Source organism: Lepisosteus platostomus, chromosome 12, assembly GCF_059453375.1.
Source record: "Lepisosteus platostomus isolate fLepPlt1 chromosome 12, fLepPlt1.hap1, whole genome shotgun sequence".
NCBI classification, from domain to species: Eukaryota; Metazoa; Chordata; class Actinopteri; order Semionotiformes; family Lepisosteidae; genus Lepisosteus; species Lepisosteus platostomus.
In genome coordinates, this window is record NC_142622.1 from 5,686,901 (window position 1) to 5,975,258 (window position 288,358).

At 37.6% G+C, this 288,358-nt stretch overlaps 5 protein-coding genes and 1 long non-coding RNA gene across 11 annotated transcripts; 2 read left to right on the forward strand and 4 right to left on the reverse strand.

Moving 5' to 3' along the window:
- Positions 1-5,047: 5,047 nt before the first annotated feature.
- Positions 5,048-9,076, reverse strand: LOC148650931 (frizzled-1-like). Its single transcript, XM_088600601.1, has one exon. The coding sequence runs from the start codon at positions 8,792-8,794 to the stop codon at positions 7,118-7,120; it is 1,677 nt and encodes a 558-aa protein (XP_088456727.1). The 5' UTR covers positions 8,795-9,076; the 3' UTR covers positions 5,048-7,117.
- Positions 9,077-9,526: 450 nt separating this feature from the next.
- LOC148650932 (uncharacterized) lies at positions 9,527-19,053 on the forward strand. 2 transcript variants are annotated; one of them, XR_015925615.1, is made up of 2 exons: positions 9,527-10,255; positions 13,448-19,053. It is a non-coding gene; the product is annotated as an uncharacterized LOC148650932 (long non-coding RNA). The 2 variants fall into 2 exon arrangements; XR_015925614.1 differs by lacking the exon at positions 9,527-10,255 and adding an exon at positions 11,731-12,583.
- Positions 19,054-19,378: 325 nt separating this feature from the next.
- cdk14 (cyclin dependent kinase 14) lies at positions 19,379-197,594 on the reverse strand. 2 transcript variants are annotated; one of them, XM_088600602.1, is made up of 15 exons: positions 197,079-197,594; positions 192,829-192,860; positions 151,276-151,521; positions 142,640-142,734; positions 141,082-141,161; positions 135,631-135,725; positions 131,286-131,348; positions 120,363-120,486; positions 112,266-112,386; positions 108,883-108,976; positions 90,869-90,932; positions 86,300-86,348; positions 72,932-73,071; positions 67,269-67,415; positions 19,379-23,612 (listed from the first exon to the last, which is right to left on the reverse strand). In XM_088600602.1, the coding sequence occupies exons 1-14, from the start codon at positions 197,170-197,172 to the stop codon at positions 67,300-67,302; spliced, it is 1,413 nt and encodes a 470-aa protein (XP_088456728.1). In that variant the 5' UTR covers positions 197,173-197,594; the 3' UTR covers positions 19,379-23,612; positions 67,269-67,299. The 2 variants fall into 2 exon arrangements, with proteins under 2 accessions (XP_088456728.1, XP_088456729.1); XM_088600603.1 differs by lacking the exons at positions 192,829-192,860; positions 197,079-197,594 and adding an exon at positions 161,236-161,447.
- Positions 197,595-205,808: 8,214 nt separating this feature from the next.
- Positions 205,809-223,073, reverse strand: LOC148650934 (pituitary tumor-transforming gene 1 protein-interacting protein). 2 transcript variants are annotated; one of them, XM_088600607.1, is made up of 7 exons: positions 223,059-223,073; positions 218,934-218,986; positions 216,988-217,096; positions 216,299-216,404; positions 214,794-214,859; positions 208,993-209,039; positions 205,809-206,399 (listed from the first exon to the last, which is right to left on the reverse strand). In XM_088600607.1, the coding sequence occupies exons 1-7, from the start codon at positions 223,060-223,062 to the stop codon at positions 206,350-206,352; spliced, it is 435 nt and encodes a 144-aa protein (XP_088456733.1). In that variant the 5' UTR covers positions 223,063-223,073; the 3' UTR covers positions 205,809-206,349. The 2 variants fall into 2 exon arrangements, with proteins under 2 accessions (XP_088456733.1, XP_088456734.1); XM_088600608.1 differs by lacking the exon at positions 223,059-223,073 and adding an exon at positions 221,465-221,734.
- dus3l (dihydrouridine synthase 3-like (S. cerevisiae)) lies at positions 221,828-236,021 on the forward strand. Of its 2 annotated transcripts, none has more exons than XM_088600606.1 (14): positions 221,828-221,966; positions 224,695-224,789; positions 226,200-226,464; positions 227,427-228,089; positions 229,913-229,954; positions 230,096-230,248; positions 230,719-230,835; positions 231,404-231,469; positions 232,023-232,133; positions 232,226-232,322; positions 233,545-233,620; positions 234,189-234,377; positions 235,008-235,136; positions 235,671-236,021. In XM_088600606.1, exons 2-14 carry the CDS (start codon positions 224,701-224,703, stop codon positions 235,741-235,743), a joined length of 2,070 nt encoding a protein of 689 aa, XP_088456732.1. In that variant the 5' UTR covers positions 221,828-221,966; positions 224,695-224,700; the 3' UTR covers positions 235,744-236,021. The 2 variants fall into 2 exon arrangements, with proteins under 2 accessions (XP_088456732.1, XP_088456731.1); XM_088600605.1 differs by lacking the exon at positions 221,828-221,966 and adding an exon at positions 224,011-224,119.
- A 5,216-nt stretch (positions 236,022-241,237) lies between these two features.
- On the reverse strand, positions 241,238-253,715 carry sri (sorcin). Of its 2 annotated transcripts, XM_088600609.1 has the most exons (8): positions 253,556-253,715; positions 248,239-248,331; positions 247,024-247,093; positions 246,339-246,382; positions 245,226-245,373; positions 243,657-243,770; positions 242,944-243,002; positions 241,238-241,587 (listed from the first exon to the last, which is right to left on the reverse strand). In XM_088600609.1, the coding sequence occupies exons 1-8, from the start codon at positions 253,601-253,603 to the stop codon at positions 241,561-241,563; spliced, it is 603 nt and encodes a 200-aa protein (XP_088456735.1). In that variant the 5' UTR covers positions 253,604-253,715; the 3' UTR covers positions 241,238-241,560. The 2 variants fall into 2 exon arrangements, with proteins under 2 accessions (XP_088456735.1, XP_088456736.1); XM_088600610.1 differs by lacking the exon at positions 248,239-248,331 and having other exon boundaries at positions 253,556-253,713.
- Between the last annotated feature and the right edge of the window lie 34,643 nt (positions 253,716-288,358).

Here is a 288,358-nt window from a genome sequence, read left to right on the forward strand (position 1 = left end):
TGCCATGCATTTTCAATGTTTTAGTACCTTTGACTTGCGTTCTGAGTTTTGACCTATCAGTTTTCAAATGTCAAGCACAGATTTATATTTTTGCTTTCAAATAGATTAGAAACTGCTGTTTCAACACGATAACAACACAAATTCTAAACTCTTTACGGAGCTCTGTAAGAAATGCTATTTCCTTTTTATGAATTCTGTTTAAAAACAGGACTAAAACACTATACAGTACATTTGAACTTAAAACATGAATACCTGTATTTCAATCATAAAACTAACCATTTCCTATAACGTAATTGAAAAAAAAATATTCTCCAGCACACAGAAGTACAATATCTCACCATGACTCTGATTTTAGAAAGATAGGAAGGGGTTCAATAAGTAGCGGTGACTCATGGAATTCCAGGCAAAGGTCAGAAAATGAATCAGGAAATTCGCTTGAAAGTAGAAATAATCAAAAAATATTGACGTGCTTAGAATGAATGTTTTCACACAACCATTCTTTTCAACTGGAATTTAGGGAAATCATGACTGGGGTACCCCGTAAAACCCCAAATCACCCTTGTTCTGCCACCAGTTCCCCAGCCACTACTCATCCAGAACATTAGATACAGTTTTGTGGACGAGATGGATGCAGGAGGAGAATCAAGTCACTGATGGATTACAGCAGGCCCATGGCTAGAGCAGTCCAGCATGTTATCAGCTACCCTAAATTATGTGGTTCATGAGTCATGACATCACTGGATTAATAATTGAAGTGAATTTCCATCACTGTCTTCGGCCATAAGATACATTTTTACGCGTGTTTTATTTTTAATATGCTCAAGTATTTTATCCTATTATGGCAACTATTTTGAAGTTCAATAATGGATCTGATGGAGTAAATACAAAGGATATGCCTTCTGTTCCTCCTTCAGTTAAGAAGTTACATTTTTAGGTGAATTATTCAGAACAATACAAATTATAGTTCATTACAAATTCTTTCACACCTGCATCATTGATGCAATACTAATAAGCCTAGGACCCATAAAAAGAACGTCAGCATCGGTGCAACACTCATCCCGCATTTAATGAAAATCAAGATCATATGTTTCCTACAATAGTAGGACGTAGCTTTGTCATGACAGGTCAAACCGGTTGGTGTGTTTATTTCCAGACCATAACCCATTCAGTGTATCAGAATCATCTGTGGGGGTTGAAATATGCTGTAAGTACTATACACCTCTTCTTTAATTCTAGTGTTCTATCTAATTGGCATCACTAGATCACTCAAATTGCTTCTTAAAGAAAAACATCCCTCTTAAATATATACAGTAGGATATATACATTTAATATATAGGATTTTCTATATAAAGGATTTTGTTTTCTCTTAAACTTCTGTCGCAAGTCAGTAGTTTTTTTTTGATGTAACACAGTGAATAGTAAGAAGAAGGTCAACATCACTCAGTAAAGAGCACCCGGCTTTAACTTAACCATATGTGAATGCTTTTCACTTCAAAGCCCAACTATCTACAATATAGCTTTTCTTGACAAACACTGCTGCTCAACCCTAGTATAAATCATTGACTGAGCCAGTACATTAACATAATGCGTCACATAAAGTCTAGAAGCAGCTTCAACCATGGCAATTAACCTATTTACAATACAATAAATGTTTCCAAAACATACAGTCATTTGCTGGTGCTGAAAGCAATATAAAATAATAAAAATGAAGAATGTGGTTTTAATCTTCAGTAAACTAGATACTCATGCCACTTTAAAAGGAAACTTCTTGGTCGGTAAACCAAGCTTTTGGATGATATCATCTGTTTTTGTCATAGAAACAGATAATCAATGGACTTACTGTGTGTTTAAAAGCCAGGAAAGAGCAAACAGAGGAACACATCTCCTATCGCTGAACTGATACCAGCTCCTAATGTGACTCTAGCAAATCCAGAGTTGGCAGCTAAATTTGCTGTTACTCAGTGCAAACACTCCTCCCATACCAAGACTACCTTCCAATTGCCTATAAGGAACTTTGCTGACAGAGCTAGGATTAATTCACAGATCATCCAGTGGAGCAGAAAGTAACTGAAGACTGCAAGTTCTGAAAACATTGTTCTCAAATCTTTTGTTTTTCTTCAATGATAAAATTATCTTAGATTATATGTCTATCTAGCCTGTTTGGGAGGCTGTTGTGCTTTTTCCCCTTTTTTTGTACAGAAGACCAACAAAACCTGCTTGACTCCTGGAATCTCTTTAGCTTTTCCTGTGACATTGCAATACAGTTTTTGATAGTACAATCATTAAAAATAAAACAATACCATACTCAAATTCTAAAAAACAGAAAGGTAGCACTACAGCTCCAGTGAAACTAATTATTATCATAAAGAAAACTTAAGTACACGGTTTATAGTATATGTTTTATTTACATTATCAAAATCTGAGAGCCAGTGTCCCAGAAATGTAACAATCCACTGTTTGAGGTAGATACTCGGCCAAAATGGCCATACCTTATCATTCTGTTAAAATGTACAATACATAATAGGGAATAAACTGCATTGCACGTTAAAATGTTGCATTAGCCATTGGCCATTTAAAAAAAAAAAATGTATATTGTGGGAGGGAGTACTTATAGATGATTTAATGAAGAACAGTATTTGTATTGGAAGATTCCATAAGCCAATCGGTTCCATTTAGTACACTATATGGCCTCAAAACGAAGGTTCTAGCATGCTGAATCACACAAACTCCTAGGTTCAGCTCTAAAGTCCAGGAATGCCCATGTGTGTGAATGCCATTAACCAGATGTGACCTGAATTTCCCAAGCAGCTGCTGTGAGTTGAGGAGCCTTGAGTCAGCTGACGTATTCCATCTTACAGCCCATGAATTGTTTGGTACGTTGCAATTGTTGGAGAGAACTGCATCACTCTTACAGAAAAAGTAGCGTCAGTTGTAGGAATCTTTGCACTCTCAGCATAGAAAATGCCTCAATCGTCCCAAAGGTGTACAACCTGGAGGAAATGGTGCAGTTTTCATCCTCCCACTGCCAGTAAGAAGATCCTGGCAGCGATGCCATTAAGTACAATTGAAATGGTGGAGGGTAGAATGAAGGTTCTGCTAATTTTTTTTAAAGAAAATGTTTTGTTTCTCCACTTCTTTACAAATTCTACTGGACCATGGCAAATAAACTGAAAATAAAATCTGAAATGAACTGAAAATCGAAAAAAAAAAATTAAAAAAGATGTACGCTGGTGGCTTAGTGTAGTTTTCCCATTGAACTTACCATAGTGTGTCGCCACAACCACCCCTGTTAATTTCAGCCTTTGTTAAGCAATAAATTCCACAGCTGTAGTGAAGCACAGCAGAAAGGGCAAGAATGCTGTGTGCAAACATTCCTCAGCCTGGTGTTCATAAACACTTTTTGGCAAACCTTGAATTACAACAAACCTGGAAGACAGTGACTAACAATGAGAAGAAGCATAATGCAGAAACCACACTCTTCAGTTGTCTGCTTGGTGTCTAATTCAAAGTGTTTTGAGACAAAGAGAAAACACACTGGCACGGTGTTTTGAGTCTGGAGGCACAGCTCTCAGAATGCCACTTTTATGAAAAGATAAACAGTTATTGTCATATTTTGTTCTAGCAGCAGTATTACAAACACTGTACATTGTTCTTCAAGGAAAGCAGAGCTCAGTCTATATTGTATTAATCTAAATACCATTGAAGATTCTGGCAGCCTCTTGAAACATTTACGTCTGTAAAACAGAAAGGCAGAAAGCTGTATTAATCTTCCTTTGAATACAAAGCTTGTCCAGGCTTGTTCGGCATAACTGGTGGATCCTTTTTCCTTTAAGTTTCCCTTTATTTACAAAAATCACTAAGAGGATTTTTTTCTAAAAACCAACAGTGAATGATGGACCACTCTTCAACAGTAGCCTAAAAAAGTTTGAACAAACCTAGTGTATCCAGGAGCCCTGAGTGAGTTTGAAATTATCTAAGCACTGTAAATAGACGATTTCCTAGTTAACTGAAAAAGGTGAATTCCAGCAAAATAATAATTGAATTCAAAATATAAAACTCTGCATTGTCATGCTTACAAAATGCAGCTTTGGCAACACCCTGAAAACTTCACTCTTATCCAGTCCCATTACACTATATGTTCTGTTCACAAGAGAAAGAAATTCCTTTCTTTAAAGATTAAAGGGACAAATTCTGCTGCAGAACTGATTTACTAAACGCCCCATGCAAAACAAAAATTAAACAGATTACATTTCATTACATGTAAGAGTTTTTTTCCCCAATTTTAGCATGCAACTTTGCAAGCCATATTTAAAGTGAGTGGTTAGAAAACTTGAAATTCGCCACTGTTGGATGAGTACAACTGGAAATTAAACCATTTGCAAGTTATCTCTTAATCAGATTACAACATATGTAAATCTCAACCGTGCTAACTGTGCACACCTGGACATGTGAATATGAACAGCAGGAAGAATGTGCATTTCTTCATTTACTTTTTATAGATCACCTGGCCAAAGAAATAAACATAATCATTGCACTTTCTGGTGCAGTAGTGCTTGCTTTAAACATCAAAGTTTCTGAACATCAAAAACTTCAAGGTAACTGCACCTAGAGACCCCTTTAGCACTTGATTAAGACAGAGAGACATCAGCACCTTCTGGTTTTTTTTCAAACAGTAGAGAAAATTCATAAATTTCAAGACTACTGTCTTGCACACATTTCTTGGGGTTTCAACATTCCTTTAACCTTAGGCTCACTTGATTATGACCTGCTGTGGCACATTTTACAAGTCTAGTTTTTTTGTTTTGTAAATGATAAAAGTACAGTTCATTAGAAAAATAGGAGCTTGTTTCCATTCCACAATAATTTGACAAAATTCAGAAGTGCAAGTATTGCGAAATTTTTCAAGCTTTTGCTCGATTTATTTAAGTGTTATAGCAAACCAACTCTACACGGAACTGTGCGTCATCATACACGAAGATAAAGAGGACAGATAAGAAAATACTTTAAATCTCAGCAATGAATGATGTATACTAAGCCACAGACTCAGTTTAGTTTTGTACAAAAGTGGGAATTTTTATTTTCAGAGAAATTAAAAATACGGAATATATAAACCTTCTATCGTTCTATAAATATAAAGGATTCTTTCATAGCAAAACAAATTAATGCATACCAGAGAAAAATACCATGGACATGGGTAAAGAACAGTTAATACATACTGTATCTGTTTTTAATATGAAAGACTTATCTCAGAACCATGCAGCAGAGAGTTCGACAGGAAAGGACAAATGTCTGTGCCATGGAGGCAGATGCAAAATGCTCCAAATTAAGGTTTAAAAGAAAACACATCAAAACTGATCATTCATGCCTTGCATCATATTTCATACAGCCTGGTTTGAAAATTCAGTCAGTCATTCCAAAAAATAATACTTGAGTAATAAAATATCTACTCTGGGCTTTTTTTTTTTCTTTGTAGTTGCTCACGGGAAGACAAAGGGGAGTTAAAGTTTCTCCCTTAGGTCCTAATGCCTTCTTGGCTGGTGGTAACGAGACTATGCTCTTCCTATTCCATTTGTGCTTTCTACTCCTGTACGCCATACTAAGACTCCAGTAATGGTGTTGGAAAGAGTTTGAATTCATGCCACAGAAGAAAATTGATCTGGACATAATTGGAAAAATGGCACAAGAATGTTCAAATAAAAGCAAGGACTCAAAATAAATAAGACAATCTAATTAAAAAAAAAAAGCTTCAGAGGTATTTGAAACATCTTATCTATGGAAAAGTCTAAAAAACAAACCAGACTTGATCCTTCCTACCAGCAGACTGAGATTTCCAGAGCTGGCATGATGAATGACATCTTCAAAACGGAAATGGTGCAAAATGTTTCGAAACCCTTTTGATTATTTTAACTGGATAGTGTCGGAATCGTTTGCAACTTACTTAAATCTAAATATTTCTGTTAAATATGACTGTATCCGAAAGAGTAAATGCTGAAAAAACAAAAATAGCCTTTTGATCAGGATAATGCTGAACTCAGCTCAACTAGTGGATTCTGTTACTTGCAAGCAAGAATGATTGCTTTTAATTAGCAGAAAAAAACCCAAAATGGTATAAACTTTTGATTTTTCTTGAGGTCTTTAGGTGTCCCCTTAGTAGTCCCCCCTCAGACAATACTTCTGTGAATTTGTACCAGCAAACCCTCTACTTGCACTGCAAAGGTCCATTTTAGGTATTTCCAAATAGCTATAAAATCAAAATAAAGGCACTGATGTTCGTGTATTCAAGCCCAGCTTCCTTAATTTTGCTAAAACATGATACTCCTCATAAAATTGAGCAGCTTTGGTTTAAACGACTAAACCAGAAGTATACAGTTGACATTAAATGCATTTCATTTTTCTTCTAAAAAAAAATGAGGGTTTCATTCTTTCATCTCACACATACATAAAGCCATACACAGAAAAGACAAACTTAATACATTACACAGGTTCAGACAGTTATAATATTTTTTAGCAATCCATTTGATTTTCAGATGCTGCTACAATTTTTCACTAAAGAATCAAAAGTTGAACCGACTTAAGAAGGGATCTCTTGTTAGGCTACTGAAAATATTCAAAAACACGGAGTTTGTGAAAAGAGGCTTCACTAAAAAAAATAAAGTTGAGATTCTGACTGCCTTAGACAAAATGTTGCTTTAGAAGGCATTAGGACCAAAAAAAAAAGAAGCTATTTAGAAGATGTAAATCCGTTCTTAAATTCCTTGGTTCCCTAAATCCACTTTAAGTTCCCATTTAATGATCAAAAGATACAAGAAGCAGAAACCGGACTCTCAGCTCTTTGTGCACAAGTACACCAAGATCCGCTGGCAAATTATATATCCAATGCTGTAAAAATGATCCAGTACCTTTCTTCTTTTTCAAAAGTACATGTAAAAACAATCGAAAAATGAGCACATTTGTTGTTTTTTTTTAAATACAAATATATACTTACAAAAATCTCACAAAAGCTATGTACATCAAAATTTTATAATATATCAAAGAGTGTCTGTCACATCTCCCGATAAGAAAAGCTATTCTTCAGTTCGTTACAAAACACGCAGGAGTTAACACTGTCCCAACGATTTCACACTGTAGTTTCCCCTTGCTTGCTGTTTGCCAGCCTCGTGTAAAATTTCCTCCAGGAATTAAGGGTTTTACCAGACCAAATCCAGAATCCTGAAGTAATGCCCACAATCAAAGTCATGAGATACTTAATCATGAAAACTGTGAAGTCAGGGGTCATCTGTGGATGATGGTATGAAGGGCAGGGTATAGCATAGGTCTTGCATGTCTGACTGACCCAGCTTTGCTCCCACTGTTCTCTGAAAGCTTGCTCGTAGAAATAGCAGGCAATGACAATGGTGGCAGGGACAGTGTAGAGGACACTAAAGATGCCTATTCTGACCATCAGCTTCTCCAGCTTCTCCGTCTTGGTGCCGTCATGCTTCATTATCGTCCGGATTCGAAAGAGGGACACGAACCCCGCGAGAAGGAAGGAGGTGCCGATGAAAAGGTAGACAAAGAGGGGTGCCAGGACAAATCCGCGCAGGGCATCCACATTGTTGATCCCCACAAAGCAAACCCCACTCAGGACGTCCCCGTCCACCTGCCCCACCGCCAAGATCGTGATAGTTTTGATAGCTGGCACTGCCCAGGCCGCCAGGTGAAAATACTGGGAATTGGCTTCGATGGCCTCATGCCCCCACTTCATCCCTGCGGCCAAGAACCACGTCAAGGCCAGGATAACCCACCAGATGGAGCTGGCCATGCTGAAGAAGTACAGCATCATGAACAAGATAGTGCACCCCTCCTTTTTGGTGCCCTGGACTACAGTTCTGTAGCTATCGTCGAACTTGTCATTACAAACCACCTTGTCCTCCAGCAAAAACCCGGCGATGTAGGCAATGGCCACCATCGTGTAACAGCCAGACAGGAAAATGATGGGGCGCTCCGGGTAACTGAACCTCTTCATGTCCACTAAATAGGTCAGAACCGTAAACAACGTGGAGGCGCAGCACAAAACAGACCAGATGCCAATCCAGATCCTGGCAAATTTCAGCTCCTCCTGACTGAAGTACATCATCCCATTAGATTTTAACGGCTCACAAGGAGCGCCACAGTCGTCTTCCCCCAGGAAGTGGTAGTTCAGATAAGGGGGGACCTGCAGGGCTTTCGGGCAGGTAAAATGTTTCGGCGGGTGGCGGTGCTCGTTGGGGGGCTCTTCCGTCACGGCGGGCGTGGGGTTCATAGGAGTGCTCTTGTCGGACATGTTCTGTCCCACGCACAACTCGCCAGCGCCGTGGACGGGGAAGGATTCGCACGCCAGGCTGTCCGGCCACTGGAAGCCGAATTTGTTCATCAGGGCTTCACAGCCCTGCCTGGCTCTCTCGCACAGCGAGCGACACGGAGGGAGAGCCTGCTCCAGCACCGTGCACACCGGGGCGTACATGGAGCACAGGAAGAACTTCAGGTCGGGAGAACACTGAACTTTTACAAGCGGGTAGAACTGGTGCACCTCCAGCCCAGCGTCTTCTTGGTTCGTGTGCCCCAGTAAATTAGGCATGATGGTCTCGTTGTAGGCGATATCCGTACAAAGTGGGATAGTGATCGTCTGGCAAAACCCGTGCTCTGGGATCGACATGCCTCTCTCGCCGTACTGTCCATTGACCCCCCAAAGTCCCGACACCAGAAAAGAAAACATCGGCAACAGCAGCCGACTTACTCTGCTCAAATCCATTAGGAAGCAATTACTCCCGGCCATACTCTTCTTCGCGTGTCTTTACAACAAAACTACTTCTCCGCTCCTTTTGTTGACTCTTTCCTGTTGCAGATATCCCCAAGGCAAACTTTCCGAGTCACAACAGCTGCACCTTCGCCGGGTCCCTGGGTTGAAGTATCCAGCGAGCCGACAGTTTCGTGCAGATAGCTGAAATAAAACAGACCAGCAGAGATGCAACACCCCGCACCTCTCGCAGTCCGACCATTTGTGTCAATCCTTCAGCTCTGTTCAGACCGGTTTCCAGGCGCCCCACTGTCTCTCCTGCATAAGGAAAGGAGGGAGGGACCTTGAAACAGATGGCACCCTTTAGGGACCGTGTACATTTTACACGTTTTTTTGAAAAAATAATATTCTGCGCCTCTCGTAAAAAGGAAATGTTAAGTCGGCCAAAAACAGCTCATACGAGATACAATACAGTACTGTTTTATTAAGAAGAAACGATTACCAGCCCCCTTATTCTTGGAAATATAGAACGGAAAATAAAATTGGTTAAACGCGTTACATTAACGCAGTTTCCCTTTTGCATTAGTTATAAACAAGAATTAGTTTGGTAGGTAAACACGGATAAAAGTTTAGACCTCTCCGCGATCCCTTTTATCCATGACAATGTTATACACTTCTAGAGTTCCTCTGTTCAATTATCAGCGATTAGTTTATCTTTAGGCCTATTGCTAATGTCATCCACAGAGCAAGATGTTCTGTTCATTTTGTTGGCCAGCGTCTCAATGATCATTGATAATTTGAATCCCTTTTAAGTAATCCTTTGTAACGTTTCCTGTCGCAAATTTACTATACGCTCACTGTCCCATAACACTAAGTTTTAGGTGCAGTTAGACCTCTTGCTTTAAATGAACCACGCTATCGTTATCGAATTTGATTTTCAACTGACAATAACTAAAATTATCACATATATATTCCTCAGATCCACACTTGATATAGACTATAAAGTGGTAGGTGTTCGATGGACGAATCCTCATCAACTGAATTAACACATTTTCACCCCGTGCTTTTGATAAAGTTGTATTTCAAAACCACAAGAAGTAATCGACGCGCGTAATGTCAGAAAGCTTCTTCTCTATTTACGAATTCCAGTTAATTTGTTCATTTGGGAAAATGTGTTATGTGGCAGCCTGTGTGTGTGGGTGGCAATGTGTGTGCGTGTTTATAGGGGTCTTATCATCAGTTTACTAATTTAAACTCTTGATGTGCCATTTACCACTAAGCTATTCACACTGATTTCTAAAGGGTGTTCCCTGTAACTGTAACGCCTTATTTCCACCACCCCAGGGAGTGAGATGAAAGTAATTTGAAATCATCGCTGTTTGTTTCCAGGAACCCCGCAGTGCCGTGAAAGAGCTTTCGAATCCAACAACTGACAGTGCGACTTTGAATTATGGAGTAAAATATGTACTTCACATCTAGTTGCATTTTGAGGAGGTAAAGGTAGGAGAGTCGTGTGTTTTGTTTACGTTTTGTAGACTTCTGGCCTACAAGTGGTACAATCATTTTAAATCCATGAAGCGCTGCTTCAGAACAAAACATTTTTAATAACTGCGTTAGCATGACGGTTTCTCCAAGGAGAACTGACTCAGTCCCCAGTCAGGAACGGATACAGTGCAGTAGCCCCGAACATAAAACAAAGTATTAGTCAGTTTTCACACAAAACATCAAACCTGCGGTCAAAAACAAATCCTAAATCTGATGAAAAGAGCCACCAAGTCTCCAATCTCAGGCCGAGACATTGTCTATCATGCTAAATTCTTTGAACTTTACGTTGAAATCCTAACTGTTGAGCTCTGTTTTAATAGCAGATGGGAACGGAGGTGACAATATTTCACCAGTCAGAAACATGGTGACACAAAACGTTGTCCACCCAATTCATTCAAGGACCAGAAAGTAAATCCAGATGTGTTCAGTGTACTTCAGCTTTGGTAAAAGGACTGTCCCAGATACAATTTATGTTTTGTAGCAGTAGTAAACTCAGGGGTGGTTTCATCGATTACCCGATGACCACTAACACAAGCTTAGTTGACTTAAAAGGAAAACTAGGTAGTCCACTAGCAGTGTTAATCACGATTTATGAAAACCCACACGATCCTTTGGATACAAACTACCTGCAACGTAGACTCCATTTTTAAAGAGCAAGGATTTCGTTAAATTGTATTTAGAAACAACAAAATGGTTAAAATAACTGATAAATACAATGTAAACTGTAAAGCAATATAGAATTAATTAATATTTCATAATAAAATTGACATGCTTCTAACGTCTTGATCATTTAAAATGCTAAAATTAACTAAAAGGTTAAATGTTTACAATTGAATAAAATAAAGTTAACAATTAAACCAATAATTAACAATAATAGTTAAAATAAAGTTAACAATTGAATAAAATATAAATCGACTGAAAAACTAAGGTTGCTTATTTTCATTATTGGAGAAATGTAAGTGTTACTTTTTAAAGGTCCCTTTGAGATGGTTGGATATTTCTTTAATCAGAGGTCAAAGTGAGACATTTCTAAGACAAAAAGTCAAATAGTGATGACCCCTTAACAAATTAAGGCCAATTGCTTTCCTATTGGCCACGAGGTGTGTCCATTGGCTGAAACTGCTGTGTGCGTTGATGCAGGAGTGCTGCGATTGGAAAGATCGCACTGCTATCACTTTTCAGCTAAGAGAAGTTTTGTGATTTTTCACCCAAAAAAAAAACCAGCCGAGTTAAAAGAGATTCTTTGTCTGAGGTGTAGTGTCGCGTTTTGGTTGTTGACCACATATGCACATACCTTCTGATTACCATTGACACATGACTAATTCTCTCTGTCTTGGCATTTGCATTAAAGAAATAATTATTACCTCTTTGCTGCTGGGGTAGAACATTTGTTTCTTCTTCCTTGTGCTTTAAAACATAACTTCTCGGTTCACAGATACGCGGCGGAATCGATCCTGTCCATTAGTTCGTGTGGGGAGACTTCAGTTTAACACGTGGCAGATAAGTGAAATAAAGTTGAGTTAGTCCCCATTAATTCATACTCACACTGGTCACAATTAGTTCGTGGCTTATGAAAATAAGACGAGGAGATTATGCCATCTTCTTATTCCACTTTTAATGTTACGAAATGCATTATTTACCCTGTGGTAAGTACGGAATTGTACTGCTGGATCAATGTGTGCAAATCGATATTTTAAATAATATGTACCCTTTAACGTCACGGTACTCTGGAGAATCATTGAAGTTGGTGTTAACAGAGGGAGTAGGCTATTGCAGAACTCGTGAGTGCTTTCCCTGAGACCTTGCAATGCAGTTAGCTTTTGTGCAATGTATTTTTTTTTATTTAGAAGTAACTGAACGTAAACAAAGGCTAATTTTAAACCAGATATTTCATTCATTCTTTGGCGCGGCCATTTCCTCTTTTGTCTGCACAATTGCTAATTCGCATTTTCATTATTGTGTTTAATCAACACTGTAGATCTAAGAAATTTTGCTCTGCCGTGAGACAAATAGTGTGTGTGTTAATATACTGTACTTGACACTGTAGAGGAAGCGATTAAACCGTCTCTCGTCATGTTGAATAAGACTACCCCATCGCCACCCCGCAGACTGGCAACTTAATGTAAAAGCAGTCATTACTGCAGTCTTAAACACAGCCCACGATGGCTCCTGAACCACGTATTTCTCTTTGTTCTGTAATTGGAAACAGGATTCAGGAAAAAAAAAATGATATTTTTTTACCACAAGGAGAGAAGAACTCAAAATGAAGCCAAATCCATCGAGGTAAAAGTTTTATGGGCAAAACCGCATTTTGAGTTTATCTATATTTTGTTAACGTGCGATGAACTAGGCAAACGAAACCACACCCGACTAATCTAAATTACTTCGTGCTTTTTCTTTACTTTCCATATTTTAGCAGTGAACCCCTCTGGGATTTGCTGGTTGTATCGAGACAGACTGAGAGAAAGCGTCCGGGCTCCAACTCTATGGTGTGGTGAATTGTTGGCGGATCAGCTGGTTTGGAATGTAGCAACTTGTGTTTAGAGTTTATTTTTAGGCAATACTTGTTTGTGAGCCTGGCTAGAAGTTAAGTATACAGTAGGAGCAAATAAAGCGCAGCAGTTAGGAAAGTAGTTATGCTTTCTGAAGCTTATCGCTTAAAATCTTTCATAACCAGTGCCAACCAATCTATGCATAAAACTTCTTAAACGAAAGAAAACAGTTCTAAGGAGAACAGTTCTGTTTTAAGAACATATTTGTGCTCTTATGAGATTAATATCTTTCACCAGGAAGGATTTATTTTACTGTAATAGCTGTACACACTATTTAGGAAAGTACTGTTAGGCAGAGGACACAGTTCTGACTGATGGGACTGATTCACAAGTCACAAACTGGATGTGTGTGTTGTGGGTGCCAGACCTCAGACACGGCCACTGCACCAAGCAAACAAAGGATTATTTTCCCCTCGTTAATGTTAATTTCAGACTCATACATATAACTGCCAGCATTCAAAACAAAACATTATTTTCACGTGACTCGTGTTGGAGCGCTCGAAAGAGTTTTACTGTGGAACGTGGTCATGTAGGCGAGTAGTTCCACTGGCTCACACGAGCAGCCGATCAGACCAGGAGGTATCTTGGTTTCCAGGTGCGACTCTTCTCCTAGATGGGACACCAGTCCATCACAGACCCCACCATCAGCAGACTGCAGTCTCTGTTCAAGAAGCTGCGTGGACTGGACTATTCAGGACAACAGCCGTGTACGGGATACTACAGTGACTCGAACCCACAGCCCCCCCCCGTGAGGCTGGAGACTTACCCACAATGCTACACTGCCTCCAGTGTTCTACTGTGAGTAGAGTTATTTATATCAGAAATGTTTCCACTTCATGATTTAAAGCTTGTATTATTATTATGTTTCTTTGTGAGGGAAAAAAAAGATGGGGGAGGCCAGTTCTCACCTTAGGACATGAGGGATACAAACATGTCTGATAGCCTGTCAGAAATAACAGTGTACGTGACTTGTACTTAAACTAATACAGTAGAGAAATATATTAAATCAAAATCACTCCTACAGTATCTGAAAGAAATCCTTTGTTATCTGACCATCCATCCATCCATCTTTGAAACTCCTTTATCAAATACTGGGTCTCAAGGGAGCCAGAGTCTATCCTGGTAAGCAGTGGGTTGGGTACATCCTGGATGGAACGCCAGTCCTGCATAGGACACACACAGACACAGACACGCACACTCGCACCGAGGCCTATTTTCCCAGAGGCCACTTAACCTAATTTTGGTCTGTGGGAGGAAACCAGAGAAGCCATTGAAACCTCACATGAGCACAGGGAGAACATACAAACTCCACACAGAGAACACCCCAGGATGCAGCAATTGCTGACCACTGCAGATTGTGGCATGATCTCTTCAAGTTCAGTTGAATAAAAATACAGACAAACTCACAGTAGTTTCAAAAGAGAGCAAATTAAACCAGGATGAGTAAAAACATTTTGAGAAAACTGATATCACCTAAAAAATGATTGGAGTCTTCTGTATGTTCAAATTTTCTTTTTAGCATTATTTTTGTTGTGAGGATGGTGTTTTTATCATGAAATTCTCTGTGAAATGCAATTTTAAAACTGTGTGAAAATATAAATGTTCATTGTTTCTTATTTCCATATTTAAATAAATGCAGTTTAACTTCAGGGTTTATACAAATAAGCAAATAATATTTTTACTTTGCTTTCAGCGGGGTTTCTTCAGAGCAATTATAGAAATTGGTTTTTATGTTTCTCTGTTTTTTGTCTTCGTTATAAATTTTGCATTTTGCATTTTTTTGACACAGTCCTTTCAGGAAATACGAGTACCACAACCTTGCACAATTTGCAGTATTTGTAGTATCTCTGTAAGGTTCACAATGGTGACAGAAGTACTGTCACTTATTCACTCGCAGTTACAGTATAGCATATATGATAAATGCATTTAAACATATATGTGTTACAATGAATATTTCGTAATAGTAAATTGCAATGTTTAAAGTAATCGAGCAAAAGTGGGCGAGATTAAATTTCTATTTTAAAATACCATTGCAGTAGTTCAGCCAAATCCTAATTAATGCAATGAAGAGACAATATGTAAAATTTTGTATGTTTGCAAATGTATTAAAAGTCTATGAAAAGAGGCAAGGATTGAATGCTGTACTGGGGGGTTGGCTGTATCACTGCTGTGAAGGAGGAGGCCCAGATGTTGATGGGCTCTGTGTGCTTGAACCCAGTGGAGGAGCTCCAACTGGGACAGCAGAAAGGAGGACTGGGAAGGGAGAGAGAAAACCACAAGGCAAGTGTCGGTCTGAAGGTACAATGTCTTGGCCGTTTGACCAGAAACAGAGCAGAGAGAGGGAGTGGAGACTGCAGAAAGAGCAGGTTACGAGATACGCAGGAACATTGAAGACATGAAAGGTAAGGTCAAGAGACACTGAGTGCAAGAAATATCTGTTGCTGATAAGAACAAAATGTGGGAAGAGTGCAAAGGATTGCCAAGCAGGCAGTATATATACAGGCTCCACGGCCGAAACGTTGGGTTTTTCGCTCTTCTCTTTTCAGCCTGGAATAACCCTATTCCTTGTTCCTATATAAGGGTATGCACAGGAGAGTGCAGAAGTGTGCAAGATAAGGCATTTGGCTTTCTCTTGAATTTTGTGTTTAAAATTATACCAGAGTAGAGTGTACCCAGCCAGAAGAGAATTTACTGTTTAAGTACACTCCAGAAAAGAAAGCATACTGTACATGTTTTCAACATTCATTGGTTGTCCCTTGTGGTTCAGGATGATTCTCTCATATGAACCTAAAGGTGACTGAGAAGACCAGTTCAGGAGGAGTTAACAGTTTGGGAAGATACTGTATCTATTTATCTTACTGTTGTTATTTTGTTAGCTGCATTAAAATTCATAAAGCATTCTTTGGCAAACTGGGTCTCAAATTGCTAAATTTCTTTCTAGATTATTATTCCTCCATCTGGTTCGGTCAAGAGCCATAATCTCCCTGGAGTTCATATCGGTGTTGCGTATTTTCATGTTTGCTTTCACCATATCTTTGAAGCTCTTCTGTCCTCTGGTGTGTTAATCGTGGATCAGAGGGAGAAGAGGACATTCTTTGGGAGGCTAGAGCCTGTCATCAAAACACAGGTGGAACGGATGGTAGATGATCATAGATTCAATACCTATGTGCCTGCTTGGGAAAGCTGAGGTTGGTGCATCTGTCCTGGGTAATCTGTGATGTGTAAAATCTTTCACAGTGTTGATGACACGACTTCAGTCCTTTTAATTGTCCCCTGTGTATATGCAGTGACAGATATCTCCTAAAGTATGGGGGTAGCTCTGCATTCTCCAAACATGCTCATTGTGAATTTGTGTGTGTGAAATTGGAAGTTTGCTGATGGAGGATTTTGGTCCTTCCAGAACAGGAGGCTTCATGTAATGATCTTGCCTGTGACAGACAGCAGAAAGATCCCACTGTAATTTCCACAGTTGTATTTTTCCCCTTTCTTGAAGATTGTCACAATTATGGCATCCTTGGAGTCATTCAGGCTCACATCTTTGTTCCAAATCTGTATGATGAGGGCGTGGAGTTGGAGGGTTATTGCATGGAGTTTGTGTTTAGAATTCCTACACCTCCTGCTGCTATGTTGTTCTTCATCTGCATGATAGTTTGTATCACCTCCTAAAGTGTTGGTGGAGGTACAGGCTCATCTTTAATTGGAATGGAGTTGAACACACTTTTGTTGACTGTGGATTTTGAATGAATCCACATTCATTCAAAATGATCCTTCAATGAGCATTGACTCCTTCCCTTTTCCTGAGCAAATCTCTCTTGGATCTGGACCTCTGTTAATCAGACCCTACACAACCTTTGTGGCAATTTTGGAAAGCATGGATTTTATTTATGTCTGCACGATAATTTGTTGAAATCCCTTTGCATTACTGTATCTGTCCACCACAAATTCTGCCCCGAACCTTTGGGGTGACTTCTTTTGCTTGGAGTTTAGTTGCTCTGCCATATACAGAAATCCCTGTGCTTGTGATCGACACATTCATTGATTATCTAGTCATGTATGTCAGACCAAGTCTGGTGTTTCCTGGTATAAAATCCAAGTGTCTTTTTGCAGACATTGCAGGTGGTTTGTATCCTGAGGTTTTTCTATGTGGTGTGAACATTCCAGTTCTCGATTGAGAGCTGAGAGGCTCTAACTAATGCACTCTTGAAATGCTCTCTTTTGGTAGGATCCTTCAGTGTTATGTTGATTTTCGGGAGGCAGATTGATAGGCATACTTTAATGGATAAGATGTTTACTCCATTAGTTTCTGTCATTTGGAGATGCTGGGATCTATGTGAGTCAGAACATAAGGACATATTCTGTCAGGGCTAGTGTTTGGACCCTGAATGTTCCCAGGATGTTTTGTGCCTTTTTTTTCTTGGTCTTAACCTTTCTACATTCAAGCTGATTTGAGTTGTGATTATAGTTTCAATAATCTTACATGCAGTACAAGTAAGATTTATCAGTCTGTAATATTAGCAAACTGCAGAAACACCCCTGGGGGGTGGGGAGGGACAATCAGGATTAGTGATGGTACTGTTGTGAGGCATTTAAGTAAAAGCAGAATCCATGCTTGTCACCCTGTTCAGTGATCATGTCTTCAATCCAGACACATCCAAGCTTAATGTCAATGAGCTGACCAGCACACCTGCTGGAATCATATTCAGTTCATGAATGCTCTTTTCTCTGTTAAATCTACATTTAAATATCACCATGCATGTCTAAAGCATCATTAATGGTCAGGTTTATGCTTTCTACAGAGTAAGTAAGGCCAAACCTTACTGCAACCTGAATGTGAAATCATCAAAGCATGGAATGCCGTTGTCCAGTATCAGACTCGGATTCTGATTATGTCAACAAAGTCTTCATTCAGTGTGATCTTTACTGCCAGGGGTAGATATAACAGATATACCTGGATTGAATTTCTGACTTTTACTGAATGTCTGGTCCTCAAACAGCAAGAATGACATTTACTTGATTGATGCAGTACATGAATGACATTACTTACAAATGACATACTATAGTTGTAGTAAAGGGATTGTGGATTAGCACTGAAAAGAAAAATGGCAGAATGTCACAATTTCAGCATCTTTTGCTGCACAGTATATATTAAGATCATTACAAATTGTATTGCAAAATCTTTCTTTTTCAGTTCACACTGGTCTCTAAAAATGAGAAAATGAGAATAAATTGAATTAATTTCTGACAGCCTTTCAACAGGAACATATCAATAATTTAGTTTCTCCAGAATACTGTTTTACTGATCGTTTGTATCCCTTACACTGACGTTGTGTGTTCCTCAGTATAGTATCCTTTAAGTTTATCTACAGTATATGGTATTTACTTTTTTATTGTGCTCAACTTTTTTTTTTCATACATGTACTGCTAACTGCATGTATTACTTCCTATGAAGGAGACATCTAAATCTAATGATACACTAATTGTTTAATTTCATTGGAAACCTATCTGTAACTAAGTACTTATTACTTATGTAAACAAATTATGAGTACAAAATCCTAAGTATTTTCGTTCTTACTGTATTTGTTTGCCTGGTGAAGGGTACACTGCAGCATTTTTAGTAGACCTTAAGTTTTTATTTTCCAGTGCGACGTCCTGCTCATGAATATTATGCCCCGTTTGTCAGGAAGGGCTGTGATGAGGTCTGGAAATAAAGCCATATTCAGTCTTGAGGGGGTAGCTCTCCCCAGATGGATTAATGGAGGATGGGGAGAAGTGTGAAATTAAAGCAGATTTTGAAGTGACAGGCTCACAGCTGGCCGGTGATCAGGGCTCCAGAACTAACAAGACATCGGGCACTGGGGGAGGGGAGCTGTGGCTGAAGACTTCCCTGTTCCTCTGGTTCCTGTTGTGTGGAGCAAGAGACCCTAGAAAGAATATAAATGAGACAATATTTTTCAGGAGCCTGTCTGGTAGTGAGCTGTCTGTGAAAAGCTAAAATCAATTACACAGAGCTGAAACATCCTCTGTTCCCCAGTTATGATGATTTTTTATTGTTTTTTTTTAATTCACTACTAGCAATCAGATTGGTAATTGGTGAGCTAAAAGGCCTACTCGTGTTTGTAACCTTTCTCATTTTCTTCTGTTCACGTTCTTGTCACCTGCCGCTAAATAAACATTCGTATTCTGACAGCAGTGTGGCAGCTTAGGAATTAGGTTCTCATTTTGGTTCAAGTATTTTTTATTTTGTTAGTAAGAAGGGTTTATGCTTGCAGTTATTTTTCCATTTTTTGTCAACTTAAACCAGGCAGTCACAGTTTAATTATCCCCCAGAGAAAATATAAATGATTTTGGCAACAGTCATTCCCCTGAAGCACAGTATCTATGAATTAAATACATACTCTAAAAGGGCTTTTTCTTGTATGTAAAATTACTACCTTGTTTATCAGTTAATAGAGGTGTACTTCATTTAGAGCACGGAGGACCTAAATAAAATGAGAACATGAGCAATAAAGTCTGGTTTGAAATGGTCTGAGGAATTAATAAACTTTATTTCAGGTAACAATAAACAACAGTTACAGAAGGACATTACATCTTCATAATAACATTACATATTGGTTGTAACAAATAATGCAACATTGATTCTATCATACTAAGCTCTAGGGAGTTTATAAAGTGACTGGATTTTGCACTGCATTTATACTTATGTTCTGCTTGTCAAACATTCATTTTCAGTGCATCATACAAAAAAAGGAACAATGCAAGTGATTTTTTTGTTAAATATTACTTTAAATGGCAGGTTCAGTGTTCAGCACAGCAGGGATGCATGTGTATGAAAAATGCCTTTCCCAGTGTTCAGGTCTATTTTAATTAACAAGGTCAAAAATATATTTGAATTCTCTCTCCTGTTTTAGAGAGCTGGGGGACATTCATGACTCCAAATGCAATGTATTTTAAGCTTCACTATTACACTTTTATGAGGCTTTCTCCTGACAATATACAGCCTAAACAGTTTATAACAAAGGTTACAAAATGATTAAATATTCACAGATGAACATAAGTATACAAGAATAACATATTACTGACTGCACATTCCATTACATGTGTCCAATATAATAAACCCGGGAATCACAGGAGTGATGTTTTTAAAATGGTTTCTTTTAACTTGCTTATTTTCTACATTGTCCTATGCTGAGATTAAGCAATGGTCATTAATTACATGATAATTGATGGTATCATTATAACTGTCAGAGTGCTAATGTGCAATCAAACTCCCTTTTTTGTTTTTCCTTCATCACACATTCCTCACAAAGGGAAACATTTGGAAACATTCAAGTTCAAAAGAATCATAGTCGCATTAGTGCTCAGTAAATCAACGCAGGAGCCATTGAAAAAACAATTCTGTGCTCGCAGGCAGTCTAGCTGCTACCAAATATAACCAGAATGAGATACAACACACTTAAAAAGCATGCTAATATATCAAATAATTATTCAGCTGCTAATACTGCCAGAAATTGCTTTAAAACCTTAGAGCCTAGGCCCATCTTAAAGCTGTTTCCCTTATTAACACAGCTTCATATTGTGTCAATTAAACAGTTACAGGCTTCTTTCCTATGTTTGATTAAATATATGCAAGAATGGAATGCCATTAAAATGCTATGAAATTAGTTCAAGTATTTGGTATATTCTGCACTACAAAATATCAAACTGTTTCAAATATCTTTCCTGAAAGTATCACACATTATCATTTTGTGCACACAACAATAAGATTGAGTAAAGAGAACCGAGGCACAAAGTAACCTACTCTTAAACTGGAATGTTAAACATATTCGAAAGTGCATTTGTAATGGAGAAAATAAGATTCTCTAGCTTTATTTGTCCTTGTCATTATTATCATCACTATTATAATACATCAATTATGTATTAAAATAATAAGAATCATTAGATATGATTGTTACTACTACAGATGATGATAATAAGACAATTGTGCCCACAAATAAAGCCCAAAGGTTCCACCTACTGAAAAAAAGTGTTTTCACATACGTGGCATGATTATAACCATTTTTATTTTTCAATTTAAGAGAAGACCAAACCCCCCTGCAAGTTAATTTAAGCATAGATATCTATATCTGTATATTACAGGCATTTCCCCCCCTGTGGAAGAGATGGGAGTGTGAATGTGTGTTGTGTGGATCTGGGCGTCTGGCTCTGGGAGTCTGGTCATGCCGAGAGTTCCTGGAGAGTAAACTCCATGACTAAAGCTCTTTTCACACTGGCGTTCTCTGCCCAGGATGAGCTCCCCTGAGCTCCTACCTGGGTCACGACCTGGTGTCACGCAAGCCAGCGGGCCGTTTCACACTGCTTTCTGAAGAAGTGCAGTTGACCTGGCGTGACCGAAGCTGTCCTGGGTCACAATGCATCTGTGCAAAGACGCCCCAGAGCAGAGTCTGATTCGTGACACTGCTGGGTGCACTAACACGGCATTAAGCATTTCCATATTTTTTAGAAAAAAAAAACAGCATCCAGAAAAGTAATGCTGCTGTGAGAAGTTGGTGGAAGCTATTTTCTGGAAGTAAAAACAGGTCAATTAGAACTGATGACCTTTTCTTACAGGTCTGTTGTAGACACAATAGTGTAGTTAAGGGAAGTGTTGTATTAAATTTAAATACAAATGCAATGGTCCTTGATTTAAGAGAGAAGGAAGATGTCTACTTAGCTGTAGGACTGCACAAACAAGCAGCCTATTTTATTGGAGCAGCAGTTAGGTCTTGCTGGATAAATGCATGATGAATTTGTGGTACTGAAAACACAGTAAAGCAACTTCTGTGACGACATGACTGAGCTGTTGCAAGTAGCCGGGCAGCTGCCAAACACTGAGGAATTGGAGCGAGAGAAATGGCACTACAGGTTACTAGTCTGGTCAGAAATGCACGGGAAGACAAGTTCTATAAGCTGCTCAATGTCTTGTGTCTTACAGAATATTTTGCATCTCACTCTGTAAAAACAATTCTATCTAGTTTCCATTTTACAGTAATTGCATGTAAAAGTGCAACATTACAGCCAGGTCAATGTGTCTTTTACTTCCAGGTGCACATGCGTGCATTTCTTCTCGCTCTTAGCTACTGTATGTCTGAGCTTGGCGACAATCTGAGTGGTCATCCTGTTTGGGCTCAGGTCTGTTCTCTTCTCAATGTGAAATAAGAGCCGCGAGTCAGACCCAGATAGGCAGGTATTGGGCAGAAGAAAACCAGTGTCAAAAGTACTTCTCTCTTTAGAAGAGGAGAGGATTGAGGTTACAGTATGTATCACTTCTAAAAATGCTTCTGATAAAAATTGAAAGACGGATCATTTTGAAATGTATAAGTATCAGAAATCCTATATATTAATTAAAATGAGCTATTTGGAAGATAACATTTTTATCTTCCTCTTTCAGTACAGTTGCTTAATTTTAGTTAAACTGACAACAGACTTGGATAAATTTTACCTTTTTCTGTTGGTACTGGCAAGTTTAAATTTACAAGCAATATAATATATTGATTCAGATGGGCTTAACTGCTAACTACAGGGAGATTTATAACATTTGATCAGCCTTTGTTTTCTGACCGCAATATATGTTAAGAAAAATGCTGAAAAAATAAAAGCTTACCTCCGTCATAGCACAGACCAAAAAAATGACATTTTTCTTCTTCAAATGAGATGGCCCTCTCAGTTACTTGTTTTAAATTTTCTGTGCAACAACGCGATTGCTAGTGCAGATGGGTAAATGGAAATGGTGAATTTAGATATGGAGCCACTCGAGTGAAGCTAGAGTCAGATGAAGTCAGGCTCTGTTCTTGTGTGCACACAGCAGGTGTTCCTCTCCTGAATTGATGGTGAACTGATGCTTTAATGATTCCTGTCTGATTAGGTGTCAGAGAAAAAAGAAAGAAATGATCTTTCTCTGCCTATAGAAACACCACAATTCTAAATGTAATCATATCCGTGTACAATACATTAAAGCTTCAATATTGCCATAAACCTGTACATATACACACATCAAATGTGCATATATATAGAACACACTGAAAGCAAAATTTTACAAATATTGCAAATAGAAACCCAAGTGCCACAATTGTATTTTATTTTATATTTAAACAAATACCACTGTTTGAGAACATCATATTACTTCTAAAGGGTCTATTACACCCATGGATGACAGACAGATTTCATCATGGCTGCTGTTTTCCCAAAGAACTAACTCCTAAAATTCTATTGAAATACAAAATAAATTATTATTGCCTTGATCTTATTGTACAGTGCGTTCAGAAATATTTATTAAGCCCAACATGACCAGTATGAGGTCTTTACAAAAAGAAAAAATGGCAAATGTAATGCTTTTTAGTCACAGTGGGTGGGTTCATGTAAAAGCATTACTGATTACTTTTTACTACATTAATGCACTTGCTCATAAAAAGTGGACTTAACAAAAAGGCATGTTGATATACACTATGACATCTTTTTTTCAGTGAAGCTGTGGAGCTGTACATTCCTTTAAAAAGGAAACAAACTATACAACCAGCCAATTAGAATTTTAAGGTGTACTGGAATTACACACACTGGAATCTGACGGCAAACTTCATAAAGCACGGGTGTAGGTACACAGCGGGTAATAAAGAAATCATGCCACCTAAAGTTTTCTTTTAACCAAAAAAGAAAATGGGAGAACCCATTCAGATCTTGTTTCCACATTTCATTGGTTTCTTCCATTGGCTGTTGACAGTACCGATCTGCAAAAGAAAAGAAAAACATTTTAAACTTATTTTCGCTCTAAGTTTCATTCCAACTCCTGAATGACGTTTGTACACTTGTTACTCTCTCTCGCACAAACACTTTAAGAAGCAAAAACCTCAATTCTTTTCCAAATAAACAGTATCAACACACAGTTTCCTGGATTCATTTGTCCTTCCCAATCTGAATATTCTAAACTGAAATATTCTAGTTAAAAGTCTATGAATAACATCCCTAATTTCCTTAAGTACAACTAGGAAAATACCACCAGGCCTTGGCTATATATTAGTTTAAAGATATCACACTAGCTGTAATAACCCAGAGTCAATAATTCTGTAATTACTCAATGCTGGTTGAGCTTATTCTATAACCTGGGGCACATTATTGACATTTTCTGTTATAATAATATACATGAAATATTTAGTGTGCTTTCTACTTTCATCTTCTAGTGTTAATTTCATCTTCGATTTCGGATTCTACATTTCTTTCACTGTTACAGCAATGTAAAAAAAACCCAATATGAATTATTTTTAGCCTCAACTGCAATTTGTTTCTATTTCTTGTGGGAGTTATAATATTTCTCTTTAATTACCCAGGTAGCCCAGTGCATTGATTTTCTAGCTTGAAATAATACGATGTGCCTGAGAAACAGGCAATTCACACATACAAGTGAATATTATTGCCACGATTATTAGATTTTTTTTTTATTTCAGCAAATCCACATAACTATTCCATTAGTTTTCTTGCATGCCTTCCTTCATAGGTTACCAAGACTGGTGGCGGTCAATATCTCTGAAATAATATGTGATTAAAGTAATTGTTTTTCATTTGTCTAATCAACAGCACCAATTCAAATTAATTACATCTAATGTATTTACTTTTAACGCTTTTCTTTACCTTTTTATTATTAATCTGTATTCACAACATGTATGGTTGCACTGTTAAGCACCTTGGGGCAAATTTGTGAAAGGTGCTGTATAAACATAAATTGAATTGAATTGAATTACCAGTAAATATAAATGCATTCTTTTGCTTGCAATGTAGGCCACCTTATCCAAATGAACCTACAATGGTTCACATTCAGAAACATTGATTTTGGTATGTCTGCATTATAATGTATACTCAAATGTTTAGATTATAATAGAATATCCTCATCAATACTATGATTTAATGTTGGACTGTTAAATTATTGTTAAATAAAACAAAATCTATAAGAGAGGTCACAACATACATTATCACAGCTCATGGTTCATGGTTGACAGTGATAACAAAGTTCAATACTACCAACAGCTATGGAGTAGGTAAGATATTTTCAACACTTTTCCAGGACACATATTGGATTATCCATGGCCGATAATGTTAAAACACTCCTAATACAATATTTGAGTTATTAGTCTCAGAAAGCCATCGAGCAAAGCGAAGTTTATTAGAACATTAATATCTAGGTAGGAACCAGACCATTCAGCATACATTCTAAGTTACATTCTAGATATGATGTGATGTGATGCTTCACATATTATCTGCATTAACGAGTCCCATCAAGTCTTTTGTGGTCTCCTGACACAGAAGCACAAGAAGAAACACTGCATACAGCTAATACCTTCACTTCTGGGCACAGGGGCAAATTACAGGAGACCATTCAGTTCATCTAGTTTGTTTGGTTGGTTGCAAATAGCTACGCGTCTCAATTCTCGAAGGAAACCAGGGCGACAGCTTCAACAGCATGGCTTGTTAGCGTGTGCTAGTCTCCCAGAATGCTTTGTGTGTGAACTGTTTGTTAATAAGTGTGTCCTGGTCTTGAGCTCTAAATGCACTTCCCTGTACTTCCGACTTGACTGTTTGGTTTTGTTTTGGGTTTCACTGTTGGTTTTGAAGAAGCCCTATGTTCTTGAGGATTGTGCATATCTGAATATCATATCTATTCTAATTCATTTCATTCATCCTAAACTGAGTCCCTTCCCAACATACAGTACACTGTTTTCCTGAAATTGTCAGCCTTTGTTTTGGACTCTGTACTGTTTCAAAGTACACTTCAAAGCATGCCATGTTATGATTGCAGTTCCCTAATGGTTCTCTTAACACTGTTGTCTTTATTCTACCTTCATTATTTGAAAAGACTAAATCAATACTGGCATCCCCTCTTGCAGGCGCTCTGGCAAACTGAGAAAAAAATCAGTCATTAGCCCATTCTAAAATTTCAGTTTGATTTTCCTAGGTGTTTCTCCTTATCTAGTAGAGATAAAACTAAAATCTCCATTGATAACCGCTTCTTTCTTCATACATACATTCCCCATATTATTAAAGTTCAAAAGTACTTTTTCCAAAAGTCACTCCATACAGATTCTTGGACTGTGAGTGCTGCTCTTCCACTCTTCTGCCTTTTTTGTCTCTTTGGAATATTACACATCCAGTAAAGTTGCATTCTTCACTGTCACTTTGGCTTCCTTCTGTAGGAGATTCAAGATACTCCTGCAAAGTTATATCAAGGCTAATTATAGCTGTCCTATAAAGATACTAGCAAAGATTCAGACACACATCAGGTTAAACAAAGAAAATGTCCAGTTTTGTACACCGCCTCCTTGTGTTGCTGTTGGTATTCCTGGGTCTGTGAATTACATTTCAGCTTTAACTGTTGCTCTCAGGCACACCATCATTTTTTATTATCATTGGTCATTAAACCAACACATAGTGCTTCAGATTTGATTATACTGTATAACTGTTAATTAATAAAAAAAAGAATAACTAAAAAGTTATTAACTAAAAAGTCTGATGATTAAAACTTTTGAAAACCCATGAAAATGTGCCAGATAGTTGCAGATAGGTTTAGCATAATTTCTTAATAAAGAAATATGCAGAACGTATAAAAAATCGTAAAAAATGGTAAACAGCAGTTTGTTAAATAACAATGAAAGTTTTTATTTTATTATTTAATTCCCCCCACCCATATTGGTTGCCTTAAGGCCAGTCTGGATATTACCTATAGGTTAACAAATCATTTTCTCAGCAGCCAGAGTCCAGTACATTTTATTGGCTTCTGTAAGTCATCAGCAGCTGAAGACTTTCAAAAAGTGTTAAATTGGTCCATTTAAACCACCAATTAGCTCAATTATGTAGTAAAGAGTTCAGCTGGAATACAAATCCAAAGACATTGCTTCCCTCAAGGACGGGAGCTCTGCATCTCTGAAGTAAATAACAACCGCATTATTTCCATACAGAATATGCTGTGTCACACACACACTGTGCTGGCATTTAAATCACCCAGGCTGTGCTCAAGACAGATCTATTTTGCCTTTCTTACACTAAACCAAATTAAAAGGTTCCAAATTGTCATATCTTACACCTGCAATGATCAAGACGTGTCAGAAACATACTGTACAGTATAAATGTCAGACGTACGTAAATGAAGGCTGTAATGTGAATAAAAAGCTGCATTTGGCAGCAAATCCAACACACATCCTGGTTCAAGCTGGCCTATCATTTGCTAATTAATTTTTTTTCCTGAGGTGACCGCACTACTGAATAATGTATTTCTCTCTGCAGCGCTCTCTGACTTGAGGAAAACCTCCCAATCCTAGCCTTGGTAATCAACTCCCAATGGATGTGTGACTCAACAAGCCAAAAATCTAAAAAGGCGCTTGTTACACAACACATTCAGTAGCGGGAGGATTTCATCTTTGACAAAGCCCGCCACTGGATCTACACTTCCGACAGTTTGTGTTGGAGAAGAAAAACGGCAAAACAGTCAGACCAATTTCAGCCTCCTAACTTTTTTTTTAATTAACTGTGCTTTAATTCAAATAATTCATTTCATTCACGCACTGTCCTGTTAATTAAAGCTACTGCATTCAAGACCTGTTGTGTCTTCCAGTGCAGTGAGAGTGTGTGCGTGTGTGAGGCGGGGAATAATTAATTTGACCATTAAATGATCTTCATTCCACCCTACGCGGCTTTTCAACTCAACATGTTTCGGCTTCGATTTTTTTCTTCCGCAAGCGCCTGACTGCGTCACGAGACGGACGGGGATAAAAAATGAAAATGAGGGCTCCCGCTGAGCAGGTGAGCGACCTGTGGGGAAGAACCCCAGCTGAGGAGGTTCTCGCACACATCAGCAGACTTAGGCCCATTGATTAGCTCATGTTAAACCCGCCACCAACTAGGCTCAGGAGACTAATTAGAGCGAGCGCTGTCTGCGTAGGCACCCCATTGACACCTAATTTGCTCAGCCTGGCCCTTAGGGGAGCCTGCATTATCTCTACAGCTGTACTTTGTATTGTGCTTTTCAGATGTGTGGCATCAAGCCATTATTAGTATTCAGGGTGAAAAATGAACACACAAGTGCTGCCTAAAGTATGGACAACCTGTCAAAGCACAGAGATAACTTTTTTTTGTTATCTGCAAGCTTGGGATGTTATCCAGAATGTTAAAGAAGGTTAGTGTTTTCCTTACGCTTCATGAATTTCACGATTTACTGCTCCAAACCTCTTTTATCACGGTGCTATTAGGAAAACACAATCTAAGCATCACAGGTCTTTTTACGGCAATGTGCCTGAAAGTCTTTTTGTCCAAAACAATAATCACTTACGATAGCTGCAGTCCATGCATGTCTAATAAAACTTGTGCAAAAGTGCTGAGATCTTTTTTCAGACACTGACTGCTGATAAGCTCAAAACAATTTATACTGTATATCACAGTTTTTCAAAGACAACGTCAAAGACAAGCTTTGATTAAAGACAAATGTTCCATGTTTGAATGGAAATTAAATCTCAGACCTATACATAGAACAAATGGTGTGAAGAGAAGCCTGTTTATGTTAAGTTGTATGTGTATAAAGTGATGTGTATAAAGTGCAAATCCTTGGTGTTCTACTGGTTTTTAACATTTTTGCTTATTTCTGGATAGAAGGAGACAATGTTATTATTCTTCAGAAAAACACACAGCTTTGTTAACTAATGTAAATCTGAAAGACACATTTCTAGATTCAAAGGAGACAATGTAGATATAAATTTAGGCTTTTGGAGAATTAATAAGTCACACAACAGGAGTTGTTTAATTGGCTAAAGCAGAGAGGATGCCAAGTGAAAAGCACATAGAGGTCTACTGGTGGTTTCCACTGTTAAAAATGATTTACAACAGAAGTGCTTTAGGGTAGGCTGCGTTGAGCTCCAGTACAGTATCTCACACTGAGAAAGTCAACAATGGAATTTGTTGTTTCAGGGTCTGACTTAGTAAGAACAGATGTAGGGTTCCGCTCCAATGTGATCAAAGCGGACCTGTGCCTTAGCCCAGATGGAGTCCGTGGGTGGGAACTGTGGGAGGATTTTGGGGTGTGGCATATCCAATTTGGCCAGCTGGTCTCTGCAACACAATAGTAAAAGGAGAGAGGACCACAGTACTTAAACCTTGCTAAAAAGACATAATCAGGAACTAACACTTGTTCAAGGCTGTGGACAAAGAAGGGTCATCTCTGTTTTTGTGGCTCAATGAAAGGAACTTCATGGAGAGCACAGCGTAAATGACTATGGACTATGACTATTTGCATAGGTATTTTCCCATATTTCACCATATTTAGTAATATGCTTTCGAAAGCATCAACTGTTTGGAAAATAATAGCAGAAACTGAGAATGGATGGAATACTAAGTTGGCATTAATATTAAGAGGTGGTAAAATGTAAAACATGCTTGCTTGTTATTTTTTCGCAAAGGTTTTATTCAATTTGAACAGAAACACGCCATTCGTATATTGCATCACACTAAACTAAATAAATCCTTGGTCAAAGGACAATAAAAACAGTCAATGTGTTGTTGAGAAAGCAAAATTCGTTTAATGATGCAACAGATCTGATTGGCATAAGCATGTATAAAATGACAGTCCTTCACAGAAATAATTAGTGCAATGGCCATGCATGGCTCTTAAGAGGCATACAATATTTGAATGCATTTTTTTCCCTGTAAGTTAGGTTTACATTAAATATCAGGTTTGGGGTGCTGCAGAGATAATTTGCTACAATATCAGTAATATTTTGCATTCCCTGAAAGATAAATCAGCCATTTTGACATCTTAATCAATTAAGGTTTAAAATATTTACTTGATGTAGCATTATTTTTAGCTTACTTTTAGCTGTGTAAATGAACACATTTTCTGCAATAAAATGTACACTCAAACAACACACTGTGACATAAGCTGCTGTCAATCAAAAGGGTTCAGAACAAGCTGACCAGGCCCCTTATAAGCAGTTCTGAAAAAAGAGCTATGCCTGAAATTAACTGGCAACAACATTAATTACAGGTTAAAAGGGTATAAAGAGAGCTGAACCAGCTTTGGATCTGAAAATAATAATGAAATTCAACAGCTCTATTCAAGATTTCTTTTGAGACTTAATGCACATGATACAAATGCCTGCTTCTTAGGATACATCTTCCAATATGCGATCCTTTAGATTTTAATTGTTAATTTTACAAAGGACACAGCTGTACAATGCTGATAAATACTCTTCAGAACTAGATACATTCAAGACTGTAGCAGAATTTACATTTTCAACATGGCAATTCAATTTAATAATTTGATATGGACTTATCGATTTGATCTCAGTACTGTTATTAACAGTTCAGCTCACTGCATAGCTGAGTGCACACAGCAGTAATGCCTCAACAATAACCAATATAAATGCCTGGCCAGTCAACAACTCTCAGCTCCCTGATACCTCTTATCCTTTGTTTCTGATTGATCAAATACCTGTCATTATTGTCGGACTTGAAGCTTTGGAGCTTTCCGTGAATACTACCTAATCTCAAAAGGAAGAACAGCACAGAAAAATTACTGCTTAAATCTGAAGGTTACAGAAGGAATAGGGAGAAAATTGGTTTATCTAACCGATCTATTGTTTTTTATGTGAAAGTGAAGAATTGATTAAAAGTGACAGGACCAGAAATATCTCTCTTTCTTTGGTTTTAAGTGTAAAACAAACAAAACATTTACTTTGGAGTTTCAATGAGGATACAGATATCTCTCCCATGACTGCAGGTACTGTAGCTGCCCTCAGCTATTTACCCTCCTGTCTCTGTTAATGACTTCAACTGGGTCACTGCACGGTTACTTTCCCTTGCGGCTGAGCAGTTTTCATGTCCAACACCACCTAATGAATTTTAAAAAAGCTGTGATTAAGTGACACAACATAGTTCATCAGCCAGGGGAAAACAAACTATTTCAGTTTGCCTATTTATATGCCCTGAATACTCAGATTGACTTCACATCAAATGCAATTAAAACTATTCCATAGGATTTACTGTTTATTAAAAGTTTCCAATCAAATTAGTCTGGAATGGATCCTTATAAGCAAAAACTCTCCCAAGTTGCCATGGTTACCAAGGTCATTCCTGCTTTGTATTATTATAATAAAGTCCATATGCATAGAAGACACAACAGATAAACATGTCTGTTGCATCTTTTCATGACATGGGTTTACTCACCACTGTGCATATTGAAGAAGCCAGTTATCATCATTTTCTGCTCATTTTACTTTTCTATTGTGTTCTATTTGTTTGGGAAAAAACAATAATGAAAAATAATGTTCACAAAAATCAAGGTTTGTGCGTAGTGGAAAAAGGACCATTTTCTTTTTTTATACTGTATTTTATACCTTTTGGAATAAAAATAAAATTATGTTCACAATTTATTTCTTGCAGCTTACCAGTTATTTTTTAAATCCTGCTGATAATATCACAAACCTAAAAATATCTCAGCACTTCTTCAGAATATTGTAGGTTTATCCACCTGACCTTTGAGCACACATACACACACAGACACATACACGCACACAGAAACACACATACACAAGCACACACATACACAAACACATGCACACATACATATACAGTATACAGACACACATATACAAGACACACTCAGACTCGCATACATACACAGAAACACACACACAAACATACACGCACATACTTGCACAAACTGTACAGGCACACATTTGCAACTTGCACATGGAGAAACACCATATGCAGACATGCACACACACAGACACACATGCAGATACACACGTACACAGACACACATGTCTATACAGAAAGCACACACAGAAACACATTTGCACATACTGTACATATACAGTACCTGCATAATTACCCACAAGGGTGTGTATGGATACACACTTCCACACGGACTTGTGTGCACACACACACACACAAAACAAGAATCAGTCAGTTCTCTTCTTCTCCTGTATCTGATTAGAGGCATCAAGGGTCCTGGCGTAGGTTCTCTACTCGTCTTTGAAAAACATTACATTGAAAGGTCAAGCCTTTTCGAAACTCAATAACATTTTCTATTTGCTCCTCCACTGGCTCTGATTGATTTGCCATGATCTTATAACAACAGTCATGGACAGATCTGCCAGGTCAGAGACCCGCTATGTGCTCTGAACGACTTTCAGTTTGTTGAAAACCTGCATGTGAGTATTTAAGATATCGTACTTTCTAACACAAGAATGCGACACAGAAGCATTAGTCAGTACTGAGGTTACTACATATGTGAAACAAAGAACATCTTTTCTGGATATGTTCTGATTATGAAAGTGAACAGCTGGACTAACTTCTAACTGTTTTTAATAAAAACCGAAAGGCCCCTGCAGAAGGAATCCTGCTACGCTTTCACTCGCAAATTCCATGAAGTCAGAAACCTGTTTCATTAGAGGGTACTTGTAACACCATCAAGGAATCACAAGTACAAGGGCAAGAATTTAAGACTCTCCTGTTTATTACTAGCCCCTTAGAATCTGCCAAAAAACCTGTCTTTTGTTTACTCAACTGAATACCTAAGCTAAACAACTTATAAATCACAAAAATATGTTTAACAAGTCAAAGTCACAGCCCTTTAATTGTTTCTCAGGTAATATTTCAGTCTTGGTATCCTGGAGGAATGAATATATCCAAAAATGCATTGGCACATGTTTATTCAGTATAAAATGGACTTTTATACATGGTCTTAGAGCTAAGCCTTTCCTATTATGTGGGCTGTATAGAAATCCATTTAGTCTCTGCCTCCAGACTTGACAGCCAAAGAAAACAAAGCTATAAACGAACTTAATGAAAACACTGAGCTCTAGGCATACTTTGTAAGGATTATTTCTTAATTAAATTTCAGTTTTAATTCAGTGACTGACTAATTTGATTCAAAATATTAAAGTGAACATGAGACGTGAAAATGAAAGTGAATTTTATGGCGCCTCAAGCATTTTTTTTGATGATAAAGTAAAACCACCTCTTAAGCTGTGAATATGCATGCAATTGAAACAGTAACTTAAATACCATTTGATCTAGGATTTTCCACCACGTATCTTTAAAATAAATTATTCAATATGGATAGGGTTAATAATTTTCTGCTGTTTTTAAAGATCCCATACAAAACCGTGTTACCCCAGAAATAGGATTAAGCTTATTCTCCAAAAGGAATCTTATAAATTAAGCTCTAGACCTGTGTAGTGCAACAGCAGTAGCTTTTACAATACTGAGGATTAAACTGTCAGGTGGAAAAGTTATTTTAACCCATTCACTGTTCGAATCCACAGACCAAAGGAATGTGAAATACATAGTTCATACTTCTAGCAGCAAGACCAGTAAAACAACAGACAATATTACACATGGTATGTAATCATTCTTTCAGAAACAAATTGTCAATCACCTGTTAGTCTAAATTAAACTTAGAATGATTTGCATTCTAACTGCATTCACTACATTGAAACTAGAAATGTAACCTTTACTTTAGCAGCATAACAACTAAAGTTTTAAAGTGTGTTACGAGTTAGATTTTATACAAATTCTGAGTAACTGAACATATTTTTCTTGTTTTTTTCACTAGTTTGGATAGCTAAATCTAAACATCAGTTGTAAAATATTCTTGGTCGTGCTTCCTAGCACTTCATACATAACAGCTGTAAAAAATAATTTGCCCCTTACACACAAGGCTGCACACAAACACACCCCATATAGAGCAGAGTGAGATCTACAGATACATGTGTTTTCTATTTCCTAATGACCTGGCAAGTGTGCTCTTAGCTGTAAAAGTTTTCTAATGTCAGCAGTTCTCTGCCTGCTATCAAAAAGTTGTATTCAAACCAGTAATCTTGGAAGAAAACCTTCCTCTGTTTTGAAGTTTTTACTCACACATAGAACTCCTGCTGGTCTTTCAAAAATGACCTAATTTAAAATTAAATGTATCTAATGTTTTATTGGCAACTAGCCTTGGTTTATGATCTTCATCAGATGAAATTTCACTTTGTCTTCATCATTCCGTACAACAGAACTCATATAAACACAGTAAAGCATGGCAAATCCAATGAATTCCTGACAATACTTATCATAAACATAAGTTTATGATCATTATGATTACACTCTCAATTTAGTACAAAATATAAGGAAGGTGGGGCACAGTGAAAATACTAATGCATTTTTACTTGAGCGTATAGTAAATCACTTTGAGGAAGTTTTATAGTAAGTCACAGCTTTACAGGAAGACTTTCGTTTTTCTTGTTTCATCACTTTCATCTGAGCAATATTTATGACACAACATGATATTATTTTGTGGTCTCTCCTAAATACCATACATACTGTTTCATCTTCCAGCAACCACATCATGGTTCAAAATTAAAATTAGTTATCGGAGAAAAAAGTTTCCAGTTTTAGCAGGACTGCAGTGAATTACAGCCTTGTCAAGAAACATGAGTGTAAACTTTTTCTTTCATACGTGTCTTATAATGGGTTTACTCTAATGCTGCTCCAGTCTGATGAGAGCCCAAGTAATCAATTAATCAAACAGACAAGTTTAAGCAATATGATGTCCACTAAAACCAAAGCAATTACTTTACGCATCACTGGTCTGTTACAGTCAAGAGACTGTAAAGAGTTCAGATGAATAATTTTGTTATTTAGTGCAGTAGGGTCTGTGTGCAACACAGATATATTTCACAGCATTTCATGCTTTGTCAGACTGGGAGCCACACAAAGAACTGTTAATTATACATTTCTGACATATATAGACTTCCTGAGACTTTCCCCATTATCAGAGAAACAGGTAATAGAACTCTAACTATATATTATTAAGTCCTTTTGAGGAATGCAATTAATCAAGTGTCCAGTAAAGGTACAATTAAAAAGCATGTACTTTTTTACTTCCTATTGCGCAACCTTAAATCAGGGGTATGATGGGGTCTGCAAAATTGTACACATATATTTCAAGATCATAACTCAAGTTACTGGCAGTCCTTGAACACAAATAAATATTTCCTGTGTACAAGAACATTGGAGTTCATTTGAACTTTTCAATCACGGATTCTGGGTTCTTTTAAGTTTTAAAGATCAAAGTACATTTTTCTCTAGAATGTTCATAAATAAAATTACACACTTACCATAATAGTTCAAAAGTATAAGGATGTGCACCACAATGTTCAAAACAGTTACTACATCTTAATAAACCTTGAACTACAAGGTTAACATTTTTTTTATGATGCGTGTACAATCCAATCCAAGCATCACTAGAAATGTAGAAATTCTTTTTACTAGGTTATGACATGCATTAAGTGGCACACATTTCTGGAACACAATATGAGCAAGGACTGTGTAGACTATTAAAATGTACAAATCTATTTGACAACATACATTGAAGACTCTACATTGAACTTTATATCACAATTCTCTTCTATAATTTTAAGTGACTTTCTTTTAAAATTAAATTGGAAATATCTATGCTGTTATTACTGTACACATCTATATTATGACACAGTCCAAATGTACACAGCTACAATTCTGTAAGACTCCACATTGTACCCAATATGAAAGCGATCTTATCTCTTCATCACTGGTAAGGTTGCAGCATAAAACATAACACACAACATTATTTTCACTACAGTGGAAGCCTTTTCTTAATTATCTCTCTGATTTTCTTTCAACTTTTTACTGCTGTGTTTCAAACACGATACTAACAGACCAGTCAAAAATGTCAAATTCAATAATGTGTACCACATTTAATTCTGTGAAGACATCTTCAAGCACATCTAATAGTGTGCACTGTAAATCCTGTTTTAAGAGTTTTAAAAGCAAGGGGTCAGCACACTCAAATAGTACTAAAACAATTGTTTTATTTATTTTAGACTGCGCAGTCAATAAAAAAATACTTTTTCCAATGCTGTATTTACCACATGTAACAGCTTTCCTGTCTTTTTCCAGGGCAAATGCAGTTATCGATTGAACATGCCTACAACAAATAATTATTCTGTATCACTGTGCTTCTTTAATACTTCTTGCTTTTGTTAAAACATCATATTTGAAATCTGAGTGCCTCCCGTCTTTCAAGATTTGAGCTGATCTCATCCTCTCCTCACCAAATAATTTTTTATTTGACTGTAAGGTCACAGCACAGAACTCACTAAGATCATTTTCCATGCAGTCCAGCTCACAGGATATAAGTGAACAGGTGGAATTATTTCACTGCAACAGCTGAGAACCAGAGGATTTAATTTCAAATCAATTAAACATTGTATTCCATTATGTGAATATGTAAGCTGTATACTTTACTAGCAAGATCCGGTTCTGGGTGGTTAACTCCAAGACTGTGTAGCTCCAAAAGCTGAAGCTGCCATCTATAGTTCACACTAAAGTTTTACTATGCACCTTCCAAAATTATAGGTTGAAAGAAACAGCAAAGTTTAGAGAAAGTGTGTGTGTGCTGTCTTAAATCACAAGGGATAATTCAGATTTACTACACAACAACTGAGATTAAAAGCAGAAAAGGGGGAAAACCTTATTTTAAATGTGATATATTTTTAAATAATTTTATTTTTTAAACATCATGTATAAATCATACATAGTTTCTTTATGATAATCTTTGAAATTATATGTCATTGATGTCCACCTAATATATTTTGGTGTGGTTTTTCAAATGACATGTAAGCTTCAGACCAAAAACATAACATTACTTGAAATAATTAATGGTTCTAAATGTTTAATACCCACTTTTGAACAGAGGTCCAATGATGTTGTGACCATAGTATGCCATTTAAAAAATCCCCCTAATCCTTGTTTTTTTTCTGAAAAAGAACTAATAATTTACAGCTAATTTGCTTAGTACAGCCTTCAGTGAGAGTGCTGATTCTCAGGATTCTGGACATATTTACATGTGAAAGTGTCCTGCTCTCAAACACCATCTGCTTAGACCAATGGTATAACTTATAAGACACATGCCTGCGAAAAAAAGTTTCTAATTTACTATGCTCAAAGGCTAGGAGAGAATGGGAAATTGCAACTTTGGTAAATTTTTAATATTTTGGCAAAAACTTATAGTCTGTGTTAAAATGTTCAGGTACTGTAGAACTGGGAGAAAAACTTGTGCTTGTCACTTACAACTCAAAGGAAAAAGGTATCTGGATAATTACTTCTCTCAGCAAAATGAACCCCAGGCTAATGTGTTAGAAGCTGAGGTGCCTAGTCATCAGATTGGAGTGTTTATACATGAGCAGTGATGTGCATTACTTGGGGGAAAATAGAGAGTCAAACAGGACACCGTGTATCACAATGGCTAGAAACCGTCATTCTGAAGTTCAAGAAGTGTAGGTGGATGAACAGAACATCAAGGACAGACAACATTTAAAACAACACTTCCCGGGAAGCTTAGGATATGTGTCAACACGCTATGACTTTGAATCTTAGGTCTACAGCTAGAAAATTAAAGCAAGATCCTGCTGGAACAAAAGGTGCTTGTGACCTGGATTTCCCTCCCTGCGGTGTAACAGAGAAAACAAGCTCCACACTGTATATAACACAGGAACCTAGGGCGAACCGCAGGCTCCGACGCCCTCGGAGCACTATACGTGCAGCTCACACACTGCATTGTCATCTGTGGAGAATCCATTAAAAAATTATATTGGAACATTAGGTTTTTCTGATCTGACAATGATTTTTTTGACAGTCGGACCAGTAAACACCCCTCTGTAAAGTTCAGTTTATATCCTATAGAGACGATTATGATTTTATTCATCTCATTCAGTCTCATCTCAGTCTCACTGGCATTCAGTATCGACAGCATCAATAATCTCTCCTCTGCATGTCGTTTTCGATGTGTTTGGCATTTCTGCTTTTTCCCCTGGAAGAGACTGGTGCTTAAAGATATTCTTTGCTCCTTAGATTCTACCTTCAACTCTAACATTTTGGTTTCTCAGATCTATCTGGAGTTCACGGAAACAGAGCAGGTGTCTAATAATAGAGTATTTTTGGCTTGGGTGGGGTATCCTCTGTTAAGTGTGCATTTTGAGGGCTTGGTTAAGGAAGCCCATGTTGTCAAAGTAAAGTCATTGGAGCCTGAGGAACAGTAAAAAAGGGAGAGTATTTAGTATGTGTGGGGTGGATGGAGCTGTATTTTCTGTAAATAGCAAATGGAATTAGGGACCAGCCCTAGGGACTGCTGTGTCTTTTCTGGAGGGTCTGGTCCTTTTCAGTTGAGCATGAAGCTTTAAACACATTCACGGAGCTCCAAAAATTTTTAAACAATGAATTTGTTCATTACTACTAGATCACTTGTATCTCTAAATAGAAAACCTGAGAAAATGTTAATTATTCACAGAACAATGAGCAAGGTTTAATTGGGATGATGAATATTATTGTTAAACAGACTAGATTGCCTCAGCAATTAAACTGTACATATGTGAGCTTTGAAACCTTGTAAAAACCCAATGGGTAGCTTTTCTGGAGAATTCCTCAAAATTAATCCAAGGCTACAAGATTATAGTTGAAAATCCTAATAAATTGTCAGACATCTTTGACCGAATCTTTCATTTCTTGTTCGACTAGAGGTGTGCTGTACTGAAAAGGGTATGGTATGGACTACTAAATAGAAAACACTGAAAGGCAGTGTTTGAGAACTAGTTCTTGGAAGCTAGTGGTCCTCACAAGAGCAACTCCCTTTTAAGTATTTTAATGCAAAAGGCATTTTGATACAGCAGCTGGCCAAGTAAAGCACACTTCCCCTGAGAACAGAGACCACCCAAGATGTGCTACCTAGGTCTTGTAAGCTTTGTCATCTTAACGGAGCATGAACAGGTAGCCTGCAGTGCTGCAGCAGGCTAGGCAGCAGCACAATGATGGAATCTGAACAGTCCTTTACAGCCAGCCAGTGGCACAGAAAACATCAGCAGCAATTTTACCAGCGACTGTGAAAGTTGATAGATCAACGTCTTTAGAGTAGCAACCGATTATATAAATAACTCTATAACAACACAGGAACTTCACCTTTGAATTTATACGCATGTTGCGCTTGATTTGAAAAACCTTACATTTTAACAGTTCATGTTGATATGGCAAACACTTCATGTACTTTCTCGTAGTAAATTAAAAAAAGGACAAATTTCTATTGCTTATGCCTTCCAAAATAATTCACTACAAACCAAGCATTGCTAAAACGAAAAATCACTGACAGAGATTTAAAAAGTCTCTTGAGGAAAGAGTTGGCGTTCTTTTCTACATATATTTTAAAAATGCATACTGAATATGGAGGAAGAGCTTGTTGTGTTTGGAGTTATACATCCAGCTAAAGTCCCTTATAACTTAAGGCTTTGTTTTATGCTGCTGTTGAGTGTCTGTGTGGTTTCCTCTACACATGGCGAACAGCTGTCGATACCAAAGCAGGGACTGAAGAAGTAGTCCAGCTTCCTCTGTTCAGCTGCCCTGCAAAACCACAAGGTTTCATCAACAGCCCAGAGGTCCTGCAGAGAGGCCAGTGGGAAAGACGCAGGTCGGGGCAACTAAGACTACTCCCAGGGTCAGGAACTGTCTATCAAATAGCAGTTTAAAGCAGACTGCTCTGCACAGCAGCCCATGGCATCTGATAAGGTAGAAAGAGTGGGTGCAAACAGAGTGACTGTGTCACTAAGTGGGTTTGTATAGGGGTCTTATGTACAATATCTATTATCTGCTGTTGATTGAGAGAAGCTTGCATCTATTTAGGGAAAGATACTGCTGCAGCACGCAGTAATCTGTGTTTTACTTGGATTTTAATATTCTGCTGTTGGACCATGAAAGTCTGAAGGAAAGGGCATGAAATAAGCATTAGAGATTCTTGTCAAACACGTTTGCAGAATGTTTCTTCTAAAACAGCACCGCTGTTTAAAACTAACAAGGGAATACTTCATGGGCCTACCTATAAACTTTCCCAGAGCATACCACACATTAAATCTTTGCCTGTAAGTAAGGGTTTTGTGATAGCCTACCAAAGCATAACTAATGTGAAAAAACATGTTCCAGACATAAAACAGAAATGAAAGATGTTAAATCTATTACAGTAACAGACTTCTTAAATACAGTGAGTTGCTTGTTAAGCGACCTAACTCTTTAAAGTGCATAAGTCATTAAACTCCAAAAAATCGCTTCCTGACATATTAATGGAAAGATTTGTTTTCTATTTCACAGTGTAATAATACCCTTTCACCTAGAAATCTTTTTTGTCAACTTTTTGTTCGTTTTACTGATATAACTATGGTGTTCCAAAAGTATATCAAAAATATTTGTAGTAATTTTGATTTGATACCAAGAAAATACATTATTCCTTTTCCCAAGAAGATGAACTGAAAATACTTTGTAGGGCTATGGGACATCTTTAAGAAAAGTACACGTAGCCTGTTTGAATAGAAAGCAAGAAATTATCGCCATTGATAAATGTGACAATGACAGGTTAAGAATTGCTTGTGTACTCTGTGGCCCAGTTAACGGCATATCACCCTTTTGCAAAGGGTGAGACTTCATAAGTACGTCTTCTCAAACCTCCAAACACAAAGATGCTGACTGCATTCCACTGTTGTGAGGCCATACAGCTCACAGCACGTGCATTACAGCTGTGGGAGTGATTTGTCATTTCAGAGAAAGACCCTGTTCTCTCGGGAAGAATTGGCCAGCATGTATGTTTAAGCATACAAGTAACAACACAGTGAAAGATACAATAGTACAGTTGAAGTACAGTAATAAGAAGAATATTGTAGAAGGATTTTCAGTTCTAACTGTTTTTATAGGAAAGAAGATATAAGAACAAAACCCTGGTTCATTGCATTGGGTAGCAGTGACTAAGGGGAAGATATGACAAAGCACCAAGCACAAAAATAAATCCTTTTCTGGCACGATGGCCTTACGTGACACACTGGTTTTTCAACTACAGGTGCTGAGTAACAATGGGGAAAAAGGTATTTATTAAGTACTTTCTAACCCCCAAAATATAAAAACAGTGTCGCAGTTCCCCTTTAACTGGTACGTATTGCCCATGACATGTGAAAGGTTATGCGTTTCTCGAAGGGGGATGGATCACATTAGTCTGCCAACATTTCCTCATTCTCTCCTCAGTGAGGTCAAAGGGCTTGAGGCTGTAAGCCAAAATGCCAAAAACACGCTTCTAAGTTTTAACAAAAGTCAAGCTATGCAAAACCAAAGGTTTGGGTTATGTAAGAGGTGGCAGAAAGATTTGGTATTCTTAGCTATGGAAGCTATGGTTTCCAGAAAACCTAATGACCTGCAACCACTCCAAGATGCCTTTAACCAAAAGAGAGGAATAATGTCTGAATATATTCTGATAGTTCTTTTGAAAATACAAAATTTCACTTGCTGCAAAAAACACATAAGATATGTTAATTTCTAATACACTTGTCTTTTCTATCAGCTTTTTAAGTGCAGTTTTATTAATACTTATTGAGGAAGTTTTATCATTTTGTAACTGTTTATTTCTCAATTTTATTATAATAATAATAATAATAATAATAATAATAATAATAATAATAATGCTATTTTGATGTTAAAGGGGTTTGATTTTAATTTTGAAGTAAATCAATAAAATTAACACCATTGCTTACTTGGGGGTCAAGATCCCCATAGAATTAAATTGTTTTGCAAAGATTTGGGTTCTGGGTGAAATTTTTATATGATGAATGTACCTGTCCTTCTGTAGGGAAAATCTGCTTGCTCTTCTTTAATGGACCAAACTGCACCACAGTATAAGCAAATAATAACAGGAACGCTACGGCACAAACTAATAAGCTACAGTCATGTGAAAAAGAAAGTACACTCTTTTTCAATTCTGTGGTTTTATATGTCAGGACATAACAAAAAATCATCTGGTCCTTACCAGGTCCTAAAATGAGGTAAATCTAATCTCATATAAACACATAACATAATCCACTATGTCATTATTTATTTAACAAAAAATAAGCCAACATGCAGAAGCCTAAGTACATCCCATAATTCAGTAGCTTGTAGAACCACCTTAAGCAGCAACAACTTGAAGTAATCGTTTTCTGTATGAGTTTATCAGTCTCTCACATCGTTTTGGAGGAAGTTTGACCCACTCTTCTTTACAACATTGCTTCAGTTCATTGATGTCTGAGGGCATTCGTTTATGCACAGCTCTCTTAAGGTCCCCCCACAGCATCTCAATGGGGTTGAGGTCTGGACTTTGACCTGGCCATTCCAACACCTTGATTATTTTCTTTTTCAGCCATTCAGTTGTAGATTTGCTGCTGTGCTTGGGATCATTGTCCTGTAGCATGACCCAATTTCGGCCAAGCTTTAGCTGTCGGATAGATGGCCTCACATTTGTCTCTAGAATACTTTGGTATAAAGAGGAGTTCATGGTCGACTCGATGACTGCAAGGTGCCCAGGTCCTGTGGCTGCAAGACAAGCCCAATCATCACCCCTCCACCACTGTGCTTGACGGTTGGTATGAGGTGTATGAGGTGTTTGTGGTGTTTGTGGAGTTGTGTTTGGTTTTTGCCAAACATGGCGTTGTGCATAATGACCAAACCTCACTACTTTGGTCTCGTCTGTCCAAAGGACGTTGTTCCAGAAATCTTGTGGTTTGTTCAGTTGCAACTTTGCAAACGTAAGCCGTGCTTCCATGTTCCTTTTGGAGAGAAGAACATTTCTCCTGGCTACCCTAACATAAAAGCCATACTTGCTCAGTCTTTTTCTGATCGTACGGTCATGAACTTTAACATTTTACACATTAACCGAGGCCTGTAGATCCCTAGATGTAGCTCTTTGCGATTTTTCTGAGCATTATAAGGTCTGAATTAGCTGGGATGCCCACTCCTGGGAAGATTGGTAACTGTCTTGAATGTTTTCCATTTGTAAATAATCCTTCTGATGAATTTCTGAATTTCTGATGAATTTCAAATTGTTTGGAAATGGCCTTATAACCCTTCCCAGATCGATGAGAAGCAATAAGTACTTCTCTGAGTGCATTGCTGATGTCTTTTCTCCTTGGCATGGTGTTAACACACCAGAATGCTCCAAACCACCAAACAGCCAAATGTTTCTGCTTTTATAGAGGTGGTCACACTTCCCGATGATCAACTAATCTAGAGCATTTGATTAGCAGCACCTTGCTGCTAATTACCTTCTTAATTACTATGGAAGCAGTAAGGGTGTAAGGGTGTAATTTTTCCCACATGGTTTCTGCATTTTGGCTTACTTTTTGTTGAATAAATAATGACATAGTGAAATCTGTTATTTGTTGTCTGTTATCTGATGCTAGATTTGTCTAATTATTGAAGTTGGTGAGAATTGTTATTTATGCCCCGATATGTAAAACCACTGAATTGAAAGAGGATGTACTTTCTTTTTCACATGACTGTACTGTATTTTATTCAATAACTCACTGCTGGCCCATTTCACACCTTGGAGTTCATAAGCAAGGTTTACCTCAATGCTTTCCTTCTTATTCAAGTAGGTCATGTCCACAGGGAGAAGAGAGGCAAAGGACTTCTTCTACGTGACTGTTTTCAGTAAACACAGACATAAAGTTTCAATTTAATTTTTCTATCAAAGCACTGCAGCAGGAAAAAAAAACCCTTCCCGGTGCTTCAATCCAAAGATTTTGGTTTTGAAATACATATTCAAAAAAGACCAGTGCAGCTCAATCATATCTGGAAATGTAAGTTAAAGGAGACACGATAAACAGCTGCAGAACAATCCAGTGAAAGCTATGTGCATTTCAAGCAGGGGTGTCAATCCTCGTACGCTGGCTAAATTCCACTCTGGGGTTGTACAATCTGGCTTTTCTAAATTTCCCCCTTAATTGAACTAGTGAAAGGCTTTCTTATTTTTCAATCTGAACTGCTGCGTAGCAGGACTGCTGGTGTAGCACCCAGGTGGGAGCTGTACTTCAGTGGTATATAAAACAGGTCCCCTACTATATGTAAAGTACTTTTAGAATCTTTTGGGATGAAGGGCACTATATCAATATACTGATTCTGTCCCTGCTATCATAGAAGCATATTCTGTAAATACAAAAATAAACCTAACTGCAAGCTTGCACTGTCGTCGGAGAAAAGGAAACAAAGTAAACAATATACTGTACATCCATGGTGCTAATAACTAATTACACCAAATTTCACTGATTTTTTCTTCATAACACAAATGATTTGGGTATTGATTTATCACGTTCCATATCATTTTGCTTTGTGTCAGTGATACATAACTATCCCGTCAATCAATAAAATATATTTTAAAAAATGTATTTATAAAATTATATGTGTATTTAAATAATATATATATATTATATTTTATATATATATAATAAAATAAATCAATAAAATATATTTGGTTCGGCTACTTCCCCCAGACCTCAAAGACCAGAGAAATACTCCTTTTCTCCCTGGAGGATTTTCTGATCCCAATGGATAAACAGAGCATGTACTGCTGTTTCATTATCTACCTTTTTACCTTCAGGCAAAATTCATTTCAGGCAAATCTGCATCTGTCGTAAATATCATGCATGACTGTCAGGTGGGCACTGACTCCCCAACAAGCAGAAGAGAAGCTACATTTCAAGGCTTGTGATAAATCACAGTCATTGTACCTAGAAAAGTACTGGCTCAACAAAGAAGAATCTGATTCGTATTATGATATATAATTAAGCTTACATCATCCTTCCATTTTTTAACCGCTTTATTCAATTCAGGGTTGCAGGGGAGCCGGAGCCTATCCCAGCAAGCAACAGACACAAGGCAGGGTACACCCTGGACAGGACGCCAGTCTGTCGCAAGACATAGACACACACCCACACCAATGCCAATGTTTGGAGAAGCCAATGAACCTACCAGTATGTCTTTGAAGTCTTTGAACTATGGAAGGAAACCCATGCAAACACAGGCAGAACAAACTCCACACGGATAGCTCCCCAGGAATTGAACCCAGGGCCCCAGTGCTGCAAGGCAGCAGTGCTCACCACTGCATCATCATGGAGTCTTACCGAGTCTTTAAAAAAATACCTCAGATCTTGAAATTCTGCAGATCATGGGTCCCTATGGAACACATACATTTAATTATTTAGCAAACTTAAGCAATCTGACATGCAAGGCAGTTGTGCTGCTAGCAATGATAAAATAAGGTGTCTGTTTTGCAGTTCATGAGGGCAATGCAAGTTCTGAGATTCTGTAAATTTCTAAATAGTCCAATAAATTTCCAAAGAGGAAACCATGTTAACCAAATTTATATAGTGTTTAAAGCAAGGCAAAAACCAAAACTGTCTAGGACTGTAAAAATGGGACTGAAAAAAGGCTATTTGTGGTATTGTGAGCTCTGTGGTGTGCAGTAGACAACTTCCTAGGAATGTCTCCAATGAGCATTAATATTTCTGCTGGGTGGCTGAAACAGTTTTTATTCTGACATGCATCAATCTCCAATATACATCAGGCATAGTTATACCTGTCTCCCACCAAAACCTAACATCACAGCACCTTTTAGAGAATTAAGTTTCTGTAGTCCTGTGTACATCCTGTCCTTTGCTTTCTGATGAATTCTAGATGGAAAAATATGTCTCTCAGGAGCTCCTGCACAGAGCTTGTCATAGAAGCCAAATGATTTCACTGACTCTAGTCTCTGAACAATAACTGTTGCTGGACACTGATGCTTCTGACAAAAAGGACTTTCTGCTTCAGCAAAACTGAATTTCATACTAAAAACCCAATTACTTAACAGTGGATGGAGGTACTGTCTCAGCGGTACATTTCTGTGAAACAGGATTGATTTAGTCTAAATCTAAATTTAGATTTTTTTATTAGAATAGCAGTACTATACTAGAAATTAGGAAAATAATGTATCTATTTAAGGTCACACGCCTAAAAAGAGTTCCAAAACTTGCATTTGATGTCAGAATTTGAGCAGTGTTTTTTCCAGACATAAAATGTTCTTTACTACAGCCTGGAATTTTATTTGTAATTGCTTATAATGTTTTTAATTACTTTTCCAGTTGGCGTACGTCTTTTTTTTTTTTCAAACCTTGGAGTGAAGCTAATTAAAAAAAAAACCCACAGGAAACCTGGGCTCAAACATCTGCTTAGTTTCTATGACCGTGTTTACAGAGGTCAGTGACAAGCTCAAAGGCTATAGGTTACTGTATTTTTTAAGTTGAAGTCTTAAGATATTGTAAGGTCATAAGATTAAGGTGATACGTAAGGTCTATCTCTAATGCAAATTGCAGTCACATAATATTGAAGTAACCAGCATAACTTGGGTTTACTGATGTTGGATCTGACATATGTGCAGTATGGCGAACATCATATGTGCAGGAGCTTATCAGTGCCCTGATAATCAGAGAGAACAGAGCGCTCTTTCTGGTTAAGCTATTGTGCTGTTGAGAGCACTCAGTCTCTGGCTTCATGCAAATTTAATAATTAAAAACGGACTGAAAAATTCATAAATGAGAAAGCCAAAATAACCGGTTCAAACATTATCATTCTAATATATAACTTTGTTACAAACCAGAACTGGAGGTTCTGCAAAATTAATCAGTGCTTTTCATTCAAGTCCTAACATGTCATTTATGATTGGCTGCCAGTATAGAGTGGTTTGAAATGTTTTCCACATGGATATGGGTGTTCTTTCATTTCACATTTAGCATTAATGAAATGTTACAGCAAATGATACATCTGTTTCCCAATTGTCTTTGTGAATCCACTGATTAACTTTGATTCATCTACAGTATAGTTCTCTCTCACTGATTACTGTAACACTCATAACCAACCAATATCCAAACAACCTATAACAATGTTGTTCAATAATGTCCATCACATGCTTAAAAAAGTAAGAAAAAATTAGTGACCTTAATGTTTCAATATTGTAATTAATTAGTATAACCTCCATTCAAATTGAGCAAATTGCATTACTTCTGTGGTAAAAACAAATCACCACAATGCTCACATATTATGTAAACAGTTAAGCAAACACCATTTCAACTATAAGTAAGAAGAATGTGAGCTGGATTAAAAAGGATCAAGGTCTGATATCCAAGACTTAAACCATCTAATGGACTATTGACAACATTTAGTCTGTATATAAAGCATCTAAAATACTCAGTTTTGTATGGATATACTCTATTGCTGTGTGCAACAAATTTTTCTGGTTTTCTCAAATTTGGTGCAAGCACATGCACTTTGTTGACCGATGTCAAAATCAGGAATATCACCCCACTCTTAAATCAGATGGTTTACCCTAATGATATCCCTCACCATCGCTTCACAATTTTATTTCTGGGTAACTACAACTGAGCACAACACCTTCACTAAAAGTACACACAGCACCTTCCAGATATTGCGTCCTGTTCCTCCCCAGTCCTGTCAGTTTTCAGTTCTTTCTGAGCACTGGGTGGCTGTCAAAGCTACTAGTTTCATGTTCAGCCCCTAATTCCATTCTTCCTCTGCCATGCTGAATGCCTTCTAGATACCTGTCACACCTCCCTGGCAGCGCTGAAGTGTGATCAACAGCAACTAATCTCTTATGCTGGAGCTAGATAGCAAATAGCTCACACACCTATTATACCTCAGCTGGGTTAAAAATGCAGAAAAAAACAAGCCTTGCTTGGCTGCTACCACTGAGCATTCCTGTCAATTAAAAGTGACATTTCTCACTACACTGTCCGCCTTGCGGTGTAATGGTTTTTCTCATCAGCTTCACTCTGAAAAGATGGTCTAAATGATCAAGGCAAGGACTGCTGACAAACACCCAAGCCAATATACGGTACACCCCCTTGTTATAAATGAAACGGCAAATACAGAATTTGACACAATCAATATTGTTTTATAGTTCAATAACATTTTTTTTCCAGCAGCCATCTGGTAAAATAATCACCTTGTTCAGATTCAATTCAAATTGACAGTAAAATAACATTTGAACTTCCCCAAAATAGAAATAGATATTTCTGCTTGTATTATGTAAGGCAATCTGTAAAATCAAACATACAAAAAACATAAGGCAATTAATGAGATATCTAGAGAAATATACCAAATTAGCCTTATCATGTCAGTAATGGTAGGCCTACAAGGAGGGTATTTGAAGACAAACATTTGTAGGTTGTAGTGCTAAAAACAGTATCACCCAAAATAAGGCGGAAGACACAGATTTTACTCCCAAATACCCTGAAAACCGTCCTTAATATACTAACCAAAAATGTAAGACAGAAAGGTTAATAAAGGAACACCTCCACTGAATCATAACACCCCCTGTAGAGAGATAATCAGCACATGTTGATATAATGAGTAAATATAATCTAGAAACTGAGAAAAATCCAATTCATCCCTTCTCAAACAACTACTGTATGGTACATTAAATTCCTACATAAATACAAGGAGAATCACTATGACAAAAAGAAATGTCTCTACTCTACCTAATATCATTTTCTCCTTAAAATTTAAAAGACACATTAAGTGTTTTCAGAATGGAAGTAGGTGCTGACATATTGTATGCATGTGGCCTGTAGCAGAAAAAAAAATCACAACAGTTTATAATGCTCATGAATAACTATTGAATAAAAGATAAAATTATTTACAAGATGTGATGTGTATCTGGTTATACAGAACTAAGGCATGTATTATGCTGTATGTCCTCCTGTAAAACAAATCCAAACCTAACTCTTCATGAAGGGGAAAGCCCTGGTGGAGTATATTGCCACTGGCCGTTGAAAACACCAGCTATGTAACATCCACTGCTGCCAAGCAGAGGAAAGATCAAATGGCAGAGGAAGTCAGCTGACAAAGCAGAGAAGAGAGCAGGGAATGGTGTGGACTGAAGCACAGAGGCTTCAGACAGGGTGGGACTGAACAGCTTGCATTACCTGTTTGTGAGTGCCAGTGCCAGAGAGGTAGTAAAATACAGAATTCGCGTCTCTTAAGACTCAGAGACTGAACACTGGTCTTTACAAAGCATCAGGTGCAAAAAGACTGAGGGACTTTATTGACAGCTTGACTGCAGCAGTGCCAGGGCTCTTCATGAGTGCCAAACATCTGTAGTAAAAGCAAGCGGCACACTTAAGTTTTGACATTCAGTAATTACTGTGCAAACTTAATTGAAAGCCTTTGCGACAAAAAAAAAGTTTGCTTAATTGTTATGTTTTAATTTACCAAGTCCTGGTATTGTTTGATTAATGCATGTGAGAGTATTCTCCAGAGCACAGCGATAAGTGATTTGACTTTTTAGAGCTTCTCTAATGCAATCATTAAGGGTATTTTTTTCAAAGGTAATGGCAGGCGATATCAGCATATTTCAATCTAAAAAAATCTTGATCCTACTCCTTTATATGATCGCAGATTGCATACATTGTATATAGCATCTCCGGTAAGAAAATGTTTTCCATTTCTTGTTTTTAATGTACAGGTTAAAAAGAGACACATTTGTTCCTGGGTAAACACCAATAAGCCCCCTTCTGATAATATTTTTGATTAATCTTGTCATATGATTTCTTGAATGCAAGTTAGCTATCTGACTGTAATCGTTGTTTTTTCTTTATCATTAAATTACCAGCCATACTGTTTATATCCTAGATAAAACTTATATATATCATAGGTACAAGAGTGAGGGGATTACTTTTGCTGTTCTGTGTTAAAACAACACCACTCTACTCGTATACTTCAGCAGTATTTATGATGACTTCTGCAAGTCTCGAATTATCTTTAGGGTGCCATCCTATATTTTAAAGAATAAAGTTCTTAATGTATTATTTTGATCAATATTCTTTAAAGCTGTATATTGTATTCTTGGAGATTTTGCTGACTTTCCATTTTAACATTAGAAAGCTATGGAACAGAAACCAGAGACTCAGAGAAAGCTTGCATTGCAAAAAGTGCAAATTAAAGAAAAGTTGGACTGAAGCTGCAACTAATTCTCAAATCATTACTGACAACAGACAGACAGGCAAAGTTAAGAAATGAAACCATTTTTTACAGTTTTGAAAGAAACAGAACAAAAAATCTCGATAATTTGTTTGAGGTCACAGGACACTAAAGGAGGTCATATATTTAAATTGGAGCCCTTCAATTTAAGGTAAATGATAATAGCTTCCGCTCATTTGTGAACTTTTTTATTCCCTAAGGTAATACTGTATGCGTAGAACGTTTTTAAGCTGTGCAGCATTATTTCTGTTCAGTGTTTGTCTGAGATTCTCACTGGAGGATCTTGCCTTTACTTCAAAGAAGTGGATCAGTAAAACTCCACAGAACATCACTTGTGTAGTTTATAAAAGGTAACACAGTTTTAATCAGCTCACTGTGTGGTCAGTTTGCTCAGCCAGGGACTAAACTTGGAAGACAGACTAAGCAGAAGAGCACAAGGAGTGGTTATTTTCTGCGTAAGGGGAAGGAATTGAGCAGTTTGCCTATCAGAACGTTTTCCCAGTTGACTTTTCAGATTTTTTTACTCCGACAGCCCAGATCTCACAGAGGGTCTTGCATGGCCTCCTTTAACTCCGAGAAGCAGAAGTGAAAAGGAGCAATAGGAAGCTTATATCAATCTTATCAGGGAGCACTACAGGCATAGTCACTGTTTTCCCCAATTGACAATCTGTCACTTGTAATTAAAAACACACGGTCATCAGGTGATGGCCAATCTAAGGATCAGTCCGTCTAGAGATGCAGACAACAATATGAAGTAGTAACAGTAACAGTAGTAACAACCATAGCATGAAGGTTACATTAAATGTTTTGCACGTTTCTGACAATGAGTTGTAGGCAAGAGACGTTACATTTTCCCCATGTAAAGCATTTGATTTAGCACTCTAATGAAGATTTAGCTTAGAATCTATGATCACCCCAGAGAGCATATTGCCTAGTGTATTAATTAGCTGATTTTGTGTAAGTATAATGATCTGGTGAGTTTAATGAATTACTGGGCATGAATAACAATGAGGGAGGAGTCAGAATAAAGAAAAGCAGCCGGGAAATTTGTTGCATATTTACATATATTAAGAGATATACACAGATAAGTGTGTATAAAATATACTCCACTGTAATTTATTCTGCAGAGAATGAATGTTGGTGTCCTCTACAGGATACAATTTTGTGTCCCACATACCTGATTTTATGTTTAACTGTAGATACAAGATGCATTCGAAGAAGACATGAGCTCCCTAAGCACGTATCGATGTATTTTAATAAGTCTAATTTCACCAGCCTTTTTTTCTGTCCTAGTTCTGATAGACTCCAGTACACTCCAGGCTTGGGTCTGTGCAATACAAGAGCCACCTATCAATGGGGTCGTCTTCTTTTCGTTTAGCCGAGATAGGAATAAATCCGCTTTCACTTTCAACGGGAAAAGAGGACATCCTGTGTAAGGCTTCCTCACATAAATAAACTTTAAATGCAGCCATGAAAAGCCTGCATATTGCTCTTTTATTATATCCACACGTTGGGGAATCTGTGAAGTGCAGAAATGTGTATAAAGTACTTAGTTCCAGCTATTCATTTGACTTTCCATCTATTCATTGTGTCCTCCCCATTACTAATTAAAACCTGCCGCTTCAAGAAGCTCTTTCTCCCCGTTTTGAAATCACCCTCATAAATCATTTTTTCGCTCTATTTATACAGCTTATACCGTAACCTATAAGCCGCCCATCTCCGTAATCCTTTCAGCTGGGAGGATAGTTTGTGCTGTTCCCCCTCCTCTCCCAATCCTGCTCTTCAGTCTGAGGGAGATCTGCTTACACAAACAATTAAAGGATATTTCCAGTTGGAAGATCTATCCTTTAATTGTCTGACTAAGTGCAGTGTAGTAGGAAGCACATCTAACTCTCCACAGCACGCCTCTTTGCAGGAAATGCAAAAGGACATAACTTATTCTGCCCTTTCTAGATCCTCTTAAAAGTATTACAGCATGTGAAAGTTTTGGCATAAGCACTGCTGTACAAAATGTTACATTAAAAAACAGCAAGCTGGTTTAATGTATGTTTTACCCTGCACAGCACACACCCATCTGCAAAGCCTAAATGTACAAAACAGACATCATGTTATGTAGCGCACTCTGCATACTGTATGGTCATCACAGTTGACATCCCCACTATGAGGCTACAGATCGCTTCATGTTGCCACAAGCACCTTTCTGTAGTAATGATTTTCATAAGACATGGATTCAGCATCACTAACCCCTTTTCCATTCTTTGCTATATGTTTTTTCACTCATATCTACAGTATGCAATGACATATTTCAGTTGACTTTATAACAATAAAACCGATAAGAACTGTAGGCACAGACTGTTTAAGGAATCTTATGTAGGCATAGTCACTGTAGACAGAAAGGCTAAGAAAATGCACAGTGAATACTAACCTTTATACAGCATTTTGTAGCCCCACTGCTCTCACTTCCAGTTTAAACAACTGAAATGACAGTTCTTCTCCATTATATATATACTCTACTTATTTTCTGCCTTTCTGTTGCTCTTTTTTCTTTTTTTTAGACTTCTTTTTGTTAGCATGAAATCAAATGCTGATTCGTGTTGTGAACAGAGATCGTGCGAGAAAGATTTGGACATGATATTTTCAATTATTTAAATCCTGCTGCAGTAGCTGAGGGCCAGTACCATCTTCGACACACCAAAATAGGTTCAGGGGAAAGATCAGACTCCAAATCAATGAGAGATCAACCAGCATTTTATCAAGGCTACAGAAATGAACAGTGCATACTAATGAACACTGTTGGATCCCCTATGGTGTGCATGGGTAATGACAGCAATCATGTGGGGACTCTGACTGGCTGTCCATTTGGTCCGTAGTCAACGAGATTGCCGAGGCCAGGATCCTGTGTCAGTCCAACAGAGAACATCCTGATAAACCTAGGATCACCCGGGAGCACATTCACAAAGGCTGCCATGCCCTTAAAACCGAAAAGGAAACACAACGTTTCGGCCGCGGAGCCTTCTTCAGGTGTGTTGACAGGTGTGTGTTTTCTTTCTTCTCTTTCCAGCATGGAATAAACCTACTACTTGTTCCTTTGCAGCCTACGCATGCTGACGCAGCTACCCACCTGAACTACTTAAAACTGAAAGCATCCTCTTTCATAACATTTTTCATTGCAGGTAGGATCTGCAGTTCTTTCAGACAGGCCTTACAGCAAGGGGTTAACAGCTCACTCTTGGACCTTCCCAGATTCCCCTGTCGTGCTTTAATTTTTCCGCTTTATGAATTGGAATTAGAGCAGCCAGCATGTTGTGCACAAGGTCCTTAGCCCAGATCTATTTCTCACATGCTGGGCAGAGACAATCCCTCTCACCCATGCAGCCCTGTTACCTTTTATGCTGTCTGCTCGGTAACCTTGGCAGCCAGGCTGTACACAATGCCTCATCTCCAGCAACCAGGCTTCATACCATAGAGACCACAGTGCCTTGTTAGCCAACAACCGAGCGTAAAATCAGTACACTTCAATCCCGGTGCTATGAGTCAATCTATTTTTTTCTTGTTATTCATTAAAGGTATGTACCTTAAGGGCAGCTGTGGAAATGTCTTTTTATAAATTTGTTTTTACTTCTCTCAGTCTGAGTGAGTTGCATAGGTTTTAGGAAGAAATGTCTTCATCGCACAGCTTCTAAATGTTCACCCTAGCCCCAACACCACGATTCTTGTGAATGTTTTACAAATGAGCTGCAAAATATGATACACCTATTTTATTGTAAAGATCTGCTTTACAACAACTTAGTTAATATTTGATAGGAATCCAGGCTGTACTGAAAGCGAGATCAAAATCTTGAAATTACTGTGGGGTTTTGTAATAAATTATTCAGGGCATATTGATGCTGTACATGTTTATTAAAATAAAAATACGAGGTCAGGGTGTGCCTGACTGAAAGGTATAAACGTATGCATATGTTAATGGTAAATATGACTCTCTTACCATGTCTCCACACAGCATGCAATTCTCTCCAGTTAACATTTGATTCCATTCATTGCTTTTGACTAATACTGAATGAGAGACTCTGCAGACTCTTTCCTGCTGTAATTATATCACTCCAACCACAGCATTGTGACAATGTTGGGACCCTCTTTGATTACTCAAGCATAACAAAAGTGAATAACGTGGCTGCCGCAAGGAAAACAACACACATTCACTCCCAGCACAATGCAGGGAAGCCATTTTAATTAAACCTTATCAAGAGATGAATAATGCAAAAGTTTAATGCCCATTCCTTTTCAGCTCAGGATACAGTGTGCAGTACTCAGTCTTTGAGAAATACATTCACATATGTAAAATTAAATCAACCGAGAGGTGATACACCTGCTCCACAATGTCCTTGCTGACTAAAATGGGGAGAAGACAAGAAAAAACCTTCCACTCTGAGTGAGAATAAGTGGGATTCCTAACACTGAGGACTTCAGCAGACACAGCATAGGCGCACGGACATACTGTATTAATGAAGCATTCATTAACACCACTGAATGGGGAAAGGAGAGAGAAAGATTTGGCTTTTTTGTCAAATACAAATCCCCCGTTCAGGCTCACTTCCTCCGCTGAAATGAGTCTGTGCTCTCGTAGGCGTGAGGCTTTAGCTTCAGAAAAGCCGAGGGAACGAGAGCACCAGGAGGGTGTGGGCACAATCTGCCGGGACAGCCCCGCTAGACAGTAGGGATCACCGCAGAAAATGGAGTGACCTACAGCACGCTGACCTTCCTGGTGGGAAAAGGAACTCCGCGCTGTGCCCAACAAGCACGGCAACAAAGAAACATATTTAGACCCCAGAAATTTCTGACACGCTTCTCACAGGAAAAATGCCCTAAGAAAGAGCTGGCTACTTCCAGCTGACATAGTAGAGAAGAATAAATGTAAGCACTGAAGGTTATGCCTAGCAACAAAGAACTTAATATGAATACATTACAGAAAGCCCAGTGGACTTAAAACTCAGCATGATCTCATTTACACTGTTGTAATTCCACTGCGTTTGGCCCTACAGGCTCCTTCAATTTATAAAAAAAGATGAAAACCTTCTGCATATTAAATTTCAAGAAGTAAAGAATACGGTTTACTTTTATTAAGTTGCAGTGCTAGCTCAACATCCTTGATTGACTCTGAAATATCTACTGTATGCTAAAAAAAACAAGTTCTTCAGGAAACACAATGAAATACTGGGAGCACAGAAATGTTAGAAAATATTTATAGAAAAATATATATTTTTTCAGAACTTGTGAATGAAAACTAATAATACAAAACCTCTTCTCTACCTCAAACTAGATATACCTCAGGAGACTGACTAATTGTATTATGTAGCACGTTAACATAACTGTCTCCTCACATTTTATCATAATGCAAAAAGTTCTTAATCCATTCTTATGAAATTGTTAAGGTATGTTCTACTTTGTCAAAAGCTCTGACCTTTAAGGTTTATGTCATGCACTTGAAAATACAGTACATAATGAGGTGACCAAATATCCACACAGGGATATTTATTGTTACTTTAATAAATGTGGAGTGCAGTCTTAAAAACTTGCACCAAACTAACTCAGTAAATAGGTTTAAGAGGAGAATTTCAAATCAAACCACAGACCAGGATATACAGCCCCTTCTTTCTCTTCTTTTAGGTCATTAGATTTGCAGAATTAAGTGGCAACATGATATTTATTGATCATGTTGATTTATTGAATGAAGCGTAAATACACAGGCAAGAAATTACCTGTGAATTTCTTCAACAGACATCTTGGCCCGCTTGTACCCTGTAATTGAGAAAAGGCTATGCTGAAAACCATTTTTTTTTCAGGCCACAATCCTTTTAAGTTGTTTCAGTAGTGCATAATAAATGACTGAAACAAATTTGTTTTAAAGAAATAAACTTGTGAGAATACAAACTATTACGTACTGCCTACTATAAAGAAAGCTATACTCAAAACTTTTTGAAAAGGCCTTTTACTTCAAGTTAAATTATTTTTTCCTCCAAACAGCCCTAAACTGAATCTAATACAATTTGGTACGTCTAACTGTTTCTTCAAGAAAAGCTTTCAAGCATTCGATGTGGATTGCGTGGTTAAATGTTATGTGAAACATTCCTCAGTAAGCATTGCTTGTAGCTTAGATTCTTGTAATTATTCTAAATTAAGTAGACCCTCTCATGGTGGTAGTTTGTCGGGGTCTTCATTGTAGTAATAATGTTTATTGCTTTTTTTTTAACTACATGTTTGCCACAGTGAAAGCCAACCTTCAAATGTTTGGCTTATGGTTAATTAAAACAACTGATTTCTTATTACTCTGATTCAATTAAAATAAAACTGTAAAATGGTTTCCAAACAATCTGCTTTTAAATCTATCAGGTAATATTCATCTATCCATTTTCTAATCACTTCATCCGATACAGGTTCATGGGTGAGCCAAAGCCTATTCTAGCAAGCAACAGGCACAAGTCAGGATACATCCTGTCCAGTCCATCACAGAGGACACACAAACATAAACACACACTCACACCAGGGCAAATTTTCCCAGAAGCCAATTAACCTACCAGTATGTCTGTGGACTGTAGGAGGAAACCAGAGCACCACTAATGCTAACCACTGCGCCACTGTGCCATCGTTATGTAATATCATTCAAAATATTTCAACTCCAGACATTACAATCTTTCTGGACTGATCTTTCATTTTGACTTCCTTAATTTTTTCTGCTTTATAACCTTAGTCTGGTTGCCTAACACCCAACAGACAGTAACTGTCTATCCGAAATAAAAATAAAATCCCAGTGCTTGCAGCTCCCAAGAATCCACGCCATCCAAGCCATTAATGGGGAGAAGTCAGTAAAACATGTCAAGTGTTTCAAACGAAAACATGAGCTAAACATTCTCGCATCATCTGAACAGCCCCGCAGTCATCATATCCTTGGACTAGATCAAGCTCTGGGTGAATACTGTGGCTTTCAGACAGAACCCTTCACTAACAATTCTGCCACACTTCATGCGCGACCAAAGCCCTGCCTGACAATACTGAAATCTCCTTTCTTGGACTAACCCCCCACCCCCCATCATTCCTCTCCCCCCCCCCCCCCGCCCCCCAACTTTGGAAAAAAAACTATGCAAATGGTACTCCCAGTTCTCTGAAAATAGCTCTCTTTTCTGTGTCTATTTTACATCTCAAGTGGCCCATCCCACTGGCTGACAAGAAGACCAGCCTTCCAATTCAATATCCTTCACAGCCCTGACAGTTGGATACTGGGGCCTGCCACTGGTTCTAAAAAGAGCTCATTTAGTCATAATTAACTATTCCCTGCAAATTCCCAAAGGTATGGCAATTGTGCTAAAAGCTAACAAGTGATGTATTCATACCAGTTGTCTTTAAAACTTTCTCCTTTTTTAGAAAGAATCACTGAAGCTCCCCCTGCTTCTTCCTGTTTGCTGACTTCCTAGTATGATTTTATGCTGAGCAGTGGAATACAGGTTGGAAAAAGAATGTATGAGTGAACCACAGAGCTCACATTTAATTGAGGAGTTATTAGAAAAGGCAGACCTTACATAACTGCGGTATTGGCTTAGTGTCACTATACATTGCTAAAATGACAGTGTTGACTCAAAGGTGTGAAATTAAAATAATTATGTAAAAATATTTTAGAACTCCTTTTTCTCTGACAAAATTAACCGAATACAAATGGCAAAATTTAAACTTAGAAACCAAAATGTAATAAATTGCTGTGCACAGAGGAATACTGAAGCTGGTCTGAAAGTTGGCTCAAAAACAGAAGATATAATTTCTTGGAAAAATGCTGGAAAAAAATCCATAATCAGCTCTCATTAGACAGGCCCATATGTTATGAAAATGGATGTGTGGGCTGGCATTTTTATTTTAAACACGCTGTATGCATATTTCGGTATTTGTTCTGTGCAAGCTTTTTCATCCTTAATTATAAAGCGTTCCAGTTTAAAATTTCTGTCAAGCATAAAATATTAATGCCAAAGTAAAACATTTTTCCCATCTTTTTTCAGTTCTACAAGAAAGTAAAATATTAAACCAAATTGCTCAAATACTTACAGTCATTATTAGCAATTTTCCAAATAATGCGAAAATAATTACTATGCTTTAAACTGCTTCCAGTTCCTTTTCTACTCAGGGATTAGGCCATCTGGCTGTGTCATGATTGAAAGAACCTAATCCTCCATTAGAGCTGATCATTGTGAATATCTGCAACTGTAAGTCATGTTCCCCTCGAATAAGTTAAATCTTACTATTCATGCTTATATTAAAAGGAAAAGGAAGTCATAGGATCTGCTATTGTTCTACATTGTCCAATGACTTACCATGCTAAGGAATTACATCAATATCACTATATTAAATAATCAGTACATTACTCCACTGTATTTGTAACTAATAACTCCTGCGGAATTGCAGATAAAAACAATGTGGGTATATTAAACAATCAGTACATTAAGTATTAAGTGCACAGTATGCTTAACTAATAATTCTTGTGGAACTGCAGAATAAACAACATTTTAAGTCAATTTCATCATCTTTCTCTCATCAACAATTCTAAACAGGCATTCACCACTGTATTTCATAGACTGATGCACATGTATCAGCTGCTGTACTTCCAAATAAAATAGACTGTCGACAGAGAAACAGTGAAAGGCCAGGTTATTAAAAGTAAGCTTGCTTTTCCAAACTATCTTCCCTAGCTAAACAGCATTGTCTAAAGTAAAGGAAATATGTGCACGACCGTTTAGAAAAAAAAAAGTATGAAATACTTTCAACAGTATTACTGAAATTTTTTATAGAAATCACAAAACAAAAAAGTGTAATACACGTCATACATATTAATCAAAATCCTTTGTCTTAGCCTTAAAATAGGCCACGGGACTAGATAAAAATAATATATTAACAGCAAATTAAAGTAGTGCCTGAGCGTAACAGGCTTTTAAAAATTTATTGTACAACCTGTACTAATGAAACAAGGGCTGTACAAGTCTATAATTACTAAGAGCAAGACACACATATTCACGCAACTGCAAAAGCTCCATAAGAAGATTATGCTAATTTAGCTCATTCATAGTCAAACCTCCTCCACACATGTCAGAAGGACGGCATTTGTCCCCTCTAGTGATAAACAAATTATACATGAAATCAATTCCTTTTCACAATAATTTTCCCTATTGGGCATTATCTTTCCTCTCCTGCTCCCTCCAGTTAAGCTCGCATCCTGTAACTTGCTAATGAGCTGGGGGACTCTTGTTTCAAAGGGCACCACCTGCCTCGAAGTCATGACACATCCCATTTCGAATGCTGCTAGCATTTTTCGACAGCTCCTGCTAACTAGCCTTCTTGACCCACAGAAAGAGGAACTCATCAGATCGAATCCTCTAACCTGTCAATCACCAGCGCAAAAGATCTTCACAGTCACTCCCAAGGCTAAAAGAAAGAAAAAATCCAGCGAGAGGGATAAGCAAAGAAAGATACAGCAAGAGAGCGAGGCCTCTTCAGCTTGCTAATGAGGATTTTTTAAAGTTTCTGAAAGCTGCTGAAAACAGTGAAAGTTGGTAGGGGAAATCAAGGCACAAATAAAAGAATTTCTCTCCTACGACTTCCCCCCCCCCCATTAAACAGTAATTGTTGAAGCATAAAATGTGCTGGATAAACAAAAGTGGAAGAAATAAAATAAACAACGAAAATTGGCCAGCCAAGCAATTCTTAAGAGTAGAAGGTTAGAAAGCACATTTAAATTGCAAAAGTGTTTAGAGCGCAGGAAAGATGCTTAGTAGAAATCAGATTAACCTGATTATACAACATCTTTAATGATTTAAAACACCAGTATTTTTGTACAATCCCTTCCAATAAAGCATACATACAGTGTTTCACAGTACACCTTAAACAATAAATGTCAAGAGTTTCTGTCACATTTTTACCAGGAATAGGAAATGACTGGAATTAGGAAAATTCAAGAGAAGCATTGTAAAACCTGGAAAACAGAAACAGTTCATTACCAGCATAATGCTATGTCAAAATTAGGCTTGTTAATATTCAACATTTATGTTCTTGCTCTAAACAAAGCACTTTAACAAAACACTCACCTTTTAAAGTTAACTGTTAATTTAAAACTGACAGTGATACCTGCTAATTGCTTTCCCAGTCTGACCAAAGACTGGGAAAGTCTTCATTTAAAGTGATAACTGATAATTAGATAGCTGCCTGTTGTTTGTCTTTGCACTTGTGTCTATATAACACATAATTAAGGCTGTCTTAAAAAACGACATTAAGGCCGTCTTAAACTTGAAAACTACAGACCAATGCGTCTTGTTCATCTTTGAAAAAAAGTGATGCATCAAACACTTACATCGTACGAAAAATGTTTAGCAAGTCTCCATGCACAGTATGATGTGTTATTAGTTTTAAAAGGAGAATAACGTATATATATATAAAACTGCCCGGCCTATTTTGAAACAGTGTATCCAAAGCATTCAACTGCCAGGAAGAGTTGGAGTGTTAGTGGTTGAGACCTGGAGTGCTGCAGTTGACCCTGTCAAAGTCTTATTGCACAGTGCTTCTATCATAGCTGTCCGACCTCAGATTTCAGATGCTCTGGCCAAGATCTTAAGAGACAGCTGACAGGGTGGGTGCATGTGGTTGTTCTTTATTTTTATTTTCTCTGCGTTTGATCATTTAAATGAATGAAAACTTGCTCACCAAAAAGAGAATTAGATTTGTAGATTAAAACACACAAGTATACAGCCCCTTTGTTTTAAAAATGTCTGTGTTTTAATTATGGTACAGGTCGTTCTCGATTTTTGCTGTTGGTTTAAAGCAGCTCGAGAATATATACCATTTCTTAATCTTTTTAAAAAGCTGGCATGGGGCTGGCAAGAGGCCATCTCAGCATCTGTCAGTATGCACCAAGCGACCAACTATCTCCCACTGTGTCACTTTTCTGAATGTATCTAGAAAATTGCTTAATTATCTTGTACCTGCTCTTTGTTTAAAATCTACAATTAAATCGACAAAACCCTAAACAAAAAGCAATTTATTGGAGGGAAAAAATAGAAGTAAATTCAAACATTTGTAAACAAAGCACTGTTAATTACCATTTTAAAAAACAGAAAATAACCTTAATGTTAAAAAAAAATTATATTGTGGACTGTTATCTACAAGACTTTAAATAAATGCCATGTAAAGGTTCATCGAGAGTAAAGGGATGGAAGATAGTTGTGCAGTGCAGACATGTCTATGGGCAAGGACTACAGCATTTCCTACACCACTCACCACCCACCACTAACAACAGTCTTCCCTTCATGTCACAAATATTATGAGACATTCAGTTTAAAAATTACATTAAATAAAACAATTAAAGCACACATACCCGCCCTATTTACATGTATCCATATGGGGAATTCGTTTTTAACTTGCGTGTTTTTGATGGATGTGGCATTTTACAGGAACATATCACATCCTGTATGTTTTGTGTGCAGTACAAATATAAGCACCGATAAGCACCAAACCAGGTTTTAAATTTAAGGCAGATTTGCATAGGTGGGATAACCTATGCTCTTCCTTTTGGTTCACTTAACTCAACAGCTCTCTTATTTTTCAAAGAAAAGAATAAAAATCCAGTTTTTAGATCAGATCAGAATGCATTACAGAGTTTAATTCTTTAGAAAAACAATCCACTTTGTTTGTTTTCATATCATAAAAGGTGAGAACAGAAAAGCCCTTTCTCTACAAAGCAATTTTTCCATACAATGAAAGCTGAGATGTATACTTGTTCTTTCTTTGAAACCCAAAAGGGAATTCAAATGGAATTTTGTATCAAAGGACAAATAGAGAAGATTTTATGTCTTTTAGTTATATTACATTCTCCTATACATTCAGTTCATGAAAAAAGATGGGATATTCTCAAGTGACATCAGTTATTAACCTTTTAAATAACAAGGAGTGTTCTCAAACATTACCTGTGTAAAGAACTGTTTTATAAGTCCAATATTAAACTATATATTTTGATTTAGCTGGTGGTCTTGTCTGCTACTGTTGTAATGTCAGAGACGATCATAGAACCAACCAAGGAGGACTAAACCAAGGGGGCTTAAGGTCTAGAAAGAGTCTGCAAACAATAAGGCATTGCGTGGACCCCTAACTGGAAGGCTGTGTGTTCAAATTCTAAGTGGGGTACTGCTCTTGTACCTTTAAGCATAGCACTTACAATTGCTTCAGCAAGATAGCCAGGGGTATAAACAGAAGTCACATTGGTACAAAGCAATAATATGACTAATGTAACCACAAATACAGTACAAAATGAATTATCTGTGTTGTGAGAGGTATGTTATCAAGCAATTTGACATTTTGCCAAGGAGTTAGAGTTACTTCACATTGACTTGTGTCAACAGTGAACTGTTGTTTTTATGTTTACCGGTAAAACTTTTGCAGTCATTTTTTGTGTAGCAAGTTGTAGATCTTTTTTTATCAGACACCACCCATGCTACTCCACCGTGTCATGCTGTATCTAAGAATGTGACGAGAAACGCCTTGTGTTGTTGTTGTTTTTTTGGACGTGTTGATTGTGCGAGGCCTTACATTAGCATGCCTTTGATTTGTTCTTCTCTCCGCACAGCTGGAGCCAGAGCCGAGACAGAGGTAACGACCGCTGTGGGTGCAGGGCGGACAGCTGCTGCCGACAGGGAGCGTGGCTAGAGACCAGGGGCAGCCCGCGGCTGGCACTGGCCTGGCGGAAGTCACGGGCACTGTGCTGACGACGAAGCGGGCCCCACAGGGAGGCCCGGTGGGGCAGCTTGGTGCAGTGTGTGCTGCTTCAGATAAACAGCTGGCGTGCACTCCGAGTCGCTGCTCGCTTCTGGTGTTATCTCAAGAATGGCACATCTGTTTCGCACCGGGTCACACAAAACACACAGGCTGGGGAGCTCCAGTCATAGCTACCAACTAAACAAACAGCTCCAGAAACACACAGCCACCTTCAGAGAGACAAACCATTTAGCCCATTGCACTGTGCAGTTTTCTATCACTGCCAATCCAGGAAATCATAAAAAGATTAAAGCACTATATGCCCCTCAGTTTTCAGGATAATGATGTGATTCATCATTTCTGCCTGACAGCAAAGTATGTAGATCACGCATTTTTATTTAGCATTTGCGAGTGCAAGCCAGTATTCAGAAATGTTTATGATGTCCATTTGTAATCTGAGCTGTGAGTGGCTTTAGCTCTGAGCTAATGACATGTTAATTCTTAAACAAAGAGCAGCAGTACATGTAACTGCATGATTGAAAACAGTAATTCTATAGATATGACAAATTAAAAGATAAATATTACAAGCCAGGTGGTTACATTACCTGGGGAATGGCCTTTATGTAATATAATTTAATATTCCTGAAATAGCAGAATCTAAGCTAATTAAAGACAATAACACTTACGAGCTACAAAGTTTAAAAGAGAAGATCCTTGAACCCATTTCAACTTGCATGTGTTTAAAGCAAAGTTGAAAAAGAAGCACAATAGCCCTGCCCCCCCTACAGACACTTTTTTCTTCTTTAGAAAACACCAGCATCAGTTTCAACAAATGACAGTCTGAGCACCATCACAAAAGCCTTTGATTTGTTTAAGCTTTAGGAAAGTTTTCTCCTCTTTAGCGATTTCGTTTTTTGCCGGTAAAGAGTTACCAGAGCTCATGCAGCAGAATGGTCTTGAAATGAGAGCTAACCAGCCTGCACAGAATAGGACCATCTCTCCACTGCCTTCCCTCTCTCCAGCCATTGTTCAGAAGATATTGTCCTCGGTGCATTCATGCATCGTTCTAGGCTATCAGCCCACTTCAACTCAGACAGCCCTTTATGTGAGCTTTATACAGGCCCTTCTCAAAGCAGTTATACCGCACAAAGGCAGTCTACTGGGAATTTCCTGCAAACCCTATTTGGCTGCATCCCTCATATAAATAATACAATAAAACGCACACAGGTCCTGATAGACTCTATCCCATGCATTTCAAACTCCTCTACAGTTGGACATTTGGCATCCCATGGACAGAGAAGAGTATAAATATTCAATTAATTACCACCCTAAATCTATTATTTAAAATTCCTGGGAAGTGCATCTTATAATGAATCATTCACTGTTGTTTTTTTTTTATTCTTGCTTCTTTCCAGTTTTGATTTTTTGCTTATTTTTGTAGAATGTACACTCTGGATGAAGAACACTCGTCCATTTCTGTCCCAGCCTCTAAAATAATGTGATTTTTAGATTCCCTTTCTTATAAATCTTGGTTATATATCAAAGGGAACTTACTCTGAGATAACTAACAGCGTCAGGCTATTCAAAGCCTTTCATAAAAGGGTTATTTCAATATGAATGCCACAAGTCAGGACCTCCAACAGGGCATATAAAAAGTGAACAGCAAACTGACATAAAATGTCAGCACTGGGTTTACTGAAACTATAATACTGCACAAATGATAGGCTATCATTTGGGAAATGAGTTTTGCATCAATATGAAATGAAATAATGTCAATTTAATTACAAACCCAAACAATACAAGTATGAAGGCTTACAAATATGAATGGCTGGTACTGCTATTAGTAAAGTTTGTTCTGCAGTTAATTCCTACAAAAACACTTTAACATTAAACAAAAACACACAAGGCATAACACATCAAGGGCATGTTCAGGCTGGAGCATTTTCACTGGACTACTAAAAAGGCAGACTGAATACAAACTCTGAAAACACAAATAGACTAATGAATTAAAATAAAAGCAAAGGAGTTCAGAATAATTTAGCAAAGGATATATTTTTATCTTGAAAGGTTTCGATATTCTCTATTCAGAATGAAAGTTAAATAAAACAACTGATAACCTTCTATAGTTCCCAAATTCCCTAGAAGCAGTATTTTCAATTAGTTTTTTATATTTAACATGCACGTATTTCAATATTTATGGATCCTTATGAGAAACTCATTACTTATAACTGAACCAAATTCACAAAGTTATCAAAAATGACAAAATAAAACTTTTTTTTTTTTTTAGAAGAAGTCTGTTTTCTAGCTGGTTCATTGAAATTTTATTGAACAGACATGACAGCCAAATTAATTATGCTGCTTTACAATCATCAGGTAAATATTGAGGGTTGATCGACACATAGTTCTGATTGTTACTTTAAAAAAAATAAATCTTTATTTTCAAGACACTTGTAAGAGATTACCCTTTAAAATAAAAAGCAACCTAAGAGGAAATAATTTTGAAAAATAATCAGTTACGGTAATGTATGTAGTGTTTGTACAGTAACTGCAAAAAGAGCTACATTACTTCTGAAACATTTGCCCCCAAGTTCTTATTAATTTTACAAAGTGGAAACTTTCATAATTCTGTCAACAGCGTCTACTGTAAAAGTCACAAGCTAATAGTGTGTGGTCAAAGCTGGAACCATTAAAAGGCATACATCTGGGACTCATGCTTTGCACCAGGTTGCAGATGCTATTCTGCGGGATTCTGTGCCATTGCTCTTGTAAAAGCTGGACAACCAAGTGCCTGTTTACAGGTCTCTTAGCCAGAACGCATCACAGCCCATTACACAGATGCTCAGTGGGCCTGAATTCTGTCTACTCTTATCTCCAAGAAATCTGAATCTTGTCTTTTCAGGATAAGCCCACAGAAGAAACTGCAAATGAGGTCCCAGGAAATGTATTGATCTGTGTGTATACAGGTTGATGTCAATGATGAGTTCTGAACCTTAAGGACTAGACAGCCCTGGCTAGATCTTCACACTTAGATCTTTCTATCAATCTTCATGAGGGGTTGTCATCTGCCGTCCCCCAGATTGTGCTTGTGACAGCTCTCACTCTGCATAGAGAAGTTCTTGAGGCCTGAGCCTCAAATAACAGCTTATAGTGGAGCAAAGAAGTACAGTGATGGGCTCTGGCTCCTCCACAGTCCTGTACTGGGCGAGTCAGACAAGCAGTCAGAGGAAGACAACTGGCCCCACAGCTACTGAAGAAGGAGGCAGAGGCTTCCTGGACTCCATATCAGCTGACTGACAACCGAGGGCACATCCTAAGCTAAGAGTGTCCTGGGACTTTAGGAACGTCTCCTTTGTGTCAGAGCACTTCTCACACACTGGAGAACCAAGTGAAATGAGCCCCAGTGAGTATGGCCAGCACCCCGAGGTGTCACAAAACCCAGAGTGTATACACATAAAAGATTTATTTTAGATACAAAAGATTTGATAAATAAAAAAAATATATAAGGTACTTAAATCAATAAATCAATAAACCAAATGAATGCTATTGCTATTACTATTACTATGCTGTTACTAGCAGCCACTTTAAACCAAATGTAATTCTTTAATTCAGGGATATCCAATCCTGATGCCACAGGGCTAGTCTGTCTTTAACTATTCATTCCAAACCGCTGATTTCAAGTGGACTGAACTGGACACCCCTGGTTTAAAGTCACATTGAGTATACTTTTGTCTTAACATACAGTAAGAAAAAGTCTTTTTTTTACTATATGGTAAAGTGGATACAACTGTCAAGAGTTGGCATGCTTATGCTAAGCTAAAAAAGGACAACAAAACTGCCCTAGAATCTGCATGTGCTGTTCACTCTTGTCTTATTGCTGTATTTTATGCAGCTGTGGTCACAATGTACCCTGAACTCTTCTTGCTAAAAACCCATAATCACTTTAATTAGAGCTTCTCACTGAAGCTTTTCCCTGTAAATCCTTGATTCTTACATAAACACAGTAGGAGTCCCCCTGCATAGCTTTGGTATCACATTAGACTGGGGGAGGGGTGCAGGGTCTTCATCAATACTGAAAGGGTTTCAAGGCCAGCAAATCTCTTTGTGCACCTGCCAGCAATTTAAAATTTAATCTTCACCTTAATGCAGTCATTTGAACTTCACTCAGTGCCATTATTACCGGACTCTAACACCAAAATTATTTGCAGCTGTGTGCTGAAATCTTCTGCCAGTCTTTTCACTAAAGTCAATTTATGCAAATATACCACCATTATCTACTCAATTAAAATGCTCCCCCTCCCCTTCAATAACAACTAATCTTGTAGCAAAGGGTCTGTGACCAAAATGTAATGGGCTTTCATCACTATGTTTTCCTACAATGTAATCATCATTGTATAATTATATCATTGTGTGACAAGTTTTTCAACACAGAATTTCTTTACAGCACAAACCAGAGGATTATGAATTAAACTTGTACTGCGTCCATATACTGTACAGTACCCTGTTGGTTCTCTACATAATGAAAAACACTTCACATTAGATTACAGTACATCATTGAGGTCTAGATGGAAGTTAAGCTATTACACATGAACAATGAACATTATACGAACTTTGTGCTCCTGTGTTTTGTACAGAAATGAGTATGATTCATATTGATATACTGTTATTCAGAGAGCAGATTTCAGTGAAAGTTGTACCTGTTTCCCTGTTCTGGGAAGAGCTGCCTTGTCAGTGTCGACTGTTGGACAAGCCTTTGTCATGGCTGTTGGTCTTTCCACACACTCTGATGCTGTCTCCTGTTTCAGGCTGCAGTTTAACATGAGGGACTGTGAGGATAGAAGACACTGGGAAAACACAACAAAGACAAGAAACTTTCAGTGCGGGACTGCAGTTCCACTCACCATACTGTACATACATCCTCTTCACATTTATACAGCTATTCTCACGTTTACTGAATACTAATTACCTGGGGGAAAACAATAGAGATAAATAAATTATTCCTTCTATTATCAAACCGTTGGGTTAAACAGCTAAATTGCCCTTTTGTGCTCCTACTGATGTTTATGACTAAATAATTTCTTTTTTGATCTCTCAAGGATCAACACAGCTATGAGCATGCTTCCACACCAGAAAGAAAATCGTCATCATTAAACCTAACGAGTATTTAGTATCTGAGAGTTCCTCTTTCACGGAATAATACATCTCTATCCAACTATACCATTGCAAACGACAATGAGAGTAAAGAGTAATTGACAGAGCTTTGAATATTGGATGTTATGGGTACTGATCTCACAAATTAGATGTAATACTTTCCTAATCAAGGTCTCCATGCATGCACACGCAATATTCATATTTCATGAAGGCACTTGAGGACGCAGAAGGAGAGTGCTCTTAAGGTCAGTCAAGGTCAGGCACAGCATGCAGTCAATGGAAAAAAAACCTCTTAATACCAGGTCCTGTTATCAGTGAATTTTAACAACCCCCACACACTTGAAGAGCAACATTAAATACCGCTTCTTCGTCTACTCCACACACTAATCTGTATGCTGCTTCAGATAATTCCAGGAAACAAGACTCCCATACTTGCTGTATAACTAACTGGGAACTCAAAGTGAAAAAAAAAGTAGGAGGAATATAGCAAGGGTTGAAAGCCTTTTTATAAAGCATAGTGGTTTTGCTTCTGTGTTTTCACCTTTCCCCTAATGTTATGTGAATATGATTAGTTTAATGTAAGACTATTCTTTGTAGGAATACCGTATTTTTATGAATTCCCAGTCTCACAGGAAGAGAAGACGTGTCACAAGCGCTTCTGAGATACAGCCCTGAAAACAAGTCTCTGCAAGAGCCTGCTGCTGCTCATCTGCCAGTGTGTGCAGCAGAATCGCCTCCTTCACTGTGTGTGCCAGCTTTGCTCTGGCCACTGGAGGAAAGGTCTGCTAGCCCAGCAGGTCCCAGAAGTGACCTATGGGGACAAGACTAGGCAACGATCTGCTCAAGCAGATAATCCACTTTTCATCCACAAATGAAGACTGAGGTGAAAGGACAAAACAAATACACATTTGCCTTTGTGAGAAATCTAGCAGTACACACTCAGCTTAACACCTGTCTTTCTTTCTTACTTGATGCCAGAAATACAAACAAACCAGAAACCTGACTGGTCTAAATACTGTATTTATCCTTTAAGCCATTCACATCCTAAAGTAAAGGACGTCCCACTGACCCATACTGTACGTTTCACTGGTGATAACCCATATATTAAGCATTTTTTACAGATAGAGACTGAGAACAATTTACACTCTGTCCTGTGATTACCTAGTAATGTGCTACAACATACTAATTACTATAAGAATCACTGCAAAATCCCAACATCTTCCCAACATGTCCAGAGCTAAAGAATTTCAAGAATTATATCATACTTATTCTTGAAGCAGGCACCGGAGTCTGTTGACTTTATTAATATACGATAAAATTGATAAATTAATAAACTATTCTGACTTCATAAACATCAGATGTCAATCTTGGACTATAGAGTATATGATACTTTTTTAAGACTGATTTTTAGTTGCAGCACCTTGACGTAGGGCATAGAGATACTCCTGTGACATACTGTACTTGAGTGTTTTAATTTGTTACTAGCTTAATACCATATATGAGAAACAAATACCTAAATAAAGGCTCATCCAGTTACAGCTCCACAGCACGAAGGGCAGCTTTAAGAAACCTGAACTGCATGCGATGCTCATCTGTAAGTAATAAAGTGTGCATGTTGCTCCTCTACTGTATCAGAACCTGTTGCATTGACTGCTGCTGTCACCCAGTCTTCAACCAGTGCCATGTCAGGAGACAAGGCTAGTAAAGGTGAATGCTGAAGGTAATACAGGTGCCTACGAATGTCAGTAGTGGCCTTGAGAAACATAGAAATAAAATCTCGCTACAACTTTTCCCAGAACAAGCATTAGCATGTTTAGGGGCTCAAATACGTTTTAAATCAGGTGTGTAGGAACTGAAGAGCAGGTTAGTATGGAAGTCTTTTATTTCCTCTGCTGAGGCTGAGGTGGCACTGGCTGGGGGTTAGGTGGAGAAAGGCTTTTGGTGAGTTACAGGGTGCGCAAATACGCTCTTTGTACATTTTGTTAGTGTGCATTTCATAAAGACAAGAACACGTGCACACCCATTTATTAGAAATATTCAATACCCAACAAATACCCAATTATTTGACCATATTGCCTAAAGGTAAAAAAGCTTATAATGACGGTAAGATTCCATAAAATCTCTGTCCATCCCAATTAGCAATGACAAATTTGCACAGAGCATACTGGAGATTCATAAATCGAATCTTTGATTCATCTATTCGTGAATTCATATTAATTTTACCACGGAAGTCAGTTGAGAACAAATTCTATTTTACAATGACAACCTGGAGATCCATTTTTGCTGCAGAGCATTTTATAAGAGCAATCTGAATGAAGTACCGTGCTCAAGGTTATAGCAATATCCAATCCGGGATTCGAACCCCTGACTCCTGCTGGTTTGACTGTCACCTTTCCTGTAGCCTTTCTTTCAATTAATCATGTTAGAATATGACCATCTCTGATTTTCCTTTAAAAAATACTTTATTCTTGATGAAATGTACAACCTCACATTCATAAAATAAAGATGTCCTACTGTTGCAGACAAAAAAATAGGATAAATACAAGTATGGCATTTACAGGGACACATTTACTAAACAAGAAAACTAAAGACATTATTTTTTCATTTAAAGACATCACTATAAAATCTAATGAAACCTCTAGGAAAAATTAATATTGTTTAGCGATTGGATGACTTATGTTGTTAATTGAGAAAGTACTAACCACAAAAAGTTCTCAAGTATAAATTTGGCTTTCAATAAAAGTGTGTATTTCATAAAAACACAAACGTTCACTTTTTTTTTCAAAGTAAGCTCAGGACTGTCCCAAAATTCTAGTATAATATTCATACAGTTGCTGTTCATTTCTGGTGTCTGAAAAAACAACACTTCAATGAACCTCTTCCTTCCAAATAAATTCTCTATTCTACAGTTTAAATACACAAAATAAATAATTACAAGTATTGAAAGGTGATGAGTATTTTTACCTCCACTTCAGAGGAACCAGTGAGTGTGGTTACCATTGAAAAGGACAGTTTGTCCAGTTACCAGGTTCCTCTCTTTATTAGTTACTAGCTTATTTTTGTTTGAAGCTAAGGACATTAGCATTCCTTGAGAGCAATGAACACCACTGTGCTTGGTAATTAGATGGTTAAGTGTAACAAATTTTGTTTCATGTCTAGTTATAATTATCTTCTTGCACCAGAAACTGTGCTCCTCCAGATCTAAATTTTACTCCAGGCATTTAGTGCAGCCTTCATTTAAAAATAAAATTATTTCATCTTTATTCTTCCCTTCAAAAGATTTTAGCTTCTGTCAGTATTTAGCAGTATGCAAAGATGTGTTTCTGCCAATGAATATCGCCTTATGGTTATGCTTGTGCAAATAACCTGCTGTGAGCTGATAAAAGGATTAATACAGGAAAAATTCTTAATCTGTGAAATTACAAATTAAATTCTCATATTAAAATTACCACCCCTGAGGTATTTTCTTTCCTGCTTTTAATTCCCCTCTGGTGTTCTGCATACATTGTGCCTGTTAATGACTCAGACAAGCTTCTCTCTGTTGGCAGTCTGCTGCAGTGTGATAATGCAGAGGCATTTACTCCACTGACAGATCTGGATTTAACCACTGACTGATAAAACTAAGTGGCAACTGTGTAATAAGCCTATATTAGCAGAGAACTGCGGGTACAGTATTCAAAATGCACTCGGCCCATGGGTTTACCGAAATCCTGGCCAGACGTAATGATGGCGTGTGATAGGATAGAGATGTCACTACTGCTGGATTGTTTCTTGCATCCTTTTCAGGAAAGTAAGACTCAGAGCCACACCGCTGGTGATGAGCGCTCATTTCTGATTATATTAAAAGCACTGTCACATTTCTGTTTTACAGTGTGCAGTTCATTTTATTTCTCCAAAAGAACTGCTCTGCCAAAGGATTTTCAATGTTCATGTTACATCACAGTTTAAATACTGACACTTCTTTATCTGCTGTTGCTGTTGTTTTCCATATTTACTGATGAGATTATTTTGCTATTAAAACGTGCCCAGCTCTTCCCCATTTGTGCAATACGTATAAGTCTTTAAAATGGACTTAATCACAAACCATCTTTTACAATTCTAAATTGCCTTGAACTTTTGAGTTCATAAAATGACAACACCTATTAAATCACTCCTGTTGCATATTCCATTGTGGCATCTTTTGTCACCAGGAACCAATATAATTTGTCACAGCAGGATTTTAGACTATATGACAGCACATCAAAGATATCCATGAATAATTGCAGTCAAAGTATCAGTTCTGGAATTGAGATTTGTGTCAACTATTACAAATCTAACCAATTACCTTGTAATATAAAACAAGGGACCCAGGTTTTCTGCTTGCTCAAATCCAGGGGGATTAAGCAGATTTTATAAACGAACATTACATTCCATTAGAGATCCTTAATGTGGCAGAAGGGATTTTTTTCTATTTTTGTTTTGGTATTGTACAGCAATTGGTTTACTTTAACTGGGAAATTAGTAAAAATTTTAAGCAATTATGTTTTTCTAACATCACATTGAGCAAAAAGTCTAGTAATAGGGTCTTCGATGCAGTATGTTAATGAATTCAAAGCAATTCAATTCCTGAAATCTTTTCTGAAATTAAAACAATTGGAATATATAATAATAAATTAAAATGACATTATGAACACTTGACAACAATACGTTTTTTACAACCTTTTTTAGCCTAAAATGTGCACCAATGACATTCATTCATTAGAAATGAAGTCCAAAAAACTGATAATTAAGCTATTGGATGTCAGATGCATTGGTGTTTTTGTTCCCATTTTGTTGTACTGCACTGAAACAATGTTTGTTATGCTATCATATTCTTATTTTAAATATAGGCAGCTGAGAGAAATGTAAAAGAAGAAATATTCCATCTATCCATCAGAGTCAAGCAGTTACTCACGGGTTTTAAGCAAATTTCACATTCCACACAAAGTTATTACAGCTGCTTTAGCTCTAGGCAGAGCGTTCATACATTTGGTGAAATTTTATTTTATTTTGTAAATTGAAATTCTGCATCAGCAGACACCGAGATCTTGAAATTAAACAAGCTGCACAGTCCAGGCTCCAGTGGCAGCTGTTAATAAGAGTCTGTCTTTTCACTTGCTGAACAAAACCCTGGTTAACATAAATTTCCATTTCATTCCCCTCTCATGTAATGAAGAAAAAAGGCACTGACTGTCAGGTAACTCCCAGAGCCGAGGAGGCAGATCACTGAAGTATTCATGGTTCAGGGCTGCCTGTGCTGACAGCCTGTTCTTTGGGAAGCACTGGAGAAATCTGGAGGCTAGCTCCTCTGCGTGATTCACATAACCCAGTCTGAAAGAAAAGATGGACAAGACGCAACATTTTAGCAGGGCTCACATCAGGTGCCACAGTCAGCCTAGATCAAAACACAGCCATCAATTACTGCGCCGAACAAGACAGACACATTAGATTGAAGGATAGGCTTTGTTTCTGCCACATATACCACCAGAAAATGTGACAAAATAATAACAACTCACCCCCACCACCAAACTCGGGTAATTTCTTTTTTTTTTGTCCCGCTGGAACTCGTTAATTCCAAGCACACTTCAGGCAACAGTGATGAAAAATATGGCGAAATACTGCGGATTCTGCAGTTCATAACCCTTGCAGCTCCAGATGCCAAGCGACCCCGCCAAACACAATCCTTCCCAAGACCAACCTCGTTGTTGGATGCTATTTTGGTGACATTACAGAAATGTAAGCTTTCAGTTTTCCCCACAACTCTAAATGAAACAGCAAGTTCAGATGTGATGGAGACAGACACAGTCCTAAGGGCGGCACGTTTAAGGCAGAAAGATGAGACAACACACTTGCCTTTGAAAGACCAACTGGGGTTTGGTTTCCCCCCATCAGACCTGCCTTACCCCTGAGCAGGTCTGCAGGCTGGCCAACTGTGCGGCCGCACTGCAGTGAAGTGTCAGAGCAGTTTTCTGAAGAAGCCACATGAGGGAGTGCAATTCCACCTTGCCAGCAGATCAGGACCTTTGGAGGATTAGCTGATGACAGAGATTCGATTCTCGCTCTGCCTAATTTCTTCCTAAGTGTCATGTTATTATTACAGTTCATCTTATAGTTCTGATTAGATGCCATTATAAGACACCTTGGACAAGAATTTCTCCTAAGCAAACAAATTCTAATGGTGGTATTATTTTCCATTGAGACAGGAAGTGGCAAAGTCCCTTGAAATTCATGTTCTGTCCCTCTTCATTTGTTATTCCATTGCACTACGCTTTGCCGATTTTCAAAAGACAAAATTTAGAGAACATTTTGTGGCTCTGTGGCTCAGGATCTGTGCTTGTGGCTGGATGGTTGCCGGTTCAAATCCCGCGGCCGGCAGAGGAATCCTACTCCGTTGGGCCCCTGAGCAAGGCCCTGAACCCTAACTGCTCCAGGGGCGCCGTACAATGGCAGACCCTGCGCTCTGACCCCAAGCTTCTCTCCCTGTCTGTGTGTCTCATGGAGAGCAAGCTGGGGTATGCGAAAAGACAAATTCCTAATGCAAGAAATTGTATAGGGCTAATAAAGAAACATTATCATTAAACATTATCATTATTAGTATGGCTATCCTGTTTTGGGAAAATGGGTGAATTCAAACATCCCTACAGAACACAAAACTAAGATGTAACTACATAACGTAAAATGTATATTTCTAGCACATGGTGATTCAGATGTTTGTTGCCCAGATACAGTGGCATACAACACAATACTTCAATTCCGAAAAGGTAATTTTATATTTCAATTAAATAAACTGTAGGCTGTTGAATAACATGTCAAAGCGGTGCTATATAATATTTCCATTGGGAGGTGCATATCTGATTTGTTTTTTAAATATTTTTCTAAACATGTGCTAGGATACAGAACAGATGTTCTGTTAATGAAAAGAGCTATGAGCTCAGTTAAGCCCCTTGAAATGCCCAGATGAATGACAGACTGAAGCTCCACATGGCCACTTTGGCCCAGCAGTAAGACTCTTGCTGTCTAGTGGTCACCTCACAGCAAACAAACTGAGGAGCACACACAGAGAGAAAGCCTCATACAGTAAGGGTATAACCAAGTCCACTCCAGTACCATAACATATGTATTACAGTATATACAGTAACATGTCTGGTTAAAAGTCATAAGTAACCCTCTCTTACATGATAAATGAACTACTAGTGGTATTGAATAGGCTTAAAGAATTCAGTGCACCTCTGTACTATGCACTTTTTACTTAGCTACCGTGTATTTATATGCCTGTGTGTAGACTGTTCTGTACTACCTGTTGAACGTTATTGTGCTTTGTTGTGCTGTCTCTATTTATTAATATTCCATGTTTTGAAACGTACGGCACACAATGTGTGAAAGTGTGGAGTGTTGTACTGTGCACGTCCCGAGAGAATAGTGCCAATTTACATGTACATATGGCAAATAAACTCTTCTGTCTCAAGTTAATTAAAATAACACTAAATAATTAAAACAAACAATAGCAATCACAAACCCGTAGTAATCATTCAAATAAACAACATGAATCCCTCCTTTGTGTCCAGCAGATGCCTGCACTTTCTCTCTGCCTCCTTGATCAGCATGCCCCACTGTAATAAAAAGGGCAATAAAACTGTCGGTGAGCCTGTAAAGTTGTCTCCAGGCTGTCATTCCCCACGAAACCAACATAACCAGGAGCCTTCATTACAATACAGAAGCAAGACCAGGCTGAGATGTGGATGCTGGGCAGTGGGTAGTTGTGCAGGGGCAGGGAGAGGCTCACTCACTTGCTAGATTCATCTCACGGTCCTGATCTGCTGTACAGCTAATTTGAAAGTTGCACTTAACAACCTTGGGCTCAGCTTCATCCTGCTCTGCTCTTCTTCCATAGAAGATCCCGAATTGCGAATAAATGAATTTGTGAAATGTTGCAGATGTTGAGACCCTACTGCACTCTTGAGTATGGCTATCTAAGAGTCCTGTGTTCTAATCACAAGAACACCCAGAGCTCCCATCTACCTCTGCAATGCGTGATACATTTTATGACATGAGCTGTGCATTATTCTAGAACTTTGAGGAAACATTCTATCTAAAAATGATTTATATCTCCATGGAGTTCTTAAATATGCACAATAAAAGACATTAACTTTGAGAAATGACAGGAGGGGAAAACACTGGATTCTTGTGGCACGGTCGAGATTCTTTACATATTTTGTGCAATTTGACATTTTCCAGGCTCCAGGGGGCTGGGAGGTGAGTTACACCTCGAGGATGGGTGCTACCACCTAAGTAGAAAGATCATTATCAGGCCTTACATATTTATAGTGAACATATCAGGAAGTAGCTGTGCTGAACATACCTTGAGGCAGCCCTGTGGCTGTCGGCTTTGGGTGCTGGTTCCAGTGACATTAAAGTGACATGAATTTTTTGTATTTCCCTTCCGAAGGCCTGTCAATCAATGCTTTCAAAATAAGCACGTTGACTAAATGTTCAGCTTAATTCTCCAAGACATGAAGCCTGTTTGCCTTTTTATTGCTTTCCCACACTGCCTACATAAACATCCACATATCAACATAAACACCTATGTCTTTTTCATAAAGATCGTCTTCAGGATGTTTCACATCTTATTTTTATGGTTTATGTTTCTGCTACCTGCATGTAACACTCCACACTTGTCTACATTAAATGTGGTGTGCCAGGATTTTACCCATGCTTAAATTCTGTCAAAATATTTTTTTAATTGACTCATCATCTGTGACCTTTACTGGTTAACTAACTGCAATCTATCATCTATTCATTTTTTAACCACTTCTTCCAATATTCATCTTTTAAGTTTATATCACAGAAATTCATCCATCCATTTTCTACCCGCTTTATTCAATTCGGGGTCATGGTGGAGCCAGAGCCCATCCTGGCAAGGAACAGGTGCCAGGCGAAATTCACCCTGGATGGGATGCCGGTCCATAACAGGGCAGAAACACAGAGATGCACACACTCACACCCAGCACTGTGAGGCAGTAATGCTAACCACTGTGCCAATCAACTGCGATCTAAATACTATACATATAAATTAATAAATGTTCCTGATACAGATCCTGATACACTATCATCGCAGGTGAGGTCATTCATCTCTTATCTGTACTCTCTCTTAGCTATGCTTTTTTAGGGGTTTGAATTGTGGCATTGCCTTGTAATCGACGTATCTCCCCATCTGGATGATTATTTAATTGATTAATCTACCCATTTACTCTGTTACGTAATGCGGTCATTAAGTTATTAACCCCATTATTTGCTGGTTCTTCTTATTACTTTGAAGTTTCATTGCTGATATACTGTGCAAATGTGTTGCTCCAACCGGAGCTGCTGGAAACGTCCAGAGCTGTCCAATGAAAATAAGGTTGACAGGATGGTAACACTAAACTATTTCACATTTACTTTACACATGAACATTCAGAGGTTCTATCCAGTGTTATACTCATATTTAAACATATTGTCATAGTGTACATGTGCAAGGAAACCTCATGAGAGAATCATATAAGTAAAGTGTTTAGGCAACTGTTTTTAAAAACATGAAATGTTTAAAAAGGCAACCGTACGAAAACTTTGCCAGGACAGGCTTAACTCCCTCACAGTACTAGCTCGAAAGAAAACAATATTTTGAAGTTGTCTTCTTTCACCCCCCATTTTTTTCATAGTTTTAAAATGACGCAATGACTTCCTCCCTCTTCTGGAACCATATTTAAGTTAAGTAGAATGTCACCTCCCTGCTGCCATTGTCTTTCAAGCTCTGATACCTTCTGTATTGTGTTGTCATGCTGTGTTTTTGTGATATTGTGTAAATCGGGACTTGCTCAAAAGCCTTCAGGATGGACCAGCTTGCAGTGCTGTATCTGTGAAGCTATTTTACTTTTATTTAATCACTATTTTTATTTGGAATTTACAGAAAAAAACTTGAAAGAAATACTCACAGGTCTCTTCAGCTTTCTTTAGTATTGTGAACTTTTCATTTCCAACGTTTAGCAAAGAAAGTGCAACTAGCTAAGAAAACTAAATTTAAGGAGGTCTGTTACTGAATTTGTGCACAATAATTCTTAAAACGTATTTGATATTACCTGGCCTCTTTTATTAATAAGAAAAGAAAACAGAAGAATCACAATGAAGATGTTTTTTGTCTTTCCTGAGCAATATTCTGTGCATGACAAGGTCAGCATTCCTGCCTCATCCTGGATTGAGGTAATAATCACAGAGTCATAGTCACTGAGCATGACGATGTGAGTAATGTTCACAGTAGAACATAACCATCACAGACAGTCTCATACTGCCTACTTTCTGGTTGGGTTGCTATAAAGAAAACATCATAAAGTCAAGACAAAATCAGTGCAGCTCTCCCTCCAAAGTTTGCTTTGTAGTTTTTCATCAGTCTTATCAAGCTTCTTATAGTCTCTGAACCAGGCAAACAAACAGCATAAGACCGATAACATCTCTACTGAGGCAATGAACTTCTGAACCCCTAGCATGAAAAACTACTGAAAAAATCTAAAGTTGTAAACTTGAAAAGGAATTGGGGCTTAGGCATAAAAAATAAACATGAAGTTATCCTGTACAAGCATTTTAATTCCATACTAAACAGCGCTTTGCCCAAGACCTGCCTGGGTAAACATGACATATTTTCATAGATACTGTATCATTACAGGCCAGCTTTAATGTCAAAGACCATTCTTACTCCTTTTTCTAACCTTTATTAAGTATTACCCAGTAATCTATTTACTTTTAATTTATTTCTCCCTTCAAAGGAAATTAGGTGGAAACGACATTGTTATTTTATACAGTTTGAAAGTGTTTTCATGTGATCAATTTAAATACAACATTAATCTGCAGTAACTTAACTGAGCATTTCATCATGTTGTTTGATGCATTTTTCATATAACTTCAGAATTTTCGAGGAAAGCATTACCAATACGATTTATTACAATCTCTAACAGAACTGATTAAGGCTACAGATAGCAAGCACATTCCACACCGTTGCCCCAATGGGTGATTTTAAATCTTTCTATCTAACTGCAGTTATGTGTTTGGATATTCATGTTTTAACTGCCTTTTTAATGCTTTTTTTGTAGATCTGTACACAGTACAACATATGTTTATGTTGTGTGTTGTTTAGTTTGTATTCTCACTGTAATAAATATTTGTGTAATCAAGTGTGCTACAGAACAAATAATTCACATACTTCTAACTATATAGTTACCAATAGGGTATATTCTTTCCAAAATAATTTACAGGTTAGGGGTAGTGATTATTTATTTTATTTACTGATTTATCTGCTCTAATATTCTTCTACTTTTATAACCCCCATTTGTAACAATATTTTCAAACTATATACACTTTATAACATAGCCCTGCTGTAAACTACAAAAAAAAAATCAAATAACATAATCAGGACAGATGGGTAATGTGCATTAAAGCAACAAGTCAGAGTGTGAAAAGAAATCGAAATGGTAAGTGCTAGCTGGCTGTTATCTTAATAGATCGAAAAACATGCTTTGAAAGACAGGAGTGTTGATTTAGTACAGTACATTCCACCCCGCTAATTCAGCTGACCTGCTTGAACTCATTCATGCTCAGCAGCTGCACGGATGTCCTTTGCTCGAGAACTACGGCAGTCAGCATCTCGACAAGGAATTGCATTCGCCATGTGAAGCAACCGGGACGTTATCAGGAACAGTGTTGACATATGCAAACTATAAGGAGAATTTCTTTTCATTTTGAATGGCAACCAGTCTCCAGTGTCCCATTTTGAGACATTAGCTAAGGGTTACTAAGATCTACCCATAAAACAATAATACAGAAAACAACACTTACATGTAATTCACCTTCAAGCCTGACAGTTACTATGTTGAGCACTGTATACTGGTAATATCTACTCTTGTTCAAGGGTAGCTCTGGACTGGGAGATCAAATTCCATCAGATGCTTAGAAGAAGGGTCCCTAATTATAATATTAAAACATGCTCTAGAAACCTTTGAATTACTCACCTTGCAAACCCTTTAAGGTATGACAGCAGTAATCTAATATTTGAACATATTTAATAAGATTATAAGAAATTTGAGATTATAAGAAAGAGATCTGACCCTCAGAATTCTGTTATTTCAAATCCTTTAGGAAGAAACAAAATACATCAGTTTACTCCTCATTATACATCACACAGTTTGAAATGTGTTATTTATGCTTTCAGATTTTTCAGAATTTCAGATTTTTCAGAATAACCACTGCTCACAAAAACTAGAAAATCGAGATTTTATGTCCAGTAAATTAAAAATAAGTCTAAAATTAAGAGCCATTAAGAGCCGAAAAGCATTTTGCACCTCACAAAATGTTGAGAGAAAATTACAAGACAATAAAAATCTCAGAGCTACATCCATGAAAGTTAAAAGAGGCAAAACGCTTTTATAAAACTACAGTACTACTCTATCACACATCCTCCAGGTTTAGCAGAAAAGAAGGGTTTTTTTTAAATGCAAATTAAAAATAAGCAATAACATTTAGCGGCACCTCAAAAAAGCGAGCAATGCCATAAATGTGTCTCCAATCAGGTCTGGTTTTACACATAATTCATTTTACAGGCTTGAGCTAAATACTGTACATTGTACAAATCACCTTTTCCAGTATGAATGTTAAATGTTAAATGTTAAATGAAGAATGTCTGTTATTCCTTTTTGTGGAAGGCTTTCTGAATTTATATCATCTTCATCGAAACTTGGCACACAATGAAAGAGAAAAAATAAGCCACAGTAGTTAACATTCCACAGTGTTCTTTCTTCACATATTTATTTCCTCATAGACTGGACAGAGGCCAGAATAACAAGAAAGAAAAGAACACAGAAAAGCCAAAACGAGCTGAAATGAACCCCTGGCACGCCATGTGGTCAATTTTTGTGAGGTCTCAGTAAAGTGAACGAAAGAAGGACTGATTCTGGCTTTCAATGGTCAACTCACATATACAGAACTATTGTGGTGGACCTATGACTCCCTTTTCCATCAGTATAAAAAGACAGCTGTCTGAAGGATAATATATCTTTGGTATGAATGAATGTTTAGACCAATGAAAAACAGAAGTGAACATCAACAACAGGCCTATCCCGGAAAATCCTATTTTATCTCTGCTGCCTGTCCTGAAGACTTGCTTCTGAAAAATCAAAGCTTCACTGTAATTTAAATAAAAGCTACCAACATATACTGTAGGTCTGTTTGTTGAGCTCCTAAACAGGGCCATGCTAGAATGCAGGCTGAATCCTTAGAGTGCCCCAGTGGAGTGAGACCCTGCTTAATCACTGCAGACAGTGATCATTTATCAACCTTCACCCACACATTTGTGCTGGTTGGGGCCCCACATCTGTCACATTCCAAGTGGTAATAACAATTCCCAAAACCTACTTCTTCTGTTGGCCGTCAAAGCTAACCAATTCAAATAATGGTGCTTAATTTGGAAATACAGATTTCCTGCAAATAAAGTACAGGTCTCGTAAGAGTAAAATTCAAAGCACATTACATCATTCCACCAAACCGTAACCTGTCAGGCTTGCACCCATGGCAAAGCTGCGAAGCGAGCTAGCGGTCGCCACGGTAGCCCACCACGCACCTGACCTCTCAGAGCTGGTAACCTTGGAAACCACATGCCAACAGGAAATCTGCATCACCTGTGAGCAATTGTCACCCACGCTCACATTAGGTACTGTAGTGTTACTTAAGGCCTGCTGACACTGCTCGAGCACCTCAAGTCCTGATTCCTGTTTTCCCTAGCTCTGCCTGGTTCCTGTTTTCCCCAGTGATGCCTTGCTCGCATTCCTCGCCTCTGCCGTATTTTTCTACCTCCATCCTGGATCATCCCGTGGCTTGTGACCTCTCCGGTTTTACTTGGCTTCGGCTCTGCTGGCGATTACGACAACGTCTTTTGGATTTGCCCCGTGTGGTGTAGAGACTATTCTGTGCGTCAGGATTTGACCCTTGCGTGCACTCTGCCTTCTCTGCTTGGCACCTATGAACGCGCAGTACCGCCCATTCTCACTGTTCGTGTGCAGCTCGGTGCAACAGCACTACTTGCATCTCCCTGCCACTGCCAGCTGTCTCTCCCAACAACTGGGTTCATCCCACGTCTCATTGATCCGCTGCTAGTCCCCATCAGCAGCGAGATCTGACAGAAAATACAGTATTTCTGCATTTAAGACATGGGTACATTTTGTCTTCCTATTAAGAAAGCAAACTGAACCCTTTAATAAGTCAAAACCTAATGTCAATAAGAAATACGTTGGACAGCTGTATGGTAAACGTGCCAGATATTATTTAATTTTGAATACTGAATTGTTTTATACAAAGCTGTATACAGCTGGTGACGTTAAAAGACTGACCCTTACGTCCTTGGATCACTGACTAGTGAGTCAAACCAATATTCTGCACAATGCTGTGGACAATGAGCTGAAAGGTTGAAGTTTGTCTGAGATTCCTTATCTTGGCATGCACAGAAAAAAAAAGTAGGAGAATTCATCACTGTCTACACTAGGGAGTGTCGTCAATCATGTAATGTGATCATTAAATGCCACTGAGCTCTGTTACATTAGAGAACTGAATTTGGAGAGGAAGAGGAAGGAAATCACCCTGACCTTGAACCTCTGATCTTGCAGTGGGGAGCTATTACTTGATTTTTGAAAAACCTGAGTACTAAAAAAGAAAAATACCTTAAATGCTTTAACAAAATATATGTGAAAGAAGTAAAAACTGCCAAGCTTACAGCAAACTGCTTTATAAGTGAAATAAACACCATTTACACAAATGAAGCTGCTTATTTTATCCGCACTAGGTCTCAGGCATCTCATTGAAAACGAATAAAAGTTCATTATACGCAGAGGTGCACTTACCTCCAAACCACTATAAATTTACTCTGCAAGAATGCTTGCCAAGTCTAAAACTGGTTAGTCAATCTTAGCTGTGGAATTTAGGAAAGAACTGTCAACTCTGGAGTCATAAAATTTACAAGAGTACAGATGAATTTCAATAACGCAAGATCTAATTACATCTTAAAAAAGCACTTATAAATAAGCATTTAAGTAATACTTTTTGAACTCTACTTGAAGTGTGTGAATTACAGCGCTTTAATTAGACACATATCCTTTATGACCACACCCAGAAAAACACATTAATATGTTATTCTACACACAAGGGGTGACACACTTGATTTTGAAATTAACATTGTCATGGTCTGTGGCAATTCTGAATCTGCATGTACAGATTCAGAACTGATACGCCCTTGTTTTAATGTCCCTCGTCTCTCTTTGCCTCCTTGTTTAGTAGATCGTTTGTTAGTGAGCTAGATTTTCAGTCTTAACTCGTCTGCTGCTCCTTGCAACCTAATTTACCATGAAGACACCTGGGAGAGCTAAAACATTGACTGACTGAGTGGTTTACATTAAGTACTGTAGGTTTCTTTGAAAATGTAGCCACCAGGCAACTTGCTAGAGTTTACCACTGGGCATTGGACATCCAGCTTTCCACCCTTACAGAAGCATTTTCATATACGTGGTCTTACAGAGCAGCAGGAACAGAACTTGCTCTGTGTGTATGGCAATGCTGACCACATGTTGACTCAGACAGCAGCTCCATGCGAGGAGAGGGTTCTCATTTACAATGAATATAGCCCTAGGATGTGTTATCGATGTCGTCCAATCTGTGCTGTTGCTTCTCAACCACCCTCTGGTTATAACGTCCATCTTCTTCTTGTGCTTTTTATGCAATTGAACAATATTGATTCTATTTACTACAGAATTTAATATTTAGTATGATATTTTTAAATTAAATTTAATATCTAAAATAAAGTTTCATATACACGTACAGTATGCAAATTTAAACACTGGAATAATTAAGATTTTGTAGTTCCATTGTACTACAAAATGTCGTTGTACTAATTGGCGCTGTTTTTTATTTTTTGTTCTGATCGATTTTAACACAAGGATGAGGTCGTGACCTTGGTTAGAAGGTCGCTGTCTCGTTTTTGCATACTTCATGAGTTTCAATCCTTTCATTTTCACTCACGAATCTACAGCTCTTCCTGTGAATTTTGCAATGATGTATAACACCACTCCAGCCACAAAAGCGTATTTTAAAAAGTAAGTCATGTTCACTGGAGCTGTTTTATTAATATGAATCGATTTACACACGGAGCTGCATTAATAATGCATCGGATGAGGGTTGTAATGTATTCCCTTGTGGAAGAATAGAGCTTCCATGAAGTTTGGCCTTAATTACCGCAATGAAAAGTTAAACATCGATGCAAAGCTGCTAAAACATGCTGTTGCACTTAAGACGTCAATGAAACATCTTCTACCAATATTGCTGGTAAACATCAGCTCCTTTTTCAGAATAATGGTTCTAAAGATTAACCCGTAAACTATCAATCTTGATAAGTACTCTGTAATTAAATAAACACATTTTATCTGGCTTTTTAGGTCAAGTCACAAATGTATTACCAAGAGCCATGTCAAATTGAACTCTTCTTTAGAAAAGGGCTTTGCTCACACTGTTTTTCACTCTAGAAAATGTTTCGAAGAGGCACCAAGGGGCAGGTATAAAGGGGGAAAAAACATGTTTTATTAAATAAATGAACCATAACATTGGCTTGTTCGGGCACAAATAAACATCACTTTTTGATGAAGGGACTCATTTAACAAAGATTTCTAGGGCCTTAAAATAAAGGTTTTCCACACAAAATAAATCTGGAGCTCATAACACTGCCATTGAGTCCCCAGATGAATGAAATCAATTGCAGCTTACTGAATCAAACTCCATTTGATACCTCTATAAGGACACGAGAAGCTCCAGATCCCTTTGGTTTGATTAAAGTTACTACCATACAAGGTCCTAATCTCAGTGACACACAAGTTGATCACCTCCTAGGGTTCAGCTGATGAACTGGTTTCGAATCAAAATGTTACCACGGTGATGTTATAGCTCTTTGGTCCACTTGCTCAGTGAACTTTTGTTATGCATTTTCAGCTTCCTGGTTGTTTTAACAAATATGCTCTTAAAATTGCTCAAGTTTTACCTTTAAAAGTTCATATGAAACAGCCAGGAAACTAATAAGCATCTTAAACATTTAGAGCTAAAAAACTCTTGCAAAGGTTCACCAGTGTTAATGTTAATCTACCATTCTTCCCCCAGACACACCCAATATGTTTTTCCAGGTAATCAAAACTGCTTTCCCTTTTTTCAGAGCCTTACTTAAAAACTTAACATTTTCACAGAAAATCACTGCTTTTGTAATGCTTTACTGTGAGTTACTAAAAATAAGTAGTTCAATTTTTATCCTTAATGTTTCTCAAACAGTCTGCAAGCACCATCTTGTATGAATTATAAACATTGTCTTTACGACACCAAAAATGTCTTTAGGTCTCTTGCTGTGATATATAATCGATAACAGATGTATAATGGAAAGGAAGCACACTGGCCCTATTTTCCCCACTAACTCCTAATTAACTTCTTGAGTATTGATGCCCCTGACATTTGTTCATTTCCTTGTAATACAAGAAAGGGCTTACATGGCTCAAAACCATGGGTCATGTTAAAGGAAAATCCTGATCAAGGAAAAGAATTATTTAATTTAGAATTAAATACACATAGTAGATACTGAATTATCCATGATTTTCTCTTGTCGTTCCATTATTTTAAAATGAAGTTTGTGGACCAGTTCTCACTATGAGTTTACCATTTACTTATATTTATTCAATTAACTTTTCTCCATCTTCTCAGCCACAAAACTGACACACTGGTCTTCAAATTAACATGAAAAAATCTGGACCTCTTTCAGTGCCACTCTTTGCTCCGACAGCCTGATCCCCAAGTGAGTCTTGAAATTGACAAAACCAAGAGTACAAAAGCACATCACTTCCCAGGAACTGGTTCCACAAAACTCTGTGACTTCAACCACAAATTACAGCACTTCTGATGATGCCTGATGAGCCATTTGGGATTCAGTAAATTCTTTTCAATGAATGAAATCGTTGCATGCTTTTCTTGCACTTAAACAATAGCAGTTCATTCACAATCAATTTTAAGACTAAAACAATTACCATTACTTATGAAGACTGGCCATTACATGCCGCCCACTTGGGCCCCAAGTAGGTTTATACTTCAGGACCATTCTGGCCCCAAGTCACTGGCCTAGAAGGGGCAGCAGCAAAATGGCCAAATGGTGCAAATCTTTATGGAAACCGACACAGCGACCCCCATTGTCCATCTGTTAAAATGAAAGTAATCTCTGGCTCTGGAAAGTAAGAGGTTCAACCAGGAAAATATAGGACGAGTAAAATATAGGACATCTCTACACAATGTTTCAGTTAACTGTTGTGTAACTGTATTTATTTAGTCATTTAATTCAATCAGTTTTCATTAAATTTGTCTTTATTAATTAATGGAATGAACTTCATAACAAGACACTTCAGACACTTCGCTTTATGTCCGAAAGCTTAACATAAAATGAGCAGAATTAGTACACGTAAATGATTATAATACTTACTTATTCCACGCTTGCCTAAGTTTCTTAGGACTGTATTGAGTAAACCGCTCTGCAACACAAAGAAAAAAAAAGGTCACTTTGATGCATAATATTTGATGGCTACGTTCAACCCAAACAATAAACATGTCATGTGAATTAAAAAACAAATCTTCATTATGGACTTATTCGATACATTCCTATTGTCAGTTTGCTCTTAAACTTCGTATAAAAACCAATCTGTAAATGAATAAATGTAGGTATAGCTGTATTTATCTTTGTTTTCTAGTTCCCCTTTAATTGCCTTTGCTCAATGGTACAGGGAGCTTCAGTGAAGTGCAAAGTCTTTCAGATCCACTGGTCACATATGCATGTTAATTTTTCTCACTGATTTACATTCTTGGAGCACATTCTCCATGCCAGCACAGTGACAACACCACATCAATCACCACTGTATGACAGACAGCTAACAGTTTAATAGTGGGCAGTACCAAGGCATGGCAATTAGAGCCGTCTCTTCACAGCTCTAGAGACCCGGGCTCAATTGTGGCTTTAGGCATCTGTCAGTGTGAAGTCTGCATGTTCTTTTCACAGGTTCACAGGTGTGTTCTAGTTTCCTGTCTAGTTTCCCCTCGCCTCTCAAAACATTCTGGCTAAGTTTTGAATTGCCAGACATGATCTGTGGCCTTTGAGTCCGGGATATATTCTGGCTTGCTCCAACTCCCACCAGAACCAGCTACTGCCTGAAAATGGTGGATCATTGCTCTTCTGTGAGTAAATCTTCAGGTTCTTTGTGTTCCTAAGGTTTACGATATCCCCTTTGTAAAATGAGCAAAAATGAAGCCAAGAAATAAATGCTTCAGCAATATCAACCTTTAGAATCCTAAGTATCTAATACTAAATACTACTGATGTGTTAAACCAGCTAAATATCAAATGTACCTACACAATTGTTAATAATTTAAAAGCACTCAGAAGCTTCTTAAAATAAATTATAGCCAGCAGTTACATCAGTCTGAAATTCACCACTGGCAGCCCACTAAAGCTCAGCATGTGTGACCTTGGTCAGTACCTGGATGGGAGACTCCTGGTTGTTGATGGAAAAGTGATAGTAGGACCAGCAGGGGGCACTCACCCTGCAGTCTGTTTGGGTCCTAATGCCCCAGTATAGGGCTGGGGATGCTATGCTGTAAAAAAGGTGCCATCCTTTGGATGAGACGTAAAACTGAGGTCCTGACTCTCACTGGTCTTTGAAGAAAGAGTAGGGGTGTCCTGGCCAATACCCTGGTGTCCTGGCCAAATTTCCCATTGTCGTTTACCAATCATGGCCTCCTAATAATCCCCATCAATGAACTGGCTTCATTACTCTGTTCTTCCATTCAATGAGAGCTGATGTGTGGTGAGTGTACTGGTGAACTATGGCTACTGTCGCATCATCCAAATGGGGCTGCACATTGGTGGTTGTGGTGGTGGAGGGGAGTCCCCATTACCTGTAAAGAGTTTTTAGTGGATCGTCCAGAAAAGCACTATATAAGTGTAAGGAATTATTATTATTAAAATACAAAATACAGGGTCTAAGAACAGTCATGGGTGTAACTGTGAAAATGCTAAGGTACACATATGGTTAATATTTATCGTCTTAAGGATAGATAAAGGAGCGGTGGCTCTGTGGCTAAGGATCTGTGTCTGTGGCTGGAAGGTTGCCGGTTCAAATCCCGCGGCCGGCAGAGGAATCCTACTCCTTTGGACCCCTGAGCAAGGCCCTTAACCCCAACTGCTCTGCTGAATAATGGCTGACCCTGTGCTCTGTCCCCAAGCTTCACTCCCTGTCTGTGTGTCTCATGGAGAGCAAGCTGGGGTATGAGAAAAAAGACGAATTCCTAATGCAAGAAATTGTATAGGACTAATAAAGTGATCTTATGATAACAATCAGTTTTACATATATATGATTGCAACTAATGAATTGGATAAATATTCAGGTATCCAGGCAATCTTTTCAAAATCCAAGGAGCCAGCCAAATGGTTTAATAAACCTTGAAGTAATGATGCAGAGCCTGAACTGATGGCCTGGTTAATTCTCAAGTAGTTTCTAAGCAAACAGTGTCAGTTTGTGTGGCAACAGATTCACTGCCTCCAAATAAATGCTGTGCTCTGGTGTTTATTAGTTTTTCACACCTGACATCAATAGAAAGTAAATTACCCCTTCCTGGATAATAGGCCATCAAACAGGTTCTGAAAGTCAGCAAGCTCTAGAAGTCTACAGAGCCACCTGATAGCAATAAGGCACAAAGTTCATTATGCGAAAGTAAAAGAGCTCCTTAGCTGACAGCCACCTATCAAGGACACCCTCAAACCGCAGAGATCTCCAGCCAAATCTACTCGTGAATTTACATTATAAGACAGCTAAAAGCTGTAGTATCTCACAATGGGAAACTAAAAGGCAGAATTTTCAGTTCTGAACGATATGCATACTTTCTCAGCATAACAGAATGTGCATTACAAAACTGCTAAAGGCTGTAGCATCTCACAATGGGAACCAAAAAGGCAGTTTTTTTTTTTTACTGCTGAACAATATACAGACTCTCTTTTCATCAGCTGTTATCAGAAACACTAGAACTCCTTTGCTATTTATTTCATATTCCATGGGACTTCAAGGCAAGCACGCAGAAGTCACCAGAGTCACTGAATTGTTTCAGTAATGAGAACTGGGAAAATTGACTTTGTTGTAATTTTGTTTACTTCCCCCCTGCTGTTCTATCGATTAAAATTAGCTCCTTTGCTTTTTCTGCACGAAGCACCAGAGTCTCTCAGCCTCCCGTGAGCTTTTTTTACCTGGAGATTTATATATTTGGGAAACACATAACCCCAGCTTTCTTTGCTTGAAGGAGAAGAGAATTCTTCAAAAAAGTAGGCTATGCAGATTAAACAGACCCAAAAAAGGATTTATCACTAGTGATCTACACAGTCATTAATCAGTGACTCTTATCATTAACCAGCCATCAATCCGCCCATTTTCTAACTGCTCCTTCCAATTCAGGGTTGTGGGAGAGCTGGAGCCTATCCCAGCAAGCAACGGGCACAAGGCAGGGTACACCCTGGATGGGACACCAGTCCATCACAGGGCACACACAGACATAAGCACAGATGCACAAACTCACACCTAGGGCCTATTTTCCTATTAACATATATATATTTTGCATCATGTTTAATAGCAAAATATATCGCATGAATAAAAATAAAATCAAATTTTTCCACAGATGTTGTCTGACTTCCTTCTCCTCCAATATTGATTGAAAGAGTGTGTAACTCCTTCTTACAAAAGTAATATTGAGTACCTTACTTGAGTACCTTACCCATCTACACATCTAGATGGAAAAAATGTACTTGTGCTCTTAACTGGTTTTAAAGAGAAACTCATCAGATACAGTGGACACAGGAGAAACAACTCCTCATCAGAGGAGTTGAGGACTCCTCAACTCATCAGATACAGTGGATAAAGGAGAAACAACTCCTGGTTTATCCTGTTCAACACTGCCATCTGCTGTCACAAAGAATCATCACATTTCTGGTGGAGCACCACGTTTTAATTTGTGAACATTTTATTCTTTGTTCCTACAACTGAGAAAAGTAGGCAGCATGGCACAAGTCACTGCGCTCATACTTTGAGGGCTGTGGTTGGATTCCCCGCCCTTGTCACTGCTGCTGTGTGTGTGAGTGAGCTGTCGAACCCTGGTTGCTCCAGTCCACGCAGCTGTATGAATATGGACCTTCACAGGCCTTCCCCCCAGCAATGCTGGACTCTTTGATTGCTTCATGCCTAGACCAGATTAAGCTCTGGCCCTATGAGCCACTACTGTATATGTGGTTCAAATGGAATTATTTACCTACATTCCTAAAAAGTATTTTTCCTGACTAAAATAGTAAATTCTACTTACTTATTCCATATAATACCAGTATGCTACTTAATATTTAGCACAAATGTACAGTATATAAATTTATACTGTATATAGGTCAAGAATACTAAAAGGGGGTAGTTGTAATAAAAATAGATATTGAGGCTGTCCTTGTATCCTAGTATAATACTGAAATCAGCTGTTGCAATTTTAAAATAGACTCTTAAATGAACTGCCTCTTCTCAAAACAGATTCAAATTACAACTTGGAAGAGTAACATTGAAAATCTGGGCCTTTCCATCAGCAGAGTGTTTTTCCCTTCTAAATACACACACAGAACAATCATAACCAATTTTTATTCAACTTTAGTAGTAAAGGGCAAATGATTTGATTTTCACTTACTCCATCCTAGAATGTATCTGTAAACAAAGGGTTCTATTATTTTTTAATATTGAAAAAATATTAACTAATTTTACTCAGCTCAGCTGTTAATTTGAAGAAACACCAGACCGAATTTAACATCACAAATGTGTGTTCAGCAAAATCAATTGTACATAATACTCTAAATCTGCATTGGTTCTCACATTTACATCCCATTTTTATTTAAATGAAATTTAATTTTTAAAGCCTACACAGAATGAACAGGTCACTTGCTGATGCTCTCAACGTGAAACTACAGGGAAATGCAAAGGGCTACTTACCTGGCTTGAAGTGGGGTAAGGAGTGAACCCCTGGCCATGTGTCCTCTGTTGGAGTCCCCAGGACCTGTCAGAAGAAAAGATGGATTTTTAAAAGCATCTGCAATGAAGACAAACGGCCTTTGAATTTGATGTCATGATCATGTGTAATGATAAGTGCAATATCCCATCACTGCTCTTAATGTTTCACCATTAAAGCTGCATTACCTTTCTTGTATGATAACAGAACAACTCACTGGGAGATTCCCTGTCTCTTACATTTCAATTGTTATTGTTGTTTTGTTGTTTTAGTTTCTGACAAAAAGCTTGTTTTTAACTTGAAGAATGTTTTTTTTCCTAAGCCCCCAGCTGATTCATTGTGAATCACAACAACCCTGCTGTTAAAGGGGTACATCTTGGATAAAGTAGTTCAGCTGATTAAAGAAATCGGATGTTTTATTCTTTGATGTTGTTCTCAACGAAAGGAATCATAAAATTGCAAAACTGTGATTGAGTTACAGTAAACACAGACACACCGAGGCACAGCATAGGGGGTACTGGATTAAGCATTCAAAAACACACACAACTGACCTTTTATGACTTTTTACAAATGTATGTACTCACTAAAAGGGTGTAACTCTGCCTTACACCCTGTGCTTAAAATGATAGACTCTGGGTTGCAGCAGCCCTTATCAGGAATTAGTGGTTCTCTGATAATCAATTAACCAGTCTGTCTGTGTAGGTAAATAGTAAGAGATAATATTTATTCCCATTAAAGCTCACTCATAAAAAACACACTATAACATTGAAAGGTGTAATAATAAGACTAGCCATTTAACTGTGAACTAATGGGGCGTTGGCATCGTTTCCATATTCAAAACACTTCCCAAGATGCAGATGAGCTTCTTCCAGATTAAGACATCTTGGTGCTCAAAGCATGAACTGCTCATTTATAATTTAATTAAAGCAAGGGTAGTCAATGTCTCAGTCAGCCCTGTAACTCAAAGGGCACTAAATCTCTGAAGAGATTAACCACAGACCTAAAAGACAAGCTTTGAAACCACTAACACTGCTGAGGTGGAAAGAGAGCAAAATAAGATGTCAGAGTCCCGAAGGGCCATACACAGCACCTGGCCTGCTAAACTACCTATAGAATTCCCTTTATCTGCATTCCTATAACAAAGGACCTTTTGCCCTTTGAGTACCAAAAGAGAACATTCTTTATTGAACATTGACACATTGTCACTGTTTTTTCTTCTCAAGAGTTGGAAAAGAAATTCTGAGCTGTGATCATTCTGCCAAAATCGGTAGAGGCTCACTCTAACACAATGGTGAAAGTCTTTGTTTTTATACACTTATACATAACAAACTTTCCCTGTTTGTAGTCAGAATGAAATTATTTACCAAATTACGAAAAACCCTATTTTTATAACACAAATCTGGATTTATTTGCACTCCATGAATATGGACTGGCCATATTGCTGATCAATTTTTTTTAATAAGATAACCTATAGTGGTAAAGCATAATTATAATTATTTTTAACATAATTTTGTGAATGCTTCTCTACTTTCAGTATTTGTGTCTTACATTAGAACTTTAGTATGGATGATGTCAGAACTACCAAGAGAAGTGAACAGTAACAGTTAATATCTGTTTCAGACTCATTGACTTGGCAAGGAAGCTAGAGGGCCAATATGAAAACACTTTTGAAGAATGAGGTTAAAAAGGATATTTGGGGTTTGGGGCGTGCTCAGAGAAAAACTATAATTTGACTCAGAATCAATGAGTTCAAAAAGTGATAGATGAGACAGTCTCTGTGTGAAGCCATGAAAATTGATGAGAACTCCAGGAATGTAGCTGTATGTCTGCTGCACTGATAAGAAACCACATTGCTCAAAATAAACAATGACGGCTTCTTTGAAGCTGTAACTAATAACGTCCTTGACGTATCAAGACTCCACAATGTAATTATATCACCATCCTATGAGACAATTTACACATTTACCTGTCTTCCCAGACGAGATAGACCAAAGCTTTATATCTGAGTACAACTAAGAAGGTTGCCACCAAGAAACAGAATGGATGAAAGTATATGTGGGTAATTCAGTTAAATGGGCTCATGTGTGGAGTCCTATGTGTGATGGAGCTCATCTGAGGAATGAAGGATATGCTAAAATATCTCCACTATCTCAGCATATTACATTGGGGTTGTAGCATCACTCTATATCTGCCAATTCTACTTGTAAATTGTAATACTGTAATTACTTGGTTGAAATGGATACTCTGCCTTCTAGTTTGCCAGTATTCAGACTACCAAACCAACTGGGTAACGCACACATTTTTTCATGCTTCTCTAAGTTTTAATTCAATTCTGTATGATTATCCCGACAGTGGGCACCAATGGCCCATTTCAGAAATCACAGTTTTGAGAGTTTTACAACTTTAAATGAGAGCAAATGATTTTATGCAATTAGACATATTTTACTTCGCGACTAAAAGCAATTTAGAAACACGTGCAAATTTCCTACACACAGTAGGTTTTCATATCTCTAGAGGAAAAGACTGAGTATGACAAACATGAAACTGGAAATTCATTGCACTAAATGTGAAATAACAATTACCCTAGCCGGATACTGATCAATTTCAATTAGCAATAATTTCTGAAATGTGCAACAAACCAGGGCTGGCTCGGGGGCAAAGCAGCAACAAAAAAAAGGAAAAAGAGCCCACCCACAAAATGGTTTGCAGTCCATCACAAATACAGATTCTTGTGGCACAAAGTTCGACCTCCCTTCCATATTAAATTTAATTCCATATTATCTTTAATTCTATATTAAAGATAAAAGTGGAGCAGTGTTGGCTCCAAAGGGCAATCGGGCTACAAAATTCCAAAAGAATAGAATAAATTAATGTTACACCTTTCACTTATACAGTATCATCAACAATCATGGTATCTTCCAATGACTCCCAGTTACGATGGAGGTGTAGGTATTTTGAGATTGTTAAAATGTGGTTTAGGGCCGTTTTTTGCGGCCACACCTCATTATTAAAATTATTAAAAATATTAAAGAAATATTAAAATGTCTCATTAAGAAATAAGCGACTTCTTTCCTCATAAGCCCCCACAAGGGTCTCACAAGGAGGTGTCCTTGGCTCCCTGACATACAGCTCCCCTCTGTGAGGGGATTTTGTTGTGAGTTCCCCCAGGGACTCTCTGAAAACCAGTCTAAACCTTGCTGCACCACTCTTGACATCAGTTTCACCTTCAGTAACCTGGAGAGGGCAGCAGCTCCTCCACCTTCTGTCGACACAGGAAGTAAAGGTGGTAGAAATCCTGCAGGCTGCGCAGTATCAGAACTGAGTCACCTCCCAAAGTCTGAGAAGGGGGTAACTCAATTTATATCCTGTCTGGCCCAACAGGAAAATGGAAGCTGCCTATCTAACTTGCATATTGTTGGCCTGTCGAAGGGTGTCAGGGAAGGTATGGAAGCTTTTTATAAAAATATCCTTTCCAGCCACAACCAGGTCTATTGAAGCCATGGGTACACGCAGATGGCACCAGTGATTGGACGTACAAGCCTTATACTTCATCTTTAAACTCCTTCACACAGAATGACAGCTTATCCTTCCAGAAAACCAGAAAACCTGAAGCACTCTACTTTGCACAAATCTTTCAACCAGGCTCCAACCAGGTCTGATTTGCTTCTGATGATGTCTGGTACTGTACCATTTTCACATTCTGGGGTCTCAACTAGCCTCTTGGGCAGGGCCTCCCTTAGATGCAAAAGCCCAGTGATTGCCTGGAATGGAACTACCTATGAGCTGTTCTCAAACATTTTGTTTTGGTCATTCATTTATCTTCTGTATCCCATACAATAGTCCACCCACTTGTGCACAGACTGCCCTAGTTGATATTCCATATAGTAATTTTCAGGGATAAGGCAGGGTATCGCTGTAAGTACTGCTGATGGACCAGAGGGTGTCACTGCTTCTTCACAAATTCCAACTCTATGATAGTATTTAGGGTTACTATGCTATAGATGAGATAGTACTGACAACCTGGTTATTAAAGATCCCATGAATGTTTATCAGACTTGTGCTATCCTCAGTGTTTTGGCTAATTTTTTTTCACCCTTAATTCAACTGCTGAAATAATTTCTCAGATTTCCACCTGATTTTTGGTTTAATGGGACTGCTGGTGCATGATGGCAGATGTGCATCACCCAAGTGGCTGCTGCACTTCAGTGATGGAAATACTGGGTCTCCTCTGTGTAAAGCAGCTTGGGATACTTTGGGATGTAAAATCTATGCATATGCAAGGTGTCATCATTATTTTATTTTATACTTGTGTTAAGTTTCTCTGGAAATACTATCAACTGAAAACTTCTAAATCAAAGCAGATTTATTACTATGGATTGATCAAATTCAAGGGCATCACAGTGTCACAGTGGCTAGCATTTCTGCCTCACAATTCTGGGGCCTGGGTTCAATTCTGGACTTGCGGAGGTTATATGTTCTCCCTGAGTTCGTGTAAGTTTCCGCCCATAGTCCAAAAGCATGTTGATAGGTTAATTGGTTTCTGTGTGTGCACTGCAATGGACTGACATCCAGTCCAGGCTGTACCCTGCCATGTGCCCATTGCTTGCTATGATAAACTCCGGCTTCCCTGTGGCGTGGAATTGGAATAAGCGGTTGGAAAATGGATGGATGTATGGATTATTAAATTCAATGCCTTTAAGTTCCTCTGTACCTTCTCAACCATCCCATACTCATATTTGGTCTGCCATCAGCTTAATTCCCAGGGGATTCACATAAAGAATAAACTCCTAAATTAAAGCAGATATTAGCAGATAGCCCTCCTTACAATTAACTAATTTATCTGGCTGATGCTTTTATCCAAAGCCACTAACAATTTCACCCATTTATACAGTCGTGAGTTTTCCTGGAACAGTTTGGATGAAGTATCTAGTTCTAGTGCTCGGCATATAATAACCCAGAGTTCTGATTAATATTGGTCTTTCTGTGAATGCTTTATACTGCTCACAAGGGCAGAACTGTCTGTCTTTAAATCTGTCCACTTACTTAAAACTCACTGTAAATTGCGAGGAAAGTGTGCTGCTGTGAAGGTTCACAAGGTTTCACCTATCTGTAACAACGTTCTTTTAATAACGGGCTCTCCTCTCTTTTCCTAACCACATTGGTCTATAAAAAATGTGGTACATTTTAGTGAGAAATAACTTTAATTACATTGTGCTTTGTAGAAGACTTATTCTCTCTGAATCTTTTAGCATGTATTTCAGTTCTTTATAATTTATAATGGAGCCTTTTTAATCTAAGAGGATATGTGAACGTTTGGCCACGGACCTCAGCCTTTGCACTAGGATACTTGCTCATATTGTATCTGAATACTACCTGTATCGAGAGATTTGGGACTTATATGTCCTAGGAAGCACTTACAATAAATCAATAATTAAATTAGAATTAATTACAAATGATCTCTAGAAGCCTTATAATTAAATTAAAGCTGAACAAATTGTCAAAGCATGTGAATATGGCTATAGACATGAAACATGGTTTCCAAAATAAATATCCTAAATCTCCAGAAGAGGGCAGTAGCAAACTGTACAAAAACACTGAATAGACTGGGACAGTAAAATGCATTGCTTAATAATGCATTCATCTTGTAGTTACACAAAATATATTTTATATTTATGGAGGCCTGTGTGGTTTTGGCAACATTTCACAGTGATTTCATATGTGTTCTGACAACTAGACATCTTGCTGTATGGAAGCAAGTAACTCTGGATAACTACTAATAAATAAAAAAATAAATGGCATTCAGATAAATATGGAATGAAGAAGTTCAAGTAGGCAGCTGTCTCAGCATGTGTAGGCTCCAAAGAAACAGGTAAAGGTTTATTCCATGCTGAAAGGAAAATGAGAGACACGAGGTCTGTTTTTTTCTTCACACCTGAAGAAGGTTCCACAGCACAAAAACGCTGTGTCTCTTCTTTTCCTTTCAGCATGGAACAAACCGTTACCTGGTCCATATATATGGAATGTTACAGTACATGTATAGAACTGACTTTGTACCAGAATAACACATTGGAAGTTGCACTTCTCATATATTCATTTCAAAACTCAATACAGTGGAAAATCCTCTGTAAATGTATTTCATTCAGCTATTGTATGTGGACACTTCAGGCAAACCCTTGTGCATTAACATTAAAGAGTTAACAAACTTTCCCATGCATTCAATGACTCCTATATTTTTCCCTCAGCTCTACAGTATATACTTGTGAAGACACACACAATTTCTATTCCTCCGTGCCAGTACTTCATTATGAAAAACACTTGGCGCTGGCTACCATTTGCAAATATGTCAGCACTTCAATGTTTTTTTAAATCATCTGCAGGAGTATATCCTATATTTCAAGTGTACCTTATTTCTGCTTAACTGCCTCTTCTGCAGGGGAAAGAAAATGAAGATTTGCTGTAAGCATGAGCATGGCTTTACATATTGAAAGCGTGCTTCATTAAACATCATGTGTGTTACACATAAGAACAGAATGCTGATGATCTGGCTGACTTCCCTTTACTCCCTACAGTATGTATTCACAGGTAAACAGTTTTACACAATAAATTAAACACAAATATATAAGACTTATCTGCATATTGAGGTGTTGCATTTGAGATTGCTGCAGCTTGTACTTGAAGGCAAAATGCAGAGAGGGGTGCTGAGACCGACTTTACTTAAATGGAGAACTAGGAGCATGGTCAAGATGAGGAGATTGGTTAATCACCTCACAGTCGCAACCTGAGCAGAACACAAAAGGTGATTATCCCACTCTCCTTGTCAACTCCCGGTAACCTACCAACCCCAGAGGCGGAAAACCGAAATTAGCTTTCGCTCCATTTTCCCAGTGGGAGATCATTCATGCCCTTAATTACAGTACACACAAACACCATCGGTCAACTGTACAGTTCCGTGTGGGGAAAGCTTTATCACAGTGCCCACCGTCAGATCACCCTTGAAGGGCTGTAAGAAATTAACGACAATGTGAGCTTACTTAATACATCACAGTCTTCACCCTTTCCAAAAAAGCCCACACAGCCAAATTGGTACCACCGATGCGCGTCTCCTAGCTAGATTTTCAACTTGAAATTGCTTGCAGCACATCCGTTGGAACATTGGAATATTTTAGATGCCAGCCGCCTATCATCTTGTTGCCTTTTACAAATTGTGCCCCTTGCCATTCAAGTCGGCTTCATTGTACATGGTTTTCAACAAACGCCCGAGTAACATATCTTTCAACATACGTGTCAGCACACACCACACATTTCAAAAGGATTTCCTCATGAGACTGTGTTCCTTTTCATTTCACTCACTCATCCATTCCATTGAGTGGCTACACCGTATTAGGATCATAATGCCTACCAGCTTCCCCCAAACTCTTACATCCCTATCCCATTTATTAAAGCTGTACACTGGAAAGAATTTTCTCCAATTTATTCGGCCCTGCTTCAGTGAACAATAATATGCCGTGCTGAAAAAACGACCCACTGTTTACATTTCAGAAGGCGGTAGTTAATTTATTCTGGTTGTCACCAGGAACAAGGACTTTATCCTAGAAGAAGCAAAGACATAGTTAACAACATTCCAAGGTCACCTAAAGTTCTGTGTCTGGCAGTGCTCTAGTCTCAAATTTCAATAATGAGGGCTCTTTAAAATACTCAATTCACGTGATAAACAATTGGCGTTGTTTATTTTTGAAGGGGGTATATTAGTGCACTTTAAAGTCCTATTTCCTACCAGTGATGATAATTCCATGTACTTAAATTGTCTGGAACAAAAAAACTGCTGAAGAAAATAATACAGTGTTTAGCACAGTTGGTATAATTGCATGCTGTCTGTCTGAGGTTTGTTAAAAGGGCTCGAGACAGATGTACTGGAACCTAATATTTCTAAAGAGGACCACTGTGCTTTTCATTAGGTTAATACCAATTCCAGAACTTTGACAGGAGATCTTGTTATACTTCTTTAATTCATATGAGTAATATGCATAAATGGTCAGTTTCCCAACAGCACAATAATACTTTAGAAAATAATATCAAAATAGCATTATAAACATAAGACACAGAGAGGACATTAGTTTAAATTACATGAATTACATCTTCTTATCACTTTTGACATACAATAGACAATTTAAATTTAATTTATTGTACATATAAGCATGCCACCCAAATCCTAAAACATTTAAAATTTAACCGTTTCTTAGTTGCAGATTTGTTGGTAACTTCCACATCCGCACTTCTTAAGAACATCCATTTTTCTGGAATGTCAGACCTCACATTCAAGCTCATTGATCTCATCTTGGAATGTAATATCTTGATAAAACTCCCTAAATAAATTCAATTTCTTCTGAGCCTGACTGTGCATGGCTTTGAAGGACTTATTTGAAGGTCCTGTTAGACGATCATCGTTGAGGGAGTGAAAAGTCTTTGCTACAGTAATAGAGATCAGGGACTGTGCGTTATATTACACATAAACGGCTCTTGTCAAAGCCTCATTTCTTGAAATAGCATAGCAGGTTTCCAACAAAAGCCAATTTCAGACAAAGTCATCACATCACTGTAGTGATAGAAAAGGTGAAGGACATAACCTGAGTAGAAAACAAAAACCTTGCATTGTAATCTTCCCCAAAGACAAGAAACTTTCAGAATTTGCAACACTTGAAAGGGCATTTTTAAACTGTATCTTCTAGAAACAAAGGAATACTTTACTTGAGGCTGAAACACAAATATGATAATGTACTTAGAGAAAATATATATGCTCAGACAAGTAGCAGGTATTGTAAACTGGGTTGCGACTAGTGTCCTTGAACATTTCTCTGTGGTCTGAGGATTCAATATTAGTCCAATATTAGTCTTACAACATGAACTCCTGTTTAAACATGTCCATAACCTAGAGGAATTTACAGACCACTCAGTATTCAAATCAGGTGTGTGAACAGAGTTGTCTGATTAATTTGAAAATCAAAGGATATTGTGTGCTTAACTTAGATGGCAACAGTAACTGACCTTTCTTTCCAGAACCAAGTATAGCCAAGCAGGGGAACTATTCCAGTTCCTTAACAAATGTGTGCACAGACACAAAGCCAAATGAGTTACAGGGTCAAAAAGCCAGAGAGACACTGTGCTGACAGCTATGCAAGGTTATCGCCATTCGGCTAGATGTAAACTCTGTGTGGCTGGTTTAGGTCACTGGATGTAGATCACACACTATGGCAGAAATAGCATCCATTATTGATAAAAGTGTTTAATGCCCTTTGAAGTGAAAGAAGAAAGGAGGATCAGGGAAGCATTTGAATGTCAGCTTCTTTGTACACCACTTCTGAAAAAAAGATCTGTATGCCAGCAGAAAGCCGCAATGGGGACAGGGCTACATGATTACTAGTGGCTATTACTGGAACGTGATTCACCAAGAGAAACACTGTTATTATATGAGTATTAGTCTTATTTCCCGTTGGATCTTCTTAAGGAAAAAACTTTCACACAGAAGCAAAGTGAAACTGAATGAGGTCAATAAGAAAGAAAGTTTACAAATGAGAAGGATATTCGGCGCACAATAAGCACTCTTCATAATCTATACAGGCCATTATAATATGAACATAATACGTTTATGGGTTCTCCACTTTTTTGACACACTGGCTATCCCAAGGTGTTTAAAGCTACTTTTAATTGTTTTAGTTTTTTAGTTTTATGAGAGGAATTTAGAGACAGTCAAAGAGAGTTCACAGTCAAAAGTACCGTGCCTGGCTCCGAGTCTGCTGTGATAAAACTGATTCTGTCTGTCTTTAAAAATAACAGGGTGCCAACATTCCTTTGAAGCCAAAGGTTAGCGCGTCTGGTTTGACGTAAACATGAACACATAGAGTATCTGAATGCCACTGGCCAAAATACAGTAAGTAACCAGGCTTAGAAACCAATACTAAAACTAGTTTTGAAATGTTCTCAAAGGATGTGCGTTCTGAACAGCTCGACATTTTGAACAACTGAATAACATGTCATTGAGAGTTATCAACCCAAAATTATGAACAAGGAAAGCAATGCTCTAATCCCCGTCGCAATGTGGTACATTTTCCAATAAAGCTGGATTTAGCCCCATATCTTCAGATATATAGTGGAGCGGTAGCTCTGTGGCTAAGGATCTGCGCCTGTGACTGGTAGGTCCTACAAATCCTACTCCGTTGGGCCCCTGAGCAAGGCCCTTAACCCCAACTGCTCCAGGGACGCTGTACAATGGCAGACCCTGCGCTCTGACCCCAAGCTTCTCTCCCTGTCTGTGTGTCTGTGTCTCCATGGAGAAAAGCTGGGGTATGCGAAAAGATGCAAGAAATTGTATAGCGCTAATAAAGAAACATTATTATTATAATTATTGTTATTATTATTATTATTATTATTATTAGTGAAAGAATCTTCTTGTGGAAGCCTTCATCCAGCACTGGATCGACAAAGGCTGAAGATGAGGATGATATATAGTGCATCTTCCTTCGCAACCACAGGGATTCTACTCAATAAGTCAATTACAATTTCTTTCCACGGCAGATGTCAGCTCATACCGGTAATTGCTCTAGCATTAGAGTATCACAGAGCCAGCAGGCAGCAGAAATTTAATGTTCCTTTTTATTTGGTTTCACATTTCTGCCTCCTCTAATTGCACACAAAATGCTATTTGCCCCTTCATTTCTTCAATTGTTCATCATGCCTCATTCACCTTATCAGAAATCTTGAGCATTGAGTTATTTACATACTTATTTTGCTTTTTCTTATTTAACATTGATAAATCTGCAATGAAAAAAAAAGCCTTATCTTCAGACTGTCAAGTGAAATGCAGTTTTGCTACAGGAGAGTAATATGAAGCGAAGGGCTTATTGTCCTTTGCCTAAACAAACACACATGGTTAGCTGTTTTCCCATTGATAGACCTGTCCATATTCATATTCAATTTCCACAGGGGAATCAGCTTGGTGCCGACATACAGATACATCTTCCCAGTCTCGGGATGACCCCAGATGACAAATTCAAATGCTCTGTTCTTCCCAGCTGAGAACACCCTATAGGCTCTGCTGGTCTTGAATCTTGTTAATAGACCAGGAGTTAATGATACAGCCTGACAGGTTCCACATGAGCTCTAATTAAAGGTACAATGCGGAAAAAATAAACAGGCGTCACCCTACATAATCATATGGTCTTTGCACATTTAGAAAACAATACACGATGCACTGCAACTGACTACCAGAACAATAACCTGCAAGTGCATTTGTGCCAAAGCGGTGTCCTACAGGCATACTAAAAACACGTCTGGTATTGGAATGCTAGACATTTGTATACGTGCATGCAGACGAGGCAATCTGAGGGACATTTGAGTTCCTTTACATAAGAAGGAATAAGACTAGTTTGAAGTATAGCTTTAAGGGGTTCCCTTAAATCTAATTAGGAAAAGCTGACTTCATCCCCCTCCCATAAATCACTGTCTTCCACCAGGACAAAAATGATATGTTCTGTCAATATGGCACCAGGACGGGCTTATGGCACAGGCTTTATTCATGGGTTTCTCCTCTCCTTACTCCTGTCTTCTACTAAGCTAAGCCTTATATTTGTTGACAGCAGCCTGAACTCCTTTAACTGTATTTAGAAATAACCTTCAGAGCTCCTTTTTGACGGTGGAATGCTCATTTGGAAAATAGATAGAAAAACAATGTCAAAATACAACACGTAATGTCAGGTTCTGACAGCAGAATTATATCTGGTATAGCAGTGCATCAGCCAGGAGTTTTCCTGTTTACCTATCTATTAAGCATAACCTTGCTTCTCCTTCATATCAACTTCAGTCTCCACAAAAAGAAGTTTAGACATGGATAACAACAATCAAATTTTGATAAAAAGCAAAAACAAATATTTGTCTAGCTTAGAATTTGAACTCAAAGAAAAATATTCCAATTATAAATGTGAGCTGTTTAATGAAAATATGCACGAGACCCTTGCAGATTTCACATTGTGCAGCTTTAAAACTTGGGGTCATGACACTTATTTTAGCAATTAATATCTGTTCTATACACAACCTATTTATAATAAATTTGCAAACCCTTTGCTGAGTCACAAACACGAAATATTTAAAAGGCATCTGTTTGTGTGCAATAATAGATGGCTCTGTACTTGAGCTTCAATCAAAATTGAAAAACCTTGGGGTTATATTCGATTCTGGCTTAACATTCGACCCACATGTACAGCATACTGTCAAAACATCTTTTTTTCACCTTAGAAATATCGCAAGACTACGCCCTATGCTATCATTAACTGTGGCTGAAAAGCTGATCAACATATTTGTATTCTCTCGAATTGACTACTGCAATGCTCTGCTCCCTGGTGTATCTAAATCTACTCTGAACAAGCTGCAGTATGTCCAAAATTCAGCAGCCAGAATCCTGACCAGGTCTAGTGCAAGTGTTCACATTACTCCTATCCTGGAGTCCTTGCACTGGCTTCCGGTCAAATTCCGCGTAGACTTTAAAATCCTCATGCTCACCTACAAGGCTTTACATGGCTTGGCACCTCAATACCTGTCTGAACTTTTATCGCCCTACTCCCCACCTCGCAACCTCCGCTCTTCAAATTCTGCCCTCCTTACTGTCCCCCAAGCCCGTCTACATTGGATGGCATAGCAGGAGAAGACAGGGCCTTCTCCTGCTATGCCCCCAAGCTCTGGAACTCTTTACCCAAGGATATTAGAGAGTCACCTTCTCTAAACTCCTTCAAATCCAGACTCAAAACCTTCTTTTTCAGAAAAGCCTTTACTTAACTGGTTCCATTCTTCACCCCTCTGCTCTTCTTAATACCATCTTCCACGGTCTCCTCTATTGTTATTGTTGTAATTATAATTGTGTCCTGTCTTGTGAAATTTTCTTATTTATTGTTGTAGTCTTCTTATTTATTGTTATTGTCATCCTGTAAAGCGCTTTGAGAAGCCACCTTTAAAGGCGCTATATAAAATAAAGTTTATTATTATTATGATTATAATAGTAGTTCAAATGATGTCCGACTAAATACACCTGTCTCGGTCCCTCAGTCAGGTAGTGAATTTCAAGCAAAGATTCAACCATAAAGACCAAGGAGCTCTCAAAGAGCTGATTAAAGGCACAGATCAGGAGAATGGTATAAAAACATTTCGAGATCTTCCTTATCTCTTTGAGCACAGTGAAGCCGATCGTTAAGAAGTGGAAGGCACCAAGACACTGTCTAAATCAGGCTGTCCCTCCAAACTGTGTAGCTGGGTGTTGAGGAAAATGGTTAGGGATGCTAACGTGAGGCAAACAGTTTTGAGTCAGTAGCTCAATTAGCTCAATAGCTGATATGAGAGAAAATGTCCACAATATATTTTCTTCATAAAAGAGCTTGTGCTGAACTGCAAGAAAAAGCACTTCAAATCCCACATGGGGTTTGCAACAAAGCACCTAATTGATACTCCAAACATCTGGCAAAACGTTTTGTGGTCAGACGAGATTGGAAATATCTGTTTTAATTGCCAAGTGTTACAACAAACACAAACCTAATATAGTGCGCCACACAGTTAACACCATCTCTAATGTCATGCATGGTGGTGGCAGCGTTATGTTATAGTTGTGGTTCTCAGACTGATAGATGGAACAAAGCAAACCTTAGAGGAAAACTTGCTAAAAACCTAAAAACGGAGCGAAAATTCACCTTTAAAAAGGACAATGATCCAAACCACAAGGCCATAACTTCTCTGGAATGGCTTAAGAATATGAAAGTGAAAGTGAGTCGTAAGTGATCACGTCCTGACTAGAATTTGAGTGAAGAGTTGTAAACTGTTGTCCATAAGCGATTGCCATGCAACTAGAGAGACCTTGAACAAATCTGCCTAGAATACTGGCTTGCCCAAGCCTGTACGAAGCCAGTGCACAAAGTTGGTAGAGACAAAGTCGTCTTGTGGCTGTAATTGCTGCCAAAGGTGATTCTCATAAATATTGAGTTTACAGGCCTGAATGCTTGTGAAATCAACATATTTTAGTTTTTTTAATAATATAATATAACACAGCAGACATTTCACTTATTACAGTTGTCTGTTCACTTATACGTTTTCAAAGGGACGCACATCATATTTTATGACAATGTACAGAAACATTGCAGATGCACTGTAACACTGCAAGAAGTGGGGCATTGGACTTTGCTCCTGCATTCACAGTTTCAGTCGGTCTTGTGATCTAGGGTAGTTTTAGATTTGGCAAATTTATGGACATAAAAGAAACCTGTATGATGCTTTAGAAGATTTCTTAATTTTTTATTCTGGTAATACATTAACAATAATGAATGAATGCATTTGTGAAAGTATAATTTAAGAGCTCACCTGTACCGGCCAGGTTTGAATTAAAAAATACAGAGGTAATAAGAACCAGTTCCTTTATCCCACAACATTACAAAGAACAAACCTTTACCGTCATAGAGTAGGTTCTATATTAACTGTCATCAATGATACCAAGCACTGCTGCACACGGTAATGGCCAGTGATGACCTTTATAACCTCGAGATGGATATAGGCCAAACTTTCCAGGGTCTGACGAAAATTAATCACATATCTGGCTTGACAGCTCAATGGATTTCAAAGAACAACCATCACGGGACTAAGCAGCGTTCAACTAAACGCTGAACAATGTTAAGGATGAGGTATAGCACTATTACAAGACTAATGTTCATACATTCCTATCTGAAATATAATATAAGTATAATAATATTTTTTAATTTAGCCAAGTCAATCTATTTCTTACCTAATTCATATGTGATGCAGTTAATCTTAATAAAATTTATAAACATTTATAGGCTCATAAGAAACTGGAGTTCTTAAGATTACTTAAAATACACTGTTTCCTATAAACCACAGTACAGTACTGTATATATTTCATTCAGATATTTGAAACAAATAATTCTTTAAGAAATGAAATTTTAAAAATATGTAGAAATATCTTCTGCCAAGTATTTAAAACATTTTAGAACACAATCTTTGTTTACTTTTTCTGGTAAAAAATTAATCACTTTATTCTATCAAAGGACATGTAAAGTAGATTCACCTGGTCTCGCGCCTAATTTATTTATTTGATTAATTTAAAAAAAACATGGAAACAAAGAGACTTTTTAGGCAGGGTCAGTCTGCAGAATCTGCTGATGGGTCCATTCCTTTTTGTGCGCCATATCACTTTCTACCATCAGATAAATGACTCTTGATCTTAGTGTAAATTATAGAAGAATATGATCTCTATGTTTCCAGACACAGCCTAAAGGCAGACAACTGTACTTCTGTCTCTCCTGGCAGTCGATCAGTGATACAGGTGTGCTCAGTGGCAGTCTGGACTGCAGGCCATCCACATGGGTCATGTTTTTTGGGGGAATTACTGTATAAGGATTTTAGATTCTGCTTATGTTCTCTGCACCATAGCAGGAATCAATAAAGCCTTTATGTTCTCCATGTCTCATCTCCCAACCAGAGAATTCATAACCCCTAGGCCTGATTTTGACTACTTGCTATCTCTGTAACAGTCTGACACTTGCTAACAGATTAAGCTTTCTGCCCTGTTTAAACTATTTATAAGAGAGATATACAGTATTTATCTTGCATCGAAGATATATACTAAACACTGAGATACACTTCCTTTTACCAACTGTGTATAATCAGTCTATTAAAGACAATGACAGTGAAGGTCATTTTTGAATTCACATACCTTAAGTATTTATAATCGCCCTCCTTAAATATTTATAACAGTCATTCAGGATCAAGAGGACCGCATTTGTTACATGCCTGGCATGGCATCTCTCACAATTATAGCATGACAGCATATTAAAGGAAACCCACATTCTGCACCGGAACGACTACCTGAATCGCTGACAATGAACTGCTTAACATAACTCTTGACATTGTGCTGCTGCCTCTCACCTCCTGGGACCTGCGTTCAGATTCAGGAGGAGGGCATCTTCAGTTTGCATATGTGGGTTTTCTCTAGATACCCTCCTATATGCTAAGAACAAATGAAGGTTTGCAAACACAAGGAGGTAATTCCCCCATCTAGTTTTTTGGTTGCTATTAGTACTGAGCCGTATTGTTGAAGCCAATGCCCTGAGTTCATTCCCAAAATGGCTGGAAGAGATCAAATACGTATTACCAACCAAATGGGCTAATCGTTTGCAACCTTTCTTAAGTTCTTATGAAACAAACAAAGAAAAGGCCATGGGGCCCATTCAGCTTATTTTTTTGGCAACCTATTTTCTACAGTTTCAATTTCAATGATAACACTTTCTGTTTCTTCTCAATTCATTCTCTGTCCGTTATAGTCTGCTTTACTGGAATTGTAACCTTTGCTTCTGACTCTGGCTGTATGGCTTCATAATATAATTCAAGTCATATCATATTATGATCACAGATGCCTCTTGGTTCTCTCACCTCTCTCTGTCATGATTGTTTCACGCAAAACGCAAATAACATAAGAAACGTTACAAAACAGCTCATTTAGCAGCTAGGAGATACTTGGTCAATGGATCTCATACCCATCCATTTCTCTAAAGAACCCAGTGTATAAGCTTCAACAACTTGGACTGGTAGCATATTCCACACTCCCAAAGCCCTTCAGATACATAGGTTCCTCCTGATGTCCATTTTTAAAAGCACTTTCATATAGTTTGCACTTGTGGGGTCTGGTTCCTGTTTCACTGTTCATTCTCTGGGTCCTCTGGTTCATTCAATCCACTGGACAGACTTTAACACTGCTTTGCTGGATTTTTAATACCTCTACCAGGTGAATAGAGGTCTTCTTTAATCAAGACGAGAAAGGTTCTGTTCCTTCAACCTGTCAGTGAAGGACATTCCCTCAATTCCCAGAATGTATTCTGTTGCTTTTCTCTGGATTGATCCCATGGCAGCAGTATTGTTCCCATAATATGGTGACCAAAATTTTACACCATATTTTAAATGAAGCTCTGCCCCTAGCCTTGTTAAAATTGCATAATGCACGTCCACCACTAAATCCATACAGCTGTTCCCCCTGCTTAAGAAAGCAATCATTATCCTTGTCTACCATTTACATTTCATCCCTTCTGACATCCCTGAAGAGAATAAAATACCACAATAACCACGTCTTCCTTTACACATGCAATCCTGATATTATTATTTACTGTAAGACATTAATCAGTTTCATACTAATGTCTGTGTTTGGTGATTTGTAACATAATCCTAACCCTTTGTCCTCCGAGGTTATTTTTGATGTATAGTACAACACCTTCGGCTTTTCCATTTTTCTTGTCTCTCCAGAATGCTGCGTATGCGTTAATGTTGTATTTGTCACCATCACTCTCTGTCAGCCATGTTTCAGTGATTCCAATTTGATCATAATTGCATTCTAACGCAGTAGATCCTATTTATTGTATTTTGCGCCTAATCCTCCTGGCATTTGGATATAAACCCTTAATTACCTGCGCTTCTGACATTTTGTTTTCCCTTGGGTTTTCCTTATGGCTCTGCTCCCCTGTGCAGTATCTGCCTTGCTGCTTTTCTTTGGATTCTTCCCCCCTCTTTCTATTGCACTTTTTAATCTTGTGGAATTTCTCTGCCTTTTGGTTCCCATCTCACTCAGATGTAAAACCATGCTGGTCAAGTTAAATAGTCTTGATCTCGATGCTTTCAGGAGAAGATCCAGGTTATAGAAATGCTCAGTATCGATAATGGCTTACTTATAATGGATGGACAAGACTTAAAATGGAATGTAAATGATAAGTGTGCAGATATAGTATACTGTGCATGTAGAGGAAGACTAGGAGTTAAAGATTTAACATGCCTAATCATGTAAATGGAGAATTTTTTTAAATCCCAGTAAAGTGCATCATTGTTACAAAGATGGCTGTGAAAGAAATACGACAGCATGCTTAAGACAGTGTAGCAGCATGACTAAAAAAAAGAAAAAGACATCAAAGCTTACCAAAAATATTCGTTCAAGTTGATCCTGAATATCTTTCATTCCTGGAAATGCAGCAACCCCTTGGATCATTTCTACAAAGATGCATCCTACTCCCCTAAAAAGGAAAAAGAACAGAGGTACAGTACATAGGAAAGCCACGGTTACTACAAGCTTATTAACACGAATCTGCAGAGTTTGACATGGACATGTAAAAACCAAACCTGTAAAAACCGTCTCAATCCTAACTGTCAACATCCATCCTTGATTTGATGAGTTTACACTGATAATGGGAATAGAAGGGAGTTATTTTAATCATAGGTAAATCAGAAAACCCTTGGGGCAGACAGCTCTCCATGAGGTACTGTAAAGTGATCCTATCCTGTGTTCACCTCTATACTGACTACAGCTTAACGCCATAAAGGTAGAGACTGGCATGGCCATCTTTCTGTAACGATAAATGTACATTTCGAAATGCTTATATATTTACAAGATAATATTAAACATTTTGGTGTTTTTTTTACTATTCTGGAAACAGATCTAGTGGTCTAGCTGTCACTCTGAAAAAATACAAAAATATTTTATTTAGCATTCATTTTTGAGTTGTTTTACTTTTGAGTAGTGTGCGCTCTCTGTGATATAGAATGACTCTCACGAATCCTGAGTCACCTCACAGAAAAAACTAAAAATACTAACTTAATTATGATGCAGGACACTTTTGAATTAGAAAATGTTTTATGCCAAGATGTTAATATTGGCATTTCAGTGTTTGGTAATACCTGTGATTAGCAACACATTTAATAAAGCAATAACACAGTATAACAGAGTCCATGGTAAGATAAATGTCTCCACAATTACAGATGCATTTTGTCTGAATGCCAAGCGAATATGTAAAAAGCTCAGCATGCTTTGCTATGCAAGAAATGATTCTGCTGAACCTGTCCCTAGGTGGTTATTAACAGGAAGGGGATTAGAAGAATTATGCTGTGTCTGTCACCTTGAATGCTATCGAAAGAATGGTATCGACTTCACTGTCACTCATCATTTAGTCTGATTACAGCTCCATTAAGCACAGAGGGACAAAATAAATCTCAATCACACAAACAAAAACCTAATTTATGAGGAATGTCTCATATTATGCTGTAGTGTTCGCACTAGAGGCATCCTTTTTTTAATGGCCCAATCCAACAAGTTTAAATAAGGAGGTTTTTTTTAAGACTCAAGAACAGTAAAGGCAATGCAGCAAGGGCTGTCTATGACAGCTATACCCATCCTGGTCACCTGTAAAGTATTCTGAAATGGTTTTAAAGTATCTATGATTCTGAGCTCATCGTGAGTGGACTTCTCAGTACTTTACCCAATATCACCTGAGACAACACCTGCTCTACCTGTCTGAAAGTGTGTGGATCCTGCGTATTGGTCATATCAGTCACCTTTAGGTTTATAGAAGATAATTTTTCCTCGAAGGCAAGGGACTGCCAGTGAAAGATTTAGAGATGAATGAAATTAATGAAAGCGTACCTAAAGCTAATACTATGAAATATTAATGTCTCTAACTCTCTAACTTTTTTTCTTTAACTAGGTAGCTCAATTAAGAACATATACTTATTTACTATAAAATGATGACCCAGAGACCCATTTATACAACAGGAAAATTTTTGCTGGAGTAATCTGAGTGATCTCAACTGTACAACAGGATTTTAAGTGGCTAATGATCCTAAATATGTCTTAACATATAACATGCTTTCAAGATACAAGCCCTTAATTTGAAGCTTAAGAGATTTCTTGCGACTTCATAACCAAATATTAAACCAAACAGTGGGCACGTAGTCATTAAGTCTGCAAATAATTCAGCAGTTTTATTTTTCCTATTACTGTACGGTACTTATTCTGTAAAGAATATTTTCAGAACAACTTGTTTTAAAATGCCTAAAAACTCAAATTAATGTACAGTAATTACAAATGTATGTAAATATTTGTTGTGTACTGCATGTAAATATTTGAATGTATATATTTACTTGGTATTCAAACCCAGGGCAAAAAAAATACTCATCCAGCTTTCTTGGATAAAAAACTGGAGTGCAGCTTGTGAAATCAATGGTTTATACAGTAAGAGCCCTGAAATCATGTCATTTTCTTAATTACGCAAAGACTGCCAAAACCTTCCACATATGCCTCCTGCATTTTATATTCTAGTGTTGTGATAATATATCATAAGCTGGCCAAAGCAATTTAGGTCTGTAAAAAAATTAAGAATGCACTGAAAAGGAGGTGGAATGATTGAGTTTCCTTGCTCTCATAATAGATGACCTGTTCTAATATAAATGACTAACACTCATACATGGAACATTGGGTTCTCAAAACTCTGTCTCCATTTCCTGCAGACATCAGTGAAGTGGTAAAGTAACCTGAAGTCCCATCCACCTGCTCCCCCATTTCCCCAGCGGTCTCTAATTGCCCCGAGTTTGATACAGCTGGGGTCCTCCACAGCAGCTGCCCCCACACTGGCGGGACCACAGACAGAGACACGGCTCATTTATCATTTGTGAAGCATCCCCAGAGCAAGGCATTTAGGATTTCCCACTGCAGAGAGCCCGAGTGAGATGGGAGGAATCCCCTCTTCGCGGTCTCAAGCCATTTTAGCTTCTTGTCACTCGTCAATCCGCAAGCTCTGCTGAAATTTATTTTCATACTTTAAAACACTGCACTTTGCAGGGGAGCCAACCATTCAATAAGACACTTGGCTCCATAAATTGTTCTTTTTTCAACGTACCAATTCATACACTACACCCTGCACGGAACTGTGCATATAACAGGACACTTAAACAAAGAGATAAGGTTTACTTGAAAGAGGGTAAGAAATACTGGTCTGACTCCCCTGTAAACACTACAAAAAAACATAAAACAACACGTATGAAACCCACAAAGCAAAATAAAATTTCACAAAAGCACCGGGACCACTGTTACTAAGCTGCATCTGTAGAAAGTTCTTGTCAGCTCTCAAGTCCTTAATGGTGTTTTCCATCATTTGCAACCTGATTTCACTCTAGCTGGAGCTGTACTCTTCAGCTTTGGACTGAAACTATGTGTTGTTATGGACTGCAACGGAAAACAGCGGGTCTGTAATAGCACTTGCAAAATTGGTCATGCAAAGGATGACTCATGTCATTATACTGTGTTGCTTAGGGCTCATGAAGGAGTTATGGTGGTGTTTTTGGCTTTATTCAAGTAAAGCGTTACCAAAAAGAACCAGGAAAATCATAATGGCCACTGTACTTTGTGTTACTACGCAAAAATGAAACAAAATGCTAAAACACCATCGGGTCTCTTTTCGAAACCGTGAAAAATTTTGAAGCAAAGCAAGAATGCCATAGATGGATTGCCTCTCAGGCAGGTGCAGTACCTACCACATGTCCAGACAGGTGGAGTAGTCTGTGGAGCCCAGGAGCACATCTGGAGGTCTGTACCACAGAGTCACCACCTCGTTAGAGTACGTGTGGCTGGGGACGGACTTGGCTCTTGCCAGGCCTGTGAGAGAAACACCCAGAGATATGACACTACAACGATTACTTGAACCAAGGAAGAGGTGAGAGAAATCAGCAGTAAAATATATTCCATATTGCTCCTCATTCAAAGTTGTCTCTGTAGAGCCATACAACCAATTCGAAAGTGGCTTTGTATAGCCAGCTTGCCTTTTACCGACTTCAGAATTCAGAGCTGCATCTGCCTGTTCAGAGGTTTTGCAGTTATAGAAGCCATGTTGTCATGCTTTGTCCTGCATTAGCTGTATAACCCAAGAGGTGGTGCTTCATAAATGAGGGCAGTACATTTTTACTGGGAAATTATCAAACAAAATTCCATGGCGCCATTGTATACCACAATCATGGGATTACTTACCACAGAAAACTTCCCTTTTCACTATCTATGTTTCATGGAAATCCTTTCAGCAGTTTACTGAAATAAGCCTAAATATAGGCAGGCACTGGTCTACATATCAAAGAACAATGAATTAAATAAGTTTGCTCTATTTCCACAAAAAAACAATACCTGCCCTGCTTGTTTCATGTGTTTTATTTTTAGTTCCCAAATAACAGTGACAGCTGATGCTCTTTATAAGAAATATCTTGCTTGGGGTTATCATTTGAAAGACACTTCCAGGTTATTTACATTTTCAATATATTCAAAAGTTTCATTTTATATGAAAAGATAAAAAATTAATAAAACTAAAACAGTTTTGTGAAACAAAACATCTATGTGATGTGCCAGACATCCTAATAATATATTTCTGACATTACAGCAATATCCTGTATGGCTAAGATAATAATAAGATAAGATTATTAGCTTTGGATGACAACCCAAAATATGCAGCTCATGAATATTTAAGACTTCAGCATTGTGGTAAGTCCTTTTTTATCACAGTTGGAATTTTCTAATTAAAAGTGTTTTACATAAAAATACTCTTCCACCCATCTGATTGAACAGCTTATTGTGCACTTTGTAAAAAATGCAATTAACAAAATACGCACCATTTAGAGTCTAGATTGAAGATCTATGCATGAACTGAATCTAATGTAGCAATAATGTCAAATATCTTTTTGTGTACAAGTCAATCTAGTAAGTAGAGTAAATAAAAAGGAAAGAACTGACTGAGCACACGAGACTAGGTGTCAAATGGAGGCGTCACAGGTAAGGTACGAGCCTGTAACATGTCACCAGCCGACAGTGACTGGGATTGATGACGCAGTGACCCCAGTGAACTCCCTCTCCTCCCATCAGTGCTGAACCTTTCGTACAGGCCTTCTTCAAAACATCAGCAACTCGAAGGTCACTGAGTCAGCCGACGCTTTCTAATATTCCATAACCATACGTGTAGTTAATAACTGAGACCTACCAAACATACTTTTCAAGATTCCCACCAGAGTTCAGAGCAACTTCTAGTATAATTAAGGTATACTACTGAGGTACAGCTTCGGCAGTTTTCTTTTGAAGGGCTCTTAAGAGAAGTAATTTACAACAAATCTTTTTTTAACAGCAATATTAAAAACATTGAGTAACAATGTAGTTTAAAGGCTACCAAAGGTGGAGATGATAAAGTCAAGTATTATTTATTCTATGGGATGTTTAGCAGCAAATACTAAGGGTATGTCTCAGGAGGAATGTTTGAGGTAGAAACTTAGCGTCGTCAGGTACTTGCAGAATAGTGTGTACTTTGGGTTTCGGGGGTCTTTTCGAACTCATACAGTATTTACAAAGAGCGTTACGTGAAAGTGGAGACTGTATGTTCGCCCAGCTCAGTGAGAAAATAACCTTCTCTATTGATCCAGGGGCGGTTGCCATGGCTACACCACATGATAAGCTGCGCTATCTTTTAAGAAAAGGACACAGCCCACGGGCTGACATTACATCTATATAGGTATTTAAAGTCAGTTTTAAAAGATGTACAACACAACACAAAGACACCTAGCTGTGTGTAAAAGTGGATGCTTTAACCAATCCATTCCACCAATTCAAAGCCAATACTTTCTGTTTCCAAAGCTATATATCCACATAAAGGTCAGTGGACCTGCGGACTGAATAATATATGAGTGAGGGTCTAAGGCTAGGATTCTGGCTTATTATTTCTTGGAAAAATCAGAATACAATTTACAGTAGTTATCAAAGTGTAAAAAAATATATATTACTGGCTATTTTTATCCATCGCTTAAAAATTGTATACGTTCGGTTTTATGTAACCTAGTGATGGGATGTCCATCAGTACAGGCAGTCATAGTTCAGAAAGTTCATAGAATGCATGCCGCCAAGCACCATTTAAGTGTTAAAACCTGTAGAAATGGAAGAGGTTTTTTTTTAAAAAAGCCACTGTAATAGACAGCAAGTGGATTTGCATGCAGGCATCAGTAGCCTGAAAAAAATACAGCTTCAAGAAACTACTGTCTTTTCATTTTTCCTCTGAAAGCTAAGACCGAGTCCCAAGTGAAGGCTTTTCTTTTACCTTAAGTCATAATTATGATTTAGTCTTAGAACAAATTCGAGTTAAAAAAAATAATACATTTATGTAAGACGCAATGATATTTAATTTTCTATGTGTACCTACAAAAATCAATTCAGAAATCCATATAACTATGATTTTTAAATAATTCTGCGTACATTATCGTGCTTAATGCTTCACATTATAATGCTATATTTGGTATGATTTACATTTATTACTAGAGGACTGTGGAAACTTAATGGCCCTGCATAAAATTTATTTTTTGTATCTTCAGACATCAAGCGCGTTTTGAGTTAGTGAATGTTATGATACTAAAAAACATTTTACAATTCAAATTGATTTAATTATATCAGCACATAACGTGGTTTATAACAACGGATTGTGTGCACCTCTCAGGTAATTTATTTCCTGTGCAACAGAACCTGCTAAATAGAAAACTAGTCTACTCTGATAGCAGTCATACATGTAGTATTTTTTTACACTTGGTTGATTTACATTCTTCTCTCTATCTCCCTGTCAGTATTTTAATGAATTATGTTTTAAAATAAATGAAGTGTCATGAGTTGAATTTCTGTATATCATGCTTATTAAACAAAACACAGATTCATCTATCAAATTCTGTCCTTGTCAGGCTTATTACAGTTCCTAACAACCTGGCCTAATTTATTCTCTTTTCATGGTAAACATACTTATTGAGGCAATACCCACATACAGGAAGCAGGAGGAGAGAGTGAGGAAAGGACGGAGAGACTTGACATTAAGAAAATACAGACACATTTTGAGACAGGAAGCCTGTCTGCTAGACAGGTTGAAGAATCAGACACTCAAGAGCACTGATGGTCTTTGAAATGGAGAAGAAACTGACCAAGGAGACACTGGTAGAATCTAGTGGAAGATCTCCAAGGCATTGGATATTCCATTGTTGATTGTCAAGGGAAACTAAAAGATAATGGTTCATAAACGTACTGGATGCGAAATGGACAGCCGAATAGAGACTGTAAAACAATAACAACCAGATGCATACGTATCAGAACACGAGGCGCATGAATTCATGAATGCAGATGTCTCTGAGGGTGTCCAGACGGCACCTCTGCAGCACATGGTGCAACAGAAGAGCAACTGCACCCCTCAAAGTCAAACTGCATCTCTTCCAACAGCATCATTCCGTTACATACAAACGTACAGTACGGACGCTACCACATCTTCCTGCCTTTTCTGCAGTGTTTTCGCTTTATTTGAATGAATTTAAGATTTTTAGATTTCTGAGACAGGGAGGTGTGTCTTAAAAATTGGTCCAGCTCAGGGTTTTTACTGAAGGTTCCGTAAGTCATGCAAAATATTTCAGTCTGTCACGGTGATGTTTATGGGACTTGAGTCACTTGTACGGTCAAGGTTGATGGTACGCTAAAGCCCAACTGGTCAACTCAAGACCCCAGTCGAAAGGTTTTCTCTTTGTCTGTGCAAATGACCATCTGTTCAATAAAGGGCATTATAAGCATGAAAGAGAATGCTCTCGTCCAGTGTCTAAGCAATAAAAGGATGGCAAAAAGGGCATAACAACTTTGGTATGTTCTTGGCCTGTGTTAGGACACGGATCTAGCTGCACAGTGCAAAGATCCTCAGGTGACCCCTGTTAAACCATCCTAGAGTATCCACTTCCTGCCTGACTATGGATTCCATGCCAGGAAACAGGCTAGACACAACAGATTGGGACTGCTGATATCCATAAGCGCTTTATAAGTTACAAATACTCTGTGATAGGTTTCCAACAATACGACAGAGAGTCAATCAATTGCAATATAAAAGGAAATACTATTTCAAACGCCAGGCTGCTCAAATGACTGTGATAATGTATCGTTAATAACATTTTCGGGCTCATGTAAGCTGTTAGATTGATAGAATCCGGAGTGAGGTCTCCACCAACAAAGCAGGCATGGTAGGCTTGGCAAGGATTTGAGTAATGATTTTGTTCCACTGTCTCCCATGCCAATTTGTCAAGGCATGTGTCTACCCTCAAGCTGCTGCCTCTCCACCGAGAGGAGTGATTGGTACTCTTGCTCAAGAAGTCTTCAGTCACTCGTCTTTACTATGATGGCAAGGAGGTGCAATCACTATGTGGCACATGAAATCACAGCTGCCAGGGCAAAAGGGTTTTGTGTGAGAAAAGAGTGCTGGTAATGTCATGTTTGTGACACTTAACTAGATGAAATGCACATTTCTAGACAGACACACGATTAACATATGTTTCAGCAGCCACTTTTAATCTCAATTTTAGTTTTAATTGTAACAAGGTTGATAGAGATTTAATTTACGCTCTCTAGTGGCAGTTAAAAAAGTTTAACTAAGATATAATGTAAAATTATACCAAAATCTGACTTATGAAATGTTTTATGAGCAGCTAGAATGAGATGTCATATTCATAAAACATCCACAAAATATAGTTTAAACTGCTGGTATCCTGAAACCATTCAATACATGACCAAAAATAATCTTTGATTGCTTATTTTGTCAAAATGTTTGTATCACATTTTTTTCTGAAAGAAAACATTATCTTCAATATTAACTTTATCTGCAATTAATGGGTTTGTGAGAAGTCTCAATATAAAATGGCTCATCTATTAGAAGAGCAGACAAAAATAATGTATTCAAGTAGGGAGCTGCGTCAGCATGCGTAGGCTGCAAAGGAACAGGTAACGGGTTTATTCCATGCTGAAAAGAAAAGAAAGGAAACACAACGTTTCCGCTGTGAAGCCTTCAATTCCTGCAGCTTTTGCGTTTCATCATTTTCTCAAAATACCAATATAAAACCAGAAATTATTTTCAGCTTTTTTAGTCATTTAATTGCTTGTTTGTTGTTCTAAACTTTCTATAGCAGATGATGTATTCAAACACAATGACAGTTGGACTTTACGCAATACACACACAAAAAACAAGACCACTGTGTCACCTTTGCCCTTCTTTTTGCACATTTAAACTGAAAAACAACAAAATCGACTGATACACAGACATCTCCTGACTTTCTTCCTTTTCCCAATATTGAACTCTACTGAATTCTCCGCTAGCCTTGTGACTCAGGAGTCAAGTGACCACAAAGAGCAGTGCTGTGATGCAATTCAAAGTTAGACACTGTCTGTGATTCAGCACACCTATTCACTTTTGAATCACTTTAGCTGCGCCAATAAGATTGTTTTTGTAAGCTCTTACAATAATGAGACACTCCAAAATATTTCCCCATTATTTTTCAGACAATGCACTGCAGAGGGTCGACTGTGACTACCTGCCATTAAAACAGCCCACAGTAAAAGTACAAAAAAAACTGCTTGCACTATTTTTAAAGGCATCAGTTAAATGACAGCATGTATTGAAAAGAACAAACTGAAAGGAAATCTAGCGCATTTCAGTGGATTGTCTGGGATCTGTTGTGTTTAATATAGTGTGTCTATTTCCTTTGTGATAGGAATGATGCGCCAGACTGATAACACAATTACTGCTCAACGCAGCTTCATCTCAAAGGAAAGAGCATGTTCCCTGTGCGCCTTCTCTCAAGTGATTAAAGGAAAGGACAGATAACGAAGATAATTGAAACCACAGTGGCAGGTAGTTTCATTGACCTCATGGTAATACTGTAGATAAAGATAACTAAACTCATACACTAAGGCAGTTGATGATACAAGGCAATATGATAGCACGTTTTTAAAAGACTATTTTATGTAATGTGTAGACTAAAGTATACCAAAATAATTGGATTTGGTTTATTACTATATGAGAAATTAGAAAATGTATTTTTTTTCTGGAATACAATAGCAAAACTCAAACTGCCAATTTGTATTGGCAGATTTGCCTATAACATACAGCACATTACTTTATTAAAAAGTGCAAATTAGTTGTATACTGTATAATTGCACCATATGAACACGACCTTACCAAAAAATAATTTAAGAATCTCTATGAATCTCAAACCACTCAAAATGTAAAGAGCGATATGGAAAAGTGATATTAAAATAAAACTACCAATGTTCATGTGATCGTGGGGAGGGCTCCGCCTTTAGAAATGGTTAGGTGTTGTCATGCATCAGTTTTTGAAAATAACACCATGGGCCATATGTTTAAAACCTTCCCAATGGTTAATCAGCATCTGGCACAGAACAAGTTTTTTTTTCAAATTAAGCAACATGGACTTGGCAGCCTGACTGCCTCATTGCTGAGAGCAGGACATCCTCTATTGAAATGCCAGACGGGCTGCAAGGCGATTAAGCACCAGCATTGTGGCACTTTGCAGTCCAAGAAGCAGCCATCCAGTATTTAAAATGTCTCTCTCTCCAGGGCCAGACGTTGTTCCCTTCACTCAGAACCAACACACAGGAGTAAAAAAAGACGTGCGGAGTGAGAAAAAAGGCTTAAAAGAAATTCATTTGGACATTGTATTGTGAGTTTTGTTTTCATTTATCCTAAGAATGGAGTGCACCAGGTGCAGTACACTTCTCTGGTGGTGATGCTATTACAATTAATTTTTCCAGGGAGCCTTTGTGTGATATCGTCGAAGACACCAAGATTAATTAGTCTCTTTAACAAGAGCAGGCTCAGCCACCCACTGGTAGGAGTGTTTGCTTAATATACAGAGTAATCATGTAAAATATCAAATTTGTATTGGCAGTCAGAACTGGTATTTTGCTTTGGCAGCAACTGTATGTGGCAACCGCTTCCCAATGAAAAGAAACGATTTTCTTGCTGGCTTTTTTTTTTTTTACTCATTAAAATATAAATAAAAAGACTAAAGAGCTGACACTGGACCTGTTCCAGAGCCACATTCTGAATATTAGCAGTGAATGAAGCCCCATCTCTGTTTTGCCAGTGGGAATTCTTCCCCCATCTACATCAGGCGTCTTCAGCTGTCAGAGCTTAATTTCCTCACTGCTGAAATGGCAAGGAGCTGCCACAGCTCCAAATCGAGCTCTGCAGCCACATCAACATATTCCAAAGCACAGGACCTCAGCTCATAAAGGAAACCCAGTCAGAAGTATTGTTTTTTTTCTTTCAATTTTCTTTTGACAGTTCGGTTTGCATTCGATACGCTTCACCGTTCTCACTCACAGGCTCCAGTTCCACTTTGTAAGGATATGATGTTCACATTAAATATTTTAAAAAATATTTTTATGTTTAAAAATATTGCGAACACATGGGAATCAACAGATATGCAGACACTGGTTTTGATTGTTTATCAAGTAAGGTTAAAGTGGAGTAAGAGAGCAGTACATTCGTCATTTTTCCTCATCGCCGTGGGAGCTACCTTTCAGTATAGCGGTCTTCTCTGAGAACATCTTCTAAGAAGAGACAACGGACAGGCCTTAGGGAATGGCCAATTTACAATCATATGAAGTACACAGAGGACAAAGAGAAAGTGAGACTTAAACAAGCAAAAAGTTATTGCTGTGCGTAACGGCAGTCGTTCTGAACTTGTGCATCCTGTGAAGGCATTCTGCACACAACCAAAAACAATGAGAGCACCCGAACTTACCAAAGTCTGCCAGCTTCAGTTCTCCAGTGTCACTTATCAGGAGGTTCTGGGGTTTCAAGTCCCTGTGCAGAATGTACCTCTGGTGGGTGTAGGAGAGACCCCGAAGCAGCTGAAATAAAAATAACTGGAACGAGAAAAACAGAATCGCTCTCAGTATTTATATATACCAGCCAATCCAGGACTGTTTGTTTGATATACAACATACTGTGCAAGGCATAAAAAATATACAGAATGAACTCCAAAACAAATGACATTGACTTGATCTGCATGACATGTCTCATTTGGAATCTGTCAGAAAGATGAGGCACTCAGTTCACAGATTCAGAGAAGAATGTTAGCTCTGGAGGCTTCTGTAACTGTAGAAATGTCTAAAGTTTACACCATACTGACACAGAGCATGAGATCTTAAAACTGAGGAAAAGGAAAAGCAACAAGTGAATTCATGCTAAAAATCCTGGTGGGAATGAGACACGTTCTGATCTCTTTTCCATCTGTTTAACCTCCAGATCTCACTAGCATTGCAGGGAATTCACTTTGAACCTAAATCTAGGTTACAAGAATCACACAGTCAATCAGAGATCAAAAGCATTTGACTAGTGGAGTCAAAAGGCTATTTCCGGTTTTACTAATGTACCATTCAAAATGAACTGCTTATCTTTTATAATGATTATTAGCATGGAGGATAAATATCTATTTGTCTGTACCAAGCATACCCTTCTCGTTTCTATTCCCATTCCCTAATTCGCCTCTGCTGTCATTCTGCTGTGGGCTACATCCCCTGGATCGAGAGTAAGTTGAGGAGAAAAATAGTTTTCTCCTTGGGAGAACACTGTATTCTAAGAATAACTCAAAAGTCATGTATTATAAACTATTAAGAACACGGTAAATGGTCATCTGCAATTGTTTCACTCTCACTTAAACCAATCAAGTGAAATGTGCCCTTAAAATAAATAACATTCAAAAATGTGTTGCTTAGTTGATGTTGGGTTAAAGGACTGGGTCATCTTTATAGTGTTGCCTCTTAATTACATTTTCTGTATTAAGTATTTTGAAATAGAAGAAACCCTTGCGTCCCCTGAGAACTTTAGAACATATGTACACTTATTAGCCTGCCTGACAACTTTATTGTGTTGTTAACACTTGGTTATTTGGCGTGAGGGGCATCTGGGAAGAGACTGACTTTCTCCAGATATCGTAGCTGATCTGAACCTGTCCATCTGGCTACAGAGAATGGAAGAAAATAGCCTCCAGGCAAAATCATATCTTCTCTAATAAAGGGGCAAGAAGCGTGAAGGAAGAGCTGGGTTCTACTACCTCAAACAAAATCCCACCACAGTGGGTACTGAGGGTACACATACAGTCAATAATAGCCAGTGGCACCCCAGGAACACAGGAATATAGACATCAGAGAATTAGGAACTAAGCTGGATTTTTCAAAGAAAAGAGCAGACGTCAGGAGAAAGTCAATGGAAGATTGTGTGTTTGTCTTTAAGAAATTCTAAACTAAACCGATTTATTCCAGTCATAAAAACGATTTCCTCGGGATATGGCTTTCTTTCACACATGAGACTGCTTAAAGAATGAAAATATAAAGATAAAGGGCTAAAAAAAACGTTCACAGAAAGTTTACAGTTACACAGTTCACAAAAGGACAGTGAAGAAAAGACAGAAAAGGTTTATAGAGAGAGAAATGAGGTTCAGGTGATCATCTGTGACTGACATTCCTTTCCTAGTAGCTGTACAAGTACAGATTAGATTGTATGGTACATGTCACCAGAATCAGGTTTAAAGTTCTCTCAAATATCCTGCAGAATACTCTCACACGTCTCTGGATATTGATTCATGGAAGACAGCTTTAGGAAACCATCATGGCTCCTGGTTTTGCTTCCGCTTTATTTTTATAAAAGAGGCAGAAATTCTGTGTTTTCAGTCATCAGCTATCATGGCTATGACCATGCAGAAAGAAAAATATTGGAAGCAAGCAAACTATGTCATTTACGGAAGCTGTGGGTGGCAGTTTAGTCTTAAAATAATAGCAGCGTTCTTAGTGGTTTATAGGTTTTCAACTCTCTAGGTACCCTGGGCACTAAGGAAATAACACATGTACTTGAACTGAACGACACTGAGTGGCAAAAGGTTTACCAGCTTCAAAGACTTGTTTGATAAAGGTCACCTCTGCCCTTCCACCTGCTCATCATCATTAACCAAATCCCAAAGAATTCACACAACCACTTATTTCATACCTACTTTTATCTGAATACATCACAACGCCAAAAGGCTGGACAATGCTTTTTTATCAGTTCACTCCAGGGATAACTTTAAAAAAATCCTTAGATGTTGCTGCAATTCAGATAGCTATTACAATAGATTTGAAGGAAAAATGTATTCCACAGCTTCGCTAATTATAGTTGCCATGGAGCCCTGCTAGCATTCGATTAGGATCAATTCAGCATGAAAAATGAGACCAGTAATGTAAAATTGAGTTTCCTATCTGCAACTTATACTGTTATGCGCAATCAGAAACCAAGAGATAGCGATGAATACAATTTTCTATTTAATATTGATTTTTATGACATTGTTTTATTTTCTTTCAAACAAGCCCTCTTTTTAAACAATTTCAAATAATTATTAAATGTTCTTATATCATAAGCTGGTAAAAAGATCCTAAGGAACCTTTAGATGCATATTTAAATCTTTAAGATTTTTTCTTCATCTTTTTTTCTAAAACACTTTGCAACTGCTATTGACATATGTCCCAGAAATCGTTTTGAAATGACATCATCCGAAAGAGACTAAAGCCAGTGATATCTTCAATCCAAATACCACTTTTGTAGTGTTCATTGTTATAGATATTTACATTTTGTGCCCCCTACCTGTGTATTTCCTGTTAGTAAATCTGTTTTCTAAACCTAAAGCTTTTTTCCAGTACAGGGTCAGGGGGAACCAGAGCCTATCCCAGCAAGCAACGGGTACAAGGCAGGATACATCCTGGACAGGACACCAGTACTATATCGCAGGGCAAAAATAGACATACTGTATATACTTACACCAGGGCCAATTTAACAGAAGCCAATTAACCTACCAGTATGTCTTTGACCTGTGGGAGGAAACCGGAGCACCTGGAAGAATCCCACACGAACACAGAGAGAAGATAAAAACTCCATGCAGAGAGCACTGTGGGGATTGAGCCCAGGGTCCCAGCGCTGCGAGGCACCAACACTAACCTCAGCTTCACCGTGCCGCCCTCCTGTTACTAAAGTAACAGATCATTTCTCTGTACAAATTGTTGAATTGTTAACATTTAGAAGTGCATTGGTTTTATGTTAAATTCCCTTTTTGGGGAAAACCATAATCATAGCCACCACGTTGAATGTTTCCAAACTGACTTTGCATGTAAGGAAAGTAAACCATAGAATAAGATTCCAAACCAGTTTTCATCCTTTTAGAACTTATTGGATGTGTCAGAATGGAAATAGATCGCTCACATAAAATATACACACTCTTAGATAATTCAGAAATTCCAAAACACAGACTAATGCAATTTTTCTCCATCTCGAAAAATGATTTACGAAAGAGCCCTCAACAGTGCGCAGAAAGCCATGAGTTTCAGAGCTTATTTGTATAAGTAATCACTGTGTACATACAAGATTCACACAAACTGTGCCTGTGCCAGACACAGTCCTGAGGTGCAGCAGGCCTGGCCTCTCTGTCAGCTCTGTCAGTAGAAATGATAGCTTCTGTTGTTTGAACAAGACATTATGAGGGTGGAAAAATACAAAACACTTGCCTGAACCAAGCTGAGAGTTTGCTTTAAAATTCCCCCCCCCCCTTTTGTGCCAAATAAATGAAAAAAAATAACTGTAAAACCACTGTTGTTAAATTTAGTTTTCAAAAACAGAAGGAAAGAGCAAAAACACAAACTGCCAATCCATTTGTTTTGTCCATTTCATTTGAATATTATAAAAGCATAGAAATGTTCATTGGCAATTTACAGAGATTAATATTTCAAATTAAGAATGATTAAATACGGAATAATTTTTCCATGACTTTTTAATGTGATTAATACCGCATTCACAAAGATGTTCATGTATTTTGAACTTCACATTAACGTGTGATTGCTGCCTCTCCTTTCATGCCTATTGGGACTGGAGACCTGTCAGGAATGTACTTATACACCCAAGTGATCTTCCCAAATTGCACACAGTTCTTTATTTATATATTACAGAGTTAGAATGAGTGTTTACTACACACATGGCTTGAAATCCAAAGTCATTTCTGGAAGACAACATGGGTATCAAATCGACTGAGAACCTGGTCACATCTGTTTATCTAAAGAGGCGAGATTCTCATTTACTTGAAACCATCTGTAAAAGACAATCTTAATCTGGCGTAACATTACTCTGTCAGCAATACACCTGCTTTGTTCCTTGGACTGTAAATGAAAGATGGAAACTTGTTAAGTTGTAATCAAACTCATAGCTTTTGCATTAGCATATCCATTACAGTTAAAATCTATCTCCACGTTCCTCCTCCTGACCAGAACTTTTATTGAAGATGCCATATGTTAAAACATCCTCGTCTCAGTCAAGTAAAAAGAAGTAATTGCCAAGATCCACTTAAGGGAAAACATTAAGAATACAGTACTCAGCAGAGATCCATCTATCACCAGAAAGCCACTTTTCCTGGTCATTTTCACGACAAGTCAGCGCCTTCACTAGCAGCAGTCAGGGAAGATGACTGCTCAACCTCTGGACGAGCTGTCAGTCCATCACAGGGTCACAGAGAAAGGGACAACCTAGAACAGCCAATCAAACCTGACCAGCATGACCAGTGTGACCGCGTGCAGTGGGAGGCGCCGCGGCAGGCACCGGTAAAAAGTCAACGCCCCGGTGGGCACCAGTGTGAGGTTAGCAGGGACCAAAAATAACACAAAACAGAGGTGAAAAAGAAGACAAAAAGAGGGGACAAACTAACAAAAAGGCAAAAAGAAAAAGTACTGCTGTGCTGCGTTACCTCCAGGCTGGGCTTACCCTGTTTAACGGGGCCCAGCCTGGGAAAAAAAGAGCGACAAGGACGGTGGTAACAGGGTCAGTCCAGTCTGGTGAGCAGGGCGCGTACGGTAAAAACAAAACCAGAACCGAGTGCGTAACAGATATGCGTGTGTATGCCTGCCCCACTGAAAGCGCGTGATGGGACAGGCAAAAAGAAAAATGAGAAGGAAACCTTACGGGGCTGCAACCCCCTCTGGGACTGTGAGTGAAAACTACCCCCTTCCGGGGGCGCCCTGCTCGTCCCGTCGTCCAGTGTAACTTTATAGGACCCGCCCAGCTGGGGCTCATCAGCTGGTAGCCCAAACAGCCAGGACCACAAAGGTGAGGCTCCGCCCCTCTACCAGGGCTCCGCCTCCACACTGGCCACACCCCCGCGTAATGCCACACCAGGGCAGGCTGGAGGACACTGGACCACAAGGAAGAGGTGGCCAGTACGCATGCAGACTCCAACCAAGCCCAGCTGGAGCCCTGAGAACCACCACAAAGTACAACTCAGAAAAGGTCTTGTTCAGAAAACATCGTGTTAGTTTGTAGTCACATTTCTGCATGCACTTATTTATAAAGTTTCAAAACAGCATTTTCACTACTGCTGACAGATCCCCCTGTGTCAGGGAGAGTAGTGCGTTTGTCAGTTTCAAATTGATCTCTAAGGAATTTGTGGCTTTTGCAAGATGAACACATCTTGGCCAGCTGTAGAGAGAACTGTTCTTTGTTAAAGCTTATCAAGTGCCAATGTAATCTCTACAGTGAGACAACAGGAGCCTGGGAGGCAATGATCCACAGGGGCTTGAAATGTCTGATGAGCTACAAAACAGTAGCTAGGATGACCAGCAAACAGATTAATAGCAAGCAGTAAAAGTGGCTTTTAGAAAATGGATAGATGGTAACAAGGAATTTTCTTCTGAAACATTCCTGTATATTGCCTCACCATTTCATGCCTCACTGTATTTTACCAGGTAGCATTTCAGAAAGTGTTTGGAGCCACTCGGAAGTATAAGTAAACTACCACAGAGACAAACTACAGTATGTAGTATGCAGATATGCAGCAGTCAGGATGGTTACGATCGAGGGACATAGAAAAGAAATGTGAAGCTAATTCTTAGGCTTTTAAAAAAGCTTACTTTTTACGAAAAGCAAAAGAAGTGTTAAAAAAGTAATTCTAGCTGGAATGAAATTGTAAACATCAGAGTAACAAAAGTTATTGTTTTAACTTGGGAGGAAAGTTACTAAATACAAGACAGAGTAATCAGAAAGACCAAAAAAACAAAAAACAGTAGCAATAACTATCACGTCATAGCCTTTCCTATACCTTACAGTCGAGAAGAAATAACTATCTGTGAATAAACAAACCAGAATGTTCATGATCCAAAATACTGAGAGTCCAGGTCAGGGTCTTTATTTCAGTTGCTTAGTCTGTGGAAAAATCTGGGTACTAGCCTGCAATTTTGTGGGTTCATGTCCACATTTCAGACCAACAGCCAGGCACCACCAGTGCCACCATTGTCTAGATGGACATGGGTGACTTTCTTACATTTTTACTCTGCCCATCCCTTTAAACAGTCTCAGCCACATAGTATGATAACAGACAGCACAGACAAGGACATTATCTCTGGAGTAGAGGAGTGAAAACAAAACTGGGCAAAGGTGCACAAAGGTTCAGGATTATGATTTGGGAGAAAAATCCCCTTTAAAACCAGACCAGTCCACCACTTACAGCCACAGCACATTCTTTGCTTAGTCAGCTCCATTATCAGAACTGTGCAACTTCATTTGCAAACTAACATTTATTGGTGGTTGAAAACTTGGGTACAACTAGACCATCACAAACAAGACAGAAAAAAACTGTCAGAGTGTTACGAAGGCAATGTGCTGTCTATTTTTATGAATAACCTCCGTTGTCTATAATCACTTCAAAATCAATGTACTCTTCCTTATCCATCCAGTAAGAGTAAGTTGCTCATTCCTGGTAACAGTCTTGGCTATCCTTTGTGTTTACTGTAGGTTATTAGGGAATAGGTTGTCCTTTACATACAATTTGTTTGTGAATACAGACTGAATATTTTTCCAAAAGCCCCCTATTTTTCAGGATGGCACCTATACCTTATAAATCCTACATTATACAATTGCGTTATATAAAGATTTTGATTCATGGATGCTGGGATCTGAATGCATTCCCTGCCTAAGGTGCAATGACAAAACTGTAGATGATTTCTCAAAATGGGGGTAAATTTAGCTTCCTTACCCATTCCCAAGATGCAAATCAAGATTCTCTCTTCTCTCTGTATTTTTACTAAAAATTGTTCTACTATTATAATAAATTATTCTGTCATGTACTAGTCCCTTGCCTCAGTTTTTAGTAAAATATCCATGCAAGCAGTATTCTATACAAGCAAAAATATTTCATAAAACATATGTGTTAATGCTGTACCCTAAACACTAATACTGCTGATATCTTTAGTGTGAGAGTCTGCATTGGTAACTGGTGGCACACATGACTCTGGCCTCCTACAGTATGTACACTGAATCTCGAACTGGAACGGGAATAAGGTCCTACACTATCTGACACGATGCCTGATGAGGGACCGATATTCATTTTACACTGACATTCCGCTCTGCTGCTATCTGACAGGAAAATAAATTGACTGTATATCTCTCTTCCAACATCTACGTTTGATAGTCTCCTTTTTATAAAAAATAGGACCTTCATTCGACAAATACAAAAATGCCAAGAAAGGAATCCACATTTCATCGGTTAACTTATGACAGAAAGAATATTAATGTGAAATATTTTAGAGCATCGCTTATTTTTGTTTGGAACTCTGTCTAAATGTAATGCAGCTCTAAGTGTCGTTATTACTTAAGGCTTATTTTTGCTTATTTTTGTTGTTTAAACATATATATTATCTAAATGCAATCATAATAAGTGCCACTCTGTATTCTCAATACATTTTTAGATATAATACAGGTATGTTCTGCAAGCAATGGATTTTATATAACAGTTATTCCACACTGCAGGGGAAAGGTTTTCTACTTACTAGCTAAATATAATAAGTCTCTTAGCCCACTTAAGATCAAAGATAAAGCAATTTCTCTCTGTCTAACAGCTTTTCTATTCACATTTTCTAGGTCATTGGTTTCCATGGCCTTTTGCTGAAAGTGCTGTAATTCAGCCTTACTTTTTTCACATTTGAGAAACCCTGTATATTTTTGTTTTCCAAACAACCTGATTTTATTTTCTTCTGTGACATGTGGACCCCTCACTCCACTAGTTAATTGGTTAACCAACTGCATGATACAGAGAACTGTGGAGTTAATTCGCCCAAGGTACTAGGTGAATTTCCTGGGACAGCTAATCACAATACCTCCCAGAAGCTGAAAGGTCTGAGCTGTGCTTTAGCAAGTCTGTTTCCTTCATTTTTTTCTAGCCTGTTGGAAAATCCTGGGAGATTTGGAACAGCAATATTATTTGCATAAGTCAATTAAAGGTTTTACAATCAACTGTAACAAAAGACAGGGGTCAATAATGTTTAAGGCAAAGGTATTCCAATCATTAAATTATTTTGAAATTGTAAACTACTTTTTTATAAAAAGTTTGAGTGCATTTAAGACAGGAAATCAGTTAAGTCATCCTGGATAATGGAACATCCAACCCCTCAATTACATAATTGGTATAAAATGCTGTCTGTGCCAAAATCTTGCACTGATTTAAGACATTTGTAACTGGAGATAGATAGTCGAAACTTGGATATAAAGGGGGTAGAGCACTTTCAAAAGCACTCATTTGAAATTAAAATTAATTTTGAATGCTGGCAGTTATACAGTTTTTTCAGCTGAGTCTACATTCAGCTTTGAGGTTTACTTTTACTGTCTCATTAGAAAAATGTAAGATGTTAAAACATTAAAAATAATTCCAAAGCTCAGTTGTGTCATCGTAATACCTAGGTTGTAGGATGGTTGTAGGATGCTGGAACAAAACAAATCCTAGGAATCTACAACACATATACGGTGTTTTTTTTAATCTCACGTTCCGCAATTCATTAATAGTGTACATGCAAAACAACGTATTATGGGGATGACTTATAATGGTATATGGTATATGATATCATAGGATGCGGACGTTCATTAATTCATATTTTCACGGCTTACTCCTGGCGAGGGTCAGGTTGGTAACAGGCTGAGCAGGGCAGACCAGACTTGCTTTACTCTAGCAACAGCCTCCAGCTCCTCCTGGGGGATTCTCAGGTGCTCCCGGGTCAACTGAGAGATATAATCACCTCGGAGGCATCTGGGGGGCATCCTCAGCAGATGCCCGAACCACCTCAGCTGGCTCCTCTCGATTCAGAGGAGCAGTGACTCTACCCTAAGGTCCTCCCGACCTGCCAAACGTCTCACTCTTTGGTGACAGGGATCAGACAGGCAATTCGAACTTAGCTTTGGCTTACAGTTACAACAGCTGGCCAGGACAAGTTTTCCACACTGCATCCTTGCAATCTTTTCCAAACTACCCACCAAGCTGCTGGAACTCGCCCTGAACACTGCCGGATTAGAGCCTTTGTGAAAAGAGGATCTATTCCCTGTGACCTGTTTAGCGACCAGACATACCCAAGCTTGACTTCTGAGGGCTAGCCAACATGTCCATTTGTCATTCCCAAAGGCGAGGTATTAATGCTGATTAAGTCAATGAGGTATCGACTTAGACTTCTGCTCAAAGGTTCCAAACACTTAATTCTTCACCTGGCTTCAACCAAGCCAGATATGCTCTTATAAGTAAGATGCCATTTAGATTGAAATGGAGTACATTTAAACATTATTGTAAATGATTCAGATACTGTACCATTAAACTTACCGCCTTGGGGATGAAGAAAGTTTTTTTTTAAACAGAATTCTACTGTTCTAGATTATTATAATACAGTACATATAAACTGTACTGTATTATAATAATTTGTAGCACAGAACACATAAACTGAATATAAATCTATGTCTCTCAGCACAGTAAGACCTCACATTATTAGCCATAATTATTATTATTGATTTTTGGGTTAAGCACCAATGCAAAAAACAATGATGGCCCATTTAATGCGCTCAAAATGAGTTCTCACCTAGAATAATCAGCAAATTAGTTAAAACTATTAACATTTCTGTTGCAAATGTGTTGATTGTTTGTTGTTTATCTTTGAAAGAATTCACCTCACATTATCCAGCTGAATTTAAACAAACTGCAGAAAAGGAAAAAAATATTATCTATGTTAATCATGAGGAAAAAAAGGTAAAATTGTTACATAACTTGTGTTAAGCCTCATGCCTCACGCCATGCCCTTTGGACTTTTTCCAACCCTCATCCTCTCTTTCAGACAGAAAATGCACAAATAGTCAAAAGCAGACAAGGACATTTTAAATGAGGTTGCAAGCTTCCTATAGAAATCTCAGTTATAACCTAAAATAGTCATTTAGTATAAATCTGGGTACACCTCTTTCATTTCAATTTTACTCACATACTGAACATCGGTAGCACTGTAAAAAGGGTAAACACTTAGTGCATTTTGCCTTAGTGTTCAACCAGGCCACTGCTTTTCAGCAGGTGTTATTTAACACAAATACCCATTTAAACGATGCTTTCAAATGCTATAAGGAAATGTTTCAGCATCTACTGAAATGTAAAGAATGAGCTGCATCCTCAAAAGAATAATAACTTTCATCGAGCTTACAATATCAGATACAGAAAATTCTGTTAAACTTTCACAAAATAACTGCTGTGAAAAGTCTAAAAATACAAAGATAGGAAAGGAACAAAAAAACTGAACAATGTTGTGGCTCATTGCTCCACATGGGTCAGCCCAAGATTATATAAGTGCCGGCTGTTTCTGCCACCTACCTTCACATTGTCTGGATGAAGACCCCCAGGGTGCTTGTCCATGTACTGGCACAGATCCGTGTGCTGAAGGAAAAAGAAGGGAAGTTTGTGTCACTTGACAGCTTGGTCTTCAGTGAACCAGTGAACTTTCTCAGAATATTGTTCAGAGAGCTGAAAAGGAATATCCTGGTCATCCATCTATTCCTTTTAAGTCCATACGTCCTTGTGAGGGTTGCAGTCCTTCACAGTCGTAAGAATTTTTAATGTAATACATTTTTATAATACAGTAATACAGTTTTCTGAGAAAAAAGAGCCCTTTCTCCACTGATATATTATTTTAATATATGGGCAGAGCGGAGGCTCTGTGGCTAAGGATCTGCGCCTGTGGCTGGAAGGTTGCCGGTTCAAATCCCGCGGCCGGCAGAGGAATCCTACTCCGTTGGGCCCCTGAGCAAGACCCTTCATCCCAACTGCTCCAGGGGCACTGTATAAATGTCTGACCCTGCGCTCTGACCCCCAGCTTCTCTCTCCCTGTCTGTGTGTCTCATGGAGAGCAAGCTGGGGTATGTGAAAAGACAAATTCCTAATGCAAGAAATTGTAAAGGGTTAATAAAGTGATGTTATTTTAACCACAAAATGGACTTTAGATCCGTCCTGACACTCTTTTCTGCCCTGATGTACTGTAATCATTGTTCTGTAAGAATGGTGTCCATACAGTTTGGCCTCTCAGCTCAGGGCTCGATTGCTAGCCACTGCCACGTTTCCTTTTCTGTTCCTTTTTACTCAGTCAGATTTAATTCTTTAAACTGCAGACCAAGTCTATTCATTTTACCAGTTCCTACTATTTTTTTTGTCTTCAGGGATGATCATCATATTTGAAATCACCCGGTATTTTATTTTCATTCCCACCACCCAAAATTTGGAAGATGAAATAATAATCCTTTATCTATCCCCAATTAATCGTTTGAACGAATATACTGTATGTTCATTAGTAACAACATGAATAAGAGGCTTACAGCACTGTTTACTCTCACACATTTGTATATAGTCCACCCATTTTGAGACATTTCTCCGGAAATCTGAACTTACATTTTTATATCCTCTAAAATTAAATAGCCAGTTTGCTTTCAACTCCTTTACCAAGAAGTGGAGACAAAGACCATATACACAGTAAATTCAGAAATGCACAATAAACATTCCAAAACCAATCACTTCCAATCAAACTGCAAACCCAGAGAACAAAACCGTATGGTTTCCATCTTGGCTGCAGGACTGTTCAGAGGTCACAACTGGCCAGTCAGAGAGTTCTGTGTTGTGCTGTACACTAAATAACCCACTTGGCCAACTGAATACCACTGAATATTCTCTAAACAAGCGTCGTCCCACAAGGTGACAACAGAAATGAAGTTTTGTTTGAACCATTGTTTAAAAAGAACAATCATAAAAAAGCTTACTAAGCAAGATCTTTTTTTTCTTTTGCTTTAATTTATTTTTGGTATTAAGTTTTCGTGTGTAGAGTATTTCAGCTGTGCTCTCTATTAATCTGCCTAAAGGTGAACAGGGGTATCTGCAGTGACACAGAACAATGTGTAAGCAACTTTCACAAGGAAAACAAATTACCTGGTGCTGCTCTTTCACATTTCTATATTAAAGACTTTGTTGCTGAGGGCCAGAGAAATCCGCAAAATTCTACTGTTAGTTATATCAAGATAAATGTGCTTTTATAATGAATAATTCAAATAGATTACAGATTCTGTGCACAGGCTGTCAGTCTTACTTAGGACTGTACTGAACTATCGCTCTTCACCTGTCAATCTTTATTAACCACCAGCGAAGACAAAGAATTGATTATCTTGGTGGAAGGCTCTGTAAGTGAGCAGAAAAGTCTGAAATAAAAGATAAAAGGGAATCTCAGTCCATTACACTGCTCATCTTTCTTTCCAGGTTCAGCTTATAGCAACATAGTGGTTCTGTGCTGTGAATTTACTACATCACTTCAAAACTCAAGTGTAGTTGTACAGTAATTCTGAAACTACAAAATAAATGTCAGACTCAATATCTGAAGTAGAACCTTTCTGTATGTATTTACAATACAAGGTATGTTAAGGGCACTAATAAGTTCAGATATATTATTAAATGACTTTTGATTTATTATTTCTATTTTTTTCTGGCATGTACATGGGACACTGAACTTTTCCTCCACAGAATATGAGTTAAGGTATAATTATAATGGCAGTAACTCTGGTGTTTTGACTTGACTAAAAAGTGATTAAATAATTGCAATACTATACTGTAGGTAAATTAAAATTGTGCTCAGTTTAGAATTTGGTTAACTGAAATAAAAATATTTCCAACAGTCATGTAATTTGACATCTAACATGGCATTATGGAAAGCTGAGTTACAAGCCTTATCTCACCTTATCTTAGCTTTATCTTTTATCTGTTCTGAGCTTTTTTATTTGTTTAAATCGTACAGACCAACAGATAATAATTAATAATAATTGCTTACACTTATCTAGCGCTTTTCTGGAAACTCCAGTCAAAGTGCTTTACAGGTAATGGGGACTCCCCTCCACCACCACCAGTGTGCAGCATCCACCTGGATGATGCAATGGCAGCCATAGTGCGCCAGAACGCTCACCACACATCAGTTATCAGTGGGGAGGAGAGCAGAGTAAGGAAGCCGGTTCGGAGATGGGGATTAGTAGGAGGCCATGATTGGGAAGGGCCAATGGGAAATTTGGCCAGGATGCCGGGGTTACACCCCTACTATTTTCAAGAAACACCCTGGGATTTTTATGACCACAGAGAGTCAGGACCTCGGTTTTACGTCTCATCCGAAGGACAGCGCCTGTTTACAGTGTAGTGTCCCCGTCACTATACTGGGGCATTAAGGCACACACCTCTTCCAACAGCAACCTTAGTTTTTCCCAGGAGGTCTCCCATCCAGGTACTGACCAGGCTCACACCTGCTTAGCTTCAGTGGTGATATGTGTGATATGGCTGCTCAGAGTAATATAATGCAACTCAAACTGTAAAAAGTCAAATTGCTGCATGTGTATACTTTCAGTTAAGTCATATTTCAACAAATATAGTAATAATATTTGAATTGTTATTGAGAAAGCCTATATTTTGCTAGAGAAAAGAAGAAACTGCAGAAATATGTAAATTTGTCATGTATTATTTTCATAATTTCATTTTCTAACCAAACCACTAGAGGGCTTCTCATTTTTTACACTCAGAACACTATAAATCATGCTGCACATTTATATTCCAACTTAATTATTGTTTACTTTCTTACCATAAAATAAATTGATTTGGTTTTCAAGCAGTTTTTCTATAATCGTATTGGTAAAGAAATTTGTTTCTGGAGTCAAGTCACTTCAAACCGAGTCTGACTTAAGGACAAAAATTAAATTAGGCTTTCACTGAGAAATTCCTATTGAGAAATTCAGAAACCGAGAAAGCGACACTATTATTTAATTGAAATATGCAACTTTAGCATAAGCACAATTTCAGAATAAAGCATTTTTTTCACTCTGCTTCCTTATAGAACCCTAGAGATTGAATACTATAAATGTAACATTTTGCTTAGTAAATGCGATTAAATGTAATCTAAAGAAACAGACTAGAATCACACAATTTTATTAAAATAAAACTGCATAGAGAGCTGTTTAAGCCAATCCATTAGAAGAAGAGAGCCTAAAATTATAATAAACAGGGAGGAAAGAGAATTTATATAAAATCCGATGGGTTGTAAGAAACTGTGGGTCAGAGTTTAAAATACAAACAAGTCAAACTGGAAGACAGGACCGGAGAACAACAGTTAAGACAAAACAGCATTCAAGATAACTTTAAATTGTTAAAAGTATTAGGGAAGATACAGACCTAATAATAAAAATGCCAAGAAACTAAATATCCTGAATGAGGTCAAAACATGCAGGAGACTGTGCCATGCATTAAACAAATTAAAAGGGAGTTCAAATTTTTATAAGTAGCTATGCATTCACTTTTACATGGACTCATATGGTTTGTATTAAATTTTCCCAATCTATTACCATGATTTTCACCATTCTTTAATACACTGTACTTGTACTTCATAAAGTACTGGGGTAAAAACACAGTACAAAGCAGGTTTAGAGGGGGAAAATATTAGAAACACTAAGCAGGAACTACAGTACACTTTCTCTAGCACTAAATTAATGTAGGTATAAAAAAAGCTTTCTTTGATGAAAGAAATACAGATACAGAAACTGTGTTTCAGAAGTTATTACTGGATTGGTAAGAGCCTGCTTCTAGACAAGAGATTTGTCAACTATGAAAAAAAACTGTTGGATAAGAGTTGTTACAGTCAACTTTCACTTACCACGTACTCAAAAACAAGTGTTAATGTTTCTTTTGTGTGGATGATGTCATGTAGCAGCACTATGTTTGTGTGTTTCAGACCTTTCAAAAGCGAAGCTGAAAAGGAAAAACAAAAGATGTCCCAGATTAATCACAATGGTCACACATTCCGTGTCTTCATAAACAATATTATCATCAACAGGATAAAAAGGAGGTTTCCCTCCCGAGTCTTCAGAATTTCCTCAGATCAGCCTTGCTGCAGTCTTACAAGAGTGATATCAAACATTTTAAAGCACTCAGACTAAATGGTGATAATGAATTCATTGGCAGGCCTTGCTGCCAATTTCTGTCTGGTTTCCAGCAGTAGCTGTTTTTCTTTCTGCTAAAGTCAGCTGCTTTTCTATTAGCAGTTACTTTGACAGTAACAAATGGAAAGTGCATAACACTTTCATGCTTTCATTTGAAAACAAAATTAGCCACAGCATTGATATACATCGTAATCAAAATCCTTTTCCTGAGATATATTAGCATCATCCTTTTCACCTTTTTATATCTTCTAATGTCACCTTCCATCACCTTGGTTAGAAACCCCAGGGATGCTTGGTAAGAGGATGTTTAAATGAAAATGGCTAAATCACAAGCTTTAAACTCAAGGGTTTTCAATGGATCAGCTTGGATATTTATCTTTCTTATGTTTCTGCCAATTGAACAAAAACGTTACGCCCTCCTGACACCAGCCTTCTCTCGGTCATGGTGTAGCTCTTATCCCTTTGGTTATCTGTCCTGTATGTACCTCAGCCTTTTCACTGGTGCTATGAACTTGTAATAGCTGCTATGAAAAATAAGTCGGAATATTGTAAAATTCGTCACCAATGTACAATGGGTGAAAAAAGACATTTGAAAACCTTTTGAACACACCCTGTAACTAGGTGTATATTCATCTTAAGTACAGATGGATTAATTTACAAGTAATAGGCATGCTAAGAGTAATCCCCTTCCTTAACACATCAGGCTCTTATGTTTGATCTTGTAATTAAATCTTCTGGAGATTAAAAACAAAATCAAGAAGGCGCAGTTTCACCCCAAGGGTGCAGACTAATGCATGAGAAACCTTTTTCTGATGGCCTTTCAAGTTCAGAGGCAATACAAAGGAATGTATTCCCACAACAAAAGGTTATTAAGCAACAGCCTTAAAATTCATAACAAGTAATAATAAAACTGATAGATTATTTCCATTACAGTTATAACAGGCAACTAATTTCTACACAGTCTTTAAAACCACAAAACAGAGTCACAGACAGAACTATATCTAAATAAGCCTGGAGAATGAGAAAATTCATTGCAACCAATGACTCCTTTCACAAAGTAAATCCTGTTTATAGTTTTACATCGGCACAGATCTCTGAGGGAAGGAAATCTATCTTGCCCAGAAACACAAAAGTGCGGTAAATGAGAACTGAGCTTCACGGTCCACTGGTGCCACTCTGAAATTGAGGGGAAGCCAATGATACATTTTTAGAAGCTTGGTTGGGACATAGGAGTAGCATCACTCTTTCATATGGAACCAAGACACGGGTCTCTGAAGGGTAAGACCCTGACTGGACCAGAGGCTGCAGAGTAGCACAGTGAATGACTGAGATACGCCAAGGCCTCTAGCAGCACAGCAGGTTTGATGAACAGAAAAACAGGGGAAGTGTTGAACCTAAAGTGTGAGCAGACAGTGTAAGATAAATGGCAGCAAAGTGGATGTAGTACAGTAGAAGTAAGGAAGGAAAATCACTGAAAGACAAGAACACCATTTCTAATTGCCAAGAGGTCCACAGACATCAATTTAAACCTGGTCAACATCGGTAAGACCTCCTCTATCTAACCCTGACCAGAGAGAACCATATCTATTCAGAAGCTCCTTTTGGAAAAAAACTAAAAAAGGAGGTTGCCAAAGGAGAAGTTCAGGAGATGCCACTATTCTAACCAAGAACATCTTAAGTATTCCTTTAATCAGGAAAACAGAATGGGGCAAACAGGAGACTATATACAGAATGGTCATCAATTATGAGAAAATGCACACCTTTTATAAGGCAATAAATGTTGTATGGGATATTCAGTAAGAGGCTGTGTTGAAATTCTCCTTTAAAAGCATCTAAAATGACTAAGAAAAGTAATTTTTAAGTCTCTAGAAATTTTATAATCACATTTAACCCTTACAAATTTGCTTGTACTTGCCATCCATTGGAAGTCAAGAATAATATCACAATTCACCAGCATACCAACTGATTGACAGGGAACTGAACCTTTCTCTTTCAGTGGTACAAATCACCCAAGAGGAAGAAAAAAATCACTTGAACTATTCCTAAGGCAAGTGTTCTATTATCTTTGCTAGCAAGTTGTGCATGAAAATTGTAATTAGTTAGCTGTCATTTAAAACTCTCCTATGGTGTCTGAACTGCGGCCAAGTTTTTTAAGCTTGTTGCAAGTGTAAATGGGCACAAATAGGCTTTCACGTGTTTGAAAGATTTAGATCAGAGAAAACAAAGCTTTCGAAATGACAATTATGTAATCACTAGAGAACAAATGGTTTACAAAAAATCTTATCTTGTTACAGCTTAAACTAAAAAGGGGTTTAATTTAAAACAAAAAGTACAAGAAATAATTTTGGGTGCATTTATGGTAATTTATTATTAAGCAGGCTTTTCTTACTGTGGCAAATGTGATTAACTTCAAAATTCCATGCTCTTTGCAAGTCGAAGAAAACAAAAAACAAGTCTTAAACGTGCTCCCATTTGCTTCAGATTCCCGTTAGTTACATCAGGACACAGGGCGTTAATGTCAAAGTCTGACAGAAGAAAATTCACAGCCTAGGAACATCTCAGAAAACAATCTTTCTTTACTGTTTTAACTTCAGAAGTGCAGAAAATGCAGATAAAGATCAAATCACGAAAAAGAGATGCTCTTGCTAGTTCATTTGGTTTAGTTTGTAAATCTGGAGGGGGAATGTGTGATATGACTGTCAACTGTTCTTGCAACACAACAATAAACACACACATTTACAGTGTTGTACTGTGTGTTGTTTTAGCCCTCATAATACAAACAACCTCCTATCCTCTACAGCACCAGAGTGGGAACTAACCCATTTGTCCTAAAATAATAAATCAATATAAACAGATTAAGTCCGAAACTAAAATATTTACTGCATATGCTGAATGACTTACTGTACATTCTGTTTGCTGGTCTATAATCCATCCTAGTAGAGGGTCTGCTGCAGGTTAAAATAATGAAGCTCCACAGAGAGGGGGCAGTGGGCAAAACAAGCAGGGCGAAGCTTTACAGTATTGGATTTTTCGGTTGCTTTGGTGAAAAGTGGCTGACAGGTCTGGATAATGAAGCATTTGTGTGCTCAGAGTCCTCCCCTGCTGTCCTGCTATATTAGAACCCATCTTGAGAATACTCATCTGCCTTCAACCGACGCACTGTAATTCTCTGCACGTTTCAGGCTGTGGCCATCTAGCTCAGTAATTGCTGAATTAGTTCTGTTTCAAAGTAGTTTTCTGATCTGTACACAGGGGACCGGCCTGAGACAATCTGAGTTCAATTTACAGCTGTGGATCTGTCAGATCAGAATAATTTTCTCATTTAAATTAAAACAGCAAGTTCCACTGGTAGGGGCAATGCATCTAAACTCCTCAGACTCCATGTCCCTTGAAGACCTTTGGCTGGTTGTTATTGCCATCCAAGCTCAATTAGGCCTGTTGTGGATTTGGCCTTCTTATGTGCTGGTGTACCAACAAATCAAATGCAAAGCAGAGACGTCAGAGCACAGAATTCTTGGTTGGCGTTTGGTTATTTAACCAGTTTCTCTGTTTAATTTAACTACTTCGGCAACAGTTGTGATGACAGCTCCAGAGACAGTTCTAGAGCTCATCTGGAATAAGGAGTTAAAACCAGTAGAATGGACTGAGCAAGCCGACAGAACCACATACCAAGAGCATACTAAGGGAGTACTTGAGAGCAAAAGCCAAATTCACTAACGCTAAAGATGAGAACAAACGCTTCTTTAACCTGAAAAGAGTGGCTGAAATGGTTTGCTACTACGCTCAAAAGACTTCCTAGCGACAATATTAGCTATCATAAACAGTGGAAAGCATGACACTACAGAGTGCAGTAGGTGAAAATACAGTAAACGCTCAGTTTAATGGAATATTTATTTAACAGATAAGACCTGCTAAAGAGGATTTTTTTTTGTAAAACATCCAACTTTCTTAAAAATAATTAGAAAACATACAAATAATGAAACAAAGTAAAAATAATTACTATATAGGTTTCAAGAATTCCAATTGTGCCCTGTAGGAGTAGGCGAATCTTAAATTGCCCCCCCCAGGGATGAATATTCAAAGCATTTTGAACTGGATTGACTTGGTGTTTTGTATGTTTTAGCATTTATATAGTATATTTACGATACATGAGATAAAGAGCTTATATATTTATGGCACAGAAGGCACAGAAACAATTTTCATTGACTGTGTTGATTGCAAAAAAATCCATAAGCACATATCATTTATATATATATATATCTTTTTCTCATACTGTTTATGTGTTTATTTGCTGAAAAGATTATCAATGTTTTAAATGGATCTTCAGCAGTCATGGACACCCTTTCCCCTATTAGTATGTTAAACAAAAATGTATGTATGTTTGTATGTTTGAAAAAAAATCAAATTAACAAAATAATGTTTTGTATGTACAGTATTTCATACCTAAAAGCTTAAAATTAAGAATTTAGATCCTGTTTAGTCAACCTTGACATCTGGACTTTATGCTCTTACATGTCTGTTCACTTAATCATTTATTATCATAGGATCAACAGCACCTGGGTTAATTTAGCATTTAAGGATCATTTCTGTACTCAGCTGTTATTGAAAGGTTCAAAGTCCAGTCCAGGCCAAGAGAGACCAGTCATGGTGAAGATCAAAACACCATGTACTATTAGGTTAAAAAATATTTGTAATTTATTAAATTACAAATAAATTTAAAATTTTAAAACATTTACAAGACTTTACAAATATTTATAAATAAATATAAATATAAATAATTTTTTTTAAAGTGCACAGAGTTAACACTAATTTCCATCGCCGCTAAAGGACTGTATAGATGACTGGCTCAGCAAAAGTAAAAAGAATCTAATGAGGAAAGAAAAGAGCCATCAAAAAAAAAACTTACAGATTTAGTGGTTGATTTTTGTTCTCTATTTCTAAAAATACTAAACTACTGGAGAAAACAGACTCGGTACTAGGTAGAAGTACTGTAGTATGTTAAACAGCAGAGTAAGGGTTCTGTCTGAAATGTGCTTTGAAAACCGATGTAGTATCATCTTTTGTATCAAATGAAATGCTCCTTCTAAATGTCAAAACAATGAATGGAGGAAATAATGCTGAAAAACACCAGTGATAATCAGACATCACTGACAAGGAAAACCTACCTTCCCTGATTGCTGTAAATGGAGTGCCTTCTTCTTCTTGGAGTCGGATAACTTTCAGTGCAACAAGCTTGCCATTCACCCTAATTGCAAGAGAAAAAAAATGTTTGCCAAAACGCATCTAGCAATACAAATCTGACAGGAATCCTTTATTTTTTAATTTGCTGAAATGTTATGGAAAGCACTGAACCCAGACTTACAGAACAGGAATATTCAATCTAATTAAATGCCATATATCAAACCTGCTGTAGTGGAAAACTAAGGAATTTACCAGAAAGTGAAATCAATGTACAATACGTTCATTATATTGAAAATAACATTTTTTTGTTTTGGCCTGTTGAAACATGAAGTCTTTCCAGACACTAATCCCTAAAGCCTCGCTCTTAATTTAGAAACAGTTCTGGAGACACAAAGAAATCAAATCAATCCCCTTAATTAAAGCAATGGAATAACAAACACTTTAACTTAAAACATTGAAGCATTCAAAAATGAAAGATTTCATAAAATAAACTGTTTTTTAATACTGTAAGAGACCTAGCATTTTGGAACAGCTAACTCCTGCAACAATATTATATGATTGTCTAAACAAACACATATCCCTTCTTAGGTATATACAGTATATATGATATTATATATATTCAGTATTCATTATCCAGGCATAACGTAGCAAGGAGAGACAAGCCATACTCTACATGCAAAGCTGAGATGTAATCATTCAGATTTTTCATGACTTCTAGTACATTGTCATGAAGCTTTTACTGCAGTAATACTGTAAAAAGTTTTATTAGATCAAAACAATGAACAGTAAAATATTAAGCTACTGTAGCAGCCAGAGAAACAAGAAAAGGCCCAACAAAATAAATAATATGTGACAATATATGCCACCAGTTTACATACAGTATAGTTACTGATGTTCAATACTGCTCAAGGAAAAATAATTCCAAATGACCTGGGCCTTTGCTTCATATCAATTTAAGGGCTGTTTAGTCTTATTATTTTATTTCATTTCACACCGTTAGAGCTGTTAGAACAGGCAGGGCTGCATAAAATGTCAACTTTCAATCAGATGCAGTAGAGATAAGAAGACATTCTAGAGAAAATGTGCCTCTGTACCACCACCATTTTCTCCATCAACTGTCAGTAGACAGAGATACTGACAATAAAAATGTGAAATGATATTCTAAACCCAGCCAATGTTTAAAGAAATTGAAAACAGAAGACACTACCATCACAACTCAAACACCCTGAAGGAGACAGTGTTGGGTATAGACCTTTGGTACTCTATAATGTAATTAGGCCTCATAATACTAACTTGAGCAAAACAATGATTTGCCGTATGAATTACAGTATACACATTATAATAAAAGTATGAATCAATTTAAAAGGATAAGAGGTTGCTAATTTATACTGTAAAATCATATACCTGTACATTAACTATCTGAAAAATGTCTTATTAAAAAATTATGGAACAGTTTCACAAAACTTTTTTCCATTTAGTCCGAAATTTCACATATTTACCGGGCTTTCAAAGTAAAGGTTTTAGTGTAGAAACGTCACTTACTTGCTCTTCCCCTTGTAAACTGTGGCATATGAACCTTCTCCTAGCTTCTCAAGCTTTTCATAGGAATCTGCTTTTCCAAATTTTGGGCTCGTTGGCTGCAAGCAAAGAAAGCATGTCAGTTCCCTGTGTTTGGAGCCATTACCGATGGAAAAGAAAACAAAAAGTGAGCCAAGGGACTGAGGTTCATCGATATTCCAAAAGTCAGATATCCGTGACTGACATTAATCAGATTACAAAGTGAAGTAATGCTGGCTAATGCAACTATTTGTCTTTTTGCCTAAGACCGTTGCAAGATGTATAAAACTAGGCATCATTCAACAGGCCAGATGTTATACTTTAGATAGAGGCCTGTATAACCATGTTTCTGTGACACCAGATCGAGCAGTGGTATTCTGTTAAGAGAACAAAATGGAGGTTTTGTTTCATTTTTGGCTCTGATTAATTTTGCCCAGAGTGATGGACTGGGTCCAGCCAGCAGTGGTAATCTGACTTCAGAGATTCAGTGAAGGTACAGAAGTAACTTCAGTCCTTGAAGATATCCAGTCTGTGAAATGGTACAGCCACAGGATCAAAAAGCTTCATGCTGAAATGGTTTACTTAGGCACTTGTGGCTGAGTTTTTAAAGCAAGACAAACTCAAACCCAGTGGGTTTTATGTTCATGCAAAACTTTAAATTCAGAATTTAAAATCAGACCTGAAAGCCAATAAGACATGAAATGATACAATCTTTAAATCGCTTTAAAAGAGTGTAAGCTGACGCAATGGATAATATATTATAAAGCCATAGAATGTGGTTCAAATTAAAACAGAAAGAGGCTGTATTTCACCACCCTGGTTTAATTTCATGGCACCATAATATTAGGCTAGATGTTTTTCTATCTTCATTGCATTCTGATAGCTAGTCTTTATATGGCCAGCAGCCATATCACCCTGCAACTCACAACTGGCAACCCACTGAAGCTCAGCAGGTGTGAGCCTGGCTAGTACCTGGATAAGAGACCTTCTGGGAAAAACTAAGGGTGCTGCTGGAAGAGGTGTTTGTGGGACCAGAAGGGGGCGCTCACCCTGCAATCTGTGTGGGTCCTAATGCCTCAGTATAGTGACAGGGACACTGTAGTGTAAAAAGGCGCCGTCCTTCGGATGAGACATTATAAATCCCAGGGCGTTTCTCCGAAAGAGTAGGGGTATAACCCCGGCTTCCTGCCCTTACCAATCATGGCCTCCTAATAATCCCCAGCTATGAATTGGCTTCATTACTCTGCTCTCCTCCCCACTGATAGCTGATGTGTGGGGAGCGTTCTGGCGCACTATGGCTGCCGTCACATCATCCAGGAGGGGCTGCACATTGGTGGTGTGGAGGGGAGTCCCTATTACCTGTAAAGCTCTTTGAGTGGAATGTCCAGAAAAAGTGCTATATAAGTGTAAGCAATTATTATAATTATTAAGACCACGCTCAGGCAAGAAGAACCAGACCCATAGTCAGTAAAGGCCTCTACTGAAACCACTGCAGAACCTCTCCCATTTCTTCTAAGTGTGTTAAAATGTTGTAAAAAAAACTATATTGATAAAATGACCGTAAGCATAAAACCCAGTATTTAAAGCCAGATTTTTACCTGAACATAATCAGAACTAAAGTAGAAGAAAACGTAGAACCCTAACTACTCTTATTAAGATATTAGACACATTATTTATCACAAAATGCTACCTAAAGGCAGAATCAGAAACTAAATAAAATAAAGTCTTATGTATAACCATATTGTGTTACAGCAACACTGAGATTATAAGATTATATAAAATGGTTAGCACCTTACTGTTTATTAACCTTTCAAAGGCTTTTGATACATATAATGATAATAATGATAATTACATAATGATTCACTTAGTGCATAGTGCCTTCAGCACAATGGTGCTGATGAGTAACTAACAGGTCACAAATCATAAATAAAAAAATATGGACCTGATCTGATATCTGATCCCAAATTACTTCATTAAAGATGTGAGAAATAATAAGGGATTTAATTAACAGGGGATCATTGTGGATCATTTCTTGAATCATTAATGTGTACTGTATCAGCCAACTCAACAGGAGCAATAACAGTGCCCTTTCCACAGAACCATTAGAGAACTGCAATCTGTTCTAGACTCCATTTACAATGCTCTTATCCACTTACCACTTCCATTAAATTCCAGTTACAATAGGAATACTAACACCGCTGTCTTCTGCCACTACGATTTCTGCACCTCTGACGTCAGGGAAATCTACATCTGAGCACCTGGCATTATGTCGGATACAAATTAAATTAAAATTCCTAACAATCTTAAAGGTTGGTTTGGCAATAAAGTTGACTTTGACTTTGACTTATGTACATTTTTGGATTTCATATGGAGTCATTTATCAATCGATTACATCTATTCCAATCATGTTGAGCTTCTTGTACAGTACCAAGCTTCCAAGAGGCTAAGTGTTTCTTCAATTATGCTTCAAATATATTATCCAATATATCTCCAAATCTAGTATTATAAAATGCTTTGCTATAAATTCCAAACACACTGTACAACTCACCACAATTATCTGAATTATACATGTTGGTGGTTGGTCTTTTCTGGTTCAGTATATTTTAGTATATTAAGTCTGTTCTGGGAAAATGTGATCCTTACCTAGAATAACATTTTATTCTTAATCACCTAATTAATTACCTAGAATTACCATGAGTTAAAAGGATGAAATTAGATATACAGTATGGTTCTGGGACTGTAGCTATTTTTTTCCCATAAAGCTCATAGTTTTTTCAGAATCTTCTAAATAAACTCTTTGAAGGCTTCAAAGAATACCTGTACATATTATTTAAACATCCAACACTTGCTTTGTGTACTACAAAAAACACAACCAAGAGAGAAATAAAAATATAGTTTGTGTCTTTCTTTCATATAACCTTCTTCTGTCTTTTGATTTTGTGAGAACGCCTGTTTCTAGGATGGTTCTACAGACCATTTACAATGCGAATTCAGCTATAAATAAAATGACAGTTTTGGAACGGGCAACTATGCTTAGTGCCACCCTACTACAGTGACAGAATAACCAGAGAGAAAACGAAAGCTCTTGCTATTCCATCTGGAGCCCTGTGGCCTGGTGCCTTTTATCATCCTGTTTCACTACAGTAGCTATCAGTTTAACCAGGCTTTTGATACATGCAGGTGTGTAGATTTTTTAGATTTTCTTCTCTATTTAATGAGACAAGGCTTTCACATGCACCTTCAATACTATCTCAAGAGAATATCCTGTCAAACATGTGAAATTCTCTTCTTAGAATGTGGCAAAATAGCTATTTTTGCGACTCTTTGGTTCCGATTCAATTATCATATTCTATCTAGGCTTGTGATGCAGTTACAGCACATTGGGAGTGTCCAACATGAGCCTTAGTAAAATACAAATTCTGGTACTCTGTTTTGATGCTGGGCCTCTGTTGTAAATAAAGGAAATATTTCATTTATTTGTCCTTCTGTTGCTACATCACACAAAAAAAAAACTTGTGGGGAGGTTAAAGCAAGGAGTCCTTTATGTCTGCTTCATAGTGTAACACAGTTGCTTTCAGTCAAACTCAGCAGAAACATTCCAGACAGTCCCTGATGAATTCTCTTGTTCCCTGGCAATATGGGCTGCTATGGACAGATGGGAATTTGGAAAAAAAAAGTCAGCTGCCTTCCAGTTTTTGAATCCCACAGATTTCTGCTTCCGGTTTAGGCCTTGTCTTTCCCCATGATGATATCTTCCTAGCCACTAACAAGCTTGACATCTTTACAGATCTCGTAAACAAATGTTCTGTTTCCCTTGGGGCTGTGCAGGATGTGAGGGTTAGGGCTCGCTGTAGATTGTAAGATACTGTACAGATATCTTTTAGTTTTAAGCAACTGACATATTATTTTTTCTACTCTATAAACAGAGGGTTTTTATCTTACTGAAAGCCTATCTATTCCTGTCTGTCAGAAGGGACTTCTTGATCACTTACAGCACTAGAGATCACAGGTAATAACATCATAGGTTTAAGTAAAAAACTAATGTTATATTGTAGAACTGCAGTGAATTACAGATTAAAACCACCACACGAAGAAAATAAATAGCGCATTTCTTCCTAAATAAAAAACAAATGTAGCAGCACTATTTTTCTTTAAATAATTATATGCATTGGGGAGAAAAATGGAATATGAACAGTACCACCAAAACAAATAATTACTTTACATCTGCAAAAGTTAAAGCAGATTTTGTCAAACGCAAACACAGTATTCACTGTATCTGCCTATTCTGACATCATAGCCTCTGAAAGCGTATTAAGGGACTTGAATCCTGGAATGAGCTCAGTTTCTAAACATTAACAAGGGCAGCAAGACCAATTGGATAGGACTACCGCCCTTGAATCTGGCCGCGCAGTGTGGACAGAGTCAAACAGGAGCGTGCCAAGAGTCTTCCACCATCTGTCTCTAAAGAGGAGGAAGGGCACTTGGGAGTAGGTGCTTTATACAGCTCACACCTAGAAACAGCATTATGTAGAACCGCACACTGGCAGACATAATTCTTTTTCATTAATGGAAGGAGGAAGGACTTATTTTAAAAGAGTTAAGTACTGCATAAATAGATCGTTTACTTCCCTGTGACCTTGGAAAGGGAGGTACTGGTGAGCTATGATACATGAACATTAATTATATTTTCCCTTACAATATAGAAAAAAAACGGTACATCTATACTAAGTACTACGTCTACTATCTAGACAAAGTATCCTGGGCCTCTAGTACTCTGACCTTCAACGAGTTATAAGGAAACTCACAATTTGATTTCATCACTGCCTATTTGTAAAGCTGATTGTCAGTACCCAGAATGTGCAATCCTCATTTGAATGTCAAATTTTATTCGGCATAGAAATCTGTATGCAAAAATACCGGTAAATTGCCACAATGCAAAAGCTTTTTGGGTAAAGACCTAAGCAGCAAGTCATCAACAGACGCTGTCTGTCGACTTGAAAGTCGTACATTGAGTCCATCAGTCTTCATCAGACTGAGGGACATGATAACAGTGAAATACTTTTACACTCGGACTGAAGACCACAAACCAAAAGAGTGTAACACTTTTAAACTTTTGATTGTCCTTAGAATGATCATGATGTTCATCTTGTTGCATTATGGTAATGACAAATTTATATTTCTAGCTTTCTGTATTATTCTACATATACAGAATTCTCCCTCGGTATGCATATTTTTGTTTATAATTCCCAGTTTCTTCATTTAATGTGCAGATTATCACCCTCACACTCTCATAAAGCACTGCCAAGAATACTGTAACTATTTTATAATAAAGGACTGTGAGTTAAGTGAATACAGTATAGGATAGCACCTCCTGCATGTTTATGAATTTGCTAAAAACTGTAATGATATAACTACAGTATAGTACTGTAAAAGAGTAGGAGTGTTAGTTTTCCTACCTATTGTTTATTCATTAGCTAATGACTTTAAGCATGTTACTCAGATAATCAGAAAAGTTATTGTTTTCAAACTTCAAGCTTATGTGCTGTATTTAGGAGATGCCTGGCCATTTAAGGAAACATTTTTGAGTTCTGGAACAAATTAGAGATTATAACACAGAAAGTAATGAGAATTTAATTTCTGTTATATGGGTTTTCACTTTATGAGCAGTTTTCGAGGAATGAATTAAGCTCATATAATGAGGGATTACTGTATTCTACTCTGCTGTACATACAGTATGTTACAGTTAGTGCAATCTAATATGAAAAACAGATTTAATGTAATCCTCAAATATTGGAGTCAATAAATGCAATTCATGGTTAAAGGTATCATGTTTCATGTTCTTACAGTAACACGCTATAGGAGATGGAGATTTTCAGAATGTAACCCCTTATTATTAACAAAGAAAGCATACTATTGTTTTTGTTGTCGTATTAATTATTTATGGAAAGCTGTTGATTAATTTGGTCAGAACTTTAATACATTGTGTGTTGATGCTAAACAAAAAAACTAATGACCCCTGCAGTTCTGAAAGACATTTAACAAGGTTTGCGTTTTAGCAATGTTCCAAAAAGTGTTTTTTGCATGCATTACAAATATTCCTCTAAAACCTCTTCAATTAATACAGAGGATTTCTAAACACTACATAAAGCTTCACCGGTATTTACACACCGTCGCACAAACTCTACACATCTTGAACAGAAGCCACAAGATGTCTTTCTCCACTAGCATGCCATGTGTTATTTGGGGAATTATGTCTTAATATCCTTATTTATTCTTGAGTCTGTTCCACTGAAAGGTGCCATCACATTCTGGTTCTGGCTGGGCTGTTGATTAGATTGACTCCAGAAGTATTTACATTCATTGTTCATAAATATTTTTCAAGGTCATTTTGAATTACCAATATACTTTTAACTTATACAGAATAGGTGTTTAACACTGGGGTCTAGCCCAAAATAAATAGAAAATGATATTGATCCTGAAATATTGCAGGTATAGGAGTTATAGGGTCAAGCAGCTAGAAACTATGTAAAATCTGATTGTGTGATTAACATACTGTACCTAGAATCACCTGCAAGTCTGAATTCTCTAAATTACTGTTTGATTTACTCCAAGTGAACTTTAATGGAAAAATGCAAGTCGGAGCTGCCTGTCCCTTTGAGAGCCGAAGCAGTACGTGTTCTCATGCATTTTTCATAGCCACGAATCAGCTTGAGAATATGCAATTTTCTAACACAATTTGAACAATTCGCCTTCATAATCAAACTTGCACTTAAAGCACAGCACAGACTGTCCAAATGTTTCTGTGCAACAGGGAAAGGCCCGGAGAAGTTGTCAGGCCTTTCCAATGCATTATTTACTGAGCTTCTGCACTGGAATTGCTCGGATTACAAGAAAGAAGAGCAGCACTGCAGACACTGCTTTCCTTCTTAAAATGTGAATTTCCCTGTGCAATTAAGCACAGTATAGCCAGTTACAGTAAGGAGGGAAACAGTGGTGGAGGCCTATTTTCCTTTTCTGAGCTTGAAACCTGGTGAATGTCCTTTTTTAATAAAAACCACCACGCATGCAATAACACAGTCTTCTGACGGTCAGAAGGAAGAGGATTAAAAAATGCAGACAAATGACATACTGCATAAATATTAGCACATTTCAGTGTAGTCCCATTTTGACATCCTAAACATTATCATTTTTATATTAAAGTGAAGACATTCAAAATATTATTAATTCACTTCAACAAGATGTTCTATAGTACACCACCAGAGGGTTACATAAGATCTAGTTTCAATTCTATTGTTCTGGATGTGAATCCTTCTTACAGTGTATAGAGTAATATTATTGTTGATGTTAAAATAATTTGGTAGGTTTAGTTTAAAGTTTTAATTTTAAAAAAAGAAGATCATAGGAAGACTATTTTGCAATTCAGAAAACGCATCAGGATAGTTTTTGCCTTAAATATGCTGGATACGCCATTTTATTCTTTACTAGTGAATTGTTTTGCTGTTCATTAATTATTACAAAGACTGATCACATTAGTTCTTGTTTATGCCTTGTCCAGGCATCTCTCAAATATATACAGCATGATAACATAAGAAGTTATATTTGTTTAATTAAATTATGTTTTTTTTCTTTCAGAGACAAGTAGTGAGGTGATCCAGATTTCAAGACTATCAATGCTGTAATTAAATAGTGCAGTATTGCACAATTCCCCAAACCACATAAAAGCAAGCTTATTCCTGTAATCTTTTTATTAATTCTTAACTATTCCTTGAGCTGCCCTTTCTCAGCTGCCATATCGAAGTATTTTAATATCATCTCTATTCTACATTTGAAACAAAATAACAATATAAATTAAAATAGTAGTTTTGTATAGCAGTTTCAAAAGCAGCATGCTGTATGAAAACAATGAAAAACATCTGTTCTCTCACATATATATACAGTATCCTGTCAGCCTGTCAGGCTTTGCATAAAAAAGACACCATTAAGCATATGTCTTTTAGATATAGACAGTGATGATTTACAACTAATCTGATAACAAAGCAAAGCAGCAAAGTATGAAAATACATTGCTACTTTAAATTGTAATATTTTATTCAATCACTAATGCAATGATTAAACAGATAGATAAAACTATCATTCCATGAAAGAAATTTTACCTGGCCTTGAAAAGGTACAGTACACAGACATGGTAAAAAACTTAAATTAGATGTGTCATTTCTGGGAAATGTTATAGACTGCATTCTCTTTTTCCAGTAGAAATACCTCTCTTGCACCTTTTGAATTTGGAGCTACTGAGTATGACACCTGGGCATTACTTCCAATATGACTATTTTTAGTGTTTGTTTCCAGTCTTTGTTAATATCGCACTGACAAAAAAAATAGCAGTCAGGGGTGAGATGTGAAAGCTTCATACATGAACTCATGGTTAAATAAGCACTCACAAGAATTCTCTCACATACTATAGCATCTATAGGATGCATTAATGAGTAACACATTATACCAATAGGTTTTGAGGACTGCAGCAGGTTTTAATTTAACATCTTTGTTGACCATTTTCTCTCTAAACAGATTCTTGAGGTGGCTGGATTTAGTGTTTACTAAATGAAAATAAGCGGGAGTACCCACCGAGCTTGGACTGGAATGCCGCCGGAGTTTGGGAGATTCCTTTCCTGCTGAGGAGCCTTTAAAGTTAATGCAGGCATTGTTTTCAGAATGGACCCTCTTAACCTGGTTCGTTGGCTTCTCAAAGGGGTCAAAGCTGCTCTGTGTCCTTTGAACTCTGACCTTCTTGTCCTCAGGGATGGTGTCCAGGGGTTTGATGACTGAGTCCATTCCCTGGCAGTTTCGTGTAGACATCTTTGTGACACATATCTGTCAACAGAAACCACAAGAGAGTGAATTTTAATGCATATTCAAATATGAGAACACTTGCTCATTGCCAGTGCAGGCAGAATATGTATTATACCTCTTGAATATTTCTAAATGAACACGAGAAACCACTGGAAAGAGCTTCAATTAAGTTCCCCCTACAAAAATAAACACTTAACATCACTTTAATTGATAAGCAGTTACCATATCATGAAACCTACTTCCTGGTTTTAAGTAGCAATAATATTTGTAATCAGCAATTATACAGTAGCACATACCTGTCACTCCATTCTGTTGAATTATCCCTGACAATTGTAACAACTACAACCATAAACAACTCCCAACACAAACTGGGCTTGTATTGTTCTTGGGACTGCCTTCCAAGATTAAATATTTAGTAACCATTCAATCAGCAGAGAAGTTAATCCTACCCTTTCTGTGGAAGTGGAATTCTAATTACCACAATATATCCAGGTTGAGTCACCTTACTGTTCCAAACAGGTAGATAACAGGGACTAGGTTTCTTGCATTGCTTTTGGAGAAGAATGTTTCTGATTAAAATTTAATTGCATGTTCATAGACAGGCGGTTCGTTTTCATGAGTTAAGCGTACAGATCTTTAATTTATCTCAATTGCTTTTCAAAGCACTGATATGGAACTGTCGTCCTTATCTTAGCTAAAAGGAATATTCAGGAACTGCATACTAATGCTGTTATCAGTTTGTCAGAGGCACCTGACTCTTATGTGCCAGTATGTCTAATATCTTCATAAGTGGTAAAAAATTGAAATTCTGTTAGAAATAAAGTAGTACTCAACATACCATAAACCAAAGGTTTTCAAAAATGTATGTGTATACAGACTGAATGCATGCACAACATTGTTTGGTGTTTATTCTTCTGTTAGTGTTTTGACTTCAGTTTACAAACAGAAATCACCCGTGGGGAAAGAAAGACATTCACAAATTTCTTTTTCACCTTAACACCGAACATGGACCTCTACCATTCTGCTGTATGATAAGATTGCCTATATGCAAATATAAAGAATGATATCTTATTCATTCAATGCCTCTTCACCTAAAACACCTGACAGGGAAAATGCATGATTCATAAAACCCTGCCAAAACTGACAGTAACCTCACAGACAAGCATTGTACTGAATCGCTTTGCAGTCTGACTTCATATCTCAGGAATACCTTAGATGCTCTGAATGTCAAAAAGGTCACAATATAATCTGAAAGAGTAATGTTATAAAGACTGGAAAACATAATTCACAGTAATGCAATTAAACAGATGTTACTTCAACTAAAATATTGGGTTTAGTAGTTTTTTATGTATTGTATTTAAAAAGGTAGCACTTTTCCACCATTTTGACCTTTTGTTTTTACTTTTTGAGTAAATAATAAGGAAACGATTCATTATATTTCAGTAAACAGGACACAAACCAGAAGACAAAAATGACCACAGGCATTTAATCTAGAAAACCATGAACTAACATCTAAAGCACAAGATACCATACTTTGGGGTAAGGGGTATTTTCATTATGCAATAAAATTCAACTACATCCATCCCCAACAAACAATGCCAAACCTTTTGGGTCTGTTTCCTCCTTGTTGTGATTTTTTTATGATAAACAATCCACCATGAAATCCCGTACATTACCATTTTGTATCAATGTGTAATAATGTCTACAGGATATAAAGAGGTTGCTTTACTTTATGTAATCAACTGACTGAAGCGAAACACAATACTTTTGAATCTCCAAAAGCACAAGTCCTATGAAGGCCAGAATGTACTTTACGTAGCATTTCTTAGTCAGCAATTTACATAGCAATTTGTCTGAGTCAGCACTGTGTCTCCTTACCTTGTTATGTTCACTCACACACACTGACAAACATGTGACTTAAATTTCTAACTCAATTTCTAACAACAGTGGCCACACTGTATTTGTTAGCAACTCTAAACTACATTTACGGAACTATAAAAATATACTGTATATAGCAAAAATCCTCATCTGCTATAACCCATATCTGCTGCTTGTATTTAGTTTGGTTTCAAATGCATGAAATGACAGAGCATCCACTTTAACTCATCACACTGAATAATTTAAGAACTTCAGTACCTTTTGTTGGAAATGCACCACCACTATTATTATATAAGGGGCTACAACAGGCAAAACAATGATTAGCAACCATTGAGGCTTCTAGTTATCTATGGAGAAATCATATTAGCTCAAGCTCATATTTAAAAAGCTTTGTTTACAAAGGTACAAGTGTTGGAGAGGTAATAACACAGCAAAAGAATGCAGCACTTTTAAAATCAATAGTAACTTTAGTGGGGTTTGGTACTGTTGTAAATTACTACCGATTCACTTAATGGTGTGGTATCAGGGATAACTCTCTAGTCACAGTTTTATTTTCCTCCATGCACAAGAGTAAAAAAAATGTACTGTATTCATACATGTGTCTCTATAGACTGCTACTCCACTCCATCGTTATTTGGTCACTGGAGATTTCATGCATAACATAAACTGTCATAGCAGTCCTTAAAAACACTATCTCACCACATTCACCCAGGGATTTCTAACTTCAGTCAAATCAGGATGCATATTTTTCATTCCAAGCTAAGGCCCCTCTAAAGGAAAAAAAAAGATAATTCTGTTCAAACCAATGAAGTTGACACATAAACTGCAAAAGCTTGCTTCCTTTCTTTAGTGCTTTATTGAGGATCCTTTCAAATACTGTATGGCACAAAGCAGCCTAGGCAGGCAAGCAGAGATCTCTTCACTGTCAGGTATCTTTTCCACTCTCATATTCATGGTGTATAATACAGAGGAGTCCATTAGACCTAGTGGGTTATTCATACATGCACATAACTTTCTGGCATGACAGGCCCAGTACCTCCTTAAGATTAATGGTATAATTTAGACATATAATGCTGAACTCGTTCCTAACTGGCAGATCTTCTTACTATACGACATTTATTTTAAAAACCAACAGCACTAAAAGCTGCAGTTCTTCCTGCGATGAGTATTGTGGTAGTTCAATGCACTGGAGTGGGTCAGGATAAAGAAGCAGAGTTTGACCGTCCAGGAAGAAAGGCTGCTCCCAAAAGAAGCAAGCTTTTTAATTACTGCTTCAACTACCATTTTTAACCAGGCAAGGCTGATCAGCAGGTGGTGTGACACAGCGGAGTTCTCAACAGGTAATTAACTGCGGAGAGGAAAGAAAAACCTCAGACTACACAAGGTAAAAAAAAACTGCCGGTAAACAATCCTATTGTCTAGCGTTTCTGTGGCATGGAATGGAATACAGAAAATAACTAAATAGTCTCTAGACCAAAAGTTGCAAGTCATTCATACCTTTCCACTTTAAGCAAGTAGAAGAAAGTGCAAACACAACCAGTGCACTGCGGCTGCTTTACACAACTAGCAATCTATATCTATATGATCACAAAAGCAACAGAAAAAAAAACTGAGGTAAAGCTTGTGTTCTATCATGTTCTATATAGAAAAGTAAAAACACCACATCATGACAGCACATTAGAACTCCAAGATTAATTACCCTGCATGGTAATCTTGGGGTCAGAAAAGTTTGCATAAGTAAGGCCATTTACAAAATGTATGACAATGTGTCTTGGTAGAAATTAAGTTAAGGGGAAGGGTTACAGTACGAGGTAATTTTGAAAAATAATCCAGTTTTAGAAATAGCATTTGTCTAGGAAACATAATGCACAGCAAATATCTGTCAATTACTGTATTTATTCGGGATGCTTCAGCAGCCAATAACCTTCAAAACATATATGAACACGTTATTTGGAGAGGTCTGTGAACATTGTTACATTTGTTGTAATTAAACTGCATGCGTTTATTTTTGTTCTTTTCATTACAAAGGCTTCCAAAGCACTCTGCTTATAGGAGAAGACCCACACCGGTTCAAATCCCATGCCCAGAAGAGGAGTCCTACTCCGTTGGGCCCCTGAGCAAGACCCTTAACCCCAACTTAACCCCAACAGCCGTGTACAATGGCTGACCCTGTGCTCTGACCCCAAGCTTCTCTTCCTGTCTGTGTGTCTCATGGAGTGCAAGTTGGGGTATGTGAAAAGACAAATTCCTTATACAAGAAATTGTATGGGGCTAATAAAGTGACCTTATCTTATCCCCACCTGGGATATAGATAGGTGGCAGTCAATGCATGCCAGCAGGCTCAATACACAGCACACCCAGTGGAGAAGTGAGAAACTGGTTTACCAATCAAATTATGGGTAAAAATGTAGCAAGGATAAAGTGGAATTCAGCCAGAAAATCAGACTTAACACGTCTACTCTTATAAATAGCTGTGGGACCTTGACCAGGTAGTCCAGACCTCGTTTAACATCTCCTCCAAAAAATGACACCTCCAACAGCACAGCGTCCCTAGTCATCACACTGGGGGCAGTGGTTTGAACTGCTGGTCCAGACTGAAGAGTGACACCTACTGGTCCTCCAAAACCTCTTACGGGAGCAACACACCCCCAAAACATTTCACTGTAAATACCTGATACTGTGTGGGTGCAGCACTCAACACCTGCAAAGAGCAGATGGTTTCACAATTATGTCTAGCAAGCAACAATAAATAAAACGTTTAAGTAACTCTTGATGCAGAGAGCTGTCCTAGATTTGCGTTTTAAATTTAACTTAATAAAGCAATGAGCATGCCAAGCAGAGAAGAAAGTGTGCTCTGTCATGGAAAACAACCAAACTTGAAAGGCATATGTAAATGGCATCTTTCTCCTGCATAAGGCAGCACAGGTTTTTAAAGCCCCACAGACCAGGCATCAAATGCAGCTCTGAGTTCTAAAGCACTTTGTGTACCTAGCTGCGACTGGGTTTGAGGGAAAAAAGACAGGGCCAGTAGCCAAAACAAAAATAGCTCTCATTCCCAAGACAAAGCCTACATTATTACCATTGTCCTCTCGAAAAGAATGGACAGTGGTAGAGTGTCTCTTTTCAGTGCTTTAAGACAAAATGGGAAGAGGGTTTGAGGAAGCCTACTGGGCTCTGAAGTTTGGGGCCCTGTCATGTCTCAAGCCAGTATCGCTCCTCAGTGTGAAAGTAGGGGTCCTTCCCCTGCAACACAGGTTTAACGATCTTCAGGATCATCCCCCCGGATCACTAAAACTGAAGACTGGAGGACTGGAGGACAACCCACCCTCAACACAAGTGGATTAGAGGCTGTCGCTTGGCTCAGGGACTCAGCGAAACCGATTATTTCAAGAGCCCTGGTTGGCAAAGTCAGAAAGGATTTTGCGATTTTACGAGAGGCTGAATCAGCAAAAGGCTAGGTACAATGCGATGCTTTGTGGGCTAGAGCCTGGGTCGTGTCACTCACCGAAAGCGGCAGGGACTCTTGAAAGCAGCAGAAAGTGCACAATTGACCACAAGTCACCAAGGGTATGTTGGTATTTGTCGACCAGGGCTCTCTCAGCTCGTGGAAAATAGAGTAACCTCACGGGAGATCTGGGTTTGTGGTTGGGGACAGTGAGTGACGGGTCTCTCCACTAATCAGCATTGAACCTTTGGCACAGGGCTGTTTCCTGTGCTGTGTTAAAAGACAAGTGGCTTGAAGGTGGGCAGGTTGGAGGAGTCTGCGTGCACTTCTTCATTCTCCCCTGTATGAGGTCACAGGGTCGGTAACCGTGAGCTGAGACACAAAAAACACACAACTGGCTTTTCCAGGTGCATATAACACAAAAATGAAAAATTCAGAAACTGGTGATTTTCTCTTTAAATTCCCTAATCTCGAAATTGGCAATTGCTTGTCAACTTGGCTTTACTACCAAACCAGTACAAGGCTGGGACGGGGTGAGAATCATGGGATCTTTCCTCTAAATATGCTCTTATCAGACACATCCAACAAACTCTCTTGTCTTGCTCCCAGTGTGCCAGTGCAGGAATTAGCTCTCAGGTGTGAAGCAAGTACTGTACCACTGCAAACAAATGGTACAGAGGCCAAACTCAAGCCCAGCATGCATTGCCTGGGGGATCCCAGTTGTATGCTGTTTAAACAAAAAATTGAGCGGAATCACGTACCGTATCTTGACATTTTTTATTCAGAACAGAAAGCATCAGCATTTCATCACAGGTCCAAAGGACATTCTGTTTCCCATTGCCTTTGTCTCTATCGCAATTTTTTACATGCTCAAGGGGAAAGATGCAGTATCTACTGTAAAGCAATCACCTCTAAATCTCAATAATCTTTACGCTGAAATATTGAATGGGGCCTATTTAAGTGGTCACTGGCGTTTGTACAGAATACATTCACCTGCCCTTAAGTGCATTCAGCTTCACCCCCAGGCACACAATTACCCTCAGAGTGATTAGTACAGAATTCTTGGCTCTGATTGCTTGAGAGGAAAAAAAAAAGGTACAGTATTAATGACTAATCTGGCAGGCTTCCCCTTCTGTGGTGCTCCAGTGAGTATTATCAATCACACAGATGAATCACCCTCACACATGCTCCACTGAAGACACCTCTGCAGAACAGAATATCCATCGAGATGGCCGGAATTTTCATTTACAGAGGCAAAGCAAATTCTCTCAAGTTTTATATAACTTAACTTACAGTGAAACAGCAATGCGGTTACTGTTTCCACAGTGTAATTCACCTTTTCAACCCAAGCATGACGACAATGTAAAAAACAGAGCGGCTGACATGTACTAATAAACTAAAGTTTTTAAGTGGTAATAAATGTGCATGACTCAGACTAAATAAAGTGCCATTTAGGAGAACAAGGTAATAAACACTACATACACACATCAGTAGGCAGTTTTACAATAGAATAGCTGCGAAATGTTCTTGGAAATAAATAACTGCACATCGATACAGTTGGAATATATATATGTTCTCAATCTCCTTTTAATGTGCCATTTTTACAGAAAACGAGGGCTATCCAAAAGCTTTTTTTTTCACATTGCTACAAGCCAGTCATTATTTCTTAAAGCTGTTTTAAGAAAAGACACATATGTAGTCAAAAAGACTCCTACATTTGGGCATCTATGCAATTTTCACTTTACTTAATTCCACCTTTCTAAAGATCCAACAGAAACAGAAAGAACAGCCACTGCTGAGCTAGGATAAAATAACCACCGTGTACAAAAGCACAAGGGGTAGAACTTCCTGAACTGGTAAAGTGATTTAACCCAATCAAAAGGAGAAATGGAATACAATAAGACATTAGCAGTGCAATTTGATCCAAGGCGCATTAGAGCAGGATGGAATACCAACCATTAAGACAATGAAAATCAAAATGAGATGCTACAATGTTCAGGTCAGTTAGGTTTCTCTTGCAATCCAACCTTGAATCATGTCTTAACAGGGAGTAAGCACTTCTTACAAAAATAATACCTCCCCCAAAAATAGGTATTGTTGCACCTTCCCAGTCAAGATAAATTATATCTCATGTATAATGCTCCCATTTTAATTAGAATCCTTCAGCAAAGATGATAAATGTGTACTCTGTTCATCTCACAGTATATATTAGGAACTGAGTGCATTAAAAAGTTAATGGAAATTGAAAGTAAATGGAATGCATGGTAAAGAGGCAATGACTCTGATATTCCTGTGAAAACACAGAGGGTATTGTTTTTGTTCCAACTCTGTAACAAGGATCATCCATGTCAAATTCCTTATAGCTTATAAAGGGCACGTTTGATTAGGACAAGATATGCCACCTTTGTTGCTGCCATGAACCAGTGGCCTCCTGACTCAAGTATATTCCACCTACAACATAAGTCACATGAGGTTACAGCCTGAATATTCGTACTATAGAAAACACTGCTTGGTCAGCAAGATACAGACCTGAAAAGGTATTTTAGATAAAGTACGGCAAAGCGCACAAATGTCAAGTACTCATATTTTGTGTATCACAACAGAAACTGGAAGGACTTAATAGAGCTTAAATTCGAAAGCCTTGCTCTGTACTTGCTGAACACAGGACTTGAAATAATGCAAGCATTCTGATTTTTTGTTTGTTGGATCATTAAGTCTAGACAACTGAAGTATTTACTGGTCTACATTTACCACCACTTTTTAAAATTTATAGTAAAAGTAAACAATGCCTTCAAATGAAAGAAGGAAAAATTCAAACATCTGTTAACCTGATGCTCAAACCGTTCACAAATTGGAGCGCACAAGTGGAAGTGCATTTTAAGCCATGAACAGGAGGCACTTCTTTTACCCAAAGGGTTGTGGGAGTGTGGAACAAGCTGCCCATCCATGCTGTTGAAGCCAATATTGAAAGTATTCTTTAAATAAACAGCTGGATAGCTCTTGAATGAATAAGCTACTAACTTCCAAACCAGTTGGAGGAGCTGAATGGCCTCATCTCGTTTGTTACCTTTCTTATATTCTTAAAAGAAAGAGAAAATTGACTCTGTCTTCTTATTACTGCTGTAATTCCCTTCCCTCCAGTCCAGAATATTGTGCTACTATTGGCTGAAATCCAGTATTGAACTGCAGATTGTCAGAGTAACAATACAACTCTTTCTGGATTTTTATTAAAATCAATTATGACAAAGGAGAAATCAGATATTGCGATTTGGATGAAAGATGAAGTATTTTCATTTTAATTGAATCCCTCCTTAGAGGTTCAGGCCTTCTGTTCCAGGGAAAGGCCACTGCAACTGGAGATGTGTACTGAATTAAACAGCCATGTGACTCTGACCAAGATTAAAAAACTCACAGTTCATGAACTTTTCTCTGAGAGCACTAGTGTCCATCAAATCTGTGCACCTTTAACAATTAAGGAAGTTATTTTTGAGGATAAATCATATAAATAATTAATCTCTCCCTGCATGCATTTTTCTTAAATGTCTTATAGCTGCTTAGATTAATTAAGTGCTTGCTAAAAGGGTCCATGGATATTGCTCCTTGTTGTACTCAAGTGTGCTGTTTACCATTTGATTCAGTCTTGTGCACTGTGCCTATCAATTCAAGAACCCACTTCTCTGAATTTCACAAAACGTGTTTCTCTCCACAAACACACGGCACAAACATGGAACGCAGCTGTAATGAAACAGAGAAAAGGCTGCTGCACTAAATTTATTCTGCTTCAACTGCTTTAATATTCGAGGAGAAATGGACTGTCACTTTCTTCGTTTTGCTACCCACCCCGAAATGGCCCACCATCTAACCCAAGAAAGAAGACTCAACCAGTGTTAACCCCCACCCATACCTTGAAAAGTCCAACACGCAAAGCTCTGCAAATACTTCTGACAGAATGATGAACCCCAGAGCAAGTTGTGACATACAGTATAAGGCTTTCACAGATGGGCAAAGTGGCCTGTCACATCCTACACTGGCTTATCCCAGAAGGCATGAAGCTGAGCGTGAGCTGAGATTACTATCTCTTCAACAGAACAATATAATAGCCAATATTAAGCCCACACATCCACATCGCTAAATAAAACCTCAGCTACAAAAAGAAAATCCCAGCTGAAACCAAAATATTCTCAGCACCTGTTCCGAAAGAGCGGGCAAAGAGCTTGCCTTCCAAACGGAACTCCCCTGAGAACCCAAGACCGGGTGGACCTGTGTGTAGCACATTTAACAACAGAGGTTTATCAAGACATGTACGCCGAAACTGTAACATGTTTACAGGCGTGTGCACTGCCGAGGGAATGCTGCTCCACGAAGCATGCATTGCTCCTTTAAAACAAATCAAATCAAACTGCTCGTCTTACCTTAATGCCGTAACTGTTTGCAGGAACAGTTCACCTGTGCCTCTCAAGTGTGGATGAAATGCATTCAGGCCAGGCACTTTCAGCAAATGAACTCAAAACATCTTTCTGCCCTAGCAAGCTGAAATGGAAAGGTTATACTAAAGCAGAAGAAGAGGGAGGGGGGACTCCAAAAGACAAATCAACTGTAATCCTCTCATACACCGCTGACAAATATTGGCATACGTTTCAGACTACGGTATACGCTCAAAACGCAGTACGACACACCACAAAGAAACAAGCTTGCTTTAAAGTGGGTGAAAATTAAAGAACAGGGACCATATACAAACCCTATAAGAAGATGGAATAGCCTGTGGAGTTTCAAGGAAGCTGATATAGGCTGCCTATGCAGCATCATTGCAGCCATGCGTATGCTGTCTAGGCAATTTACAGTAGTGTGGATTTTTAAAAAAAGATATTGATTCTCAGCACAGCACCACTCAAATGAAATATGAAACCATGGCCTGTAAAGCTCACATACATTTTATTTGGAATGAGCAACAACAATAGGATAAATCTCTCTGTGAACTGCCAAATGTAATTATAGGATTTTTAGTACTGGGGGTGCTTTTTACACATTTCAATAAACACTTAATGGTACTAAATATTACTAGTCTGCGTTTTAGTACAATCAAATCAAAATGCCAAAAAGTAAACTTCAACTTGCTGTCATAATTAATTATCTTAACTTGTTTAGTATTTCACTGAAAGAAATCTTAAAGCCTTTCTTTTTGTATGGTACAAGCACTATAAGTACTTGTTTATTACTAATAATAGCAAAAGACAGTTTACCGAACAAGCAATAGTTCAGCATTAGTCTTAGATTTCAGCCAATCGTTTATGTTCATGCATGAACATCATGTACGAAGTGATTTAATTGCTCTATTAAATGCAGCATGCTACAATAAAATTATTTTTTCAAGATTTGGTGATTCACGTTTTGAGAGCATATCTCCATAAAGCAGCAGTTTGAACGGGAGGTTGACAGTAAACGCTGTTGAGTTGTCACGCTTCAGGACAGATGCCTGTCATCAATTCTTATTTTGGTGAACACCACAACAGCGGCAGTGTCTGACATGGCAAACACAACAGGCAGCGGGTTCCACCTCACAGATAACCTTGAAGGGCTTTAGTTACCATAGGGATAGCCATTGGCTCACATGGAATCTATAAAAAACAATTATATTGCTTAACATTGGGAGATACATCAGAAAAATATGATGATTGTTTCTACTGCCTCGCTAGCAGGGAATTTGAGAGGGAAAAAAACCTCACGAATCAACAATGAAAGCCCCGGAGCTATCTTTTAACCTAAATGTGTATTATTCAAACATAAATTTCCACAGAAGCATTATAAATAAACGAAACGGTGATGTCACTGCTAGCAAGATTTCTTCGTATTTAGATTCCCTAAAAAAAATGGTGAATCACAGTAATGAGGCTTTTATTTGAACAACTACCTCCACCAAATGCTGGACTGAAAAGAACCTTTTCACCATTTATTTCCTTCAATGGCCAATTGCAAATAATGCCTGAAGGAGAAAAATATCAGGCATAAATAAAAAAATCGTTTTTTTTCTTGCTCACTAAATAACAGCGAAAACTCTATCCAGTGTGATTCAAATACTCCGCACACAGGAATGTACCCAGCTGCTGTGTTTAATGTTTTTATCCTACAGTGCCTTTTAAGCATGTTTGTCTATTCCTAGTGATATGTTTTCACATTTGTCTGCAGCTTTGAAATTACACAGATTATTCACAGAAAAGCTTCTCATTAAATAAACAATCCCATCCTTTCATATGTTCCGTATTTATCATTTAATAATAATTTAATGAAAGTGTAATTTATCAGTTACTCTAGACAGCACTTCCTTAATATGGGATTTATATTTTACTATTGCCTCATTAAAAACAGAACCAATCTGGCCCCTGTTGAAGGTACCACAGTGTGTTGGTGATGCTTCTGCTTTTTAGGCCAACCCCTTCATGTTATTTTTTGTCCTAACACCATTTAACATTTTATATCCCAGCACCTAAATATTCATCATTTTAGGAGTGTCAACAGGTTTGTATTTCTAAATAGCCACACCCCCTGAGAAAATTAATAAAACAAGTGCTCAGACAAATTTTGATACTAAGTTAACTGTCACTGCAATCACACCAGGATGTGAAAGTTGTTCACACTTAGTACTGTCTTACATTTTACACAGAGGTCATAACACCAACTGAACTATATACACCATCTGTACAGTTTAACAGGGAATTGTGACATTTAATAGGTTGTAAAAAAAGAGTATACAAACATCTAGTACAAAATTTATAGCATGTGATTCATGTTTAAAAATTCACTAAGGGTGACTGTACTTGTTTGAAGCATCCAAATATGCTTTTGTGACCCCAAAACACAGTAACTCAATTAGACTGCATGATGGACCTCCTAAATGTCACTACTGGAAGATGCTGTTCTTCAGTGTAGATTAGCTGTGAGTCTTGTCAAGAAAGAACATTTTGCATCATGCATTATTAATGGACAACATCTGACACCCTGCCAGCTTAAACTGAATACAGGAGGAATGACACAAGCAGAGTACAACAAGCACTGTGCACAATGCAGATAGTGATGGGACAGAGACAAGATGCTTGTCTCATCCACTAACGGGAAGATATCGAGTGCAGAGCTGGCTCTGACTTTCTAGGCCATTCACCTGACTGACTGCCTTGAGTTTGTACCACTACTACATGACGTCTTTCGATCATCACCTTTGAATTCACTCATCTGCATGTCATTTATCTTTACTTACTGTATTACACAACAAGCACATTCACTGGAGAAAGATGGTGGAGTAAAGTAAAGCAACATTTCCCTCACAATTCACAGTGACACAAGGAGTTTAAGCAATTCAGCAACCCATGCTTTGACGACATTATCATTACCATTTTTACCACTGCTATAAGCATGCAACGATAAAATATTTTAAACTGAGAGGACAAATTAAGGCTTTTTTAGCAAATGAAGCCAAACACTACTGCTAACTGCAGCACTGCAATGGCAGCAGAGACTGAGAAGAATGAACAGATGGCAATTCAGTTTTTAATGTAGGCATCTGAGCAGAGATCTTCAAGCCTGGTACTGAAGAAGCAAAGGAGTAATTGAAAAACTTCCAATTTTAATTCCAGCTGAATTAAGACCGACTGAATTAGACTGATTATTTTTTGAAGCAGTACAGGTTAATATGCTTTCTCTACATATCTCTACACACAGACCGTTTAAAGTAACCCATGACAATTTAAGCCACTTTTTTTAGATAACCTACAGTACAATGAGCGCAGTGCTGTGGCTCTCTAGGACAATGATGACAGACTCCTGTTTTAAGAGGACACTCCTCATTCTGAATTGTTTTCAGTTCTTAATTCAGAACTCTGAAACAATTCAGGATATTATAAAGCACTTTCTAAAAAGATTTTTGAGAGTACAAGAGCTTACATGTTCTGCTACATTGTGATTTGGAAGTATGTCACACAGTGCCAAGTGTCCTATTGAGAATGTATTTGTGCACATGTAATATTGAAATCAATGGCTGTTTGCAACATCAGGTCATTCCTTGTGTATTATATGTGCATATAAAAGCATGTATATTTCTAGTCCATATCAGAAATAGCACAACATTAGGAAAAAAGTACTAACATGAAATATCAAACACCTTCCAAAATCCTTCACATTTTCTTTACACTCTATATACTCGCAATGTCTGAAAACTAGTTTACATATTAATTGAAGATTATCATTGTATCACATTATCATGTTTAAAACTATATTATGGTTAAACATTTAATAGCTACTGCCATAATTTAATTACTCACTTCTTGTGTCTAGCAAATTTTTACAACAGAAAATTTGCATTATCGGTGACAAACATGGCTTCAACAAAAACTATATTTTAATCATTTGTTACTTTTTAGGTAAACTTTATAACTCTAAAAAGTTGTAATTCAATTTTTATATCTATATTACATATATTGCTGATATATTGCTATATTGCTGAAGCTCTGTGGTGAATGCTGGACCACGAACCACGAATTTCAGCTTAAAGTCAGCGTGTCACCTTAATAGATGTGCGTTTGGGTAGTCTGTCATTGTGTCTGACAGAACCCGTCTGGGCTCCAGGATGTACCAATGGCTCCCTTTCTGAGAAGGCAGCACAGTGCACTGTTCAGTTCTTCAGCCCACACAGATTTTAGGTAGCACAGTCATTTTAATTCCTCTTCTACTCTTCACCTCAATTCTTCCATCTTCAGTCAATCTCAAGAAGGTCAGAGCTGGAGAATTCCTCTCAACTACTCAGCATGTCTCTCCATTACATGAAACACAAACTTGGGTCCTTTTACACAGAGACACCCTGGTGCACTTAACTCAGCTTAATCCTTTACACCCAGGTTTCCATCTTCACTTTAATCAGCACTAATCACCTTCCGTAATGAGACACTGGAGCCTGATAATCTAAGTCCTGGAACATTCTTCCCCAGTGAGTGAGTTGCAAATCACTCAGGATCTTTCTTTGAGAAATCATCACAAATCTTTAATGACAATCCTTGCAAGTTCTTCATTCTCACTCTCACACCTATTGAAACCCTCTCTGGCACAGAGACTGCACGCCTGCCAGCTGGTGTTAAAGCACAGGAGCCATAAGACTACGCCAGTGCTATCTACACTCTGTATTCCATTCCAAGATCTCAATATCTTTCTTTACTGCAGGAGCCAAGATGCGGGCTTGGGTACAACAGAACGTTCTTAAAACACACTGTGATTTGACTCCTACACACTCTACATCAGCGTCTCAAGACTGGCAACTTCAGTGTTGTTGTTGAGGGTGCAGAAATCAAACCTTTGATGGAAGTTATAACCCTCAGTCTTGCTCTTGATCCTGTGTTGTTATCTGAAGCACGTAAGCACATGAAGCCACAGGTGTTACACTGCCTGGTTTAGACCCTTCAACTGCCTGTCTGATTCGGAAATATCAATACATACCTTTATTTTAATCTATATTAGACTGCTGTAATTCCTCCCTTAATAGGTTACTGTCTAAGGAAGAAAATATGTCCAGAATTCTGTGGCTCATGTGCTCAATATATCCCTCCTCTTTTCACTAGAGCTTTTAATTTTGTAGTTTGATGCTTAGTTTAACTGAGTCTGTTCAATGTGCTTCAATTATTTCCTCTTTATCTTACTTCTATTTGCATTAAATGAGTGTAATTTTTCTGTATGTGCCTTTCTAGAAACCCAAATTATAGAAGTATAATGAATAAATACATTATTATTATAATGAACAACATATTTCTAGAAAAATGAATATATAATTACCAGAAATATCATGAAAATGTATATTTCATATTTTGCACTTTTTATTGCACAGTTCTTTATTGTGTCTGTCCAAAAACCCATTCTAAAGAAACTAGACATGTTTTAGATAGCCAAAGAGAAGTGGGTTCTTGAATTGATAGGCACAGTGCACAAGACTGAATCAAACGGTAAACAGCACACTTGAGTACAACAAGGAGTATTTTCTCACTACAGTGCATTTTTACCAGGTTTATTACACGTTTCTAAACAGCGGATCTATTTAAACCACAGGGAGAGGGCTACAAAATCCATTCATGTTATCTGTTATCCTGTCAATATTGCATGCTTTGTGTACAGTACCCACAGTCCATGAAACAGACAGCTACTGTACAGTCCTAAGTCTGAAAACCTGTGAAAGAATAAGAAAGTGGATAATGTACATGTTCAGATGATTAAATGTGCCATGCAGAAATCAATACTGGCAGGCCTTAGTAATAACATCCTAAAGCACAGATGCCATGGTGTCCTCTGGGCTTTATTCTAACCTGCACTCTTAATGACTTTACTTTAATTAACCACTCACTTCATTGGTCTATGTTACTACTCTCCACAGGATTTTACTCATGGATGGTTTTAAGTTGCCTATTGGGACAGGTCACCCTTAACCTGTTTCATCTCTAGCTGATTAGACCATTAGATCCATTTCTAGAAAGAAACAATTTTACATACAACTTTCATAACCTCCATATTTTAATTCAAGTGCACCTATATTCTATAACAAGACCTGTGTTGCTCCTGTTTACTAATCTCAGATTACTTGAGGACAACTGAGTCACTACTGCATTTGAGAGTATGATATTATACTGTTTGGCACCAAAAACCAAACTAGTCTGAACTGAATCATTAACAATTAATTACTGGGGACTTAAGTGAAAAAATGCAACTCTTACTGGAGATCTTTTGTTTCTCACTCATGCTAACTAAAAGAAACGCAAGTGAAATATTCAGTCAAAAAGATGTGTGAAAAGTTCTATAACAACAGTAATAAGAAAATGAAGAAAAAAGAAGCAAAAAGATACTAAAAAGCAGTCTTAATTTTTGTGTGATAATATGAGATTTACAAAATTATGCCATTTTCTATGATGTTTTCTATGAATATATAGCCCAGATGAAATACGTATTTTACTTATTTAAGACAATGGAACACAAAGACACTCCAATAGAGCTAGTTGCTGGACATGTTTGTTTATGGACTGAAAGGTCAACAAGAAGTATATCAGAGTCCAAACAAAGATAAGCAGATCAAGAGGCTCAATACCAGACTGCAAGAAGCTTATGTTATGAAGAGGAGTATAAAAAGATTGTAAAAAAAACCTTAACTACAAAACTGCACTAAGCTCATTCTATGTTTTTTTTTATTTTCAGTGACCTGATAACAAACCTCAAACTTAAAAAATTGTTTTGTGGAATGCCCTGAAAAAGAACAGACCTGTTTGCTGCTTTATAATTATGTATTATCCTGTAGTTTTTATTTTCTTTAATTCAGGCTTTTTACTTAAAATATACTGCATGTCTAAATATCTGTTCTTTATTCTCCAAAGTGCACCCTGCTGTTTCTTGCTGCTGCAGTGTTTCATTTGGTTGGATCAAAAGCTGTGTTAGAAATGTGGTGGTTATTTTACAGGTACTGTTCCATATTGTTTTGGAACAATCAAAAGAGCTGCATTGAAAACTGGTTATTTTAGAGCTCAGTACGTAATTATTTTAGAACTACTGAAATTAAAACAGCTTTCTGAACCAGACAGCCATGGCTAGCGTACGACTTTAATGAGGTGTAGGCTAAAATCCTAATCAGAGGACTTTAAGGACAACTGAATCAGGGGAGTCAAAATAGTGTATATGGCCTGTGGGCTGGCTCCGACTAGGCCTCGGGAAATGGCAGTGCAGTAAATAAGGTACTACACTGATTTAATTAATAATTAATCAATTTATTGGTTCAATTTATTATGGAATTTTTAAATCTGCAGTAGTTTTAGAATAAAATTTATCCCCGTTTTTATATTTGCTGATTTCTAGAAAAGTGTTCTGCATTTTTTGTCACACAACATCCCTTTAAACTTGCTTTTTGCTGATTCTTTGTCCCCACTAAAAACACAAAAACTGCTATTTACAAAAGAGGGTGAGCTGCTCCTCACATGTTTAACATCAATCAGCATTGTATCAGTTTCTCAAGCAGAGTTTACAGGTGGTGCTTATCCTAAACACTTCAACCCTGCAGTTCACCAGGTGATACATCCCAGCAATATTCTTTTCAACAGAACATAGATGTACTGTGCAATGATTACAGCTATGAGATTTTAAATAATTGCAGTTAGCAATACTCAAATACATTCCATACTCAGGGGGTAATTAGCATGATTTGCATTTCAAAAGGAGGCATGTTGCTGAAAAATAAACACTCTAAGCTCAACAAAGAATAGTGTGTTGTGGCTGTGCCAAGTATTTCAATGATTTCTGTATGTTTGGCATGCATTTTTGTAAATATACAGGTATGTATGGCACATTTGAAGTACATTTAAACAGAATCTGGCAATTCCTGGCAAATGAGTTTTATAACCCTGATTTAAGTCAAATGCAGCGAAACCATTATCATCAGATTTGACCACAAACAAATTCCTTTATGAACTACAGTAACATTATATTTGTGTCCTGCTTTTCACTTCTACATCACAGCTCTAGCCCGATTAGTTTACTGTGGTGCATTTGCATGGTAACCTTGCAGTTTTCCCATGGTTTGTGACATCCTAGATATCTCTATACTTTAGCACTCCTTTACCATGATTAAACCGAAATGTATTCTGCTCCTTCCACTGTACATTAAGGTCAGCCTTTATTAGTATAATCAAATTCCTGTTATCAACAGGATTAATATTTTATTAAAATTGGCTTTGTGGTTTTACCTCTTGCACTTCAGAAGGAATTAAGGGATCAGATCTACACAGACCTACAAAAACGCAGCTGAGAAAACAGCACTGTATATATTTTTTTTTGCTGATGTGATAAAAGATTCACAGTGCACTCAGAAAATCATAGCACACTCATAAAGAGAGTGGCAAATATATTTTTGAGGGCTGCCCACTGCATACGTGTATTGTCTTAGCACATTTCTAAAAGCAATCGAGCCACACTAAACACGCAGCATGATTTACTGTACCTTTCTGGGTGTGCACAGTCTGGGCTTCCTCAAGTTTCAGTTGAGTTCTGTTTTTCTCCACCTGGTCTGCTGTGCAGTGGGGAAGCTGAATGGCTGCTGCTTGTCAGTCAGATGGGTGCAGGCAGCACGTCAGTGGGGAATGAAGTGGGTCCTTTCTAATAAGTAAAGCGCTATGGGATTCTTTGAGATGGAAAGGACTGTCTAAATCATATTATTATTTAATGCTTTTTAGGACAGAACAAAATGCCATTCTTTAATGCCATTCTCCACTCTGTTTCTGACCTCTGACCAAAAAGTCAAACAAATAAAGACTTAAGTTTTAAAAATGTACCTTTAATGATAAAAGTGAGCATCAAGAGAAATGTGTCACTCCATTTATGCATGTATCACTTCAGATATATCTCTTTGTGGTGTCATTTTGGTTCACTAATCCTTCATGACTGACCATGATACACTCATGTGACTTTGACTGTTGCATTTGCACTAATTCACAACATTAGTGAGAAAGTAATCTGGTTATAAGTGACAATGTGATTTAGTCTGTTGAATGAAGCTGAAGTGCTGCTGGTATGCTGGAGGCTGAACTAAGTCATCTTACTGTCACTGACATCAGGGGGTTCACGGGAAGCAATTTCCTAACACAGTCCATCATGATAAGTCAAGATGATCTGTTAGAGGGACTAGTAGGGGGCACTCACCCTGTGGTCTGTGTAGGTCCTAATACCCCAGCATAGTGACGGGGACAATATACTGTAAGAAGGCGCCATCCTTCGGATGAGATTAAACCAAGGTCCTGGCTCTCAATGTTCCTCAAAAACACCAAGGTGTTTCTCAAAAATAGTAGGTGTGTTACCCCAGCATCCTGGCCATATTTCGCATTGGCCTTTACCAGTCATGGCCTCCTCATAATCCCCATCTATGAATTAGCTTCATCGCTCTGTTCTACTGAGACCTGGTGTGTTGGGAGCGTTCTGGCACACTATGGCTGCCATCGCATTATCCAGTTGGGGCTGCACATTGGTAATGGTGGAGGGGAGTCTCCATTATGTGCAAATTGCTTTGAGTGGTGTGTCCACTCAAAGCATTATGTTAGTGTAAGGAATGTATATTAGTGTAAGGAATGTATTATTATTATTTTTATTATTATTATTTGTAGTGATTAATGGCAACTTGCCAGTACGCTGTTATACTGATCAAGTCCTAGGATGTGTCAAATTGTCAGTATACCTGTTACAACAAAGATTTTGCTAATTTTCTGGTAATTACAGTGAGAATCTGTTGCAAGTATAAGTGATATGTTGATGCCCAGAATATAAGCTCTGAAAGGGTTCCAGCCCTAGTTTAATTAAAAGCACATAAATCATGAGGGCCTGATGTATTATATATGTGGTTGTGTGAGGCAACTCAGTTCAATGGTAATAAACACAGCTGAAATACACTTGTATATGAAATATATTTTCCTCTTCAAGCAATCAGAAATCCTTATACAAACCTTTCATGTGGCCTACACAGCACCATAAGAAGAAGAAAACTAGAACAATTCTAAAAAAATGTTATGTGGAGTGCTTTAAATTCCTGCAACACTTGAACTAGATTTAACTGCCAGATCTAGTTGAGGTTTTCTATCTGTTCCTTTTTTGTATTTGCTTCTGAAGATCTATATAACATTTTGCAGCACACTTTGTAGGACAAACGTTAAAAAAAGATACCAGTCATTTCAAAATAGACCAGAAATGCAGAAGAACCTCCACAAGGGATAAGGAGCACTGGGAGATAAGAGGTTAAGCCTCTTTTTTTTCTTAGAATATTCAGAAATATCTCCTGAGTGTTTTATCAGAGAAATGCATGAGATTACAGTGGATTCATAAGGGAAATGGATTAGAAAAGACTTCTGTTATCACTCATATTTTTTTTGGAGCTGCATGCCACCAGATCCCTTTTGTTGCTGTCCCTCTTAACTCTGAGGTGCCTGACTCACATCACAGGCTCATGAATGTTAAAGGCCTTTAGGATTTGTCAAATGGCAACAATAAAATCAGGTAGCCCATCTTATCAAGTGTTGATAGTGAAAGAGTCTCTAGACACTCTGGTAAAGGAACTAAAATGTTGCTGTTGACAGGCAGGTCAAAACAAGGGAACTATATTTCTGAAAAGATTTTTACAATTTGTTTAATGACTCCTTTTGCACCACATATGTTTATCTTTTTAACAGTTTGCCATGGCGTTCCTCGATGTGTGCTTGACAGAGCCTGGTTAACAGGAGTGACTACTATCAATTTTATATCACAAAGCATGCAATATTTAATGCACCTCTAAGAACATCACAATTCTCAGCTTTTGTGGGTTAAAGAGTGATGGAGAGCAATCACAGAAACATCATGGTTCTCAACTACACTGATAGCCCTTGACATCTGTTCTGTCAAGTGAAAGGTGCTTATTCTAAAGTCTCGATTATGTCAGCTCTTTTAGTCACCCACCAATCAGATACAAAAAAAAACCTTGTACTTGATAGATTTCTATTGTTGTTTCATCCCTCTACCCAAAGGGAACTCATCATTGAGCACTTTTATGATTGGCACATGCATTAAAGTTATGATCTCACATTCATAGACTGGCCTGGATTGGGACATAAACAATAATAAGATCTTCATACAACACAGAAGGATCAACAAATGCTCCTGAAACATGCATGGTTCTACCAGATTCTGAACACATTCCTTTAGATTGGTCATGTCTATACAGACTCTACAATAAGAAGCGTAACTTTTGCACAAAAATATTTTAACAACCTCTAACCTCTAATCTTTGTATAGATTTTCAAAAAATGGACTGTGACACACCTAGGCGGTGCATTCTGGTAGTAATAAGAATCTCATTTTTATCAGGAGGAAGAAATGTTTCAAGAGTCACTCTGCAAATGAAAGAAATATTTTACTCTTTCTTGTTGAGAAATTCTTTGAGATTCCTTTCTATTTGAGGTTTCACCATATAAGGATGTTGTTCTTCAAAAGGCAAATGTTAGGAACTGTAGCAGACAAACCACAAAACCCCATTTTCTACCTATTTCTGGCAAATACTAAGGTCAAAGCAGGCAGTGTCCAGAGAGAATACGACACACCAGTAAACAGAGAATAGTCCAGATCTTCCCAGGCAGATGTGAGCTGTATTTATTTTTTTCTTTATGATTTGTGATGACAGTCAGATTAGTACCTTTAAAACATTTCCATGAGAACTGGACCGTCCATAAGTGGAATGTGATTCATGTGCTGAATAGTTCTGGAGGTGGACATATTGTTTTTTTGAGGGAGATAAAGAGATGCCATAATCTTACACTTCATAGGGCACAAAAGTCTTAGGCTCGCTCTTTTTTTTTTTTCTTAATTCATTTCCCTTTTCCTCAATTCTTAACTGATAAAACACATAAGCACTGTACAGTACATGTATGTACAATAGTGATATACATCCAAAATAGGTACTGTATGTACACTTTATTTTGCATTTGACCACTTGATTTTGTAGGAACAATCACAAATAAACCTTACATTGGCGTTTTTATGGTTTAAAAACACTACAGAGGTATTTAACTTAACTGAATAAATCAAAACATAGGTGATGCTGACTGTAAAAAAATCACTTTATATTATTTTAAAATGAAAGTTACAGCATGTCTCAAGGAAAGAACTAGACTGTATATCAAGCATTCTATATGTTTTCTCTGCAGAAGCATGAGGTGTGATGCAGTCATGCAGTTTTGATTGACTCTTTCAGAGACTACACAAATATCTAACTGGAAAGACCTTAAGTGAATCTGATCCATGTCAGCAATGTCCTGTTTGAGTCCTATGGTTGTTTAGCGGAAATCGGTCTCCTAACATCCATGTAGCTACCAATCTCCCTCCTGCAGTAAAACCTTTCTGTAAAAAAACTAGAAAATGTTGCTACAACCCACGCTGTGTTCTACTGCATTATGGATCTCACACAGCATCTGTATTTTCAGATATAGTATCTAGGGTGTCTCTATATCTTTCCATAGATCACTTTGATGAATGCTTCTGTGCTGGAACAAAATGAGACAAAGTTGATCCTATTAAACTAAACATAGAGTTATTCTTTAAACAATGCTGTTTACTCACATAAAGCAGATGAATGCAGAAGACCTTTAAAAATATCCCAAGGATCACCATTTGCATTATTAATGCCGTCATGGAAACTAAAGTGGGTCACAGTTAAAGGTTGCTACTTCTGTGCCATTTGTAGATTATTTTATTTTTTAATTTCTTTAATAAATCATGTGTTGTTCACATAAATGTAGAAATGTCGCAGGCTAATATATTTTAGGAATCACTGTAAATTAGACTTTTATACACAAACTGTCTTCAGCAACTAGACGTAAACAAAAACATTCTGACAAAATACTATGAATTTATAACTTAAAATTAAGAACCTGCATAAAGATAGGAAGATCATATATTTTTTGTTTGCTTTTTAAGGTACGCTTCAGAAGTGCACAGATTAATGCTACTGACTTTTTACATTTGTTTTGTAGAAAATAATCTGATATATTAAAAAAAGAAGAACAAAACATGATTAATTGGGTGGCAGCAAAGTACAGGAATTTGATGTTTGTTGTGTTGCATGCCAAGGCAGTTCAAGCTGATGTAAAGAGAAATACCAAGTCAAGGTAAGCCAGAAAAGGGAGAACACAGAAACACAAACTAAAATCAAGAGTCTGGTTTCCAGACAACAACACTAAAATGTAATTTTTGCACCACACGAACTCCAGAACCATGGAAATCAATGTGCCAGGATCTTACCAGTAGTTTTGACCATCTGTATCACTCAGTTTTAAGCCCTTCTTGCAGTTCTTTGCTGTATCAATTTTAAAGTATCAGCTTTTTAATCACATAAGAAGTACTTTTCATTCAGATGTGTTTCAAGAGAAAGGTCAGATTGTTGCCCTTCAGAACACATCAGCTGAACAAAAGGTCAGACAGACAGCAAATTCCTTAACAGCACACACAACCTTCTCAAAACTGAATTTGAGTAGTTCACTGACTTTAAAAAAAAACATGATATTTACTTTTTTTTACTCAGTATTTGCTAAGAGATGTACATCAATTTATGATGTGTATATTCTCAAAGGAGCAGGGTGCACCCCTATCAGATATGTCAGGTTACATGTATGATGGAAATTTTACAGCTCTTCAGATATCTCTGTTTGGAACTGAAATGAACTTATATTGGAAGAGGACTAGAGAGGTAAATGAAAATGTGAGACACAGCAGCAAAATATCTTTTTGAATGCAAATATTTAACATTTTACAATTTCTATCTGAGAGGACACATCTCAAACAGTAACACTCCAAATCATTTATCCAAACATGCAATTTCACTTGAAGTACAAATGTTCACATTAATTCGTTAACCCATTGGTAAAGTTTATATTGTATGTACATCACATCCACACAGTCTATTAGGAAAACCAGAGCTCCCACTTTGATTTGGAAAGCTCCTTTTGAACAAGGTTTAAGTCTCATGGAAATTCTACATTATTGTCACATTTCATTCCCACAGCGAGAGTCTTCTTATAACATGGTCTTATTTAAACAATTCCAACAATCAGACTATCTTCTTATAAGAGTAAATTGTATAAAATACATCAGCAGTTATTCACTATTTAAAGCGCTTTGAGTGGAGTGTCCAGAAAAGCGCTATATAAGTGTAAGCAATTATAATTATTAATTTACTATTACCTATTTCAAGTAGCTATACTATAACACCACCACTGAGCAAAGCTACTGTAAATGGCACACAATAATGCCCGGGCTCCCATTCTCACATTATTACAGTCATAATCTAACATGATTGCAGCACTAATTAAAAGGTCATGGAAGGCTTTTTTAACTGAATCGCCAACTACTGAATGTAACAATTAAAATGTGCATTATGGTCATTAAGAATTGTGTTTAATATAACATTTTTGTAGGTATCTCTGAAATTAGTTTAGTATTCAGTACCAGACAAACAATATACTATTTAAATGAAAAAAAAAACTGTAACTAGACTATCTAGCAAATTAACATGTATACTGTACAACACAAGAATGTCTAAAACACCTACAATCTGTGTGTTTTATGAACACTGTTTTATTAATACTGAAACACAACCACCAAATTAAATCACAACACTATATTGTCAATGATGGTGAAAATTATTTTCCAGAGTGGATAATGAGAATGACATAAGAAAGTACTTTCTTTGGTCTTGTATTTGAATGGATGTCAAATACCCACACAGCAATACTCACCCACGTAAAGGCAGCAAGTTTGAAAACCTTTACTGCTCTCACACAAATTTGGCTTTTATGGTTCAAGTCAGAAAAGGGTTCTAATTATTAAAATTACTGTGGTATGAAATAATGACAAAGCACAGGCTAGGCTACTTACAATTACAGATACAGTACATGGCTTCAATTCCACAGTTTTTTTTAAAGAATGCCCTGAGAGTTGATCACAACATTCAGATCTAATAGCTTCTGCAAACAGCAGAGAACATTTTTGTTGTTAAATGTTAGAATGTTAGAATCATAAAAGCAATGTTATATGCTTCATATAACATTGAATTCAGAACTACGAAAAGGATAACATTGTGGAGGGAATTATATATACAGTAATGTACGAATATGATACCAAAGAGAGTAGCACTATTTTAAAAACTGTCTTCTGGAAGGGATTTAACAGAAGGCATGTAATTTCATTTATGATTTATGATCTATTTCTCAAACCTGTATTATCTAAGCAATGAGTATTTTTACTTGTGCATGAAAAATTATTGTGAAGGATTACAACATATAACACATGTAAACAGAACAGCTTAAGAACATGAATGGCCCCACAGGAACTGAGTAGAGGATGCTGTGTCTTCAACACAGCCTAGGTCTGTAAAGGTCATATTTGCAAATTAGGGCGCAATACTTATTTGTAAGATATGATTTATTTTGTAAATTGACAATTAAGCTCCATATAGCCATAACAATCAAAGTATCATGCTCATCCTTCCAGAATCATAAAAGTAATAATGCAACGCTTTTAATTTTATGTACTATAATTTCACTTCCATGTTGTCTGTGTAGAACATTCCTTTAAAGACATTGTCTTCTGGTTTGACTCAGTGCTCATGCATCAGGTGTGATGTGCATAAGAGGTGTTCCTTTCAGTGTCGGATTATGAGAGTAGTAGCCTGTCTCTCCACAGCTCTGAGAATCTAATTCTCCCTTCTCTAGACAGCAGGTGCCTGAAAGACCCGTAAGCCTAGGGGTCACATCATTTTCAGAAAGGCATCCACAAATTCACAGCTTCCAGAAGTCCTTATTCCCTATAGCTCTTCCCAGCCCAGGCAAGGGGGTGGGGTCCTGTGTGCACAGAGATGCTCCTCAATTGGTCAGCACAAAGAAGAGCAGAGCACCCTACTGCTTAGCCATATTTGGTTATTCAGAGTCTTTCACGTGGAAGCATTCCATTAAAGGGATACCATGAATACTCTTACTGTTTACTATGAGACGGCTCGCATTAATTTATCAATGGTATTTTCCATTGTTACTACTTCACGCTGTCTTTATTTAAATTTACAACCAAGGCAGGTTGCCGTTTCTTTAACTAACCTATTAATCTACTATAAATGACCTAAAAACTAAATTAACATAAGGCAGCATGTTTCCTGGGTGGTGGGAACTGTACTTGAAGCTTGCATTTTTTTTAAAAAGCTCTACAGAAAACTTTCTTGTCATGCCTTTGATGTCTTGAACAGAAAAGTCTGCATAAGAACATGTGAAAAAATATGAGAAAGGTTACCAACAAGAGGAGATCATTCAGCCCATCCTGCTAGTTGGACAATTAACAGCTAATTGATGCGAAGATTTCATCCAGCATCAGTCTGTAACAGCTCAGCCAACTATCTCCTTCCAGAGCAGCTTCAGATCAGTCCAACATGTGTTCCATGACTCTCGTTCACCCACCAGGTTGGCTTTGTCACTGCTTTTGAGGTCTTAGATCAGATTCCCAGTGGAAACTAGTATGAAGTGCTTTTATAATTGCGAACAGGAGTTACTTCTTTACCTCAAGAGTTACAGCAGTATGAAACAAGGTAGAAAACCATGCTGAAGCCTGACTTTCAGTCTTTCTTTTCAGAAAAAAGTGGATGGGATCCTTGAAACAGCAAGTGCCCAGCACCCAAGCAAGCCAGATGGGGCAAATGATCTCCTCTTGCTTGCAAACTTTATATCCTTATGAAATGACCTCATTTAACGGTAACCTCATTCTGTTTTGATTTAACTATTAAATTGAGGGCCACCAATGCATCTATCCCTCTATATCACAGCAAAGTAGTTCTTCCTCAGTTTATTTTTTCTGCACACTAAGAACTTACATAACCATCCTAAATTATTGGATAACCGCCAGCTAGAATCTGCAATTAATGATAATAATTGACAGTTTTTGTGTTTATTTAGCACTTTGTCATACAGTTTTTTAAATACACGAGGGGACTCATTTAATTCAGAAGCCAAGTACCAACCTATGTTACATAAGACAGTCATTACTATACAGTAGAAATTACTTGCTGAATTAAGGAGGAAGACCAGGTTGTGTAACCCCACACTGAAGTTTAGCCCAGACCCAGACCAAGTGGTCTAACAACATCTGCTCACAGCACAAAAGAGAACTCTGTTGAATAAGTTTCCTTATCTTTTCAACCTCATCTTTTCAATATAAGAAATGTAAGCTAATGTAAGATAGTACAGCGTTACAGAACTACAGTCAGCCCTGTTTTACACTGTAAACAACAATTAAAAAAGCAATGCATGACTGTGCATTTATTGTTTCTACCGCTTAATTGACTGTTTTTCCTTACCAGTCTCCCAGTGATGAGCAACCCCAGCCTTGTATAATTTCCAAGATATGACAGTTTTGTGTAGGAGCAAATTTGTATCGGTTACTACACTGTATGCTTCCTTACAATTTATTTTCAGTCTTCAACATCTGTCTAAATGGGGGAAAATACATTTACAAATAACGCTCTTAAATGACAGAACATGTTGTTTCCATGCATCCAAGTCACAAGGAAATAAAGAGGAAGGCCTTGTCTCCAAAAACTCTGTCTGTTCAGGGAGACCACCCGGGAGGTGGTAAGGGAGTAAACCCATTCAACAGATTTCTCTTTTCTGAGAGAGGATTGCTAGTGGCAGCGGATTCTCCTGTGTACTGGCAGTGGGTTTGTTTTATTCTGAAGGCCTAGGCACAGCAGCCTGGGGAATACAGACAGCATCCGCCGAGTCTCAGAGCAACAAAGAAAACAGGGTTCAGACTGTGTGTGAAGTTCCTCATCAAACCCTTGAGTTTGCCAGCGGGGCCTAGCAGTGCATGAAGTGCAGTCCGCTCTAGAGAGCCTCAGCGCTGTCACACAAAAAGAAGTGTTTCTTCTAAAGGGATTCGGACACGGAGCCGGCAGAAAGGGAGGATGAGCAAATCTTGTGAAGGTGAGTTCACTTCTGTGATAGGAAGACGATACTTTCCATACAAAGTCTGGTACTGGTGGGCTTTGATGAGAAACGCATTATAAACTCATTATACATGTATATACATATTAATTACATATATGTTAACCTAATATGGAATTACCCGCTGTTAAAAGACTCAGTTCTTCAGTCAGGAGTGAGATTCACATGCCTGTTGGGAATAAATGAGAAACACGGACGTACAGCTCCGACACGCCCCGCCTGCAGACTCACTCAGTATTTGACACCCTGAAAGCTCAACAACGCCTTGCACAGCGACACTTCTCTCACTGACATCCTTACAAGCTCTGAAACGGCTGATGGGAGAGTCACCACCAAGCGGAAGAGTGGTGCATCTTTTGCTGACATCAGGGCAAGCCTGATGATCACATGAACACGCTGGCTGACTAACTTTAGTGACTTTCTGCTAATTGCACCTGGCCACATCGGGAAGAATCACAGTAACTATCAGATAGTGACATGAAAACATTTTCATGCTTTTAGTGTTTTACCGCAGTACAGTATAATCAACATCCTTTAGAGATATTTATGGTTGTATATCAGGGTTTTCCCATGCTGCAATGCAGTAAACCACAGTTAAAAGCATAGGAGACCACAGCACCACAGCAATACTGTGATACAACCAGAGCAAAAAATGATATGGTAAATATATCAGATTAAATTTTAATAACAAAACAATGCTCAACACGGAGAGATACATTTTGCATTAGGAGCAAACATTTGCTTATTTTATTTTGTTGTCTGATGCTCCTTCAATATCAGCAGGGAAACAAATACAAACACTACAGTATAAACTCTTTCATTGCAACTATATCAATTTGATTTAAAAGATGGTTCTCATAACATTGCTGTCCTTTTATTGCTGAAAACATTATTATTTCCTTTTCATATCTGAAAAGGAATTTCAAATTTTTCACTGAAAACCACATTCATATTTCTGTATGGATACCTGCGACAAGGGGATACAAAATGCCCAAAGATCAGGAACACAAAAGGAAAAGGGCAGATTTAGTTTTTTTCTTTCTAACAATTCCACCACACTGCACAGGAATAGGCTTAGCAAAGGCCTGAAAATCTGTCAGATCTCATGAAACAACTCATTAATCACATTGCATGCAAAAAAAATATGTGATGAATACCCAGGGTACAAAAAGGCATCTTACTTTCATCTAATGCATCAATTATGCTGCCATCACATGGAAAAAGGGGAGCCTGCGTGTATTGGCACTACCTTGTCAAAATACAAAGGATCAGGTTGCGCCATGCAAGCAATTTAAAGTTGAAGCCACTTTTAAAAGAAATGGAAATGGACTGTATGGTCAATGCATTAATGCAATACCAGCTCAGCAGTGTTTAAATACATACTGAATTTAATTTAGTCAGGCCTGAGGAAACTTACAAAACAAAGGAGTCCATCTCTTTCACACTTTCTAACAAACAATATATTTTATATTATGACAGCAGACAGTTTTTAATTACTTTCACAACTTATGAAAATATCTTAAACTGAGCAAGAATATAAGAATTTCATTCACTGCCAACAGATACTTTCTTAATATCCTCTAAATTAGCATTGTGTTAATAACTAGCATCTTATCTTTTCAATATAAGAAACGCAAGCTAATGTAAGACATTACAATATTATAGACCTACAGAGACAGCCCTGTTTGTCACTGTAAACAACAGAATTGAAAAAGCAATGTATTACTTCTTGTTTCTACTGCCAGATTGAATCTGGCAAAATTTATTCAAACAACAAATTACATTACGCATAAGAATTCATTTAGAAATGAATCATGCAGTTCTCACACCCCACAAGAGCAGTAGGATTAAATGTTTATTTAAAAGACTGACAAACAATGTGTTTGTCTTTACAAAAACATTTATGTGTATTTCCCTGATTCATCGAAAAATATGTCCTAGGAATGGACATATTTAAGATTTCTATACTAAAAGACATTAAAACCTCAACAAATGGAAAGGAGTCCATTATTTAGTGCCTCTCAGTATACATTCCCCTGAACTTTATCAACATTTAACCTCACTTAAAAATGTAAAGCACGTATAGATAATACAATAGCATGTTGCACAGACACATTTTCTATGAAAGTTTAACTGTTGTCATAGTTTTGCTGTCATAGTTTTAACTAGAGAAAAGCTATGGTAGAGCCAAGGTTAATATCACAAGCTTCTAAGGTAATTTTACATGGCAAACTTTTAGAGTGAATATTATACCTATGCACATAGAGCAGTATAAACTAATACAAAAGCACAAATGAGAAAATGACCTTACATGGCACTATAAAATCTTTATTTATTTCTAACAGCGTCCAAGACGTAGCAGGGTCACATTGACTTGTCTCCCCCGAAGGTGTATCAATAAATGATTCACTCTCCCGTGTTATCTGTCTTACATTAGTTTCATCTTTATCAATACTGCCTGAGGTGATAGGCATCTACTGTTTCTATTGTTGTCCGTCTATCCTATAAAGCCTATAAACCTGCTTGAAGAGCACATCATAGCAAACTGCTCACGGTAGCTCTTCTTAATAGAGCAGCCTGCTTTTAAACAGCAGTGATTAGAAATTATGTGACCAATGAACAAGGAATAAAGAAAATGTCAAAGAGTTTAAAAAAAGAAAACCTATATTTTACTCATGTGAGGATGCCCTTAATCTGCTTCCTAAAGGAAACCAGTGTACAGTGTTTTACAGTATATCTAACAACAGGGATGGGTAGCTTGACATGGGTAACAAAATATAATAATTGACAATAGCACAAACTTTTACAAATTTCGAATTAAGTGTAAAATCATGAACTCTGTGAATGTACTGTATGGTTGCAGTGTTGTTGTTGTTGTTGGTCTTGACATGGGCGAGAGTGAGAGTTTGCGCGTGTGAAAGCAGCCCTTCCTGCTCACTAGTCACTTTAACTGGTTGTCAGGTTGCTCTTTTTTGCAATACTTAAAAAAAGTGTAATAAAAATTCATCTAGTAGCAAAATTTGATTGGTGTAAACAATGTTTACAATGTAATAGGACCACTTTCGCATCATCTGAAATTTTGTTGCCTCATCCTGAATCGCAGACAATGACGGCAATATGGCGCTGTGCATACATTGAAACTTAGTCTCTTTTGTGATGTAAATTGAAGGTTGTCCACTTTGCTGTGCACATGGTAGTTCCATTGTGGTTTGAACTGCAATCATCATTGCGGATTCTTTAACTTACCAGCATGCGTTTTGACTGCAGGAGGACACAGGAGCACCTGGAGGAAACCCACACGAACTTTGGGCAGAACTTACAAACTCCATGCAGACAGCACCACAGGTCCAGAGTTCAACCCGGGGCCCCTGTACTGCGAGGCAGCAATGCTGACCCCTGCGCCACCCTTCAGCCCAATTCACTTCTTTTCCTCAGAAAAATAATTGCCGAGTTCCAAAATCCTTTCCTTTATTCCGACAATATCAGCCTGTTTTACTAAACCCAAAGGGCTAGCAGGAAAAGCCACTCAGACTGACAACAACACAAGTTTCACAATTTCCAGAAATATTCTGTGGTAAACAATACTTTAGTCTGAAAATTCAGCTCCTGGGAAAAAAAACAAACAAAAGTGTTTTCCGTCAAGACCTTTTCGGTTCCTGGATTGTTTTCACAGTCTCAGGTGTAACTGAGACCCATTTCCTTACAAGTCCTGTTCCCTCAAAGCAAAACCGCATGGAGGAATACTGCACGTGAGAACACAAAGCCCCTGTGCACAAGACCCAGAAGGGCTTAGAGGTCAATCCAAATCAACAGGAGGAAATAAAGTCATGGCAAAATCGGGGTCTTGCAGGTGACATGCAGATGCACTGCAGTGCGTCATGACATAAAACAAAAAGTAGCTCAGTTTGCATTCCTTGTGTCCATTTAGAAGTATGGCAGATGTCTATCTACAATAAATCAGCAGCAACAAAATGTATCATTCTTGCAGACGGAAGCCCATGATTCTACTCAGCTTTATTGTTTGTAACAAACCGAACATGAATACTCCCTGCGGAAATTCCCATGAGGTACATTAGGATATAAAGACTTAGTAGTGTATGAATGCAAGCCTTGAGAAAATTCTTTAAATAGTGAGCTCATTCAATTTGCCATATTTTATTTCTCACTAGAAGTGGACATACAGTAAGACCTTGAATATCAATGCATCCTCTGTAGCTCCATGTTTTCCGAACAGCTGAGCTGATCTCTAGTCCATTTTCAGCAGTTAATGAGCTCGTGTTCCATGGGGGCTATTGCAGTTAAATCCTTTGTACACAGCCCTTGATTCACACTGCACCGAATACCAATGTGTCAGGGCTGGTGTGCAAGCAAGGCTAAGATTATATCACAGATCCCACACGCCAGGTGCTCTACTGTGATCCCAACTGTCTTAGATACAAAAACAGTCAAGATAGTTGAGGTTCTGACATTTACTCTGAGCCAGGCTTAGTGTACTGTCATCTCCAGTGACTGATTTTCAGCATTGCACTTAAGGCATATGAAAGAAAAAACGTTTCAGAGCTGTGCATGACTAATACGTGTTGATTTACCAACAATAGAAATGTTAACAATACTAAAAACACATATTTATTCTTTTTTTCTCAGTTTATTTGATCTCCAGAACTTGAAAATATTTTTGTTTTATTGAAAGCCCTGTAGCACTTCAAATAAAATGCAAGATGGACTGACATGTTATTAGCTTGGCAAAGAAAGACTATTGTTCTCTGACTCACACGTGATGCTTTGAAATAAAAAAAGGGGTCTGTTTATTCCACTATTTTCAACTGTTGACAGAAAATATATACATTTGAAAATGTCAGCATTTATTTCATGAGGGCTGGTAATGAAATTCTAGTCCATCAGGTGAAGGATGCACAATTATAATAAAAGCATTCTGACGGAGTCTGACAGGGTTTTGAAATAATGCAAAATAAGGCACTCTATCAGTACCTGTGTGTCTGATTAGATCTGCATATTGAATGCGATGTGAGACAGCTCACAATGGTGAAAATTAATATGGCATTGTCCTATATTTATAAAACACTGTCATATCATTTTTTTGCTATTAATTTAACAAACAAAATCACATATGCAACTCCTTTATTCTTCTTGAAGATGGGATAGAATGTTCTCAACAAAGCATATTAACACATAAGGGACACAAACCATTTCCTGCCACAGCTCAGTAAAAACCCTGCTGTATATCACTGACTATGTTACAATGGTATTTCTCATTTAAACTTGCCAAACACACCCCGGGTGGTATTTGTTGACCGGCGTTGCAAACTACTTTATTAGACAGTCAGCTGAGTCGTGGATTATACTGTATGAGACAACAATAGAGCTAAAGCATTAATAATATTCCTGAAGCACATATTTAGGTAATTTGACCTGAGCTGAGGTATTCTCTGTGCAAAAATGACTACTACTCTTCTGACTACAAACATCTTCTAAACTGTCTTTTTAACATTATTCAAGACCTCTGAGCTCTTTCCGTAGTACACTGCTATTAAAGCAAAAACAGGAAAATCAATACCCCTAGCTTTGGACAATTTGTAAAAGCAAGCCTTTTTTTTCTTAGCTCAACTCTTAACAAGCTCAATCAGCTCATCACTGGCTTAATGGGACCAATCTAACAGCTTCTTCCAACTCTTCAGGTGCTCGTGCCTTGAAGAGACCAAGAAACCCTCCAAGACACAACAGCCTTAGATCTGCAAGACAGCCCACCATGTCAATGCACATCCATCTATCAGCAGTGTGTCAAGTACCAGAACTCAGACCTGACGTGATGGGCAAGTCTATGAACAGGGAACACATCCCACATCAGGAAGGGAAAAATAAAACCTTCATAATTACCCTGTTCAAATGGAGAACACCAAAACCCCAGAGGTTTCCTGTTTATAAACAGCCAGTAAAGACCCCTGGATTCTTTTACCACTGAATCATTCAAACTCGAACAGCATTTGAAATTCAATTAGGCAGCCCAGCTGGCCCTGCTCCATTACCACTGAGAGAGGCAGCAGAAGGCAAAAGACTGACCCCTCCAGGGGTGAATGGTTACCCATGAGCAAAGCTCTGAGGACAGAGATTAGCACAGCAGTATCGCAAGGCTAGGCTCTGTGTGAGTGTAGATTTCCGAGAGGCAAAGACACCGCGAAAATAGTAAAGCCTGAAGGATGCAGGTACTGATTTGGTAACCATGAGCCATGCATTTTCTCTCTCTTAACCTGAGAGGCACCACACATTCTGAAACAGTTGTGCTGCAGTAGCAGCTATGGTGATGGATGCTGTTTATTCTTCAGGCTAGTACAGTCAGATCAGATTGCCCATAAAGATAAGGAAGAGTTTCAGCTTAGGACACTGCCCAGTTGAGAAAATAAACAGCTTTGCAAATCAATAAATGCAACCTAACATGCTGGACATTAACTTTTAACATTCTGTACCAAATTACTGAACTTTTATCTGTGTTCCCTTGTAGTTAGATGTGTAAAAAACCTTCATGCTGTATTTACTAAGGGAAAACTGAGGAAAATAAAGTTGTATTGTAATAAAGAAAAAAGTGCTGACCACGGTGTTTCAACTCAGTGATCACACTCCATTTTCTTTTTAACATTTCATTATCAGTGTTGTCTTTTATGCTTTACAAAGAGTAAAGGTCATTTTTCCCCAATTACTGTGAGCAAATAAATGTGGAAGTGCATTTTGTAAGTTGGTTAAACCCATTCCCATTTGTGTTAGTTTAAAATAAATGTTACAGAATGACAAACCCCCAGTATAATCAGCCTTTCTTCATTTTCATTTTCAAAGCTGGGCCAGGAAGTAGCCACCAGCTCTTCTCTGTGCCCTTGCAACAAGTAAGCACCCACATGTAGAACTTGCAAGACATGTCTGTTAAACCACAAGGTCAAGAGTCTGAACTACTATGTACATCTTGATTTAAGCTTCAATCTTAACTTGTTTTTCCACATACTTCCACAAAAATAAACCAAATATATTTTACACATATACCTTTATTAAATAAAGACACAATTTCAACATACAAATGTCATTTACGGCCACCTCCTTAAAGATGATTTCTACACAGCAGGAAATAACTCCTTTCCTTTTTAAATTCTTCACATATTTTCCTGCGAAGCTCACAATTATCCATTTATAACAAATGAGCCAATCACTTGTTTCCCATTTCACACAACTCTTCTAAAAGACCGCACACTTGACTGATACAAAGCAGACATTACATACAGTACAGCAAGAATATAAGCATGTCTAAAACAGCACTGTGAAATCTTTCTTCTTACTAACGTACAAAGTTACTAGTATTTTGAAAATATTCGGGCAGGCTCTTTCCTCTTAAAAGTTTCTTCAGTGCTTTTTTAATTTAATGTTTTAAAAGCAGGACTTGATGCCAGACATGCTTGAGCAATTATCAATGCAAAAAGAGAACACTTTCAGATGGCATCCAGGACCAATTTGATGAACAAGGTATTGAGGTTTCAGCACAAACACTAAGAAGAAGACAGAGGAGAAGGGACTGAATGGTTAAAAGGAAATCCTTCATCGGCTGGTGATCCTTTTAGTATTCTGATTCTGGCTCAGGAAGGGGCATCTGGAATAAGCTATCAAGCCAGTGGATACCCTGGGATTGTTCAAGAAATGGCTGGGAGAGATCCTCAGATCAATTAACTGCTAGACATCAAACAAGCAAGATGAACAAAACTGCTTTTGTTTGCAAAATCTCTGTCCATGCAATGTGTGTAGCTAAGCATTTTTTGAACCTGTACCGAACATAAATCTATGACATTGAATAAAACCTAAAATGTTAAATCACCACCTCAATCGCAACATTTTTGTACTTACCTACAAAGGAAGAGGGGAACTCAGTGAGCACTGATGAGCTGTTCAAAAATCATATAGAAAAGAGCACTAAATATGGGATGAACACTCTTTAGAAACCAATGTACTTCTTGTGTGATGTCTAGAAGTGAAGATTGCTAAACCACAGAGATTTGTTTTCTTAGGTCTACAATTTCCTTTTCTTAAACCTTGGAAGAGTTTAAAGAAGTATGTCAATTAGAGAATCCTCCTAAAGTAAACTAAAGGTATGGCTTTGTTACTCATTATTTCTGGCCACTAGCAGCATTAACCTTCCTCTTAAGTGCTTGTAGTGTTATATAATTAAAATACCGCACCCCTCTTCTATTATTGCCTGCCAATTTTTCACTCTTCTGTCCAAGCCAGCCACAGAAGAGTGATCTAAGAGCACAGTCCAAGAATGATGTAAATGTAATGCACAAGATACTGATCTTGGACAAGCGTTATCATGCGAGAGACAGTAAGCGGGTATGGTGAGAAAAGAGCAGCTTTTATCAGTGTACGCAGCATTTCAACCGGTTCAACTCAGACAGTGCTGCTTATTAAAGGTGGCGTTTTTCCAGGAGTGGACAAATACGAATGTCAGAACTGCACGCGCTGTACAGGACTGGTTAGAAAAGTCACTTGACTTAGCTTGTTGATAACAATGTGAGCAAAAATAGACAAATGAAGTCTGACAGGTGACAATATCGGAGAATGCTAAAAAGAAAAGAAAGCACATAGGTTACATTTTGTGGTCACAGGTCACATTACTGTGTTGCAGCAGGCCAACAAGGCAGCAACTGGACCTCGATGTAGTCAAACTCCATCCTACTGAAACAGCATACCTAAGTGTGTGCATAATTTAACATACCACACACACACATACATATATATACACATGTATGTATAAAACTGTTTTTCCCCTGAGTTACTTTATGGCACACTTAAAAGGAAATGAATCATATCAGTCTCTTCAAATACATTTTTAATGTCAAGAAACTGCTGCATCCAACTTTTGGTATGCAGACATTAAAATACCCTTCTCAGTCTTCATGCGTAGTCAGTTTATGTAAAAAGTTCAGGAATCATGGACATCCTAATAACCCCATCATGCAAGACGGACATGAAGCTGAATGTTACAAACAATGAGGTAAGGCTATCCTAGGCAAAAGCTATTAGGCACAGAGAAAGAACCCTATATGTATTATAATTACAATGTAAATACATACATGCGTTACTATTAGAAATCTGCTTTTTTATGGTAAGGGTCACAAAAAAAACAGATTCTAGTCTGGATGCACAGAGTGCAGGACAGGGCTACACCCTGTGTGGTACACATGTCCATTTGTAAAATTACTGCAATCCAATATGCCTTCAAAACATGGAAGAATTGCTACACTCATAATTCGCAGCATGCATCCCATTAATCTGATAGACCATCAATGTTTTTAATAAAACAGTTTAAAAATTGGAATTATTCTCTCCCTTTAGAGGCATGAAAACAAGTGGTGCACAATGTTCCATTAGCAGTTCACAACCAATCTGTCTTTCTCTTGGTTAACTCTGAAGGGGATTCAGTTAAACAAGTGCATTTTTTGTGAAGATTTCCATGGATATACAGGATATTTTAAAACAACTAAAAACTGCAAAATAAAATATCTTACTGGTCGGATTGCCATTTTCATTACAAGGTCTAGGTGGTTATTAAAGTGCAATATTTGCACCAAGGCTTCATGCTGCATTTGGGAACCACCCACAGCTCAGTAGCAATGTCAGAAGCAGAAGAAACATTTTAGCAAATTCATTGCGATTCTGACACCACAGCAGTGCAAAGTGATAGTCTCATTTCAACAACCGGCTTGTTCAGTTCATCGCCGCCATGTCTTGCAGATACAGGTGTTGAAAAAAGGAACAAAAACCTGCAATAGTAATGTGAAGTATGGCTTCAAAGACTATAGTCTTATAAAATACAATAGCTTTTTTATTCACTTACAAATTGATTTCAGTGACCACAGGGCCTCTTGTTGATCTAATTAACTTTCCAATATGGAAATAACTTCACACAAAAGAAACCTATTCTACAGCTTACTGTATCATCTCTCTTTACATAATTACGTATTTTAGGGAAAGTTGCAGAGTGAACGATTTCGAGCTCTGTGGACAAGGACAGGCAGTACTGGCCTTTCCGGGAGTCCAGAGAAGTGGGTCCAGTTCATCAATTTTACAGGAATCTGTCGAGTTCATGGAAGCACAAGGATGTTTATGTCCAGTGACTGGTCAGAACATTGTTGGGATTAGCACTTTCATTTCTTCATTGCAAGCCACCTGAAACTTAATCTCCCATGAAATACACTATTACTTTTGGATAGGTGGACACCAACAGAAAGTAGCAGAACTGCCTCCTGCAGAGTCCAGATGAATCAACCACATGAGTGGCTATTTCTTCACATACCAGCACGTTCTGATGGTCCAGTGGCCTAAAGCCCGTATTTCATATATAGTGGTTCAATGTAAATTCCCGGATTCACAGATAACCACCATTTGAGAAGAGACACCATAGAAAATACATTCTGGAAGACAAAGATTTGGCTCTCTCTCTCTTGCCTTGTATCCTATTCTGCTGTCTTCTGAACACTTGACAATGTCATGCTACACTGGCAGTTTGTCTGAATCTGGTCTCCAGCTTGGTCCTTTGCTCAGAATAAAGTGTGTACATTGCCAGCAAAATATAAATATATAACTTCCCAAGAATTCTACTGCATATGTGCAATATATCTAATATACCAATGTATACAGGAAGATTTTTTTTCAGGTACCCTTCGTAGGAAGTTATTTAGGAAAAGGAAAAACAAACCAGAAAATATGATGAAGAAAATACTTATTCCATGTGATCCTATTTGATTAGTAATTAACTGAGACTAAGTCACAAAAACATTGTGAGTCCACTGAGAACAAAAATATGATGTGCTACATATGCTATATAAGTATTTTTAAAATTAAAAGAACAATTTTAAAGAAATATAAGTAAGAATGCAAGTATACAAAATGTATAAATAAATGGCTAATGCACTAATAAAGTATTACTTTGTAACATACTTTAAGACCTGTTTTTCACTCACTATGTTTTGTTCACTTTTATAAAATATATTTCATATTTCTGTCTACAAGATGGCATTATTTGCAAGCCTCTCAGGTTAGCTTAGAAATAGGTTTGCAAACACTGACAAAGATACATAGACTGTTAAGTATCTTTAATAACAAAATCAATAGCACTATGCCACAATGTCAATAACTAATTAAGCAGAATTGCAGGTTATTTGGCAGAGATATGCTAAATACAGCAAATGTCTTTATATCTGTAGCAGCCACCTTAAAAAAACTGCTACTAAGCTAAAAATCTCAACTCTCCTACAATGTCTGCACCTTTTTTAAACATACAAATACTACTTCCTTGTGAGAGTAAATTGAACTAAAATGGAAAATGAATATGAAAAGTACAGAATATGCAAAAAGTTTTAATAAAATGGAGTAGCAAAGGTTAAGAAATAACCTAGGTGAGTTGTGAGTCTTAGAGTTAAATAATAAAATACCCACTCGGGCCAAGAAATGCAACACGTCTGTATGTTTTATGTGTGAACAGTTTGGTGGTTGAGAAATTAAAATTAAATGGCTTATAGATAAGGATAGTAAACTACTAACACAAACTTTACTATTTATCTCCAGTTTGAGTGAATTCCAGAGCCCAAGACACTGCATCCAAAATGTATACTCTTTAAACTAACTTTATACTAAAACAGTTCTGGGAAAGCAAGACTGTTTTCACAGAATAAACTACTGCAGGAGTCCCGAGATTCCAGGCTTTACCTGATGAATCATAAAGGGCAAATAAATATCTCTATAAATATGAAAACTACAACTCCTTGCCATGAATGTGAGTCTCACCACTACCTAGAGTCTGGGAGTTTTTAGTTTATCAATGAGAAATCCCAGGGAGGATGTCTCCCACTCCACAACTTTCTCACTCCAATTTGTCCGTGCTTTTTTCCCTGCGATACCCTTGCTTTTGTCTATTTAATCCTTTTAAAACACAGTGTTGGTCACATAATCTTGGCTGGTCTGCTCCAGAGGGTTCCAGTCTTGAAAGTTGTCAAACATCTGTAGTCTCCACTCAACTGGAGGCAGCCTATCTGATCAGATATCCCCAAGCTGTGAACAAGCCCTGTTAACATCTTACCACCTCTATCTAGCAATTCAAATTACACTGGCTAGGGGAGACAAATAAAAATAATATCATTATGGAAAAAAGCACTGTAATCATTTACTCACTGTGAATGGGCAATATAGATAACAGTAAAAAGAAAGATAAACAAAAGCACAGTAAAATCAATCAATAACAGAGAGTTAAACTAATTTCTACAACAAAAGCTGAATACAAAAGATTGGTCTTTAAGCAAGTTTTAGAAATATCACCAGTCACATAGTCTCTAATGGATTTGGGCAATGAAAACTACCAGTGTGGACATACATACAGTACCTCACACTTAACAATATTATGTGAGAAAATGGTTATTCATGGCATTTAAAAAAACTTATTTCAACACCAGTTATATAGCCTATCGGTATCAAGAATTTCCCCTTAAGAAAAACAAAACAATACCTTGACATTGCATTTCGGTTTTTGTGTTTTAGTTTTTGATCATAAGAAAATGCAATGAGAAGCTGCATGACTGAAAATGTGAAAAAATATACCTTTTGTGCCTTCAATATACAAAATAAGGTGAGATGACATTCCTTAGGTCTACAGAACAGTTTTGAAACAATTCCAATAATATAACCACACATTCTAGCACAGAAACAAATCTGCCACAGCTTTAATTAAATTAGTCTAAGCCATTCGTTCAAGGTAAAGAAATATATAAACAATTTCACTATCAGACTGGCATGCACCTACATCAATGTGTGAAGTAGTCAGCAGGTAGCAGTGATAAATAATATGCTGTCTAAATTGCTGCAAAATGATGGAAACTCCTAGGCACAGCCAAACAGCATTCTGAGGTAGGATCTTAATTACAGGTAACTCAACAGAAAAAAGACCTTACTCTTTCCTTCTAAAACAACACAAATTTCAAAAGCAAGACTTTTTGCCCTTTTGATTGAAATACACTTTGTACTACATAGTGTTTAATTAGTTTTTTGTGCTTCATATTCAACAATTCCATACATTCTCTTCGTTTCCAATACTAATTTAATCTGATTTGATGTCTGCATATAACAAAGGAAACTTTTTGCATGAAAACTAGCACACAGATATAGAAATGGTTTTGCAGGAAAATGACCCACAGGATTCTCCAACAGCATTGAATTCAACTCTGATGTTTAAGAACTATGATTTTGAGGCCTATGAATATTAAAATAACACTTATCCCAATAAGAAGCTGAAGATTTTAGTTTGATATAACATCCTAAGCTAGAAGATAAAGTTGGAATATTTGATGTTACTTTAAATATAACTTGTGTTGTTGTGGGGTTTTTTTTCATAAATAATGATAATACACTTACCTCATCAAAGTTGCTGTCATCTTTCTTGAATGCTTGAAAAGAAAAATGGAAATCAGCATAAGTGCATAAGTTAAAGTACTGCAAAAACAGCATCTTACCAAACTATTCCATTTATTGAATGTGTATTGTGCAGATGTAGATAACTACATTCCTTTACAAGAAACATTTTAGATCTTAACAAGGCCTGTAACACATTGCCGTGTTTTGATTATTTGACCCCTGAAAAAAGCCATCAATATTATTCACAAAAGGCAACTGCAGTGAATATATCTGGTAACAAATATTCCTCAAAATTAAAAATGAATTATAGCACAGCTTTGGAAATTTAAGTAGGACAATTTGATCCTTGAATGTTAATTGTAATGCTATCTTTCCATGGAAGTACAATAAATTTTAGTAGCTACATTTGCCAAATGAAGCTAAGATTCAGATTTAACACTGCTAATGTTTAAATCTTGTAAGGTTTCATGATGTTTCACAAGGCTGAAATTGCAACATTGGTAAGACTCTTATAGGTATAGCTGTTATTATTATTTTGTAAATTAATCTGTTTAGCTGAGTTTGGAATTGCAAGTTCTCTGTGCAGTAACAATAATGTGACACATTCACGATTACAAAAATGCATTGAGCTGAAACCGGTTTAAAATTTCTCAGATGTCACAAAGGGATTATAAAAATATATGGGTGAATTTCTTGAAGCATTGTCAAGATGTGTTGATAGTCTTCATTATGGTATTCGGTCATTATACAGTAGATGTATGGACTACAAAACAATCATCCTGCCATACAGAATATTAAAAATGTAAGGAAATCTTGGAAAAAATAACAGAAATATGTTTTGGCTACTGTGAAGACTCTAAAATCTATACAAGTCCAAAACTCTAAAATTTAAATAAATCCAAAATTATATACATATAAATAAACACAGTAGTGTTAGTGTGCCAGCTCTAATGGCCTTTTTAAATAATATGACTGGTGCTGGTCCATAATGTGCAGGAACCCATTAGTGTTTGTGAGGGTTTCATTCAAGCCCACATTTATTTGTTGCCATTATTTTATTCTACAGGACAATCAATACTCCTGTTAACTGAACCATGAAATTGTACTCTCTTTATAAAGCATATCACAGACACCTTCAGCTTAAAGGAAAAGCTAATTGCTCATCTCCAAAAGAATAACAATTTATTATGACAACGCTCTCTTGATGAAGGTAATACACCCGGAATCATTGATATTGGAAAAACGTCAATACGTTAAATAAATAAAAATGGCCAAATAATCTACTGTAAGGACCTTCCCAACACACGGCAAATAAGATAAGAGCATAAAAAGAAGAATTATTTAGTTTATGATTAACAGGGGTTTTAACCACATCGCTCATTGTTTTCATAAACCAACTCAAAATACTATAAACATTGCATTGTTGTGCAGTATGAAATATAGTCTCCTCCACAATTCTGTTAAATGTTTTTGTATAACAATCATCTTTTGTATAATAATGTGCAAAGAGATACTATTGGCTTTTAATTTGTTTATGTGCGTATTCTATGATAAAGTTGTAATGCCACATGTTTATAGATCTCAGAGAGATGCTCCATTTAGTGTAAATTAGGTTTTCTTTATTAGCAATGTTCATTTTCTGAGAAACTTCTTATTGTAACAAATGCAAAAATATTTATTCATCCAAAGTCTTATTCCTCGACTTACAACCAAAACATACAGATGCCAGCTCTCCCTCAAAATCAACTAAAAAAAACATTTCATAATGAATAAGCTGTCAGCCTCAACATTCCAAAGTGATGGAGCTACCACAAAAGACATCCAAAAACATGTCACCAGTTAGATCTGTTAACACATTGATTCTGAAAGGATAAATCAGAGGAACAAGAAAAAGAATTACATTCTATATACAAATTCCAGAATTCTCATATTTTTATTTTTATTTTTGAATGCAAAAGTTCAAATACACTGCCCCGAGAGCCATAAACAGTATTCATACTGTAGCTTGTCTTTTCTGATGATTCCTAAGAGAGAGAGATCCTTGTTATAAAACTCATAATAAAAACTTCGGAAACTAAACAGTTGCATAATAAATTATACAGGTAGTAATTTTGTTAAAAAAAAAGATACTTGGATTCTTTTCAGTCCTGCTAGAGTTTGCATCCCTTTGTATTTTAAAAACTTTATGCACAATCGGACCAATCCAGGAAGAAAGAACTGCTTCACATTCTCTCAAAACAATATCGTAAGAACGTTTCAGTGTGTACAGGGCTTATAAAACAATTACTATTTCTAAAAACTCAGAAAGACGATCATTTTTGCTGTTATTGTTTTTAGTTCTTCCCATGATCTTAAAATGCAGCATTGTAATTGCTGTATACCACTACTGTGTGTTTTACTACATTGTTAATTCTGCCATTAATAATTCACTGCAGCCTTGGACCTAGGTAAACCTCTCTACAACATACTTGATATCCTGGGAATACGATGCAAATGGAAATTTATTTTAATATTTCATACCAATTGCAAGCATGACCCATGTCTAGTGTACATTCAATTTGCATTGCAGTGAATATTCTTAGAGGTCTTGTATCAGGGCTACACCTCATATTTCTCCCCGAGTTCGATGTATTTTTCAGTGACGATCATTGCTAGGCGCTCTCCGTGACAATAAAAAGATACAAAAATCACGTTTTATTAAACTGTTGCCTATTTTAATGTTTAATGATGGAGATATCACGTGTACATTAAAGCGTAATGACAGACATTGGACATGAAATGCAGAGTAAAAGCAACGTGCCAAATATTGTCCCCTGTTGTTCTCTAGCAAAAGTAACATGTTTTGATTTTCCAAAACTCAAAACGGTCACAAATCTCGATGTGAATGTCGTCTCATGACGACTGTAAACGGCAGCTGATAATGAAAGAAAGAGTGACTTTAGGTTCGTGCACCATTCGTGGCTACAGACAACGGCACAGCAAGATTGGGGTTTACTGAGTTTGAATTTCTAAATTAAGCGCTTCAATCAGCAAGTACAAATCCAACAACAGTTAACTGCAGTTAGACAACAACTAGACTTCACTAGTTTGGGGACACACAGTCCCCAAACTCGTGTACAGTATCCCTACAAGGCGTCCCCATTAAACAACACTGTGCGGTTTAAGATTTTCAGAACAATGACGTAATGCTCTTTGTTTTATCTTCCACGTGAAACTGACACTAAATCGGTGCGCAGAGGCATTAATTCCCAGTGTTGCAAGAACCCAATTGCTTCGTGCCACGGCGTGTGTGCAAAAACAAATTTCTGCGACACCAAGCGCACACCGGTGTTCATGCAAAACGCGCCGCTAATGGTGATTTCAATTGGACTTTTATAAGCTAGGTTCATGTATTATACTCCCCCAGGACAGAATTTGTTTCTCCCACCCCAAAAAAAAAAAATTCTGCTAATCCTTAGAAACCCCGCGGTTCTGCTTTAGAGCATTTCTTCTGTGTTCGTCTGTGAAATTATTGTTCATTGGGGAATCTTATCTGGGATAAGAAGCTGCAGCTCGGGTGCTTTAAGAGCATAGCCAGGTCTACTGCGGCCAATGGCCACCTCGTTATCAATGAGCTCAGGTTACCAGGTTTTGCTAATCGTGACGCCCGGTGTCCTCTGCAGCTGTACCTAGCATAAAAGCTGGTCAAAGGTATCTCTGAACTACTCTTCACGCTTGTTGGGATTCTTAAAGGTGTTTAACATTTTTGTTAAAAGCGAGAAAGGGGTCCTGTTGATTCCCAGCTGAGCGTTTTGTTGTCGGTTTGAAACTTTTACAATTTTTCAGCGCGCTACCACGGGCAAATGATGTTCATTCCGGTAACGCACACAGGTGACAAAGCACAGTACCTAAAGAAGACATCCACAGTCTCCCATTAAAAAAAAATAAATAAGCTGGTGTATAAAAGCCTGAGAGGTATTGTATCTGCCCAGACGTCAGCTACAAACTGATACCCCTTTACGGAATGAAGGTATCTAAACTATTTACGGTCCACAGACCCGGTTGCATCGGACCTGCATTGTGCGGTAGTGCAGAGAATTTCAGTAACGCAAATGATAAGTGTTTTATCAACCTCTTTCTCAGTTTTAAGTCAAGGAATGTCCTACAAAGAGCCCTCATTGTACTCAAGACAATCGCTAAAAGATACGAGCCAGGACCCTAACAATACTTTGCTGAACAAAAAAAAAAAACAGGCAGGCGACTCTACTTACTTATTCGGTTGAAACTCTCCGACAAAGTTCTTCGTAACTTTTTCATTTTGCCGATTTTTTCAGCGGGCTGCGAAGCTGGCATGAAGTCACACATTTCGATTCCCGGTTGCACCGGAGTCGGTAAAAGAAAAGGTCCAACACCAGAGATCCTGGGAAGAAAAGTCGTCGGGGGCAAAGAGGAATCGAGCAAGCGGCGTCTCCGCTTTTGCTATGCTGTCAAACCCAGGAAATGTGCTCTGCGAGAAGCTCCCGTTTTCAAAGAGGCATTTTCTTGCGCTAGTTTTTTTTTTTCTTTCAGGTTTTTGCACTTGCGAACTTCATTTCTTGAGGCAGAGCATCACTGCTGGCGATTTAAAAGAACTGAAACTTTACAACGTGCCCAAGAAAGGATGTGCTTTTAAAAAAAAAAAACACGTCTTCCGCAGGTCTGTGTCAATTTCTCACTCTCTTTGCTTTCACTGTTTTTCTCTCAGTCTGGATGTCATTTTCGGGATTCTCTTTTCGGGAGGGGGAGTAAAAGAGGGGAAAAATCCCACCTCTGCCAGCCCATGATTGGTCAACTGCAGTCAATCTGGGTTGTGATACACTATCGGTCCCTTCAATCAGAAAGTAACGACTGTAAGGTCAGTCGTCGCTCCGATTCGAGCTGCGTGCTTTAAACCCACAAAGTTTCTTACAGGGTTTTTAGACGAGAAAAAAATATGCGTGCCTTAAAAATAATTGCAGGACACTTTGCATCGTCTCTTTTTGTTTCTGTTTTTGTTTGTGTTTTGATTATATTTTGAAATAAGAGTGAAAGGCTTAAATCTTTATAAAACTATTAGTAATGCTATATATTAACGTAGAGCGAACGAGCTTTGGTCACATTGCGGGTTTTCTATCAAAGAAGGCCAGTTGTACATTTGCAAATAAAAGTTTCAGCTCTTTTATCAGCCTGTAGTTCCATCCCGCATTCCAGCACGCCCAGGATACTTTTCAAGTGGGTTTATATTAAGTAATGCTTTTAATTCATGCATTGTAGTCTGTATAAATAATCATTAAAGTTGGAATTGTGACAATACAGAAATTTCGTTTCGGTATTTATGGAATTGCAGCATCTTTAAATATGAAATACACGAGAAGAAATGAAGGGTTTCATAGTCTAATTTTACTTTTATACTAAATATGAATCTTAATCTGACGGTCTTGCACGAACCGTGTTAAAAGTCTTGTGTGCCTATACAGTAGATAACATCACTTTATTATTAACCCTTTACAATGTCTTGCAAGATCTTATTTTAAGGACATATTTTAAATTTAGTCAATGGGGGTTGGGATTTGAAAAGTTAGTGGTTTTAAAATGGATTATAAACATAATGTACCACGTTTAACATTGCTTATTATTGATTCTAAACATTTAGGTGACAGGTTGGCTGTAAAATGTAATTTCTTATTCTTTAATTTGCTCTGAAATGATGATAGTGATAAAACCGTAGCTCTGTACTCTAATGAGTCCTCATTCTTTGCTTCCAAAGAACGACTTTCATTTAAAAATCACGTCTCTCCCCTTGTTTGAAGTCTTTACAAGGGCCCTTCACGCTGGAAAAAAAGAACCGGGAGATGAAATAAAGGTCATCTTCACAGCCCCTCATAAAGAAGAGCACCTTTCCAATCACCTGTCATTCTGAATTACACCAGGACCTCAATAGACACACTGTGATGCATAATGTGAGGTTTATCATTTTCTTTACCTTCCTTTTACTAGATGATATGTGAGCAAAGTGAAATTTGGTACAACTTTCCATAACAGGGATGTAAAAAAAGGATAACATACAGTACCAACTCTTTACATGTAAAAGGTCTTTCACAAGCAGTGCTGGTAATACACTGGCACCTTGAGGTGTCTCCTGTCTGTTGTCCATGTCTTAGTTTCATTAAGGCAGATGGGAATCACAACTGCTTGATACAGCAGGGGTTGAGCTTGGTTTAGCTGAGGACACAGTCTGGGAGCAGTTGCTTGTACAGGCAGCCAAAGGCTGAATTTGCATATTTGTGGCAATGTTGATCCTCTTAATCGATATCAGCCGGTCTGATGTTCCCCAAGTTCAAGTCACAGGAAATGCTACGTGTTCAACAGAGTCTCCTAGCAAATCTAAATTGCCAGGGCTGTAGGCTTCTTATTCTCTGTTCTGAAACACAGTCGCAGGAGGTTAAATTCCCTACCTTACAGTAATTTAACTTTTAGTAAGGAATATTAAAAGTAATGTTAGGGTTGACTCCTGTCATAACATCAGTGGCGCTTGTACAGTAATTCACAAATCAGAATAATTGCTCATGCTCAGGAATGCATCATTGTCAGGCATGTCTCCTATCTTCCAAACTATTATCATCTTGAAACAGGTGGAGAACAATGATTAATTTCTGCATTAATGGCTTCAATCTCTTTAATATGATCTTCCAAAGTGCTTCTGAGTTGAAAGAGTCAAAGGAGGCCATGAATAGAGTTTGTTTTGTCCTCAACATTGTCCTCTAGCATGTAAGCACTGAAGATCATGTCAGTTGTGCCTCTTAGTCGACTGCACCTACAATGGGATTCTGGGAGAAGCTCTTCAGTAAGCGAAAGGAGACAAATCTGGAGGGTTCTCGCAATGAGACAGCAAGGTAATTTCCATTGTCAGGTGTGTAGCCTGTCCTCCAAACTATCATCATCAAGGCATCCTACAGGGTCACTGGGGCTTTTCTCATCATCCTCGATCCACAGCACAAAGGCTTGGGACTCTGCTGTGAGCACCTCCCACTGCTTGAAGGCTTTGGCAAGGTCTGCATGAGCTCCAAAAGTCTTTTTGTTCTTCATCCACTTAATCAACTTCCTTCCTGCATTAAGGTTCATCTCGACAAAGTCTTGACTGAGGAGGCACTCAAAACACTTCTTGTAATGTGCATTAACAACTTCTTTCTCCTTGATGACAATTTTTTCTGTTCTTAGGTCTCGAGGGGGCTTGTGCCTGAGTGCTCAGACCACACAGTAAATGGTTTTGGCAAAAAGTCACACGTATTACGTACACCATGTTTCTTCATGTCATGGATCACTCTTTTAACCTCTATCTTGACTCACTACTGATTGCTTCTTTTTTTGGACTTGCTGTCACTCTTCTGCTAATGTATTATATAGAAATGGCAACATCATAAATCTTTGGTCTGGAGCTTGACATTATAATATGTAAACAAAAGTCTTTCAGTAGAACGTTTTTGTTGTCATGACTGTAGGTGAGTTCACAGTCATAGGAGAGCCCTTGCTGGTAAAGGAGGCTTAATTTATTCCACTCACTGCCTTAAATAGAGTCCTCGCGGGAGGTTGTGCAAATCACTGTGCTGCTGAGTTTCACATCACATTCTCATCACACTGCAGAGCATCTCCACATATTTGCAATATAAAACTTTGGGGCCTTGGGATACAATATTCACATTTTGGATAATGTATTAGCTTTAGACGTGCTGTACAGTAATCAAACTCTACCTCGTAATTCCATGTCTTGGTAGTACTGCATGTCTCCAAGTATTGTTGTCATAGCTGTCTTCAGCCTATGTGGTTTTAAATAAGAAAACCAATTGATAAACAGCAGTGTACTTCAACTGGCATATACAATGCCTTCCAGATATATTCATACCCCAGATGAAATTTTATGAAGTCTTATAGACAGATTATCATGAAAAGTCAGATGTTTTGACATGCTTGTCAGCATTGTGAAAAAAAGTTAAGATCATTCTGAGAAAATATCCATGCCCATTGTGAAATGTGGGGTCTGTTATGTTTTGTGATTGTTTTGTATTTACAGGCCCTGGAATCATGAACTCCAACATGTCCCAAGATATTTGATAACACCTGTTTCCTTCTGTCAACAAATAGGCATTCTAGCATGACAATGATCCAAGGCATACATCTAAATCAACAAAGAAATCTTTAACTGAATGCAAAATAAATGTTCTCAGCTGGCCATTGCAATCTCACACATCAATTTAATAGAACATGATGGTCTGAACTCAAGAAAGCAGTTTAGCAATGGAAGCCAAAGTGTCTGAAGGAATTAGAGCAATTCTTCCTTAAATAATGGTAAAAAATCCCCCGTCAGAAATGCCAGAGGCTCACACACCTACTAGAGGTGTAATCCCTGCCAGAGGAGGATTTACAAAATACTTAGGTGAAAATATATATGATCCTTGTGTTTTCTGGACATTTATCTAGGACAAATATGACTTTGCTCTGTACAATGATATTAAGACTACATTAAGACATTTTTTTACTTTTTCCAGAAAGAGACATTATCCTAGCCATGAATCTTTACTATATGATACATTATATATACACACCGTATGATGTATTTTTTCTTCCTATTCCACTGAATGAATAGGTGGACACGAATAAATCAGGAGGACACTATATATGGGTTTGAGAGATTAGGTGGTTCTTTATGTTTGGTATTTAAAATGATATTGGGGCTTGCCTGCATTGCTAGTGGTAATCCAGCTGTTTACAAATACCAGCCTGAAAGTCTACCTCCTCATGCAGATGCAGCACAACCAAACTGATTACAGACCATGTGTTCAACAGAATTACATTGCCGGGGCAAAGATGGCTCACAAATTTCAATGAGAATTTCTAAGACTTTTTTGGCATACAGTATGTTAAAAGACTAAGCAATGGGCTGTTTTTGCCATCTACCAATTTTGACACTGAGCACAGATTGAAACTTTTAACCAAACTATGTGGATAAATGCATGCTGCAGGGCAGCGCAGGCACTATACATTGATGTCTTGTTTATAGAACAGAAATGGTTTAGCTAAGACCTTAACAGCTACTGGCAAGTTGGGTGAATGTCTTCACTTAGGGCTGTTGTACTCTTTAGGAGGACTAGGACAACCTATTAATAATAATAATAATAATAATAATAATAATAATAATAATAATAATAATAATAATAATATTTTATTATTATTATTATTATTATTATTATTATTATTATTATTATTAGGGCAACCTATTATCCTATATGAGTCTGGGAACAACAGCTATGAGGGTCATAATTGGAACAGCTAGCTCATTTAATTGCTAACTGGTAATTGATCTGAAAATCCCATCCAGCGATTTTGAGAAAGAAGCCAGAGCATCAACTTTGACAACTCATACAGTATGGCTGCGTTACTTGTTCCACACTCCCACAAGCCTTTGTGTAAAGATGTTCTGCCCACAATCAAACAAGCAATCAATCAAGGTTTATTTATCAATGCACAAGCAGTACGGAATACACCGGTGTTGTCGGCAATGAAATGCATTGTCTGCGAGCTCATTAAGAGCTCAAGCTTGAATAAGACTTTTGGTGAAACTGTAGATAACTTCAGCTGAATGAATGTTACCTGAACAATGTGAAGTGAACTAGCAGCAGCCTCATTGAACAAACTTTTATTCCTTTTGTAAGTATACAGTAGCTAATCAAATTACCTGTATACCACTACTGTAAAATACAAGTATTGCTAACAAATGGCATATGTCTATAGAACCAAAAGAAATGAAATACCATTACCATATTATTACACATAACACTTTGTTTGATCTTCCAGACGATTTTCTAGAAATGCAATAATCCCCCGCCCCCCACCTTCTCTCTAAAACTTTCGCTCATAATTGAAATAAATTGTTTTTGTTTCAGACATTTCCTTCCTGCAGATTTCAGGGTTGATTACACTGTAGCACAAATGAGCTCAAGTGATGTAGGGGCATGCTGAATTGAATAAGGTTCTTATTGGAAGCACTCCCATTATAATCTGGAGCAGTTCTAAAAGAGTTTCCTGCTCTGCTAATTCAAAGTCCTTTCCTTTAAAAACATACAGCACACTGTGTGTATGTGGGTGGAGAACACATATAAGTGAACTCATTAGATGTCTCCGGTATTAAGATATGGGAATCAATTTTATTTTGTGTTCTATGCTACACGGATCTGGTACTGAGCTCTGAGATGCTTGATTTATTTTTGTTGAGTATGACTTTGGAGATAGAGTAAGTTTATAACTTTCTGCTATCTTATTTGAATGTATTAGTGTAAGCACCTGGAACTAAGCCAGCCTCGCTAACAGCTTTTTGTCTGTGTCAAATTAGGAAACAAAACACAATGAAACAACTTCCAAAAAGCACTGAAGTTTATGCAACACCAATGTGCACTTTTTTAATCTTCTTTTTTAAATTAAGGTTTTAATTCCAACCTGTTTTTTATCATTCTGAATGTTTAAACCTTATGTTATTTATGCTTGAATGGATAGTCTAATTTACACAAATACAGTACAAAGTGAGTGGGGAGGAAGAAGAAAACAATCAGAAAATTAAAAAAAAAGAATAAGGAAATGTCCTTTTGTTTTAAGACTTTGTTTATTACTTATTGCCAGTGTGATGCAATTTATTTGTATTTCTTTCCTCCTGCACAGACTTAAAATGAAAGAGCTGCCCACATAGTTAATTTTGAACAGCAGTGACATAATGGCATCTGGCTCTGTGGCCAAGGATCTGCGCCTGTGGCTGGAAGGTCCTACAAATCCTACTCCGTTGTGCCCCTGAGCAAGGCCCTCAACCCCAACTGCTCCAGGGGTGCCTTATAAATGGCCGTCCCTGCGCTCTGACCCCAAGCTTCTCTCCCTGTCTGTGTGTCTCATGGAGAGCAAGTTGGGGTATGTGAAAAAAGACAAATTCCTAATACAAGAAATTGTATATGGCCAATCAAGTGATCTTATATATACAGTATTATTGGACTTTTTGCTCTGTGAGCTATTTCACACAAATTTTATGATGCTTTAGTTTCTCCCCACCACCTCCCCACCTCACTGACACCACTTTTAATTACAGTGTGCTTAAATGTTGTTTTAATCTGAAGATCAATGTATACATTTGAAACTGTCACCATGACATGACTGGGAATTGTCAGGTCTACGGTATCAATGATATTGGCATCACCCATGGCAAGACTCTCCACAATTTCCAGACTTTGTGGGATGAGGATGGGAAAATCTGGAGAATTTTAAAAATATACATGTCTGGGAGCATACATCTTCATATACTTGTATTCACTGTAAGGTTTAAGTAAAATCAATTATGTAGGACTCTTCACCAGTCTTTTCAAGTATAAACCATAAAAAAAATCATGAAGAGCTATACCAGCCTACTGACGTATTAATGATGAATTAAAACAGACGTTATAGCTACATCTATACAGTTGATAATTAAGCAAACAGGTTTGTGTAAGTGAGGTGAATCCCAGACTGAAACAGAATTTCCAGCTGCCTTCAGCCTCAGTGTGGTGAACTGAAGGTCAAGCGGATCTTGACTCTGGGAATAAATTTTAAGGAAGAATTTTACTATTTTAAATTCTTACATTTTCAAATACATCTCGGCATTACATGTACCTGAAAACCTCAGTCAAAGTGCATTTTGGGAAAAGGTATCTACCCAGTTCACTTTCTTTATTAGACGCTTTTACAGTGGCCTGTGTATGGAAATGGAAACAGAGCAGGATTTTGACTGATATAAAATCATTAAAGAAGCACAGAGAGACCCACAAGTCATTCAGGGTCAAGGGAGCTGAGCAGAGGTTGAGAAATGAAGTGATAAATGGTAATTCACCTGCTATTAGATTGCCTCAAGGTAAGATTTCTTCATTATGCCACTGAAATTGGGATTTTACCAAACTGAAATGAAAAATCAAAAAGCTTCTTTCTTCACAATCACTATGGTGTACTTTTATATAACAGAAGCATCATTCCATTTTTTTTACTCTTTAGCTGCTGGCAGCTAATTTGCTTTGATGTTTCTTATTGTCTTCATTGCAAAGCTACAGTATTTCACACAGCCTTGCCAGACCCGACATTTTGTCTGCCTTAACACATTTAACACACAACACAGACAGACTTTGAATTCTGATTGAATATATTCTGCATGACTAATGCATCTTGTAAAATGTCCGTGATGTTTTGTTACAATTATTTACATTGAAATGCCTAACCAGCTACCTAAATCGCTCTATCGCTTTCGTAACAATAACGTTCTTAAAGCAAAACCTGAAAGTCAAATTGTAACACGCTTAGAAATAATTTCCATTGCATTTAATTTATAGGACTGGTCAATAGATTTTGAAGTTTTAGATCTACTAAATATATTTTCTAATCAATTCCGCGGCACAATATTAATAAGAAAATCTGCAATGCCCTTTCCTTAATCAAATCTTCGTTTTGACACTCACTCTAGACATCAATGAGGCAGACATTTCTGACCTTGCCATCAAAAGCTCCTACACGGAAGAGGAATGGAGCCAAGCACCCAGTGCTCTGTCAAGGTTGTCCCAACAGTGCTCAATTCATGAATACATCAGAGATCAGCAACTGTAGATGTATTGTTGCTCAAGGCTTACATGCTGAAAGGCAGTCTGGCGCATGTCAGTTCAGCAAGGGGGCCTTTGATTTATGATTTTGTAAGAAACAAATGTTCTTTTATTATTACTCTAGGTAAAAACAAGATGGGGGGAAACATTTTAAAAAGCAATGGTTTCACAAAACTCATGAGAAAAGCTGTCAGGTGCAAACTGCATTATTCTAAAACTTGAAGCATGATAAAATACTGATTAACTACTGAGCATCATGTGCCATAATTGTTTTAATATATGCAATTTATATTCTGTGTATAAGTTCCATAAACACTGAAAGAATACCAAAGCTTTTTATGTAGTGAAAAAAGAACCTTTATTAGAAATCAATTTTTTCAGCCCAGGTTTATACAGCATTATCTTACATTGACATAACAAGCGATTCATTTACAGGACAAAAAATAAAACAAAACAAGGAGCTAACAGGATGTCAAAATGACATTTTTTCGAGAACCTAAATTCAAAATGTTCTTAAGCAAAACTTTTAACTCATTCTGTGGGGCTTAAAAATACACGCACTGTAAATAGTGAGTACTGTATTATCTTGTTAACTTTACCGATTCTTAATTTTAGATTAGCAATGGTTTTCAGCAGTGCAGTCAGAAAAAAAGTGATTGTGTTTTCAAATGCACATGAAAATACACTCAGATCATAACAAGAAATAAACAGATCGTAACTCTAGCAATCTCTTGGAAATGATATAACTGCTAGTACAATATGCAGTAACACAGAGGATAAGTCATGATGAAAATGTAACAAAGAAAACAGCCACAGAAACATTTGCCAATGCCCCCCCTTCCTGCAAAGCAATGCACCTTGAATGCTGTATACTTCACTCGTTTTCAAACCGGCTGTATGGGTGGTCAGAGTCAGGAACAAGCCCTAGGAGGAAAAAAAAAACATCTTATGTATGTAGGCAAAGTAAACAGTCTTGCAGTGTTTGCAATATAAATGCTTCAACCAAATTAAAATATCAAATCCCAGTTTCATGCTAAGAATCAATTCCCCCACAGCTTTGCACATCACAGCTTTGAACAAAACAGTAATTCTAGTAGTGTCTAAAAGGTACACAGATAACTTTATTAAAGTACATTGAAACATTGTTATAATTAGATATTAAGTGCTACCTCCTGAGAATAACATTTTCTCATTTAAAATATATACATATATTGGATTCAGCAGATGATTATTGTTTATCTTTAGATGAATAAAAACACAAAACAGTTCTCAAAGTAATTTTCATGCCAAGAAACCCAGTACAGGACATGCATCTGTGAAAGGAGTAAAAATATCCTTAAAGGTATCCTCTGATATTTTACAGATTCAGCAACTGAAGACATTAAATTTGAAATATTCTCAACACTTAGGAATTTCATTTGCTATGTTATGCCCTGTGGTACAAACAAAATGAGGTTTTCTTTCTGCCCTTCCTTATCCTATGCTTCAGCTCAAATCCACAAGCTTGTCCCGGCCAACGTGAACTGATAGCCAAAGACAATCATTCCCAGTCCTGTCTTGGTCACCCGTTTGTTGGTGGTCCTGCCACAGAAAACATGTAAATCCAGCGGGATTATGCTACAGTCCATTTCTACCATGTGTGATGGTAAAGGAATCCTTTTTTACTTGAGATACTGATGAATGTTTTTGAGGTTGAAGCAAAATAATCATTTAACTGTCTTATGAAAAATATTTCACATTGAACAGCGGTTATCAGCTTGTTACCTAAAGTTATACCAATCCAACTTGAAGTTATTTTTTTTTTTGTTTTTCAACTCCAATGAAAACAAAACAAAAAGCACAATTTTCTGCTTTAGGAGTTTAAATTGTCAACAACTGTAAGATTTTGAAATAGCATTTTTTGGTTTGTTTATCTGAAATACTCGTGTCCAATTATAGATATGTCCATTACATGGTATTTTTCAGCTTACAACATGCACATCTGTGAATACTTTCATTAAACATGATGGCTCTATCTTCAAAACAGATGATACAGTGTTGGTTAAAAGACCCACTTTAAAACTATAAATAAATCACTATCTTTTATAAATAAAATATATCAGGAAAGCAAACTAGCAGCTCTTAAATCACAGTGTTTACATACAACACTAAGTCATTTTCCAATTGCAAAATAATGAAGTGATTCTGGGAACACAAGGAGCAATAGCCATAAAATTCCTGCAGTCAGGAATAAACCACAGTCTCCATGGATTCCCCGAGGACAATGTGGCAGATTCTGACACCTGCACAGCATTATAAATGTGTAATTACCATTTAAACAGACTGGAGCTGGCCAATGAGAGGAATTTAAAAGCAAATTCTATAGAGCCACCCTGAGGCTGACATTCAAGACAGGTTCATTTCAATCTGCATAGCCAAGTCAACAAAGTCATGCCGCTGAACTGTTCTGCCACTTTACACTGTAAGGCATTTCTAAGCCCTGCAGAGAAAAGGGAGATAAACCACACATTTTACTCAATCATTTCATCATCTTTTTTGAAAGACGAATGAGCAGAAAGTTATTTTTGTATGCTTTATTGATCACTAGATCCACAGACATCAGAAACCTATAACCCTGCAACTGTGTATGCAAAATGTTCAGAAAAAAGAAGACTCTTCTGTTTTTAGCATTGGAAAGTTTTTTTCCCCATCACTGACAGTGTTTTAAAAAGCAATAATGAAATATAGATGTTCTTGCTTCTACTATTTCACTCATAATACTAACGGTGATTCACAGATTTTAAGGTTCAGCCATTTATTTAAAGGTAAACAGGCGAGGAGGTCCTTATAACAGATATAACCATCGAATTTCTAAACAGTAATGCAGGATAACTGATTCAATTTCAATCAGAAAATAAAAAAAAATCTCAATTGTATTATGTGACTTTCATTTGAAGTTAGCTTCTTTGTAAAATGTTAAACGGTCATTATGCCATTTATGCATTATAAAGTTTTGGCATGGGCAGACATATTTGCCTTGATTTGGTTGACATATAGCAATGACATCAGCTCTGATTTAGGCCTGTTGCCAAAGATGTCTTCTCATGGAGTCCAAGCTGTAGAAAGGTCAGAAAGCAACTCAGGAGGATTGATGAAGGGCAGAGCACTTCGACTGTCACAAAATGCACCACTGCAGGGGCTAAACATGGGAGCTGACTCTTATTTGCAACTAAAATCACAATTTAAGAAGTGAAATACCTAATTTTGTAAAGTCTTCCCAATGAACTATAAAGTACAACAATTTATAAGCTGATCACAAAATAAACATAGTAGAATCATTTCAGGTGTTACTGTGTGATGAGTAAATTAATAAGTGAAAATAATCATGTAATAAGGGTGTTGTCATTCTATTTAAAAAAGTATTGACTCATGTTTAAGAGTAACCTTTAAAGAGTAAACTGCAGGACTAACCCTAAGAATTTCAATTTCAGAAAGCCTTAATCAAACATATTTGTTTGATTAAGCCACTGGTACATACCATACTTTTTCCGGATTTCATCATGCCTAGATTTTCTTTCTGCCTTCCTGCAAAAACAAAAAATATATACTTTTCAGTTTTGATTAAAACACAAAATGAACAACACAACAGGTACAGCAACAGCAGAGAAAACAAGATCATTAAAAACTGCTTCCAATCAGGAACAAATACCACATCTGAATGTATTTCCCAATGCAGTGCCACTAAGAGACCAAAGTGACACTTCTACCCTATGATGTAGCTTACAAAAACAGGCTTGTTTAATATTCTATTGATTCAAATGGTAGCAGAAACATGATTTTTGAAACTGAATAAGCAGAGATTAACAAAAGAAAGAAGATATAACACAATGTGCTGCATCAGCATATCAAATCACATTGTTCGTCTGGAAGAAATGTAAGGTCCCCTTAAATTCTTACAAGGCTTCTTTCTGCAGTTATTTAATAATACCATGAGATCACTTCTGTAAGATGTATGCAAGTATCACAAAATCTGTATTTGACTGAAAACAAAGTACTGTCAAGTCAGGCAGATGAAAACCATTCTATAGTTCTGTAGGCAATGATATTTATTAATTTAAGGAGTCTGGCTTTCATTTTTAAATTATTTGATAATGTGAACATAATGTGTTCCTTTTGACACAAGATGAAAAAAATCTCCTAGAGATGTTTTATTGATGATGGGGGAGGGGTACAAATTCAAAAGGCCCTGAAACACAGATCTTAAGTAAATTAAAGATCAGAAGATTAAAATGAAGTGACAGTCTGCAATACAGCTGGGTGCAAATGTAAAACCACATGGGCAAAGCGGCCTGATTCCAGGCATCATGTAACTCTGAATCAACCTTAAAAAAACAAAATGGAAAAACCATAGGGAATGTTTTTTTTTTTACTTACAGCAAATACACATTCCCACAAATCGCAGCAGCATGGACTGCTCTATTTGTATTAACAGTAGTGGAATTGAGATTGCTACAGAATAAGAATTCATAGAGTATCACATTTCTTTAAATTAAGATAGAAGTTTTATTAAAGGCTCATTTTTTCACATTAGTAAAAAACGTTTATCACAATTTCCTTTTCTGTAAATTGAATTGTCTAACTAGGCTGCAATTATTGCCCACATTTAATAATAATTAAAGCATATTATATACTTTATTGCATGTGGAGTTTTGCAATGTACCATTTTAACATGCTTTTTAATATTTTTCAAAACAACCTAAACACTTTTTTATATCTATGGTGGTTTAGACTAAAGTCTTGTCTTATTTGAGATCATACCATTGTACAGATCAAATACTGGATTTTCCCCATCTAGAAGATGATTCTTACAGTTTCAGTCTTACAAATGCATAATAATGCAGTAAATGACTGTGAAATGTGGAGGTCAACTGAAGTGTTAATAACGTTCCTAGAAGTACAGCTCTAAAGATTAAAATCAGAGTGTATTTGTCAATGTTCACAGTCTGGAATACTGTACTAAGAATGCTATTACATGTAGGAACAGTGAATACTCATGGCAGTAAAAAAGTCACTGATTGTCTATTCACAAATGTACATGTAAAACATTTTTCTTCTTAATTCAAACACTCATCTTGAGCCAATGTAAGGAAACTGAACAGTCTGACCTAAACTCTCAACACTAACACCTGACGTGCAGAAACAGCAATAGTAACTATGCGTTACTGCTGTAAATGCATATGTATCTATCAGATGACCAGGAATACTTATTACTAGTTCTAAAGAAGTCTTATTGAAAGGCCGCAAATTAAACCTAATATTATGATTTCACTATAAAACTTAAAGTAATATAATGATTGGGTGTCAACATTTTAACTTCATACACTGAAATATTTGTGTACCATTGAAATTTTATTTTTCCCCAACAGTTAGAAAAAGTAATTAAATCTAGCTCTTTATCCACTTTTTCAGTCAGTCTGAATTCTAGTTTTAGAATTGACACTCCCTGACAGTGAATGCATCGATGTTAGGATTCTTTTCAGTTTTTCATTTGATCTGTTCACTTTGTGTTATTTTTTTGTGATGCAATTTTAGTGATAGCACATAAGTTGAATGGAACCAAGGAATATGGATTTCAGTTCATGTACTTTATAAATTTGTTTTCTGCTTCATCCATATCAATGGTCTATGAACATACAACACATAACGCATTAAAAGCACGATGCGATGGGATCACAATTTCCATCTTTGTAGTCTTACTCATGTTGAAAACATCATTTTATACTTCTGCAACCTTTCCTTCCATACTCTAGAAATGAGAAATGCCGACTTTTCCAATATTTCAGATATTCAGTGCTTTCTACAAAATGCAGGACTTGAATAAAGTTATCTGCCGAAAGGCTAGCAGCCCTGGGCATGTCTGGAAACGGTATTTCCTTATTCGGTATGAAGATATATGACCGATTCAGTATAATTGTGATTGCCGTCACCTACTGGCAACTACAAAATAACCCTGTGGATATTATAACGACCTTCTTCAGAAATGCACTGGCACATTTAATTAAGACTGAATCATTAGCTTAATGCAAATACATGGAGATATTAATGTCTGATTAATAGGGCTATGGACAGAAATCAAGTTATAATTACATGCAAAGCATTTGCTGAACAAAACATGAAAAATGAATACTCTCCAGCTCCAATGATAGAAATATATATGCAAATGAAGCTACTGTAACAGTTCTCATGTCATTTAACCCTGCCTAATGCTCTGAAATCTATGCATTACTGGAATTAAATTGAGTGGATCTCATTTTAATGTGGCTTCTTTCTGCCCATGCCGTGTCCTTATGTGAACTCCTCCAATGTTTTTTCATTTAAACCAAGTGCCTTCTGCTAGAGCCAGGGGGGTTCTGCTCAGTTTAAAAGCTGAGTGGAGGGCCCCAGAAGGGGGAATTACTTACCCTTATTGGATATCTAATGGTAGAACATTTAAAAAAAACTACATTGAAACTACATTGAAAAAGACATTGTATCTGTAGAGTTGGTTAACCGATCCTTACAATGAAATACAAATGAAATAAGGTCACCTTTGTTAAAAAAGGGAAATGTATTTTATTTAAATAGAATGTTAATATAGTCACAGTATCCCTTTTAGCCAAGTGAGAAAATAAAATACAGATTTAAGCAGTAAGATGCTGAGCTCCTTGGTATATAACATTGGGTTTTCTTGTCTGTCCAGAACAGGTGTCTGCTTTCTACAGAATTACAGGTTTCAAATAAGCCATGCACATCACATTTAGTTATCTGTACTGTGACTGACCACATTCTGGAATTAGAAAAAAATATATATTATCTCATGCAGCCAGTATTAAAACAACTTAATAAGCTAAACATTACTTTTAAATCCCTTTTCTCCGTGTGTTGCATGAGCAATATTATGCCTAAATGTTCAACAAATGGTGCCTATGTTTTCCATAACTTTAATGGGTTCTGATTTCTCAATTCCTTAATGAAAAACAGTTGGGAAGTTTGGAGACACGCACTTCAGAAACACTGCAATGCCTATTAATTCCAAAACATCAATATCAACTGGTTCCACCATGAGCCACCAGATTATTAAAGGGAAACTTATTATCTTAGTTCTTAATTGGGTCTTGCCCTTCATTGTAAAGCTATTCATAGCCACTAGTAACTGATGTTCATATTAACCTGTTTCAGCAACATATTTAACTCTATTAATAGCAAAGGAAATATTAACGCTTGTATAAATGTTACTGAAAAAATTTAATAGCAAAACCTGATCTAAAGAACTTCTTTTGTCAGCATGTATTGTTTTAAAATGCCGAAATTGTTTCAAAACTGAACTGTGCCCCCACTTTCTTGCGATTCCCTTTGTATTAAAATATATAGTCTTGATTCGGTCTGTAGGAAGGAAGATCAACCATGTTAACAAATCTGGATTTTGAACATTTAAAAAAAAAATCACAGATTTCAATACAAACCTTTTGATTTAAAATATGTTTTAAATGCAAACACTTTTGGATTTGATAATCAACTGATTTTAATTCATCCTATGATTTAGTTAGTATCCAATTACATTTTTGGATTATTTGCTTGACTACTATAATTGACACATATTTAGCAACGGTAGTTACTTTACGGTTTTATACGATTATTGATTTTTTTTACCAAGGAAAGTTTAATAAACTTAAGGAAACAATAGTGAACTAGGAAAATATCCAGAAATACTTTTGAGAAGTATCCATATTTCAAAAATAGTATTATACATAGTTATGGCTCATTAAAATATTTTTAAAAGAGTTTCCACTGTTCCATATCCAAATAGCATTTCTATGCCACTGGTATACATATTAGCCTTTCTGTGCAAGTGTTCATTGGGTTCTGCACAGTGCACAAGGCCCAGCCTCCAGCTGCCATAGTTATGTTAATCATGTCTCATTTCGATATAAAACGGGGCTCTGCATCTTTTATGCTTTTGTCTCCTGCTTTACACACACTAATTGATTCCTGATTCTGTTAAAAAAATGTAACTTCCCACGTTAAGGTATGCATCCTATAAAAACTGTTATTGTTGAAAATGAAATATTTTGTTAAATTCTCTTATATTGTTATATGGGGAAATATTATTCACAACTGAATGGGAGTAAAGGGGGTAGGGAAGTGCATCCGAGTTAGGAAGTGCACAGATTTCTAACCTCAGTTTTTCAATAGCGTCAATGAATCAGGTGACAGCTACAGTCCTACAGTAGGTCAATTCTTGCTGGCCCAAGTCCAGACTTTTCGGGGCCATCTCGAGGCACTGAAAATACACAATGTGCCCCAGCATCCCGACGGACTTTCTGTTTATCACTTAAGCAGCATTTCATGCATTTTTAAAATGAACAGAAATCATACCTATGACTACTGAGGTACAGGAAAGGGATTCACTTGTGTCCCCCAAGATCTACTCTCTACCCCCCCAGATCTACTGCCTACAGATCTACCCCCAGATGTCTGTTAAATCACAGACACCACTCCGCAGTGACGAGTCAAGAGCCACTTCAAGGGCTCTTTTCAATTCAGCTCAGACACCGGGGACCCGCTCCAGGAATCTCTGACTTGCGTAGCTCATCTGCTCTCTGGGCATACGTTTAGTGGTTAACCCAGTTGTGAGTCTCTCTCTCAAAACACAATCCCTACATTGGCCACCGCTGCCACACCAGCATCCCTCCTGCATGACCGCTTCAATTGAACTACAACAGCATTTAATATTCAGATGTTTTCAAAATGAAGCTGTAAAATCATGACAGCAAAATTACATTTATATAACCCTAATGCTCTAAAAGTTGTAATTAGTCAGTTAGAAACACTGTCGGCTGCACTGTTCCTTGGATACTGGGCTCCAGAATGTACAAAAAAGCCACAGTGCAGAAATGACCTCATCCCAACCTCAACTGTGTAACCAGAAAACAGCAGTGGAAAATATTCCCCAAGCTAAATGTCAGGGGACAAACACTGCAGACATCAATAATCTCCCAGTCCTTTCAATTCCCTAAAAATATTCTGTCTTGCACATTTTTATGTGCAAAAAGTAAGAACTTCAGAGATCTCTAAAAATGCTATGTTACGATTCTCATGCAGTTTTTTTTTCTTAAGTGGCTTCCTGACCAGGTTAATGGAGGCACACCCGCCGGGTCTAAAAAAAAAAAAAAAAAATACTTTGCTGCTTCTTCTTCTCCGGCCTCCATAAGTTCCACCACGAACATGGAAAAAAGCCGAGTCCAAGACAACGCAAGATTAATACTTCCTCTGCAATTCCAGTTTCAAAACCATACGCACCGCTCTTCGGAGCGCTGTCGGATTTCCTCCCGCCTTCGGGACAATCTTTCCTCATCTCTGTCCAACCTAGAGAAAAGAATTAAAATAATTACTCGGACTTAAAGTCGGTCGCTTTGAAGTACAAACTTCAAATGTTTTAATATGGAATGGAACAAAGCCCATTCTTAAACTTATCTACAGTTAAGCTCACCTTATGACTATATTCATATAAGACATGTTACCGATGAGTATTTAAACTCTCTGTCATCTAAAAAGTGCAAATTAGAAATTAAAAGTGTAAGTTAATATGCATAACTACAGTATAATGACTTTAAATGCCCGTTTGATGAACGACCTGTGCGAGGGGTTAGCTTTCTCACAGTCCTAGAGATTGCTTGGTCATATTTTAGGATCTATCTGGTCCTAATTATGTGACACTGTTTGGGGTAAAGGCTTTATTAGGGTCTAAGAGTTAGTGCAGTGTGGGAGATCCAAAACAGGCAAAGCGTTAGAGATAAAGGCTGGAATTTTCCAAGCTTTAAAGCCACAGTGTCATTCAGCATGTCTTCCTCTAAAGATCAAATTCAATTCTGACTTCAGAATCTGATAAGATAACTAATCCACAGAAAAGTGTTCTGGTAATTTCAATAAAAGTAATTTGAATAAAAAACAGCAATTTTAAGCAACACTTTCTACGTCTTATCCCTTACAAATCAAGGCTAGACTGATCTTATTCTTTAGTGTCAGGATGATGGCCATCTGCTATGTTTTAGACATTTTGCATCAGCTGAACATTTTTTTTCAACAAAGCTAGTATTTTCAGACCATTTCTAACTCTTTCTACCACACTGCTTTAAAATTCACAAAATATATTCATTTATTATATTTAAATACACCACAAATACTAACAATAGATCCCAAAACAAAGATGATAAGATTCTTAACCTGTGGTTTGTACAATCTTGTAAAATTAAAAATGTATGGCAGTTGTATGTCTTATTTGACATATTGTAGTATCCATATTGTAGTATCGAATACTAGAATACCCTTTATATATCATGAATAGCCTACCTGTATATATAACTAATGGATAAATGATAATATAGTATGCATGTTCAATGCAGCATTTTCTTTGTTATGTAGCCCTCATGTAATAATTTGTTATTATTTTAGCTTCTTCCAAACTACTGTGTATCAGTCAGGTATAAGCAAAAAGGCTAAGTAAAGACAGGGAAACAAGAGAGATTTTCCCTGCATGAAATGGTCTATAAGACAGCTATTATTTCTGGGAATAATGCGTGCAGCACTTCTTTTCCGAGTTCCACAAAGCACTGCATATTCATAGCACCCTCACTGGCAGGGTCTGTAAAGGCTATAGGAGACGTATCTTCACACAGCTCGATTGTAAGTCCACTGAATGCTCACAAAAGAAAGCTTCTATCAACGTGTTCCTGGAGAGCTGATTTGCTTTGGGAGCACAATCATGGAACCAGCCACAACCAGAATGTTTGGAGAAAGGAAATTACCCTGAAGAGCTAGTCCTGCAGCAACACCAGCAGCAGCAGACAGTAATACTTAACAAAATGGTTCCACCCACCACAGCCATGGCAATAATGAGGGCTTCAAAATTCACTGAAAGAACAAAACAAGGAGAGTGTGATAAGGCAATACAGAGGGAAAATGCTTGATAATACCTATTTTTATTTAGTCACAAAGAAGCAAAATTGTGAGAAATACACTGAGCAATTCACAGTAAATTGTCTGCTGCCCACATAGAAATAACCACTCTTTCAATGCAATACCGCCACCTACTGGCCACTTTCTGTTACACACAAAACAAATTCAACTGCAGAAGAGACCAGTCACAAAACAACACACTCATTCCTCTGCTATACTGTATGGATCTAATAGTTAAGTGCATCCTAAAACAGGCATAAAAAATAAAGAGAATAAAGAAGAACATAAATGTCTCTAATTCTTTAACAAAAAAGTTCACTAAATGCCTTTGGACTATTTATGTCTAGACGATAGCCTCAATATCCACCTCAGTATGCCTTCAGTCCTTGTAGACCTAGCACTCCAATTAAGCCATCAGCAGGCATTCTGCTGCCATGCACTTCTAATCAAAATCATCTACTGGGGATTCTTAAATTCAGGGTAAAATCTGGAATTGCACATATGCGTGACTCGAAATAGGGTCTTTCAAAATACTTACCCCAGCACACCCCCCATCGGGCCTGAGACAGGCTGCACAATGACGGGGGAGGAAGTAGATTTTTGACAGGGTAATCTAAGCAGGTATTGTTGGTGTAGCACCACAGGCACTGTAGAAAGAAAATCACAATTCAAAAAGGGAAGAAAAAAGCCCAACAACTGCCAGTCTGAGTATATAAAGGATTGCCCCACTCCTATTATAGATATTACAAAGAACTTGAGGTGGTGAAGGACCCTTAGCGATAATCTCAAAATAAATACCACTGAATCACTTTTCCTAATAAAATGAATTGGAACATATTCATATACACACATTACAAAATCAAGTAGTTCAGGTGGGTAGCTGCATCAGCATGCGTAGGTTGCAAAAGGACAAGTAATGTAAGTAATTCCATGCTGCAAAGAGAAGAAAAGAAACAAAGTTTTGGCTGAGGAGCCACACCTGAAGAAAGACACACTTTTCAGCATGGAATAAACCATTACTTGCTCCTTTACAAAATCAAGTGTACACATCTGAATGTATTTAAACATTTTTCTAGACTGGGTTTAACATACCCTACTGCCAATAAAATATATGTAAAAGAGATAAGGCTGAAGAGTCTAACAATAATATTTAAGGAAAAACGTGTTTTACATTATACTTGTCATTACAATGTTTTAGACATTGGAGACCACAGCTGCCCTCTTGTGGTGAAACTCATGCACAAAGGAAAACGATTTAAGAAAATGGGAGATTTTAAAAACAGTTTGCAAAATATTTTCTTCCTTATCCTACCTTGTTACAGTTTCAAATATTTATTTTCTCTCCTCATAGTTACCAAATGTAACTATTTTATCTTCACATTTTTCTGCCACTGTTTCAGTTTGCAGGGTAGGAAGTGTTCTGCTCTCAGATATTCAAAAACTATTCTAAATACATTGCTTTTCTGCAAATTGTTCATTTATTTTTGTGAATTAAAATACTTTTGTACCTCTCAAAACATTTCAGCATTATGACACAAAAGAGTTTTTAAACTAACATGTTACTCTGTGTATCACTTGTCAGTAAATTTCCTATTTTTTATAAGAAAAGCAGGTCAAGATTATAACTGATGAGAAAGCAACTTGTTCAAAGTGTTTACTTGTTCTTCACCAAACGTGCATGAGCACAGCTAAAATAATATTAAACTGTATAAAATGCATATATTCTATTTTCTAGAATATCTTCCAAGCATTCAAATTTCAATCACAGCAGATCCAGTGGCCTGTTACTTCAATAGAAATAATTGCAATGCTGATGTCCCTGCAGTTTGTTAAATCAGTTTTAGAGAAAACTTCTCTTGGTAGGAAACAATGAAAGAGAGCTGATCTTTACACTGGAGGCTTTGGAAACTCCTGAAATGAGCATTCCACTCTGACATCATAAAGGCATTACCTGCAGAAGTTTTGAAGAAGAAGATTACTGCTCTGTGGTTATATAGCAGAACTTGGCACTGAGCCTATTGACAGAAATGACATCACCCTCTTGAGAGAATGAGGCTATGTGAACTCTGAGCCCCTGAGCAGCAAGATTTAATTTTGACAGAGTCAAAACAGAACTGCACTCATCAGTTACATTCCTTTATAATTTGTGGAAGAAGACATTTTATCCAAACCAAATGATCACTTTACTTATCACTTAAACCTCCTGCATAATATAAAAAAAACTTCCTTTTCTTTTTCAACCTTTACCAGCTGCTACATACAGTAACTCCTTTCTCCCATGAAAAAGTCTAAACAGTTCCCTAACACTACACAGCAGTTTATACCAACCTGCAATTAGTGGCAATGATCAAATCACTTTCAAACTGGTAACAAACTTAACTGGTATGTCTTTTTAAAATTAACATGACACACACTACAACTGGTACTGAAAGGATGATGACTTGTTACATAACGAAACATTAATAAATGTCTAATGTAACTTACCGAAACATTCTTTAAGCATTCTTCACAGGATTTCTGAGAAAATGTAGAGCAAGCTGGAATTAAAAAATGGAAAACCATTTGATAAGAGCTGGTATGGTTTTGCTGTGTATAGGTATACACACTGTAGTGTGCAAAGAAGCAAACTGCTATAGCTATGATGATATATAATCCTGAGCCCTGGACAATACAAACACCACAGACAATCCAAACAAAACATGAAAAAATCTATATGAATTACATGAGAAAGGATGAAACACAAAAGATATGGAGCAAATGAGTTTTAAAAATCACTGCAAGAAAGAGGGAGCTTCGCGGTAATGGGCTGAATACACAATCATACTCTCACTGGACAAGGAGTCTGGATTACATTTCCAAAGACAAAGACAAAACTAGACAGCCTCTCAGGAATCAAGTAATGTGCAGGAGCAAGACAGACACAGAAAATCAAACAGAAACAAGAAATACCTTGAATTATATGTAATTGCATACACCGCAAATTAAAAATCAACTAATCTGTCAGCATCACGCTATTGCTTTACATAATTATGTGAGGAAATGTCTAAAAAGGTTTAATTGCACCTCCCAGTACTCCATTCTTTAAGGAAAAAGAGCGGCCGTTCGTTTCAGCGGTTCTTCAGCTGTCCCTTCTCCTGCCACTAGAGGGCGCCACAATGGCCACAAGCCCAGAGGACACAACAGCTGCACTCGTATTGAAATTAAACCAGACTTCCTTGGGGATGGTAGTGTAGAAAGTTTCGGAATTGAAACCTTTTCTCAAAAAATGTATAAAACACAACACAGTAAAGTGGCAGGATATGGATCATGGACAGAGAGATATAAAACCAGGAGGAGAAGGACAGAGCCATGAGAAGACTCCTCCTGAGGCAGAACACAACCAGACAAGTTGAGCCCTGAAGAAGGCATATCAAGGCTTTAGGCACGTGTCCGCTCTCTCGTGTTGACTTCAAAATCCTCATGCTCTACAGTAAGTCTCTTCATGGCTTGGCACCTCAGCACCTGTCTGTCCCCCAAGCTCGCTTACCTTCAGTGGGCGACAGAGCCTTCTCTCGCTGCGCCCCAGAAGCTCTGGAATTCTGTCCCTAAGGATATCAGATTCACCTTTCCAGGAGTGCTTTCAAATCCAGACTCAAAGCCTTCTTCTTCAGGAAGGCTTCATCGGTTGTCTGCATTCTAAACCCTGTTCTTAATTGTGCTAATTTTGCTACCTTTTCTCCTTGTTACATTTTTTCCCCCTTACTGTGAAGTGCTTTGAGAAGTTACTTCTATGATTCTTACTATTATTATTGTGGAAATATATAAACAGTTTATATTCTATTTGAGGTATCTACCAGAGGAAAGAAATCCCTTACGTGTTCAGTGACGAGCTATTTAAAATGGTTTCAGTTTGCTTAGAATCCTCTAGGGACTGATTTAGTCCTGTGTGAGGCCTTCATAAACAGGTTCCTCCTTGAGTTTTGTTTCCTTATTCTGTAGAAGGAAGGGCCCTCAAGGACAAAGAAGGTTCAGTACAGCTTCTCAGAAAAACAAAATACAAAAGAATGTTATGAATTATAGGACACAATTTGGCCCATCTAGCCTGTTAGTTAATTAGTAAAAACTGAGAATCTTATCCAGCTCTTTTCCAAGCTACGATGCATCAGACATTAAATCAAGGTCCAAATTAAAAAGAGGAGTTCTCTGGATTTTTAGACTTAATTGGGCTGCTCTAATGGCCTCAATGAGTGCAATGAACATCACTGTTTGTCTTAATACCGAAGTCTGCGTGGTACAGTCTTGCCCTGTCATGTGAAAGTGATGAATCTGGTGGAAAAACAAAGCTATGCAAACTACCATGAATCACATGAGATCACTGCATCTGCCACAACATGCCACACCACCTACTCGACTGCAAATTCAGTCACTGTAAATGCAAACAGGTAAAGTGATACACTGCCTCTGGAGAGGAATACCTACCCTGGAGCTGCAAGTAGCAAGCGACTGCCAACTCTTATTGTCGTACTACTGTGCTTCAAATAGCGACGAACAGCCAGAAAGCAGATTTAAACCGAATCACACAAAGTAGTGTACGTAGATTAAAGTACTTAACAAAAACAATGGCTCTTTGTTATCCTTGTTCCTCCTCCCCGTTCAATATGGGTACTAAAGAGTACATCGACCCTATCGCGTCCGCGAAACCAACTCTTCTGATGTGCTGAGCGAGTATTTTTTTCAGCTTTGTTAGTAATAGGAGCCTACATAGATAGGGGTTATTCAGCCCTGCAGTACAGTAGCACTTTACACAGCTGCTGAAAGCAACCCCGTCACCTGATTTTGACTCGGAGTAATTTCAAATCCCAGGGAGCACTTCAGTACTGTAGTATCAGACGGAAATGCCAGTTACAACAGGTGAATAAAATAAACGCTACCGGTATGGTGCACTAGTCTAAACTGCATTAACTCGTAAAGAAATGAGCAATAGTATCCACATTTACAAAAGCAATAAAACCGCCAGAGAGACGGGATAAACTTACGCTTATGTGGTGGAAGGGCCGCCGTCGAGCTCTCCGCCGCAGAGAAACGGAAACAGCTCACGAAAAATAAACAAACCGAAGCTGCGATCTGTAACTTCCTCTGATAGCGCATTGTCCCTTCTTATTCTGGACGATGTTGCATTGGTTCTACACAATTGTCCCCGTCAGTCAGAAACTGATATATCTCTCAAAAGCCAAAGGTCGCTTGATACCCCCCAACTGCAGACGCCGAGATTCGCCACTTTCGCACAGAAGTTCCTGGTCGCTCCCCGGGGGGGCTGGCAACTGCGCATGCGCCGTCAGCCTGGGCCGTGCACCGCAGGCGGATGACCGGGCACGCGACGCTGTGTTGTACAGTCCTGGGGTGGAGGCGATTGCCGCGGTCCGGTTTGCACAAAGTTGCAAAAAGTCTTCCCCTCTTCGTTTCAGAATAGGAAAATGACATTTTGCGGCAGGTTGGAGTGCAGAGGTTGATCGGACCTCTAGATATCGGGGTGCAGAGGTAAATCGGACCAAGTGAATCTTATTCTAAAAAGAAGTTCCTTTACTGTGGAAGAGTAGTAATAATAATATATTTTCCGCTATGGATGGAGAAGAGAGCTCCGAGAGCGATTAAGTATTGCCCCGATGTACTATTTCCTATCCTGATTTACTGGGCATCATGAAGCAGTAGAGCACCGCAGCTTAAGACATCACAGAGTTCCATGTTGTTGCATCCTCAGACTGCTGGGTTTAATTATACTGTAGGTATGAATGTATTGTAACGCAACGGGGGTATAATACAAACAAAATCATAGTATAGGAAGGACAAATGATTTAAAAAACGTAGTTATTTGTTCCGTTACGTGTTTTAAAGCGTGGTTGCAGGCACACGCCCTATTTTTTTAGAGCGGTATCCTTACAAATTGAAATGTACATAGCACTGTCTATTACGGAGCACGATGCTTTACAGGACCACAGGTAAGCTACTGTTTCATTACTGTACTGTATTGACGGCATTCTCAAATGCACTTCGCTTTGGAGAAAGTGTTTCATTGACAGAGACATAAGGAAACTAAAATGTATAGTAAATACGCCACAAACCCCTGTAAAATTAAAAAAAAATATAGACTCGGAAAACAAATCACAAAAATGTCTCAAGCACCGAACTTTACATTGCCAGCAGCCGCTATATCACCCCACAGCTCAGCAGTCCCAAGATGGGAGCCCTCCTGGGAAAGCTAAGGTTGCTGCTGGAAGAGGTGTTAGTGGGACCAGCAGGGGGCGCTCACCCTGCGGTCTGTGTGGGTCCTAATGCCCCAGTATAGTGACGGGGACACCATACTGTAAAAAAGGCGCCGTCCTTCGTATGAGACGTAAAACCGAGATCCTGACTCTCTGTGGTCTTTAAAAATCCAAGGCCGTTTCTGGAAAGGAGTAAGGTTATAACTCTGGTGTCCTGGCCAAATTCCCCCCCTGGCCTTTACCAATAATGGCCTCTTAATAATCCCCATCTATGAACTGGCTTCATCATTGTGTTCTCCACTGATAGCTGGTGTGTGGTGTGTACTGGCGCACTATGGCTGCCGTCGGATCATCGACAAATGGGGGCTACTCATTTGTGGTGGTGGAGGGGAGTCCCCATTACTTGTAAAGCGCTTTGAGTGGAGTTTCCACTTACGCTCTATAAGTATGAGGATGATGATGATGATGATGATTATTATAAAGATTGAGTTACTCCATAAAGTTTGTTACGCATCCTGTCGCTGAATGTATGTGTTACCCCTGATTCAGCGTAAATCAATACTAGAATTTTACTTGATCGAATGGCTTGAACTACAATGTCCCCAGCTGAGTGATGTCTCGGTGCTATGAAGGAGGTTAGGTGTTCAATCGGAAAGTACCCGCTGTGAAATTAGTATGACCAGGGGCGCACAAGAGCAGCCGGCCGCATTGCTGAATCCAAATGCCTAATGAGATCTATATTTTAGGGCTTAGGGGATATCATGATCATCAATATCATTAAGAAAGGTTGCTGATGAAAGTTTCAAAGGGAATTCTTTGAAGATTAGTTGGTCGCAAGCTCATTTGGTTTTATGGTATATTTTGTTAGTGTATGCTGTGCTTAAATCATTATAGTGCATTCTGGCGGTTTCATGATAATGTTAATTGGGAGCGAATATAAATCCATTATGCTGTTTTCTAAAATCTATACTAAAGCATTAAGAGAAAAAATAAAACCCCTAGTGTTTTAATTCCCCCCCCTGATCCCTGTGTTCATCTTGATAAATATAAAGTTTTTTTAATGTCGGGATTTATGGATTTACATTGATCTAGTCGAAAAGAAAAAGTAAATGCATTCATACGGGGGAATTTAATTATATGAAGCACATAAATAATCGAAACACCCCTTTTGAACTATAGATACCTTCAAACCTAAGCTTTCTGTGTAAATGAGGTATTCGTACAAACTTTAAAGTGTGTGGCCAGTAAAAACTCGTTATTCCCATCGCGTTTTACAACTCAATAGGAACTAATGTGTACTGGTGAAGTGTGCAGTCAGGAAAGTTAAAAATGATGTACGGGAGAACTCACGTGTTTTAAAGCTTACTGTACCAGCCCGATGAGCACGTTTTGTGCAGCGGTGTTTGAATAACGCTTATCACGAAAAATCAGGTTTGTCTTTTCCGAAAACTCGTACCGCAATGTTAAAGTTTTGTATTTGCTAAAACAGAACGACTGCTGTACCATTTCTACTAAAATATCGGGGTTTCGAGCAACAGTTATTATTTTAAAGCGTTTTAAAGAAGTTGTTTAATTTTTCCGGTTGTGAAACCATTTCTGTGTGTATTAACTATTACGTCAGTTTCACTATTAGCAATATCAGACATCTTTATGCAATGCATAAAATATAAAGTGGATTTTTTAAAATCAAGCAAGTGTGCATCTAAATGTAATAATTATTGATTAATATATATGTACATTATTGATTATTTCGACGAGTTTATATTAAATGCTAGCATTTATTTTAATTAAAATAATGCAGTGAATCGTGTAGAATTATCTCATGTAGTCAAAGTTTATGGACTTTTTCATATTTTACATTATGATAGTGTCTTGTTTGCATTTGAGCCATATTATAAAGTTTGCATTTAATACGTTTTATAACTTGTAAACTCAAAAATGTCAAAACTCTTCAGTGACATGAAATGACCACGGATTGTGATAAAGGTATTTTTCGTTTCCTGAAGGAAATAATGGAGGAGCAAAAGACCAATGAGACTTCAGATGAGAAAGCTTCAGTAATAAAGAATAGCGACAAAGGCATCGCGGCCATTAAGGCTCCGTAAGTACGCTAACTAAAACATTTAAGTTATACATTAACTATGTCATATCCCCTGTTCTTTAGGCGGCGCGGGATTGTTCAAGATTTCCTGAATGGTTCGGGAAGTCCGTAATAATGTCTTGAGCATAGCTCAGTGTTTTAAAGTGTTATTTTAGGAACAGAGGATTTCAATTTCCATTTTCAGGTGTCCTGGATATGTAAACTAATTTTTTGTAACAAAAACACTAAAGATAGGATGTATCTAATAGTAGAGTACATTTTTTAGTGCGCTTAATCCTAAAGGATTCCATAGTTCTAGTGTTGCACCTTTTAAACATGAGTACATATACAGTATATGTTCAACTATATGCTAATAAAAATGCAAATCCCAAAAAGTACAGTTTTCAGATAGTGCACAAACAATTAATGACATTTTATGTTTTGGAAATTTTTGTCTTTTTTTAATAGGCCTTTATTTTAAATGTCTATACTATAGATATTTTACTAATATACTAATTTAACAGAATAATCCTTAAATAGAAAATGAGTAGCTTAATGAGTCTCTTAATGCAGCAGTTGCTCAGTGCGGTGCATCTCCTGGAATTAGGTACCAACTGTGTTGAAAGTTAAAGGAGCAAGCAGTGTTTAAACTTCTGTTTTGTTCTGTGGAGTTATGTTAACCTTTTATTCATGATGTGAACTGCCTTTGATGCTAAATGTATCCCCCAGCTTTCTTGTTATCTTAATCTATTAAAACTAAACCAATACATTATTGAATGATTAACAAAAAATTAGTGTTGAATTGCTGTGCGCTGTGAAAGCAATAATTTCTAATGCAGTGGCTTATTGTGTTAGACGTAGAAGTATCAGAAAGCATTTAATTGGAATTCACAATACATAGACGTAGCAGTTTTGTCATTACAGTCTGAACATTTGGATTAGGATGCTTGAGTTCAAATATCTCACAACTTTAATAGGCTTCACCCCATTCTATATAAATTGAATTTGAGAACTAAGTTTTGAAACATTTTGAACTTTAGGATTCTCCTGCTTACTTAAAAGGCACCGAATACTCTAGGTTATATTAAGGGTTTTCATTCATAGTCCTATGCAAAGTTTGAGATCTCCTGGTTTATGCCTTGTTATTTCTACCAAAGACTAGGCTCCACACACTGGGAGATCGAACCTTCTTGTTTGCAGCATCAGTCTGTGGAGAGCACTGGCTAAATCAGTTGGAGACAGCAACTGGTGCCATCTTGAATACGCGCTTAAAGACCTACCTACCTTTTCACTAAAATTGACTGCAATTTGGTTTTATTGGGCCAGTTCACAGTCTGTTTATTTTCTCGTCACGTCGATGTATTTTACTTGCATTTTCTATTGTACAGCATGTTTATTTATAAAACGCTACACACCACTTATTATATCCAGGTACAGCACAACCAAAGAGAAGTTCCATGAGTGTATAGACTCCGGGTGGAAAGGTGAAAAAAGGGCCTTTGATGCAAAGGGCCCAGAAGGGGCGAGTGAAGAGGCGAGAGGAGATCAGGCTGAGGAACCGCAGACCAAGAAGGTGAAGCTGGAAGAAGGAGGGAAGGATCAAGGAAAGAAGAAAGCAAGGGGGCAGTTTAAGAGCAGGCCTCATGTGAAGCCCCAAAGCTACGACGATAAGAAGCTGTGCCCCTCAATCGTTCAGGTATGTTGTGGTGTGTGCCAGAGATACTGGAGGAGAACCACATGGGAATGCAGTCGCATGGGCTTAACATTGTCACTTTGTGTATATAGAGTGTTAACTTCAGTAGTCTGAAATGTTTTGTTGTTATACCTTGCAAAACACTTGAGTAGACTGCTAGTTCAGTGACAAATGTGAAAACGGTCAGGCCACTCTAGTGGGAAATCATGAATGTACAGGGTTTGTGGAAAGTCTACACTTCTTTTCCACAGCAACACATTTTGTGGTCTAACAGCCTGACATCTTTGACCTTTATTTACACATTGTAACACACTCCTCCAAGTGAAAAACATACTGCTTAAGTGTTAGGAAAGCATTTACAAATGAAAATGTAGAAAATGGGTTGATGTTTCCTGAATGTCAATAACTGCATAACTTTTTATATACCAGCTTATGCTGTTCCGTATAGCAACTTGTACTGGACAGAAGTCAAACTGAGCAATATTTTAATACTGTATCCAAAAAGAATCAGCTTCTAATAGAACATCTATTATTGTCTCTCATAATCTGTTGAAGTGTTGAAGTGATCTTGTCAGATCAGTGTGATTTGAATGGTGTTTTACATCTTGATTTTTTTTTAAACTAAATACATGAGAAAACATGAGACTCTGCATGTCGCTTTTCTGAGGACAGGAAATTTAGTTTCTAAATCATTTAATAATTATGTTCAGTATAACAGTATTAAGCAGGGTTTTAGGTAAAACATATATAAACATGCATATTGCGAGTATAATGTTTATTCCATGCTGAAAGGACAAGAAAAGAAATACGTTTCAGCTATGGAGTCTTCTTCAGGTGTCACATGAATTTTCCTTACAACATGGAATAAACCTTTACCTGTTTCTTTGCATTCTGCACATGCTGACACAGGTACCTACTTGAACATCTAAGTATGATGTTAATGTATATGTCGTGTTTTTTTAAAGGAATGCGCCAGTAAGTGCTTCTATGGAGACAAATGCAAATTTTTCCACAATATTTCCGAGTACATGGCACTGAAGCCCGCAGATATCGGAGAGCGCTGCTACATTTTTGACACCTTTGGGAAGTGTCGCTATGGCCTGACCTGCAGGTTCGCCAAGGCTCATATTGGAGAGAACTTCAAGAACCTGGTGAACCAAGAGCTGCTGGATAAGACGGACGGACGCTCCGCGGTCAAAAACAACCTCAATAAAGACTTGCAACACCGCTTGCGGAAAAAGCAGGTTTCCTTCAAGGCATCCGAAGCTTATCTCAGGGAAATGACCAGGAAGAATCAGCAGAGGAGCACTGCCCAGATGGACGTGGGAAGCAAGCCAGTGGCTAGCGGCAATGCCACCAAGACAGAAGAGCTTTCTGAAGCAGTGGGCAGAAGCACTGCAGCAGATGTCCCAAAAGAAGAAGGAAATGTAGAAACACTAACAGCGGTAAAAGAGGTAGAAACCAACACAGAAGCAGAGGGAATCTCCTCTTCTGTGGAAACAGTTGGTTTGAATTTTTCCGTAGACTCCAAAGAACAAGAACACCACGGAGAAAAGACTCCTGTTAAAACTCTTGGTGTGGTAACTGATGCTGACATTGTAAGACTTCGACCCTGTGAAAAGAAACAAGTAAGTTGTCTTGGCACCAGCTGATGACTTCAGCTTTCAAGGGACATTTATCTTTCTGCTTTCTGCTTGCTTCATTGAAAAATGCAGAAATATTGCAAAATGAGGTCCGACAACTGTTTCCCAGTGTCTACAGTGGAAGATTAACTGATAATGCTCCATGTTATAATATTTGCAGGTCTTTGAACGCGATTAATTCAAGATCCCAATGTCCAAGTAGACAAGCCAAGTGAATAGGAGAGAAGTGTGAAAGGGAAACAGATTTGATTATACAAAGTCAAGTGTTAAATATGTTGAAGTGAAGAAAGTTTTGATTCTTAAAAAACAATTTACACAGGGCACAGAAAAATAAGAAAATAAGGATTTGTTCAGGAAGGATTTGTTCATCTAGGTTGTTTTAACCACCTTCTCACAATTCTCCAAATAACAAATAGCTAGGAAGAAATGGAACACATTTTTTCTTTGAATGTCTCACTCTCCTGGCCTAACTAATCACCACCTCAAGACTAAGTTAAACCAGACTTTTAATGAGGGAATCTGGAGTAAAATTCTGTCCATTTAAAGAAGTAATTTTTATGGATTTACTACTGTATGTCATCATACAGATAACATGTAAAGCACAGCAATTGCCATTCTGTCGTTGTTCATGTTTTTAGCTGATGCTTTTATCCAAAAAAATCATTTATACTTTTGGGTATCATAGTGGAGCAGCAGGTGTGAAGTACCTTGCTTAGAGTTACAACAGCAGTGTGTCATCTGAGATTTGAACCCACAATCTTCCAGTTAAAAGTCCAGAGCCCTAACCACTACTCAACTGTGGTTTCTCTCTGTAGACATGCCTTTAGTACTGGTTCTGATTGCTCGGTTCAGGATTAACCTGCATGTTGCAAGAGAAGAGTTTACAGCTTCCAAAGGGTCCCACCATTTAATGTTATTCTTATCCCAGATCTCGGTCCATTCCCGCTTTTTAATATATGATGACGGAGTGCAATTTTGATAGCGTGGGAAGATGACATTCGTGGCACAAGCTGCATTCTCTGCTGCTGCTATGGTCTCATTTTTGCTACTTGAATGATCATTTTAGTCACAGTATTGGTAGTGTTGCAGCTGCATTTCACTGTGCACCTGTCTGAGGATCACATCCTCGGGAATATAATGTGCTTAAGAATATACTTCATAAAGTGAGCTTGCATGCACCGATGCATGCACAGCGTCGATATAAGTAATGTTTGCTTGTGATGCTGCCGTTCACATTTTTTAAAGTATCTTGATTATTGCTTTGCCAAATCTGTATCTTTGAGATTATTCACCAGATATGCACTACCCTATATACAGTGAAATTGTGGGGTGATTGAAAGTGATAGAGACAGTTTAGACATATGCAAAGTGTTACATATGACATTTATAAGTATGAAATAAGCAGATTTGTCTTATCTTGTGATAAGAAGGTGTGCTTTTAACCTTTACTTCCACTGTGCTGGCAAGAAAAACTCAAAAGTGTTAAAGCTGAAGTGCAGAAATAAAAGTAACTATTTGTTTGACATAAAATCTAAAAAGTCATCTCCAGTATTTTAAAAATAATGCACTGTATGTTTTTTGAAAAACACTTATTCTGAGTTGTCAAATATTGCAATCATAAATTATAAATGTTCTACATATCCATTTCGGAATGCAAAATGAAAACATTTTCATGAAACGTATGTAGTATATTTATAAAACTGAAGTAATTTGTCACATTTTATTGATATAAGCAAAAGCTATCCACATTTCTATTGAAGAAATATTTTAACTAATTTACAGTATCATGTATATTTTTGTTTTGCTAGGTGGACTTCAGAGACAAGCTGTACCTTGCCCCTTTAACAACGGTAAGTATAAAAACGAACAGCAGACCTTCCTTTTTTCTTGCAATATATAATATCAAAATTACTTAAACAGTGGACCTACAGTTACATGACAGTAACGGAGTTCATTGGAATTTCATGCTCTTTTGTTTTTGGAAATTCTAGTGTGGGAATCTTCCTTTCCGTCGAATATGCAAACGTTTCGGTGCCGACATCACCTGTGGAGAAATGGCTGTGTGCACTAACCTGCTGCAGGGCCAGACGTCTGAGTGGGCTCTTCTGAAGAGACACGAGAGTGAAGATCTGTTTGGGGTGCAGGTCAGTTCAAGCCTTATTCCTGTCACCTGGCCTTCTTTGGCAACAGAAGAATGAGACCTGCGAAAGTAGAAGTAGTTTACCCTGTCTTACAAAATTCGGCGTGCCCAGATTTTAAATACTGCCTTCTGAAATCTTAAATGTGCTTTCTTTTAATGTCAAATTCATATTTCTTAATTTTGGAGTATTTCTTATTTGCTTTATGCTTATCAAGACTTAAGAGTGCATGTGTCACGCCCTCCACTAATCAGAAACGCCTTCATTCTTATTCCACTTCAGTCCCAGGTAATTCCAGAAAACGCCATCACTCCAACTAATTAACCAGTTACAACACTGCCCTTATCACCTAACTTTCTGTTTGTGTTTTCAAAACATGGTACAGAATAACACGGTTGAGCTTTTGTACTTAAGGCGTGAAGGTGTTTAGAACCGAGTGTGTTTTATATAAAGTATTGGAATTTTGCTCATTACAGTTGGAGGGAAGCTTTCCTGACACCATGACCAAGTGTGCAGAGCTGCTCAATAAAAACATAGAGGTGGATTTTGTGGATATCAACTCGGGCTGTCCTATTGACCTTGTGTACAATAAGGTAAAGCAGTCTTTGTTGAACAGATATGGAAACGTGAGAAAGCAAGTTAGGTGATGAATTCAACTCATCTGCTTCTATTTCTCTATGTTCCCCATAGCCAGTGCGCTAGTAGGAACAGACCCTCTCCCTAACCCCCCTATCAAATCCCCTTGAACCCTCCACTGGAAAAAGATAATTTGGAGTAGCTAATCAAAGCTAACCTGCATGTCTTTGGGAAGTGGGAGGAAACCAGAGCATCAGGTAAAAATCCACAAAAGATTGTGCAGAGTCTACTGAGACGTGATCCCCAAGCTGGAATCAAACCCTGGACCCTGGAGTTGTGAGGCATTAGAGATGTGCTTGTTGCTTAAAATTTAAAGCTTTTACATTTTTTCCAAGTTACAAGAGACCACCTTTAACTTTATCTTGTGACTCTTAAATACTTACTTAAAAATAATTAAGATTACATAGTGTGTAAGTTGTGTCTATGACAAGTTCTTCAACGGTGGTAGAATGTCTGATATTTTAAAAGAATTCACTAGGAGGTGAATTTGGTGCTTTGCAAATTTCTTTCAATTTCTCGAACAAGGGAGGTGGCTGTGGACTGATGACTCGCACAAAGAAATTTGAGCAAATTGTAAGAGGAATGAACTCGGTAAGTAAAATCTATTAAACAATATTGTTCTGTTTTCATGCTATTTTAAGGTCTGGGAAAAACTGATAAAATACTGTACCAATATTTGTATGGCTTCAAAATATGTTCTTGAAGTTGATTTACTATGATGCAGTCAAGTATAAGTAATCACAGGGAAACTATCCTTTGAACTCTTAAATAATAGAATAATATAACAGTAGTGCTCAACTTCAACTGTCAGTGAATTTACAAAAATTGATCTGTATTTTTTGGGATTATTTAGCTGATGGCTTCTATCCCAAGGATAAATGTTTAGAACAATTACTGAATAGGACAAGTGTACATAGTGCAAGAGTTAGTGTAGAATTATACGATTAGCATTCAACATTAGTGCAGTAAGTTACAGAGATTGTGACACTGCGATAGCAAAGGAGAGATGGGCATATAATATTATACATTTTTGAGGAGCAAACCTGATCTTGTCTCGGGATGACTCTTTTTGTCATGACCTTTGACAGTACTAACAACATTAAGTGAAGGTAAAGTGCAAAGCTTTTGTTTCGTTGTCTTTCAGGTTCTAGATGTCCCTTTAACAGTTAAAATACGGACGGGTGTTCAAGAAAAAAACAGCATTGCTCACAAACTCATACCGGACCTGAAGAACTGGGGGGTATCTCTGATTACAGTAAGTCGAGTCACTGTCGGAATTAGCATGCTGTTTTTGGTTTGTCTTTGTGTGGATCTTCACTCATTCTGTCTCTCGCTCTTTTTGTCCAGCTTCACGGCAGATCCCGTGAACAGCGCTACACAAAAGTAGCGGACTGGAATTACATCAGCACTTGCTCTAAACTGGCAAGCCCTGTCCCTCTTTTCGGTAAGCAGAATATCCCTTTATTTCATGTGGCACCCTTATTTTTATTTGTGTGTGTAAGTGGAAAGGACTAGTTTGTCAGATCACTGATCTTTACTATGTTTTGCCTTTAATGTCAACACATTTTATTACTTTTTGCTTTTGGAAACTGTCTGGATTCATCATCCATCACTCAGCCAGTTGATCTTTATTGATTATACACTTGTAGTCTAGTTACTATTTTAAGAAGATGTTAAGCATATCCCTCAATGTTCTTTATCGTCCAGTACTTAAATGTTTGCAAGTGTACGTTGTGCTTTGCATGTGGTCTTCATACAAACCAGTTTAGTCTCTGAGCTTGTGACTGGAGTGTAGGAGTTCTGTGAACCGACCATGGCAGGGTTGGTACACTTGGCATTTCTGGTAGGAAATGTACTTGGAATTTCCAGGGTTACGTTGTTGTTCGTTGGGGTTGCTGTTCTCAGTGTCTTCTGGGACTCCAGTGTCCAATGTTTTTCAATCCCACCGAGTTCCTAAATGCAAGCTAATTGATTTAAAAATTTCTAGGCATTTTAAAAATTTGCTTTGTGTCGTTAATGGCCTCAATGAAATAGTTGGGATCAACCATATAGCAATTTCTGAGTTTTAGGAAACAGTGACACTCACTGTTTGAGTGCTTGATACATTGTCATTCCCACTGTGTCTGTTATCATAAATCGAACATTGAGAATAAGGGAGAAAACTTTTTTTTGTTCTTTAAAATTTAGAACTTCTGACTCCAGTTAATTCTGTTATACATGCCTGATGTGGAATAACCTGTTGTGTGTGTTTCACATCTCGCATCTCACATCCCTCACCAACAGGACCACATGTCTGCAAGCCTCAGGAGTTAATCAGCCAACGGTTTAGTGCCATTTGGGCAATCGTGGTCACAGTCAGCTAGTGACATGAAACCGGGATTTTAGAGCATCGTTATGGCTTGAGCCACTCGGACGGCATACGTGTAGCCTTTGTGGTGAACCTGAAGTAGGGTATGTTTGAAATCCAAGTGCACAATAGAACAATTACACAAACGGATCAGCTCATGAATTAAAAGCCTGAATTAACAGTTCACTTGTAAGGAAAATGAGCAGGCACAGGGGCCCACAGGGAACTGCTGCCTTGGATGATCTTTACCTTAAGTTATCCTTGGCTTGACAGAGATATAATGATTTTTCATGTAATAAGGAATTGAATTTCCACGCAGGAAATGGAGACATACTGTCTTATGAAGATGCAATGAAAGCCAGGGAAACAGGAGTGTCTGGAATAATGATTGCAAGGTAAAAACAATACATTGGAATGCATATGATCTGTGTAATGGATTATAAGATATGAATTGGTAAAACCATATTGTAATGATATTCAGAGTTTGCACTGAATTAATATTTAATGTGTAATAGATACAGGTTGTTAAGTGATACTGCAGCCTGCATAATGCTTAATCTGAATGTATAAGACTTTGAAAATATTCTGTAGTTTCAAAATATTATTTTCTCTCTCAGTAATTCAGATTTATGATAAAGGACCAGGATGTGTCCTTGGGAGAAAACCATGCTCATATGTTGTGTTTCATTCTCAGAATGATTATGAATACTTTGAGATTTCAGCAATGAAGTAGTTGACTCGTAGTTTGAACCACATTTACTCTACAAATCCAAAGGAGCAATACACTAAAAATGTTAAACTGGAAACCTGAATCAAGTTACATTTTAGAAAGTAGTTACAGTTATATTAACTGGGTATTTGATCTCTTTCAGAGTTAAGAAAAATATTTATGTGTTGGCATCCAGGCTTCGGGTAATCTTTACATTCATTTACACAAGGAAATAATTTTCATTCCTTCTACAGAGGTGCTCTTATTAAGCCTTGGATTTTCACTGAAATAAAAGAGCAGCGACACTGGGATATTTCGTCAAGTGAACGGTTTGAAATCCTGAAAGATTTTACAAATTTTGGCCTGGAGCAGTGGGGCTCTGACACCCAGGGTGTGGAGAAGACCAGGACCTTCCTTCTCGAGTGGCTGTCCTTCCTGTGCAGGTAGAAAGACTGTCAGAAGCAAACCTGTTCTTGCAGCTATACCTTGCCTGACTAAGCAGTGAAAAGAAATGAAATAACCACTATATGGAGCAATTGAATGTGAAATGCAGTCATCATACTGTTCACCTTGCAGGGAGAAGGAGGATTCACACTGGAATTTGAATACGATTACTGTGGTCTCCTGAAAACAGTGTAGGGTGTTACAAAGCCAGCTAGGACCTGTCTCATTGGTTTTGACTACACTGTATTGTATGTCTCCACTTCATGAAAACATGAAAGCTTTTAATGTCAATGTAATACAGGGAAAGCAGTTATCTGTGTCAAAAGTAGAATGCAGATGAGGTCTGTGTCTCACGAGGCCACGCAGGCTTCTAATTAACACCCATTGTTTGTTTTTGTTATGATTAAACTAGTGAATATTAGCCAAAAACCACTTTCCGTTTTGTGGTTTTGCTTACTAAATTCTTATGCTTTATTCCTGTCTTTGATTTCTGTATGTTACACTGTGTGAACAATTGACATCTGAAAACCAAATTCCTTTAAATATTCAAGCCTAATTTACAGTTTTTACTAAAGGGTAAACGTTCCTGAGAGTATTGGGTTGGATTGTTTTTGTATTCTTGCTCGTAGATATATCCCGGTTGGGCTCTTAGAGCGTGTCCCACAAAAGATCAATGAGAGACCCCCCTACTACGTAGGTAGGGATTACTTGGAAACCGTGATGGCCAGCCAACATGTGGGCGACTGGATCAAAATAAGGTGAGAAATGCTTTTTTCTTCTCCTTTAAATTCTCTTCAGTGTCAAAAGAACCTTCTGTTGCCAAACAACTGGGTATCTTAAAAGCTAGAAGGTTAAGTGACAACTATTTAAAACAACAAATGAAGCTTAAAAGCGAACTTTGTAAGAGAAGCTGAATAAGAAGCCTTTTTGGAAGTGTTAAGGGAGTACTAAGTGATTAAAGACCAACATAGATCATATACCGACACGGTAGTACTTGATACTTAATTTTAGATAGATAGATAATACTTTATTAATCCCGTAGGGAAATTGATTAAATTGATTTTTGAAATTGATTTTGGTTAATTTTGTTAATTTTACCTTTCAGAAACATCCACCTATAGACTTTCCAAGCTTTATTTTTTGCATATATTCACCTTTTTTCCATTCTATGTATTCCACAGATGTATTTTGTTAGGCTTGCCTGTAATCTTGAAAATGAGACTGGTTGTTAAATAACAAAGACACGTAAACCAGTGGATGAGAAAATTAAATCTTTCTTTTTCTTCACACAGTGAAATGTTGCTTGGACCAGTGCCCACCAATTTTACCTTTCTGCCAAAACACAAAGCAAATGCCTACAAGTGAAACTTGCAAAGGAACTGGCTTAACTGAAATTTTGAAGCATTGGAGATATTGAATGGATTTTATGGGGGCCAGTGGTTTCTTAAGAAGAACAAATATTTAAAACTTGGTCCATCTTGCCAATTAGGTAGTTAGTTAATCCAAGGCATTTATCCAGTATTGGCCTCAACAACATGGCTGGGTAGCTTCTTTTAAATATGTATTAAGAGTCAGAAGAAACTTTACCATGCTGTGCATGAATGTTTTGAGAAAAATAAAGGTTATGGTTATTGGTTAAATGATTTTGGTGTCATTTGGATTAATTGTTCTTGACTGACTGATACATTCAGGTGACTCATTGTTGCATAAACACTAAATCAGCTCATTAGTAAGAATTGTTAGAGCAAAGGTGATGAGGCGATTTAACCCAGTGATTATAGAGTATGGTGAAAATCAAAGCAAACATGCAGAAGGTAATCAATGTGTGTGCTACTCACCAGCAGTGGCGCCACCTCCTCTTTAGTGATGCATCAAGGTTGTGTGTAGACCAACATTGGTAAGTATACAGTATCACAGATGTGCAATGTGTTTGTGATCTACAGGTCCATCAACAGGGAGGTTGAAGTGTGAGGGTCTGGACAAGAACGTTTATGTGCTACAGAACTATAGAGACAAGAATGGAACGGTTAATCTTTAATATGTTACCAGACTTTAGCCCACTGAACATTTGTGGGATGAATTTGGACTGAATGTGAAAATTAGAACAGGGAACAGGCACATGATCGTCCAGGCTCTACAAGAGGAATCTCATGTATTGCAGACGTACAGCTTGTGTTGCTCCCTCACACAGTGTTAGCTTGTGACTTTCACAGTAGACATAAGTGACCTACTACCTAAAATGTCTGTGCCTGCTACATTTTTTTTCTCAATAAGTTTGTAAATTAGTTACAATTATAAGTGGCTTCTTTTATGGTCAGTATATTATGGAGTGTGTATACTGTGCACTTAAGATGACTCTGCATACAGAGCTTTGCAAGATTATCCACACCTTAGGTCCCATTTTGTTAAATTTCAAATAATGGGTACACTTGAAAAGTAAACATATTTAATCAGAAATTGAATGCTTAAACTGAACACCTTCAAGAGAGAAAAGGATTTGGCTTTAACATTTTAGTTTTTGATTTTATTTTATGGTGTTTTCTGATAATCATAATTAAAATTGTTCCATTTGAGTGTTAAACATTCTGACAAATTATATTGCCTTAGTCTTGCCACCAGGTGGTGCACATTTCACACTGAAAGCTACCAAAACGCCACAGGTTCTTTTAACAAAAAACATTCTTTATGAGGTTTGTATTTAAGCTCTACAGCATTTTGCACAAATCCTAAAAAAGTAATACATTTTCACAATCTACATTTACACAGTTTATATTTCCATGTGCATTGAATTAGATCACCAGTTAAGGGGAGGCAGAAAACAACAGTTTACGTAGAATATTACACCACATGATAGTATTATTTTGAAAAAGACGTGGACATTTCAAATGCTGAAACTAGGGGATTCTTCCAGGGCAGAATGCAGGTGACTACTTGAGTGAATGATGGATGTTGTCCAGATACACCTTCAGAGTGCAGATGCATTATCTTATATCATATTTTGTCTCATAGGTAATATTTGAACCAGGTCAGGTTTAAAAAAACATCTTCACTGTTCATCAAAAGATGACACATTATTGCTGCTTCAGAACATTTGGGGGGGAAAAAAAGTCTGAACTCTGGCAAAATGACACATTTTTGCCCTCTCCAACAGATTTTGTTGACTTAATGTGCTGCCTGGTGTGGCACACAGACACTTTTTATGATACATAAATCTCTTCACCACACTGTCCTGCTCTTGGATATTTTAAATCCCTTGACCATCAACTACAGAACTGTGTTATTTAGTGCCTTTTGTAATCATGTGTGTCAAGGTGCAATATAATGTCTAAATCACAGAAAGAAATGGGAAAATGTTAAGGCTTATATTTTTAAACATGGTTATCTTTGATAAGGGTTCTATCAAACATGATGTAGAATGTTTTCTTCCTTATCTGTGACGGACTGAAAAAAACTTAAAAGATTAACTCCTGAATCATTCATACAATTTTTTTTTTCAAAGTAGAAATAAAATATGATCTCGTATAATGAGCTACAGGTGTTAAGCTTCCTATGTAAGAAAAACACTGCCAGACAGAATGAAACATCCAGTTTCTTCCCAGCTTGAAGAAGGTTTATGGCATTCTCTGACAAAGCCTTAGCCTACCATAAAGAGACCCAATGTAATTGTCTGAGGGAAAAGACTAGATATAGGAACAGGTTTGTAAAATATGCCTCATAAAATTTGATTTTGCTTAACCACTTTTGACTTTTTTGAAAATTAGTTCTCTGCTGTTAACACACAAATAATTTACCAAATACCGAAATGCCTTTTAGTTGGAAACCAAAGCAAAAATAAAAAAAATCGCAATGGCACCCTAAGGGTAGGTTTAAATTGACTCCAACGAGACTTGTAGTGGATATAGTCACTATGCGGACTATTCAGTGCACCCGCTACAGCAGAAACACCAATCGCATCACGCAACAACTGAGTAATGTCCTCTCCTCCCCTCTGGAGTAAAACTAGATTGGCTATGTTTACACAGATATCACCGTGAATCTAGTAGTAGAAAAAACACTATCATCCTGCTAGTAACACATACTGTATCTGTGGTGTAGGCAAGTTTTGTCGTGGCTGAAGAAATAGCTAAATCAGGGAGACCATTCTGTGAGGGCGATTTTCTAAAGTGGTGCCTGTTAGAAGTCAGTGAAGTAGTGTGTCCAGAGACAGGGTCTGCTTTTGCAAACATCAGTCTCAGTAGAAATACGATGGCTACTCGAGTGGACGAGATTGCTAATGATATACAGGGGTGGCTTTAAGAGAAAGCGACCAAATTTATTGCATATTCACTTACCGTTCAGGATTTTATGCCAAGATTAGACTTTCTTGCATCAAAGAAAAGAGCTCAGGTTTCTGGCTTGGCAAAGCAACAGTAGACTAAGTTTGTAATGTAGACATATCCTTATTTGTGTTTGTTTTTATTTCACTTCGTGTATTAATTTCAATTAATTTTATTCTTTAATAGCAGAATACTGAAGCAATATTTTGTTTGGATAGGCTACATTCACTTGCATACAGTATGTGGAAAAATGTATAATAAAACTCTATAATCAGTATTTATATGCATGTGTGGCCCCTGACATGATTAAATGATTTTAGTTCCCCCCCCAAAAAATGTGTTTTGACACCCCTGACCTAGATAGCTTTGCATTATTTAACAAATAAAGGACAGAGAACTACATTTAAATTTGTTACTAAAGTTTCCAAACACTTTCTGTGTGTCCATGGACACTGTACTAAGCGTCAGTACCGGGGTGGTACAAGTAAAAGGTGTTTCCTGGTTTAGAAGGTTGCCTGGAGATGACTTGGTATTGTGGAGATAGTGCAATCATACACTGACCCTCACTGTTGTTTGGGATGGGTTCTGTTTAATTTTTGTTCTTCAGCTTTTCTCTTTGAGGGGACCGAAGCAACCAGATCTCAGGCTTAGAAACATGTTTGTTTAGCTTCTACCTTATAATTGTAAGAAAAATTCCAGGGACCTGTAGAAGGTTACCACAGTGAAACCACTGGGCAAATGCAGTTGAATTGCAGTGAAGTGAGAGGACCGAATACCTGTCACATACAGTATTTCTGTTATTGCCTTTGACATTTATAGTTCAAACTGATTTTTGGGAACTGCTTACCCTTTTCATATTACAGAAATGGATTGACATTTGCTAAATGCTGATTTATTGCATGATCTTACCTTTACATTGGAGTTTTTGAAATGAAGACCCAATTTCCACCTGTTGACAGGCATTTCTATGAATCACTTTCAGCTCAAAGCCTGAGATTAAAGACTTCGGCAAAATTAGATAACCACAGGGCAACATTGTAGTGAACCCATATTTATCTATTATCTCCAGAGTACATATAAACTGGTAAAACATTATTTAACAAATGGGAAGCCTGATATTTGGGCATGTTATATTTTATATTTTTGTAGTCCTAGATGCTCACCATTCCTGCTTACTACAATATCTTTATTGCCTGATGTCTTGTACTTTTGTTCTGCAATATTGTGCAACTTTACATGCTCCATTGGCTTCATTTTAACAGAAAACTTGCATTACATTTTGCTTGCAATCATTTATGCAGTAGCATATAGCACAATGTAATTTCTTGCAGGTATATACAATGTGACTTTACTGTATATATAATATGAAAGTTGCCCTGCTAACAGTAGGGATAAGTTAGAATTAGATGTTACTTTATACAGTAAACATGTTTTAGATGTTTAAAATACAGACACTGTATTGTCAAATTGACATCAAGTGGAGAATCTCCACTGAAATGGTTCTTTTTAGATATAAGCAGTGCTATGGAGACTTCTATAGTAAACTGCTTGACAATTCATGTGGACTGACTTAAATACACACAGTATACACAGATTTAAATGCAGTTATTGCCCATGTAGGGGTAATCTGACCACCTGAATGTTTTTGATACCTCTAAAATATCTGAAGTGGAAATCCTGATCTGTTAAGCTGTGATGATTATTATTAATACCCTTTGTGCAGATGAGATGGAGTAAGGAAGAATGAGTATTGGTCTATATAATTCCTACATTTCTTTATATATACAGATCTGTACCATTAAAAACGTGTGCTTCCATTATTTTCAAAAGTTAAATACATTTCATTTATAACACGACAAGAAGGAAGTCGAGCACAAAGGATTACCCAGGAACCTGTGCATTTGGTATTTCAATATAAGGCTATTTTATACTAACTGGCATTACTGATGTTGTAACACATACATCCCAAACATTTAAAGAAATAATCCTTCAGGGGAATGAAAGGATATTGCAAAGAGGATGAACCTGTAAACAAATCATACATTAAATTTGTATTTTCTTTAATTTTTTTCCATGACATAATTTGCTTTGGGATAAGACTGCCACACATGAAAGCTTAGAAACTGATCACTGAACAGCTGTGATGACTAAAGTCTTAAAACAAAATTCGATTTGCACTCCTGGGATAAACCATTATAATATCCTCTTTAACAACGGTCATAACTAATATACATTTTCACTTAAGGAGCAAACGGAATCCTATAACCTTCCATTTCCAATTAAAATCTGAAGGAACATTAAAGGAAACTAAGTGACGGTATTTTAAGCTTTCCGATTCCAACTTCTTAAATTGCAGTTGTTGCACAGTGTAATTTTATTTTGGTTTTTGATGCATACATTTAACATGTTTGTATATAATCTGAATTTCAGTCATTTTCAGGTTCTTGACATTTTCATCAAAAAGTTGCAATAAAATAAACATTATTCTTAGGTAAGCGATCCATGTTCAAAACAACATTTAACAGAAATGAACACTGTGACCATTTGTGCAGAGTAATTTATTGCACATGGAATAAATTATGATTTTATTCACATGGGTTGTAATAAATTTGAACAAGTATTTAACTTCATATAGTTGGCATACAATGATTTTAAATTAACTGCATTTTTTTATTCAGTTTATTAAATGATGCAGAAATTTAGAGTGAAATTCAGAAGCAGCTATGCAGGTAACAAGAAACTATGGTTGTCAAAGTATAAAAAAAATAAATCTGGCAATAGAAAAAAAAAATGTGCTAATTAAACGCTTCTTTTCAAACTATAAAAACATGGAATGTAAAGAAAAACTGGATGTCTTCCCGTCTTGTCAGATGGTCATGGTAGACTGGATGAACTGAAAAAGAAAAAGAAAATATTCTTTTAAATATTTACATATATAGGACATTTCTACTCTACACTTTTAACAGGTAATTAACCTCCGATCCACGGCCTGCTGAACCTCCATTAAAGTACAGGAAAGATGGTTTCTTCCAGATCTTTAAGCAGAGAATGAGAAAGGAGTATGCTGACAAGACTTATCTGCGGCTCACCCATGGTGTGGGGAAGCCAATCATGTCAGTCTGGCTGAAGACACGGGATGCAGTCTGGGTAATTAGGCAGACACGGTTTAGGGTCTGTGAAAACTAAGTCAGTTTTGTTCTAGGGGGTGTCCTACATGGCTGCACAAGCTGTCAGCGTAAAGCCAGGTACTCCAGCCCTCCGAGCTCGAACACAGAAACAAGGTGTAAGAACCAAGGCATCACCACCCCTTCATTGTAAAAGGGTTTCTATATACACCTGTCAGGATAATATTAAACACCTTTACATATTTGTCAGAATCCCCCCCCAAAAGATTTAATCAGTATATAAATGTTGAGTCTTCGGGGCATTTTTGAAAGATTTGTAAATGTTATATTTTTGTGGCTCTGGAGACTTCTTCCTGAAGGGAGGAGATCATTCGCTGCCAAAAACGTGGAATAAACTTAACACTTCAGATTCCCTAACAGCTTTTCATCCGGAATGAAAGGGGTGCATATTTGTTTTGATGCTGCAAAACAATGTTCTTTTTAAAGTGGTGTAAAATTCTTTGTATAATCTTGCATTCAAAATCTTTGAAGAATATTTTAGCCATTAGTGATTTTTCTGACTTCACTAAATGTAAAGATTTTTCCATTCTTTCTTCTTTTAATACACCAATTTCTATAAATCTGGAATTTCCAAGTACTTAATCAACTGAGCAGCAACCCACATACATGCAAAGGAGAGATCCGAAGATTGCATTTTTTTTTGGTTGGTCTATCTTAATTACAATCCCACAGTGTCAGTGACAGAGCAATAGCATCAGTAAAACTGTAACCTTACAGTGCCTGGTCAGTCATAGCAGCACACTTCCAGTTAGGTATTATATACAGTATTGATTAAAAGGGACAGAGGGAAGTAAAGATTTTCTCTTTGTTCACAATGAAAGAACTAATGTCTTATCCCTATATCTTTTAATTTAAGTGGACGTCCACTTTCACTTTTCCTACAACTTTTAGGTGGAATTTACTTAAAATGAAAGGACAAATTAAAAGATAAAGCGATAAAGATTACTTAAATAGGCTAAGGCACATGCATCTGAATATGCCAGTATGTGCACAGAGAATGTTGCTGATGCCTTGATGCCATTGTGTATTTGCTGACATGCAGGAGAAGCAGGTTTAATACTTACGTCATCATATGAAAAACTGGCCACACCCTGCTGACTTTGATCCCTTCTTCTAAACACATCTGTACGGAAAGACAGAAGATGTATATTAATTAAACTGTTTCTTGAATTCATTATCAGCATTTTTCTAGAGTACAATACTTTCCCCCAGTGAACACTATCCATACCCAAGAACAAAAGATGACCATGTGGTCAAAATTCTAAGTATACTCCCTAAATAAAAAGTGTGAATGAATGAATCAGCAACAAGAAATCAAATTAGATTCTAATCAAATCGGATAAATTAAAAGGAACAAGAACAAAAAAAAATCAAATGACTCAATCTAAATATTATATCTGAACTAAATTCTGCTAAAAGACTGTTTCCCATCTTTAGCATGTGATAAATCCTTACCTGCTACAAAGCTTTTAAGATAGCATTCTAAAAGCTTCTAATTTTGTATAAGCATACTTGTAATCTAACACAGCATATATTTACAACAGATTGAAATGTGAATATCAGTTCATTAATTTCACTATTCTGCTTTAAACATGAATTTTGACTGACAAGCCGCTCAGAGAAACTTTATATCTGCCAATACCTTCAATACTTTAGAGAGTTAAGGTATTGTTTTTTAGTTCTCAATACATTTAATAGATGGGCTTGTTTTGAGAGCCACAAAAGACATAGATTAGTAAAGACTTCAGACTTGCAAAGACAAAAATAACATACATACCAGTCAGAGCTCTAATTTTTACGCAGCAAGCCACATAATCATCAAAAGTAATCTTCCCTTGGGTACTGCAACGTTTTACAATTGCAGTCATAGCCTGAGGACTTAGTCTATAACCTGCAGAGATGTAAAATAAACATAATTTCAGACATTAAGCATCGGATGTATCAAGAGTATCATATCTTTCAAGCAGATGCTGGGAAAAGCTACAGTTCTTGTGCATTTGTGTTTTCAACACAAAAAAAATTAAAGCTGAACAGTTAATTTTGAAATACATATAAATAAAAGTTACTTTTTATTTGTTGAAAATTTAGCTAACTTTAATCCATCCTTCTAAACAAGTATGTAAGGTATTAGAACAGAAATTATATTACGTTTCTGGAAATTGAAAAGCTTTTTCCACAGGCTAGGAAAATAATGCAAAGTGCTATCTAAAATTTCTCAATCTTTTTTTTTTTTAATACATCTACGGTGACTTAGAAATGAAAGGCCTTCATTAATGGGATATCACTTAATTGATGCTGGATTTTAAAAAGGGACTTTTCCCAAATGGGGCCAATACTACTTCTCATCTTTATTAATTCACTTGTGTTTTTGCCCGTCACTGAAGAATTACAGAGCTGCAGCTGTTTGGCAACAGTCTGCAGGCAAAACTCTCATACTACCCACAATCTCTGTGAAATCTACTTCAACAACCCAAAACAAATGTGAAAAACTTGGAGAAATAAGCATGGGTTCCTTAATACTAACATTCCCACTATTTAATATTTGAATAATTATTGAACACGCATGCTTTTCAAGAAATCAAGATTAATTGTGAGTAAGTGTCACTAAAGTGGGAATCCAGTGCCAAGTGATCACTAATAAACCATATTCTCTACTACTATGTTTGTTTTTATAATCATTTCTGTATTTGCATTATTTTTAGGAATTATATTTATTATTGTAATGTTAGGATACAAAGAAAATGTCTTAATTGCTTCAAGGTGACAGGTAAGCATTTCGTATTCAGGCATGTCGGTACGGGACGTTATCAAAAAAAAAACTTTTATGAGCTGACAGAACCTGGCGATTTGTAGGTTGAAAAGAATTCTATCTTCACCATAGAAATTCAATATGGACCCCAACCTACCGCTCGTGTTGAACAACATTCCAATGCCATGGTTCTGCAGAATCTTCTACGGCCACATGCATACCAGCGGAGTGCAATTATCAAGGTAGCATCTTACAGCAGTGTGCATCAGAGTTTATTTTATCAGAAAATGTACCTTTTAATTCAACCCTAACATGCATGTTTCTTAGAACAGGCCCTCTCTCAATCTTTTCCAAAGCCATTCACTACTATCAAATCTGTGAATGTAAGGTGTATGGTTGTTTTTGTCCGTGTAATCACTATATAATATGTAACTCTTAACTAGCAGAATATTCCTGTTGGAGCCCAACATGTCCAGCCGAATGACTTTTGTTAGGATAAGCAGAAAAAGCACAAAAGTACTCCCTTGATATGGAAATGTATTTCTAAGAATACATTAGCACTGGAATAAATTTCGTGACTAAGCAGAAGATACCTACCCATGGAAGCAACTGCTTGTTGCATTTCTGTGTGGTCTATAGTCCCACTCCGATCTCTGTCCATGCTCATGAAGTGCTGTTTCCAGGCATGCAGTATGCTCCACAGCTCCTTGAATTCATTGAAGCCCATCGTACATGACATGTCTCTCTATACTAAAATTAAGGATAAATTCAACAATGACCTGTGTTCAGTAAACTCAGCTAAATCTTATATCACTAAATACGATCACACTGGACTTTCCCTTAAAACAATTTTATGAAAGCTTCCCTCAACTAATTTTTATGGTTCATCGGGTAATACTGTACTTAAGGTTCTCCTACACACTTAATGAATGTAATGTAAATGAATAATGTAAAATTCAAAACACAAGCCAAAGTATTTTTTGGTCAACATAAGACATGAAAACAGCAACAGAAAAATATTACTTTTCACTTATGATTCAAATCAATGGCTTGAACATGGGAATCAGCACTTCCACGTGTGTACCTTAATTACAGCAAAAGGAAATACAGCAAATCAGTCTTAATACTCGGCAATTGTATTCACAGCATATCAACATTAAACATCTCCCAAAGATGTTTGTAGTGATGATTCTCAAGTTGTAATTAAACAATTATAGTATGATTAATAAGAACCAACGGTAATGGCCATTAAGGCAGGTACCACTTACAGTGGATATTAAAAATCTACACACCCTTATTGAAATTGCAGGCTTTTGTGATGTAAAGCCAGAAATCAAGATAAATCACGTCAGACATTTTTCCATCTTTAATGTGACCTTGCAGCCAACAAAATTCAAGAGAAAAACAAATAGATAATTATGAAAAATAATTAAATATTATTAAATATGGACTATGGAATATTAATACAGTACATTTAATACTAGTAAATATGGACTTGCTTTTACATCATAAGGGTAGGCTAGAATGGTTAAATAATGCCTCTAAGCATATCAAAAGGCTTTGACTATTGAAAATGGAAAATGAAGACTAACATGCAAGACTCCTAAAAAGCTTTTATTTCTATCAATTTTTTTTCACATCCATGTTTGCCCCTTTTAAGAAACTCTTACTCTACACACGCCTGTATGTTTACTTGTGCAGAAAGGATACATCCAACATGCTGATCATTAGCCTACAAGTCTCCAGGTTGAATGCTGCCAAAAAAAATTTGAAAAATTAGGTTACAAATGTGAACTCACTAAAAGGTAATACTGACCATACTCTATTTATATCAATATTTATAATGTCATCCTTTCTAATTTACATTGCAAAGTGGATTCTTTTTGCATCATACAAATCTATGAACCTCTGAATGTTTTAAGCTCCAATTCAGCGCACTTATTTTCTACATTACATACAAGGGTAACAGATATAAAAATAATAAACAAAGGTAAAACAATAGCCTTCTCCCCTTTCTCACACTAAGCAATATGTCAGTCTGTGTCGTCCTGTTGGAACACGTCCTGTTGGAACCTCTCAGGGAGATCCAGATCAGGAGAGTTACTTATTTTGGCATTTTCTTTTTACTGTTATTCATACCAAGTAATCAATTTGCTCCTGAAACTGGTCCAAACAGACCAGAAATGTCCTTTATTTATTGCATTACACTAGGATACATATCATATTTACATTAAGAAACTATTTTGTCACCTTTTCAATTTATAGATGAAATTGCAAGACTATGTACTAAGTGCTGCATTTCACTCACAGTGGATTTCCATGAGAAACAATTCACTGAAGGTGAATAGGACTCCACCTAACAGAAACTGAGATGTAAAAAGGGTTAGAAACTTACGTTTGTAGCCACCAGAAAAGTTTGCCTGAGTGAGGCATCTTTGGAGCTCTTCTGCATCGATTTGACCATCCTAAAAATCAAAACATGAAAATAACATTTGAACTCACTAATCTATCTTTAGAGACAACTACAACTGCAATCCTTCCTTATACCTAGAGAAAAAAAAATATAATATCCTTATTTGAATTAGGCGGATTGGCTCTGTGGCTCAGGATCTGCGCCTGAGGCTGGTTCGTATCCCGCGGCCGGCAGAGAAATCCTACTCCGTTGGGCCCCTGAGCAAGGCCCTTCACCCCAACTGCTCCAGGGGCGCCTACAAATGGCTGCCCCGGCACTCTGACCCCAAGCTTCTCTCTCCCCGTCTGTGTGTCTCATGGTAGGTGAAAAGACAAATTCCTAATACAAGAAATTGTATATGGCCAATAAAGTGATCTCTCTATTGGCTTAATCTCCCTAGTTGAAAGAACGACAACTTGACCATAAGAATGACCCCCCCCCCCACACACACACACTTTTCTTATGCGGAATAAGTCCGGGAACTGCTACAGTGGCAAAGACGAGTTGGTAGGAACAATGTGAAACAAAACACACAAGTGAGTGATCAAGAAACATGACATTGATACTAAATAGGCGAAAGTGGTCGGGATGTGGGTCTGACTCCCTCCTGCAGGGTTTCAGTTATACTACAAAACTGTTGTTAACATAATGTTGAAGATTTCCTCAAAAACATGCACCTCATATATACTGACAGATCTAATTAAGAACACTTGGATTGTGTTAAGAAACATCTGCAGTATTCTGTATTATTACTATAGACCTGGATCAAATTGCATGTTTGACCTACCTTTTAATTGAAAATTGCAAACCTGGTTACGCTTGGATTTCTTGTTTCTGACCAATAAATGAAAAACCACTGAATGTCGATGAAGCTGCAATAGGCGGTTATGTAAAATGTCTCCCCCCCCCCCCCCATCTATGATGCTATTTTTAAAAAGGAAGAATATTCAAAATTGAACCCCTTTATAATCAAGCAAAATAACAAATGTCCTATTATGATCCTAAATTGACAAGTTAAACTTTAACATTTCTGAATACTAAAAATATATGACTGGAATGAATCTGATGGGGGGGGAGGACAGTCAAACAAATCGCAAAGGAAGTCTGGTAGCTGCCTGACCCATGTGGGGTAAAGGGAAGACTGTGAAATGCTCTTACCTGGCCTGCCACAGCAGAGAAATAACCAAAAAGAGGGTCCTGTGCCTGACCAGGGAATCCTCCATAGCCAGGGGCACCAGGGGCACCACCATACTGGGGAGACACAGAAGGAGAGGCACTCCATCATCACTGCAGCGGACAGTACGTACTCTCTACAACATAGATGTTCTCCCCATTGAACCTGTAAGCCCTTTCATTATATTAAACTGCAGAAGCATAGATGGCTCAAAACAGAAACCTGTTTTCTATTTCAGCCAAGGGACTTTACCCTGTTTATCTCCTGAGTTACTTTAAGAAAAAAAAAAGAGCCATGTTGAAAGGAGACCATAAAAAGCATTCTGAATTCCCTCAAGAGGCAATGTTGTTTAAGAAAATGTCATACAAGATCAGATAAGAGTTAAGATCACTTTATTAGCCATATACAATTTCTTGCATGAGGAATTTGTCTTTTCGCATACCCCAGCTTCCATGAGACACACAGACAGGAAGAGAAGCTTGGGGTCAGAGCGCAGGGTCTGCCATTGTACGGTGCCCCTGGAGCAATTCAGGTTAAGGGCCTTGCTCAGGGGCCCAACAGAGTAGGATTCCTTTGCTGGCCGCAGGATACAAACCGGCAACCTTCCAGCCACAGGCGCAGATCCTTAGCTACAGAGCCACCTTTCCGCTCATTGTGTACATTTCATGAGTTAGTGACAAAATATTTTGAGAAAGCCTTTTTTAAATCTCTTCTAGTTTAAGTTACTCTTGCATTGTAAGAGATGTATAACTCATCAAATACTGCGGGTATTTGAAAGTAAAACACTGATCAAAAAGCACCACACTCAAGTAGAATGCTCTGACATTAATCAGTGAGTGTACCACTGTATCCTGTGTGCAGTGTTAGAATTTCTGAATTATGAGGGACACAATAAGTCACTATTTTATTTTTTACGGTGTTTCAGTGTGTGTTATACATTTTAGAGGTTCAAGCGGGCAGCTGCTTTTGTTTGGAAGTAGGCTAACTCCAAAATAAAAACAGGAAAAAAATGTTTCAACTGCTGAATCTTCTTTAGGAGTCATCTAAAGAAAGAACATCAACATCTTCAGATCACACCTAAAGAACACTCAAGTGCATTTTCTTGCTTTCCACTTGCCAATGTGGAATTAACTGCATAGTTTGTCTCGTAGGTGCATATTTGCATTGCTGGTGTCCTGAAATCCTCGTTATAGTCACAGAACCACCCTTTGCTTAGCAGAAAATGGTGGATGTTAGGCCAACAATACTTTTATTTTTTGTCAAACCAAAGGCAGTTTGTCCTACAATAAATATCCATTAAATCACTCAAGGGAAGACTACAGAATGACATCTCCCCCCCGTCATTAAAATCAAAATGCACTTTAACCTCACAGCAGCTAAACACTGAAGATAAATTCAAGGGTTACATTTTTTTGCTTCAAAACCACCAGCAAACATCACTGAGAAAATCAAGGCCTACATGTTTCAGACAGAAACTGATCCATCACACAAATATGTCTAAGTGAGAATTTCCATGTTGAGGACCTGATGCAAAACTGAAAGATAACTGCTGGATTTTTAATAGGCAGTTTCTATAAATCCAGATGTTATATTAAATCTTAACTCAATTAGCCACATAAGAGATTTGAAGCATTAAGCAAAAGTGGTACGAACTGCATGTACTCAATTCAGGCCCACGCAGGGCAGAACATGTTTATGCTGTAGCTAGAGACAACACCCACTCCTTTGTTCTGGAAATGACGTACCGTTTCTCTGGGAGAGGGAGGGAATGAAAGGAAAAACAGAGCTATCACAGAGACAGCAGTACTTAATGCACAGTGCTTTTTCCCTATTTATTTTACAAAAACATACTGTTTTTAGGCAAACACACTCATCGCCCTCTTGGTGTAGATATTTATCTTTATTAAAAGGTAAAAAAACTAGCAGAAAATTCAGCCCATCTGGCCCAAAATTATTAATCATATTTGTACAAAAGACTATAATTGTGTCTAACCTATAGAAAAGAATACTGTTTCAAATGTCTATGTCAAATGGTATAAATAAATATGCAACAATACACATTTTAAATGACCCTGGGATTAGTTATCACTAGTCTCTAATGCTTAATGCTTGAGGAATTGATGAATAAACAATACTGATGAATGGCATTTAACTCAGCAGCTAAGCTGTGAAGTGAAAAGTGGATCGATATATACTGGAATTAAAAGTGTTTTTAACAGGGAAAAAGAACTGACCAAAGCTAAGTTTAAAGGACAAAACAATGGCAGAAAAATCTTCATATTATAATACTATAAATAACACAATAAAAATTCAATGAAGATTGAGAAATCAGTTACATTCAGTTTCAACTGTTACCATCTTTTCTATGCTGTTTCTGTTTAATATGTCTGTCCTACCTTTTGAAGTTCTTCAAACACTAAAACTACGGGTATCCTTTTGATCTTGGCAAGTTTAAACAATTTTATTTGAGTTGCTATCAGGTGTACATTTACTTAGACTGTGTACTTCATTAAGAAAAAACACATAACTGCACTAGGCCTATATTCAATACATGAACAAATATACAGTACTGTTAGAATTGGAAAACATCACAGTAAGATTCCTTTCTGTTTGAGAGCTACAGGGTCTTGCCCAAGTGTTGCATAATGCAGAAAAAAATGTTTTATCATTATGTAACTTACCCTCTATCTGAGCAAATTTCCTCAAATTACAAGCATACTACATCTAACAGCTCAAATATTGTAAATCCTCAGATGGATATAAAAAAAAAATCTCCACAATCCATTCCCCCCCACAGAAAAATACTAACATTTTAACAAATGCAAATCAATTCAAAGCAAGTTTCACTACTTTTTCTTTTTACAGACAGATGGTCAGTAGTGTAGCTGACTCCAAACACAAGCCAATCCAACCATCTGCATCCATGATTGATAGAATTACACTGGACTGAGGCGCGTGGGGAGAGCAATCGTGATTCAGTTCCAACCACCCAGCTCCCCAACTAAACTGTGTCGCTCCTGGAAGAAATCTTTTTTTTTTTGTCCTAAGCTGTTTGAATCATACCTACTTTATACCTACCTTGAATCATACCGAAATACCTACTTAGGATACATCCCTAGTGAGGGATAATGGAGGATTACTGTGGGAACAACAAAAAGGTGGGAAGAAGGCTGCTCTATCAGGGAGATTGAAAGCAAAAAAAAAAAAAAAAAAGAGGCTTAAGCTAAGAGCTCAGCTAAGCAATATTCTAGCAACCCGAGTACCCAAATGAATTTAGGGTGTCTAAGTGCTTGTGTAAAAGATGCTGATCCAACAAACTGGTTTAAGACTTATTTCACAGCATTATTTAAGGCAACAAAAAAAATGATTTTTATATTTGGAGGATGTTTTTATTTTCAAGAGTTTCTGCGGCTTTCGTTTCATAAACAGGATTTGAGTCGCTACGTGTTACGTCTCTAAACGGTGTGAAATAAATTGTTTGAGCACCTAGGTGGTTCTGTACACGGCAGAGTGAGTTCATTCTGAGCAAATCCACATTAAAAGATCACCAAGCGATGTGGCAAATGCCTTTGCTTCTCAGAAATATCTAGAAACTAGGAGCTGGGCAGGTAGCCTGTGGCGATACTGGAGATGCAGAGGACTGCCACCGGGTTGGGAAATGTCTTTGGGGTTTGGGATTATTGTGCAGGTATCGACTATCCATCTGGCATCATTTTATCTTTGTGCTCTGTAATTTGTCCCTGTTAATTTTTTTCATTGACGTGGGAGTTAAGCAGGATTAGCAAGACAACGCCTTTTCTTTAGCATGTTTTAGATAACCGAGTTGATGTTAAGATGTACGGTGTAACAGTCTTAATGATAAGCTTATAGAAAGCGTATGCTCCTTTTTAGTTGTTGTTATGTGCTTCTCAATGGCACAATACCTGCATTCATTCTCTAACTGCTTCTTCCTAGTCAGGGTCATGGGAGCGCACCCCAGCAAGCACTGGGTGCAAGGATACACCCCGGACGGGACACCAGTCCATCGCAGGACAGACACAGGCATGCCACAACACAATTCTAGCTTTACTGGTACTGCACATATGCTGCCAGTCAAAGGCTTTGGGTGTGTGTACTTTAAAATTCAGGAAACCCACACAAGTAACTGTAACTACTATGACTCCGAGAGGACAGCAACACCGGACCCCTTTCAGTAAGGATAAAAAACACACACAGGTCTAAAAATGTTTTATTTATTTATTTTGTTGTCTTTTGTTTTATAACTATTCTGATGTCTGTTTTTGCTCGTCTTGGGCTGGACTGCTGTAACACATCAGTTTCCCTACGAGATTAATAAAGTATTATCTATCTAATGCCTGATCTTCAAGAAACCGTGGTGACCAGTGGCGGATTTCCCATTAGGCACTGTGGGCATAGCGCTTAGGGCCTACGACATTTTTGGGGCCTACGAAGCAAAAACGAGCTGAAACAACACGCTTTTGGGATGGACTGTGATCCAAATCAATAATCCTACGCTATCTAGCGGCTGTTCTAGAAACTAGAAGTATCGAAGTGATGGTCGCTCGACTCGCTCCATCAATCACGTGTTTTAGCATTAGAAGAGTTAAAAGTGCATCATGTCCATCGATGTAGTTTCATATGGCGTTTTCCCCTCGTTTTCCACATTTCGGAGTGAAAGTGCCTAGGGCCTACGAACACCAAAATCCGGCCCTGGCTGTGGCATGGGCCCTCTTTCATCTATGATTACTGCTCTGTAGCAAGCCGTTTTCAGATAGTACCGCATGACACAAAGGAGCCGAGAACGACATTTTGGGAGGGATGTAACTGCAATCTTTCCTGACGTCATTTACTATAGAAAAGCAGAAATACTGCGCTGTACTGGAAGTCTTTTCTGCTCCACCTGGCGTGCTGCCCTTGGTTCGCACTGTAGTCGACAGGGGGGTCTCGGCCTCTTCTTACTGTCAGGAGGCGAAATTTACAACGACGAAGCCCTCAAAACACTTTTTTTTTAATACATTCAGTTTTGGGTGTTACTCCTGGCATGATGTAAATTAAGAAATTCCTGTCCTGACTTTTCTTCTTACAGACTACTAACCCAAGATCGGCCAGCTTCAGCTTCAAAGAAACATATAATCCTCCAAGCGCTGAATTTCAAGTCGTTAGCAAAGCTACTCCCGGGATAAAGAATGCATAAAAAGAGAAAGTACGAAACTCTGATCATTTTCTTTTCACGAAGACGAATTCTTGCTACATCACATCATTACATGTTCAAATAATATTATGTGCACGCACGCAACTTACCCCTCCACCATATCCGCCAGGTGCTCCCGGATAGCCTGCGTAAGACATTTTTGTACAGTACAATAACTAACGAGAAAATAAACGTTGTTAGAGACAAGCAGCTGCTAATTGCTCATTCCCACTGCTAGAGGCAGGTGTGGTATCAGTGCGAGTAGGACTGTTCTACTGACCGTACGCATCGGGGGTGAAGACAAACATCGTATTTGGCAGCGTTATGGAAAGAGTGCCGTCTGGTGTTATAGAAAAAAGCATCTTAAAACACTGTCAATTAAGTGAAATGCACTGTGTATTACATTTGTTTGTTTGGTTTCATTTTATTCGTAAAGGAGTTAATACAATGGTACAACCCAGTATCACTTCCTGTTATGAAAACACGATTATTCCGGAATTTAAGCTAGGGGGGGAGGAGGATACTAATGACGAAGAAATTAAATTTGAATTACGATACCCGGGGCGATACAAAAAATGAACTTTTGTAGCAGGGGTTTTGAATGGATGTAATTATTTGTTGCAGAAATAATGGCACTTTTCTTATTTTCAATGTGTTAATTTACTCCCTTGTGTCTCCTTCCGGGTGATGATTTAAATAAAGAAAACCTCTTTAAAGAAAATAATCAACCGTGCTACTGGAAATCTTGGACTGGGTTTTTTCCTTGTTTGTTAATGTATTTAGACTGATTCGTAAATTTCATTTTGTCAAATGAAAATAAAATTCTCAATTTTAAAATGTCGACAGCAGTGCTTCTCTAGAAATGTGAAACCACGCCTTTCTCGTCCCGAGTCCTAACCAAAACGCCAGGCGTAAAATGGTATTTATTACCAGTATATGTTTGTTGTACTTTGTGCATTCCAGATAATTAAAACATTTTCTGCTGGGGCGGGGATTTAAATAATTTTATGTTGCAGTTAATTTGATTCTAGGTGATTTGTCCAAGACATTACGCCAATACGTCGTTTAGATGTTATTTCATTTGGTAGACCCTGCAGGTCTCCGTGACAGGGTGAGGAGCTCGGCAGTAGCTCCTACTGGAGTAGCGTCGCTGCTCCTCTGGATCGAGAGAAGCCAGTTGAGGTAGTTTGGACATCTGGTGAGGATGCTTCCTGGCTTCTCCCAGTGGGTCTGGAGCAGACCCAGCACACTCTAGAGGGGCTGTATCTCCTGGGAATCCTCCAGGATTTGCTGGAGACTCTTGCTGGGGAAAGGGAAGTCTGGTCTGCCCTGCTAAGCCTGTTACCACTGCAACCCTGAGCAGGAATGAGCAGTTAGAAAATGGATGGATAGATCCTGTTAAATAAAATTTGCAAAACATATTGCTCTTTACACAACACAGGGTTACAGTCCTGTTATAAAATCCTGGAGTTTTTCCCCAAAAGCCTTTATGAGATCCATGGATCAAATAGCTGCTAACAGCAAAATAAGCAAAATGGGTTTAATGGCCTTCTGTCATTTGCAGCCATGTTCTTAGACTCTTCCTTCCCCAGTCAGATCGGCGTGATGGTGACGCTCTTATTTTATGGTTATGATTTGCAAAATATTTCCGACCTGAGGAGGGTTTCTGTGATGGGGGAGCAAGGAGAGATATTTTGATTGTTTTTCGGTGTTTCTGTTCTTTTTAGAAAGATACAAAACGCAATCACAAACAAATCTTGACAAAACAGCTGTATTGTTATTGACAGTGGATTTAAGTCCTAATTCTTAAATTTTAGTATAGTTTGCAACTTACATTTTAGAAGTACAGTATTTATACAAAATATGGGCTGTTTTACAGGTGGATGTGTATAAAATCATAAAATCCAAGATATTTTTTTTATTGTTTCAAATGTCACTTTATCTTTTCTAGTGCCTTCTCAAAAGCAGAATATTATTAACATATATGAAAGGATTTTAAACTACTATGTACACCAATTCATTCTTTCAGGTGTCCCAGATGAAACAATAAGTAACAGGTTTAAAAAAACATCATAGCAATAGTTTCTTAATGATTTTCAATATATTTAATTTAATTTTACATGTTTATTATTCCAAAAATGCATAATGATATCCGGCAGTTCATCATTTCTAAAAGTAGTCATCCATCCATCTTCTACCTTTCCAATTCAGGGTCATGGGAGAGCCAGAGACTATCCCAGCAAGCAAGCAGGCACAAACAAAATAAGGACAAGGCAGGATATACTCGGGACAAGACACTAGTCCGTTGCAGGGCAGACAGGCGCAAATGCAGACATGCACACATCCATACCAGGACTGGTTTTCCCAGACACCAATTAACCTGCCAGTATGTTTTTAGACTGTTAGCACTGCTAACCACTGCATCACCATGCCAACCTCAAAGAATGGTCGATTTATGAATAATTTTGTTTTCTGTAGCTTGGATTACATTGAAACATTTTATAACTGAGAAGTATTTTCACTTGCATGTATCATGTATGCCACAGTTAGCTGATTAACTTGTTAGAGTGTGATTTCATGAGCAGCTCTGATGTGCTTTTCAAAAATATTAAGGCTCATGTCCTCTTTCTACACTTTCTGTTCTGTTATTCTCAGGAAATAAAAAGACTGAAGTGTGAGCCTGTGATTTTGCACAGGCAAACGTGATGTATGCATGCGTAAAAAGAAACCTGCTTGTGCAGTTTCAGTCACACTGCAATGATGCTGACATAGACATACTGATGCTATCTGAAGGCAGTGTGCGTGACTGGAATGCACCATGTATGTCTTCCCTTAGTTTGAACACAAGAATTTAAATAGAAAAACAACTATGACTTTTCTGTCATGAAAGCATTCTTATTTTTTTTTAAATATGTCATAGCCAAATCATACAGTACCTTTACCCTGCCCAACGATTACCTTAATTCTGCGTTTGTGCTCTAAAGCCTGTGTCTGTAGTATCTATATTTTTTTAAACTAAAAACGTATTTAGTTTTTGGAAGTTGCTACATGTACTGTATAAATGTCATTTCAAGTACAAAAAATAACCTATCTTTTATCTATTTATTGAGTTCTAGCGTGACTTGTGTTTTTCTGTCCCATTAAATGGTTCTTTTCACAGTGGTACACATAATCGGTAAGGCTATTGTATACAGGTGCATGTACTTTGCCATTTTCCCAAACGATGCCTGCGTTTAAAGCTTGCATTCAACATTGATGTGATTTTCAAGAAAATGAATGAACAAATTTGCAAAATGTTCAATATTTAGCTGTATAATAGTGGTACAATTACAAAGACGTGAGGATGAAGTTGCTCATTACTTAGCAGGCATCGATAAACATTCAAATAACATTCAGCTGACCCACACATTGCATATTTAACAGTACAAAAAGTCTTATTGAATGTGTACTTAATAACACCTGGGATAGAATGCTGAAGAGAGACAAAACTCAGTGGCCTTCAGTGAATAATGAAACATATCCTGCCGAGATATGAAAACTCTCTGAATCCCTGAACTGCAGGTAAATGGGTAATCTGTGCCTGAAGACATAAAGCATTTCTTTAGAACAGATTTGCCCTTGAATCGTGTTTCAGTCATTTTAAGTTTCTTTAGAGTTACCAGTGTTAAACAGATTTTTCTTTACATTGGCCTTGCTTCAGGCTTTCTTTGCATCTTGTAAACTGCCAAAACGTATCCCATGAAATACCAAACCAGAAAGCATTAAAACCATTATGAAATCAATTTCCCTACAAGAAAAAAAGAGATCTGATCTTTCCATTAAATAGAACAGGAAAGACCTTATTTAGTTAAAATAATTTCAATGCCTCAGACCTCCTGGGAAAAACTAAGGTTGCTGCTGGAAGAGGTGTTAGTGGGGCCAGCGGGGGGCGCTCACCCTGCGGTCCATGTGGGTCCTAATGCCCCAGTATAGTGACAGGGACACTATACTGTAAACAGGAGCCGTCCTTCGGATGAGACGTAAAACCGAGGTCCTGACTCTCTGTGGTCATTAAAAATCCCAGGGCGCTTCTCGAAAAGAGTAGGGGTGTAACCCCGGTGTCCTGGCCAAATTTCCAATTGGCCCTTACTAATCATGGCCTCCTAATAATCCCCATCTATGAATTGGCTACATTACTCTGCTCTCCTCCCCACTGATAGCTGATGTGTGGTGAGCGTTCTGGCGCACTATGGCTGCCGTCGCATCATCCAGGTGGATGCTGCACATTGGTGGTGGTGGAGGGGAGTCCCCATTACCTGTAAAGCGCTTTGAGTGGAGTGTCCAGAAAAGCGCTATATAAGTGTAAGCAATTATTATTATTATTATTAATCTGTCACACCCCTGTGTCATCCTGGGTGGGGATATGCTAAAACTAAAACATGATAGAAAAGCACCCAGTTAATACTGTTTTTTGCTGTTACATGATCTAAAAGACAGTAAAGACACATACAGTGGAATTTCAGTTCCATACAGGTAAACACAATGCTGAATATAATGTACAACAAAAATAAAAAGAAAATACTATAACATAGAAAATATACCTAATTGTAAGCCATTTCCATTATAACTGCTTTAAATGTTAATGTATTCTAAATGCTTAAAAAAACAAACTTTGGTAAAGGAAACAGAATCATCCCTCTAATATTAGAGCAATATTAAAGTATTTTATTGAAGCCCAGTCTTTAGCCTTTCTGCAACAAATACAGTTTCCATGTTTTTCTTATTTCCCTTTTCCTGACAATATAATATGAATGATGAATACCTTTCACCATACAGAACAGTAACTCTGCACAGTGGGTTATCTTATTACTGTCCTTTAGAAGATTGATTAGTAGGGTATTTGCAAATCTATTCTACATTTAGGGCTTTTAAGGATGGTAGATGTCACTGGACTCATGTGAGTACAAAATACCACAATGTGTCACAGTGTTATTATCAGCTATGGTGAATCAATTGCTAACCACGAAGAGATGCCCATTAATGTGGGTAGTGGCACTCCAATAAATCTTAAGGTATCATTTCTCATTACAGAAAACACTCAAAGATTACATCAGTTTTAGATTAAATCAAAGTATCAAACAGTAAAATTGGTACAGTTTAGGGGAGAAACCAGAAAGGCAAGGTTCAGTGTGTCATGAAATAGTAGCTTAGAAGTACTGTACCTAGCTGAGCCAGCAGAGAGAGCCCTTGCTATAGAAACAGAGGCAAAAGATCATTTCTAAGAATACTGTAATTTGAGGATGAATTGGGATATTGTATTTTGTAAAAGACTTATCATAACAAAGGCCACAACTAGAGAATAAACTAAAAATAATTCAGCTAAGAAAGCATTGTAGTTTAGCCTTGCAATGAGAGTGTACAATAGTTACATTTAGGCAAAGGAAAAAGGCTACATTTATGAGCACAAATATTACATTAGATTCAGCAAGGTCTGATATGCTCCAAAGATAAAATTATTCTTACATTTCGCACTGATTAAAGTGGCAGACTAATGTTAGTCCTGTTTGTTCACCCTGAGATTTGATGTCTGAAATGTACAGGGGCCTACTTAAAACACTTTGGGCTGTTGAACCCAATTGCTTTTTTTTCTGTACAACAGTGCCTTCTTGATTGCATTAAGAGCCATGTCCTTTTGGTATTTGGTCCTGGGGTGCATGTCTGAGTCACAATGGCCCTGTTCTGTTCCGTCAATGCTTATGATTATTCTGTGATTAATTTAAGAATTGTATGAAAGACTTCAATGGTGTCAGGTCACTTGGACAGAAAGGACGGACAGTATGTACTTTGTGTCTGTGTACTGGTGCATATGTACTGGTGTTGGCACTGTGCTCTGGAATAGTGCGGTTCAGATGTAGTGCATGGGGAGCTATGGGGTAGTGAGGGCTCTTCTTTGTGGAGAAAGGACTAAGCTGAAGTGAGTAGTGGCAGGAGCTGTAATGGTTCAAGAACGTCAGGAACCTAGGGTGGGGTATTAATAAGGAAGTCCACTCCCTGGTCAGGACATCTCTCATTTGTTACTGCAGAGAGACTTGGTGGCATTGTAACTGTTGTTACATCCGATCCCATTTCCTGTTGTAAAATAAAGGCTGCATGCCCATATTCTAAAAGTCTAGGACTAAAATTTCTATTGTCTCATTCTTCAGGACCCACATGAGTGCTATGCTGGGATCCAAAATGTTATGTTCTGTGTCAGAAAACATGCTATCTTTGCCACATCTGGTCTGACGTGTGGCTGCTAGTGAAATCTCCATTCTGACCTGCAGTAGGCAAGTTCTGTAGCCCAGATAGCAAGACTAGTCCACCAGTAGGATTAATTCTGGTAGGAATTGATCTTACAGTGATCTACCTTTCAACATGTGTCAGATTGTAACCTTAATAAAATAACTTTTAGAAAACAGCATTTATTTAATTAGTAAAATTCTGTTCCTTACATGTACAGTAAGAAATTTCAAGACATTACACATATTCACCTTTTCCTGTCAGTATTCAGTGCCATTTCTCTGTTTATCCTAAATAATGGCATTTAAGAAGTCGTGGGGTTGAATCAAACAATTAGCACATGTCTCACAGCACATGGTGGATGAAAACACTTCTGAATGATTTTTAACGTACGGCACTAACACTCTTCACTAAGCCTATATTTGTGTGAGGCTATGTGTGATCAAGGACGATATGTGATCCACAGAAAAGACACATAACCAATTCTAACACATCTGTTATTCTCCTCGATGCTTTGAAATATCAATGTCAAAAGCAATCTTCTGTTCAGTGCTTTAGGAGAGGGGCTTAGTTATGTCTTGAGACAGAGCCTTTTGTACTGAACAGCCTTAGAAATCTAACATTACTTAATGTAATATTCCTCCAGAAAAAGAGATATACGGTACATGACACTGGGCTTGAATTGTTTAGGGAGGAGTTGTATTTAACACGTGTATTTTAACACTTTTATTTATAACCTACAGTCCAGCCTACCCCCGGCAATAAATGATTGTAACTTTTAAAGTCAGAAAGGATAAGAAGCATTAGTATTATTTATTTAGTTTAAAGGAATTCTACAGAAAATTTTAATAGGCATCCAGGAATTATTTATACATTGACTTTAAGGTGATTAACATTGTGGTGACACTAAAGAATTAAAACTTATAAAACCAATTAAAATTTCATATGTCCCATATCGTCTGCTTCAGTTAAAGTTTAGAATCCATGTAAAGCAAAGGTTTTATCCTCAGAGAGGTAAATGATGTGATAGTCCAAATTTACAAAGAACAAGCAGAATATTGCACTAAAAATAGGAAAAGGTAGAGATGCTGTATTTTAACTGTCAATTTGAAAATTAGATTAGTGTCAAAGAGCTTAATAAAACAAAACGTCTATTACTGTCCAAATGTGTTTTACATCTAAATTAATTTATATAATGGTGAAAATCCCAAAATATATAAATCGTTAGATAATGTAAATATATTAGTCATAAATAATATATAAATCATTGTCTAGCATTTGTCATCTACTGTATATCAGGGATGTCTGCAGTCTAGGAGGGCCTGAAGGTTTCTGGTTTTATTTCCACCTGTGCCCTTAATTAATTTCCTAATTTGATCTATCTTCACCCTTGCAGCAGCTCCATGGCTTATTCCTCAAGAATTGAAGAGGAGGGGAGGAGTTTTTCTTTTGTCAGCCTTGACTTTACTGTAAGGCCAGAATTTCTTCAGCCGGAAGGGTGATGCTGAATTTTCATACAATATCCCTATAATCCTGGGATTGTGTTGCTCTTCTTAGAGTTTGCTCAAACTACTGAAAATATGAAATGGACAGATTTTAATCCCATGGTCAATAAAAACAAGTAAGTGCAAAAAGTAAAAACAGTATTAAGAAAGGATGTCTTGCAATATTATGTCTGTATTCAAAATGTTTCTGAAATACAGAAAAACATGGCTGTGTGGAGCTGATTTACTCTTCGGTTGTGTTGCTCCTGTTCACTTCCAAAAGTTTACTTTGGAAAGTTGAATTATTCTATCGGTTAAGGAGCTGCCCTGTACAGCGTTTCCATTTTCAGGCACTCTCTTTGTGAGTCTCTTTATTTTCAGGGTTCTTTGTGCCCTGCACACAAGCACGAAAAAGAAGAGTACAGGGCCAGTATCACCTCTTTTTGGTGAGAGGTTGCCGTGTTTCATCAATCATAAACTAGTTAACAACAATTCGAAACCTTATGGTCACTGGAGCTGTCGTACACTCAAGCCACCCGCAGGACATTTTAGAGGAGGGATAGAAGTGCCAGGAATATGGGCCCATAAACCACTGGTAGGTCGGAACCTTTTGGCGCTTTTTACATTCCAATTTAAAGAGTACAGACTACAGACTGCTCCTGAATGTACTCCTTGTTCACCAACCTGCTTGTGACCTGTTCCACAGTCCGCAAGTCTTGCCTTTCTTTCGTTCACCGGGACATTCTCACCTGTATTTCTTAAGCACATTGAAAATGCAAAAGGCTGTGAGGGTGAATGTGCGTCAGGCCTTGTTCTGGGACACTGCCATTGTTTGCCACCTGAAATGACCTTTTTTGCTTTGCTCTGAAGTACTGTGGTGTTAGTTATCTTGTCTGCTGAAGTTTTGCAAGCTTGCAATATACTATAACGAGTGTAGTTTTACCATTTATGGTAATGTTATTTTTAGTCACTCCGTATTATACCTTGTGTGTGAGAAAGGGATTTACACCCTCTTTCTAGACATGCCTTTTTATTTTAGTCATTCCCTTCCTGTGATGTGAGGATTTATGCTTTGTGCGAACTGCTTCATATTTTCACACCAATAGTGATGAAACCATCTTAGAATTTCTAGACTAAGTGTAAGTCTTCATCAAAGTTATATTGCTGCTGTCTTCTTCACTCTTTTCGATCCTTTGCCAATATTTTAAAAGGGTGTTGATCTTTAGTTCTTCATCCTATCCTACTGCTATCAATCCTCTTTTGTTTTTTTCCAATTAAAAGTTTAAGTAAAGTTACAGGATGAATGAGACAAAGCCATTTAACCCATCTGTAGGTATATTATCAAATACACCAGCAAACAAAAAAACATCAGTCAAAAGCCTCACTAAAAAAACAAGCATAAAAAGCATTTGGTATTTTAATATTTCTAGTAACATTCGACAAAAAGTAAACTTTGACTTGATTTTTTAATTTTAAAATATATCATAGAAAATAGATAAATAATAGTGTTGATACAGTACATACAGTACGCACGCCAAGAGAGTTTTGCATGTAAATACAAATAATGTAAATGAAAGAACTGAAGAGGAAGGCAGTCTGGATCACAGTGCCACTTGTAATACTGAAGCCAGCACTACTGCACATGAAAAGGTAGAGTTTATACCGGAAACAACACAGTTCATTAGGACAGAGCTCATGGCCTCTGTAGTGCTATACAGTTTAGAAAGTATGTGACTACCCCACTGGACTGGATAAGTGTCCACAGTATGGATTACCCCCTAGTGCTGATTTCCACTTATACAGCTGGATGGACTGTAGCAGCTGGGATAAAATACCTCGCTCGGCACAGAGAGGGCAAATGAGATTTTCCAACAGGGTAAAATCGGACAAACAATGAAGGAGGGTAACTTTTCACTACTATTTAAAGAGGGGCCGGCTCTTAAAAACCTAGGGGCTAATTATGATGCTATGCATGGAAGTAAAGATACTGTCCAAGCCCCTGGCAAGCAAGTTAAGGACAGCCCTGCCCCACATAACAAAATGTGACTAGACATGTGGGGTGGAGAGGTGATCCGTCCACTGGAAATTACAGCTCACTTGGGACACAATTGCCTGGGCAAAAGACAATAGAAATATGCCCACATGCCCACGATAGTGCTTCAGTTTCAGAGAGTTTTAGCCAAGATATTGCACTTTGAAGTCTGCAATAGAGTCAACATTGGGGAGTTTATAAGAACTGGACTAAAATAGGGATGTCACGAGCAGGACAGAAAAATCTCTCATTATATGGATAAAACAACACTGTTCTTGTGCTCAGACAGGAGCCTGAAGAGAGCTTTGTGGGACATGGACCAATTCTCCCAGGCCTCAGGCTCCAAGCTCAATGGGTAGAAGTCCAAACAGATTCTCTGGACCCCCGAAGGACAGGAACATGGCCCCAAATGGTCTGAATCCTCAGCAGAGCTACTCAAGATACCGAGGGTTTTGTTTTAGGACCATAACAATTAACCAAAAAACTGAATAGGGAAAATTGCCAATGAAATTGGAGTTATGGCTGAGGAAAACAGTCACTATCCTTCGCAGGAAAGATGATGGTATTGAACACACAAACTTCCTCTGGCTTTGGTGTTCCTGGCTGTGGTGTACCTGCTACCAGCCAGATTCAAACAAGCTTTACAGGTAATCATCTTCGTTTGTGTCACGGACGTCCAAAGGGACTAACCGTGGGGAGCAGGAGAGCGGAAAAAGACCCATATGCGTAGCGGCGAGACGGGAAAAAGGCCCGGGCTTATTAGTGCAAAGAGTTCAGGAATGCCGTATAGAAACCTATGCCCTCAGGGAGCGGACGTGGGGCGCCCTGGTGCTAGGCGGGTCTCAGGACATCCGAACGTCAATGCTGGGCAAGGACAGAGTGCAAGACCCGGAAATATATAGCCCAAGGGAAAGAGAGGGACAGGAAGGACAGCAGACTGGAAACTAGGGACAGGACAGAGAAGGAGCGCCCTCTGGCTGCAGAGGGCGTGACAGTTTGCGGAGGAAGGTATTAGTACATCACCAGTAATCGGTCAGTTAAAAAATGGAGGGAGAGATATACCCCATTTCCCCCTGAAGCTGGACTACATCTTCTTCTGCAACATCTGCCGGGCACCACAGAGCCCAGTCAAGCATTAGAACACTTTGTCAGGCTGTGGTTCTTTATACCAATGAGACATATGATCTAGTGATCAAACACTTGACCAAAGGCAGAGAAACTACCAGGACCACACACTCACATTGTCAAGTAGCACTAAAAACATCAGACCACCTGACAGCCAGGACTGTGCAACAACCAATAAGTTTTGTATTATGAAGATAAGGATGAATTGGTCACCGGAGAGTTTCCAGAGAATCCTGGCAAAGAACTCAACCAAAGGAACTGGACAACAAGCTGAGGGACTGGTTGGGAGTCTACAAAACACTTGCAACAAGACAGGTCCTCTACAAGCACTCACTAACTAAACTCCCATACTGCCCCTGGGGCTCTTGCTGAGGAAGCACAGGGGCATGTTTTCTGGGGGTGCCCTTTTGCCAAAGAAGTGGGGGAGTTAGCACAGCGCTAACTTACAAAACATAATGATAGGTAGACAAGGAATACCCTCATGCTAAATAACATGGAGTGGGGAGTCAGGAGGTGGAGGGAAAATTCCTTGTAGACTTAAGTAAAATTATTTGCAAGTGGGGATTTTCCATTGCAAAATAAGGTTAGAAAGGACTGGGGGCCCTATAATCCACCCTGTTTGAAGTGGCTCCTGTGAACGATCAGACGTTAATAGTTTCAGGATGAAAACAAGTGGAAAAGGACATTCCAGTTTGTAAACAGAATCCACAAACAATAGACCCCTGTACTGCAAACATAACAGCAAATGATGCAGAAAGCCAGGGAACACTGTTCTTCATGACATGACATGAACTCTTGAACTCTTTTCATGTAAAGAGAAAGACTTTGTGAAATGACACAGCACGTAACACAAAAAACTTTTTACTTAATTTAGAGTGATAATAAAATTTACTTTGCTGATAAAGGGTACAACAGCAGTGCCTGCAGTGGGGACACAAACCTACAACCTGTTATGACTCTGAAGGCTCAGTCAATGTGCTGTGCCACTCCCTCACCCCAACATAAATGTGACATTACTGGACAGCCATATTGGACATGTGAGATTAAGAACGTGAAAGGTTTTGTTTTAATCTTAAAAAACTGAAATTCTAATCTCCCAAAGTAAATTCCATTAAAACCGTATTTAATGGCTTGTAGAAACAGGCAAAAATGCAGTGAAATCTAATTGTCTGATGAAAGGGCACTCCATGTGCTGTACAGTATGTATCAGCCAGTCGGCTAATTATTCGTCATGTGCTAGCTGCCTCAAAAAGTTCAAAGTGAGAAGTTAGTTATACCGTTCAGTGAAGAAAAAGAGAAAGGGTTGTAGAGGCAAAATCACTCCTCAGAGCTGTCTTACTTTCAGTACATAAAGAAAAAACCTTTCAAGGTTTAAAGGCCAAGACATTCAATAAAGTTACTTCTTTTGAGGCAATTAGGGTCCCTTTGTAAGCTACTGTCTGTGTTTAATATTAGCCTCAGTGACCTATTTCCTCCTTCAGCAAAATTACACTTCCTTTATATTCGTATTTTTTAATGGATTTCCGTATTTTATCTGACAGTATAAAAGGTTGATAAAGGTGTATTTTTTTGATATGTCGAGAATAACATCTGACAGAAAATAAATTGCATTTTATTAATCCTTTTAGCAAGCTGTTCAGAAAGACAGGGACTCCAACACCAGCAATGCCATGACACTTGACAAAGGGTAATAAAAATGACCACTGCGTTTTTCAACTTTCCAGAAAATAGCTTGGTGTGGGGTACTGAATACTGGTGAAAGCACTTCAGACTTGTAAAGCTTTTAAAGTAAGACAACCTGCAATGCTTTGTGCAACAGGGATTCAGAACAGAAAATTGCTTAAATTGTAAATTTCAACTGTAAATATAGTAAAAACTATTAATTCAAGTTCATTCTTTATTCTTACGGACAGATTACACAAATACACAGAATAAAGTGAATGAAGAAGCTACAATATAATGATACTTGAATCCAAAACATTTGCATTAACTAAGAAAACCACACTGTACCAAGTTTGTGTTTTTCATCAGTGCAAAAGCTTTGCATCAATTTAGTTCACAAAGGGCGTAGGTGCTTTCATCTGCAATCTTGTACTATAGGTCACCCCATCAGACACTAGTAAGAACAGCAAGAAAAAACCAGGCGTTAATTAAGGTAGTGGGGGAGGTAGGGTAATTTAACATTATGGTCTCAGATTGGCAGATATCAAAAGAATGCAAATCTGTGTTTGTACAGTATGTGCAGTATTGGAACATCTTGTCAAACTGCTAATGACACACATTAAATAAGACAGTACACACAGAAGATACCTGCCAGTACAACAGAATCATTAGAATATGCCCCCAGTATTTTGTCCATTTACTTTAGAAAATAAGCAAGAGTGCAAAGGAATATGAACTCCTTTCATTAGAGTCTGGTAATTAGGGTATCTACGCTTAAATTTACAGAAATTCTCAGTGTTCCTGACCCACTGTTATGGTAACATATGTGCCTTATCAGAAAACATTTTTTTCTATAAGCTTTTTAAGGGAACAGTAGCTTCCAAAATAACGAAATGACTTGCATTTAAAGTGCACAATGAGGTGGGTAATGAGTATTTGTATTTAATTCTTGGATGCAAATCAACTTAAGAATAAGTAATTGTGTGAAACAAGTCAGTAATTTAAAGACAAAACAGCCAAAATAGATACAATTATATGAATTATTTATAAAATATATTTTGTATAAATAGATTTGTAATTTATATAAAATTATATTTATAAAAAAATAATGGAAATCCTTTCCATATGGGTATAAACACTTCCTTTATTAGTTTAACTTCATAACTGCCTCCCATTCGTATGTAAAAGTGTAATAAAAAACTATGATCCTTATAATAGAATTAAATATATTCTAATATTATGAATTAAAATGGGTGTAAAACAATAATACAGGGTCTTGTTAAACTTCCTTACTGATACATGAAGAAGGTGGCAGAAATCAGGAATGTAATGCATATGTCCTGTACTAAAGCCTCAAGGGAATGCTTAAGCAGTCATACATGTAGTCCACTATGAGCCAAGAATCACTGTTGCTCTGTGCGTGCCTTCTGGGGAAAGATGTTTTTGTTTTCATTAGGCAAAAATGTCAGATAAAATAATCAATTCTACAGGTAGGCTGGAATGGAATCTAGTCTTGGATAAAAAAGTTACTGACCAGTATTATTTTATCCATACATGACTATTAAATATGAAAAGACATTTCCATTAGTTATTGGTCTTGCAAACTGTTTGTTTATATTGCTTTATTTTTTTGTCTATTATTTCATATGGAAGAATTTAGAATTTAGTGGCTGTAAATTGTTAATAATATGGTGCTTGGCCAAGCACATGTACAGTATTGTGTGTTTCTAGCCCCAGAGACCTCTCTCCACCCACTTGCAGAAAAATGCTTTCTAGTTTCCTCTCTTGGACTAGTACTGGCTGTAGTTTTGAAGGGAGAATTTTTTCAGGCTTTTGAAACTTGAGCATTTTGACCTAATCACGAGTAATAAAAGTAGTTAGGTGAAAGATCATGCTGGGTCTGACATTTTCTCTTTTTCCTCTTTCTTGAAGTTGAACTAATTAAAGCAAGACTAAAATATCACCTAGCAGAGACCCACTTACTCACAGTCCATGCTACTTTATGACTGGTTATTATTTTGAACACACAGCAGAAGGATCCATAATATCACTGATGGACAGATTTTATGAAAAAGACTTTTCTACATGTTCTGGTCAAAGACATGACCCTATGTATAATGAATACATTAATAGTATTTTTCAAATAATGTTAATTAATTTCTTAAGCAGATGGAAATGCTCTTCAAAACTGAAAACAATGCCTGAAGTAGAGTGAATGGATATTTACTATAACAGTGAACTGATTAAAAGATTATTAGGGATTTTTTAATTTAATGGAATTTTAACATTTTCATTATAATAATTAATTGCTTACACTTATATAGCGCTTTTCTGGACACTCCACTCAAAGCACTTTACAGTACAGGTAATGGGGACTCCCCTCCACCACTACCAGTGTGTAGCCCCACCTGGGATGCATTTCCTTCAAGTACAAAAATTAATTTTATTAATTCATAATGAATTAGGGGCAAGGCTGAATAAAATCTGTGACAGGGCAGATGACATTTTTAAGAAGGATAACTACATTATTACATTGATGTTATGCCATGATTACATTCAGTGCTGAGACTTTGCACAAGGATTACACAATTAATAATTCTACAATCTATTAGTAAGACCTCATTTCGAATATTGTGTACTTTTTCAATCACCATATCACAAAAATGTATTGCCTCTCTGGAATTATCCCATAGAGGAGAGATAAAATACATGCCGAAACGTAAGAGATCATCCTGCAGTGCCAGTTAATTTTTTTAATCTTGAAAAGAGAAGAATTTAAGGGGAGCCAATTTAAGTATTGAAAAACCTTAAAGTCAGCCAGTGGACTTCTAAATAATCAACAAAGAAACAATAATCAGATGATATACAGTAAATGGAAACTAAGAGGAATTTATTCTAAAAATGAGAACAAGGTGTAGTTTTACCAAAGGGTTGGGGGTGTCTGGAACACAGATTAATTCATTTTCAAATGAACAAGCAGAAGCATTTGGGGCATGTGTGGATCATTTAAAAAATACTATTATCCTAAAGTGTGAACTTCTTATTCCTTCTGCATGATTAGGCTCTGAATACATTTTTCCCTCAGAGAAAATCTTACATGAAGAATAGGTTACATAAGGTTATGCCTCTTCAGCTGTAATGTGGATAATAAAAATAAAACTCAATGAAAAGCACAGATGTTTGTTGGATTGTCCTGTATGCTAGCTCATCTGAACATAATTCTGGCAATATGTGCTGCTCTTAACAGATCTGTCAGATAGTGCCCCTTTCCATTCGCTGACATGTGCCAAGTGTTCCTGTTGAGCTAAAAAAATAATCTTGGGTCGTGTGAGGTGGGCCTTCAAATCACTTCAAATGGAAAAAATCCTTCATCCATGGCAGCTCATACCCGGCTGTCAGGAGTTTGATAGACTAATAACACAAGCGTCTCTGTTGCTTCACCAATGTTCACCATCTTCTTCTGGATCTGTCTTCACACACCTCAACAAAATATCTGAGAGCTCCATTGCATCACAAATGTTGGTGCTGTCACTGCTGATGAAGGGAGAGGGCCAGGCTGACTCCATGCCTCCATGCAGCATTAATGACTCCCAGCTTTTGCCTGATACTGTTTGCCAGTTAGTGTGAAAATCCTCCTTCTAGAAAGTAACTTGACACCTAGAAATTCAATATGCAGCTTCATACTTTTCAATAGTGTCATTAGCTCAAACATTTTGCTGGCTGCAGTCCTTCAAATGATTATTGAAAAAATAGATTTAAAGTCATGGCAAATTCAACTACTACTGCAGGGTTGCATGAAACATTTCTGGACCATTAGTCTAGTCTAGTCATTTTTTTGTCCTGTACAAGATGTTAATGTCATGACAATGAGAGAAATCTAAAATGATTTGTGATGTCTTTGCAACTTTTTAGGAGAGGATCACTGAAGTATTCAAAGCTGGACACTACACAGTATGGCATTTCCAGTTCAATAAACTCTCAAAGCTTCAGATAAACTACAATTCCTGACCCAAATAATTTTAAAGATGGATTGGACATTTAAGAATATTAATTTTAGTGGGTTAAACTATGTGCACCTTAACTGGCCTCAAATGACAAAAAACAATTATAGAATTTGCACTAACATAATATGAATTTGTGTCATTGTTATTGTTTTCAGAATCAACAGAACTACAGGCTATTGATATTGACAAGAATATAAAAACAATATCAAAGGCTGTGGTAGATTCTTCACAATTATCTAACCACCCTGTGTGTCCTTTTACAACAGTAGAAGCCTTTAATGGCTTCGAGTGGCAGTTTAGCTGATAAAAAGTGACCTCTAGGACTGGTCTCATATTTGTGTCCCCTTAGTTAAACTTTATGGAGAGAGTGTTAGTGTGCTGCCTTCCATAGGATAGGCTGGAGGAAGTTAAACCAATTGTCCACCTAAATTAAATGCCCTCGTCTGTGAAGCAGGGGGCAGAGCATTGTGTCATCCAGGGCAGCAACAGTAGACTGTCCTCCTCCCCTGGAGGAATTGGCCTCCGTATGGATACCTGCCTTTGGTGATTTGAACTCTATCTCCTTTGCCTCTGAGTCATAGGCTGCCAAAACCTCTCCCTCAACATCAGGGTCACTTGGAATGCAGGCATGGGCCTTTTCCACCTGGGCCATTTCCAGCTGGTTTTGAGACTCAGCTATCTTCGATCTCCAACCCAGCTCTGGTTGCTTCACACTTTTCTGAGGTGGCTCCAGCATAACTTCAGCTGCAACAAAAAGGCTTCTGTACTGCGCAAGCTCTGCCTTCTAAGGTTTCGTACGACTTATCAGCCTCTTCAAGGGGGTTCTAGTAGGGGCAGTGTTTCTCTGCTGTGTTGCGTGAGAACGTTTTGTGCTTTCTAGTAGAATTCCTGTACCACTTCTCTGGGCTATTAAAATCTAAGGGAAAATTATGTCAAGAGCCTCCCTCATCTCCCTTTGCCATTGCCTCTGCTGCTGTTGTTTTGACAGTCTGAGCAGAAATTAACTTCTCTTGACACTTCCTTTTAGCATACAGTAGTGATTCTATAATTTTTCTAAGTGTTCCGACAACACATCATGGATCTGGATCTTTTGTCGCTCAATTTGTTCTTTCAGTTGGAGATTTTCCCTCCAGTAATGTCTTAGCTGAGTTGGGGACTGCAGAACCTTTAGCTTGAACACCTGGTTCTTCACTTTTGCCTCTGTGCTGAGCATCCTGTACTGAAATGCAGGAAACAAACATTTCCTGCTTGTCCTTTGCCATATCGTTTGTCTTCTGAGACTCAGGCAGGAAACCACCTCCTGCTTGGTCTTGAGGCTGCTGCTCTGAGACATTTTCAGCTCATGGCTCATCTCTTTCAATTGCTTTTGAACTGAACATTTGCTTTGTGTCTCACAGGTTGCCACCTTGAACTCCAGCTTCTCTGCTGTTCATTAGTCACAGGTCAATTTGGTGCCCTCTTGGCATAGTTTTCAGACCTCTGCTTCTTGCTAGCTAGCCCTCTGTTTTGCATTTTTTGAGAAAGGAGTCTCAAATAGGTGCATTTTCTGACTATGGAACATCCCTCAGAAGGTCCAGCTGGTTTTCCAGCAGCTGCAGTTGCTCCTGCAAGTGCCAGGCTGGCCCTGGCAGACAGCTGCCGAATCTAGGTTAATTGGTCCTGGCAAAGCCCTTCAGGACAAGTGATTTCATGGTCATGCAAGGTCAGCTAATCTGGAGGCTGGGCTTCTGGGACCAGCGTCAGATCTGGTACTTTCTTGTTTGGCTCTCTTTCCTTATTTCCCCCTAGAGACTCTCACTAAGTGGAGATCAGTATACTCGGGGGTTGATCTGTGCTTTCCTACTGCCTCTTCCTACTGGCGATTGATCCCCAACATGCAGTTCTACCCGTTCTTCCTACTCTTCCCAGAGCTGGAGACTTCTGGCCAATGCAAGGAGTCCAGGATAGGAGTAATGTGATCACTTGCACTAGACCTGGTCAGGATTCTGGCTGCCGAATTTTGGACATACTGCAGTTTGTTCAATGTAGATTTAGATACCTCTGCGAGCAGAGCATTACAGTAGTCATTTCGGGAAAACACAAATGTGTTGATAAGCTTTTCAGCCACAGTCAGTGATGACATAGGGCGTAGTCTAGCGATATTTCTGAGGTGATAGGGTCCAGGGCCGAGTACCAATCAACAGTGTGGGCCATGCCAGTCCCTCCTGGCGGGTCAAGGAACCTGAGCGCAGTAGAAGAGCAAGTATACATTTTCCATCTCAGAAAAGATGTTCTTTATAAGCATAGAGTGACATAATAAACAACCTCTACTGAAGAATAATGACATTTTGGCATCAAAACCCTTATTCTGACTGTAGCCTGAACCATATCCTCAAATCTAATCCTGCAGTTATTTGTAGAAGGTAGCTTGTTCCATATGCTATACTTTATAAACGTATTACCGGCTGTTTTATTATCCATTTGTAGAGTGTAATTTTGCAACCCCTAAACTAAAGTGTGACCCAATTTTCACTCTGTCGCTCAGCTTGCCTTACGGATAATATGTGAAGCTGTAAGTGTCCCTTGGAGTTGAATTATTTGTAAGCCTTGCTGGCTGCAGCAGTGACAGCGCTCCTGGCCTGTGGGGTGTTGTGTTGCTTCTCTGCAGTCTTTTGCTTGCCTGACATTTTTTTTCACATCTAAAGTGTCTTTTTCCAAAGAATCTTGATGGTACTTTGCTCCCAATTTTCAGTTTCTCACTTGTTAATCCATGTTTCAATAGCTAGGCAAATGCCTCCTCTTTGTATATTATATTATTGTTTTAAGAGCTGAAAAACGCCTCAAAATGGTTCCTACTACCACCGCACATTAGTGGCAGTTTCTTAATTTAAACAATTTGTCGAATCTGCTATCTCTCCTGTACTCTTCTGTTTGCATATTTTATCCTATATACATAATAGGCATGAAACCCATGACCCTGTCCTGCCTTGGTGGCGGTCCTTGTGTGGCCTCTCCTCTTCCGTCTTGTTCCTAGGGTGGACACTGGGGTGACGTGCATGTTCAGGAAATACAGTCAAGGACCAACATGTATCAGCTCTGTATCTTGAGACAAAGCTGGAACCCCACAGCTTGATGTACTGTATAGTTGCCAAGCAGTTACAAACTGCATGTCTCGCCATGGGCCAGTGCAAGAGTGTCTGAGACTTGTGACGTAAAAGCGTCCCTTCCTGCTCACTAGTCACTGTAAACAAAAAGGGAAACATGGTCTTTTTGGCTTTCTAAATTCATGCAGAGATTTTAAATAATACCCGACTGTTGAGCATGTGGTTCTGCAGAACAGATTGCTTGCACACAAAACAGAGGATGGGATCAGCAGAAAGTCGAACAGTTTCCTTTTCCAAGAGATATACAACTAGCCAAGAGATGGGTAATAAACATGGGCACTGGTGCTGGTCCCATCGACAAGTTTCTCAATGAGATTTAGCACAGTGTGTGAGCGAGTAAGTACAGGTTGTGCAGCAGACATTTCATCACAGAAATGTTCCAACGTGATCTGCACGCGGAGTTAACAAGTAAGTACTATTTGTTGTCAAAACTGTCTTGAAGTCGATATGTTGAATTCAAATCAATTACACTCTTTCAAATTGGCAGTCCAGATAAAATATTTAAAAACATGTTACTTTGTATGTGTCAGTTTCATAACATTATGTGTAAATTAATATTTCAAAATTGACCCAAATTGATTGGTCAAAAGCATGAGATTTATTGCAACAGAAACAGATTGTTTTCAAATATTGTTAATTTGGGATAGGACATGTATATTGAAATTGTCTCTTCTTTGGAGTTTACATGATTATAAAGCGTGACAGTTCATAATATGAAGCTGAAATATTGAAATACGTTTTGGATACTGAACCATAACATGAGCTCAAACCAGGTGCCATTCCTACCATTTTTACCCATTAAAACCAGCCGATGACAAGAGAACACAGTGAGAGGGTGATATCAGAAAAGTACAAAAAAATACACCTTCACGATTTAAGTGATCCTTTTTATCTTACTTATGTGTAAGACCTCAGTTAAGATGTGCAATACATACGGTTTTACAACTAAGAGCGATATTTTTAACAGATTAAAAGAGATGTATTCGCAAGAGTACTTGTTTGCAATGTAATTGTTACGCCACGGCCCCAGAGGAATCAACATTCCACCTCACATTCCAGCACTGTTCCAATTAGCCCATTTACCCCTGCCTATTTAATGTTGCTTCATGCTCTCCACTGTTCTCAGTATTAGGGTTCTTCCTGGCTAGAGCTACATCGATTCTCGCAATTATTTACCACTTGGTTTTTGGCATCCTGATCCTGGCTTTGTTTTTCGACTACGTCTCCCGGTTTGGGTTTTGGGACTTTGATTCTTGTTCTGGTTTCGGCTCTCGGCTTCCACACGGTTTACGGCTTCGCTTCTGGTTTGTACTTTTGCACCGGCTTGTCTGCCTTCGGCTTTCGGACCTCGGATTGTTCTATCAACTACGCCTCTGGAGATCACCCTGGTTTTCTGTATAGGGTCCTCACTACTAATTCCTAACAGTAATAGGGTCATGTTCATGTCACCAAATATTTTGTTGCCTTGTTCTGAATCACAGACAATGGAGGTTTTACACTTTACTGTGTACTTTGTGCTTTAATTCGGGTTTGAAATAAAGTCACCAATGCTGATTCTTTATAATCTCAAAATTTAAATACTGTATAGCGATGCAATTCCCCTTTAAAGAGCAGACCAGTAACACAGCATGACACAAGCTTCTACTGTAGCTTCTAGTGTAGTAATCCAGGTTTTTGGCAACAGCTACATGGTGGTCGAGTAAAAATGAAGTCCAGAGTTCCTCCTAGGCACCAGAGAGAGATAAGAAAAAGAAGAAGATGGCTGAAAAAGGGAGAGACGTTGGATTTGATGTTTTAGAGGAAGCCTGACAAGATGCAGGGTGAGAATAATAGCAGAGAAACACAAGACTGCTTGTGATAGTCAAGACAAGAGAGTAACAGAGCCAGACAGCATGAGCTAAAATACATATAAATAAAAAGTGCTAAAAGAGAAATAAGACAAGAAAGACAATACCCAGACGAAGGAAAGCCACGTGTGATACAGTCAGTGGGAGTGAAGTAATCATTTTGTGTAGGAGCAGAAGTTGTTGTCATAAATTTAAATTCCCAGTGCCTTGCTGGCAAGTGTGTGTAACTCCTGCGCACTATCCTCAAACGTGTGTTGTAATGTCTATGTATACAGTACAACAATTCGGTCAGGACAGCCAGAGTGGCAAGCAGTTGAAGAATTAAGAGTGAAACTTGCATAAATATTGCCACTTGATGCATATTGGCAAGATGTAGACTGTATCCTGTTGTAGGACATCCAAATGCTCCAAGGGAGATTAAAGCCTTGTTTTTGAGAAGTAAGGCTGGAGCCAGTTTGTTTTTCCCAGAGATGTATTCTGTCCAAAGCATTCCTCAAGGATTTGTCAGTGAGATGGATTGCTGAATTTGTGCCCAAGGAGGTTCCAAAAAAACAGAGGTTAGTGAGACCCTGAACGTCTCTGTGACTGAGTAATCAGTTCAACACAACCAAAAAAAAAAAAAAAAAACCAAATAAAACTGATACCTTTATTTCATCAAGCATCAACTGATTATTCAGGTTCATTTAACTTTTTACATTTGATTTTTTTTTCTTTTGCAGTTTTGTAGAAATGTCTTATGGCGCTGCCTGATGAGAAAAAACATTTTCTAAATATTTACATAGAATATTTATTATAGTACATATTTAGAGTTGCGATTTTTCATTTTTAGTCAGGATTTTCAACTAGGTGTTCTAAGTAATGGATTTCTGGACTGAAATATATAAACAGTTCTATTTAGCACACAGTGTGTGTTTGTTCTCTAGGTGAAAGTAATACATTTTAAAGGAAATTATTTTGACAAAATATTACTTAGAGTCAAGAATGTGATACATGCCTTGAGATTAAGCATTTTCAAATGGATTGGAAATGGAACCTAATAACAGACTTATGTAATCAACCCACTTTATGCCAAAACAAAACTTTGTAACTACTGTCATTGAGTCGAAAGGTTGCTTGTGTGGTCACCTACACTCATAATGTAAAACACATGGGCACACTTTGTGAATGCTGGGTGTTAAGGTGTTCTTGCACAGAAAATTGTTCGCTCTCAAACCATGAATACATTGTGGATGGAAAATTACATAGTAATGACAAACAGTTAAGAAATATTTTTGCTTTTTCCACAGACAGAATTAAATATTTTAAATATTTAGACATAGTTTTCAGTGCAAGAAATATTTCACCTCAATTTTATAAATTCAAACTGTTCAATTGACAATGAACGTTAGGACTGCGGAGAAATATTCCAGGTTTGATGTTCGACGTACAAGGCCTGTACACTCTTGTACATCTCATTAAAAAACATAGACTATAGTAGGTGTACTATGGAATTTTTCTTTTCTGTGTGTTCTTTTTACTATTTATTTAGCTTTTTTATTAACATAATAAACGAATTAATAAGTATTGAAAGCAAACCACAATGCAATTATTTACTGTATATGTACATAAATGTTGCTATGTCAAAATATTAAAAATCAGTTATTTAGATTCAGAGTTCAGTAGTTGAACCATGTTTGTTGTTGCAATTAGTGATTGACCAGTAGTATGTCCACTAACAACCATACTTTTTGCTGGGTTCGCAGTATCAGACGTCTTTCCTATAGCAATACTATGCTAAGGAAAATTTCTGGTCTGCTACTACTTGAGAGTCCTCATTAATAATGGGTTAACCAAGTGCTAGACCGTTACCACTAATTGGGCCACTATTACAAAAAATATAGAAATAGTGTCATATTTGGTAGGGCAATGTATGTATGCAAAACAATCTGATGTTAGTAACAGAAATGTAATGATAACAGACTCATTTTTGGAGGAACACCTTACAGAGCATAAGAAATGAAGACATGATCTTAAAAAGAATTTAACAGAACTTCATAACAGGTAGTAGTTTAGATACATTATGTACAGTATGTGTTCCATAATATTAGAAAAAACATCATTAGTAAATATGCAAACTTGCAAACTAACATTGGAGAGGATCTACAAATCCACTCTGGACAGGTGTTTTCATGATACATAACATGCAAGTTTCAAATGAAAATCACCCCTGGACTTTCTTGCAGAAGATATGAACTGTGAAAAAAATCCATCTTAGCAAGTGAATGTGATGCTCATAACCCCAAAGAAATGACAAAAGCTGACAAACAGAAACCTTTGTTTCTCCAAGCTGTGCAGGAGAATTCAGCCTGAATTCAAATCAGCTACTATACAACATTAAAATACTGCAATTAGAGAGAGCAACATTTAATTCATGGCTATGTTTGTTCTACCTATCACAGCTGCCTAAAAACAAAATTAGAAATCAGATACACTGTAGGAAAGTTCCCCTTTGCATCAATTGAAGATCAGATTTAAAAACACTCCATGCAAACTGGAACAATGCCTCTAAGGTGAATAGTGTTTTTTTGCTAGCACAATTAGAGGCCTAGAACTGTTTTTTCATCTGTTTTGTAAAATGTAGTTGTTACATAATGTGTTATTTATGCTAGTCTTTATGTGGCTCTAACACAGTAATACCTTTTTTACAGGAATCACCCACACACAGCAGCACACATAACATAGGAATCAAGGAATAGTTTTCTTCTGTATTTTCATTATTCTTTAGTCCCAAAATATAAACTTTACTTTTGTCATTGGTAGAAGAGTTTTTATGATGCTAGAATGTGAAGGTTTTATTACTACTTGCACATTAAAGTATTACTGAAGTACTGTACACCAACAAGGTGAGTACTTGTAGACATATTCATTTTGAATCATACATTGTATACATTATGGCATACAGTAAATATAAAAAACATTGCATTGACCAGCTGACTGTCAAGTAAAAACACTTCTGCATGTAAACATGTCTTTTTCCAGACAAATGGAAATGAAAGAGATGTCTTATCCTTCTTAGTTTGTGTTCTGATGTTTCTATAGCAAAAATAAGTAATGAAAAAAATGTACAAAGGCCAAATACTTTATATCCTGTGGTTAATAATTTGTGTGGCACTGTCTGATATAAACTAATGATATTTTACTCATTCCTGAAATGTTTTTATTAGCATTCCTAAAAAAAAAGTTTCTTCTCAAAACATATACCAGTGTAACATGTCTTGCCAATATTAAGTGCCAATATCTATTAATGTACATGCATCTTTATGTTTATTAATACACCAACTAGTGAGTGCTAACAGAAGGCTATTGGATGCCTTTGTAAGTGAAAGTATGCTTTTATCAAGCGCTTTGTGTTGTGATAAATGAATGATGGACTCTAAGCTTCCCAGTCTGAAGACGATTGACAGATAAACAAAGAGGAACCACAGTGATCAAGATGGACAGTTGGAAAATTGGGGACATTCATTCTGTTTCGTCTCTCCATATAATTTGTCTTTCTGTCAGGTGGTTTAAATCCTCATGATATTGTGTCAGCATCTGGGAAGCATACATATATATAAGACGTCACTGAGGAGCGTGGAGTATTCCAGATGTATTTTTCATGACACTGCATCTGCAGCATTAATCAGGTATGTGTTGCACAGGCATCCCACCATGAAATACATCATGACAGTACTCTAGAAGCTGCCAAACATTTATTAATGCTTCAAGATTACTTTATCGGCAGTGTCATTATTGTCAAGCTCTCTGATTTATCAGCTTCTGGGTAAAAGCCTTCCCTCACCCATGCCCTCTCAGGGTTTTTCAGGAGTTCCTTCCTTAATATATTCCCTGGCAAATGTCTTGCCTAGCCATGGTTTTACATTTTCAAGGATTTAGTTTTCTTCCAAAAACTGAGAGGGTTCCAGTAGCTGTTTGTAAATGCTAAAGACGTGCCCTCTCTCACTTTAGGTGTGTTGCTTCATATTTATTCAGAAGCCGTATGCTTTTAAATTAAGAGTCTGTTGTTTTCAAAATGAATGTTAATTTTTGTATTGATGTGCCTGCAACACAATAACCAAGGCAGACCAAATAATCTACCAAGGTCTGAGCTTAAAAAATATATTCTTCAATTAGATTTATAGCATCTTCTTCATGTTTTTAAAAAATAGATTATGTGTTACGTAAGTTTTCCTTTTTGCAAATCTTAATTGCAACAAATTCAGATTCTCAGTTATAGTATTTATCTCCCGACAATCTATGACATGATGGTTTTTTAACATAATTATCCCAGTTTTAACAAATGCTATGTTTTATGCATATTGAAACACATGGTCAGAATTTTTTTTCCCCGAAGTATTACTGAGAATCACCATCTACAACTATATGAAATCGTCTACTAAATGAGTAGGCAGTTTATCGTACAGTACATACCCCAAAACCTATGAGCAATATCGACCGGAAAGCCTCTTCTCATCAATAATCTTTCTAGTATTCAATTCTCAGTCCTCTGTCTGCCAGCACTTAGTTTTTATTTGTGTCCTCTGGTCATGACTTAATTGTTTAGATTGAAGTAGTGTTCTGGGATGATATTGTCAATTCCTTTCAGGATTTTCAGTCAAGAATCTCCAGAGTTTTTTTTTTAAATCTTATCTGTCTTAGAAACAGCTCTCAGAACTGGGAGTAGTAGGTTTCTGATTGTCCCTCTCAGGAAATACATTTCCAAGCTGAAAGTCTCATAGCTTCTATTCACCATTTCTGGACTTTTTCCAACAGGAGTAATATGTTTTCTGTAGTGAGATGAATAGAGCTGGAAACACCATTCTAGATAAAACTGTAGTAGTTCAAAATCCTTTTTTACCACCCTCATTTACTATACATAAAAAAATCTGCAGGTACTTTTAAATGTTTATGTGTACAATTATATATTTCCTTGTAAATTACAGTCAGAAACACACTGATTCATTCTGGCAGGTATCATTAACATAGTAATTTAATAGAATTTACTAAAGAGCCTTATATACAATGGTTCCCAAAAAGACAATGAAGTAAGCTTTAAAATTTTAGTTTCCCTTTTAAGGTACATCATAAGTCAACATATAAAGGTGCAGTAATAATCACTACATTATTTAAAAGGAAGTAACTTACATTATAGCTATTCAGCAATATACCAAATATATAATTATTTTTCTATCAAATAATTGATAAATATATCTTGAATCTGCAGTTTTCCTCCATGCAAATTATTATGTTGTATCAGAAAGCAGATTTAGTTTAAATCATTTTAATGAGCAAGCATCAGAGGCAAATTCAGCGTTTGTTTTTGATCCTCGGCTTGTCTTTTAGATGCTAGATTTATCCATGACCAGACATGGTATTGGATCAGCATTTTCCACCTTTCCCCCTTTTTGTAATGTGCGTACAGTACATTGAATACAGTATTTATGGTTGATTATTTTTTTTAGTCATGTAATTGATGATGATCAATGAAGCATCTTAACAATACCATTTCTTTTTATGTGTTTTTTCTTAATATAAGTGAGAATTTGGAAAATAGAAAAAAATGCATCATGTCCTAAGAATCCTGAGAAGAGGTGATAAAATTGGATAAATCCGGGCTTGCTTTTGTTCTGATTATTTTTTCCTGCCTTTGCTGCTTATTTAATCTTTAAACACATTTCATATGGGCACAAGGTAAGCCCAGGAATTTCTTCCTGGAGGTTTTTATCTTGTGACTCTTCTGAACATATCACATCAGAAACCTTCCTCTAAGGTAAGCTTCTCTGTGATCACATTAAATGACTCTAAGCACAGCGGCAATGGCAACAGACTGAAGGGCTTTTGAACATTGAGAAAGTTAGAAGATTGTGGCTATAGTATATTGTTCATGAATTCAGAATAAAACAGGGAATAACAAATCTTAAACCATTTATGCAATGTTACAAGAAGAAAAATATAAAAATGTAGCTTGTGTTCAATGTTGGAATGCTGAAAGCATGTGGTTGTGAATACTGTATAAAAGCTCAGCAAACTGTGGGTTATTTCCTGTCTCTAGATATGATATTTTATGTATTTATGAACTCACGTGAGCCTCTGAAGAATGTGCTTCTGTTTAGCTTGCCTAATACATGTTTGTCACATGACTAGCCTCACTGTCAAATATCTAATTCATGACACAAATTATCAGTTACAAAAGAGATCACTTCAGATATTACTGAATTATAGTGCCATGATGGCACCTTGTAGATTTACATATTGTAGCAAAGCTGTGGGCTCACCAGAAACTGAATTTATGCTCAAAGCACACCACTTGGGATGGTCACGTTGGAGAAGCAGCATGGAGTGCACCCTGTGAATACCTGGGCCACAGAGCAGCATCCCACTACTAACACCAATGTAGCACTTAAACATGTTATGGATCCTTCAGAAACCAACTTTTTTCACAAGCTGCTTCTGCTTGATTGATTTATTTAAAGAGATTAAAAGACTCACTTTGTCCCTGGCAGGATTCAAACCACCACCAACTTTGCCATTAACAACCAAACAAGCTCACTGATTGCGCTGTAAAGATTCCTGCTTTATTGCAACTGAAGCCACCAACACAACAAAAGCCACATCCCCAACTCTCACTTCCACAGCTGCTCACACCCAGACGCACCCAGAAACTGCTGGAGTCCCATATAAGTGAGGATGGCAGCTTTACTTACGACAGGGTTACAAATGGGGGAACCTAAATGGGGAGATGAACTGGGGGAAGAAACAACAACACAAAGGGGGAAATACAACACTCTCAGTCCTTTCAAAGCAGCTACCTGGGGCAGGTGCAGCTTATGTAATACAGTATACAGTACTTGTCTGCATTAGCCACCCAAGGCTTCTAGGTGTCACGGTATAAACTACACTGTGTTATACATGTATACACGCTGACTGTATGCTGGCAGGCTCTATGCAAGAAACAATAGCAAGATTGAGGTTATTTAGCTGATCTTTCTGTTTTAAAATCTGAACTTTCTTAGCATGTAACCTTTGCTATATTGCTTTCTTTTTGTTCGAAAGACTGAAGAATACAACTTTTACTATCACAAAGATGGCAGAAAACGCACATAGCTCTCAAAAAATCTAAAAGGTTAGAGAAAACGCATAATCTGCCTTTCAGTTCTTCAGACTGTGTTATGTGCAAAATAGATTTCTAAAAGATTTTAAACATTATGCTGTATGATTGTTAGCAAAAGGAGCTGATGTGCTTTAAAATCAGTTATTAAGGGAGTAGATAAATATTTAAATCAGTTATCCTAATATACTGTATGCATACTAGTACAGTATATACTAGTAGGGACTAGTATATGCATTGAAATCAGTCACCTGGGGCATTGGATTGGGATTTAAAATCACAATTTCCACCATATTGAGTAAAGACTATGGTCTATGACATAGTATAAACAAATTGCCTACTGGCAGATGTATTCTAATTAAAAAAAAAACTAAGCATGGGATTTTCAGTTTTCTGGCAGTGGGTGCAGAGCAGGTAGAAGAATTAATTAGGTCCAGAATTAAAACCTCTTGAGTGCATGTTCACAAAGCTCTCAGATCGGAATCATCAGCCATTGTTGTTTAAGACTTTGACAAAACAGAGCCAAGTGTGGACATTGTGTTCTGATGCTAAGGACGTTCATTGCCTGACTTTATTCTATGATCAGAAATTACACTTGTTAGGCTAATGTACAAAGTGCCTCTCTTGGGCAAGGCATGTTTCCAGATTTCTGAGTTAAATCTGATGACTGATCTGACCTAAAATGGCCAGGATACTCCACACAGTTGTTTCCATGAGAAAGTTGTGTTTCCACATTTATATGGTCAATCACTCAGAAGGTGACATGTAAACTACACAGGATACGAACAAAACAAGGAAGCTAAGATGTAAGCAATTAATGTACATGTATAGGGTGAAGAGGAACAGGGTCTTTGAAGGTAAAGGTTGATGCTGAGGCAGTAAGAGATTCAATACATCCAGAGATTGTGTATGAAAAAAAATGAAACCCAGCACCTAAAGGACAGAACACACCTGTTTTAAAATGACCCACTTCCCATTCAGCTTGTTTTTCCTTCAAGTGCTAACAAGATGGTTGAAATGGAAGGAAAACATGATATAAGAAGATTAAGCCAGTTAATAATTTATACATACAGTACAAAAAGCCTGACAGGAAGAGGAATCTCCTCCAGATTAAAGAATCTCTCTGATAATGACTTGCCTGTCCTTCAAGTGAAGAAGGGCAAACAGTGAAATGAGTTGTGAGGGCAGTGCTCAAAGGTAAAAAACTAAGTTAGAGTTAAACCTGTTATACTCAGCATACTTTTAAGGCGTTCTTGAGTATGCAAAGATTAAAGAGTTAAAATTATACTTTTTATTTCCAGTTACTTTCTAAAATTATTTTTCACAAGGCTCTGCTTAAATATTAGTCAGCAGTTTACAATGTTCTACCTGTATGAGGAATTTATTCTGGCGTACTTGGTGCTGCAAAAACATTCTACATATCCCATAAACAGACCAGAATAATATATGTCATTAAGACAGTGCACATCCTGCAGGACTAGGAATTCTGGTTAAGCAAGAAGACTGCCCTAGGAAACTGTTCAAATACTGGGTGGTTCTGGTTTTAATGGACCGGTAGGGTCTTCCTGAGGGAAGTTTGTGAAGCAGGTGGTAGCCTGGGTGGGGGGAGTCATCAGCAATCTTTTCTGCCTGCTTCTTTGCTCTCTTTAGGAAAATACTTGAAAACTTTTCAGACGTTCAAGGAATTTTACTTGTAATTTCAGTTATTATGGGGTTAAGGTTACATACCAAAAATGTGCCTGTTCACATTATTTTTACAGTCTGTGCCCTGCGTGTTTTAAATAATGTGTGCTTTTCTTCCTTTTCATGTCTCAGGGCTTTCAAGGTGTATAAATAAATTACCCTTGTGTGCTGCAGTAAACCACAACCTTTCACATCAAGAAGAAATTTAGTTTTTAAAGCAGCTTGGAATTAAAGTTACGGCAGGAATGATCAGATTTGAAGGGATAGACCACATATCTGATTATTTTCAGGAAAAGGGCAGTGATGTGGAAAAGCATCACATCAGAGTAAATGGACCCTGATCAAGTTTTAATCATTCAGGCGGAAGTGACATCGCTCTAAAAATCCACACCTGAGACCATGACTTCAGGCCCCGTCTCTTGGCTGAACATTTGAATGAATTCTTATCATGTCCCTTTATACAGGATAATTGTAAGTGGTATAAGCATCTGAGTTGATTTTATACTTTAAAAAATAAGTCTGTCTTCCATGGGTATATTTGATTTAAAAAAAATAGATCAGTGAAATAGGCTCCAAATGTTTTCCATTTTTATTTCAGCCAGTTGTGTTAAAGATATTTGTCACCAAATCTTGTAGCTGCATGCAGATCAAGAAAAAGACAGAAATAACATTGGCTTTCTGTCTAAGGCAGTATCTTATTGTTTCAGCATAATTTCACCCTAGAATTATATAGCACAATAAAGCCACCCTCAGAAAAGTGCTGTAAATTACACTTTCCAGAGTGTAATTCCAGATTTCTCCTACCACACACGTTACCCCTTTTGCTTCTGCTTTCTCTGGTAATGGAGACGGCAGTCCTTTCATTTCTTCTTTTAGTAACTCTCAAATTTATTCACTTCCCTCAACATAGCACCATTCTTTTTCCTTCACACCCACTCTTGTAATCAACAGCCAGCCTCCCCCCCTTTTGCCCCTAACAATAATGTTACTCCTGCAGTATCTTGGCTCAGCTCTGACATACTGTACATGTACAGTGGTGTGAAAAAGTGTTTGCCCCCTTTCTGATTTCTTATTTTTTTGCATGTTTGTCACACTGAAATGTTTCAGATCATCAAACAAATTGAAATATTAGACAAAGATAGCACAAGTAAACACAAAATGCATTCTGATTTCTTATTTTTTTGCATGTTTGTCACACTGAAATGTTTCACAAAACACAAAATGCAGTTTTTAAATGAAGGTTCTTATTATTAAGGGAAAAAAAAATCCAAACCTACATGGCCCTGTGTGAAAAAGTGATTGCCCCCCCTGTTAAAACATACATTTTTAGATGTGTGTGGTTTATCACATCTTTGGAAAGCTGAGTTCGATTTCTCTAGCCACACCCAGGCCTGATTACTGCCACACCTGTTCTCAATCAAGAAATCACTTAAATAGGACCTGCCTGACAAAGTGAAGTAGACCAAAAGAACCTCAAAAGCTAGACATCATGTTGCGATCCAAAGAAATTCAGGAACAAATGAGAAACAGAGTAATTGAGATTTATCAGTCTGGAAAAGGTTATAAAGCCATTTCTAAAGCTTTAGGACTCCAGCGAACCACAGTGAGAGCCATTATCCACAAATAGCGAAAACATGGAACAGTGGTGAACCTTCCCAGGAGTGGCCGGCCGACCCCAAAATTACCCCAAGAGCGCAGCGACGACTCATCTAAGAGGTCACAAAAAACCCCACAACAACATCCAAAGAACTGCAGGCTTCACTTGCCTCAGTTAAGGTCAGTGTTCATGACTCCACCATAAGAAAGAGACTGGGCAAAAATGGCCTGCATGGCAGAGTTCCAAGACGAAAACCACTGCTGAGCAAAAAGAACATAAAGGCTCGTCTCAGTTTTGCCAGAAAACATCCTGATGATCCCCAAGACTTTTGGGAAAATACTCTGTGGACTGACGAGACAAAAGTTGAACTTTTTGGAAGGTGTGTGTCCCATTACATCTGGTGTAAAAGTAACACAGCATTTCAGAAAAGGAACATCATATCAACAGTAAAATATGGTGGTGGTAGTGTGATGGTCTGGGGCTGTTTTGCTGCTTCAGGACCTGCAAGACTTGCTGTGGTAAATGGAACCATGAATTCTGCTGTCTACCAAAAAATCCTGAAGGAGAATGTCCAGCCATCTGTTCGTGACCTCAAGCTGAGGCGCACTTGGGTTCTGCAGCAGGACAATGATCCAAAACACACCAGCAAGTCCACCTCTGAATGGCTTAAGAAAAACAAAATGAAGACTTTGGAGTGGCCTAGTCAAAGTCCTGACCTGAATCCGATTGAGATGTTGTGGCATGACCTTAAAAAAGCTGTTAAGGCTCGAAAACCCTCCAATGTGGCTGAATTACAACAATTGATGATCAAAGATGAGTGGGCCAAAATTCCTCCACAGCACTGTAAAAGACTCATTGCCAGTTATCACAAACGCTTGATTGCAGTTGTTGCTGCTAAGGGTGGCCCAACCAGTTATTAGGTTTAGGGGGTAATCACTTTTTCACACAGGGCCATGTAGGTTTGGATTTTGTTTTTCCCCTTAATAATAAAAACCTTCATTTAAAAACTGCATTTTGTGTTTACTTGTATATATGGAATATATACAATATATGTTCCATGCATATACAGCCGACTAAAAAATATAAATGCATGATGCAAAACATCAACCTTGAAGAGGCTTCTTATATGAACGACTTACTGTAGGTGTTTATGTTGACACATTGTTCACATATTCTATACATTGTGTAGCAGCGTTATATAGAACGCAACTATAGCAACTATAAGAACCTCATTTAGGATAATGTAGTTCATTTTGATCGTCACAACACAAAAAGATATTGCTGCTCTGAATCAGTCCAGAGGAGAGAAACCACATCCATTCCTGGGGATTCCCTTTTATTTTTTAACATGTGATGGAATCTGATTCAGCCTTTCAAAATTCTCAAAGGCATTGTCAAAGTCAACTCAACGCATCTCTTCATAATCATCAGTAAAAGATGAACCAGGGAACAGAAACGGAAACTAGGGGGAAGTTCACTAAAAATTGAGACCAGCTGGCACACTTTTACAGTACAGATTGTGGGTATCTGGAACAGGCAACCCAGCTATGTTGCTAAACTGAAACCCTGTTTAAGATACAGCTGGATGAGATCCTTAGATCAATTAGCTACTAATAGTGAAATTGGAAGCTTGGGGCAAATGGTCTTTTTTCATTTGCAACTATTCTAATGTTAGAACGTTGAAAACAAGTTACAAACACAACACAGGAACAACTGTTCTTCATCTCCCATTATATGTATTTAATTCCTACAGTATAAATAGAATGAAATAAGAAATAATAATTGGAAAATACAGTGTGCTGGTCATGGAAAATGGTTTCGTCCCATATCTCTTGTTGAGTATCATAGTATTTGCTTTTCTGCCTCAGAATCTCCACAGGTTATCTCTTAAGATACCCTCTGTGTGTTTGCACATTGTGGTTCAGACTTTGTCCTGTGTCTCCCATCTCTGGTTTGTTCTTCCTCTATTAGCTTTAATGAGTTACCAGCAACTTAATGCAGTAAACAAGATTCCGGCTTCCTATCTAATTTATAGCAAATTTTGTATTCAGGCTGCATTTGTCTGTTGGAAAGAGCCTTGTGCTTTCTGTGTTTTTGCAATGCCTACCAGGAATAAGCAGCTTCCTGATAATGGATGGAAATATTGAAGATCACAACAGAATATTATAGCAAATTAAGGGATGTATGAATAATAAAAAACATGTGGCACTCATTTTAATTACTAGGAACGAGACAAAGTATTCTGAGGAAAACATGACATACAGAGATGTGTTTTAATATGTACTATGAAACAGAAATATAAATTACTAAGAACCAAGACAACAAATTAATACTAAGAATTACAAGTTATTCAAAACATTTCCTTACTATATATTATTATTTAACTCTGTTTACCACATGGTATGCTAGTGTTAGAAATTCCTGAATGTTTTTGACATTTGTCCTCTGATTTTCCCTCACAGAAAGCATCAGAACCCCCTACATGTTCCTTGATTTGCCATCCAGCTCCAGCTCATGCCCTTCATCCAGAGACAAAGATGAGTAGAGATCTCATACAGCTGCTGCCTTCATCTGCTACAACATCCATTAAAAAAATTCCGGTGGCACACCTGTCATCTGTTCTGCCATGAGATTTGGTTGCCAGAACCCCATTTTCAGTGCACAAAGGATGCAGGAATCCTAACATACAGCATGCAGGAGTTCTGAACTTAGCCTTGCAGATGCTCACCCTACATTACTTGTTGTCCCAGGTTCCATGGCAAGAACAATAATAAACAAATAATTACGAATAGTATGGAACAAGGTGGTTCCCTGTTCATGAAAACAGATTGGAGCTGTCATATTTGGCATCCTCGGCAGCAATAGGAAATGTATTTGATTTGTTTGATGCCCCTAAATATAGACTTTGGGTAACATAGTAGAGATTCTGTTGTGATGCCCTGATGAGCTCCA

Coding starts and splice junctions, on each gene's coding strand:
- LOC148650931 (XM_088600601.1), bottom strand. CDS start 8,794: ATGGCCGGGAGTAATTGCTTCCTAATGGATTTGAGCAGAGTAAGTCGG.
- cdk14 (XM_088600602.1), bottom strand. CDS start 197,172: ATGTGTGACTTCATGCCAGCTTCGCAGCCCGCTGAAAAAATCGGCAAA. Junction 142,735..151,275: donor GGCATTCCAGTCCAAGCTCG/GTGGGTACTCCC, acceptor CTTTGCTTGCAG/CCAACGAGCCCAAAATTTGG. Junction 112,387..120,362: donor ACTGAAGCTGGCAGACTTTG/GTAAGTTCGGGT, acceptor TTTCTCTCACAG/GCCTGGCAAGAGCCAAGTCC.
- LOC148650934 (XM_088600608.1), bottom strand. CDS start 221,576: ATGCGCTATCAGAGGAAGTTACAGATCGCAGCTTCGGTTTGTTTATTT. Junction 216,405..216,987: donor CCGATGGGGGGTGTGCTGGG/GTAAGTATTTTG, acceptor TTGTTCTTTCAG/TGAATTTTGAAGCCCTCATT. Junction 214,860..216,298: donor TGCAGGACTAGCTCTTCAGG/GTAATTTCCTTT, acceptor TCTTTTCTCTAG/GTTGGACAGAGATGAGGAAA.
- dus3l (XM_088600606.1), top strand. CDS start 224,701: ATGGAGGAGCAAAAGACCAATGAGACTTCAGATGAGAAAGCTTCAGTA. Junction 226,465..227,426: donor TGTGCCCCTCAATCGTTCAG/GTATGTTGTGGT, acceptor GTTTTTTTAAAG/GAATGCGCCAGTAAGTGCTT. Junction 232,134..232,225: donor GGGGGGTATCTCTGATTACA/GTAAGTCGAGTC, acceptor CTTTTTGTCCAG/CTTCACGGCAGATCCCGTGA.
- sri (XM_088600609.1), bottom strand. CDS start 253,603: ATGTCTTACGCAGGCTATCCGGGAGCACCTGGCGGATATGGTGGAGGG. Junction 245,374..246,338: donor TAATGATCAGCATGTTGGAT/GTATCCTTTCTG, acceptor ATTTTAGTATAG/AGAGACATGTCATGTACGAT. Junction 241,588..242,943: donor CCAGTTTTTCATATGATGAC/GTAAGTATTAAA, acceptor TTTCTTTTTCAG/TTCATCCAGTCTACCATGAC.